At 47.1% G+C, this 208,602-nt stretch overlaps 5 protein-coding genes and 1 non-coding gene across 21 annotated transcripts; 4 read left to right on the top strand and 2 right to left on the bottom strand.

Moving 5' to 3' along the window:
• The first annotated feature begins 4,405 nt into the window (after positions 1 to 4,405).
• PRRC2B (proline rich coiled-coil 2B) lies at positions 4,406 to 55,271 on the top strand. 10 transcript variants are annotated; one of them, XM_075112599.1, is made up of 32 exons: positions 4,406 to 4,612; positions 18,429 to 18,596; positions 19,586 to 19,763; positions 19,985 to 20,087; positions 21,085 to 21,157; positions 23,838 to 23,981; positions 24,566 to 24,807; positions 25,210 to 25,331; positions 25,795 to 25,937; positions 26,476 to 26,566; positions 26,965 to 27,157; positions 27,539 to 27,854; positions 28,512 to 28,702; positions 31,162 to 31,372; positions 32,120 to 32,339; positions 32,987 to 35,050; positions 36,585 to 36,784; positions 37,620 to 37,765; positions 39,038 to 39,179; positions 39,789 to 39,871; positions 40,577 to 40,768; positions 40,908 to 41,102; positions 41,532 to 41,618; positions 42,566 to 42,670; positions 43,297 to 43,489; positions 44,757 to 44,854; positions 45,518 to 45,645; positions 46,680 to 46,920; positions 48,378 to 48,554; positions 49,228 to 49,319; positions 49,840 to 49,960; positions 50,405 to 55,271. In XM_075112599.1, exons 2-32 carry the CDS (start codon positions 18,482 to 18,484, stop codon positions 50,543 to 50,545), a joined length of 6,747 nt encoding a protein of 2,248 aa, XP_074968700.1. In that variant the 5' UTR covers positions 4,406 to 4,612; positions 18,429 to 18,481; the 3' UTR covers positions 50,546 to 55,271. The 10 variants fall into 10 exon arrangements, with proteins under 10 accessions (XP_074968700.1, XP_074968704.1, XP_074968701.1 ...); XM_075112603.1 differs by having other exon boundaries at positions 40,580 to 40,768; XM_075112600.1 differs by having other exon boundaries at positions 4,406 to 4,564.
• On the top strand, positions 43,743 to 43,830 carry LOC142065915 (small nucleolar RNA SNORD62). Its single transcript, XR_012663562.1, has one exon. It is a non-coding gene; the product is annotated as a small nucleolar RNA SNORD62 (small nucleolar RNA).
• Positions 55,272 to 57,130: 1,859 nt separating the features above from the next.
• Positions 57,131 to 70,118, top strand: POMT1 (protein O-mannosyltransferase 1). Of its 3 annotated transcripts, none has more exons than XM_075112615.1 (19): positions 57,131 to 57,261; positions 57,554 to 57,660; positions 58,247 to 58,297; positions 58,622 to 58,768; positions 59,799 to 59,910; positions 60,656 to 60,721; positions 61,296 to 61,389; positions 61,843 to 61,998; positions 62,609 to 62,739; positions 62,994 to 63,089; positions 64,470 to 64,562; positions 65,591 to 65,687; positions 65,779 to 65,871; positions 66,384 to 66,504; positions 66,781 to 66,878; positions 67,417 to 67,530; positions 68,056 to 68,182; positions 68,863 to 69,040; positions 69,783 to 70,118. In XM_075112615.1, the coding sequence occupies exons 1-19, from the start codon at positions 57,140 to 57,142 to the stop codon at positions 69,955 to 69,957; spliced, it is 2,178 nt and encodes a 725-aa protein (XP_074968716.1). In that variant the 5' UTR covers positions 57,131 to 57,139; the 3' UTR covers positions 69,958 to 70,118. The 3 variants fall into 3 exon arrangements, with proteins under 3 accessions (XP_074968716.1, XP_074968718.1, XP_074968717.1); XM_075112617.1 differs by having other exon boundaries at positions 68,991 to 69,040; XM_075112616.1 differs by lacking the exon at positions 67,417 to 67,530.
• UCK1 (uridine-cytidine kinase 1) lies at positions 69,989 to 76,908 on the bottom strand. The gene is made up of 7 exons (XM_075112619.1): positions 76,765 to 76,908; positions 76,237 to 76,396; positions 75,281 to 75,377; positions 75,010 to 75,152; positions 74,817 to 74,911; positions 73,640 to 73,688; positions 69,989 to 73,235 (listed from the first exon to the last, which is right to left on the bottom strand). Exons 1-7 carry the CDS (start codon positions 76,861 to 76,863, stop codon positions 73,048 to 73,050), a joined length of 831 nt encoding a protein of 276 aa, XP_074968720.1. The 5' UTR covers positions 76,864 to 76,908; the 3' UTR covers positions 69,989 to 73,047.
• Positions 76,909 to 77,598: 690 nt separating this feature from the next.
• Positions 77,599 to 79,477, top strand: PRRT1B (proline rich transmembrane protein 1B). The gene is made up of 4 exons (XM_075112620.1): positions 77,599 to 77,685; positions 77,920 to 78,226; positions 78,407 to 78,547; positions 78,646 to 79,477. The coding sequence occupies exons 2-4, from the start codon at positions 77,933 to 77,935 to the stop codon at positions 78,790 to 78,792; spliced, it is 582 nt and encodes a 193-aa protein (XP_074968721.1). The 5' UTR covers positions 77,599 to 77,685; positions 77,920 to 77,932; the 3' UTR covers positions 78,793 to 79,477.
• An 851-nt stretch (positions 79,478 to 80,328) lies between these two features.
• On the bottom strand, positions 80,329 to 170,415 carry RAPGEF1 (Rap guanine nucleotide exchange factor 1). 5 transcript variants are annotated; one of them, XM_075112614.1, is made up of 26 exons: positions 170,169 to 170,321; positions 135,902 to 136,041; positions 131,236 to 131,414; positions 127,892 to 128,048; positions 122,756 to 122,844; positions 122,215 to 122,367; positions 120,663 to 120,786; positions 119,178 to 119,361; positions 118,087 to 118,593; positions 111,444 to 111,646; positions 108,764 to 108,922; positions 99,067 to 99,348; positions 97,597 to 97,689; positions 95,864 to 95,952; positions 94,411 to 94,522; positions 92,707 to 92,782; positions 89,389 to 89,473; positions 87,947 to 88,039; positions 87,408 to 87,593; positions 87,168 to 87,252; positions 86,852 to 86,946; positions 86,259 to 86,337; positions 86,014 to 86,115; positions 85,494 to 85,591; positions 84,293 to 84,421; positions 80,388 to 83,689 (listed from the first exon to the last, which is right to left on the bottom strand). In XM_075112614.1, the coding sequence occupies exons 1-26, from the start codon at positions 170,191 to 170,193 to the stop codon at positions 83,539 to 83,541; spliced, it is 3,675 nt and encodes a 1,224-aa protein (XP_074968715.1). In that variant the 5' UTR covers positions 170,194 to 170,321; the 3' UTR covers positions 80,388 to 83,538. The 5 variants fall into 5 exon arrangements, with proteins under 5 accessions (XP_074968711.1, XP_074968714.1, XP_074968712.1 ...); XM_075112610.1 differs by lacking the exons at positions 99,067 to 99,348; positions 108,764 to 108,922 and adding an exon at positions 168,329 to 168,568 and having other exon boundaries at positions 80,329 to 83,689; positions 87,947 to 88,035; positions 89,385 to 89,473; positions 170,169 to 170,309; XM_075112613.1 differs by lacking the exons at positions 99,067 to 99,348; positions 108,764 to 108,922 and having other exon boundaries at positions 80,329 to 83,689; positions 87,947 to 88,035; positions 89,385 to 89,473; positions 170,169 to 170,415.
• Positions 170,416 to 208,602: the final 38,187 nt, after the last annotated feature.

Raw genomic sequence — 208,602 nt, forward strand, 5'->3', positions numbered from 1 at the left:
GCAGTAGGAAGGAACTGGAGGCTCTGTCTTGCCTCGATGGTGAGATCTGGAGGAGAGTGAGAATGGGATCGTCTTAACTAAAGCATGATTTTTCATACCCACCTGTAAAGTAAGTCTTTGTAGATATAATGGTTCAGCAATCTCAAGGCCGGGGGGGATCCAACACCCAGTGAATGGGTCAGGTGTTCAACAAGTGCTGGGGAAAAAAAACCTAAAAAACTCTACAAACTGCCTGAAAGCAGAGCTATCACAATTGCGTTGCATGACACCAGGTACTGAAAACAGATGCACAGAGAGGACCATGCCACGAGTTAGTGTGAGTTAGAGTGAGCGTAGTGCTGCAGTCTTCGCTTTCCCTGATCACATTTAACCCGCTTTGGAGTAAAGGCCAAAATTCCTCGGTTTTCATACTCCTTTGCCATTCTCAGTATTTCATACTCTATTTCAGCTTAGAGCAGTGAGAAGCTCCAGCTTCTTCTCTCATCAGAACAGCTCTTTATTTTTCTCAAACAATTTTATGAAAACTTCTCTATTGATACTAAGTCTTAAATAAGATGGGAAAAAATTAAACCTTTTATATTTGGGACCCAGTGGCCCTTTGTTATGTCTGAGGCCTAGCTTTCAAAGTGTTTCTTTACATTAAGATAACACAGCATCATACATGGGATTACAGAGAACTGCCAGAGCTACTCCTGTCTTCTCTCCCACCTCTCATATGACAGCTCAACTCTATTGTTCTTGCTGACAGGGTTTTGGGTCCTAAGGCCCTGTTCACTTAGTTGCAGGCTTGAATTTTCCTGTAGCAGTCTCAGATGAGCTAATGAAGTCAGCACAGGCATGAGGCATTCTTGATCTAGATACAACTGAATTTGAAATGGATTTTCATGCTTCAGGGCACAAACCAGTTCCTACCTCATGGGATCAGAAAGCATATTATCCCGTGGACAGGTCACTCCACAACTGTCCACTGCATGTTTCTTCTGTAGCAGCTGATGTTGGCTGCTGTCTGAGATAGATGGAAAGCTAGAAGGATCATAACCTGACCCAGTAGGGTAAATGCATACTTTATGTGTGCTGAATGGCCTCTGGATGGGGTACAGAGCAGGATCACTTGGCTTTTTCCAAAGGGATTGTGGAGTTTTGTGAATGACTGCAAGGGCAGTAAGGCCCTGTCTTGTGCTGCAGGCTGCCATTCACATCTGAGCAAAGTGATACCAAAATGACACAGCAGCATTTTGCCTTCAGTTTGCTCCACTGTAAATCACCCTGCATGATGCAAGCCATGGTCAGGGATTGATAGATTCAGAGCAAATTTTTGTGGAAGCTGTAGAATATAATAGTAATTACATTATTTCTAGGAAGACTTAGACTACAAGACACTTCTGTAGATGCAAATTCTATACTAGGGCTGTAAGCCCTCTGCAATGGTTAGTTTCTATTTGACAGGATTCTTCATTAGTGGAAGGATGAAGCACATGGCAGGATTTCTGCTCTGACTTGTAATTAATCCTGGGAGGAGGAAGCAGAACTCTTACTGCTGCAAAAGAGTTTGACTCTCTTGTCCAGAGGATAATTTGCTCAGCTCTCTGGAACAGGTCAAAAATCAGAGTGGGTGAGCAGTCCTTCCAGCACGGATCCTGTGTAGAGCTGTGCATTGAACTTCATCCAAGTGAAACCCGTTCATCAGTGTCTGCCCAAATCTCCTTTTGCTATCGACGCTCCTCCCTCAGTCTGTTGCGGGTCTAATCCTACCAGCTCTCACTTTACACCAGTTGTTTTGGTTTATACACAGGCAGGTGCAAGATGGTGCCGGTCTTATGAATTCCTGTGCTGCTCTTCAACACCCTACGCCAAGGTCTGATGGTGTCCCCATGGACCGGGATGTAGTGGAGTCACGCTCTTCCCTTTGGTGGTAGGGACAAACTATGTCCTTTCACTATTCTGATCATGCCCAGCTCTGAACAGAGAAGAGAAGCCCAGCCCCAATGCAGTCCTGAGCTGAGAGACTTGCAAAGCTCTGTAGAGCTGGCCTTGGCCCACTGCTGGGCACAGGTGGAAAAGCCATGAGTTTGTGGGGGCTGCAGTGTATACACCTGGTAATCAATGTTGAATTGTCTTTCATTTGTTTACTTTGGCCTTTTGATCTCCACAACGGGTTGCATTAGTTTTTTCTTTAATTGGCGCATCTATTCCCTTGGCCTTGGATTGTTGCCTTGGAGATGCACAGGAGACCTTCGGAGAACTGCTTATTACAGCAGCAGGTGTGCATAATGCTGACCTGGACAAGCCTGCATGAGTCACCTGCTGATGGTTTGGGTTGTAGGTAGTGGTATGAGTCATTGAAAGTGAGGGGATCCCACACTGCCCGATGTCCTGAAGGGCAACATTAATGCCTTTGGGTGCTTGTTATTGTGCATCAACGGCATACAGCACAAGATGGTTCACGCTCCTCTTCCTCCTCAGCTGACGTGTGCTGTGAAACAGCATGGTGCTGGAGCGTAGCGTGGCTGAATGTGAAAAGCAGCAGCCCAAATCAGAGGCCCTCTTTGGAACTGACCAGAGCTGACCTGTAGGTTCTCTCATGGAGGACAGTGAGGTTTGCACGGGCAGGAAGCAAGTTAGAAGAGCTATTTGTGTGTGCGTGTGTGTACTTGTCTGACCAATGGAGAAAGAAAAACTAACCACACCAGACTAATGCCCTGGGTGCCCAGTGAGACGGTGTGAGTGGGAGCTTGCTAATGTCAGGAAGGAGGGTGGACTTCTCCATGCAAGTGGCTATAAGGAAAGAAGCAGAGGGCATTGGCCTGGTGTCTCTAGACAGAAAAAACATGCTGCAGGAAAGATGAGACAAGATGCCAAAGGGGCAGGAGTGTAATACTTTGATATCCAGAAAAGGAGGGGATCGGACAACCAGATGATGGTTTTCAGCAGTGCTGGTGTGTCTCTTGGTAGCTCACTGCCTGGCAACTTCAATAGCAGTGCAGATCAACTGTAGGAACACCACATATGGTCAGAAAGCTGTTCATGCATTTCTTCCCTCTGCATTACTCTTGATGTCTGTCTGAGATCAGAAACATTTCTCATGAGCAGTGATCCAGGTGCCAGGCCTTACACTGTTCCTGTAACCTAGGGAGAGGTGGAGACCGTTCCTCCTGAGGCATTGCCTGCACCAGGGAAATGTGCTGCAAAATCCTACTAAAGCCACCTTCCCTTCATGGGCAAGGATGTGCAGGATGACAGTACTTGACTGGTGACCCATGAATAAGTTAGTGCACCTGCAAGAGGCCAGTGAATGTCCAGGTGTTTGTCCCATGTACATATTATACACACACACGTATATATATTACGTGTGTGTGACATTTTTGCAAACTGCTGGACAGTCCCTAAGAAATCATGCATACCTGCAGTCTGGCCTTTCATTGCAAAACGTTGCCCTGATAGACCCCATGGGAGTTTGTTACAGGATGGGGAAGGAGAATTAAAGGAGAATGGTCTCTGCTTGAGGAGACTGCATCTCCCAAGCTATGAAAGATCCCTAGGGCAGAGGAACTTTACTTTGTAGCAACTTCTACAGCAATATCTTTAGTGCCAATTTCTTGCCCGGAGTGCTGCTCCCATCATATTGACCTGAACGGCTTTTTGGCCCAAGCAGTGACCACGTTTGCCTCGTGAGGCTACTTGTATTTTATGGCTTGGTAGAGTTTTTTTGGGACAGGATTGACTGCCTTGCTCTACTGCATTCATTTCCATCATCATTAATGAGAGAACAAATTAAAAGGCACTTCTGAAGTCCTTCCAAGGGGCAGTTTCTCTGGATTGCCTTTGAACCTCCTGCCCACAAAACCAGGGAGGAACACCAGGCAGTTTTCTGGTCATGCTCCTGCCAGACACCCTCACACCCTAGTCATTGCCCCATGGCCCTAACCAGGGTCACCCCAGCAAGGAGGCAAAAATTTGAGGGGAGAAGCCAAGGGGGCTGGAGGCGGCCTCCCGGTACGGGTGGTTTATGCTGGGGCAGCTGTAGGGGGATGAACCCTACAGCGATTAACTCGGGGGTCTCCTTCAGCACCGAGGGGTCCGAGCATGGCCCCTCACAGGCTGGCAGGCGCCGGGTTGAATTTGGGGGCTTTGCCGCCCGCCACCCCTCATACACCGCCCTGCGGGCTCTGAGGGACAATCCCGTCCCTCGGCGGCCGGCCGGGCGGGCGCCTGCTCCAGTCGCGTGAGGTGGCGGGAAGGGCTGCGGCGGGCGGCAGCCGCCTTGGCCACGGCTCTGCCCTTTTCGCCCGCCCTCGTCCCTCAGCACCTCCCCTCCATCTTGGGCCGCCCCTGCGGCACCGGCGGGGCCCTGCAGGCGGCGCTGTGCGGAGGGCGGCGGCGCGGCGCCCTCCCGCGCGGGATTGACAGGCCGGCGAGGAGGAGGAGGGAGCGGCAGCGAGAACCCGTATCGCCCCGCATCCCGCCGCCGCCGCCGCGCAATCCGCCGCCATCCGCCGCGCCCCGCGCCCATCGCCCCTCCGCACCCGGCTCCCCAGGCGCTCCCGGCTCCCCGCCACCACCACAGGTGGGTATCGGGAGCCGGTGGCGGCGGCGGCCGCGGATATTTGGGGCGGTGAGTGGGGCCCGGGGGGGAGGAGGAGGAAGGGGAGGGAGAGGGAAGGTGGGACGAGGCAGCCCTAAAATGGAGCCGGAGCCAGCGGCTGCCTGCGGCTGCGGCACCCCGCGGCCGCCCGGCCCGGCGGGGGGAGCAGGCGGCGGTGCAGTCCCGGGGGTCGGGGGGACCCCCCACCTCGGGCTGTTGAAGCCGCCTCTGTTTATTGTGCGATCGCCCCCAAACCCCCCCAACCCCACCCCGCGGGGATGGAGGCGCCGGGGGCAGCCGTGGGGCCCGGGCCCGGCCCCATCCCCGGTGAGGGCCGCGGTGAAGCCCGGGGGAGCCGGCGGGGACCCACCGGGCTCGGGGCCCCTTGTCCGGGCTCCCGCCCCCGGGCTGGGGGAGGCCTGCGGCTGGTGCCCGTGTGTGCGGCGCGGCTGCAGCCCCCCACCCGGCGGGCTGCAGGAGGGGGCATGGGGCTCCCCGCCGCAAAGGCAGGTTGTTTTTCTTCCTCATCTGGAGTGTGACACAAAGATATTTTTGTCGCGCCGTGTGTGTGTCTCAGCAAAACAAGGGGGGGGGGGGGAGGTGGCATCCAGAAGGCTCGGTCGGTTTGTTGTGATGCCGAAGCCTACAAAAGGGTTGCTGAGGCCGAAGGCTGAAATGCGGCTCGGGGCGGGGGGAACAAGGATGGAGTTTGTGCGCTTTGGTGCTGGGAGAGCTTGTTAGGTGGGTTTTGAGAAGATAGGGTTGGTTTGGGTTTTTTTTGGTTTTTTTTTGGGGGGGGCGGGGGGGGGGGAAGGAGTCTTTAATCTCTATGTGGGAGCAACGTGCTGCAAGCTGGGGAACCCCAAATGCGGGTCCTGGGACGCATGTGTTGTGCGTCTGCAGCCGGGGGGTGGTTTGTTCTGTAGTGTTGGGTTGTGAACTAGGGAGGGTTTTTCGTTAAGGTGGTTACGAACAGCCTCCTTGTCCCCAAAGTCAGAGCCGGCCGAGAGGGTTTGAATGAGCTGGGAGTTGTGGGTTTTGGTAGGAAAGTTGTTTTGTTTTGGTTTTGCCTTCAGAAGGTGCAAAGGGTGAGATACTCCTTCGAGTATCAACTCATCAGATATTTGTATGTTGATGTTACTGGTGTTTGGGGCGATTACATATCGTAAGTATAAATGTTTAGGGCTTTAGTAATTCTGTTTCTTTCTAGGAGCAGGTATTACGTATAAGCACTTTGCAGTGTCTACATCTGCTATAGTCTGCGAAGGGGAAAGGCATCCTGCCCCTTCCAGGACTGAATCAAGGCTTACAGTGGAAGTTTTGTTTGTGTTAAGCTGTGTCTTGTAGAAGCACATGGGGCCTCCTCTGGAGTGGGCCTTTTCATGAGATGTAAATAGCTGGTCCCTGCCTCTGGGAGCCCAAGTTTGGAGAATTGGCTCCTGATGAGTAGATTTCTCAGATATAAACTGGTGAGGACGTAACCTTTGGACCTGCCTTTTCCATGCCTTTTGCATATGTAGTTGGCAGTGGTGTAGTTAAACCCCAGCGTCCTAAAAGCTAGTGTGGAGGCTGAGACCATATTCTGAAAGTGGAATTTAAAGAGGGGATGGAAAGTGATGGTTTCGGGATGATCTCTATTTGAAATGAAAAATGCAGGGAGATACTTCAACTTTTCAGACAAAGTACTACAAATGGGCCTGGGTTTTATGAGGAGCACATCTTGGAGTCCCCGAGATCTTTGAGTTCGTCGTAGGCGATGCAACGTCTTTCAGGACTGTGGCCTAAGATTTCCCTCCTAGTTAGCAGAGTCTATTTTTGGTGTGTGATAAACAAGACCTCTCCTATATGGTCTCTTTGAAATGGGCTGGTACTTTTCTTTTTACAGTTTAAAATGTTCAAATTAAAAATCAGACAAATCACAAATGTTGCTTGAGATTGCTGGGAGTTTGGGGGGTGTTTTTATTTAGTAGTTGAGGTTTTTTTAAAGGAAACCCTCAAGCCAGTGCAAGCACCCCTGCTGTAGCCGTGTTTCGATTTTGTGCTTAATTTGATACATATATTGAATATAAGTTGATGCCTTTTTTTTTGTTGGCCCATGCTTTTCTGCATGGCTTGAGTAGATGTTGCACATTTTTGGATGCTTTCAGCAGTCTTCATGAATAAGAAAATAGATTTCTACATTACTTGAGCAGATACCTTTCCTTTTTTTTTAAAAAAAAAAGGTAGTAAAACCACGAGCTTTATATAGGTTTCCAAAGTTGTCATTATATAGTGCCTTGGTGCCTTGTTTTTCCTGAATTCTGAGAATTTTTTTATTTGGTCTTACAGTGTATTTTTTGATGAACTGTGGGCTTTTTTTTTTTCCTCTGTGTGCATGAGAGCTTAAAAGTGAAACTCAGCCAACTGGCTGAAGCTGGAAGAGTAAGTAAATAGCCCATACAAATGCTGGAAAGGAGATGCAGGGTTTAAAAGTATTTTAGTTTTAATAAATGAGTAATGTTCCTAAAGGATTTTTATTAAAATGATTTAACTTTAAAGTGACATTTTAATAAAGCCTTTTATTAAAGCTTTGTGTAAAACCTAACTTCAAAGGCTTATTTACTTGAACAACCTCCTTCTAAAAGTAGGGGTGGCATTAGAGTCCATATTTGTCTTGTGCCTGACGCAGCGTGCCGTGGTATCTGACTGAGCGATGCTGTAAAGACAGACAATCCTCCGTCCTCACGTGTGTGGCACTGATGCTTTTGCATAGTGCCCGATTCCTGTACCGCATCCTCCTTGTCCTGCAGCGTATCGCAGCAGAGGTGTAACTGGGAAAAGTCAGGGCCGTGGTTTTGGCATGTCTGGTGGTGCCTCCAGTGTGCCTGAGCTGTACAGTACAGAGCCTGTTAGATTGTCCATTACAGAATTACCTGCCTATTTAAGATTCAAAAGTGTTGATTGCTCAAGGCCTTCATTGTACTTACCGAAGTAATTGGAAGTATTTAAGGGTGAGCTGTGCTAACTTTAAGTGCTGCTGCATTGAAAAATAGTAGTAAGCCATTTCATTTTTTTCTTTTACGATGATAGTTTGTACAAAGAGATTTTGCTATAGGGGCATTTCCACTTGTAATTGTGTATTTTCTTGTTGTAGGAATAGATGCAATATGAGCCGGAGAAACTTACTGAATACAGTATGGTGACTTTAGGGGAAGGAGGGAGGGGGTTTATTCCAAGGGCTGGATCTCTGGTCATTGCTGCTCCTCTTTACTAGATTCCTCGTTTATTCTGCAACTTGGCAATGAATGCTTTGCTCTTCAGCTAATCCTGCCTTGTAAGTGGGTTTTGTTTTTCATGTGGCACTGACTCATTCGCCTAATAGGTCGATAATTTCACAGCTCCTTATCGCTAGTTTGTCATTTGGAACAGAAGAAATACAACTGTAAGTCTGTCAGGAGTCAGACAATGAGGTGAAAACACAGTGAACAGGTAAAGGCTGGGGAGATGCAGCTCTCTTCTTTGCAGAACATCTTTTTATAACTGCTGAAGTGACTTTGTTACGAAAGTGCTTCTGGAAAGCACCTTCTGAAGGGGGTTTCACAGATATATGCAAAACCCATCTGGTTTGGTTAGAGTTCTCCTTTCCCACAGGAGGGAAAAACGGGGCTAAAGCAGGAGATTGTATTATAATGTTATGCCTCACTGAAATGTAGCTTGGGCTCATTTTTGGTTAGTAACTTGTACTAGTATTTGGGATGATCTCTGTGTGTGCATATGCTTCCCATGCAGAAGTAACTGAGAAGTTTGAGCTTATGAGCTGTTTATTTCGGAGCAAATGTTTGGATATGTATAGCTGTAAATCCTGATTCCTTTTTTTGGTCTGGGGGCATTGGGACCATAACTGAAGTGGCCTGTTGGCTGGTGTGGTAGCCCTGGGTTGTTCTGTATTTACCTGTGGCATTGGTTCATTGTGAAGGTGCTTGACTTGCAGTGCTGTGGGCTCTGCGAGGACAGAAAGGGGTTTTGACGTGTTAAAAGGTTTATGTGCTGTTCTGCAGGGGGTTGTTGTACTTGCAGCCAAAGTACAGTCTCTCTATTTTGGTTCCGAACATCTGTGTTTTCAGGAAAGTGCTGGTAAACCAGAAGGGGCAAGAGAGTTCTTCAAGAGACTGGGTATTAATTTGTGGAGAACTGGTGAAAACAATCATACTTTGCGGGAAAGGGAAGAGGTAATGGCCAGATTTGAAACATGCAGAAGTGGAAGAGGAGGTGAAGGTGAGCCAGGCTTAGGTGCAAAGAAATAATAGCAAAAATACCAGGAAGAAAGCAAGAACTTGCTAACAGCACCCTAGGATTGGCCAAGAGGACTGCTCTGTTGGACTGTAGTACTTCAGATGTCCACAGGGCTTCAGTTAGCTGTTGGGAGCATCCTCAGTAGCCTTTGGATTTCAGGTAAGTAGCATTTAAGAGGAGTAAACTGTATAGTATTTGCAGAGTTTGTACCCTGTTGGAAGAGGCATGGTGGAGGAATCCTTCCTGGGTAGCTGTTGGGACATTTTGGAAAGGAATTGTGGTGATGGTGCTGTGAGGAGTGATTAGAGACAGGTTCAAAGAGCTTGCACTAGGACTTTGCCTCCCCCAGGCACTTCTTGTGTGGGAATATAGTGGTTTGGGGGGAAGGGGAGGGGAAGAGTTCTGCTGTGGGGTAGGTTCTTCAGCTGTTTCTACCTGTATGTGGGCTGGGAGCCTGTAGAAAAGCCTTGAGTGAATCTTGTTCAGAGTTTGGAGTGGGCTGTGAAGCAGGCAGGGGAGTAGGGACATGCTCAAGAAATGCTTCTTCATGGCTGGAATAGTATGAAGTACGGTTTTATCTTTTTCTGAAATAACCAAAGAATCAAGCTCCCACCTAGCAATTGAAACTTCACAAACCATCATTTGGTGTGGATTCACGTGATCTGATTGTTATTACGGTGTTACTGTTCTGCATCCGGGCAAGATGCTGCCTTTAGTGATGCCTGTGATCCTGTTGCAGTGAAAGCAGTGTACGGGCTGGTTCATTTAGGTGGTGTTTGTGGTGTTCCCCATCCTGGCATGCAGACCTGCTGCTCCAGAACTCCTCTGGAGCAGGGCTTCGTGCTGCTCCTGGCCCACAGCATTAGTAAGGCACTGTGATTCGGAGGGTGGTTTCCATCCCCAGAAAGTGGGATATGAAGGGTCTGTTTCTTGCTCTGCCACTCTGCATAGCTGCAGAATCCTGCAGTATCATTTTTCTATCTGGAAAATAGAACTGATGACGCTTACACACCTTGTCAGTTATGCACTGCAAATATCTGTGTAAATTAAAGCATCTGTGAAATGTTTTCACTTCCTGTCCGGCCTGGCATAGCCCAGATGTCTCGTGCATGGTCTGAGTTGCTTAGCTCTCCAGAAAAGCTAAAGCTACCTAAAGCTCCTTTCTTCTGAGTACTGAACCAGATGTTGGGTTTCTTACCACTTTGTACCTGTCCTTTTCCCATCGATTTCTGTTAGCATCCTTGGCATTCACTTGTAGTGCAAATGGCTCTTATGAATAGGCTTCCTCCAAGAAAGGTTGCTGTGCAATGCTGCATTGCTCTAGTATTGTTAAAATCGGGGAACCTGGAGGAATACTTCCATGGAAGCTTCAGCATCTGCAGTATTTATAAACTGCAGGCTTGTCTGAACTGCCTGTAATCTTATTAATGGTTTGAACCGGCTGCATCAGTCTTGATGGCTGTGGGAAATCAGAGAAATCTGATAAAGATCTATTCAGCTCTTGCCAGGGCAGCTTTGTACCCTGCAGTGTGTGTGTTGGTGCTGGCCTGCCTGGCTGTAAAGGTGCCTGCTGGAGGAACTCCCATCAGTGACTTGGGGATCTGCTCAGCAGGGGTATGCAGGCACCTCTCCCATGTGTGTCAGTGAAGGGATTGGCATTTACTGCCTGATGATTAATATCATTGGGTTTTACCTCTAATCCCTCTCTTCATAAAGATAACCTTTTGTGAATAACCTGAATGGGAGCTGAGGCCCTGAAGTCAGCAGACGTGCCTGAGAGTTTGGAGAGGTGTTACCAAAGCCCAGATTTGGTAGTGAGGCTCACTGGCACACGGTAAACACCCACCTCCCCATTCCAGCGTGATCCTTTCTGAGACTGCAGAGAAAACAGAGCTGCTTACTCAACAGCTGATGGCATTTGTGTGGAAAGAGCGCTATCTGTTCCTGAAAAAATAACTGTTAACCCTAAAGACTGCCAGCTTTGCTCTGATTTCATTGATTGGAGCTGTGACATCTCTGATTTCTTCTCTGCTTGTTTGCTATAAAACCTGTGTTCGCTGCTGAGAGATGGAGTAAGTTGCTGAGCTTGGGACCTGGTAAAGGACTTGTGAAATGTTTGTGACTTCACTGGAAGAATTTCTCTGGTCATGCCTCAGAATGCAGCAGTTCTCTGGCAGCAGTTGATTGCGTTCCTTCCACTTGTCCTTGCTCTGGCCGTGTAGGGCTCTTGAAGGTGGGCTATGTCTGATGTCTTGGTGGCTTACATTTGGGTTCTGGAGCTGGCAGCACAGGTGTTTCACCTATGTCACTCTTGCTGAATCTCACCTCGGCTTTATGGGTATCATCACTGTGATGACTAAAAATCTGTGTGGCAGAAGTGTCAGGACTAAGGGAATTTCACAACCTTAAAATGCAGTGGTGTTCAGTTTAGTTGTTAGTGATGGAAGCATCTTTGCCTTGAGCTGTCAGTTCTAAGACCTGGTGCAATGGCCTGAGAACAGTTCACGGTATGTGGGTGCCTCCTGGGCTCCTCTGAAGCAGTGGGCAGGATTGGGTCCACTTTCTGAGCCAGTGGACAGCCTCTTCCACTGGCATGGTCCTCTTCTAGGCATGGTAGACGCTGCTGCAATCCATTCCCTCCTTATCTGACTCTTTACAACTTGTGATCAAGAGCTGCATTTTCTTTGAGGGTCCTGGCAGTGCAGTTTTGGTGGCTGGTGCAGAAACCTGAGCTCTGGGACCTCTGACACCGCCTATAGTGTTACTTGAGCAAACTGTTTCTCCGCCTTCATTACCCAGCCTGTAAAATAGGACTTATAGCACCGTCCTTGTTACCCATCAGGAGATCCCTATGAGATATTCGCAGTCTGTTGCTCAGATACCTGAATGCCCAGTTTACCTTACAGTTCAGCTGCATGTTGCCAAGAGGTTTTGCCAACAGAGCATTACGCCAGGGATTTCTTTTGTATTTGGATTTAAATCGCTTGCTCGTGATCAGCCTCCTTGCTTTGGCATTGAGGCAACAGGATGTTGTATCTGTGTGTTCCCCAAGACACTCAGCTCTCAGAAGAACCGGAGCAGAGCGAAATGGAAGGCAGAATCACTTCTGAAGCTGTAGGTAGCGTGCTTCAGCTCTGGGCCTTGGTTGTGGAGGAGCCAGAGCATTAGTACAACTCTTACGGGTAAAGATTTGCGTTTGAATATGAGCCCTCCTTTGCGCAGGCAGCTCCTTGAGATCACTAGGTCACTTCCCGTTCCTCTTGTGTTAGAGTGGTTTGAGTCTGGATCTGCTGAAGCCCCAGGTAGTTCTTGCTGTACTGAGCTGCTCTGTGGGTTTTGCCTCTGAAATGTGAAACAGCAGAGAAATATGCTCCTTTATTTCTAGCGTGTCCTGCTGCAGAAGTGCCTGCAGGAAGCCATGGTTTCTGGGCCGGGCAAGGTTTATAGGTAGGGTATCAGAGTCAGTGTGCGCTGGGGCTTGTCTCATGTAACACTTTTATGGCCTGGATGAGAGGGCTACAAGTGTTGTACTGGTAGTTGGTGCTTTGTAAGATACCATGCTGCCTCCCTGCAGTAATCAATTCCTGATTGTGAGGGGTATGAAAGCCATGCAGGCTTTCTCTGGGATTGGAGACAGTTACTCCTTCCTGACAAGCTGGCACCAAGGGGTCAGTTCCTTCTTTATAGCATAGTGGGGCAGATGGGCAGAACACAGGCTCTGTTTCTCTGGAGGGCTGCTGTAGACAGACATTCCTTTCAGGAAAAGAATTTACTGCACACCTTGGGTTTTCTGCTGTTTGAAAAGGAGGGGGAGTTTCATGAGCAGAGGATCTCATAAGTACTTTCTGTGGGCTGTGGACCAGCTTTCTGGCTTCCCCCCCCCTTCCCTCCCCATCCTTGGGATGAAGTATTTCTTATCTTTACCTCCTCAATTACTGGAGGTCAGGGGTCCTTTTCAGGGTGTGGCATTGTCTGTGCAGCCCTTACAGAAAGGACCATAGAACTTGGTAATGTTTTTTTATAAATACAATTGAGGTCTTCTCCAGACTCCAGTCTGCTTTATCTGTTTTACAGTAAATTACAAATCCACCCTTTCCCGGCTGCCTGCCTTCCCAGCACTGGGAAAGCTGTTTAGCAGAGAGGTGAGGTCTTCTGTATTTCACAGGCCAAACCTGAGATTATGGAGATTTGTTTTTCTCTAGAACGGTGCAGTGGTTCAGTAACAGCAGTTGTGATTCCGAACCTGTTGGTACATTTATAACAGGGAGCAGCAGATGAGCTTGGTGAAGACAGCTGAGAAAATGGTGTGAGGTTGTCTTACAGGGTATGCCCTTTCTGCTCCCTGTTATCATGTTTTATCTCTGCCTGTACAGCTCCATGCCACAGAGTTAATGATAGATACCCTGTCTAGAAGACTTTGCCTCCTCTGCATGGTCCTGCTGCATGTCTTGAATCCAGGATGGCTTGGCTTAGAGGCCTGATGTTGGGGCTGGCCAGCGGGCAAGTCTTCTGGCAGACAGCCTCCAACAGTATTACTCAGCTAGCAGCATACCTCTGCAATAAATCATGGGAGACATGATCCTGGTCTCCCATTCCCTGTTTTTACAAGGAGACAAGGTTCATGTGAGATGCAGAGAGAAGCTGGAACTGTGCAGAATTAAAAGAACTGGTACTGCCAAATATACCTGTTCAGCTAAGAAAGGAGGGTCCCGCCTTGTGAATCAGGGCCTGTCTTTGCTATGGGGTGTCTGTCTTTTCTCTGCACTGCAGACTGATGACTTGCTTCTCCCTATCTGGCAGGAATGGTGCCACATCCAGGATCTTGGTAGGCCCTTTTTCAGGTGTACCAAGGGCACTTTTTCAGGTATCTAAGCAGTGCCCTTTTGGAAACCATGCAACAGAACAGCAGCAAGGTGCCTCTTGTGGACCAGACTCTTGCTACAGCCTCTGCCTGCTGCACAGCTCTTCTGTGTTGATCCTGTTGACTTTGTACTTCAGTGCTGGTATTCTCCTGTCGCTCCGCTCCTTACTAAGCGGTCTCTCCTGGAACTGAATGCTTGTCTGGTCCCTTCCCTGCTAGGCTGACGATCTCTGCCTGGCCCAAACAGGGCTTCTACGGGATATAAGTGCATCTGGCACCAAGCCCCTGGGGCAGCTGGTCATGCTGTCTCACCAGAGCTCTTCCAAGGGCAGCCAGTGGTGTCTTTCATTGCTGAGGCAGGTGGTGAACGTTTCACAAATAGGTGATTCTTGGTGGGATGTGTTCCAGGAGAAGTACCGGTATCTCCCTGTTGACAGATGAATGTTTAGCTATGAGAAGTACCAGCAAAATAGATGGCGTATATTTAAAGAAGAGTGAGCATCACTAATCTGTAAAACTATACTATGTTTTTTTTAAAAGGTTTCACATTACTGGTAACATTAGGAACCACAACAGATTTCAGTTTAACATCAACTCCAAACTCTTCTTCTTTCGGAAAGTACAGTTCAGCTTTTGCAACTTGTGAATTTCCGAACAATTTGTATAAAATTTCAGGTAAAAAATCTTCCTGCTTCTGGAGAAAAGCCTTTTCACTGTTAATCTCTATCCTGTTGCTTTGTTTTGTGTTTGTGACTGCTGCTGAGAAGTGAGCAAGGATTGAAGGTCTGCACTGGTCTTGGGTCCTTTGCCCAAGTGATTGTGCTCAGTGTAGAGCTCAGTGGTGTGTGAGTAGCTGAAGTGATTCCTTCTAGTGTGTGTGTTACCTTTCATAAATCTGTTTGCCCTACTCAATTAAGGCTGGCTAACTTCCAGGTATTCAAGCTCCATTGAAGTCTTGTGAATAAAACACCAGCAGCCCAGCCTCCTTCATACATAGATTTACAAAGCGCTTTGCAGACAATCCTGTTTGTCAGGAGTCTCTCCTTTGGCTGTGTTTTCAGCTCAGGGGTTTCCAGTTGTTACCAGTGCCGATAGCTCAGGGTTTTCACATGGGTCTTTTTGCAGGACAGGCTCCCCGTGCGCAGCACATCCCTGCTGTATCTCCAAAACATGCATACTCTGGCACTTAAAATGTCACTGTGGCATCTGGATTAGAATGTACCCCTCTGAAAGGCAGCTAGATGGGGTCAATACCTACACGTGAACTCCAGGGCAACAAACGTGATGTGGACTGAAACTCTCTGCTCAGGAAGCAATTTTGATGCAGTTATTTGTACCCTGGAGTCTCTAACGTAACTGGTCATACTTTCCAATTTTTTTTTTGAGTTTTTTTTTTCCAATTCCTCCGAGACGCTCAGTATTTTGCACTCCAGTGCTGTCCCTGGATATTACAGGAGACCTTATAGTCCTGAGAACAGGAAGAGCTAAGTTCCATGCTAAAACTGATAGCAAACCTTCCCCCAAAGACCTCTATAAACCCAGAAAGAAACCTTACAGAAATGCTGGTGATTGTTTCCTCCCCCACCTCGTAACAGGATAGTGCTTTCCTTCAGGGTCAGCTATTGGACGTGGGGACCCTGAGCACAGGTCAGAAGCTCGCTGAGACTGTCGGTTTTCAGTTGTCAGCATCGGCATGTGCCTTCTGGTTCTAGCTCTCCTCATAATAAGCATGCAGGCTGGTAGTTCAATTCTTAATGAACTTGATTTTTATCAGAAATGGCTTCACTTTGCAAGACTGGAAGGCCTTGATGATCCCTGCCTAGATTCCCTGCTTGACTGCATGGTGGGGAAATAGCCAGTGTCATGACAGCCTTGGGAGGCTCTGTGACCTTTCTGAAGCGCTGCAGGTGACCTGGGTGCCGAGTGGTCCCCCTGGCCAGTACACCCTTGGACTAGCTCCGATCCACAGCTGGCTGCTGTCAGGGGGGGACAGGCACCAAGGTCCTGCCTGCGGGATGGCTCTGAGGGGGCTCAGCGCCTCTGCAGCCTCTTTGCACAGTGACTGTATGGAAAGTGCCTCACCTCTCTGTGGACTTGTTTTCCCCTTTGGAGCACGCACATAATGCACAAACAAAGCTGTGTTTCATGTTTTAAGCTTCAAAGCGTTGAAGGAGTTCAAAGTAAATTTAACTTATCCAGACAGCAGTTGTGGCTGTCCCAGAAAGTTTGACAAGGGGCTTTATCCCGACATGTCCCCAGCTCCTCTGCTCTGAAGTGGTTGTTTATTCTTCTCGCATCCTTTTAATGATAGAAGATGTAATCAAGAGGCAGCTGAGGCCCAGTTACATAACTGGTTGTCAGGGTTTCTCTTTGGCAGCATTACCCTGCATGCTGTTTGCATGCTGACTTTCAGGAACATGGGGATTTTCTGTTAACTGGCTGACTCCTGAACCTGATGTAGTAGTTGGTTTGGTTTCTTTTTTCTATACCACACCACCACCACCCCTCAGTGCCTACTAATTTTATCTGGTTTAAGTTTTCTAAACCTTGAAGTGAATTTTATTGCTTGGGATTGTGTGAGATTGGTACAGGATTGACATAGTCTGGATACACCCCGAGCTAGGCTTCCTCTGCAAGGGCTCAATATACCTGTAAAAGCAGGTGGCTGAGCTCTTGCCAACACAGCTGAGGGCTGGTGTGCAGCACCCTCTTATTCACTCTAGTCTGGGGCTCCCTACAACTCTGCCAGTTCAAACAAGTCATTCTTCTCAGTCCAGCTTCTACTTTCCTGCCAAGTCTGTCCTAATCAGTGTTTTTTCTCCCTTTCTCTTTTATGTCTGTCCTACTAATAAAATACGGTGGAAATGGGCAAGTGAGGGAGGAGCTATTGTTTTCTTTGGCACACGGTGACCATCTGAGCAAAGACTGAACCCAACTCCAGCCAAAGATCTGTCTGCTGCTCTGCAGGAAAAGGTGCCTCAAGAATGCCAGCCAGCCCTGTTGCCTCCGCAAGCCTTCGTGCTGCAGCCCCGTGTGGTGGTCCAGCAAAGATGGCTGTGTGTGGCTTCTTGCAGAGCCTGGTGTTTTTCCTGAGCTTCCCTGTGGTTGCTGTTACTGAATGACAGAAAATACCTTTTTTTTTTCTTTATCCCTGATGGTGCTGCTTGCTGCCTAGCACACAGCTTCTTGCTCCTGCCAGCCCCAATTTAAATCCTGCACTGCAAGAACGAATGCTGCATGGTGCCAGGTTTATTGGTCAGAAACTTGTCCCTTGGCAGCAGCAGTGTTTAGATGGGCTTTACTCAGCTAGATGCAGATCACAGTACATTCTCAAACTGGCTGTATCCAACATGTTTGTGGTCTGTGCTTTATTTTGTACATAATGCATGATGGACTAATCCTCTTACCTGGAAATAATTTTTGATAAGGCACTGCTGGTGGAAGTTGTAGCCTCTGGTCAGATACAGTCTCTTTCAGAAAGAGTGACTTCTGCCTGCATTTGAAACATGCTTTCAGCTGGATGAGTTTCAGAAAGGGTGAAGAGTGGGAAGGTCCAGTGTATATATAGCGTTTGATTATTCCAACACGGAGTTGAAACCCTAAGATGGGACCTAACAGGTGGTGTAATAAAAATGCCAGCAGTTTTGGCCTTGAAGTGGAGGCTGTACAACAAGAAATCTGGAAATCTAAATTACATGTAAAAAGGTTAGATTAAGCTCCTAGATTTGAGAAAATTTAGAACAGAGAATTATGCTTGAAAAAATGAAAGGTCTATTGAAAGTAAGCAAAGTTTCTTTTCTGACGTAAAAATTGACCTGCAGTGTGTGCGCTCCCCATGTTTCAGCTTTGTCCTAGGCTCCAAGAACCAAAAAGTGAAAGTAAAGAGACTTGCCTGCATGAAGGGTGTTAATCACAGGATGTTGTGCCAGCAAAAATCGGAGTGAAAAATTTCAAACCACATCCATTGTGAAAACTATATTTGTAGCTAAAAATGTGTTGAACATGCCAGGAACACAGAAAACATTATTAAAAAAATATTAAGTGTTTTCAGGATTCATAGTAGAACTGCTGAACCCACAGGTTCGAGAGCCTGAAGCTGTTATATTTGAGTAGGTTGGGGTTTTTTTTTTACTCCTTTACTCTCTCTCATGGCCAGCAGTTGGGAAAAGGGAATTTGAAGAAATAACTCTCTTGCCTTCAGGTGATGCTTTCAAAGCATTAATTGCTGGTATGAGTCATAAACTGTGGCCAATGTGGAACCATAATCCTAAATGTTACAAACCTGCCTACCGTTGCTTCAGTGGGAAACCTGATGATAAATTCCAGTGTGGTATAAAATACAGTGCTTTTCTGTCATTTATGTTTAGGAATCCTGGTGCATAGCTGCTTGTTGTTAGACATTCTTTTAAAGCAAGGACTATATTGACTGCCCTCTCTTGTGTTCTCATACTTAAAGAAGCTCACTTCTGCACTGTAGTGGCAGAAAAAAGATGCTGTGAGAAGTGTGTTCCTGCAGTTCTTTTCATTCAGTTAATGAATCTTAAATCCCACAAGCTTCTTGTGACTAAAGAGGAGGGGGTTAAAACCTTGTAACTTAGTGTGTCTGCTCACTGAATATCTGCAGTTCTAGCAGTTGAGTGTGTTTTACTTTTTACTTTTCTGTGGCTAAATAATCCGTTTAATGGCATTTCCTTGGTTCTCTTTCATTAAAAGGCAGATCGGGAGCGGCGCAGAGAAATTTCCTTACTAGATGACATTTCATCGCAATGTCCGATCGTTTGGGGCAAATAACCAAGGGAAAGGATGGGAAAAGCAAGTACTCGACTCTCAGCCTGTTTGATAAGTATAAAGGAAAGTCAATAGAAGCTATCAGAACTACAGGTAAGAAATGCCTTCAGAAAACTCTTTTTGGTGCCTTCCAAGAGTGTTGTTGCAGAGCTAATTCAGCTTGTTGGCCCTGTGGATCAGATCCCCCAGTGGGAAGCAGCTGGGTTGCAGAGTTGTTTGTGCTAGTGTCTAAGCCTGTGTTTCATTAGGACTTCAAGGAAAATGTCTGCGGTTCTTTGTGCTGCTGTTATTGTAGAGACATGGAGGAATTACGGCAAAACAGCTGGGGGACTGTTAGCCCTTTTGTTTAGCCTGTGTCCTTGCTGCAAAGTGGTCAGGTTGCAAACTTGAGTCAAAGCCTTATGGGGGCCTTAGGCTATACTAAGACAGGGCAGTTAAGCTGACTTGAAGTGCATTAAGTTGGTCAGACCTTGTGTGAGGTGAGAGTCAAGGGCTGAAGGCCTTTGGGGAAGAACGTGAGTTAGTTTTGCAGTAGAGATGTGACCAAAAGTAGATGGTGGGGTCAAAAAAAGAGGAAACATTGCCTGGGCTGGCTCTGGATTTGGTATGGGAGTGGAAAAGCAAAGAAAACAAAATAAAACCTTAATAAATGTGATCTGGTAGGTAGAGCTAGAAAATCCAGACCTCAGGACTCCTGGGTTAGATTACCAGTCTGTCTGCTAAGAGGTGGACTTGGATGGCCATTTCCCCTAGCTGTGAAAGGGCAACGCTGCTTCTCCTTGGTGAAATGAAAGAGGAGTACCTGCACAGGTAGCTAAAAGTCTCTGTGGGCATTTTCTGTTAGGGAGAGTTTTTTTCTTTCTCCCTCCGGACTGTTGTGGGAGGCTGCCTGTTAGCCAGCTGCTACAACAGACAGCTGTTCGCCATGGTCCTGTGGGAAATGACCTGTATGTTGAAATAGCAGTGGTGCTGCTTGTCATAAAGTTCTGTTGGGACTGCACCCAGTTGCAGTATGCTAATTAAGATTACTTATCTAGCAGGATATAGCCCTCTATGACCTGCCATTGTTCTTTTCTCCCTAGTTATTCCTAGACATGGCTTACAGAGTCTTGGGAAAGTTGCTGCTGCCCGGCGCATGCCACCTCCTGCAAACTTGCCTAGCTTGAAGTCTGAAAACAAAGGAAACGACCCCAACATCATTATAGTACCCAAGGACGGTACAGGATGGGCAAACAAGCAGGATCAGCCAGACCAAAAGAGGTAGGTAGAACTATTCTTTGCTAAGTTTTGTCAGGCAAGCAGCAGCAGTTGCGCACTGCTGTGCTGTGTATTGGACCTTCTAGTGATCAGTTCCCTGTTGCCCACGCCAGTGTAGAGCCAATGTTAGCCTGATCTTTTAGCAACTGCTATATTGCCAGAGTTGTTTGTCAGTCGTCTTGTCTTCCTTTGCCTTTGATCTCACCTCTGCTGTCTCTTTTCAGTTCCAGTGCGACGGCTGCACAGCTGCAGGAGTCGCTGCCGCAGCAGGGTTTGCAGAAATCTGTCTCCAATTTACAGAAGCCGACACAGTCAATCAGTCAGGAGGTAGGTGCAAGTGGTCTCTGTGACTGCCACCCTGTTTCCCCTGTCCCCAGACAGCTTGAGGGTTTTCTTTAATTGTCTGTATTGCCTTGAACAAGTAAGGATCAGCAGCCTGCAATTTACAGAACAGCTCTTATATAATCAATTCTTGTAGAATTGACTGTCTTGACTCCCAGGCTACTCTGCCCCAGGAATGCTGTGCTGCAGTTAGAGTATAATTCTGTGTACATTACCTCTGTACCTTTCAAGTATGTGAGAAAGTCTAGCTTCAATCTAGAAAGAATAGCTGGAATGTGGGATGGCTTGTTATCACTTCTAAAATATTTTACTTTGGGTCTAATTCAAGTGTTGCTTGGTGACAACAGATCCAGCTCTTGCTCCCAGCCTGATGAGACTTGATAAGAGATCTGGTCATGTGGGAGAAGTAGCCAGTGTCAGGACCTGAAAAAGCTACTGGCAAGTAAGAAAACTTCCCCAGAGAGTGCAGGGACCTGGCCCCTCTGTGCTGACTTTTAGTATAAAAAAAATTCCCAGTCCTTGAGGTCCAGGGATGTCAGAACAGGAGTTATGTTTTACAGAGGAGAAGAGTGGTTAATGCATGAGAAAGTAGGGTAGCCTTCAAGCTGAGGTGTAGCGTGGAACAAATCTAGAAGATTAAGAGGGACCATTTGGGAAAATGCAACACAACAAAGGGGATGCTTAATTAGAGGGAGGAAAGGAAGAGGAACGATTTGAGGAAGGAGTTGGTGAAGATGAGTGGATGAGAGATGAGGCAGGGTAGAGAAGAGGATTTTTGCTGTAGCATCATAGTACACTGGAGTGGGAAGCAGCTATCTTCAGTCCCAGCAAAGAAGCTGGGGAGACCTGTGTTATCCAGTGACATCTGGATACCTGGGTGATCTAAAGGTCTGAACTGTAGCAGTTGCCAGCCAGGAAATGAGAAACAATCATGAGACTTCACTGATCTGTGGGCATTGGTGGGGGGTTGTTTTGTTTTCAGGGTACCAATTCAGTGCCAGGTGGACCAAAGTCATGGGCACAGCTGAATGGAAAGCCAGCAGGACAAGAAGGTGGTGAGTATGACAAACAGAAATGGAGCTGGGTATGTGCCTGCTTCTCCCAGACAGGCATGAGATGGGGTGGACTCCTTTTCTTCCTGCCCTCCCTTTCTAGACCGGTGCCGAATGGGATGCAGCTGTCTTGGTTACAGTGCAGTGAGGCCATATGAGTCTTGTTTTCGATCTGTGTAGTGTGTTGGCTGGAATGATGCAGCTGCATTTGTTCAGGTCTGCCAGTGAAAGACATAGCTTGAATGTGTCTCATTGCCACCTTGAACAACAGAATGCACTTGGGAAGCAGCAGGGAGTTCTGGAGGTGAAGGTTTTGAAGGTGAAGGGAAACATTTGCCCCCTCAGAAGCATCTTTCATCAGCCCCAAAGAGTGTGTAATACAGGTGCAGAAAGCAGGATGGAAGAGGGCAGGGACTGGTTTAGAAGAAAGGAGAAGAGAGGATATCAGAGACTGGAAATGTAGGCATCTCCATAGCTAGTAGCATGGGGAGCTTCACCTAATTAGGTGGTCAAAAGTGAGGCTGTAATGATAACACTCAGGGAGGCTGTACTTGGTCCAGTGGGTGGAAGTGGCACTGAAGCTGTTGCAGGATGCACTTGCTTACATCTTGGCTGAGGCCTTTCTATAAAGTCTCCCTGAGTAACTGAGCTGCTAATGGCTTCTGCTTGACTGAGGATCCTGAAGCAGTGTTAACATAAATTGGGAGTTTAGTTGCTTCAGATGCATCCATTTCCACACAGGAGTTTCCAGCTGCACTAAGTACTACCATTAAAACTGTAGTGAGAATAACAGCTTAGTTCCAGGGTTTTAATGTGAACAGACCTGGAACCATTCAGTTGTCGAGTGAAATTGCAGAGAGATCTGGAAGAATTGAGACAGCTGCAGATTTAACTTATGCTAAATTAAATGAGTCCTTTAATGAGAGGGTGTTTCTCAAAGGCTAAATGTTAAAGCAGAGAGACTCGTGCTTCCCTGAGGTCAGTGGCCAGTGCAAAGACTGTGTCTTGGTTAATTGGTACTTTCTTGAGACTGTTGCTGTGTGGACCTCCTGTACAGTTGTTTTGAAATCTGGTCATGAGCAATGCTCTTAAAGATTTTTTGAAAACTCATTCTAGGTCATACTTATGAATATAGAGTTCTCAACCCAAGAAAAGAGTTGCATATGTGGCTAAGAGCAGCTTAATTAGAAGGTAATTGAATCACAGAAGCATCAGAAATCTGGCTGAAAGGAATTCTTAGGCCATCCCATCCTCACACCTCTTCTCCAGTGGCATTGAACAATTGCTTTTCCCTTCTAAGCTAATATAGCAGTTTCTGATATTATCAACAAAGGGGAAAGTGTTTTGATTTTTTGCTCTCTTTTAGGTATTACTGCTGTAAGATCTTTTTTTGGAAGGTGTATCCTGAAGAAATACTTCTATCAGTGTAATGCTGGCTGGGGTTAGAGTACAAACTGTAAATATCTGCACATTAACAGTCATTAATTATGCAGCCTTACCTGGGGGGTATAAGTCTCCCCTGAAGGACACTTATGTTGTTAATATTCTCATTGCCATTCTAATTCAGTAGAATAATGCAGTAGAAATCAGAACTCTTGGCAAATATTGGATATTTTGTGGTGTATTTGAGAAATGTCCTCCTTGTGTGTTCTCATCTGTCCAAAATATTTGAAGATGTTACATGCAGCAGTTGCAGTGTCTTTCCTGGAAATCTTCAGGGGGGAGCTCTTGTGCAGTGTGCAAGCTCCAGAAAGTGAAAATAACTTAAAGAAGCCAATCCTTCTTGACCCTTTAGGGTGAGGGATAAAGATAGATGAGACTCTTTCGTCAGGTCTTCAGTACTCATTGCTGATACTCCTAACATGGTAATTCTGAAATGCCCCTTTTTAAAAAGAGCATTAGCCAAGTTAACACTAAGAAACAGTTCTCAAAAAATCCAATATTTTAGATGTTTAGTAGTGCAATAATGCTGACAGTTTCCTTCTATTCAGTGTTATCTTGCGAACAGGTTTAGGAGAATTGCTGTGTTTTGTTTTCCAGTCACTGGCAGATCTTTAGAATGGACAGAAAGCTGTCGTTCTAGGGTGGCTGATGACTCGGCAAGACATTTTGCCAATGGCAAGAAATGAGCCTGGCCTGATCTGGCCAGTGATCTGCATCTTAAAAATGCTGCAGCAGGGAGGAGAGTGGGGTGTAGCATACAGCACTCGGTCCTTATCTGTGGTCTTGCACTGACTATATTGCCAGAAATCTTAACAATAGACTTCCCAGGCAGAGTGAGATCTGAGCAGGAGGAGTCTGAATAGAAATGTCAAATACTTGATAACAGGGTGTCATCTATAAGTGATCTTGCAGAATATTTGTATCTGCCTCAGTCTGAATTTTGTACTTTACAAAAATAATTGTAAGCTGAGAAAGTTCATTCTGACTTAATTGAACATGAGAACTTAAATGAAGATCCCAAGTTAAGAGTGTGGGAGTACTGGGTGAGGACGTGTTGTTGTGTTGGTGACAGTCTCTGAGAGCATTTTGGGTGTGAGCTGAGGTGCTGGTACGATAGTAATTTGGGTTTAAATATGCTGGAGGCCCAGATTCTCAGGAAATGTGTTTCCAGGCTGATCTTGTATGGGAATTGAAAGAGTGGAAAGATCATCTCTGAGTCCCGCACTTATTTGTCTGACAGGTTCAAGGGCCTCAAGCCGACTGTTATCCTTCTCTCCCGAGGAATTTCCGACGCTGAAAGCAGCTGGCGAGCAGGACAAGGTTGGCAAAGAAAAGGGCGCCTTAGATCCGTCGTATGGGCCAGGACCAAGCCTCCGCCCCCAGAGTAAGTCAATTATTTTGTCTTTCTGCCATACCCCATAGACTGTGTTTTGAGCAGGGGGTTGCCAGTTCACAGTAGTATCAGGTATTCCATCCCTACATTTCCTTTTATCTTTTTATGAACTTGCATGTGTACAGCTGCTTAGCAGATGCTGAGTTCCATGGTCCAGCCAGCCAAGTATGGACTGTCGCCTACTGCATTGTTTCATAAAAATTGCTGTGTGATGTTGCAAAGCAGGCCCCTTCCCCCTGGGCTAAGGGGGAGCCACAAGTGAAATGAGTGTGTGTGTGTGATCTAATTGGCCTTCATCCTGCAGGATGAGGACTGTGGAGATGGGGAGCAGTCGGTTGGAGTTCAGTCTTACTGACAAATAAGGACACCATGGGTGTGGCAACTACTTAGTAATGGCTGATGCTGCTCCTCTCTTAGGAAAATAAATACCTTTGGAAATTTTCCTTAGCCGATGATGTTTTTCTACACGCTCAGTGTAATTAGGGCTTGACCAGAGTATTTGAGTTTCAAGAGTTTTTTGGCAGAGTGACTGTTTGCATTTACAAATGTTAACATAATTCTTACCTCCTTTCCAGATGTCACCAGTTGGAGGGAGGGCGGTGGGAGGAACATAACCTCTGCCACATCTCTGACCGCCTCCCCTGCTGAGCTGGGCAGCAAGACCTCTAGTACCGGAGACGGAGCCCCCTCCTCAGCGAGTGCCAGCGATCCAAAGGAGCCGTCTCTCCGCCCAGCTCAGCCTGTCCGCAAAGGGGCTTCACAGTTCATGGGAAATGTCTACCAACCACCTACATACCACGACATGCTACCTGCTTTTGTAAGTTGCCCTTTCCCCACAGCTGTGTAACGTCCTTGCTGCTTATAACGTGAGTGTGGGTTGAAGAAGTCAGCTGAGATACCTGTTTTCTGGGCTCTTGGTTCCCAGGGCTTACACAGGGATCCTTCTCTTGATCTATTTTTAGTTTCCCCTGTTGTGCACTTACCCTTTCATGCTAGAATAGTGTGGCACGGCCTTGCTCAGCCCAAGGAAAAGTTGCTGCTTTCCCTCTAGAGCTGGAGAGGGTAACCATTAGTACATGGCCTGTTAGGCAGCCAGACGTGAAATGTTTCTTTTCCCTTTGTTCAGATGCAGCTACTGTGTTCATGTTGTAACCTAATCTGGGTAAGCCTTCCTCTGGCAAGGAGTTCAAACAGACTATTCTGCTTTGCCTCGTTCCAGATGTGTCCACAACAGCCATCTGAGACCCCTGCACCACTGGACCGAGGGTCTTTCCCCCTTCCTCAGCTTCGGCTTGAGCCCCGGGTACCTTTCAGACAATACCAGATGAATGACCAGGATGGGTAAGGCTGCCATGACTGTCCCACTTGAGAGGCAGGTTGTGTCTGTGACATGAACCTTAAACTATGCAAGAACTTGGCCCAGGGATCGAGTTGCATGGGTGAAGCTGCAGGCAGCCACAGAGGAAACCTGATTTTTACCCAAAGCAGCAGTGCTTTGCTCCAACTACAGCAGCATCTGAAATGTTGCAGGACTGCAAGCACTGTGTGTCTGAAGAGCAGGTGGATGTGAGAAGTAGTTGTGTGTGATCCTGGGCTGGAAGGATTGCAGCTCTGATCTGTAAGCCCTAGGAAGTGGGTACCAGGTAGACAAGGGAAAGAAACTTAGCTGGACTGGGAGAGAAACTTGGAGCCCTTGTATGTAAGTGCCTAGTAGAAAAGGACTGATTCACTGTTACAAACTCAGCTCTATGTTCTTTTCTTTACTGTTTGCTCTTTGTAATCACTTCTTTGCATTTCCCTGTAGAAAAGAGAACAGGCTCAGCCTGTCTCGCCCAACGCGTCCGGTTCGGCAGCAAGTAGAGAGAGCACCTCGGCCCACCATTATCAATGCAGAGAACCTGAAGGGGCTGGATGAACTGGACACTGATGCGGATGATGGATGGGCAGGTAAAGTGCTTCCATTCTCTAGCTTAAGGCAACAACTTAGGGTGTGAAGCAAAGTAGTTACTCCTCCCTGAAGCATGAAATAGCCAGAATATTCTGGTGGTTCTGTTTCACTGCCACAGAAAGAAAGAAGGGAAGCAAAGAGTGGTCTCTGTAGTTGTGAAATTGCTGTTGGTGTAAATGATGACACAATGGATCCTTCTGATCTTTCCATCACACTGTACTCAAGGAACTGGATCTGAAGACTCCTAAAAGCTGAAAACACCAAACAGCAGGAGGATAGCAGTATGACTGCTGGGAAGAAGAGTTAGTCCTGCCTTTTCAGTCATGCTGTTCAGTATCCAATTACACAGGGTCTAGCCTGGTGGCTGTCTTCTCGTTTGCAGACTGCTTGCTGCTCCTTTTCTGGGAGCCAGCTGTTCAACAGTGTGGGTCCACACTACTCATGTCATTTCCATGGAGAAGGGATGTATGAGCTTTATAAGGACAAGGGACCTGTTTCCTTCCTCTCATATATCCCTTCTCCATCCTGCCTTTATAGGTATTCACGATGAAGTGGATTACTCTGAGAAACTAAAGTTTAGTGAAGATGAGGAAGAGGAAGAAACTCTTAAAGATGGACGACAGAAGTGGTAAGAAGTGGCTGTGTTGGCACCTACAGTTGTTTCAATAAAAGTAAACAGTAAATGTGATCTTTTAAAAAATTGTTCTAAATGTTGAGGCTTGATCTGCCTATTCATACTGTGTCTTTGTTGATTCCACTGGCCATCATTTGAGTCGGCCTCAAGGATGTGTGTGGGTCTTGAAGCTGCATGCCAGGAGGACAGGCTTTCTTCCTCCTCCCCTTCCTGTGTCTCACCTCTGTTCTGCTGCACAATAGTGTTAATCCTTATGCACCTTAAGAGGGAAGGGCACATTGCTCGTTCTGGTGGTTTTTTGATCTTTGTTAGTTGCCTTTGCCACTTGATAAGACTGCAAGTGCTTTTTGAGGCAAGTAGCAAACGTAATAGCAAAGCTGTTGATATGACAGGAACAGCTGGGATCCCAGAAGGCAGCGACAGTTGTCCCTGAGCTCTGCAGACAGTGCAGATGTCAAACACACCTTGGAGGAAGGAAAGAATTGGGGCGACTCAGTTGGCTTGTCCCGGTCAGTCCGGAAAGTTCAGGATTCACAGCAGCCTCCGAGGAAGCTGAATGGCTGGAGCTCTGCATCTGAATATCAGGTAGGTTGAACTCATGTGAGTGGGCTTGTGCTGCTGGATGCGATGCAGTGCTGTTATTAAGAGGCTAGTTTGACGTTTTATTGAGAACAGGATGCTGATGAATTTCTCAATTCTTTGCTTATATCCAGCTATAGAGAAATCCATCTGCATAGCACTCTCACTAGAGAAGATAAATTGAAGCTGGTCCAGAGCAGTGGGGTTGTCAGACAGTGGGAATGGAGATATTGAACCAGATAGCAATAACTCCCCATCAAAAGGGGGACTTGGCATGAGGATAGAGGGGAGGGAGTCAGGAGGCGATTTTCTTAGCATGGGATTCAAAGCTGAAAATACAGGAGATATTTGGGCCATGCTTATTGAGGAATGCTTTTCCTTTGGCAGAAGCCCACACTGGGAAGCGTTCTCAGACAGCAGTCCCTTGAGGATAAAGAAGAAAAGGTGCCGCTAAGACAGAAGTTTGTGCACTCTGAGATCTCCGAGGCTGTTGAAAGAGCCAGGAGGCGACGGGAAGAGGAGGAGCGGCGAGCCAGGGAGGAGCGTCTGGCAGCATGCGCTGCAAAGCTGAAGCAACTTGATCAGAAATGCAAACTGGCTCAGAAGAGTGGGGAGACCCAGAAACACACAGAGAATGAAGACCTGCGACCCCCAAGCACAGAGAAAAATGCTGTGCAAGAGAATGGTCATGCTCTCCGTAGAGGTAAAGAAACATTGCTTGCCTCACCTTGTGAAAAGTGTATTTTTGCTATTGTGCCAATCTCTTACCTGAAGCGTGGGAGAGTTCCTGGGAGGGAGCATTTGGAGGGTACTTAACTTCATTTGCACTTCAGAGATCAGCTGCTTCATGTATTCTGCAGAGTATTTTGGATTGGTGAAGAAGGTTCATTTGAAAAAAAAAATCCTATTAAAACAGGTGCAGACTTCTTTGGTTGCCTTTATCTAAGCTCGGTCAGATGTGCTAGCAGAGACCTTGTTTGAACAGGCGTCTTGATCTTCTCATGATTGGGTGGTGATATTAAGAAGAGCTCGTGGGCCACAGATCAGAAAAATCCATTAACAGTAAGTGCTGACAGGTTTAAGGAGTAACAGGGGAAACAGACTTTTTTCCCAGTGCTTTAGCAGAAGGCTGATGGCAGAGAAGGATCCTGGAATTTGTCACTAAAACAAGATGGACAAAGCCCTCTAGAGCTATCAAGGCAAATCAGGGAGATGGTGTGTGACATGCTATATGATTGTAATGAAGTTCAACCACATAATGCAGTCAGGACATGCCCATGCAACATGTATGTTGTGGTGTGGTGGTGCACTCGCCAGCTCTGTCATGAGCAGAGCTCTTCAACGGTTTTCTTCTCTGCAGCAACCCCTGAGTTTCACGCACAGGATGTCTCTGTTGGCTATCTGGAAGAGGAGACTCCTGCCCCAGCAGCAGCAGCCCAAAGCAGCAGCGAGGAGGAGCTCAGAGAAGCTCCCTCCCCGGCACAGGAATTCAACAAATACCAGAAGTCTCTTCCCCCACGATTCCAGAGGCAACAGCAGCAACAGCAGCAGGTAATAGGTGTGACACTCCCACCCCTCTTCCTTTGGACCCACACCAAAACCCTTGTGTTTGCTTGGTTCTCAACACAATCAGCACCAACTAACCAACTGTCTTTGGGCTGGGAGGTGATAAATGGGAATTTGACCTTTTTCAGTACTTCTGATCACAGGTGTATCCTGTCTGATGGGGTAAAAGGGCCGTGTATAGGTTACATGAATTTTATGTACACCCCATGATGCTGGAGCTGTTGTGGTTAGGGCTTTCTGTGGCTGGGGAGAGGCGTGGGCAGGCCAGGTTTGTCACTTGCCTGGGAGAAAAGCAGACACTGTTGTCAGAAACATTGACTTGTCTTGCACGGTTGTCTGAGTGTCTCCTGACAATGTGAAGTCTTAGGACTATGTGGTTTGTAGCAGAGCTCTGGTTTGCAAATGGGTGCATGCAGAAGCTGGGGATGTTCCCCTTCCAAAGTCAGGAGAGCAGTGGTGGCTACCTTGGTACTTGCTGTAGGCCTGATCCAGTGAAGTGTCTAATGCCTTTGGCTGGCAGTCAACCTGGTGAACATCTGCTCTTATTCCCTGGCACAAGATGAGAGCTGCTGTTCTTCAGCACTGCTACAGTGACAGGCCAAGGGAAAGGAAAACCTTTGGGGATCAACGGCTTCCATTTCATGTTGCACTTGCTGTGCTCTTAGCCTGTTAGGTATGGGCAGACATTTGCTCTCTGGGGCAAAACGTGCTTAGGTTGGCAGGTGGTTGGACCCTGCTGCTGGGCTGAACATGAGAGTTGTAAAGTGGCACGCTTCTCATTCCACCTCCTGCCTTTGCAGAGAGGTGGTCTTCTACATCTGCTCTAACCTACCCAACCTTTTTTCTATGAGGCTCTTACAAAGCAGTATTTTCTTGGCACCATAAACATGTTTGGTCTTAATTGTTTCATTTTTGTTTCATTGAAAACTCTTCTGGGGCTCTGAGAGACTAGCCTGGACTGCTCTGTGTGTCTTGCGTCTTGCCTGGCCTTATGGTGCTGTATACATACATACTATTCAGCTCTTCTTCCAGATGCAGTCAGCCTCCTTAGGGTGGCAGAGTCAAAGCAAGGGACAGAATATCCAGGCTTGAGATAATGCAGAGTTAATTGCTGTTCTTCACAGAATAACCACTTGAAATGTGATATAATCAACGCTGCTGCAGACCTTACTGAAGAGCTCACAATTGGCTTTTGCTTGGGAGCTCAGTAATTGCTCTTTTATGGATGCTCCCCTGTGCTTGTTACTGGGCAGTTGACATTTGCATGATTCAAATGTACAGCAGCAAACGCTGCTAATGTTACTTTTTTAAAGAGATGCTCTTAAACTAAAAATAATTGGATGTCTTTGCTGTCATGCTAATAATACCGCAGGTCACTGCTACTGGAAGAACATGAAATTTTCATTTTATTTTCTCTTATCCTCTGTGTCGTTAGTATATATGAGGCAGTTTGTATTTTGGCTGGCTTGTATTGCTGCTTTGGTAGCAATGGCTCCGTGAAAAGAACAAAAGATAGTGTTGGTATCATTAATGAAATATTTTCTCCAAGGTACTGGAACACTAGGTAGCTCAGATAATATTTACATTTATCTGAGTTTCTCTCTTGCCATAATGATGTGTCAGGTTCAGATTTAAGGGCGTCTCCCTTGCTCTGCAGTAGGGGATTGTCTTTTTTTTAACAAACAGTTATAGTAGCTGATACTGCTGTAAGCTTAGTAAGAAGAGATGGTGGGAAGTTTGACAGGTAAATAGATGTATTTCATGTTAATTGGAGCTGTTTACCTTTTGAAAGCTTTCTTTGGTACACAAAGCTCCCTTCAAATATAGGTTCTTCTTGGACCTTTGGCAAAAGTTAAGCGTTGCATCAGATTAGCATCGTGACAATCCTCAGCTAAAGGAAGGTGGACTGGCCATGTGGAAGATGGGACACAACCTGAAGGTGTCAGCTCATCTCTGGAGGATACACAGGAATAATAACATATTTATAGCTCTCTTAATTGAATTTAGGTTGTTCTTATTTAATCTGTTGGCTTACCATGAGTAGAACTAATATATCTGCACACTAAAAAACTTATAATTGGATTTCATCCGAAGAGCAATGTCTTCTAAAGTATTTGGTTCCAATTAGGAAATTGTGTTTGACAGGAAGCTGTCCTGTATCTCGCAGAAGTGTTGAGAACATGCAAACTCTAGTTTTGAAGCTGATCCATTGCATTTGGCCATGTGGTGTGGCCCATAGGGGTGTGAGATTCTGGCTGCAACATATTCTGGCTGTTTTGGGTATCTGGAGAATAAGAACTGCCATGTTCCCAGTTGGTAGTGAAATGCCCATACCTGCTCTACCCTCCCATGGGAATGTGTTTTCCTTTGGCTGGCCAGTTTGCAAGTGTGATTCCTGGCACCATGACCAATAGTGTTAAACAGCCCATCCTTCTTCCCTGCAGGAGCAGCTGTACAAGATGCAGCACTGGCAGCAGCAGCAGCAAGTCTATCCTCCCCCATCCCATTCCCATCCCCAAAGGACATTCTACCCGCCGCACCCCCAGATGCTTGGCTTTGATCCTCGCTGGATGATGATGCCCTCTTATATGGACCCTCGCATGGCCCAGAGTCGCACCCCCGTGGATTTCTACCCTTCAGCCCTTCACCCTTCCGGTAAGCTGTTTTCAGTGTTTCCCTTCATCGTGGCTGTTGAGTTCATCCATATCTGAGAATCTGCTGTGCTTCACCCACTGTACCTCTGTCCAGATTTTGTGTCCTGGCTGGCTGTGATTGACCTTCTCTAGAGATGAGAAAGAGTCAGTTGCAATGAGAGCTGGTGGGGGAACAGAGGAGGTTGGGAGGGAGGACACCTGCCTGTTCATCCCCTGCACTGCAATGGGAGATCTCCCCTAACAGCTTTGGAGTCCTAGTGGGTGTAAAATCAGATCTTGCCCCTTGGAGGAGAAAGATCAGTTTGGGAGTTACTGTAATCATATGAAAACTAAATAGACCCTCTTCAAGAAATGTGATGGAGAAATCCTGTAGTTCCTTAGCTGTGTCCTCCTAGCACCTTCCTACCTCGTTACTCATCTTCGGAAGTGTGAATGTAAACATCAGGATAAATCCTTCCCTTGAGTTTGTGGTTTGTTTTCACACACCTGCTTGCTTCCAAGCCACTGATGGTGTGTAGTGTTCTGTGCAGGCTGGGATCTGAAAGCTGTCACTTTTCTGTATCACTCCAGGTGTATTTCCCAGCTGTATATTTCCCAAGCACAGGCTCCCCTTTGCCAGAGAGGTTCCCATGGCTGCAGTCACCTGCTGCCCTGGAAGGAAGGGGGGGGAGTCAAGCTAGCTGTGGATTGTTAATTCTTCTTGGCTGTGAGACCCTAGTGTTAATGGTATGAACTCTGTCGTGACCAGGAATTATGAAGCCCATGATTCAGCAGGACTCCATCGGGGGGAGCAGCTGTCGGTCTGAAGATCAGAACTGTCAGGCAGGGCAGGCAGAAAGGAAAACTGCTCCCTTGGACCCTGTGCCAGTATGGGGCCAGGAGAGCTACACATCCCTGCAGAGCAAAGGGTACTCCCTGTCACATCAAAAACAGGCTGACAACATGACCGTGGAGGGGCTGCATGCCAGGTGAGTGCAGAACTCCCCTGTCCTCATGCATGCTGTGATGGGAGGTGCTGCCATAAGCCATGTTCTACTGAAAAGCAGGTGTAGAGTTGACCCAAAAGGTATCTCTGAACAGGCCAAGGTACTGATCTGGTAGCACTCTTACACTGTTCAGTGTTTATGTCATGGAGGTGCTTACAGACTGAGCTATTCAGTTTTCTATCTGATGCCGATGTCGAGGCTGACCAGCCTGGAGCCTGTAGGAGAGGGGCACTTGGCACCTACATGGGTAGGTACGGAAAACAGTCAAAAATTCCGATACTTTCTAGCTTGTCTCCTAATGCTTTGGGACTTTCTGAAACCGATTCCTTGTTTTTGGATCTCCACATATGTTGGAGGCTGAATCTCCCTTTATTTCTTAAGTTTGCTGCCCATCATAGGAACTGCTTTCTTTATCATCCATTGATTTGACAAACCAGGCAGCGCAGCCTGGGGCCCCAGCAGATCTGCCCAGCATTCAGGTATTTATAGGCTCATTGCCTCATGATTTAGAACAAACCCCAATTTTATTTATTTGTTTCCACCTCTTGTGCCCAGCCTGGGCCCTTGGAGATGTGCTGTGCTCTGCGTTAGCTGACTTTTGCTTGTTTGTTTGTTTGTTTGTTTCCCAGGAATGGCAGTTACTCTGCTTCTCCTGGAAGGCCAGACAGCCTAAGCACCCAGCGAGATCTCTTTGAGGAGAGAGGGGAGGAGTACTTGAATGCTTTTGACAAGAAGGCCCAAGCAGACTTTGACAGCTGCCTGTCTTCTCAGAGGATAGGCCAAGATCTCTTGTTTCAGCATCAGGAGACTGTGCAGGAAACCTGTCCTGCTGGCAACCGTCATGCAAACTTGAGGTGTTCACCCCTAGAGCCTGATTTTATCCAAGCAGAGAAGAAGCCTGAATATAATGGCTGGGATATCAGCCACCATCAGAAACCCGCAGAGACTGCAGCGGAAGTTGTGGAAGAAGCGCCCAGGGATGAGCAGTCATTCAGTGCTGACCCGTGGAAGAAAGAAGGAGCTAATACCAAACAGCCTGCTGAAGAAACAACAGAGTGGGCTCCTGAGAACCGGAACACCAGTGGTCAGCACCAGGAGCAAATGGGGAGGACTCGGCGATCAGGCCCAATTAAAAAACCAGTCCTGAAAGCCCTCAAGGTGGAAGAGAAGGAGAAGGAGATGGAGAAGGTTAAACTGGAGGGAGAGGACACCCTGCACCCACTCAAGGAGAAGGCGGCTGTTCAGAAAGTAGAAAATGAGTCAGATGATTCTGCAGCCTTACTCAACTCCACGCGTTACCTGCTGGATGACAAAGGTTCTTCCCAAGCCAGCCTTGCCCGAGAGGCTGAGAAATCCCAAGAGGAAGAAGAGGAGGAAGAGGAGGAAGAGAAGCCAGAAAGAGCCTGGGAGAACAAACTATCCAGAGAGTCCGGTGATCTCCCTCCCACAAAAAGAAACAACTGGATCTTCATTGATGAGGAGCAAGCATTTGGTGGGAGAGGTCAAGGACGTGGGCGGGGGAGAGGCTTCAGAGAGTTCACTTTCAGAGGCCGAGGCACTGTGGTGGGCAGCCGGGGAGTCTATAACAACCAGCGGAGCAGTCGAGGGCGAGGGCTTCGGGAGTTCAACCAGCCAGAAGACTTCCCCAGAGGCAAGCCAAGGCGCCGGATTGCAAGTGAGACACACAGTGAAGGGTCAGAATACGAGGAGCTCCCCAAGCGTCGCAGACAGAGAGGCTCGGAAAACAGCAATGAAGGCTCTGTGCTAGACCGGGAGGACAGTGATTTGAAAAAGGGAGACTTCAAAGAGTCTTGGAGGTCCAACAAAATCTATTCAGATGATCACAGTACTCTGGATCCTAAAATGAGGGCTCCGAGAGCTTTTGGGAGATCATTACCACCAAGACTGAGCAACTCTGGCTATGGGCGAAGGGGTTTCATGGGTAAGGAGCCCACGCAGTGGCAAGGCAGGAGTGGGGGAGCAGGGTGGCAGGAGTACAGCCACACCTCTCCATCGGACACTTTCGGGAGCAGGCAGCAGTCTGACAGGGACTACATTCAGGATTCTTATAAACACGTGGATTCCTTCTCCAGTCGGGTTTTTGACGAGGGTCATCTGGAAGACAAAAGGCACTTTTTCCAGGAGGATTACTCAGCAGATCAGGAGAACATAGAGAACAGACCATTCAGGAGGCGGCGTCCCCCCCGCCAAGACAAGCCCCCACGATTCAGGCGCCTCAGGCAAGAGAGGGAATCGGTCGGCCAGTGGAACCCCGAGGAGGGAGGCCCCAACCTGCTGCCCAGCCAGTGGCCTGGAAGACCCAAGCTGACCACCGCAGAGAAGAGCAGCATCTCGGGCAGGCGGTCTCCTGAGCTGTCCTACCAGAACTCATCGGACCATGCCAATGAGGAGTGGGAGACTGCATCTGAAAGCAGTGACTTCAGCGAGCGGCGGGAGAGGCGAGATGGAATTTCAGAGAGCGAAGGCCAGCTGGAGGGTGGCCTCGGGAGTGGGAGCTTGGGAGAGAAGAGGGAGCTAGCAAAGAGGAGCTTCTCAAGCCAGAGGCCACTTGTTGACAGGCAGAGCCGCAAGGCTGAGCCAACAGGGTTTTCAGAGCAGTCTGTCAGGACTGGTGTAGGAGCGGCTTCCAGATATGAGAGCCAGCAGAATGGGACACTGATAAAAAGCAAAAGGTAAAGTTGCATTCTGGTGTCCAGATATCTGTCATCTGATATGCAGATATTGGAGGAGTGGAGAAGGGCTGGGCTGTGGGTGAGGAGCAGTTGGCTGTTTTTCTTTTCATCTAGTGCAGGTGACTTCCAGCACCATTTATCCAACCTTATGACATCCAAGAGTTTCTTCATTGTCTGTTTTACGACTGATTGATGCCTTTTCTTCTGTGCTGGGAATCCAGGTTTATGGAAGCTGCTGAGACACTGTGGGCATGACATGTACTGCTGCTCTTTACCTTAGTTTTGGGCCAAGACAGGCCTCCGCTCTCTGGACTGTCTCTCACTAAAGGCATGATAGATAAAGAAGGAAATCCTGTTCCTTAACTCCAAATGTATTGTGTACTTCCTCTCCTATCATGGGTCCCTAATGGAGTGTAGCAGAGCACAGAAGTGAGGGTTGGGTTCTCCTGGGATAAGTTGCTGTGAGCTGTGCAGATTGAACACCTGGATTCCCAGTAGTGTGGTTGTGGCATGAGTGCAATGTGTGATGTTGCCAGTCCTAGCTTTGCCTGAGCAAATATTTTCTTAGATGTTAGTGTTAGACCAGTGATGAATGGCAAGTAGCGTGTGTTCCTAGCTGGTGGGAGGAGTTCCTTCTGGGAGTATCTTAAGACAACTTCAAGGCTAGGGATTAAGTGCTTCCTTGCTTCTTGTGAAAAATCTGATGCTGGGTTAGGTGGGCTTTGGTCCTGGGCCAATTTGACAGGTCCCTTGTTACCCTTTCCTTCACCAGGAACACAAGAAAGAGTCTTGTGCAGCTGCATTGTATTGGGTTTAAAGCACTGATAAATAGGCAACTTGTTCTTTGTTTTCTGTCCTCTTGTGACCCATCTCCTCCAACTGCTGGATGTAGTAACTAATAGTAATTTATATGGAAATAAGGGAGAGGAGAGCTGATGTCTGGACAGATGCATGCTGGTAGAAAGAGAAAGCAAGGGAAGGAGGAAGATTTCCCCCCCCATCTCCTTTAACCATGCCTCTTGTGAGTTGAATGATGTGTGGATGGTGGTCAAATAGGCAAAAAAAATCTGGGAGAAATGAAATGGGAAAATTGTATATATTTTTTCTCAATGTCATCAGCCTTTCCCCATCTCCCTTCCCCTCACCTGATGCTTGCCAAAAAAAAGTGGTTGATTGCAAAGAGGAGTAGGAATGCTGTTAGAGCAGTGCCATAGGAGGGTAGGAGACACTGTACAGAAGCACAGAGCCCTCCTAGGGACAAGCTAGGGTATTAGCTTTGTTGCAGGGGCAGTGTGTTGGTTGACTCATGAGTACAGGTATTGTTCTGTTTCCATCCCACTTCCACAGTAACACGCTTGTAATGGGCAGTGTGGTCAGAATTTAACGTCTGCTTCAGTTGGGCAAAGGCTGGGGAAGGATGAGGTGCAATTAGAAAACCGGTAGTAAAGAAAAATATAGCCCATATGTTTTCTTCTTGCTACTTCTACTCATCTCCTAGTGACAAACATGGTTCCTTTCCCTTCTTTCCTGGTAGGTCTCCAGAAGAAGGAGGGGGCCTTGGCAACACCAGTGGTGGGAGCAGCCACTCTATTTACAGCTTGGATAGGGCCTCCCATGCGAACTCGGAGAGTGCTGAGGGGCCGGGTAAAAAGCCAGAGAAGGAGCCCAAATCCACTGCACAAAGAGCAAGTGAGAAGGGAGAGGCCTTGTCACAGTTTGAACTGAATTATGGAAGTGAGTGTCTTAATTCATTGATTTCTTTAAAGGGATGAGACATTGTGGCTGCCTTCAAGCCAGACTGATTCAATCCAGTGTGAATTTAAATATCAGATAGATTTTTTTCAATTTATTTACACAAACAAGAAAATGCTAGTGTATCTAAATAGGGAAAACATGAAGACAAAGATGGTTTTAAATTCTAAACCCAAACTTCCAGCCAGATCTGACAGTGTCTCTAATGTTTCTTCTGTAGAAAGCTTGTTTTTAGGGAGAATATTTCCATATTTCTAAGATTTTAAATGTCAAGCCCAAACTACCTCATTAAATGTGAAGGAAGTTGAAAGAGCATCCAGAGTGGGGAATTTGGGTCTGAGCCATGGCAGGGAGGCAAGAAATGAGCTTCCCTGAAACCATTGTCATTAGGCCATGACTTGGCTTTTTGACATTCATAGAACTGAGGTTTTACATCCAGACGTGATGGGTGTGTTTTCAAAAGTACCTGTGCCTGCTTTGTCCTTGCTAATATTTGGAAAGGTGTGAGATTTGTTTCAACTGATATTACAGCTAAGGTTAGTTAAGTTACTACATGGCTCACATTCCTGAGCTCTCCCAGCTGGAGCATGCTCATCTTGAGGCAGAGGAGAGCAAAGCCCTGCAGGATAAAATGACTGGTAGATGTCAGCAGATTACCGTGGCTTAGTTTTCAAAGCTTAGTTGCAGTGCTGCTGGCTGAACTTCTTTACCTGTAGCATGGATCCTATCTGGAATGCACTCTTTAAATTATTGCAATTATAAAGCTTTATATGCATACCCACATGCACTGTTTTCTCCCCATATATACTTTGTTTAGGTACCATCATTGATAATCGGGTGTCAAACACAGCAGAAGAGAATGAAGTAGGTTCTATGACAGGTGAAGGCTTCATTGAGGTTCTTACTAAAAAGCAGCGTCGTTTGCTGGAAGAGGAGCGAAGGAAGAAGGAACAGGCTGCTCAGGTGAGGAATGGGAGGCAGAAAAAGCTTAACCTGATGTTTGGACTGCAATGAGAGGACCAGGGCCCCAAAAAGTGTTTAGATGGATGAGCAGAAGAACATGCAGTTGGCCACAGGAATACAGGTGCTGTATTAGGCCCTGGAAACATATTTTGGCTCTGATGGGCAGGGACCATTGGTCTGAAAAGGGTGGTTAGATTTCTGACTGTTCTTGTTCTCTAGCAGAATTGTTCATTGTGAGTTAAGGGAGGGTATTCTAAAGGGATTCTCATCCAAAGCAACTTGGCTCCCTAAGCCAGTTGCTGGCTGTATTTGGTGGATATTGGGCAGCAGTGAGCAGTGGAGGACCTCTGTACTTTTGCTGTGTCAACAATGTTGACACATTGCTAGGACAGGATGTGGTAGCTGCCTTGCCGGAGGTGTTATGTTTGTGTCTGGGCACCTGATCAGAAAGAAACTAACAAACTGGAAGAATCTCTGACTGTTTTGTGTTCATAATAGGATAAAGGAGTTGATTTACAGAAGATTTAAGACTGCAGTGTGGATAGCTTAGTTAAGTAATGTTTAGGAGGGGGGCATTTTTCTACATGTGCTGGAAGACTTGCAGATTCTAGGGGAATAAGGGAATATTTTGATGTGAAAGGGAGACCTAGTGAAATCTGGAGGACTAAATGCAAATTAAAAACATTGTTGGGAAGTGCTTCCTGATAAGGGAGGCTTGTGGCAGGTTCAGAAAGTCTCACAAGCAAAGTTATAAAAGCTGGGTTGTGTGGCATCTTTAAAATTAACCTGAAGGCAACATGTGAATGTACAGTGGGAAAGGTCTTGCAGAGATGTGCTTCTCTTTCTATTCGGATCTGGGCTCTGAAAGAGCCATCTTTGTATTGTGAGATTATTAATTGATCTTGCTTTAGCTGGAGTAAAAGAGAGGATTTAAGTAGAGCAAGTCTGCTGTAGTGTTAATTTTGCTTTGCTTTGTAGCCTATCCACCCACCTCCCCAAAAGAAAAGAAAACTCATGCTGCTGAAGGCAGCTTTTTTTCACTGGCTTCTTAGACTGGGGGAACATCTCAGTAGCCACAGGGTCCATTAAAAAAAAAAAAAACCAAACCAAAAAGGCGGGGGAAGTCAGAACTACTTTGTCTGGTTCTGTTACATGAGTTGGGGTCTTTTCACGTTGTAGCATTTAGAAATCCAGGGTTTGAAGTTGCCAGGAGCAGACTGTGTTAGCACAGTGCAGTGACAGGTCTTACGGCCTGTGCCTTTTCCCTATCAGGCACCAGCTAAGGCCCGCGTCCTTCAGTCTCGCATTCCTCCGCGATTTGCTAAGAAGCAGAACAGCTTGTGCCTGGAGCAAAGTGATGTAACCGTTTCTGGAAACAGCCTGGGCACAGAGATCTGGGAGAGCAACAGCCCAGGTAAGTTTGGGTCTGTCTGTTCTGGAGTGTTTCACACAGCTGGGAATCCTCTGGTGTACGCAGGAAGGACAAGGCGTCCATGCTTAAGGAGCCAAAACCTTTTGTCTGGTGCTGGAAGTAGGCGGGGAGCTAGCAGACATCTGGAGTAGCATCTGTTCAAAGCTGTACTGAGCAACCATCTGCCTCCTGTTGCTGACCGTGTCACTCTCCTAATCTATTTCTTGGGTCTTCTTGTGACATCAAGATCCTATGTAGCATTTGTTAGCCTGTTGGGCTGGATCTACTTCAGCCAGTTTCTTACTTTGCCTTCCTCTGTTTTCTCATTCTCTAACCCGGAGGGAGCTAGTGCCTCCCTTGTTTCTGTATCTGCTCTTCTACTGTTTTCATGTTCCCTAAGAAATCTCTTCCCTATTCTCTACCCTCACTCTCGATACCCTGTCTTCTCCGTGCTGTGTCATGCCGCAGCTGAATGGGCAGCACTGGCTCTGAGGTGGTCAAAATAGCCTCACATCTTGAAAATGAAAGTGAATAGTGTAACATGCATGGTGTGCAAGGTGTGTTCACAGCTGTGTTTCAAGCAGCTGAACCCTGCCCTCCCTTCTCTTCCAGCTCTTTCTGTTCAGTCTCCTGGCAGTGATTCCTGGAGCAAGCCTGTAAACACCTTTAATGGTACTGAATCTAGCACCACTGAGGTAAGTGGCACCTAATGTGCCATCCAGGTATTGAGTGTATAAAATATTAACGTAGGTGGCTTACGCTTCTCATTGCTCCATCTGTGCTTAGCAACTCTCAGCTCTGCTTGTGCAATTTTAAACTGTCTCTTTGCAGTTCTAATTTGAGCCTGATGCTGCTCAAATCTTGTCCTAGGGGGCCAAGTGCTGCTTGGTGTTCCATGTGGCTATAAATCTGGAGTAACTGTCTGGTAGAGCTGTTCCCAGGTTATACTCCTATCTGGATGCAGAATGAGGTCGAGGATGGTGGAATTCCGTAGGTCATGTTTTTGTGTGCCTCATGCCTGTGAGGAGTGTGTAGCTGTAGCCTTAATGCAGAGAGGGTGGAGGAGGTTCCTGAATACTTCACCTCTGGAGACCAGAGTTCAAATCTGGTTTGAGTCACAAGTGAAATGAGTTTGGCAATCTCAGCCTAGTTGCTCTGTGGGACACTTATTCCTTATTCTGAAGCCATAGTCCGGTTGGTGCATCGGTTAACCTGTCTCAGGGTTGTGTAGAGCTGAAGCAGCAGCCAAGAGATGCTGCAGGTCAGGCCCAACTCCTTTGCCGTTAACCAAGAGTGTGATCTGAAAAGGGGACATGGTCTTGCTGTTTTCTGGGATTTTTTTCCTCCTTTTGGAGCTGGGTCGGAGTCTGGGGCTTTAACACATTTCGTGCTTTGCATAGCAGGGTTTTAAAGGCAGCCAGGGGGATAGTGGCATTGACTTGAGCGCGGAGTCTCGGGAATCCTCCGCTACCTCCTCTCAGCGCAGCTCTCCATATGGCACCCTCAAACCAGAGGAGATGAATGGGGCTGGCCTGGTGGACCCAAAGCCTGACTGCCAGAAGGAGCAAGTGCAGAAGCAATCTGATAAAAAGGTAATCTGGATTTGCAGCCAAGCCAGAGCACATAGTGAGAGACCTTGTGAAGTGGTTGTGTTGTTCTTGATAGCATTTTTAAGGCTTGAGATTGGGTTATTCAGTCTTTGTGTCTCAGCCTCTCTGCTTTCCTGTTAAGGATTCAGATCAAGGCTCAGGACAGAACAAGGAACACAAGCCTGGACCAATCGGCAACGAACGCTCCCTGAAAAACAGAAAGGGTTCGGAGGGAACGGAACGGCTGGAAGGGAATATTCCCCCTGTTAACGGGGTGGAAATTCACGTGGATTCTGTACTTCCTGTGCCACCCATTGAATTTGGAGTAAATCCTAAAGTGAGGATTGAATTTAATTTTATCTTCTTGGTGATTTGAGCTTGTTGAGATATGAAAGGTGCTTTGAGGCAGAAGGATTATTTAGCGGAAGCTTCCAGCTGTAGATTTGCCTTAGATTTCATTACTGACACAAACCAGGTACTCAAGGTGTCTTGGCAAACGTAATATTGGAAATACTGTCCCAAGGACCAGCTGGGGTGGTAACAGAGGTGAGGGACAAAATTATGGCCATCTAAGCCTTTGTGTGCCACTGGGGGTTGCCGGCTGCTGAGTGCTGGGAAGTGTCTGTTTGTTCTCTTCCGGCAAGGCTTACTTGGAGGATAATCTTTAGTTTCTAGTGTCATGATTCAGGCTAAAGTCATTAACCATGAGAAGCAGGTGGGCAGCCCTCGGCCCTGGATTTGAATCTTGTGTGTTTTGATTTTTCAGGATTCTGACTTCAGCTTGCCACCTGGTTCTGCCTCTGGCACTGCAGCTAACCCTGTCACCAAATTGCAGGATGCCTTGGCCAGTAATGTAAGTATTTGGTTTTTCTTTTGGCATTGATTCATCAGAGATGATCCTTAGTTAAACCTCAGATGCTTCCAAAGAGAGCAAGCATATTTCTTTGCAGTTGACTTCACACTTAATGCTTAGGCAGCACGCGTGACTAAAATCCATAATGGAAATCTGTGCCCTCAAGGTACCTTGGTAAAATGAGCATCACTAGCTGAGAAGTGACATAGGGAGCGACTCCATTATCATTCAGTGACCTGTGTAAGGCAAGAAGTATTGCAGATCTCTGAGATCGCCATTCTCCCATGAGATATAAAAAAGAGCTGGTAATGGATGTGATGTGGATAGTGGCATTCTTAGGCCCGGACTGCCAGCTTCCTCAGAAGGTCTCGTCTGCCACAGCAAGGCAGAGAACTAACTTGTTAGCCAGGTCCTTTTGGATGTTTCCTAGCTTGTTCCAGCCGTCTGGGTATTTCATTATTATATGTGAAAGACTGAGCACTCTGAAAGCCCAGCTTGTAGCTCAGCTGTGGACAGAAATGTGAGAAACTCTCAAAGCTGCTTTTAAAATGTCTTCAAGTCTGTAGGCTGTCTGATCTTGGAGGTTGTGTTTCTTTTCAGAAGTGCTGTTTCAGAAACGGCATTTGTCTGAAATCTATCCTGTTGCAAATATGGGACAGGAAGGGGAACTCTTCTGCAAATTGAAGTTACTGGGTCAAATTGATGCTTAAGCAGAAGCTGGTTTACTTTGACATAGTGGCTGTCATTGCACATCACCAAAGCTTCATTTATTCCAACAGCAGAATGGATCATGGTTGACTGTGGTACTTAACGCCCGCAGTACAACTGATTGAATCTTTTGAGGTCTAGTTACTAGAGCTGCCAGCTGAGGCTCTGTCAGCCTTGGTAGCTCATGACGTTCTCATAATAGTTTATAAAGTATTCACCATTTATGAATCTCCCCTCAGGCAGGGTTAACACAGTCCATTCCCATTCTGCGAAGAGATCACCACCTCCAGCGGTGCATTGGCCTGAACCCGATGTCCTTCCCCACTGCAGACCTTACTCTTAAGGTAAGCAAGCTGGCATGTGTGTTTGTCCTAGGTGGGGATGCCGTGTCTCCATGGCCACAGTAGTGAGGGTGGAGAGATCTTTCCCATAGTGTTTTGTTAGGTACTGCTAAATCTTTAGTTAGCTTCTGTAGAAGTTGTGCATATATGCTGTTCAGCATGGGTGGAAGGGTGTGTGTTTCAACAGTCCTGGATGCTGAAGCCCTCACCTATTTTAGAACAAGTGCAACAGAGCTTTCTTGCTATTTCAGTAGCTGGTGAGATGGCTGGTCAGGGATCCTAGGAGCCTGATGGATTAAAGAAGGAAAAAAAAAAAAACAAACAAAAAACCAAAAACCAAAAGTACAAACAACAATGACAAACCCCCCAACCAAATAAACCAAAGCAGAAAAACACCACCACCCCCAAACCCAAAAAACTCAGCAAATACGAAGAGGGACTCAATGTGCATGAAGGATACTTGCCCATTGGGAATTGGTATGAAACCCCTTGACCTGAGACCTGCCAGCTTTCCACTGTGACTAGACTAGATTGGGTTTGAACTAATATGTCATAGATGAGCAACTCTAGGCTTCAGTATTGTCCTCCCTGTTTGAACTGTCTGTAGTTATTGTCCTTCATTTCCATAGATGGAGTCTGCTCGTAAAGCTTGGGAAAACTCTCCTAGTTTACCAGAACAGAACTCCCCAGGAGGCGCGGGTTCAGGCATCCAGCCTCCTTCCAGTGTTGGAGCTTCCAACGGTGTCAGCTACAGCTCTTTTGGTGGAGTTTCTATGCCTCCTATGCCTGTGGCGTCCGTAGCACCTTCTGCATCTATTCCAGGTACCCGCAAACTGTGGCAGCAGTATTTGTATTGTCTGGTTGGTATCTAGGAATCACCCTCTGATTATAGTAGGTAAGAGCATGGTGAGAAGAGCTTTGATGTAAAGTAACTGACTGGCTGGTATTTAACAGATTCTTAACAACAATACAGTCAAGACAGAAAGAGGGACTGTCTCCCCAGTTTGGAGAATGTTACTTGAGTGTGACTGATACAAACTTAGCACAAGGACGACTTCCCTTACGTACCAGCAAGTCTCTGTGATGTCTCAATAGATCCTGCTTACCCTTCGCTGTGTGCTTGATAGAATAGAAGGGAAGTGAAGAAACCTATGGCTGAGGGACTTCAGCAGCCCCAATATCAATATCAACCACTCCTCTTCTAGTTTTGCTATGTAAGACTTTTCTGTTTTGTCACAGGTTCTGAGCACCTTCTGCTTTTTGTATGTGATAACAACAACTTGCTTACGGTTTGCAAAACTCAGGGAGATGAGAAGAGTTATGGAGAGAAAGCTTAAGCTCAGTCATGTTAGTGTGTATAACTAGGCACAGGATCTGGAAAAAGGAAACATACTTGGATTCTCTGACACCTGGGTCCCAAAGGACCTCTCATGCATTCACTATCTTTCTCATTCCTGAATTCAGGAATGGAGTGGAATATGCTGGGCAGAAATGATAGCAAGTGGGCCACCATAGTGACTCTGTTACTAGCTTCCACTTGGGAAACAGATTGTTCCAAGTCAGGTGATTTTTCCTTCCCCACCCACCGTCATTTTGCTTGCAAATCCCATGGTTCAGATCTGCACAGAGCACTCTCTAATTGGTGCCGCCCTTGGGGTGTGAATATGGCGTTTAGATCTCCTGTGTGAAGGTCTCAAACACTGTGTTTGCTCTTTCCATCCCTCTTAGCTGCAAAGATGAGATTATTGCAGAGTGGGTTTCTAGCATTTAGGTATAGTTTGGAGTACAGCTCACCAATTCCTGAACTGTTAGTGTCTGACTTTTTTGTGGAGGTGGGAAACTTGGGTTTACATTTAGCTTCTTATAGAAAGGTATGATTAATTATCAGCAAGCCTGCTACTGTAAGTGGGCTGCTGGCTTTGATATGTGGACTTAGGAGCTTTACAGGCTTTGCTGAATAGGTACTATCTTTGTGTTGACTTGCTGAGATGTAGGAAATAGTCTTGACCCACAGGTCTCTGCAGGGGAGATACTGTGCCTGTGTCTCCCTTGTACCTTGAATTTACAGCCTGCCTTCTCTGATATTTAGGTAACCATATTCCACCCCTGTATCTGGATGGCCATGTGTTTGCAAGTCAGCCCCGCCTGGTCCCTCAGACGATACCTCAGCAGCAAAGCTATCAACAGGTAAGAGAGAAATACAACTAGCTAGTGGTTTCTCAAGGAGTCTTCAGGGTGGCATTTAAGAAACAAGGAGGCTCTGATAGCCCAAACGAGCGTAGATGTTGCTCCCTTTAGGTTCCTTGAATGCTGCTTCCCAGTGGGTGTCACAGGTTAGTGAAATAGAAGGGAGGGAATTGAGGGATTTTCCCCTTTTGTACCAGTGCCTTTGGACTGGGTTTAACTGAAGCAGATGCTGAGGTGTCTGTGTGAGGTAAAGTGACTTTCAGTAAATTCCACAGCCACTCAATACTGATGAGCAGTTTCACTAGCCTTAGTAAATAGGGTGTTGATAGGGTTGGGCAGAGCCCCTTCAAGGAAAGATTGCAGGCAACTGGGAGCTGGGATTTTTACTGCCTGTTCTGTGTGTGGAGCACATTGGTCCCCTCATGTGTCCATCAAATGCCTCACATCTTGCAGGCATTGGTCTTCCCTCTTGGGTGCTGATGCAGTGTCTTCCTTTGCCAGTGTGCTGCTGTTCTGTGGAATCATGAGGGGGCTGGGTAACGGCACAGTGTAGGTAATTGCCATGGCAGATTGACTCATGGAGGAGACTGATGGATTTTTTAATAGCCTGGGAGAGTTTCTGGCTCCTCTTGTACCTCTCAATCACCTTAATTTCTTTTGCAGGCTGCTGCTGCTCAACAGATCCCCATTTCCCTCCACACATCCTTACAGGCCCAAGCTCAGCTCGGGCTGAGGGGTGGTCTGCCTGTTTCCCAGTCCCAGGAAATGTACAGCTCCATACAGCCCTTCAGGTAACTGCTTCCAGTTTTTCCAGTTCCTTGTGGTCTGAACTCTTGTGTTCCTGATGGCCATGTACATTGATCATATACTCCACGCTTGCCTTCTCTTTCCCCGTTGTTGACATCCTGCTTCCTTCCCCTAGTAACATTGCTGGGATGGAGGGCAAGGACTATCGGGCACATAAGGCTCTCTGTAGCATGTTTCTTTGTATGACCATCCTTGGAAAATGATATTCATTTGCTCTGCCTGCCCTTTCAAATGATGAGGCAAATCTTGGTGTGGAAAGAGGTTTGTGGGCTGGGAAGCAGACTTAGTGAGAAACCCAGAGCTTACAGTTTACTCGGCTTACTACTGGGGAGAAGATGAAGAGACAGCTTGATCAGAGCTGAGTGCCTGCATAGCAAAATTAATAACTCTTTTTATTAGATACGAACTACAAGACAAGAACAGAATAAATGCCTGCACTTTGTTGGAGAAAAAATTGTAAGATTCAAATTAGGAAATCAAACACAGTGTAACAGCAACAGTATTGGCTACAGGAACGGCTTACTAGAATTGAAGGAATGAGACATCCCCTTCGGAGTTGGGCTGGCTGTGGGAATTGTACGCTGTACTCCCTTTCCTACATGAGATGAGAATGAATGATCAGAATAGTCCTTCAAGACCTCAAAAACCTAGACATTGAGTTTTGTAAGAGCTGTTTGAACCTGTAACTTCCGATTCTGTTCTGCTTTGCAAAGCTGCTGCAGACTTCTGGTCTCCTGAATCCTCCCTTCTAACACAGAGTTTGTTGTGCAGGCTGTTGATACATAAACTTTGGATAGGACACAATGTAACTCTGTTGAATATCCCTGCAGCACAAGGACATGGTTAAGGGCTTAAGTGGAAGTAAAAACTCCTGTAACTCAAATGGAAAGTGGCATCACAGCTGTCAGTTTAGTAGAGTTTGGGAACTGCTTGTTGATTTCAGGCCAGACGTGGTATACGTGTGTATAGTCTCCAAAGGTTTTCTGTGTAATGACTTGAGCATATTTTTATTCTCCAGGTCTCAGGTGTATATGCACCCCAGTCTGTCTCAACCCAGCACCATGGTCCTGACAGGAGGCACTGCTCTGAAGCCTCCATATTCCGCCTTCCCAGGCATGCAGCCCTTGGAGGTGGTGAAAACGCAGTCTGGGTCCCCCTATCAGCCCATGAATGGAAGCCAGACGCTGGTTTATGAAGGCCAGATAAACCAGGCGGCTGGTATGGGAGCTTCCCAGATGATGGACTCTCAGCTTACACAGGTTAGGAGCAGGGCTTGCAAGCCACTCCATTGTACAGGCTTTTTCACAGCCATTTGTTTCTGAGACTGGGTTGAAACTAGTATTTGTGCCGAGTCATGTGTTTGTGTGATCTAAGCTCTTTGTAAAGAGGCAAAAGATTTCCCCGAGAGCTTCTGTTCTGTCAACCTTTGTTTCAAACGTGCAGCACCTTATTTAATGAGATTCTTGCTAATTACTTGCCTGTCCCTGCTGAGATGTCATTTTGTAACTAGGAAGTCCTCACCCTTAATATAGATGTTTCATGCAGATCAAACCTTGCACTGCTTCATGCATAGGAGGCCATGATGTGATAGTTGTCCTAAAAGTACCTCTTCTGAGAGCCAAATCCCAGTTGTCTCCAGATTTAATTCAGCTTCCAGGGTAACTAGGACCTCTTATTAAAAGCTCATCTACCTTCTCAATTTGTTTGTTATCCAGGTCTTATTTAGAACTTCTGCTGATCTGCCTGGTAGTGTCTTAACAAGAATTTCATTGTGTGAAAAAGTTTTTGTAAAGCACGGCTCAAAGACACTGAATCCTACTGCCCAAAGATGTATTTGTGGGCATGTGTTCAGATTCTCTGGAGAAGTTTGATACTTTTATTAAACTCATCTTACCTTTATTTTGTGCAACATGTTAAAGTTTATTTTTTGTTTCAAGGGGGATTTTTGTTGTGACTGACATAGAGTTAATCCTGGAAGTAACTTAGCTGAGGAAAATACAGAGAATACTGGCAAACTAAATATTAATATTTGAAGAAATACTTCATCCATCCTAAGAAGTAACATCTCTTTTGCCTGCCTTATATTTTTTTTTATTTATTACAAAGTGTTGTCATGCACCTCCCAAATCCAGCAATTGTGAGAACTGCCAGATGAATCAGAGGGAACAGGAGGCTCTTGAGTCTTGAGCTGCATTTTCTTTAATTACTCTTGATTATTAGCATCATCACTTTGAAGCTCACTGCAGAACATAGAGCTGAGGTTGCTATCGCTTTTTTTCTAGAGGTCCAGACCCCAAAATGCTTTGGCTTGAAAGCGTAGCAGACTTCCTGGTTTGGGCATCAAAGCTGCAAACAAAACACCTGACGCTGACCTGTCTGAAATTGCCATCATGTCATGAGAGTGTACTCGTGCAGTGACCACGAGGAAGACTTGAAGGCTCTAGGCAAGGAGGGAAGGCCTGTGTCTGAGTGCAGTTATGTTAAATCAATGCCATGCTAAAAGCATGATAGGGTGTTGGCAATGCTACCAGAACGAACATGCATTTCAGTGTGTAAGTCCCTCTGTTCCACTGATTTGTGTTTGTTCTGTGACAAACAGCACCACGTGGGAGCTTCCTTTTAGCAATGTTGTGCTTTCAGGGTATTAGGAGACAAGGTGTCAATCACAAGACTGTTACTGCCACTGAGTAACTAACTACATGTCCTTCTCACACAGCTAACAATGCCTGTGCCTGGCTCCCAGCTTCCTCTGCCCCGCTACGGCTCTGGCCAGCAGCCCCTGATTCTACCACAGTCCATCCAGCTTCCTCAGGGGCAAAACCTGCCTGTAGGAGCTCCCCGAAGAATCCTTCCTCCTGGATCCCAGCCTTCTGTTCTTGCTACCAGCAGGGAGGTAAGGATTAACTCCTCCGTGCTCATCTTGGCTTTCATTAACCCCTCCTGCATTGAAGTTTCACACCTTCATCTTGCTTGTTAAAGGGGAGAGTGGCTTGTTTGGGATCCTTAAATATCAAAGCCAAGGATTGGTGTTAAACTGAAGGAGCCCTTTTCCCCTCACCTCCAAAGCACAGGCCAGCAGATTTTCAGGTTTTGCTGCTGGTCGTCATTCTGTTTCCAGGGAGCCACATCCTGCCTTGATCCAGTTTGGAGTCTCCAGTTTTATTACATGTTTACACAGGTTTCCCCAGAGTGCTTGAGGGGTGGTGAGCTCCAGACACAGTTGGAATACTGCCCAGATATTTCAGTGTTGTGAAGCTTGTGCATTTGAGTAGGTATATTAATGTCATGTCTGGTTTGATGGATTCATATCATAAATTTGTCTATTATAGGGGAGAGCACAGCAGTTAACTTCCAGGTTCTGTGTTTGCTTGTGCTGCTGGCTTGTTAGTTTAATACAAGCAGATTATTTCACTTACAAGCCTCACTTTCTTCACGTGAAAAATGTTTCTTCTTTTAACGGGCACGATGGGTAGAAGGGCAAAGATTTGGCTTAAGTGTTTATGTGAAGTAATGAGTGATTTGTGGATGCAAAGGTGATGCTCTCTCTCACTTATTTTCCTCTGTAGTCCTCCCAAATGGAAATGAAAGGGTTTCATTTCTCCGATGGTAAACAGAATATGTCCTCCGGAGGGTCCGTACCATCGCCACATACGTACAGGTAAAATGTTTACAGAACTTAGCCTCTGTAGTCAGAACGTGTCTGTCTGTAGTGACGTGACATCATCCCTGTACAAGATTCACTTGGGTTTTAACGTGTCGAATGTCCCAATACTTGTATCAAAATCCACGATCATGGCTTTCATTTTTGGGTGTGGGCCAGCGTGTATCTGACTTGGCCCTCTCTGCCTGTGGGAAGTGCATTAAGTTATTTGTTTACTGAGTCTGAAAGAGGAATTGGAATTGTGTACTTTTATGTATTCATTGTTAAGGTGGAAAATTTTGAGGATCATTGAATAAACATTTTCGTTTCCAGCACGGTCCTCTCAAGATGAGAGGTGCTAATGCCTAGATATACCAAAGCTTCAGGTCATTGAGCCTTTTGAGACATGCAGTCCTTGTGTTGTCTTTGGGCTGGGGAGCTCATTGCTCGGCATGGCACAGTCCCGTGCCCTGTCTACTGCTGCTTTCTGCTGTCTTTTTTTCTTTCACACATGAATAAGGTTCTCATTCCATTGTAGAATTTACTCCATGAATGTTGTCGACTCTTCGATTTCCAGGCCTAGCTCTGCCAGCCCAAGCGGAAAGCCGTCTGGACCAGCAGTTAGTATGGGCTCTGTGCAAGGACACTATGTACAACAGGTAGTGCACCTCAGTGCTTTGTTTGACCCAACAGTATCTGCTCTACTATACTGTCATGTTTGTGCCTTGGCCTTGAGAGGAGCGGCAGAAAGGCCTGTGTACTGAAGCTGAATGTGGGGGCTGTTAATGGGTGGGTGGGTGTTATGCAGAGTCCAAGAGTAATGCTGTGTGATTTGAAAGTCAGGAGAGATTAGAGGATTACCTGTTTTACAGTGTCCATGTTGTTTATTGTTGAGTTTTTATGGGTTATTTGCATTGCCAGACATGTGAGACACTGAGATCCTTACGTGTGAGGCGTTTTAGGACAGCGAGATGTGACAGAATAGAAGAAATACATGATTTTTGGAGCAAATCTGATGTCTTGCATGAATGATGGTCACTGTTTTTTAAATCTGCCTATAGGTCTCTGTGCTAGCTAATGTTTTGGGTTTTGTATGTCAACAGGCAAAGCAGCGGGTGGATGAAAATAAAGCCAACCTGGGAGCAGTAAAGCTGCAAGAAACACCCTCCACAAACCAGATGAAGCCGGTGCGCACAGGAGCGATCAAACCTCAGGCAGTCAAAGTGGAGGAAAGCAAGGCCTAGGAGCACCTCTGATGCCCAGCTGGTCCTGCTGCCTGAGGGGTGCTGCAGCTTAGACTGGACCCCACTGGATCTCCTGAAAATCTCACCAGATTTGCTTCCTGCCCCACACTGACTGACTACAGTGACATCATCCAAGCTCCTCTCCCAACAAAGCAGTTTGAAACAGTGGATCTGACATTGACCTGCTTGCTTTAAAACCAACCAACCATGTGACTTTGAAGTGGCTTGAGCCATTTTTCCCTCCCCCCCCACTTTTTTCCCCACCACACCTCACCCACAGGTAGCTATGACCGCTCACTTGGCAAAGCCCATCCTTCTCCTTCCCTACTTCTGTCTCAGCAGAGTGGCAACTGGGGGAGAGGGGTTAGTTTGAGGTTTTTCATTTTAAAGGCAGCTGAGGTTTTTACAAAAAAAAGCTATATCTTTGTTTATAGCAGAACTTTTATATGTTCTCTCATTCCCACGCCCTGCCTTCTTTCTGCTTTCCTCATTCCTCCCAGAAAAGAATTCCCTTCAGCTTAAAATTGTGTTCTGACAAAACTTGGCTTAGTTTTATATATGGTTCTGTGCTATGTTGAGAATCATGACTCTTCTAAATTGAATTTATTTGGGTATATTTTCCCCAGATGACTTAGCCTTTCAGATTATTTGGTTTAAAAAACAGGACAGTTACGGCATTGATTAATTTTTCAGTATTTTTGTTTTAAGCTAGAAGCAGTGTTTGCTTTAGAAGTAAATGTGTACTAAAGGTATATAGTAGATCAGTGCATTAATCCTGAAACTTGGCACCACTTTAATTGTAGCTTTGGGGTTCCTTGCGCACAACAAAATGCGTGGCATTTTTGTTTTAAGGAAAAAAACCCACCAAATTTCTGTTTTGAGCTCATCTGGACCTAAGGGTTTTTTTGTGGGTTTGGGATTTTTTAGTGACTACCAAACACACAACAAAATGCAAATCATAGATTTCATCATTCTGTGATTTACAAAATGTAAAATCTGTGAAGAAAAATCTCCTCACTGCAAATGGGTCAGAAGAGTTGGCTAGGGCCAACGGGTCTGTATGGACTACTTTTTGTAGTTGTGATGCTCTCTTATGCTTCTTACCTTGGCCACTCTAATTCTTCATGTCTCCTGAGACTTGTTCTATATTGTGTTCATCCCTTGGGGCTGCTCTCCTAAGCTTTACTCTTCTCCCTTTTCCTTAGGTCTTGCTTTCTGTTCCTCTAACTCATGGCCTTTTGTAAAATTTGCATAGAAACACATCAGTAAGGGAGCCCCTCTGCAAGGCAGCCATTTTAGCGCACTTGGAACCTCCTTTTTATGTGTTGGAAGCGCATGGTTACAGAGGCAGTTTGGAATCATCCTTTTACTGTCCTTCCCCAGATGAACAGCAAAGGGTTCTTTACTTCTGATGCAGTTGCATATAGTGTGTATACAGTGTCTTCATCTTACACTTTCTAACCAATATTTGATGATCTATGAAAAGGAGGGTCACAGTGGGAGGGGGTTGGGGTTTTATTTCTTTGGTTGTTTGGTTTTGGTTTATGTGCACGCACTCGTGTGTGTAGATTTTAGGATGGACTTACAAGTTCCTGAAAGTGCTTGGAGTTCTTCAGCTGACGGTAGTCTTAAGTAAACTCAGCTACTTTCAGCTAGCTTGATTTGTGTTGTTTAGCTCTTTCAAAATGTAAAGTAGGCTGGTCACTCTGAAGTGAGGGAAAGAAAACTTCAGTTTTGCAGGAGATGATAGCTTGCTAACTGCCTGTGTCGTCTGCCTCTGCTAGGTGGCAGCAAGTCATTTGTTGGTGGTTCCAAAGAAGATATTTTGAACAAAGAATGTATTCGGGAAGGGATCTGAAATGTGTTCCTCTTTCTTCATTTGCTCCCCCCCCCCCTTTCTGGGAAAGATCCTTCATAACTTCCTAGGGATGCATTTGAAGTTTTAAGCTAGGTATAAATAAGAATTTTATACAGTAGCTTTAAAGAGCTTAGAAACCTAAGCTAACTTAGGCCTAGTGGTGTCCCCTCTCCACAGGTGTCCCCATTGACCATGGCAGAGAACCCGAAGGGAAAGGGATAGGATGGTACTTTAAGAAGAATAAAAGCTTTTTTTTTCCCCTTCATGTTTTATGGATTTTTAACTTCAGAGCAGAGTGTGCCAGCATCTCTCTAGCATCCTCTTTAAAGTACAGGGTTTGAGATTTAGCGACAAATATTTCCCCAGCCTTCAGACATTTCCCAGACCTGCATCCTCATCTGCTAGTCTTGCTCCCAACATTTTCCAAACATTGCTCCATCAGTAGGTCATCCCATCCCCTTTTCTGTTTTCTTCCCTGGAATATCATGAACAACAGAATTGTCTGGTTTTTCTTTTTTTTTTCTTATCCTTCTGCCCAGCTGGCCCTAGCTAATATCAGCCCAGAATCTAACTGTAATGGCTAAAGAGACTTTCCCGAGCCCCCCTCTTCTCATCTCTTTCCTACCCTGGACACACTACTTAAGCTTTACAAAGACACTAACCTCTTTCCTCCCACCTATATGACTTCAAAATGGTCAAATGTGTTGGAGAAACTGGGTTATTTCTAGATACGAGTTACTGCAGTCCCTCTGGTGTAAATGCCATCAGAACTACAACACTTCCTGTTGAAAAAGGTTACCCTTCTTTCTCTTTTAAGCCCTCCATTCCTTCCCCCAACAGAATAAAACACTAGAATTTATTTATACGTATTTGATGTTGTAGGTCTAGGTGAAAAAGTAATTGTTTCACTGCTCTATTTATATATTATGTCTGAATTATTCTGTGCAGGAAAGGCCAAGAAATGCATGTGAGCTTCATTCCATTCCTCACCTTTGCGTGACTGTCAGCTGCAGTTGGCAAGACTCTTTCACTTAATGGATTTTTGTGTGATGGAAAGCAGTTTTAGAGCCCAAATTTCTAAGGTGCAATATCCTTCTGCATACATCTTTTTGTTTGTTTAAAGCTAGTACAAGTTTAGCGCAGTTTGTGGTGCTCTTGAATCAAAAGGAAAGTCTCTGATCCTCAAGGTGCAGAAATGCCAAGGGTGCTGGTATGCTGATACAAATTCAGCTTGGGGAGGAGGAGAATGGAGATGTCTAGAACGTGGATATGGTTTATAGGGGGATAATTCTGCTTGCCGTGTCCACTGCTGAAGGGTCAGGCCCTCACAATTTATTCCTTTGTGAGTTGCTTTTGTTTTGACTTGAAATCAGCTACCAAATTGCAGGCTCCTTCTGCTAGGAAAGGCGCAGTGGGAGGGAGAGGTGGAATCCATATTTTCAGTAACAATGGGTGAAGCAGAAATATTCAGAGACTGACTTTGCTGCTTTTTATTCAGCTGGAGGTCTGAAGCACGTGTAACTGGTTCTTTTATGCACATTGATTCATGGCCTAGCAGCTGCATTCAGTGCTGCTTTCCTCTCCAGTTCAGCCTGCTTTTAGCTCTTAATTTGAAGAAAAATACCCCTATACCACCCCCCACCCCCAAAGGAGGTTAGGGAAGAAAAAAAGGAAGGGGAAAAAAAGGCGCTCCAGTGTATTTTTAAATGACAAGTGGAAGCAGCACAGTCACCAGTGAAACAGGTATTATTGTTGGTCTTCCATAATTCGCTCCTGGCTCTGTCATGTGGCAGCTGTACAGCGGTCAACTCTGAATGTGTTTGCAGCCCGTTGAACTCCGTACGTGTTTGCGTTCATGCAGAGGCACTCCATTTAACAGTTTCCTTGCAAGAATGCTGCAAAGCTACAAGCTGCCCTGTGGTTCCTGTGTATTTATAGATATATATTAAAAAACGAGCCTAGCATTTTTGCTATGTCTCACCTTTTCGCAGGCTACTCTGTTCACTTTCAGGCGAGCACCACTGCATGCCAAGCTCTTGTTCTGTTGCGTTTTGTTAACCTTTCTGTTTTGCTTCTGACTGGTTAAGCACAGGTTAATTCCTTGTAGTGCAAGCTATTTTTGACATCCAGCAGCCCAGTTTCCGTGTAAGAAAGATGCATTTGTGAATAAGAATTAATTTACAACAGGTATCGGGTAGTTGTGGCCCATCAACAGAAAAGGTGTGTTTTGCTGAAGCAGTGGAACTGCTGGCTGTGAAAAGACAGCAGCAGTCCAACTACATTTTTTTTGTTGTTTTAATCCAAAGACCACCAGATTTTCCTAGCAGCCACAGACACCCCCTTGGGTTTTGTGGCTCGTCCTGGCTCTGCAAGGTTTTGGAGCCACAACCGTGCCCGGTTCCCCTGGGAATCACAGCAGCAGCAGTGAGGCGCTCACCCCTTTAGCATGTCTTGAGGCATTGTCCTTAGCTGGAATCCCTCCTCTGGTTCTGTATAAATTGCATTTGTTGTTTCTCAAGGGGATATTGTACTCCTTAAAGCTTTTAACCTCATGACCTGTATAGTAAATTTTTTTTGGCCTTTCCTCTCTTTGTCTTTTCATGTAGACCAGATATTTGAAAGGGCAGACGATGGATAATTGTGTAACGTGCAACCTGTTTATATTTTTTGGAAACTTTTACTTGGACCGGAACTCGAATCACGGAATCACCAGGCCAGTTGCGGCACACTCTTTATTGCCCTTTTTCCTTGTTTCAGTACCTATTGTTTCTCCTTTCAAATATGTGATTGTATTAGCTCTTTCCATATGAAAGAATTCTCCTTATTTAAATAAAAAAAAAAAATAAAGCAGATTATGCTTTTCTCAAATTCCCAAGTCCCTTCTCTGGTTCTTTTGGTTAAAGACTTGCATATGTATATATATATTTTTTTTTCCTCTCTTGAATGGAGGTGGCCAGAGCACGGGTGCGGATCCGGGTCCCCTTAGGGCCGCCGTGGCGGGGTCGGATCACCACCGGCGGACGTTGCCATAGCAACAGGACGGAGCGCTTCCCTTTCCCCGCCTTCACGGGGCTGCGTACGTCTGACGCCACATCCGGCGCCGCGAGTTAGGGGGTGGAGCGCTGCGCGGGGCGTGGTCCTGCCCACCCCCAGGCGCGTGAGGGCGGCCACCATCTCCGTAGGGCCGGGGGTCCCGGTCCCTCCCAGGGCTGGCGCCCCAGCGCCCCCGCTCCCCCGCCTCACCTCCGTAGGGTTCACGGCGGGTGGCCCGAGGCCTGATGGCGGGGTTAGTGTCGCTGCTGACCACCCCACACCCCCGAGGCTCAAGGGGGGGGGGTACGAGGCCTGGCGGGGGGCGGCTGGTGGCCCCGCTGCTGCCCTAAGCCTCGGGAGGGGGGTGGGGGGTTAGCGGTCCTGTGCCGCCCCAAAAAACGCTCAAGGGGGGGCACAGGGCTGGAGACAGGGTGGCTGGTGGGTCCTGTTGGAACTATAAGCCTTGAAAGTGGGGGCAGCAGGACCGCTGCCCACCACAGAGCTCTGCGGGGGGAGTAAGGCTTGGTGGGGGGTTAGCGGTCTTCCTACCCCTCATAAGGCTCACGGAAGGGGATGCAAAACCTGATAAAGGGCTTAATGGTTCCTTGAGGAGGTGTATGAGGTCTGGGGCGGCAGGTAGTGCTGCAGTCCTGCCCCAGGGCTCAAGGCCTGCCTGTGCTGCAGGGAGAAGCAGGGTCCTCCCTATCAGAGTGTTCTCTGGGGTGCCAGGGCCTGTGAGGCGATGGCAGGGTGCAGGTGATGGCCTGCCCTTGTCCCGGGGCAGGTGGGGCGGTGGTGTACTGTCCCCAGTGCCAGGGGAGAGCATGGCTTTGCAAGGGGATTTCTCACAAACGTCTGTTGTGCAGGGCAACATGCAGCTGAACAGCACTTGTGTTTTGTAGGCAGTGAGAAACAAGGACGGTGGCACTGCACTTGGTGGTGATGTGTTTGCATCTTGCTTCTCCCCTGATCAAAGCCACGCAGATGGATTTATTCCGGTAACTTTCAGTCGTATTGAGGTGAGGAGATACAACACTGATTCTCTACTATTTTCTGACCTACCTTTTAGCAGTTCTGCCCAGAGTTCAGTCCTGCTTCCTGCAGGGTCCCCCCCTAGGCTGTGCTAGAGCCCTACAGCACCTACACCCGTGCTCCCATAGCCAGCTTTTTAAGACAGAGGATGTTTGTGGGTTCTACTCCCTGCCCCCACCCCTGAAATATGCTCAGTTTGCAAGGAAGTAACTTTTTTTTTTTTAAAGCTACCTGAGCATCCTAGTGCCTGAGCATGTGGTTTGCCTATCACTAGCATCAGAATTTGGGCTGGGAGGTTTGCTTAGTGCAAAGCAGAATGTAGGCTTGAATTAAGCTATTTGCGTTTCTGCAGAACGTTCTCAGTGTAAGAATAAGCAAAGTTCCTAGCTTACTACTGATGGCAGAGAACCATACCATGTAGAAGCAGGGCAGGTGAAAAGTTAAGCATGTTAGTTTAGTAACTTCATTTTTACAGTTACTCCTGTAGATACAGCAGGAAACACATAAACATGGAAAGCGAGAGAACTTTGGAAGATCAGTTACCATGAACTGACTGTAGCAGAAAGTAGTGGAGTGTTTTCTGTCAAATGATCTTCAGTTCGCTTTGAGCAAAAGCGTGACTGCTGCTCTCCTCTGTTTGCTCTCAGAGATTTGGACAGACCTTTGACAGGATGTTGGGATTTCTGAAGAACCCGGTTGTGGTTACTGCAGAGATAAATATGAACCTTGTGGCATTGACTGTGATGGGATTAATAAGCCGTCTTTGGGGGCTTTCCTATCCACAGGCTGTAGTGTGAGTAAAATAGTTTATTTCCTACATGAATGACACCGACTTTTATTTTTTAAACACTCGTGGTAAGAATGCAGGAGCAGAAGAGCAGAGCTTGCCTGATGTCAGCCTCTGTAAATACGGTGATAGTGTTTCCCTAATAGAAACTCCTGGGGGGAAGGTAATGGGGCAAAGCCACTGCGCTTCATTGTATTCTTAGCCTTTTTCCAACGAATCAGTTTCCTTCCCTAGTATCCCCATAGCCTGCAGGATACTTCCAGTGAGACTTGACATGTTTCTGCCTCTTGTGTTTCAGTTTTGATGAAGTTTATTATGGCCAATTCGTTTCCCTCTACATGAAGAGAATCTTCTTTGTGGATGACAGCGGCCCACCCTTTGGCCATATGCTGCTAGCTTTGGGAGGTAGGGTGTCTCCTGGAACTGGGAAGTGCTGTTGTCTGTTTCTGTGGAAGAGAGAAGTGCTGGTTAGAAGCAAATTGTCAGGTCCTGTTACTGAGGAAAAAACACAAGGCAGCTGATTCTGATGTAGAGAGAATAAGTATTTCCCTTATTTAGTATTGGTAGTGGGCTATTGCATAAACACTGGACAGGTGATGGAGCCATGGATCCGTTACCTCATTATTATCCAGTCCTTTGGATAAAGAGAAAGGTAAGATGAGAACTGCTAGCGACTAGAAATAGCAGGCAACTAGCAGACTTCCAGGCCCGAGTTCCTTTCTGTAGCTGAGATATGCACAACGTAAAAGTGTCTGTTGGGAAGGAGAGATTAAATATACATGTAACTTTGTCACTGCAAATCTGTTGTTCCCAATTCCTATTCTTTGTGTCTCTGCACATAATCAAGGACTGCTGCAGGCGGAAAAGCACGAAAGAGGGCTTTCATGTTTGGAAAAGCTAAGTGTTTGGGAAACAATTCCAGTACCAATTTAGCACCAGCTTTTATATTTGTTTTGAGACTGGAAATTCTGAATTGTTGCTTATGTTGTAGGTTACTTAGGAGGATTTGATGGAAACTTCTTATGGAACAGGATTGGAGCTGGTAAGAGCTGATTTTAAGTGTCTCGTTCTTCTGAGAAAATAAGCAGTATTTCAGCGGCTGACAAATTCCTTTTTCCTGACTAGTGGAAATAATGCTTTATCTGAAACCTTCACTTCTCCTCTTAAATACGTCTTCTGCAGTCTCTAACAGAAGTTTAAGGCATTATGATTCCATAGCATAAATTTTCTAAATCGGTTAAAACGGTTTAAGGAGTAGGAGTTAGATTCAACAACTCGTCATAGTCGTGAGGAGTTCTGTATTGATCTGTCTTCTCTGCAATTAATAGTTTCCAAATTTGTGCACCAATGCTGTCTCCTATTTCAGAATACAGCGTGAATGTTCCTGTTCAGTCCTTGCGACTCCTGCCAGCGCTGGCTGGTGCTCTCTGTGTGCCTTTAGCATACCAGATTTTGGTAGAACTGCAGTTTTCCCACTGTGCGGCACTTGGAGCTGCTCTTCTGATTCTCTTAGGTAAGATTATTCCTTTGGGCCCCTTTCTTCACACAGAGGGAGAAGGGTCCCTTTTCCTCTTGTGATTTTTTAGGGCACATAAAAGGGTGGAGTAGCATCTCCCCATAGGATGCTAACAACACATCAGAGCCCACTTTCAGCCCTGGCCTGTACCAGTCTCTGCTGAGCCTCTTGGGTCTCCTGTAGCCCTACAGCTCTGCATCAGGCTGCCATTCTAGGCTGAGATTCTACACAAGTGTATTTCATTATTAAGCAAAGTGGGCAACCTTAACAGCCTCACAGAAAACCACGTTTCTTTTATGCAAGGAGGCCTGTACTCTCTTCCTCAGAGGTTTACAGGATGAGTCACAACATACTGGTGTTTAACAGCAGGATGACCCTACTTACAGTTAAAGCTCATAAAATTTCTTCATCTCCAAACTGCAGCAAACCAGTCTGTGTCCTTAGCACCATGATTTGACACTGTTCTGGTGTGTACAACTCAGCTGATTTTTTTTCTCTGAGGGTCTGCTGGCAGCTGCCTGAAAGGGAAAGAGCCTCTCAACAGCCCTTTAGCAGTCTGATAAGAGAAGCCTCTCCTAGCTACTGGCTGCTCTGATTCTGGCTAAGGGAATCCTGCACAAAGCAGCGCATCGCAGCTCACTTTCTTGAAGATTTGTCATCATGCTCGTTACCTGCTGGGGTCACTTGTTTGACTCTCTTTGCCTTGAGAAGCACCTTTCTGGATTTCCCAGCATTGATTTTCTTTGCCTTTGTAGGCAAACACAGACCTTTATCTGCCTCCTGCCAGACTTTACTACTTGCCCACCTCTTTGTCCTTGGAGACAGTTACGGCCATGTACTTTGCTCCAGCTGGAAGGTTTTTGTCCCTTTAAACCCAACACCTTCCTGTTACAGCCAGTGAGATCACAAGTGAATTGGCTGTCCGTAAAGGGGCAGGTCCTTCTGTTGGATAAGGATGTGATTGTCTGAGGTAGCGCTTGCCTATAGATAAGATTCTCTAATTTTGTCTCTCTCTCTCTCCCAACAGAGAACTCTCTGATCACTCAGTCAAGGTTCATGCTCCTGGAATCAATATTGATTTTTTTTATCCTACTTGCAGTTTTGTCCTACCTGAAGTTCTACAATTTGCAAAGGCACAGGTAAAGCTGGATTGTCTCCCATCCTTTGGAATATTGTTGTGGTGAGACTTTTTTTGTCATAGACAGTGTGTGTTTTTTCTGTAAGTCACTTCACCGTTCTGTAACTTGCTTCATCTGTCTGTAAAATCCAACGCTTTGACCTCTCATGTGGCTGCCCCAGAAGTTTTCTCTTCTGAGCAGAGAGAGCTAAAGAATGTTCTAACTGGTAGCAAGGTTGTCTTCTTCATTTTACAATAAAAATAAAATCCCATGGGAGCACTCCTTTGCCCACCCAGATTTTTTATTGGAAGGTTTGCCTCTGTGCACAGCAACACTGATGATAACAGGTTACTTAACGCTCCTTTGTTACTGTTTACAGGCACTGAATTTAGAGATCTTTGTCTCTTTTCTTGTGACTTCACATGTTCTCTGATCCTTGCAGAGGATAAAGTAATCTTTGTTAAAGTAAAATTATCTTTAAACTGAGCCCAGCAAGTGATTTAATACATTTCTTTTATCTGTAGTATCAGAAGGCAGGTAGCATTCAGTTTGGCTTTTCAGGATATGGAGGAGTACATTTGACAACACCCTGTAGGTCAGGGCTGAGAGTTGGTGGCGTGGGAGGTTCAGAACGAGATACCTCTGAGTAGAATAAGGAATAATAGAGTCCTGCAAGTTTTTTTCAAGTTAAATTACCTGAATTCAGGATCCTAAGAAGGTGCCCAGATCTTACCATAATGTCCTTTCCTTTGTCCTTTTATTTAAGTTTCTTCTCTGGAAGCTGGTGGTTTTGGCTTCTGTTGACGGGAATAGCTTGTTCTTGTGCAGTTGGGTAAGTGGTGACATCTTACCTTGTTTTAGAAAGCTGGCTCTCCTGTGTGCCATCTGAGGTGGCAGTGAGGCTTTGGGTTTTGAAGACTGATTCTTGGTGCTGTTCTGAGCAGACATCTCCATGACTTTTTAGTGAGTTAGATCGTTTCCGTGGAGAGGATGTCAATTCACAGTGGGCAATACCAGGCATTAGAGGGTACTCTCCTGGGAAGAACAAAATGCATTTCTCAAAGAAGGCTTTATGTCATAAATTAGCATCAGCATTTCACCCCTCCCTCCTAGTTGCCTGATCCTTCAGTAAGTCTGAATTTAGGGACTCTGTGCTTTGTGATTTGCCACCTTGTTATCGAGAAGGTTCTCTGACAGTGTGGTTGCTTAATGTAATTGGCAAACAAATGATACCTTCTGGTGTCAAAGCCTTGAGGCTTATTTATGTTGTTGAACCAAATGTGTCATGGATCTAAGTCCTTGGACTTCAATGCATCCTATTCAAGAGAAAGTTCAAATGTTTATGTCTTGTATTAGGTAACTGTAGTTTTTAACTGTGTTCATTTTTGTATGCGCTTTCTTTTCAGAGTGAAATATATGGGCCTGTTTACCTATATACTGCTCTTGGCCATCGCAGGACTCCACTTCTGGCAAATGATAGGAGACCAAAACTTGTCAAATGTAGGTAGCACAATGTGCAAAATATATTATGTGTAACTTTTCAGTACAGGAGCCAGCTAGGAGCCTTGCAAGCTCACAGATTATGATGCTGTCTGTAGCTGTTTTTCATACTAAAATTCCTTGCTGTAGGCTGCAAATCCTCCTGTCATAGAACAGTTTCCCGGCTCAGTTGCTGGGGAAGATGGAGTTAAGTTTAAGAAAAGCATGCGTGCATGGCTGGCTTTTCTGCTCTTATCCATGTCTTGCTGATTTGTGGCTCAAACCTATACTGTTTCACATACCTCCTGCTGGCTCCAGCTCAAATCATCGGAGGAAGTTATCCAGCTGTCCATGAAGTTATAGCTGAATGGGGGTGGTTGGGGAAACTTAAAAAAGCCAAACAAAACAAGCCAAAGGCACTGGTGTTTTTAATATCTGGAGCATGAAACCACTGAGTTCTCTGTGTTCTTCCAGGTTTCCTTGATATGCCATTTTCTAGCTAGGGGACTGGCCCTCATCATCATCCCAGTGGCCATGTACCTGTCCTTCTTCTACGTTCACTTGACTTTGCTGTATCGCTCTGGGCCTCATGACCAGATTATGACAAGTGCTTTCCAAGCCAGCTTAGAGGTAAAGAAAACGTGATCAAGAAACTGATTTATTAGGGGAGAACAGGAGGAGATCTGTCTTGTATTCACTATTAGAAGAAAGGTGTGCAATCTTGTTCCTTTGATCCCACATATTTGTTCATTTTATGTCATTTAACTACTTTGCTGCTGTAGTACTGCCTTAAGATGAAGCAATAATGACTGAAATCCGAATAATGGATGAAAAGCTTTTCCCAGTGAACCAAGAACAATATGTTCACTCTTCTGCTGAAGGTTTGTCCCTTCCTACAGGAAACTCCACAGAAGCAGATACAGTACTGAACTCTTAAGGGATGACATTGTATACTACAGGATGATAGTACGATTTTCTGTAGAAGAGTGCTTTGTCTGTCTTTTAGAATAGCGTGACTTTAGGGGTATTCCCTAAGGCCCTGTAGTCTTTCAGGCATTGGTGTATTTACTGTTTGCCGAGTATCATGCTGCAAGCCTTGATTTTTGTAGATACAACCAAACGAGAAGGCATTGTGCAAAGATACTGCTATGTTAAAATGGCTAGTGACTCTTCACAGAATTTAAACATTCCCTGGGTCTTTTCTTCTTCTTTCCACTTATCCTGTCATTATGCTTCTCAGGGTGGGCTGGCTCGTATCACTCAGGGTCAGCCCTTAGAGGTGGCCTACGGCTCTCAGATTACTCTGCGGAACGTGCTGGGCAAGCCCATGCAGTGTTGGCTCCACTCTCACACAAATACTTATCCCATCAGGTGAGGAATCTGTTTGGGTCTGTATTGTTAGGGTGAAAGTATGCTCTGGTTCTTCACCTGCCAGTCCAAGAATCTCAGTTTGGGTCCCGGCAATCTCTTTATTAATCCTTCAGAGCACACTGCAGATGCACAGGTTCTGTGTGCTCTGTAGGAATGGAGCCAGTGACCTGGTACTGGTTTTGTATTGCTGTGACTCTGTTGAGAACAGAAATGTACTGTTACACACCGGTGCGGTTTTTTAACCTTCTGTACAGGTATGAAAATGGCCGAGGTAGTTCCCATCAACAGCAGGTGACCTGCTACCCCTTCAAGGATGTGAACAACTGGTGGATTGTCAAAGATCCTGGAATGTGAGTATGCAAGAGATTTAAATGCCACTCTGCTGTAAGCGTAGCTTCTATATGCTTCCAAAACCTAACCAGGGCATAGGTTGGATTGGACATAACTATTCTCTGCTAACGGGCGTAGAGGCCACGCATGATCCTGAGCAAGAAATGTCAGCTGCAGAGTTGGTAAGGGTGGCTGTTTGCACAGTCCTCCTCAATATGGTAAAAGCATTATTGAGGACTCAGAAATTCTTTCTGAACGGCTCCTGCCAGAACGCGGGCTGTGCTGTGCGCAAGGGGAACTTTAAAGACTCATGGGACCGGTGGGAACTCTTCAGGTGCTTTGCATGAAAGGGAAGTTCTGCTTTTTGGTGTGTGAGCCATGGCATTAGAGTTCCTTGATGAGTTTTATCGAACTTGAATGGGTCTCAGAAGAGGGTAGAACTCACTTTTGCAGAACAAGTATTTCTTTTTACTTAAAGTATGAGATGAGCTGTAGAATCTGCCACATGGGGAGGGATTCCAAGTGGGTGCCTGCACTTGTGAGGCCTGGTTCGTGCTGAAGTGTTTTGCCATTGTAACTGTCAGTGAGGAGCAGGACTCTTTGTTCTTGTAGTTTTGCAGTAAAAGCCCTTGTGCGATATTATTTCATACTGATGAAAAAGATGCTTTTGTAGGTTTCTTATGTTGCTCTGGGAACTGTATAAGCAGTCCTACCAGAAGGACTCTGCGCCATTATATATCATACCCACGTTGGGAAGGTTTGTCCATAGCAAAGACCTGTCAAGTAGGGGCTCTACCAGAACCAAAGAAACCAACTACCTTCTTAAAATTCTTCAAACTCAAGACTTCTGTGAGCCCTGGAGGCTATGAAGTCCTTCTACAGAACAGTAAAAAGCAGGCAGCACTTAGGTGAACTGCAGCATTCCCCTTGCCAAAGCATGCCTTAGCCCTGTCCAGAAGCAAGGTGAGAGTTTGGTCTTCGTGGTGGAGATAGCCATTGATCTCTCTTGTAATTCTGCCAAAAGCAACATCAGTTGTAGTAAAAGCACCTGTCAGACCTCACTGAAGCACTTACTCATTTCGCAGAAGCCACCAAGCAGCTGTGTGGTGGGAATAATCTGAACTCGCTCCTGACTGACCGGGATTCAGATCACTGACTAATGGCTGGGGTGTCAGTATCTCATTACTGATCCTCTGAGTCATTCTGCCCTTAACTCACCTTTGCCTTGATGAGCTTTGTTTCCATTCTGGTACAATCTATAGATTACTTGAATTTTTCATCTTACTGCCTAAATGTCTGTCCCTGCCTGCAGCTTCTTGACCTAACACTTTGGTCATGACAAGCTTGCGTTATATAGAAAGCAGAATGTAACGGCTTCCTCTTGGGTGTCACTCCACCAGGCAGCAGCTGGTGGTGAGTAATCCACCCCGTCCTGTCAGACACGGACACATCGTGCAGCTGGTCCACGGCATCACGACTCGGTACCTCAACACGTAAGTCCTTTCCTCATCCTCTGCTCTGCTGAGCCTGCTGGCTCTTTCTGCCTTGTTGTCTCTCAGAATAGCTGTTGCGGGGTTGAAGCGCAGTGACGCTTACATTCAGATGTGCCATAAACTGCCTGTTATTCACGGATTCTTTAAACAGCGGGGCTGGGATGGACCTCATACGGTCAGTTACATGAGCCGTCCTGTGGCCCAGACAAAGGATGCTGTATGCTTAATTATTGTTTGCAGTTGACCTGGCAGTGGGGTTTGATACTAATCACAAACTCTTCAGTGACTGCTGGCTCTTTCTGGTCATCTCTGCTGGTGGCCTTTAGAAGGGGCTAGCGGTGGTGTCACCCATGTTCACAATTCATAGTTGTGCAGATTCCTAAATACAGAGTCCCCTTGGTGAGTCTTCATCCTTGCCCCTTCACTGCTTCCGCTCCAGGCAGGTGCAGATGTTTAGTATTTTGTTTGACTGTTAACCTAAAGTCACGTGCTGACTTTGGTGGCATACTCCTGCGTGAAGGTTGTGCTCTGTACATTAGGAAGACCTCTTGGAGCATCCAGTGTGCTGTGGCTGCTTGCCCTGGATTCTTGCCTGTTTTGCAAAGACTGCAGTATGACATTGCCTCCTGACTGCTTCCCGAAGGGCTCCTGTGTGTACTTGAATATCACTCAGTTTAGGAAGGGAGTTGTTTTGAGCTTGGGTTTTTGCTGTGTCCCTTCCAAACCTAATTCATTCATTATTGGAAACCCCAGTGAACAGTGTCTCTGTTCGTCACAATCAGTGCTTGTTCTTCAGCCTGGCATAGCATGCATCTGTACTGGCTTCCTCTGAGCTTGTCCCTGGCAGCTCTTGGTAGTGGGGTGTTCTATTTCAGAGTAAACTGTGTAAATGGGTTACTTGGTTTTGCTTTATTACTGACTTTTCTTCATTACTGAATCTGGTCTAAGCCATTTCAGTACCTTTATGGGTTTGATTTTATATGAATTTAGGAAAGGTGTTGGAGGATCTTACTTCACTTGTCTTCTAGGCATGATGTTGCTGCCCCTCTTAGCCCTCACTCCCAAGAAGTTTCCTGCTATATTGATTATAACATATCCATGCCAGCACAGAACCTCTGGAGAGTGGTGAGTGGTCAAAGAGAAGGGAGGAGCTCATCATGTTCCAGCAGAAACAGCTGAGACGACATGAAGATCCAAAGACATCTTTGTGTTGCAGGAAATTGTAAATCGGGAGTCTGACACAGATGTGTGGAAGACAATTTTGTCGGAAGTGAGGTTTGTTCATGTGAACACCTCTGCAGTGCTAAAGGCAGGTGGATTTATGTTTCTTCCCCTATAGCTTTTCCTCCGTGCAGCTCTTGTAAGCTCATAAACTATTACTCTCTCTGCTCCAAAATGCCTAAACCACTAATCAAATAAGTAAATATATGGAAACAATAAACGTGCTCAAAGTGGTAAAAGGGCAGCACATGTTTCAAGGTAGTCATGCTCAGACTTTACTCATTTCCAGCACGCAGAGCTGTTGTGCAGGAGGTTGTGGCCCCTGTTCACAACTGGGCCTTAGATACTGCCTGAGAAATTGTTGCTGAGTCTGTGAGTAGTATGTGACAGCAGCAGGAACAGTTACAGATCTCTTCGCAGAGTTTGCCAGAATCCCTGACTTGATGGCTGTAGCATTTGTTGAGACAGTAGTGCATGGTGACTGCACATACGTTCTAGCAGTCCCTTGCTGTGATCCACCGCTCAGGCAGGGCCTAGGAACTTCCATCTGGAAGTTCAAACTGGCAGGACTGTAAGTTTACAGTCCTCTTTCCCTTTCAGCTCAGTGGAGCATCTTTACCCGAGTGGGGATACCGGCAGCTGGAGGTGGTTGGAGAGAAGCTGTCCAAAGGCTACCACCAGAGCATGGTGTGGAATGTGGAGGAGCACAGATATGGGAAAAGTACGTCTGTCTCAGCCATGCTCTCGAAGCAGATTTCTGTGACTCGGGGGAGGCTTCATATTACGGGAAGGTCGTGTCGTGTCTATGTGTGTTCAGCATGCTCTGGCTCTACCATGACATCAGAATCCTTACAAATCCCCTTAGAGCACTCTTGCAGTTGGGCTGTATTGGAGAAGGGCTCTCTGAGGAGGCAGGGGTATATCATATGTGCTCTCTCTCCTTTCTAGCTTTCTTCCTGTTATGCGGCTATTTCCAAGATATGCTGTTTTCTTCCAGGCCAAGAGCAAAAAGAGAGAGAAGTGGAACTCCACTCTCCCACGCAGATGGACATAAGTAAAAACCTCAGCTTCATGGCAAAGTTCACAGAATTGCAGGTGAGGGTCTCCTTACTCCTGTCATTTTAACTTCTCCTGCAGAGCAGGAACCTGAGCATTTCTGCAAACTCTGAGCCTGAGGACTCATTGTTTATTCCTTGCTGATGGAGTAGTTTGGCTTCCTCGCTGGAAAAAAGAATATTTCTGAAGGCATTTAGAAAGGCATCAGAGAACTGTGCAGCTATGCGACTCGGTAACGAATACCCAGTGATTGTGTTAAAAAAAAAAAAAAGGAAGGGGAGGAAGATGAATTGGGCACCTAGAAGCTGTCTGAAACTGAACTGCAACGTGTTATATATGCAGGCAGTAGTGTCGATGCCCCTTACTAACACTACAGAAATTCACTGTGGAGAGTGCATTATATAAGAACAAAACAAAACCATTTTATTGATCAATATCCAGTATGAGACGATATGTAAAATCTTAGTCCGCTCCCAGGTTAAGAACTTGCCGTGTTACATCTGGAGCTGTTCACCCATGCCTTCTGTCCCCCTCATTTTTCCAATTCTGAAAGCCGCCTGTTTACTTTTTTTCCTAGTGGAAAATACTCACATTAAAAAATGAAGACACAGAACATAAGTACAGCTCCTCTGCTCTTGACTGGATCACAATGGACACAAATATTGCCTACTGGCTCCACCCAACCTCTGGTGTAAGTACGAGAGGTAGAAGTAAACGTGAACCTGGTGAAGAAAGCAGAGTTCAGTTCAGCTGTGAGCTCCTTGAGTGTGAGAGCGAGCAGGGCAGCGGTTCCAGCCAGGGAGCTGCTCCAGGATCGGCTCTTCCTGTATTAAGAATATATTTTCCCTGAGGTTTGGGCTTGGGTTTTTTTTCCATGTGATACTGCTTTGACAGTAGTTGCTTTTAATTAAATCGTGTCACCTTGCGCGTTTTGTTTTTTTTTTGCAAAGGAAAACTGCCGTTTAATAGTTTCTGTTATTGATTCCATTTAGAAGATGAGTTCCTCTCCAAGAGCATCTTTTAAATGCCTTACATTACAAAAGAGTCTTAAAGCAGCAAAGTTCATCAACTAGCTTTGTTGCAGGAAAGATAAGGTTACTAGCCAGGCATGTTCTGACATTTAATTTAGCAGGTACATGTAAGTAATATTGAAATTTTCCTAAAAGAACTGCAGCGTGTTCCTGCTTCTGGCTTAGACCATCTTCTAATCCTTCAGGCCCAGATCCACCTCCTTGGGAATGTTGTCACCTGGGCTTCAGCTAACGTCGCTGCTGTGGTCTACATGTGTCTGTCCCTGTGGTACTTGATACGACGAAGGAGAAGGATTTACGACATTCCTGAAGGTCTGATTCCATTTTGTGGGTGTGCGTCGAGGTTGGGGGTTGGCTCTTGTTCTGCTACACTTTAATGGATCCAAAGGCACGTTGGTTTCTTTTTTTTTTTTTCAGCTACGTGCTTGGCTGTGCTAGCACTTTCCTGCCACGAGCCCCAAAATTTTTATTTGGGACACACAAACATCTGGAGTAGCCCACAAGGAGGCTGATTATGGTCATCACAATGTGACCATCACCTCATGAGAAAATACAGTAGCCAGACTAATATTTGTCTGACTCATTCCCTGGCTGTAAGAAATCTCCAGGCACTAGATTTGTTTCTATGGAACCCTTTTGTCACTATTTAAAAGAGGTAGGGACTGGCTGTGGGGGGAGGGACGTATTGTAGATGGATTCATTCCAACCGAGGTACCATCTCCTCTGTCTGGCCGGGCAGTTTTATGCCTACCTTTCTGGCAGTACATTTTAGTGTCATGCTGTGAAGCTGCTTCATGCTGGCTGTAATCTGTCCTGACGGGTACTTCGTAAGTGTGACAAAATCTCCCTCAGTTGAGTGTGATCAAGCTAAAGATCATATTAGCGCGAACTGTAGAGAGCGGGGAAAAACACCAAACCATGCAAGTAGGCAACCTCTTAGAGACTTTAGGTTTCCAAGCACTGTGCTTTGAGATATCTCCTGTCTCCCGCAGGCAAATGGCAGCGGTGGGTATCAGCCGGGCGGATCTGTGTTGGAGGCTGGGCTGTGAATTACCTGCCCTTCTTCGTGATGGAGAAAACACTTTTTCTGTACCACTATCTGCCTGCCCTTACCTTCCAGATTCTCCTGATCCCCATCGTATTACAGCACCTCAGCGATCATCTCTGCAGGTACTGGGTTTTAACAGATAGACAGACAAGAGAAGGGACACAGTTCTTTCCTCTAGGGCTGTCACCTTGGCAAGCTGCTGCCGGTAAAGCAGTGATTTTTGCAGCAGTGGCCATACTTTGGCATTTGCCTTTAGAGAACATAGGCCATATAGAATCATAGAATCGTTAAGGTTGGAAGAGACCCTTAAGATTGTCGAGTCCAACCACTAACCTATCACTGCTAAGTCCACCACTAAACCATATCCTCAAGCACCACATCTACCCTTCTTTTAAATACCTTCAGGGATGGAGACTCCACCACCTCCCTGGGCAGCCTGTTCCAATGCCTGACAACCCTTTCGGTGAAGTTTTCCTAATATCCAACCTAAACTTCCCCTGGCGCAGCTTGAGGCCATTTTCTCTCATCCTATCGCTTGTTACTAGGGAGGAGACCTACCCCTGCCTTGCTACAACCTGCTTTCAGGTAGTTGTAGAGAGCGATAAGGTCTCCCCTCAGCTTCCTCTTCTCCAGACTAAACAACCCCAATTCCCTCAGCTGCTCCTCATAAGACTTGTTCTCTAGACCCTTCACCAACTTTGTTGCCCTTCCCTGGACACGCTCCAGCACCTCAATGTCCTTCTTGTAGTGAGGGGCCCAAAACTGAACACAGTACTCGAGGTGGGGTATGTAGGTCTTCCCTTTGAATGAAGTGTTCGGCCAGCCTTGCTGGAACTTGACTGCTCTTTCCCTCTCTCATCCCAGCTCTCTGCTTCTCAAGAGCATGTTCAGTGCATTGACCGTAGCCTGGTTCTCGTCAGTTTACCTCGTCTATTGCACATTCAGCCCTGTGACCTATGGGAAGCCCTCGCTGTCTGTTGCTGAACTCAAGCAGTTGCGCTGGAAGGACAGCTGGAACATCCTTATCCGAAAACAGTAACAACTACAATTTTGTTACAGGCCAAAGGAAATGCCTTTTATGCAAAGCCAAGAATTTATTGTCAGTATAATCAAAATCTTAACAGTCTGATCAAATAACTGATAGTAGTCCAGATCGAAGTACCACAGAAAAAGAAAATAAAAGAATACTGTTACAAAAAAGGTCTCAACAGTAATATAGCTGTTACGAGCACAATTCCCAATCTCTACCCCAGTTACATTCACCCTTCTACGGCCCCTCAGGGTCCGAAGGTTGCCAACTTCAGTCGACAGCATCCCAGGTCCTTTGCTGGGAAGAGTATGCTGCAAGAGGTCCTTCTTGCTCTTTCCTGGGAGTATGGCATTGATGGTTTCTTCCTTCTTGCACTACATTGCACTTTTTTTTTTTTAAAATGTTCCCTAGCATCTTGGTCTGCAATTCCCTGTCACGCCAAGTTACTGTAAATGAATACTGTCCAACCTATTGGATACTTCTCTGTTTTCTTTGTTACTGCTAAAAACTGGGCTTTACCAGCTCCTGCAGTCTTCAGAATAATCCCATGACTATATTCCTCAACAATGCATTATTTGCCCCCACTGTCAATGCTCTGCTCTCATCCCTATTTCATTACATTACAGCATTAAGCTAAGTTTATAAATAGCTCATTCTCCATAGAATAATGACTTGTTACTTATTATCTGTGTATAATCGTTTGGCTTAACCATAATTTTTATGACGCTAAGCAAAAATAAAACAGATAGACATTAAAAAATTGCTGTTAGAGCTAAACAAGCTAAAACAAAGCTTCAGGCCAGCCAAGAAGTCGCCCAAAGAGTCCTTTTGGCCTTGCAGTGGTCATGTGAAGCCTGTGGCCTGTTACCAGCAATGGCCGTACTGTATTTACTGGGCTGCAGGGTTACACCTCAGGTCTCATCGGAGGAGGCACTCTGAGCAAGGTAGAACTGAGCATGCTGACAAAGAAACCTGCTCTAACTTGTACACACGGGCTCAGGGTAAAAACCTTGTAACTTGGCCCATGCCCTGGCTTGCACCAGCAGAGGAATTCATAGGGTAGGAGAAGGTGCAAGCGAAGGACTGGGATTGCTCAGTAGGGAATTTTTAATATAACAAGGGTTACAGTAACTACACCACAGGTGATTTTTTTTTTTCTTTCTTCACGTGGCTGCAGCAGCAGGATCTTGCAATACAGCTCAAAGCTGACTAAGAACAGCAGTTGTAGACAGCCCAGGGTGTTTTTACTGCTGTAGCACATGCTAGTCGAGGCTGCTTTTAGCTCCCTCCTCCCCCAGAGGAAGGTATGATCAAACACCACAGTCAATCAAAGTAGGTTTTAGTGACTATTTTGCTCCTCCTTTAATCAGCCCCAATAGCTAATGCTTCAGTGCGGTAGCTCATACGCTAACTCTGTCACCCTGAGCTGAACAGCACCCAGCAGCAGTTATGAAATGCATGGCTTTCTCCTCAGCAGCACAGAAGCGTACCACTGACCTGCGGAGATCGCGTATAGACAATGAACCTTTAACGATTTCCAGTGTTGAAAAAAATAGGGATGACAGCGCAGACTGCATTTTTTTAAGTTGGGTGTTTTTTTCTCTCTAAAGCATCAGCCATTACAGAACTAAAGCTAATAATTGTGAGTTAAGGGGAAGAAAGAACTGCTGAGTGTAAGAGCAGCTCCAGAAGCGTTCCTTTGTGCTGGTGTAGTGCAAGTAGCACAAATATTATATAAAAAGGTCATCTCTGCTCACTGTTCGGTCATTTGTTTATTAGCCAAAGTAACACACCCACAGCCAGACCCTGGTTTTAGAAAACTAGCAAATATTTAAAACTTCATTCCCTCCCCTCCTTAAAATTACGCTGGATGTCCAGATTCAAGAAGGATACCACAAGAACATTTTTTCAAAGGCCCATCTGGCCCTTCATTTTGGAATTTTTTTCCAGAATCGTCATGTTGCTGCGGTATCACTTACCTGGGGTAAGCTACAGAAACTGGGATGTCACTGCTTATGCTTCCAGCCGCTTGTCTGCTCTCTCTAGAAAACCCAACATTCTTGAGTTTAAACTGCCTGAGTGCAAGGCAAGTGCTTTGACTCTGTTTGAGGGCAGAAGCATGTCCAGAGCTGTTTGTGCCATCAGGAGGCGGCTCTCGCAGTTCACGGCTTTCCCCCTTGCTGATCTTACCTCCCAGCTCTGGAAGCGGATGGATTCTGCCCAGCAGAATCTGCAACCAGCAGTACAGAAATGCCCTAAAAGACACTAATACTGGCAAGGTCAGGTTTCTGTTTCCATGAGCAACTCAATCCAGTTGGAGCTCACACATTCAGTAACTGTGGAAAAGGAGACTATTTGGGTACAAAAAAAAAAAATATCATGCAGTGTTAACAGGCTTAGAAAGGAATAAATTAGGGAACCGGAATCACACAACTTCTTGGGCCTGTCCCCTCCCCAATGAACTGCAGTCCCCATTTCTCCCACACAGCCTCCATTTTGTCTCTGTCTCAGGGGAGAGATTCCTCTAGCGGTCAATCCTTCTGCCCCCACATGCTACTACAGGCTAAAAAGGAGGCTGGCCAGCAGGACAGCAATACAGAACTCAAGGTGCCAACGAGGTGGAGGAGAGCAACGACTGCACCTGCTTGTTAAAATTAACAGGGTGTGAGCTAGTCTTGGATAGAGAGGCTTTTTTCTTTTGGGGAAAAAAAAATCCCAAACCAAAAACCAGGCAGATAATTTTCCTGCTAAGGAAGATCATCATCAGAGAAATGGGGTATCTTGCTAATCATGTGGTAGCACGTAATTTTCAGGGGAGACTTCAGCATTAGATCTCATTTTGAAAATTAAGAAAAGGCAAGTAGCACTGCCTTTAACCAGTTCATCAAGTAACACAACTCTGACATCGTAGGAGGAAAGGGAGGGGTTTTGGAGGGGAGAGGAGCCAACGCTCCCCTCTGCGAGACGTCTCGCACCGGTCTCCCCTCCGCTGCTAGGATGATTTACAGGGCACTGCACCCACCATGCTGTTGAAGTCCTTTCCCAAAGTTGTCTTCAGTGTTGGTCTGGACCAGAGGCAAATCCTTCAGCTCTGACGGGTTAGTGCGGACGGCTGCTGGACTCCAGGTGGGAGCGTTTGCCGGCCGCTAGCACGCTGCTGCTCTCTGTTTGTTCAGGGAACGGGCGCTTGTAGGTCCGACCGTGTCCGTTCATTGCTCCTCGCTGCCACTTGCAGATGTCTCCATTTAGGATGTCTTGAATGTGCTGCACTATGAGGTTTATAGCAACTGCAGAGAAGAAATATAGGAAATATAGGACATGAGGGCTTTTTTGGTCAAGCTATCTAGAAAATGTGGAGCATCCAGCCCTGTTCAGCTCAAGTTTTAACAAGAAGCACTTAAATGGAACTATGCCTGCCCTCTGCAGTGAGGTCAGCCCTCAGCAGAAACCAGCAATTGCAGCACCAGCTGTAACACCGGGGTCCTGCTCTGCATCGCCGATCGCATGTCACTTTCCAGCCCTCCACAGGCTGAGCAGCTGATCATCCCGGTCAGGCTCCCTCCCCTACAGCCCCCCCACCAGCAAACCACCTTTCCTTAGGAGCACGCAAAGAAGGCAGTGGTGTGCCTCTTCTCAACCCCAAAGGCGGCCTCCCCAGAGAAATCGGACAGAGAACTGAACTCCCTTTTACCCATGTTGTCAACTCCTCGGGGGATGATCACATCCGCATACTTCTTGGTCTGCAAAACAGCAACGGCGGTGGAGACAGTTAATGGGCAAAGTCAGCTTTAGTCTAGGAAGACGCTACCCAACGCCAGAAAGCTGGGGCCAAAGATGGAGGGGTTTCTGTGCTCTGGGGCTGCAAGTTAAAGCTCTCAGTCATGGGAACACCTAAATGAATTGAGAATCGTACCGGCTAACGTGCGCTGCATTTAAGGTTGGGATTGTTCTTACTGTCCCTTTGCAGTGAATCACCAGGTAAAAGCAGTAGGTCAAGCGTGGAGTACTTGCTTCTACACTTGTGCAGAGTATGCTGCCTTCAAACAGGTCATCCCCTTCGAGGCTGAGGTCTGTTTGCTAAGAGCTGGTTCTAATCAGCGTTTCACAAGCCATTGCTAAATCTCTGCCGAGAGCCAAGGTACCCAATGTGCCTGTGAAATTCCTTCCTGCCTCTGTTGACATTTTATTGATCTTTACCACTGTAGAGCCCCTGCTTTCCCCCCGCCTCCCCTACTTATTAAAAGGCTGGCAAATTCAGCATTTCTAATGAGTACTTTTACAATCCCCAAATTGCTTTGATCTAGAGCGAGAGGCGCCTGAGCTAGCCTTTTCCATCTTATTTAATCCACATATAGGATTTTGTTCTCAAAGGGGTTTTGGGTTGTTTTTTTTTTTTAACAAATTAATTTGATTACGTGAGCACCTAAATTGGCCCCGCATTACATGGCGGAGCCAGCAGACACTATAATGGTCCGCCCCAGGTTTTCACCAGTGTTCCCTGTTGAGAGTCTGTTGGAAACCAAGCTCTTCTTTCTTCCTGCAAGGCTTAAGAATAAATGCAGAGTGGGAGTGTTTCAGTCAAAGGGACCCATGCAAAAATAGCCATGGCCAGCGAGCAGTGAGAAAACGCGCGCCGCCTCCAGGGATTTCCATGGTGCTTTGCAAGCAGAAGGGACCAACCATTCACATTCCTTAAACACATGGCTTGTAACAGTAAAATACATGAGGCAGAGGGGAGCGCGTGGGACTCATGAAATACAAATATCAAAAGCCACCACTGCTGCATCTCCGGTGCAGCTAATCCCCAGGCGCTCCCGCCCCTTTTCCCCCCCAGAAACCACAGGTGAAATCAGTGAAACATTTAGTACCGGTAAGCAGAACTCCTCAAAGGCGGGCTTGACGAACGTAGTGTACTGGGTAAGGATCTGCTCGAGGTCCCGCCCACGTTTCATATCGCGCAGAACTGGGACGCGAAGATAAAACCCGTGAGTTTTGCCACATGGCGAAGGACAGATAAGGAACACGAGCTGGCTGGTGCCGCCCGTGACGGCGGAGCATTACCTCTGCGGGACAGCCGGACGTCAGAATCCGTGTCGACAAAGAGCCGGAGGTGGAACATGTCCCGAATGTCTTGGTTGTAGAAAACCAGGATCCCCTCAAAGAGAACAACATCAGCGGGATAGACCACCGTCGTCTCGGCAAGCCTGCCAGGAAAAGACACCCTGAGCACGCGTTCAGTGGGGCTCGCGCCGCAGCCAGGCAGTCGGTCCCCAGGCCCAGCTGGAGACACCCCCGTACCCGCCCCAAGGCCGCACACAAAACCGAGACTTACCGCGAATGGGTCACAAAGTCGTAGGTCGGTACCTCAACTGTTCTGCCCTCAACAATATTTTTCAGGGTTGTATGCATCAAGTCATTATCAAAAGCATCTGCAAGAGGAAGGTTTAAAGAGGAAGAAGTTCAGGTGCTGCTATATCCAGTGATCTCAGGTTTTCTAGGCCTGAAGGAAAAATGCTCTGCCCCAGCATTACACTAGGAAAAAAAAGGAACTTATTCTTTCCTACCAGCAGCAATCCAACACCGCCCTCCCAAACTAGAATTGCTGTACTTGGTTACAGAGATAAGGAAGGGAGAATTGGTTGTTTATAAGCAACTATAATACAGTGAAATTAAGAACCCAAATGTGAAGGTGGCAATTGCATAATTTCACCAAACTGCTTGGCAATTGTATGATTTTGTGCAACTCCTTTAGTCCGTTAGTTAAGAGTAATTTCGGAAACCTCAGACATCTTTACTGCTTTTCCTTATCAGCCCAGGTGAGCCCACAGCAGGCTCTAGGCCTCAGCCACGGGCAGATCGTTGTCCCGTCTGCAATCTAAGGCACCCCCTCGAGCAAGGGCAGCAGCTCCTGGTGCGGACGAGAAATACCAGGAAGGGTTTGGGGAGCGATGTACTTTATTCCTGGTCCTCGCAACAGCCAAGGATGAGGAAACAGAGCACCGTGCAAGCCGGGGTGCTCTCCAACTCCCCAGCACCGCGCTCTGCAAAGGGGCACTAAAACAGCCCTTGCCACCTGCAGCGGTGCGGCTTTCACGACAGCAGCGTGGGCACGCGAACGATAAACAGGCATTTTGGTGGGGAAAAGAGCGTTTCTGTTATTCAACACTTGTCGTTTTCTACAGGCCCTTTCCGTAAGCCCCGGCCGGTCTCCAGCCTCTAACCCAGCCACGCTAGAGACCGGGAAGAAGGGCCTCAGCCAGAAGGCAGGGTTACGGTGAGCCGCCTCACCCGGGTGGTCGAAGTTGTACTGCCCCTTCAGCGCCTTGGCCTGCTGCTCGGCGGTCAGCACCTTGTAGAAGCTGTCCTGGCTGAGGATGAGGACCTTCCGCTGCCGGTGGTCCACCTCGTTCTGCCCCAGCAGCTCCATGATCTTCTCGCAGACTGTGGACTGAGCAGGGGGGGCTCAGGCAGAGCGGGGGGGGGGGGGGGCGCGGGCAGAGCCGGGGGGGGGGGGGTCCTCGGGGGGGGGGGGTCGGGCTCAGGCTCAGGTAGAGTCTCGGAGGCGGGGGGTCGGGCTCGGGCTAAGGCAGACACCCCCCCTCCCCCGAGTGCGGCCCCGAGCCCGGCCCCCCCGCCCCCGCCGGCTGCCCGACCCCCTCCGCGGGCCGGCGGCGCCCGGTGCCGGGGGAGGGAAGCGGCGCTGGAGCCGGAGCCCGAGCCCGCCCCGCCGGCTGCGCCGGGAGGCGGCGGCCGGCACCGCGCGATGCCCCGGCGGGCCCCGCCGCGCCCCGGGCGGAGCCGCGGCCCAGGTCTCACCTTGCCGCTGGCGGTGCCGCCGCTGACGCCGATGAGGAAGGGCCGCGGGTGCGGGTGCGCGTGCGGCCGCTCCGGCTCGGCGCCGCCGGCGGAGGCCATGGCGGGGCGGGCGGGGCGGCCGCGGGGGGCGACGGGAAGTGTAGGCCGGGGGCGGGGCCGGGGGCGGGGCCAGCGGCGGCGGGGTCACGTGCGCTGAGCGCGTCCGGTCTCAGCCCCCGGTCGGTGCCGCGTACCTCGCATAGGCGCGTGTGCGGGGGTGCGTGTGCGGGGGTGCGTGTGCGGGGGTGCGTGTGCGGGGGTGCGTGTGCGGGGGTGCGTGTGCGGGGGGAATGCGCGTGCGCGCGCGCGTGCATACCCACAAATGCTAATAGGGGTCGCTAAATACATAGATTTTTATATCGGTTTTGTATGTTAAATAGCTATGGCTACAATATATAGACAGCACTTTCTGCATGAAAACATAATATTTTGATATAAAGACGAATCATGCAGTTATGCACAAAAAAAAAAAAAAAAAAAAAAAAAAAAAAAAGGTGTTTAAATGCACGTAACCGCCCACCCGCGCTCGCACCGTTCCTGCACAACCTCCCCGCCCGGCCCCGCAGCCCCACAGCCGGGGGGGGGGGGGGCGGCACGGTGGGCGCCCCGGTTTGCCGCCCTCGGGGTCCCCAGCGGAGGGGGGACCCCCCCCGGTCCCGTCCCCGTTCCCCCCAGGAGCCCCTCCCGAGCGCGGGGCCGGGGTGGCGGTGCCGGGAGCGGCCCCCGCCCGCGCAGGGCCCTGGGCAAACACCCGGTCAATGATTAACGCGCCCGGCCCCGCGGCCGTCCCGCCGCGCTGCGCTCCCGGTGCGGGGCCGTGCGGGGGCCGGGGGGGGACCCAGGCCCCGAGCGTCCGGCAGGCGGGACCCCGCGGGCACCGACGTGAGTGGGGACGGCGCGGGGACACGGGGGGGCCACGGAGGCGGCGCAGGGAACGGGGGCTTGGGGCTCCCGCGGGGCAGGGGGGTGGTGGTGGCGGGGTGGGTTCCGCTCACCCCCTCCCGCAGGCGGTGGGCCGGGTCTGTCCCCGTCCCATCACGGCCCCGCACTGCCACCGGCCCTCGCTCGCGGGTGGTGGGGGCAGCGGGGCAGCCCACGGCCTCCCTGTCCCCGCAGGCGACTCCGCGGGATGGAGGGCGACGTGCCTGGGGGGGGCCGGGGCTGCGGGGCGGCCGCGGGGCTGCCCAGCTCCGGCACCCACTGGGACCCCGCCACGGGCCGCGGGGACGGGCACACGGTGGTGATGGCGGTCACCAACCCGGCCTTCGAGGGGGACCCGCCACCCTATTCGCCCCCGGACCCCAAGAGCATCCATCTCCTCTACCCGCCATTCCCGGCCGGCTTCTCCCAGCAAGTGCCAGTCATCTACCAGCCGGGGCGGGGGCCGGAGCCATTCCCCCCTGCCCCCCTGCCCTACACCATCGTACGTACCCCCCGCCCCGACGTATTCCTGCCCCGCTCTGCAGCGGGGTCACCCCTTAGTCCTTCTCCTGGGTTTGTGGGGGTCCCAAGCGGCACCTCGAGCAATGCTCGAGCACCACAACCTGGGGGGCGGAGGGGGGAGCGGGTCGTGCAGTTCTAACCACCCCCCGCCGTGTCGCAGTACGACGGGCAGCCGAGCACAGGGCCGTCACCCACCAGCCACGGGCAGCGCCTGCCCAAGGACTACCTGGTGGAGTCGGTGCTGGTGACCATCTTCTGCTGCCTGCTGACGGGGGTCATCGCCCTCGTCTACTCCCACGAGGTAAGGACGACACGGTCCTGATTTACACCAAACCCACCTGGTGCCTCAAATCCCCCCTCCCAGTGCTTCTAACCTCTCCCCTTCTCCTTTTGTGCCAGACCCGCGCTGCGCTCAGCCGCGGGGACATGGCCCAGGCGACCGTGGCATCCAAAAAGGCCCAGTCGCTGGTCCTCTTCAGCCTCCTCTTTGGGTTGTTCGCCTCCATCAGCTGGGTCATCTATGTCCTCGTAGCCCTGTATCTATGACGGGGCCCCGAGCCCCAGGGACACGGCGTGTGCCCGGGGCTCCTCGCAGCTCACCACGGGAAGGTGGAGCAGCCACGGACCCCATGTGGCATCGCCGGGGCTGCTGCGGGTAACAGGAAACCACAAAGCACTATCAATAGGTGACCACAAAGCGTTATTGGGGCCGATGGGCAGCGTCTGTCCTTCCCGGCAGGACAAGGAGCCTCTCCGGAGCCACACGCGCCTTCACCCGCCCGCTCTCAGCCCCATGAGTCGTGGCGCGGGCAGGACAAACTCGGGCCAAAGTGATGCCGGTGCCGTGCCCCGCCGGAGCCGGCTCTGGACAAGGCGCCTCATCGGAGCAGCGGCACCACATCCAGGATCAGGCTCTGCTGCGGGATGCTGAGTCCCGTGAGCACAGACTGGTGGAGGTGCAAAACAGGACCCTCACAGGGCGAGTGTCTTGCAGAGCCGTCGTGGCTGGAGACGGAGCAAACGGCCAAGGCGTGACCGAGAGGCCAAGGTGTGCAGCCGCTCCCGCCGGCAGCTGCTGCTCTGGGCGTGAGAAGCCCTCACTGGTAATTAATAATGTGAGAAGATATAAACCCAAGTATTTAGCTTCTATGATAATTTTGCACACACAAACACACACCCCCACCACCTTCTTGCTGCTTCCAGACTGACATTAAATACAGGTGTAGCCAAAGCGTCTGTTTTCTCTGCACACCAAGGACCTTCCCCCGCCCCGTGGCTTTGGTCTACCACAAAATTCAGGGTAAGTTCTTCTGTAATCGGTCAAATCAGGATTTTCTCCAAACGCTGGTGGGTGCCAGGGCTCCAGCCCAGGCAGGACCCCGGGGAAGGGGAGCCCACGCAGAGCCGTGCCAGGGATGCAGCAGCCCCGGGTCCGGGGGTGCCACTCGCGGAGCTGCTGTGGGGAAGGGGAGGACGAGCCGCTGGGTCTTCCGAAGGCTGCTCCGACAGGCGAGCGGGGACGTAAGTGCGCCCCGCGCCAGGCCCCGGCTCTGCTCACGGCCACGCTGGCGGCTGCCTGCCGGGGGCCGTGACAGACCCCGCAGCCCCCTCGCGCTGGGCCGGCCCGGTGGGATGTGGCGCCGCGGTCCAGCCCTGGCCAGCGAGCGGGCGGTATGTGCTCAGCCAGTGTCTGAGCATCCTCCTCCTGAGCTGGCCCACGGCGATTATTTCCAGAGGAATTTTGAACCCCATCCAGGACTGAAATAGTCCGGGAGCGTGCTCAGCCGCCTGGGCCGCCACAGGGACTATTTATAGCCCGTGGCCGCTGCACGGGCCGGGCACATGCCTGTCAGCGTGCGTTTTGGGGAGCGGAAACTCCCCGACATGGGGGACATCAGTGCCTGGAGGAAAGCGACAGGAGCAGATATCCCCCCCAAGCGTAGGGCTTGTACTGGGGCGAGACAATCTCACTGGGAGGTGAGGAGGAGATTTACAGGGGAAAAATAAAAGTGAAAAGGGCCAAGGGCAGAGGAGAACCCGAGGGGCACATGAGAAAACACGAGGCCACACGAGAGCCACAAGTGGATTCGATTGTCACTTTAATCCACAGACTGCTGCATGCACTGTAAACGGATCATGAGGCGGGTTCGTTATCGGTGTTTATTTGTCTTTTATATAAAAGTTACAGGTCTGAAATGTTTGCAGGAAGATGCCACTGTCGGGACTGTGTTAGTGGTGAATATATAACAGCTGGGGGTGGGGAGAGGCTGGGGAGCGGGGCACAGGGCTGGTGTCTGGGGGCATTGCTCCTCCCTGACCCGCACAGAGAGGGGATTGAGAACTCTCCGTCCCCCCAAAAAGAGCTGACAGCCTCGGGGATGCTGCCTGCAAGACACGCGAACACGCACACGGCCAGTCTTGCAAACGGCTGCTGTTCTGGGCTTCTGCTCCCCAGGGCTGCTGCTCCTGGGGGCAGGGGGGGTCTCTGGTCACCAAACCTGAAGCTGCTCTGGGCAAGGAGACCCTTCTTCAGGGTTGCTCCAGCCCTGCGAGCCTGGCCCGAGGCTGGGACACGAGCCAGGAGCTGTGGTCAGGACACCCTACTTGGCTGCGGGTGGCTGCAAAGGGGAGAAGGGGGAGAGGAAAGGCGGTGGGGTTTGGCCCCACAGCGCTGGACGAGATGCTGCGGGGGCGCAGACCTCCCATCCCCACGCCACGGGCTGAGCCTCCGGTTTTCGGGGAAGCTGGCGGAGGGGGGAGAGCGAGACGCAGCCTTTGGCACTAAGAGGGCTTGTGGTTTCGAGCATAGGGAAGAACCTGGAAGCAGCTCTGGCTCGCCAGTGAGAGACGAGGTGAGCATCCCGGCAGGGCTGAAGATGAGGTGCACCCTCCTGTTCCCCCGCAGCATCGAGCCCCAGCCACGAACGCTGCACCCCCAGAGCCGCACGGGGAAAGCGGAGCAATGGGCTGCGGTTTTAGTGCTACCACCACACACGACACTCCTAGAAACAGCCTACGCCACAGCACACCGTCCGAGGGAGGTGCTCGGGGCCGGCCAGGGGAAGCCTGTGCCAGACACAGGGAGCATTTGCCTTTTCACAGTCTCGCCACGTCAGAGTTGCTTAAAAAAAATCTTATTTACCAATGAAAATACAAGCATTATTTCCTGCGTGGAAGGCTGGGAAGCCTTTGGGGATTGCAAAGCCTCGACCAGACACAACACACGGCACCAATGCCCTTAGTGCCATGAAAATAAACGGGTTTTGAATTGATCTGGCTCGGACGCCACATTTCAGCACAGAAGATCCCCGCTCCTCCGGCTCTGGGGTTGTGCAGCACAGACAGGTGTTGGACCCCACGCTCTCCTCCCCCAGAAGATGCCTTCATGGGCGGGGGGGGGTCCCTCTGCGCTTCAGCATTTGGCTGCTGTGCGACACCTCTGCCTAAACCTTCAGGAAAGTAATGGAGCTGGGTATGACCCTACCAACGGGGCAACACCACTGTCACTCCCCCCTGCTGCCCGTCAGGCAGAGCTGCCGTCTGCAGAGACCTGGCTAAGACTTTGCAATCTCTTTGTAGAAGGAAGTGCTTGCAGCCCTGATTCACCCAGAATAAACAGTGGCTTTAGCAAACACGGAGCTGCTATTATGAAATAAGTTAAGGATGCTCTGCAAAACACCCCATCTGTACTCCTTGCGAGCCACTGCTCTAAAACCGCAGGATTTTGTTAGACAGAACTTTGTAAAAACCTGCAACCACGCGACGCGGTGCTGCAAAAGGCCTTGCAAAGGTGCTGCAACCTACAGCGTAGGCTCAAAGCCACGATCCACACTGTAAACCATTGGATGAGGACAGAGAGGAGGGATGTGAAATGGCCCGGCTGGGGCTGCACTGGTGAGGACGCACTGGGAAGGGACACGGAGAGGGGACACGAGGGCTGAATAAGGCACACCGAACAGATAGGGGTTAATGCTGCGTGTGTGGGAAATGAGACCCCTGTCGCTCTTCCATGCCGGGCTGCCCCTGCCCTGCTGGCTCCGGCACGGCGGGACTGGGACCTGCTGGGGCTCCTGCCAAAGCGTGGATCACAAACCACAGCACCAAGGGTCAGCCAGATGGGGACCCTCTGAAAACCATTTGGCAACCGAGAGAGGAGAGAGGAGTGGGGTGGAGGGGATGGGGCGGCTCGGTCGGGCACAGGGCTTCTTCCTGGTTCCCATTTCCAACCCCAGAAATGGACCCGCTGGCTCCTTTGCCCGGCTCCCGCACCTGCTCCGCAGCCAGTGCCCACACGGCTGCCCCGAGCCTTCTTTCTTCCAGCACTTGGAACAACATTGTCACTGTCTGTGAATTTTATACAGAGTTTTGCACTTTTCTTGTTTTCCTATAAACCCAGCGGTATTCAAACATGCATCAAAAAATCCTCAGTTGGTTCTAAATTCTAATATTTACAGTATCATATACTACAGCCTTTACTGTGCAAAAGCTAGTACCATCACTAACAGATACGGGTTCACAGGACAAGTGAACCACAGTACCTTGGGTAGTCGATGTTTCCAGGGTTTGGAGGGATTACTGTCGCTTAAATAACGAGATCTGAGAGGAGAAGGGGGATACGATGACTGGAGATGGCAGGTCCCTGCCCACATTTTCAGTGCCTCTTCCGTATCTACGGTCAGTGCCTTCCTCCCATGAAGAAGGCGCGAGAGATCTGGGGTAAACCGAAGACCCCTGTAAACACAAGCAGCGCTCTGAAAGCAGAGCTCCTCTGGCAGGCAGCGGGAGACTCTCACCCTCATCTCCTAGGGATGAACACGTTTTGAGGTGGCATTGCAGGGGAGACTCAAACCCTCGGCTTCCACGGCTGTTGCCTGCTGAACACCACTCCGGAGACAAGTCTGTGAGCGCTGAGCTCTTGCTGACCCTCCTTTGTGGGTGAAAACAAAAACCCAGGTATTCCCGGGTGCAGTCGGCCAGCAAACCAGGAACACGCTTGCATGGGACTCTCCTTCCACAAGACTCTCTCCCCGGGTTTAAAGCTGATTCATGGCACAGAGGGACGGGAGGAGGAGGGCGAGTGCAGCGAGCACCGGCCGATCTCTGCCCTTCGCGGCTGACACGTGCGGTCACCTCGCCTGCTGCGAGAGCGCGACATTCACACACCCAGGGATTGCTGCCAGCTGGAAGGGAGGGTGCGTCATCCAGTAACAGGTACAAACACTGAACTCCAGTCTCATAGCTGCCCTCGGTGCGTCTGCGGAGCAATTCTCCTCGCTCGCGCAACCCCTCCTCCTAGGTTTTCTCTTCTCGGTCTGTTTTCCGCCTCGTAATGTTCCGAGGTTTGATTTTGAGGGACAGTTCCCACAAGGCCTCCTCAGCCAGGTGGTCGCTGAAATCGTTGAAGAATGACACTATGTCATCATTTCTTTTGATGTCGTAATGGCTGGAAAACAACAAAGTAGGGTGGCAGTTAAACAAGGGCTACCTGGGGACCTCTCCCAACTTCAAGCCACCCCTGCCCTGCTCTAAGGGACATCCAGCGCTGTGGCATCTGCGTTACCTGAGCCAAATACTCGTGACTGTAGTGTGACACCAAAAAGGGGAAAAACCATCATGCCTAATGCTGAATTGGGGAACAAAAAAAAAGACCCTATCACACTGAAACCAGCAGTTAGATCTGCTGCCTCTGCTGCAAGAGGGCACCGAGGAAAACCCTCCCATGACCTAGAGAACATAGGAACCAACAACAGCAAAACCTGGAGGAAAAACTGTTGTCTGAAAGAGAGTGGTGGCAAAACTTTACTGCACTGGATCTCAAAATTAATACAGGAAAAATGGCTTCACAACTTTTAGTCATAGCCAGCCTAGAGAGGGAAGGAGACCATGCCCAGAGCCCTGTTGTTCCCAGGTCTCCTTACATCTCCATCACGATGCTTTGACCTTAGACACCCTCCTGCTTCCATGGGGACTCCCGTGCCCCAGCCACGACCCACCCCGAGCAGTGGTGCCCCAAAGCCAGCTCTGACGCTCCTGCTGCTGCACTTACACTTGTTGGAAGCACCTCATGCTGTCCAGGATGTTAAATTGCTGCCAGCGCTTGGAAAAGTTCACTTTGCTGTCAATGTAATCAGGGTTTCCCAGGTGAACAAAGGTCAGGTCCTGCAGAATCAGGCCTCTGAAAGAGAGAAAGCAGGCCAGGGAGTAGGCAAACAAGTACAGAGGTTAGTCACACAGGGGCAGGACGGCCAGCCAAAAGGCAGCCACAGGCAATCTAACAGCCTCCTGCTGCTGCCGCCATCAGCACTGCAACTTCAAACTAGAGGGAAATGTCCCCGCGGCAGCAGACCCAAAGGTCTTCAGAGGTGCGAGGTGCCCACGACGCACAGCTGGGAGACCTGTGAGGCGAGGCACTCATGGTCACACTAAGGGTGCTGAGGTTGCTCTTTCACCCTCCATGGAGAGAAGGACCAGGCTGGAATAAGGTTGCAATGCAAAGTGCCTGCCAGGGGTTAATCCTTCCTTCCAGTTTTATGCAGGAGGGTTTCCCTCAAGTTGAGGTTTTGCTAGCAAAGGGGTCTGCGCTCCCTTCCTCCCTCTGCCTGCCCTGCTCAGCCATGTCTCTGCACAGTCCTGCTGTGGTCCCCTGCCAGATGAGATGCCTTGTACCTATGCAACCTCCTCCTATGGAACTCTTTCCGTGGAAGAAAGCAAGACCAGAAGTTTTGCAGAGCAAACCTGGTATCTAGACCAGAAGGCCCTCATGGAGAAGGGCAGTGGCCTCAACCTTTCATTTAGAAACAGGATGAAACAGCATGTTTGACATGGCAGACTCCTCATTTATCAGCTCTTCCAGTCAGCAGAACCAGAACTGGTGCAGAGGAGCAAGCAGCAGCTTGAAGCTGTGGGATCCATTGTACCTCGTGGGATTATTTGTCTTTCTGCACACAGACCCCGAAGAAAATATAGTTCAAAAGCATCAACTAAAGATCTAGGCACTTGATCTTTCCTTTGCCATAGTCAATTCACAAAAGCCACCTTTACAAAGAGACAGCTGCCATCCTGCTCTCCTCTGCTACAGGACAAATTGCTCCAGAGAGGGTGTGTGGGTTGATGTGGCACGCTGCCATCTTATTCTAGAAGTAGGGCAAAAGGCGAGTGCTGAGCTGAGCAGAAGCTGCTGAAAAATCCTTGAAGGAACCATTTGAACCTGCAGAAGTAACGGCAGAGGGAAGAAACTACCAACTCACAGGTAAGGTATGCAGGGAGGCTCCACATCAGCCAGAGCTGCTCGGTAGGCGCGGAAGGACGAGGAGCTGTCAATCAGTGTGCAGTACTCAGCCAGGCCCTGGTAGAACACAAAGCCCATGGTGACACAACTGCTGCAAACACATTTTCTTTGTAACCAGAGAGCCACGCAGGCCAGGGAGCTAATGCCATCCTGCAAACACCTCCAACTGGTTTACTCAGCCTGACCCCGAGCATGCATACATAGAGCCTCACTGCCTTCAGCCTCAACAAGCCTTCAATTTGCAGGAAGGAGGAGGCGGCGGCGGCTGTTCTCACCCGTGACTGCACTGGCACTCCTGCAGCTGTCAGAATGCCCAGCCATGCTGCAGGCTTCCAGCACTGTGGTGTTATACGCATTGGAGAGCAGTTATCTGCCATCCCTCCACGCTGGGACGTTGCTGAGCTGTTAAAACCACCCAGCTGTTTCATACTGGAAGTTATCTTTCTCCCCTGAAGATGAGAGCCCTCGCTGCTCCTCACCTCTGATGTTTGTTTCTGCCACTCCAGCCTTCGGATGGGTGCAGAATCCAGTGCAGAAAGAATGGCCAGATAGGAATTAAAATTATTCAGCTTTCGTAAGTGCTATGAAGAGGGAGAATGTTCCAGTTACTCTAGAGATCTGAAAATCCTTCTAGCATCAAACAGCTCTACCAACCAGAAGGTCCCAATCCCCTGCTCCTTTAAGGAGCAGTGCATGTGATTCACAGCAAGAACCAAGCTGATACCTTCATAATCTTTATAAATTTAAGGAGCAGCCTCTCTCGGTCCTGGCCTTTCTCTTGTAGCATAATTATTGAACGAACCCTGGAAGAACAGACAGAAAAAAAAGATAAACCCACTTAAGCAGATCTCAGATTTCTTCTTATTTCATTTAAAAAAACTGATGACTGGTAAGTTATCATTTAAAAAACTGATAACTGGTTCTATGATTCTAAGGGTGGGCCAACATCAACTAAAAAGTTCATGATACCTCCGACTTAAATGAAGCACTCTAATTCCTAACACAGACAGAATAATTTAAAGGATGACCACAGTAACCCTTCACAGAGTGCATTTATTTGTAAGGGGAATGTTCGTTTGAAAGGCTCAATGGTACTGACAATTCCTCTGGGTTACACTGCCCTCCACAACCCTCCTGATTTTCTTTCTTGTGTGCTCTGGGGTCTTTGATGAGTGCCCTGCATCTGTTTCCTGGCCAAAAATATATGTTATCCCACTTGTAACAAGGGAACCCAACTCTGCAAGGAATATTTGGAATATTCGTGGGGCACTGGAGGTTAAGCACAGTTCAGTGCCACAGTTGTTCTGAGCTCCTTACCAGTAGGACATGTTATTAAAGTGCTCTGTGAACTGTGTCAGGTTGGGGCTTTTCTCTTCATTTTGCTCCTTTGCCCAAAGCAAAACTTCTGGGATCTGCCAAGGAAGAAGAGGAAAGGGGTGGGAAAATACCACACATTAAAATGGGATTTCTGCGTCAAGATTCCCAGTCGCAGCTCGTGTTCACAGCCACTTGCTGACATAAGTTCAACTGTCTCCTACAGTGCAACAGGTGTGCTGGCAGGGAATACCAGAGATTGCGGAGGGTATATATTCGTATCCCTCCCACCACCCTTACCCCACCCTCATCTCTGTACCTCAATTTTATAGAAGAGTTCAGCGTCTAGGAGGGTCAGCTGCTCGGCTATTTCATGACTGTGGAAATCATGCAGGGTCCCTGGCCTGTAGGAAACAATGATGAAGTATAAAGGCTCAGAAAATGTGACTTGTTTTCTTCTGTTTCTTGTATTTTGGATGAAGAAAACTCTTGTGTCCACAAGAAAGGGATGCCCTGTCTCTCAAAGGACCAAGATAAGGTTATCTGCATCTTTCCTCACCTGGCTGCCACCCCACGGGCTGAAAGAGGTTTGATGGAATTGGCGTAGCTCAGCGTTTTCTTCTGATCCACTTTATCAAGGATATTCTTGCGTAACACTCTGGCAAGGCTTAGCTCCCCATTGCAGACCAGTCGGAAGACCAGGTCCATCAGCAGCTTGAGAATTTCCTCCGTCAACTCCACTAAGCTGAGAGAAAGATGGAAAACCCCGGGTAGGCATCAGACCTACGACTCTGAGCTACAGAGTCTGTATCTGTACCGACCCTTGTTGCTTTCTCCCACAAGCAGAACCAAGTGACTGAAATTCCTCCCCTTCCCAGCTCTTCCTTTCTTATAGATTCCCCTTTTACTAGTAATTTTAAAATCACTGACAGAGACTGGACACACCGAGAACCTGCTCAACAAGAGGGTTCAGCACTCGAGGTCAGGATAGGGGATTTCAGCTGTCATCACAGATGAGGATGAAACAGCATAACTGCCAGACTTTTGTACTGCTACTGACCCCTCATCTCCCATCCCGAAATAAAGAAGACAACTCACCACAGCTCATCCACCACTCTCACCAGCACGAAGAAGGTGTTCTTACTGACTCGCTTCTTAAATGTGTCTGGGAAGTGGCAAAACTTCTCATATGTGGTTGCAAATTAAAGAATCAACTTAGTGTGGTCAGACCAGCATCAGTGCAACTAACAGCTGCCTTGAGGAACATTAGAATAGCTACTATTCTGTCTTCACTGAAACTGGTGTTCAGTTTCCAGGAGATACGGGACACCGATATAGCTCTAATTAACAGGGCATTAAGCTGCCACCGGCTGCAGGTAGCAGGGGTGTGAGGAGGTACTTACACCTCGCAGACCTGATGCTAGGAGAGCAGGTGTACCCTGAAAGTGTTCTCTCTAAGGTAGAATTTAATGATCAGCACTCCTGTACTGTGATCTTCCCCACTGGTCTGTGACATCTGGTCTCAGCAGATTCAGATGTCACCTCTACCCTCCTCACTGTCCAATTCACTGCAAGGAGAATGGTGGCAGGGGAGACAGCACAGGCTGAAAAAGCTTCTGCCAGGTGGACAAAGGGAAAAAGCTTATCAGTAAGTCAAGTATTGACAAGGGCCTGCAGGAATGGCCCAGCCAGTATTTTCACTGACAACCGCTCTGCAGTGAGATTTGCCGTGTCCCTGGCCACGCTGATCCCTGCAGGAGCGAGGGGAGCAGCAGCTCTGCTGCAGATGGCAGTGATGAGCTGCGACACAGGGCAGGGTGACGTCAGGCTCCCTTTGACGTGCGTGTACAGGACTAAAGCCCACCCGGCCTTTGCACTGCCTGAACCGAGACACTGTCCTGCTCAGCTGACAGCGAAGGGAGCCACGGGAACAGAGCCAAGGGGAAGGAACTGCAGGCAGCGTGCTCAACAAGAAGCCTTCTCCATACTCTGGCAGAAATGCTAACGCTTACCCTGCCACATAGGGGCCCTCGCCTCGTTAGCAGTTACAAGCTCAGTTCAGAACAGGGACGCCAAGAGGACATTATCCTCTTTACTGCATTTCTTGTAATAAGAGAGAGAATAGGTCTTGATGGTTTAGTCATCTCTAGTATTAAACTACACCTGCCCAAGCTGGCAATCCCCACAGCCCCTCCAGAAGGCAGCGTGATCCCCTTTCTACAAACAAGATGTCCCCAGCAAATAACCTACTACCCAGCAATGTACAGAAAACCTGAACTGCTCTTTTCCACTGCCAGGGCCCTCAGGAGACTACTCTCAGGTCCAGTACTCCTCCCAGCCTGGACCTGCCCAGCAGCATTTCCCACTTGCAGTGTGCAGAAGTGAAGGAAGACCTGCCTGGGACACCTCCAGGTCAAGCACGTTGCTGACCACGTTGTCAGCAGGCTTTTGACCAAACAACTTGCCACCAACTCCCTCCATGATGACTGCTTGGCTCTGATTCTTGGTGGGGGTGAACTGCCACTCCTGCAAAAGGATATCTGTACTGCAGCTTCTTGATGAGCTCTTCAGGGGTAATAAATGTTCTGTACGTAGTCAGAAAGGCTTCACAGTACAGCACCAAATCTACAGAGGAAGACAAGAAAGCCTCAGTCAACCCTGCTTTCAGAAAAAGGAAGCTTCTTGTAAGGTTGAATCCAGTCTTACAGGAAGAGGACATGGACACATTTTGACACGAATGGGCTTTACAGAAATGCTGTGCTATTGTTTCTGACCAGCAGATGGACCCTAACGGCACAAAAGCACAGCGAAACTGCCCTGTCCCCACTGGCCTGGCTCCCTTTGTAGCACTCAGGCTTGCTGCTTCGCTATGCGACCACCAAAAGGGGTCAGTGAAAAACACCTGTTTGTGGGACAGGAACTTTCAATAATGGGTCAAGGAAAAATGTAGTTTAGACCTTGGGGATACTTTAAAGAGAAGATCTGATGGTGAGAGGTGGGTGCCTGTTCTCTGTCTTTACTGCTTAGGCAGCCCAGAGGCCTGCAGAAAGACACGGTCACTCTTCCCTCCTGATCAGGGACACACGTATTTCGTGTGATACGGTGCTGCATACCCTCTGCCCTTGTGATGTTCCACGAGATCTGCCCCAGGACAGTGTAAATATAAGATTATTTTCAGCCAAAAGAAGAGTAAATTGCATGGCAAAAACCGAGGCTACCATGACCATGACCCTGCCACAACACAGACTCTGACGTGGTGCAGGCAGACAGCTTTTGTTTATTGATCTGCAGCAGTGGGTGCTACAGGACCCAGAATTGCAAAGGCTTTGGCCATCGTCATGGGAACAAAGGAGGGAATTTGAAAAAGCAGGAACTGCAAATAGGAAAGAAGATTTCAGGTCAGGACAGCAGTACCCTCGCAGTCCCAGACAAGGCTTGGTCACTGTGGACAGCAGTGGTCAAACTGGAAACTTATTAGCCCTGGTATAAACCCAGGCAGCGCTGCAGCAGGAGGTGCAGTGCGATGTCACCGCCCCTGCCCAGTGCGCTGCCACTGCTGGCAGGGCCTTGTTAGCACAGACGGGGAGAAGCTTCTGCCGTGCCTGCCCAGGCTAGGCTGTACACGTAAAGTTTATTTCAGCCAGGACAGGGATCACCCCACACCCATCTGCTGTAACATGCATCCATCGCGTGTGGAGGGTGGGAAAGAGCAGGGCACAGCGTGATAGTTGTGCCTCTCTACCTGTGGTGTTTCTCTTGGCAGGAGCCTCATGGAGATGCTGCTTCCTCCTGCTCTTAAATCAGAGAGCGCTGCTGCCTTTTGATTAAAGACAATCAGACATAAGCTCTAAAGCTGGAGGCTGGGTGGTCATGTCAGGGGTGAGTCCTAGGTCTCAACCAGCTGTAATCCTGCACTCACAGCAAGCGCATGTGGCTGTGAGCACTTAACTGACCATGGATTTTATTCCTGAAGACCACAAGTCTCTCTTTATCCCTTATTCCATTTAGCTCTTTTAGAAAACTCAAAGGGACAAGAGGCATCATGCAACAGGGCGTGGAGTTACGTTTATTCTGGGTTCCCATCTGCCCAAAAGGCAACGTGAGGTAATACAGCTGGTCTGCTCTGGCACTTGAAGCTGCCAAGAAATTCATCTTTAAAGGAAAGCCTCTTAACTATACCCTTCTGTGCCGTTTGGCTGATTGATTTACAAGCCCCGAATTCTTCTCATTGTAAGCTTAACTCATTAACCCTCTCAGTCACCCAAACACTGGGTTAGCATAGCACAAATTCCTCCATGCTCCGTTCAGCTCAGCGGCTTGGCAGAGCCTGTGAGGCTAAGCTCTGTGACTATTCTGAGAAACGTGCCGTGCAGAGCTCCCTCCACCCAGCCGCTCTCCCCATCCGCACTGCTGTGCGTTTAAAATCCTGCTCTAGTTTTTCCTAGTCCTGAGAGATTCTCCACATCTTTCACCTCACTGACTGCAGCACCCTCAGAGCTCTCCATTCATGAACCGGAGGTCTAGCACACATCCCTTTACCAAGCAGCTGTCTTTCAACAGGAACAGTAGGGAAGTTCTTCCCATGTCATGCTTGTTCCTGAGAACAGCAGGAGTAAATCAGAGCTCCTCTATCACAGTTTCAGCATTTTTATAAGGGGTATTTCCACCATCTCATTTAGATTATTTTTTAAAAAAATACGTATCTAGCCTTGGCGCAACCAATTGCCGCCTCCTCTCTAGTGTGTTCCTAACTTTGGTCCTTTCTGCCTAGATTCGATGCCCAGTGTAAACAGGGAAACATAGCTGTCAGGGGAACAAATTTCTTGCTAGCTGCATCATGCTGGTAGGTAACTCCAAACACCTTATGCTACAGTAAAACCCCTGCCATTTAGAAATGCACAGGAAAGATATTTCCCCTTGAGTATCAAACCTCTAAAATATGAGCGCTGAGCGGTTCAGCGGGTTAGCGCATTTTGCCTTGCAACCCAGGAGATAAGGAGATCAACTCTGGTTAAGGCCATCAGCACAAATGTGTTTGGCAGGTTTAAAATCCCTCTCTAGAAACATTGCAAAAGCTGTCTTTGCCACAGGTCTTGGGAAGGAGCTGCTTCATGTGAGTGGTGACTGGGTTTGGAGAGATAAAGTGGGGTTTTAACAACTCTAGAGCTAAGGGTTGCTAACCTCCCTTTTCCTTCCCTGTATCTCCTTTCTTGTACTGTGGATTCCCGCTCTGAACCGGTCTGGGTGGCCACCAGCACACATGCAGTACAGAGTGGGGCTAGGAAGTGACACAGTGAGTTGAAAATAAGGGGTGTCGGCAGACCAGCACCTGGACAGCTTGCCCAATGTCCATGGGTACTGCATTAGACCCAAACCAACGTCCCTCCTTGCTTTCTTTGGTGCCAACAGTCACTCCAGCAACACCTACATCACCACTGCCCTGAAGTTCAAACAGCAACCTCTGAAAACAGGATCCATGCCACAACCGGCTGATCACGCCTGCACTCGCAGAAGGCAGTGGCCTACCCCGGCAGGTACGGAGACACGAACACAGCACTGTCACCAGCTCCACTGGTGTGCCTTGCCTTCCACATCTGGGCAAGGGCTATGAGGAGTTAATACCATCCCTGCCGCTCAGTGGAACAAACAGGCGCTTATCCAGCTTACCTCCGTTTCACCAAGGATAAGCACAATCCCCCCCCCACAACTCAGAAGATCACGAATGCTGTCTCCTCCACCCTGGCCCAGCTGCCTGCGGTCGCACTGCGACTGCGCACGCTACAGAGACGCAGAAGACAAGCAGCAAAAGGCCATGCCAGGCTGTGCTCCTCAGCTCTGTTCTGGTGCATCCACTGTACCTTTCCTGTCGGTCTCTGTTGCATGCACTAACAAAATGTCTCCGGATCCACCACGAACATCTGGCCCATCATCTCCCTGCAATGATAACAGAAACACGTTAGGCATGGCCCAAGCTCCCTTCGGCCTGGTTTACCATCTCTGGGGTTCAAGCTCGGCAACAACTTGCAGAGTACGCAATGTTCCTGGCACTGCTCACAGCACAAGCTGGGACATGGTCTTCAGTGCTGGGCTAATCCTGGAATTTGAATAAAGCATCTGCTGCCCCGCATGAGGATCTGGGCTGATCCTCACTCGGGGTCTCTGACTCCTTAAGGCCAGGCTGTTAGGCTCAGTGAAAGCTGAACCTTCTGTCCACAGAAGAATGAACAGAAATGTCCCAGACTCCCAAACGCTCCCAGAAGACCATTAACAGAGCAGTAACACTCTGTGAACTGTCTAAAAGTGTGGGATCACGTACCACAGCGGCTGTGGGGTGAGAGGTCATGCATTCAACCTGCATGCTCCTGGAACATCAAAACCTAGTAAGTTAATTCCCTAATTTGGCTGGAGGTCACCTGAAGCGGTTCAACAACTGGGGGCAGAAAACAGTCCTGCTAACTGCTTGACCCCTGCCTTACTACTCTCTAAAAACATCTTTCTTCTAGCTACTGCAATTCACAACTAAAAATACACAATCAGTCACCCACTGGTTCCCATGCTGCAGGAAACAGCTTGCAGTGGCAGTTCTATACTGTTTCAAACATGTAGACCATAAAGAAAAGAAAGAAAACAAGAAGTTAAGGGTTGTCAAAGATCTGCTAGTCCCAAATGTTCAGAAATCACTGATTTTTAATTGTTTTTAAAGAAAATATTCCTGCAGAGGAGACTGGAGCCATGTCTGGCTTCCCTTAGCAATGTCTTTGTCATTTCAATATGCAAAACACTGAAAAAACCATGAATTATAGCCATGGAGCAGCTATGTCTAAGACGTGAATTTTTCAGGTGACCCTCTGGCAAGACTCATGAAATACTACTTCAGGAATGAGCAATAGCTTCTCAGTCTCTCCTGCACATCTCAGCTGACCAAAGAACACTCCTAAAGTGCCAGTAAATGATACATTCCCTCTGTTTTTCAGACTAGCCCCCTGACAGTCTGAAAGCTTCAAAAGCCTGCATATTCCCTCAAGCTGCACGTCAAAGACAGCTTGGTTCAAGAGCATAGTGAGCAAAGCTGTCTGGGAGTGCACCCAAGGCTAGAAACAAAGCCATTTCTCAAACACAGGAACGGTTACTTTGGCTGCTCTTCCACATCAGCAATACAACGACCTGCCTGGGAAATCTGCTAAACCTGCCTTCAGATTGAAAGGCCAACACTGTAAACCTGCACCTGGATTTACTGTGCTCAGGCTCTCAGGTGCTTTATTTCACACTGCAGCAGGCTAAAGAGTGGAAAAGAACAGACTGGGAAAAGGGCACAATATGAGCTGGTTTTCAGAGAGACATCTCATGTTTTGTTAAACCCTCGCTCATTGCTGATGCTCCCTGCCTGTACCAGCATCTCATACTTTCACAACAGCCTGCACACATAAAGCTGCATACGACTTCTGCTGCAACCTAGTTTTTCCTATCAAATAAAAGCCGATGCCTTGCTTGTGCACACAGAGAATCAGATTTCAATACAGCATAAACCAAAGAGTATGAAAGCAAATCCTGAATACACCTACCTCTTGCTTCAGTGTTAACCTAGCCATAATTTCACTGTGGTCGATAAGGGACAGCTCATCTACCTCTTCCTCCAACTGTGACGATTCCAAAGCATCTGGTGACTGCTGCTGCCTGTAAAAGCAAAACAAAAGTGTCATCAGTGTCATTGCCCATCCCAGGGAGGTGATGCTGGGTCCACCTGAGCTCTCAGTGTACAAACCTTCATTAAATGACAGTAAGTACACAGACAGTCTAGAGGTAAATCTTTCGCAAACAAGCCTAAGTGTCTAGCTCTAATTCTGTTGCTTTGTGCATCTCTTGAAAAGTAAAAGATGAACCTTTAGGACCTGAACACTTGTCTGCCTCCATTTCTGGCAGACAGGATTTTACTATGCCCTGCATAAGTACACGCTTCCATATCTCCTTAATCCACCGAATTTTTAGTACACACAAATCTAAGCCCTTCCTCAAATGCAGAGAGACTGAGCATACTCCACACGTGTATATCTTAGTTAGCTCGTGACCCATTGTGCTGCTACCGGGGGAGATGACTGGCTCCCTTTTTGCAGGAAGGTGGCGCAGAAAGCTCTGACCACTTTTTTGGTGTACATCCACAACTCCAGTATTCCTACCCCTAAGGCTGTACTCCTGTGCCTGGACACAAGCTCTTTGTGCCTGTTTTCAGAAAAAAAAAAGTACGCATGTTCTTTCCAGCTTTCCCCAGCCACAGGTCAAAATCCTGTGCACCAGTCAGTACCTTCAGCAGATAGTGAGCTCTGCAGAGCACTCTTGCATTGTCTCCTTCACTGCAGGGATTAAAACCCTCCAACCAACTGCAGGAAAATGGGGGAGGGAAGTCGATTGTCACACACAAAACAATGCTGCTTTCTATTTTTGCTTTAGAAATGCAATTGAAGAGCAATCTCAAGCAGCAGGGAAGCACTCACTCCTCTCCTCCTTGAAGCCCATCTGTTACAGCCCGCACCTCTTCATTTACATAGACAAATGATAGCTAAGAGCATTAGAAGGGATATAATGCCTCCTGCTTTGGGGCCTCAGCCAGCCTCTAACTAGCAGGGTTAGGAAGAAATTCCCCTCTGGAAGACTATTTCCCAACAGTGATATGGACCTTTTTTCGCACGTTTCCCTGGAAGCAGGAGGGAGCAGCCAGTGTCAGTGACAGGACTACCAATTAGATGGACCTAGGATAGCTAACACAGGCTGCATTAACCCCTACAGGATCCCTGAGTTAAGTAATGACATCTTGCCAGGGTCCTTTGTGTTCAGCAGGATCCCACCACTCACCAGTTGTACAAAACAAATGGGCTTAACGTTTAGAGAAGATCGAGAAGGTTGAGGGCAGAACTGGCAGCCCCAAGGACGGTTTGGTAGAGGGCAGGGCTAACAGGATGTTGGTGAGACTCTGTACCCTTCGAGGCTGGGAAGCAGGAGTACCAGGGGAGTCAGGCTCACCTTTCAGCACCATCTTTGCCTTCCTTCCCCATGGCACTGCTGTTCGCAGAGGAGTCTTTGGAGTGGCCGTCTTTGACAGGGGGAGATTCCTGCGAAGAGAAGGAAGTTTTTCATTAAGACATGGGGTCCTACACGACAGCTAGCCTTGCATTTACAGTCTGACTGCCTCTAAATAGCCCTTTACTGTAAATTCCTACAGAGCGGTTAAAGATTGATGCAAGTTAATGCCAAATGCCAGGAAAACACAGAAGTTAATTAGACAGGAAATTTGGGACCATCTCTGGAGACTAGTGTAATTAGTACTGTTTGCTTTTAACATTGTGAAATGATGCTGAAAGTTACAACACAAGTCAGCTGTTGCCTTGGATTTTAACCCTCTCACGACCTTTTTTTTTCCTCCAGCCCTTACTGCTGAAATACACTTGCCTTCTGCTTTAATCAAAACGGACAGAGCCAGCTCTAAGCTCTCCAGTTTCAGTGCCCCTCCTAGTCACAGCCCCTAAACCCAGCCTGCCTTAGGGGGTGGGTGCACACTGCTATTCCTACCTCCCTTCTCTCCCATCAGAAGAGGTTATGCAGTGATGCAATGTTTCTACTTCACATTTCACAGCTGTGGAAATGAAGCTAATGCAAAAAAGCAGAACCATCTGAACCTGCGGCATGGAACAGCAGGTAGAGAGCTCAAAGCAAATACCCAGCATTTTGAATTAGCCATTTAAAAAGGAGAAAAATACCCATGAATGGCAAATAGGAGTATTAATCTAACAGTGTTAGAGTTCAGAATTATTTCATGCAGACTGAAACTTGGAAATTCAACCTGCTGAACAGACTGGACTGAAACCACCTACACGCTGCCCATTCGGCCTGGAAATGCACCGGTGAGTTTAGGTTTCTTGGTGTCTGCAGAATTTTTCCAGACTATATCTGTTAAGCCCTTTGCTTCAAAGTTGAGAACCAGCTCGCAGCTGCCCAAAAGAATGGGCCTGGCTAGATGTGTCTCTTGAAGGGAAGGGATGGGAGCACTATCTCTTGGCGTATTTAACACCAGCATGGATAAAGGTCTCAGAGACATCCTGTAGGAGATGTGCCTTCCAAGATGAGGGCAGGCAAAAAGATTGCCACAGACCTCTGCTGCTGTTTCCTATGACCCAACAGGAAGACGGTACCTCCCTGCAATGGAAAACGCCCTGTCTCCTCTAGGAAATATCTCAGATAGGAGGCTTGAGTAAAGGAAGAAACAGCGTGCAATTACAATGCTAAATCAATCAATCACTTTGTATATAACCGGTGAAGGAAAAGAAAAAATTTAGAGCACAAGGCTTTCTGAATTAAAAAAGGGAAGCCAAAGCAGTTACAAGAATAGACATGGCCCCAGGACGGCGCTGGTCAGGGTGCAGCTTTCTGGAAGGGAACCTCACGCAAGCAGCTCCAAACAGACAGCGAAGCACAAACGAAACAGCATGGCAGGAAAAGCTGTCCCTACCTGCTGCCGGGGCTCGCTGCGACCCTGAAAGCACTGCCTGCTCTCCACCCAGACCGGGAGGCCACCTGAGCCTGGAAGCCAGGAGTGGGCAAGCAGAGGGACGGCCAGCAAGGGAGCCAGGGCAGCAGGATGGACACAGGAGCTTCACAGTGTGCAGAAGAGGCCGGTGCCAAGCGTGTCAGCCCTGGCGTGAAATCAGCATGCACCAGGCAGCCCCTTCCCGGAGTCTGGCCCTCTCCAGGTTACTTACTCCTTCAGAGCGAGGGAGTTCCCCGTTGCTCTGGCCAGAGGAATACAGATTGACGTATTCACCCTCACCAGCCTCCTCACTGGCGTTTTCACTCTAAGGGAGACAGGATGAAAGGAAATACATGACGGTGCCTCCCGCCAGCACTTAACGTTAGTAAGTGAATGTGCCCACCGGCTGGGAGGAGAAGCGCTCTTGGTGGCTGCTGTCACCTAACTGGGAGCCCTTCCTCTGGCTCAGCAGCCAACACGGGCCACTGCAGCTATACCTTTCTGGAGGTAATTATTTTCTGGTTCTTGAGCACTATCCTGAAGGCCCTGAGCTGCAGCAGGACAGCAGCAGGCACTGCTTTGCAAAAGCTGCCATGGACTCCACGTGGCACTGTGAAGGGGCAATATGCACGTGCGGATTTCAAGGTTACGGAAGCTGAGCATTCAAAGCTTGACACATAAGCGCCTGTCCTACCCATGCTGTAGTCCTGCTGCTGAACACAGATCAGCTCTGCAGCCTGGAGGGTATCAAATGTGTCTTCTAAACTATGCTGCAAGCACAGACTAGAGCCATCATGCCCAACTGAACCAAATCTGGGGGCTTCTGGGCTGTAACAAGGACCTAATGCAAGGAAGATGCAACAGCAAGGTCAGGTCCAAAGTGTGGAAACCTGATCATTTACTCTGCAATCTGTGTCCCTCTTGCAAACTTCATGAAGAGGCAGCACTACCATGCACTGTGCTGAAAGCTCTAACCCCATCAACTCTAGGCTCTGCGGCAAACGAAAGAGGAACTGCCTTGAAAACGAGGTATTTTAAAAAGTAGCTGTAATGCACAAACCTGCCAAGTGATCTGCAAAGCTGATCTGGGACCTTAAACTAGTAGTGCCGTATCAGTGTGGGAACTGCATTAGTCTAACTTCACACGATGCTTTGCACCAACGTGCACTGCCACCAAGCGCACAGCTGGGGCTGCTGGTAAATGCAAAGAGCAGGAGCCTGGAGAGAGCAACAGGTTTCTGCACAGGAGAGACAGAGCTGGACTGCACCCACTGCTCCTGGGCCTCAGCAGTGACTTAGGATGGAGCAGGGCAGCAATCACCAAATCCTGCCACGGCAGCAGCTGCAGGATGCAAACCACTGTCAGGAGCCTGCTTTTAGAAACCACAAACTTCACAAAACACTCCTTTACCTTCCTCACCTTTGTATTACAACTGCAGGAAGCTACAGCAGCTTCTCCTCTCCCCTTCACCAGCATTTGACATTCTGTGTTTCCCACATATGTGCTAACATTTTCTCACACCTGCTGACGTTAATTTTTTCTAGCCATCATTTTATATGAAATTACCTCTCTGCAATTCACACACACGTTTGGAAACCAGATCACATTAAGCATGTATTAATACAAGAGACATTTTCTTTAAAAAAACCCAAATAAACCCAGCCTTGCATTAAGGTGCATTAGCTCTTTGGATAGTCTCACCGAAGGCGTCTGGAGAGAATCAGTGAAAGAGGTTTCAGAAGGAAGGCAGACAGGAGCATTCCCGTTAAAGCTGCTCTCCTGAGAAGAGGAGTTTGGCACATCCACAGTGCTGGGTGACTGGCTGGCTGCGGCAGGCACAGCTAGGACAGAGCTCTGAGATGGATGGACGGGAGGAAAAGGTGGGGTGGAGCAGGAGGAGGAGGTAGAAGAGAGGAAAGGAGGTATGGAGACTTGGTTGTGAGGCACAAAGTCCTGGGAATAGGACCTAAACACAGATTTGTACTACAGGATGCACAGACGTACAACACAAAACAAGGAAGATGGGGAAAGGAAAGAGACAGACAAAAGAAAAAGTAATTAGATCGGCAGTAGTGTAGCAGTGGCAGCACAAGGCATTTCTAACACAGGCACCCCCCTCACAGAGGCAGCACCATTTATTTTACCATCCACACGCCAGAGCAGGAATTGCTTCCTGCAACACGTCAGCCAGTTTTTTCAGGGAGGCAAGTTCTTGCACAAACAGCAGCTGGGCTGCTCATCTCACAGAGGGAAAGGCGGGCATCGGTGTTTACCCACAGGTATCCAGCCTTCGCTAGGGATGGAGAAAGCCTGGATATCTCAGTACTGCTAATGACAAAGTGCAGCTTGAAAATCCCTTGAGTGGATGAAAGGATGCGAAGGCATACAGAAACCACAACTGTGAGCACGCTGGAAATATCTAGATAGAGAAAAGTACTCTGAGTGCTTATTGCTTTTCTGGGGTTTTCCACGGGATCCAAATTAAGATGCCATTTGCTCCAGCCCTGTAATTTAGCAGCTACTGTGTCAAGTCTGTTCCAGAACACACAGCTCCCAGGGAGGAGTGGCTGGATACTGTCTTCAAAGTTACACTGAAGGATAAAGGAGATTACACTGCTACTCCTTCCCATTTGAGAAACATAGGGAGCAAAAAATGATAATTGCCCTCAGGAGCAATGAATTCCTTATCAAACCGATCCTTTAATGCAGTGCCTTGAAGAGTCAGCTGAAGAGATGAAAAGACATCATCTGCGTAAAGCTTTATTTCACTATCTCTCCTAATAATCAGATTATGGTTCAGATAATATTAAACAGGGTGCAGTGGGAATATATTGTGCCAATAAAAACAAGAGCAACCCTCTATATTTTAACATCTGGAGCTAGTAAGATTTGCTGTCAGGGTAAGTCCAAAACAAAGCTGACACCCACCAAAAAAACCCAACAAACTCAACTGAAAAACAGTAATGCTAAACCTGCTGGAGAGTTTGTTTTAAAACCTGTAGAACTGAACCACTAGCGAGATCTGTGTCGTAGCCAAGTGGACCGAAGGAAGAATCACATCATCCAAAAAAAAAACCAACAAAAAAAAAAAAAGAAAACCAACCCCACGCTGAAATGAAGCCGTGGCAGCTGCGGCAGCTGCTCGTTGGAGCGACCTGCTGCAGGACGATGGTGCGTTACAGAGCTCTCAAGAAGCACAGACACAACTTGCTCAAACCAGGCTGAAAAGGCTGTGATGTAAAAAGGAAAAGGGGAAACAAAAGGCATGAATCAGAGAATTCAGGCTACATTTTCTAAGGAGAGTTGAGCGGGTGATAAAAAGCAAAGCTTAGGCTGTCACCTGAGCTGAGGCAGCAGCATCCAGTTCAGCAGGGGTATTTTTTCTCTACTGAGGAAAGATATATGAGCTTAAAAATCTAAACTAAGAACAGCCTTGGGCCAGAAGCCTGGGCAAAAAAAGCTCTTCCACTACAAAGGAAAGAAAACATAAAGGTCAATGGCTAGACTTTACCTTCTACCACCTTAATCCTAGAGCGGTTGCCCTCCGCTGTGCATGGAGTCCGGCACTGCTCTGGGTGTATTCTCGGGGCCCAAAACAAATTGCAGGGCATAATACAGAGGAGCAGAGGGAGATGCTTTAGAAAGAGTGCTTAACAGACTACTGAAAAATAATTAAAATGCAAATCCCTATCACATGCCCGTGGCTAAAAGAAGACTGGCTCTAGGGCAGGCTCCTCTCTCTTCCTGCCCGTTTCTTTCTGGATGAGCAGCTCTGGCTCCAGGGACACTGTCAGCTTTTGGTGCTGCCTCAGTAACAATGACAAGTCTAATCTCTGTATTTACTTTCTGCTTGGATAAATGCTCTACATTTATTCATTTTCACTTGCATGGCACAAAACACTAAATCCCTCGTAAGACGCCAGGCTCATGACATCATCTTGGCTCAGCAGATTCATTATGCCTGCCCCGTCTCCCTGGTATATCATGATCTCACCGGCGCTATTATGTCGACTATCGCCCCAAGTCCCAGGCTAGACCCCAAAAAAAGAACAGGAGCAAAGTGGATGGAGAACATGTACTCCTACCAACCACTGCTGCAATGGCTCAAGAAGGCACTCAACAAACTGTTGTCTCCATAACAAGCTCCTCTGCTCCAGGAAAGGAAATAATTTGCTCAAACAGAACCTATGTGCCAGCTCCCCTAGAGCTGGGCTTCCTGCACCCATGTGAGACAGGCAGCATATGCTGTCCTTCACTTTGTAGTTGATGGACATCTTCCACCAAGGAGTCCCAAGGGTTTTTGTCTCTGACCTGCCGAACCCAGAGAAAAAGCCAGGCTTTTGCAAAGCAGCAGTGGAGCTCATGCAGGGCACCAGTGAAAGGAAATCGCTGTCCTCAATCAAGTCACTCTGGGACAGGCAGCACCCTGCGAAGCTCTACGTGCTGTGTGATGGTGCTGGGAGGGTTAGTTCAGGCCAAACGCCAGCCGGGAGGCGCAGCAGCTGAGATGCTGCCTGGTACACTGCCTGCAGGCTGAGCTAGCAGCTCGCGGAGATGAATTACTGCTTCTGGGGCAGGAACATTTGCACAGCTTCTGCCTTGCATAGTTTCAGAGACGTTAATTCCAATTCAAAGGCAATTTAGACCTAAATGTAACATAACATTGCATAAATTTTAGAAGCTGGAATGCAGATACGTTACTACTGACAATCGCTATACATTCATCTCTCCTCGGCCTCATCAATATACCTTTCAAAACAATATCTTGGCATGAGATGTGTTGAAAATGCCAGTTTAAGGCCCAGGTATCCAGGCAAATGCATTAATCTTCATTATGTGATCCATGAACAATCATTTAACGACGCAGACATGCTCTCAGCATGCTGTTAACAAAGGGAACAGTGCAGAGAAGCCTTTGGTGTGCTGGCATTAATTAGCCAGGCTGCTCTCGCCTTCCAATCTTGTTGTAAAGTTGCATCTTGTAGAAAGCAAGCCAGGGAGCCCCCTCCTTCCTCCGGAGCCTGCAAGCAGCTCTGGAATTCCAGCTATGCAGCCGTGCTGGGACAAGAGCCAAGAATGAAGCATACTTTTAAAGGGGAAAAAAAACACCCTGCGGTGGAGATGATGTCCATATGGCACCCATTCCTGCTGTTCCTCAGTCCGACCCAGCCCAGACAGCAGCTGCAGCAGGAATTGCTGCAACAGCTTCCATGGGGTTTGGGTGTTGTACATCTCTTGGAAGCCCTGTCATCCCTTAAAAGACATACTTTTTTTGGGAGGGGACAGTCCATTCAACATAACTGTCACAAGCAAACTAGTCATTCTCTAGTCCTCCCCCAAGAAATCACAAACAACAGTTTATCTTGGAAACAAATCAGTGCTTGTTTTAATCTGCTTCTTAGAGGTTTCTTGCAGGGTCAGGAAGGCCTCGGCTATGGCTGTACTGACACAACCTCCTACTCCATGGCTCTGCTTTAAGTGAAGTACTTCAAAATAATCTCTGGGAAAGTTAGAAAGCAGGATGCAACCGGATCCTTTGTGACAGGATGCTCTCTTCTATGCAAACTCCGGCCATGCTGCCGGGCTCCCACCACAGGACCAGAAGATGGTCTCCCAGCATGAGTGAACCTGACCTACGACAGCAAATGGCCAGCACAGGGAGGAGAGATCCCTCTCCTCTTACCACTAAAGTGGATTTAAAAAAAAACCAACCCACCTATCTTCCACGTGGGAAGTACTTCCACAAAGCATACTCTGAGCTTGGAGCAATCTCGTCTCCTGGGAACTGCAGGAAACTAACATGCCTTGACCTGAACGTTTACCACACAGCATGACACACAGAGGTCTTCCAGAGATGGCACCTTTCAATGTTTTCAATTTCCTGCCTTTGATTTTTTGCAACCGTCAATATTTTAGAACTGCTTTCCATCATCATCATCAGTGTTACAGGATGTCCCAAAGGTCACTGACATTACAGCCATTTATGTGGATTAGATGGCAGGAGATAAGCACTCTAATAGAAAACTTATTTCAAGAGTGATGCGCCTCTACATTCAATAGGCATGGCTGACCACAAGTAACAGGGAGACAGGGTGTTTATATGCAGGGAGTCACTGGTTGTGAGGAACAGCAGCCTCCTTCCTAAATTCAAAGTTGAATTCAATTATATGGCTGTCAGAGCACCTGCAGCATCAGCAGACAGAGTCTTTACCTTTTAAGCACAGCCTTCTCGGTTACCCTACAGACTGCTTCTGCCAAATTAATCTGCAATCCTGCCAGACACTCCCAGATCAGACAGAGCATCAGATTTCCAAAACATGAAGCTATCAGAGGAAAGGATCAATCTTTTAGATCTCCTCTGCTAATGCTATTAAGAGAGCGATGTGGGCATCATGCCAGAACTGGATGCCCAAATTCTAACAGTAGAGAACTATGTTCACAAAATACTGGGTGCCGTACAAAACTGCTACACCCTCAGAATATAATTGCATAGACAACTATTGGAAAAGATTTCCTATCTCATGACACAATGCTGGGCTTCCAGGTACTTTTGCTAATGAGGAAGGAAATGCTCCTACAATGAATGGCTGGAAACACAAGCTGCCAACAGAATGGCTTCAAGCACTGCCACAGGAAAGGCAGCAACTCCTCATGCTTGAATGTTTCTCAGCAAAGGCTCTGACCTGGCTGCACAGCTGACCTCTGTGTTTTTAAGCAATGGTTAGCATAGCAGATGGATGGACAGGGCTTGCTGTTCCCTTGGGAAAGGGTCTCCCAGCTTCTGCACAAGAAAACACAAAATTCAAACTACTTCTTAAGTGAGGGGGAGTCTTGTACATCTTTGCAACAAAACAAATGGTGGGGGGGGGAAGGGGGGGGGAGGAGAAAACATTTATAAGATTTAGTAACCATGGATCATGCACCTCTCTTTTGAAACTATCAGGAGAATTCAATCTGATCCCACTTACAATGTCAACTCTTGTTTAGCTTGTAGACAATACCACCATATCTAGCAAGCAGATCTTTAAAAGGCAGAGGCTGGAGACAAAGACAAGGCTCCTAAAAAGTCGGTCACACAAAAAACATCAACTATGAACTCAAAAGGGGACCATTTAGAGAGACCTGCACAGAGACAGGTAATGCTCCAACTGCAAGAAAAATATATGAACCACTGGGTGAAGTGGTTCTCAGAAGCAGGGTTCAGTGATGCCAGCGTGCAACAGCACTGTTAATACCACCATCCAGGCCTGCCGTGGGCAGTGGAAAGGAACACAAATGCAGTAGGAACGCTAAACAGGAAAGGCAAAACAATACCTAGACCTCAGCAGCTGGTTAAATGGATGCATATCTTTTTTTGGCCTTCCTTCTGCTCCAAATTAAGGAGCCAAACCCTGCTTAGGACAGAAACGAACTCACACGCTATGATCTCCCAGTCCCAGTTTGATCCTGGCTCCCACCACTGGATCACCATATACATCAAAACAGCTCAGTCTCTGCGGAGGGCCAGAGCTGCGGTGTGCGTTGCAGACTGGAAGGGAGCTACATGAAGAGGAGCGAGGCGGAGAAAACATGCGAAGCACATGTCTGCATGGCGCGTGTCTTTAAACACTTATCTGACCCTCCTTTTCCTGAACATACATTAGCACACACACAAGAAAGAAAAACAGTTGCTGTGAATTTTCTGTGTCCTTGCTCAATTTGCTCAAGAATGGTGGGAACAAGTGAGAACAGAAACGCTGAACTGGAGCTTTCATAAGGAAATCACTTGCGCCTTCTGCTGGAATCCAACAGCCAATTTGGTTTCTGGAAAATTACTGGAAATGTTTCTCAATTAAAAAGAAAACATAAGAAAAAAACAGCATTTTGAGAAAGGATCCAGCCAAATTTCCACTAATGGCATGTACATGCCTCGGAGAAACAACTGCGTTCCTTGTTTCAGCGAGGAAAAGCTTCCCAGTTGTAACCGACTTCCTGCAGTCTTTGGTGGAAAATATGTGGATGGACAGCAGTAGAGCTTCTCACTGGACTGACTTCCTTAACCAGCACAGAGTTCCCCAGCTGCCAGGAAGTAACAAGATTTCAAGATTTTATTCCTGCCATTCTGATACCTGCCCACCCATTTCCAGTCAAACAGCACAAGGAGTTAAACCAAACGACAGTATCTCTGTCTTCACAAGAAGAAGGGAGGAAGGTGATCAGCTAGAGAAAAAAAGCAGTGCCAACAATTACCAAGGAGGACAATTTCTTATTGCATCCCTCCTTTCCCACTGCTTAGCAACAGAAAGTACTTTCATTTTAGGGATTCCCATCTCTTTTGACTCTTGACAGTACAATCCAGTTGTCCTCCCAATATGGGATTTAACGGCCTAGCTGTTCATGGGATGGGGAATATGATGCTGCAGTTCCTTAAAATATCAGCCCACGCTACAAACATGACCCTTGCTGGCACAGAGGCTAGACGCGAATCAGACTCTCTTAAAAAACAGACTCAACTTGCCAAACCTATGAGGTTTGATCCAGTTGCTCAAGACCTGCCTCTATCCAGTAAAAGCTATTAGCTCTGACACAACTTCCTGCAAAGAAGGGAAAAGCGCGATTAGCGGGTTGACGGAGCAGTGGTGGGTTCTGGACTGTAGCAGCGTCTGCAGCGCTGACTGGAAAGAAAAAAGTCAAGGTTTTAGGAAAAGAAATTTATACATGAAAAATCAAGAGTAAAGATGATCTGAACAACTTCACCTCTTTTTTGCTTCAAAACACTGCCTGAAAACAGTCTTTTTAAGATCCTTAAGTCAGTAGCAAGGCGCTAGTCTTTCACCAGGAGCACAGAACTGGTGGGCTAACATGGTGTAGCCTCAGCCTTCCGCTGCCTGCACGTGAACAGATGGGTACAGGGCGAGGTCCTCCCTCTGGGATTGACTTCTGCTGTCCACCCCAGGCCAGCCTCCAGGGAAGTAAAAAAGCACAGGGCACTTTCTGAAAATTGGCTGCGCGTGGCAAACCTGCACTACATTGCTCACATTGGGTCGATGGACAGTCATTTCATTTATCAGCTCTGACTTCCTGGTATCGATCTAAGAAGGTTTTTTCTTCCTGTACGGAATGGATACTGATTAATGTAGGAGACACATCATTATAAGAGATTCGATAATCACCACTCACATTTGGGTACACAGGAGGCCAACTCCTCAGCTGGCTGGTATGCAAAAGGTGTGCTCTCCCTAGCATTAACTCCCTTGCTGGGGCTAGTGGAAATCTATGGCTTTTTTTTTTTAACAGGTTTATTGCTCACTACAGTGCTCACTTGAGTGGCCTGTCTTTGGCGAGAGAGTTAAAAATGATAAAAAGGATAAAAGGAGCACAGTGATGTGCTTAAAGAGCTGATGGTGCAGCTTGTGGCAACACGCGCGTGAAGCTGCATGGTCTTTCCAGCCAATGCTCGGGAGCAGATTGCGAGAGGGGCTCTGGTCCTTCTTAGTGCTGAACTGCAGGGTGTCACCCTGGGAATGATCCAAACCTTGACAGCTGTTTCACATCTCTGTCTTATTAGGGATAGGGAAAACGGGATAAACCGTGGTTATGGTATTACATGGGTCAGCTATGATGCATGTAAGGACATTGGTATTTTGCAGCTCGGAGACAAAGAGACACTGTCATAGTGAAAAATAGACCAGATAAAGTCATGAGCAACTATGAGATTATCATAATTTAAAGGCATTAATGGATAAATCACCATTTTTAATTCATCTTACTTCCTTTGTGCATTTGACAGTGCACTGCCTAATTGTTCTCATTGTTCCTCATGCTCCAGCCATTTATTTTCCCCTCATCAAATCCTTGCAAAAACAAGTAAGGATTTTTTAATGATGTTTTAACATTTCATAAAATAATGTAGTCACAATAATGTAGTCCAAAGCAAGATGGGAACAGGCCAGAACAATTAAGTAGGTAGTAACCATTTAATCCAACCAGGACGCTTTTTTAAATGAAAGTGGCTACATATTTTTAGAGCATGATAGTATATTAATAGTCTCTCAATTAAAACAAAAATAGTCGAGTGCTTTTACCTAGTCTTACAGTTCTGTTTTGCTTGCAAGGACCACAATCAAACAAGAGAGCTGTGCAATCCAGAACTTTTGCATTACTTCAAATTTTAAAACTGTTTACCACAAATCTATGCGAGCACTAACCTTTCCGTACCTCAGCCCTTCATAGGTGCAGCAAAACTATGATACTGCTCTCTTTCACACAAGGGGAAGCCAGAAGCTCTAATTCATTGCTTGTGAAGTAGCACTACTTGTCAGGTACTTAAATACTTTCTTCTTCTTCAGACCAACAACTATCGCTGATTTTTAGAGAATGAGTAAGTGTTGAGAAATTGGAAGACAGCAATGGCACAGTGGGAACATACCATTTTCAAACATTTAATATTAAACTAATTGAATACTTCTGAATTTTCTCAAGCCTTGTCTGATAATTTCTTCTCCAGAAAAAGTCTAATTTACTAAACATCCAGGTCACTGTTAAAAAATAGTCTATTCTCAGTTGTCATCACATGGCAATCAGAGCATAACTACGTAGTTTTACATGCAAATGAGCCCCATACTGATGAGCTGGGGGAACACCATAGTTAGATTTAATTTCATTATATTAACACTATGTTATTACTACCATTTAATTTAAGCAGCTGATCACAGATTTAAGCAATGCTCTAAGACTATTCTTATTTAGATTTAAGTCATTCTCATCTCCTCCCGCTGCTCTCTCTTCAGACTGCTCACAAGTGCTGTAGGAGAGAAAACCCTGCTCATTTGTCAGCATATCATACAAGCTTACTGAGCTTGTTTGGGACCACGGAGACGTGAAGGGAAGCAGACAAGCAAATATTAGATGAAAGACCTGGTAGAGGCCATTTTCTAGAAAAATAAAATTAAGGAGCTGCAGTCACTGTTCCATATGTTTGACTAAATCCATGTATTTTGGGGACAGCATCTTGTTATTTCTCCAAAGGCCAGACTCAGAGCAGCCTTTAATCGACTCATCCACATCGCTGACACTAAGCAATGGAACAAAAAGACTTTGCAGCTCCAGTGTGCAGCCTGGGGAACATGTAGGTCAAAGGAGTGTGCCTGGGCACACAGGCCAGCTCCCCTTCGACAGCCCCTCGCCAAAAATGTCAGTACTGACGTGCATATAAAGTAATGAACGCCACACCTCCCCTGCGCTTCATTTAGTAGGATTTGCACACAGTTTTTCTCACCTGGCTGATTACTACATGAGTTCAAAAGCCCTCAAAAGAACCTTCACCTTTACCTGCAACCGAGAGCATAAGTACAGAGTTTGCACACAAGCGTTTCACTGACACAAATACACACGTGTGTTAAAGCACACAGCAACTCACCGAATGCACAGGAAAGGAGCTGTGCCGGTTGAGAAAGGAGTTAGAGACTGACATAGTGAGGCCCTGAGTGGCACCGGTGTCCTCGGGGGTGAAGGGCACTTTAGTTTGCTGGACACAGTAGGAGACAGAAGAGAAAGAAGAGGCAGCATAGGAGGCCTGCTGAAGAGGGGGAAGAAAGCAAGAGACAGAAGACACAAAGAAAGAGAGCACAGAAAAGGCATGAATAAAGGATAAGAAAAGCTAACTGTAAAACAATGCATATAATGGCTTGCTAAACAAATAGCTATTCATACAGTTCATCAGAGCCAGACACACCAATATGCCTTTCTTGAGCTCAAGAGGCATGACAAAAATCACAGTTCAAATCTTCTTTGTCTCACAAATCCCTTAAAAATAAACTCATGCCTCCCCCTTCCAGTTCACCCATGGACAGCTGCCGCAGAGAGAGGCAAGCTGTTCCTTGCTGCCCCTTTCTCCCCATGGCATGGGGGGCAGGTGCCCAAAGGAGGAACTGGGCTGCTTAACAGCTACAAGCAAGAGCGACTCTTGCAGATTACTGTATTTCTGTGGCAACATGCAGACTGGGAACTTGGCCGTTCCAGTATGTGTGGGCCCTCACTGGTACTGCTGAGACACTTGATAACAGTGATGTCCAGCCATTTTTCAGTCCAATTCAGTCCAAATCAGAAATATATCATTTGCACAAGAGGGAGATATTACACTGTAAGTAACAAATGCTATTAAGGAATTTCTCCTAACTTCCACTGTAGCAAGGAGTGTGAGGGAGGCTAAGGTAGATCTAGGTTTTCTCAGCTCTGACTTATTGAATATAATGTACAACTCTTTCATAAATGAGACCTGAAGCTCACAAGAAAAGACTTCCTAATTATTATTTTATAGAGGAATTCATCCAGCAAAACGTGCCTGCTGCTAGAGCAGCTGATGCCCACGTCATCTGCTGTTTCATAAACTCTCATGGCAGCAGGAGCAGAGGAACAAGTGTCTGGTGGCTTTTGCTATGATTGTTGAATAAGCCATCGTCTGCTTGCACCACTTTCCCAACAGAGAGATGAAGGTAAGGGTGGGAGGCTGCACTTGAAGAAACGTTTGCTTCAGGGGAGCTGCAAGCAACACCTTGAAGGTATCAGCTTGCAAGACTACAAGAATGGCTAGCAGACAAACCAGTGACAACTTGGCTGCCCAGATTATGATTAAAGGGCAGCACAGAAATGCTTTGCTTCAGCTGACAAATTCAGAATAGGAGCAGAATTTCCCTTCTGCACAATGGCTATAATAAATCTGTGCTTTATACGCCCTCTCTCATGACTGTGTTGACCAAGTCACCACTGGATATCACTGGAGGGTAGCCTCCTCTAGGAGGAGGTAGGCAAGGGACTACAAAGTACAAGTGACAGTGCAAGGATTAACACTGACGAGGGAACCACGGCTCTGGAGAACTGCCTGATCCTTCAGAGAGGAGTGCTATAGACTCTTCAGTGTCACTGCAAAGCAGATGGGACATGGGTGTTTAAGGTCTCATCCCCACAAAGCAATAAAACATAATACTCAGCTTAGCTTAGCTGGAAATGTTATTTTGTCTTTTCAGGACTCCTACCTGCATCACAGGAATGTAGTTATGCAAATTCCCAAATTAGAGTTCTCAGTTGTTTTTCCCATTTGATTAAAAAGTAACATCCTCTGTCAGTCAAACTTTAGCATAGATGACATGAAGAAGTATCGCAACAGTCGCCCTTATAATGGTAAGACCATGGCTCTGTTCCAACATTTCCTCCTGTTTTGTTAAAGCCATGGCCAATTTAAGTTAGCTACATCAGCACAAAAGATGCTTTTCTTTTTTAAAAATAGAGCAAGTCAGATAATTAATATAAACAAACCCCCTAAGGTTAGAGTTTAAAAAAAAAAATAAGAGAAAAGAAGAGCCTTAAAAAGAAATAGGACAAAATCCCAGCTCCACTGAGGCTGGAAACAAAACTGCTGCTGCCATCACTGAGGCCAGGATTTCATCCCCCACCACTTGCTGTACTGTTAAACCCACCACCCAACACACATACACGTGTGGATGTGCCTTTTTGTGCTGGGAGTCTGGGAGGGCCAGCAGAACACTGAAGAACAGGTAAAATCCTGCATCACACAAGGGGACTAAGGTGGAGAAAACATGCACGAGTTAAATAATGGCTAACCAAAGTTCCGCGGCTCTGGCAAAGACTGAGCCATAAAAGCAGTTATTATGTTTAAATGGTTATTATTAGTGGCATCCTTGACAACCGTTTCAAAACAGCATTGGGAACAACAGTGCAGCAATCTCTTGAAAACCGTGTTGCCCAGCGTGTCAAACTCTTCAAAGCAGTTGTTACACAAGCCTGTAGTCTGGCATAGATTCAACCACGCCATGTAGAAGACTAATGTTTAATTTTTAGGGCATTTTAGGACTTTCAGAACTTATGGGAACAGTCTGAACATGGGGTTAGAAAGGAGCTCTAAGTAGATGATGCAAAATGCCTAAAAACATGTTAACAAGATGACAAGAAGCGTGATGTGGTAACACCAATGAGACATCCTCGCACCACTGCAGCCTGTCAGAAACAGGAGTAGGAAGATTAGAGCTGCTCCTGGGAGGCTGGTGTGCCCTGCCAGGGAGGGCACTGCAGATGTCACTCACCAGCTGCCGCTGTTTTGGTGGGAGAGCAGGAGGAGGTGCCAGATCTTGAGAGGCGTCTAAGCTGGTAAAGGAGTCATTGAACCCATAGACTTCCATGAGGTGCTTGTTCTTCTGCTGGTAGATGTGCTCATTCTGAGGGGTCTGGTAGAACATGGACGGCTGTGGCTCTGAGTAGTCTTCCACAAACTGCATATATGCCATCACTGCAAAAGAAGGTCACATCACTGCTCCTGGTCTGCATGCTGCAGCTGCAACAAGCAGGCATTCTCAAAATCAAGGACAAGTAAGGCCATGCCACTCTTAATCAGGCTTTGCTGCAAACTGGGAGCAGCAAGGCATCCATGCCCTGTTCACAGGTAGCTTACAAAGTCACTTGCCACCCACCTCGCAGGAAAGGATGTGAATATCCCATCCTGCAAGCCAGCACACAACAAACAATCACAAACACATCTGACAACAGTTGAAGGAACCAGTGAGGTCTCCAAACAGCTACTTGAGAAGTCTGATTCACTGACTCTTAGTCCAGATCCCTTCCCCATGTAACCCACGGCAATTTTGAGAATATTCCTCAACAGCTAATGCCCAAAGTCACCAACAAACCAGAATAACCTCAGTCTGCTTTCTAGGAGGCACAGATCACCTTGTACAAAGATGCAACCTTGACAACAAATCTGTAATAATTCTTGTGCCTATAATAAGTCTCACAGCTGTAGTCAGCAAGGTTTCTAGAATGAGGAGGCTTACAGCTTTTCTCCATTCTAGCAAGCTGATAAAACCGTTATCGGAAAACACCTACCTGCAAGACTGGGTGTACCTCTTTATTATCGCGACTGCCAATGCTGGCACCTTTTAGAAGTGCCACTGACCATGCCTTCCTACCTCCTTAGCTCAAATCCAACACTCTCACTCCCATCAGTTTTTAAAGCATCTTATCATCTCCAATTCTTGAGTCCAACTGATCCAAAAGCTTTTCTGAGATGTGGTTCAATGGAAATATTAAATGGGATCAAATCTCATTCAGAGGACCTTTCCATCTGTAAAATATCCTTCCAAAGTCTATGAAAAAAATCACGCAGGTCTGCCTATGCAGCTGTGAGAGAGGTTTAGTTACAGCTGCAATATTTTAGTGTTGGAGGGGGAGAATGACACCTAGTGTCATAGAAAGACTACAAACCCCCAGATTTATTAAGGATCAGAAGTATACTTAATAAATGTAAAATAAATAAAGAACTCTCTTCTATATACCTGAGAACAGGAGCAATAGATGTATTTAAGTCATAAAAGGCCTAACCAAGGCCTTTTTGTAAACATGCTGTCATGTACAAGATACTCTGTGATCATTCCTCCCTTCTTCCTGATAAACAAGGAGTTGTCAGTTTTTGTAAATTTGGTCATTAGGTGGCAATTATTCAGCTTCTGCTGGCATTTCAGTTGTACAGCTGAAATGAATGGATGACTTCAGTGAAAGCTATAAATACGACGACCACAGTGCAGTACTTGCACATCGTGAAGCTGGTTCCCACAGTAGGTGCAAGGCAAAGCCCTCTGTTCACCTGCCAATGCAGATCTACGGGCCAGCCTATTTCAAACAGGATGCAGCCGTGCAAATGTGTTGGCAGGAAGGAGTTGCTCTGCACCTGTCTTTCGCACCTTTTTTCAAATTTCCTCTAATATTTTAAACTCCATTCAGAAATGGAGCTAACACAGCTGCCCCCTTCCCACAGAATGATATCCCTCCTCCAAAAAGCAGAATAAAGGCGGGAGGTGGGGGGGAAGGTCGTGGCAATCGGAGCGCAGGAAACCTCAGCTGATGGATTTCAATCCCAACCGGTAACACCTGCTGTCCCCATCCTGTGACCCCACACAGTGCTGCCAGTGGACAACCTGTTCGTGTCCCGCAGTACTGCCAGCCCCTGCACAGCTCTGCCAAGGCTGCTGAAATTCTGACCTCCAATACCCCCTGCTACCCAAGCCTTGCTCCTCTTCCTCCCCCAGCCACCCTCCTGCCTTCCCAGCACCCCTTCACAGATGTAAGGCACCACCCTTGCTGGCTCAGACCTCTCCTTGCCGAAGGGAGTGTGGCAGAGGTTTCAAACTGCACACACATGCATGTTGGTGTGTGTTTGTGCCCCCTCATCTGCTGGTGTCAGCACTCATGTTAAAGCCAAGATCAAATTTGCTTGTGTACGTGAATTTCAGCCTAACAGTGAAAAGAAGCATGTTCTGGCAATATTTTCTTACTTGAAAGCATGGTAAAGAAGTCTCAGTGTGGAACATACAGAATTGCTAAAATACTGTTTTGAGTAGCAGTGATTCAGTTGACTATGGTACTCCTATTAATACCCGTGCCCTGAAAAACGCCTTGGCATCATACAGCAACTTTAAAGGATAAGATCTAAAGAAGGCTTATGAAAGATATTTCTCTAGCAGCAAAAATGAACTAAGGATCAAGACTCCTTGGAGAAGTGTAGAGGACAAGAGCTTGAGGGAAAAGAGCACATTTTGAGAGCTCATCAACTGAGGAGGACAAAAGCCAAGAAGTCAGGCTTGGCAGTCCTCGTATAATGCAGCTGACACTGCTAAATTCAGACCAACCCTTCACGTGGAGTTACCTACAGAAGCAGTGCTTCACCGAACGTCCCGATCAGATGACAACACTCGGGATTGATAGCTGCGAGTTTCTGGGTTCGGCTGTCCGTATGACACAAACTCGGGAAGTGTTGGCAAAAAAGGTATCACATAAGACACTCGCGTAAAATTAAATTACTGTAGTAAGACTGAATGCTGTTGAGAGCCTCAACTCAATCTGCAAGGGAATAATGAAGAGCTCTTTTATCTCAGCTCTTTAGGAGGCTAATGCATCCCATTGCCATGGCAGCTCCCCTGCCTTGCTTGTTCCAACTAGTCCAGGGCGCGTGAGCATGTCTCTTCTTCTACCTTGTCTTCTCTGTTTTTGGGTGAAGTGAAAAACAGTTGGGATGGTGAAACACGAACCTGGCTCAGGAGTTTAATTTGCAGAGCGCAAATTAAAATGGGCATCATTAAAAGGCTGCCAATCTTGAACAGGAGAGTACGGGAGCAGGATGACCCCTGAGACTGTCATTTGCAAAGGGCCTTCTCTCCCCACTCTCCCTCCATCCCTTCCCCTCTCTGCTGTGGTATTTAACAAGGCAGAAATTTAAAAAGCAGATGGGAAATTACATCACCAGCTCAGATAAGGCTGCACACCCTGCAGCGACTCTGTGCAGAGGGAGGGATGGGGACTGCAACCTCCACGGTGAACAGCCAGGGTGGAGTGACACAGTCTCAGGGCAGCACCCTGTGAGAGAAGGGAGGTGTGAGAGAGAAACCTCTCCCATCCCAGTACCGTGCCCAGCTTATGTCAGTTGTGATATTTGAAATAATAAAAAAATAAACCAATATCTCAGATTGAGGCTAGGAACACCTTCCCAGCAATCTGCTTACAGTGCCTTGGCTGTCATTTCCAAAGGAACTAAAGCTGCTCAGGGATTTCTATCACACACCAGTTCTGCCCACATGGTAGAAGACACAGGCATCGCTCAGAGTGCACCCACAGCACCTGAGCTCGCTCGCCATGCAGCTGCTGGTCCTGGAAGCTGCAAGGAATTGCCAGAAGATGATCAGCAATAAGGTGCATCTGCAATATAGGTGAGGCATAGTAGCATCCGATGAGGAGGACTCTCTGAAGGTCTAACCCAACTCCTGGCGCTGTGTCAGCAGCCTGTGTTACGACCGGCCCTGAACAAGCGCAACAGATTTGTGTACATGGGCAAGAGCCAAAATAATGGAAATTCTTAAGCTATACAGCACATCAACTCACTGGAGAAGTCAAGGTCAAATAAGCCAGTCTTTGCTGTCACCTCCGGGAGGAGAGCTGTTTTTCAAAGAGCTCGCATTATCCGCTGGCTAAGCCCAGGCTGCCCTCAGCATGGTTCCTGCAGCTAAATACCAGCTGCTTACAGGGCACCAGGCTGCATTTTGTTCCCACTGACAGGGAGGGAAACATGAATAAGTGCCTCTCTTCCAGTTTGCAAGCTGTCTGGGGGGAAGATCTTGTTATTTCTGACTCTGGGCTCTTCATGGCAGAAGCTGCTCTGTGTACAGCAGGAGCACGATGCTGGTGCTCAAGCAGAAGTCTGGAGTGATTTGCCCTTAGCACAGTAACATGTACTCTTACAGCACAGTAAAACAACAATAATTCATGACAGACTAAAAGGCTTATCGCTACTCTGTTTAAATTATACAGAAGTCAACTCTTGGAGGTCCCTCTGAGCACAGCTCACAGCAATACACATGGTTAACCCTAGCAGGGTTTGCTGTACCCATGCATAAAAGACCATTAAAGTCTCTGCTGCAACATTTCCTGCCAGCTACCAGAAGATGACCCACAACAAAGGGACTACAACCAAGTCCCATCTGTGAGAGCTCTAGAACTTTTTACTAAATCCATGCATCTGCTCTGGATCCCAGGAGTGTGTTGGGGTTGTGGAAGCAGCACTGCCTCACATATGTGATTACACAAGAGTATCTACATACATCAGCCTGCAGGCAAAAAAATCCTGGGTGCGACCATACAGCCTGAGTAATGTTTTACTGCCCTTTTAATGTTGAAAATAAAAGTAAAACTAACAACCGCAGATCTGTGGTGTGATATACTGTGGAGTACAGACAATCTAAAACAAGTTCTCAGTGTCACATGAATGCTATTAAAAAATCCGCAGCAGTCAGGTAACAGCCCAAATACTACTACAAGCTTTGGAGCAAGGACGCTTTATCAAACCATCAGAGCTGACAACACGTTAGATAACAGCTGCTACCTTTCCTAACAATGCAATCTGATCAATACTCCAGGAGCTTCTGATAGTGCCAGACAACAATTAACTCTATTCTAACATCAAACAAAATTCACAAAGGCAGCCTTGGTATTGAGGTTAGAAGCGTGCATGGTCAATAACAGAGATAGCATTTTGAAGTTGTTTTTAAGTAACTCCTTGACATGTCATACGATAACAGAAAACAAAGGTCTCAATTTCAACTGTCAAATTGCCTCTTACCCAAGATTCACGCAGGTGTCTTCCTCTACTAAAGCTGCCTACGTGTACAGAGATGCATTTCCCTGCATCCATCCCTCTCTGCATGGTGTAAAACCACGTGGACCCAGCCCTTGTTACTAATATGCAGAACCCACAAGGACGTGATCCTACAGTAAGTAGCCTCTGTATCACACCCCCTTGCAGCTGGTACTGCAGGCGAGTATTTTGAACAGCAGGAGCCATAACAAAACAACTCTGGCTATGCCCTGTGCCAGCATTTATTTCCTTTCTGATTTCTACAGACAAACCTCTCAGCTCCTTTTTAGCTGCTTTCAGTATCTTTTAACTGCCCATTTACCAGAGTGAGACAAAAGTGATTTCCTAAGTATGGGGACACTGAACTACAGGACCCTCACTTTCACGTGGGTCAAGTTTTGTGGTCTGATTAAAATCCCAGAGGGTTACAAATGTGGACTGGTCACTTAGGGACAATGGAAATGCTCTTAGCCAACATATTTTTTTTAAAAAGTGACTGGCACAGAAAACTATCATAGCAACAGACAAAATACTGACCCTGCCACATGACACACCGATCTCACTTCCACCTTATTCTCAGCAAAAAGACTATAAACTGCAGAAATTAGTCAGAAGGCCAACTCAGCACTTTCAAATCAGCTATTTACTTGGGCTGCCAGCCATACAATGTAAAGCTGTTGATCCAGATCTTGTATATGCTACCTCCCCATGCAATGTACAGCTGCAAAGCAAGCCAGTGACAAGTAAACTAACATCTGCTGGATCTCACTATGTAGCCCACAGCCTTCCTTGGCAGATCAGTATGGCTGCTTTTTTGGCAAGAGCTTTCACATGTCTTCAAGCCATGAACATTAAGGAAATCAGAATAAGGTCATGAGCTTGAGTAGCAGTCAGTACTGGTGTGCCAGGAGTCTGGCTGGGGATGGCGAGCCTTCGCATTTAGAGGTTGCTCATTTTAACGATGTGGGAAATTCTTAGGCATCCAAAGGAAATGAGATCCCGTAGCAAAACAGCAGTACTGGACACTAGGTTAATAGTGTTGTCTTGCACAGCTATGTGGGTGACTATGTTCCTATTGCCAAATAACTGCTCTGGCAATGCTTGGTTTTGGACAGAAGAGCAGCCCTTTCTCCGAGCTCTTGGAGAGTACCCAATTCTTTTCTGCAGTGAGAAAACATTTATAAAATGGGGACGGGGGAAGGAATGGACAAAAAAAGGGAGGATAATCCAGGAAGATCTGCAAGGCAGAGTGCCTCAAAGATTTGCACTCAGGTAAGCAAAGAAGTAAAATGGTCTCACTATAGTAATGAAGATGCTGCTTGATGCCAGCTCCCCTGGGCCTGGATCATTCCTGGCTCCAAGAGTCACTTGCTGCCCACCAAAGGACTGACACTTCCCTCCCATGCTTCTGACGCTGACTGATTTTGACACTCAGCCTCACGTAAGCAAGGGCATTACCTTGGGGTGACCATTATTTAGTGGTCATCAGAAGTACAACAACTGCAAGGAAAGGGAAAGGTAAAACTAAAACCCAAACACAAGAACTTGCTTACTGTTTTTGTTTTTCTTCTCTGGTAGAGGTGGTGGCTTCTCTGGGTCACTGTTAGAATCTGGAGCAGCAAAGTCAGCAATGAATTCAACTGGTGCTGAAGAGTTTCCTTGCTGGAAAGGCAAAACAGCAGCAAATGGCGCGAAGGGTACAGATGCTGCATTCTTCACGTCATCCTCTGAGATGTTATCGTATTGGGAAGGGTGCCTCTCATAGGACACCCTGCAGCCTGAGTTATCTGAAGTCTGAGAGGCTGCGCTCCTCCTCTTCTTTTCTGGTAAAGCTGGAGGAGTCTCTGTTGGCTGCGCTGCTCCTGAGAGGCTGCAGAATTCCAGTGGAGGAGAGCTGCCCTGCGGGAGCTGGAAACCATGTCCATGGAAAGGGGAGCCAGACTCACCCAAGGACTCTGGCAATGGGCTGAGGATACCTGGCACCTGCTGAGGTATCTGATCAGCGTTGGAAAGGTCCTGCTGCAGGAATTCATAGTCCGGATCATAGTGATCTGATTGATCTGATTAAACAGAGGGGACAGGAGAATGATGCATTAGTTTCTCTCTTTTACTGTTTAGCCCTTCTCAATTCTGCCCCTCCCACTCCATCAGTTAATCAGTTCATTTAATCAGAGTGGTACTTCCTTGCAGCAGAGACCATCTTGCTACACCTTCTGTAACGTCCAATCTTAATAAAACCCTTATTTCTTTACACTAGCAAACATATAACAAAAATTCAATTGGTAGATCATTGCAGATATTATGTTTCATATTTATATTTTTATTTTTATTTTCTTTCCTAGTACACAGAAGCAACATCACTTTAGTCTAGCAGGACTGTCATTTCCTACTAATGCCGGCAGACAAGGCTGAAATCAACAAAACATTCCACCGGAGAGCTGAGATGAGTTTGAACACAATCATCTATAGCTAGGGAAACACATTCCCCTGGGCTTTTTCCTATCCAAGAGAATATATTTCTGCATAGAACTGCCTGCAGCAACTGCAAGATGACAGTTGCAAGCACAATCCTTTACTTCTGCGTCACATCCCGAATGAGAGTGGTGGGGGCTCCTCCGGCAGCCCTGGACGAGCCGCCACTTACCTAACGTTTCACAGCTTGTGTTGCGGGAGCACTGGCCACTGTCGCGGTCCAGAGAGGAGAGCTGTTCGTCAGACTTGCTGAGTTTGCCGATGCTGCTGCATGGCGAGAGGCGAGGAGATTCCCCCCCATAGGAGTGGCTTCCGCCCGACAACCTTCTCTGGGCATAGCAGTCAACATCAAAATCCTTAAGCAAAAAAATCAGAATCACTGTCATTATTGGCAGCTCGTTAGCAATAAGATGCAGCTCAAGGAACAAACACCTCACAGCTGCGTTAAGAACACCAGAAGGGGAGAGGATCAGCACTGCTAGCCCTCTCTCGTCAGACAAGCTTGTCAGGACCACAGAAAACCTCTGATTTGGTAAAGGGCCCACACCAGGGAGTTCGGTGTGCTCACACTCCCAGGCAGGGCATGCTGTGACCCATAGTGGACTTCACAAGATGCTGAGAAGATGACCAAGCTCCTCACTGCTACAAACATCTGATGTCCGCCTGCCAAGACACTGACACTAGGTAACCAGACTGCAAGATTTCTCACTAAATAACTGGGGCTTTAGCAAATATTTGGCTGGCTTAGGTGCATGCAAGGGAAAATAAGCTATAGTGAGATACAACTTTCTGTGCCTATGACTACATTTCTATTTCAGAAATTACCTCAAGCTTATCAACCTGCAAGTGAACTCCTCAAGTTATCCCCGCTCCTGAAAAGCAAGCTAAGTGTGATTGTACTAGTGACCGAAGAACCACCACAGCTTTATCTGGGTCAGCCAAATGACTGCAGAGGCTCCCTAAGCCAGAGCTGAGGCTTTGGGGATGAGGACAATATTTCATTTTCATGCAATTTAACGCGATTCAGGTGCTCACTGCTGAGTTAGTAAGTTCCTGAATGTGTAAAGCAAATCCAGACATTTACAACCTCATAAACCCCAGACTAGCACAAGCGATGGAATATGATTAACACACACAGTCCCAAGTTTTCCATTTTTCTACTAGAAAATTTACAAATTTCCCCAAAGCACCAGAAGTGGTCAGAGAGGTTGCTCAAACTACTCCTTGGGTTAAAAGATGTTTTAAATAGGGACTGGATGAAGACAGACTTCTGATCTCCATATGCCACATGGTCCCTGGGCCCATAAGTAAACCATGGTGAGATCTCGGTAAGTTCAGCCCGCCGCTCTGCACCCCGATCTATTCAACACAGCAACACTCAGCCACTCACATCTTCGCACTCTGCTACAGCTCAAGGCAACAAAGTTTGTAGCAATTTGTTAATTAAATCCAACCGCACTGTAAAAAAAATTAAGCTGTTCACATTATTTATTGTACTGGTGTTCCTGCCACTAAAACTCCCGCTCCAGAGCTCTCCTGTGCAGGGACGAGCAGAGGCGTGCAGGGAACTGCACGGCTGCAGGTCACAGCATTTTGAGCTTTTGCTACAGTTCACAGCATGTTTCCCTTGGCTTTCACAAAGGGGTTACACCATTACCTGTCTGTTGATTCCAACAGGTAAACTGGACCCACTGGTGGCTCGACTCATGGGGGCCACAACTGCCACTCTGGTTGGGGAAGGTGCCGACTGCCGTTTTTTGGGGGGCAATGCTGGTGGAGGGCTGCAAGACAAAACAGGCATTGACGCCTCCATTACTCTTCCAGCAAAAAGACTTTTATAGGCTTCACAAGCTTGTTTTCCAGAAAGTCTTTGACTCGCCAGGCTCAAAGATCACAGGTTCTTGTCCAAAGCTGGCCAGGAGCTATTCAGCAAAGTGCATCCACTAACAAATAACAATTTAAGATTACTCTCCCAGGTAAGGTCCTGTTCAGTGATTTATTTTTTAAGGTTGGAAAGAGTTGGTATTTCTCAAACGAAAACAATTGCTGTTTTAAAAATTATTTTTAATGGAGCTAATTAGCATGGTAATTCTTTCTTAATAAAAGTGGTGAAAATCCAGATCAAATGTTTTCGTTGACCCAAATACTGTTTGCACTCACAGAAGTCTCTCCTCAAACTTTCCAGGTTTGAAAACTATTTAAAGTTTCAAAAATTTACAGACACGAAATTTCTATTTCTGCCTTTTTACTCTTCCTGGTGAACTTCAGGGAACAAGAGAGTCAGTGTTGGTTGCTCTCACCATGTATACTGTGAGGGCCCATGTCTTGGCATGAATCTGTTTCAGATACACATATCAGCAGTAACTACTGAGATTTTAACCACTGTACTTCTAGTTTTTGCTTCTGATGACACATAATTCTGGTAATCGTCACGACTGCGAGGTTCCGAAGAGCACACGTGTTCTGTTCCTGGAACATACCAGGGCATTTTTATACAACTCATGAGAATTCATAAAATACACAGAAATGTGATTCTTTTTGCCAGCCACAGCCCTCGGCTGTGCATTTTTAAATTAGCACGACATGTATTTTTCACACCATCCATTAGCACCAGAACTAGGTAACAACATCATACACACAGACCAAAAACCTGTAAATTGGGGGTTTTCTCTTCCTTCTCAAAATAGAACATAGACACTTTCATGTGGTTACTCGTAGAACATGGTAAGAACAACCAAGTAAAGGATTTTTCACGCACTATTGGCTCCTTTCACTCTTAAGCTGGTAAGAAATGCAGAACAACCTGGATGTGCAGGACAGATTGGTAACTGCCAGCTGAGGTTAACAGAACGTTCCCCGTTGGATACAGCAGCACAAGACACTGCTGTACAATGTGCTATTCACATAGTTTTAAATAAGGTTCTTAGGCATTTATGTGATGCCCCTCATGCATGGATCTCTATTCTCACATAAAGAGAAGGAAAGGAAAACACAGATGATGAAGGGTATTGCTCAAAACAAGACAGAGAGAAGACAAAGTCATAAACAGATTCCAGCAGCAGGGAAGAATTACTCTGGAGGAGTGGAAATTCAGAGGCATCACTAACCCTCCTCATGACCTTTTGTGCACATTTTGCAAGATTGTTTAAAAAACAAGTAGCTGGTAAGAGCCACTGGTATTCTTCAGTCAGATGGTTGGCCAGTATTACCTGTTTTCTGCCACACGAATGCTAGGCAGAGGGGGTTTAGGAGGTGCAACTTCTTCATCCATGGAGTCAGTCAGTAGCTCGTTGGATTGGGTCATATTGGTTGTTTTGTTGAGGATCTCCATTTCTCGGTCTGTAAGGGGAAGTTCTGATGGGCTGCAACACGCGAAATACAGATTGTAGATGATAAAACACAGTTGGAATGCAGCATGCTAACAGATTAATACAGATTTTAAATCATATGCAATATGAGAGGCACCTACAGCAGAAGGCAGAATTTGCATCTGCAGGTGGAATTCCGCGTATATGCAGAATATGCATGTGTCATGGCCAAGCAGTGTTTCATTGCCAGATTTGGTACCTTCCCTATCATAGCACATTGTTCTCTTTAAGTGGTCCCACTGCAATGGATGAGGCTGCATAAAGAACACTACGCTACCCTCTGTGAAAAATAACGGAATGCTTTAATTCAACTATTAGTAGCCAGAAATTTTCCCTTCTATATTAGTCCTGCACACAGAAGAAATCCTTGCCAGCGACCCACCTGTCAGATTTACATGCTGGTAAACTGGCTTTAACTGGGCTTGTGGGAGAGGGATGCTCCTGCTTTTCAATTGTGAGTCTGACCAGCTCCTGGTGGAAGGAAAGGAGAGAAGAAAGAGACAACAATCATTATTTGCTGAATGCTGCCTTCAAATGTCCTAGGGCAGAAAGGGATGCTACTGCAGTGAACTCTTGGTTACCCAGGTTATGGATTAACCATGGCACGGACACAGAGAGAGCTGAGCTGGCTGGAAGTCTGGTACAGAGCCGTACAAACAATGCAGCACTGCTTCTAAGGAGCAGCCTGCACCCAGCAGTAGTTTAGCTATATTTGAGTTAAGTTCATAAACCCTGGCCATGTGGGGATTCTGCACAAACCCACATGTGTCTTTGCTGTGCTTCCTCCTTCCTCTGTTGTCTCAAACGTGTTCCAGTCCCCACAACTCCCTAGATAATGGCATGTTGACTTTACATACATAAATATAAGTACATAGAAGTTTTACACAGCGGAGTACCTTACCTAGCCAGTAAAATAATTAAATAATTGCTTTACATTTTATAAACAAGTATGCATTTGTTTCAGAAAGCAAGTTTTCTGTAAGACGCCCAACAACAAATTAAATAGCTAACACCTTTATTAAAAGGCCTGCTTCCCCTGAAGCCATCTTTTAACATGTTAGCAATGGAAGTCTTAATCATTCAAAGAACTACCGTAGTCTATCTGTTATAGGCAGATAAGGCTCTGGATAAAGAGCTAAGGACACAATAATCCTGAACTACAAGTCTGCCAGCAGTAAAAACAACTATCATTCACGCCAGAAAGATGGAGAGAACATTTTATGGATGTCTGAGGCCAACAAATAGATCTACTGCTCACAGATACAAATACATGCCCTCTTACCGGCAGGCTGGAAACCTGGCACTGCTTCCTGACATTATCGGCTTCCCATCATATTATGCAAAGGAAACTCTATGGGATCAATTTTTGAATTTGTTTTAAAGCAGCCTGAAGTAGTGTCATCATTCCAATATTATCTTCACGTCCCTGTCTGTTGAGCTTGGAAAAAACTGTCATTTCTCTCTCAATGCAATAAGGGCAACTGGAATGTCATTATCATCCTTCCTTCTGAGGAAGATAAATATCCTAGTTTTCATAGTTTTATATAAGCCTGTATTTAAAGCTGAACTTCTATACATCAACACTGGAACAACAAGAGGAATAAAGTGCTGCGTTGGATGTGCAAAGGACAGCAAAAACAGTCCAAGTGTCCACCACTGCTGATACTGGTTTTGATGGTCTACTTACATTCTTGGTGTGAGCTCGTGCTCAAAAATAATTCATACTGTGTCAACCAAAACCACAACAAAACAGTCAGCTTTCCAGTTGTCCTGGAAAATCCCACACATGGGGAAGGAAGAGAGAGCACAAAAAGGGCACATGCAGATGCCCATAGGGGCTAATGCTATGAAGATGTTCCTTCTCTGGGACAGCCAAGAGCTCTGGCAAGGAACAGCGTGTTCTGAGACGTGCCCTGATGAGAAAGAGCACAGCATGAAGTTGACCACAGCCACCCAGCCTGGCCCGCTCCCACCTCCAAGGAAGGCCATGTCCCCCAGCAGGGAAATACTCTGCAACAAGGAGCAACAGACCGACAGCACTTTTGACAATCTATCAGCTCCACTGTGGTAATATATATGACACAGCATATAGAAAGGTAAAATAATTGAGGCCCTTCAATCACAGAAGAACTATGGTCATAACATGGACACTGAAATGACCCCAGGCTCTCTGCTGAGTGTCCCCAGTTACTCAACAGAAACTATTTTTCAGAAATGTACTTTCCTCTGTTTCATCACCTCTTTCAAGATCGAAAAGTCTTTAACTTGCTATTCCTTTTAGATTTTAGAAATTCCCCTATAAAGTTTACAGAACAGCTGTAGGACCTGGAAGCCTACAAACCCCGAACAAGGCTTTTCTGTAAATCAGACAATTTGGAAATCACGCAGTGACACCATTTGACTCTTCTGGCTGCAGTGGGCACCATGCTCCAAGTCACCGTCGGAGCGAGTGGTGACACAACTGATTGCCACCTCCCTGCTCTCTGGACAAACTTCCCCTGCTGAAGAGGTTTCTGGAGACTTCCATGCACTTCAACGGACTCAGCGTCAGACCTTGTGGGGCTATAGGGTACTCACCAGCAAGAACAGTGACTCCACACAATGCAGAAGAGCACAATAAGGGAAATAAAATGTATGGGGTTTCAAATCAAAAGCCAAAATACTCCTTAAACATCCCCCTGAAAAGGCTACAGAAGGGAAAAATGTAACATCTCCTTTACCTCAACTTTATTCACCACGTTTAACACCTTAAATCAAACCAAGGCCAGGTTTGCAGACTGCGGCGGTGGCAGCTGTGCCGCAGCAGCGCTGATGGGCCCCTGACACTCGGGGCTGAAGCGCTCAGTTTTCCTATTTTGCCAGCCATAATGGGCACACGCTTGTCCACCATATAGGAGTGCAGGATATAACGTGAGAAAAAGAATCCAATTTGGCTCAAAAGTATCTTTAGAATGATTCAAACCATTGCTGCTGTAAAAAAAAAAAAACAACAAAGCAACAAAAACACCTCCTACCAGGGACACCAAGACAACATATAATTGACAAAACATGAGAGGATCCCTTTTTCCTCGCAAATTCAGCCAATACCAACCAATTCCCTGGACCCTGACTTTTCCTCCTCTCTAATAACCCCAAAATGAGAACTAGCGTTTGAAAATCAAGCCAAGATCTTCAGCGTACATGCAGAGGTAATCAGCACGCAACCAAGCCAGATGCACATTATGCTATTCTTTATCAGCAAGAAAAGAGATTCCTGCAGCAGTAATTAGAGATAATTAAAGCCTCTCTACAAACTTATGCTACTTCAGCAAGCAGGAAATTCCAAAATGAGATGGATTTTTAAGAAGTTACATAATCAAAACAAGGATTTTTTTTCCTTTTTGTGTATGCCTAGCAAGGCACTAAAACCTGAGATCAAACCAGCAAGTAACACAGTGAACAAGCGACTCCTTTGTGCTTCAATTCTGAAAACAAAGAGGGAAGTAAGCACTGAAATGTGGAAGTGGATCTTGTGTGATCTGCCAGAAAAACAAAAAAGGCTCTCCACAGCAGAGAAGTGTCCAACTTCTCAGTTCTGCTTCCAGATCTGAAAGCTGGCTTGGCCCTTCTAAAATAAACCTTGTTCCTCGCTATGCAGCAGGAGATGAGTGCACACTGCTTCCAAATGCTGACCTGTTGATGGGCAGGCACATTCGCATCCACCCAGACAGCCACACATCTGCTCTAACCATGCTCCAAGCTGACCAGACATAAGCCAGCTCCAACTGGAAGGCCAAAATAACTTGTAGTCTAACAACAAAGCAGAGACTGATATAGCCATGCCGCTCAGTGGGGCTTAATAGCTCAGGCTTAGCACTGTATGGACATGCCTGCAACGCTCCCAGCCTAGGCTGGCTCGCAGCGCAGGCAGAGCAGGCATCCGAGACCTTCCACCCATCCGCACAGGCACGCTACTTTGGCTGGAAGGCAACAGGTACCGGGGGTTTAAATATTGCTTGAAGTGAAAGGACAGTGGGTGTCCAAGTCTCACGCAATGCGACTACATGACTCTATCCTGGACCCGGTGATAACACAGCCCTCCACAGGATTGTGCAGATTCATTAAGTGATAACAGAATGAACTGTCTCGCTATTTGCTGGGGTATTACAGTTCAGATACCAAGCGCAGATTTTCACATACTGCAAATTGCTGCTGAATTCCAACACTAACAGCAGCTGAGACTTTACACTAAACTACTTCTCCATCCTGCTGTGCAAATTTAAGATTGGCTTTACTTTTCAAATCTGGAGGTTAAAGGGCACATTGTACAAAATAATCCTGGAAAAGTCTGTCTTCTTTAGGTGATGGGAATCTTCTGTTTCAAAGATATTTGTTTAAAAGGCTTGATAAGTAATAGTAGATTTTAGTATCTGTGTTTGAGCAACATTAAAGAGAGATTCAGATCATGCAAACACCATACCAAGACTCCTGAAAATGTGATGGCCAAAACTTGACAGATCCACTTCACTTCTGCATTCAGCTCCAGTTAATAAAAACTGAGTACAGTGACAGATGCCTGTTCCTGATACACTAATCCAGGTGAAACACCTGCTGCAGTTCTTAAAACTCTACCCCAACTTTCCTTCTGTACTTGATCTAAATATTCCCCTTTATATTCAGCCTTGCTGTTGAAAGAGGCTGAACTTCCTCTACAGTTTGCAAAATAAGGTTCCCAGGAGATAGGATGGTCTCTCTGCTGGTGCCCTGAGCCCAGGTCAAGCAAACTTTTAACTGCAGTGCTAGGACAGCTGAGCGAACAGCTTCCGCAGCCATCGGCCCAGAGACAAGCCTGGGAAACAGAAATAATGGGTACCAAAAGCTTACTGGGAAGTAGAAGGAAAGCCAACAGCTTTCTCTGGGTGGGGCAGGGAGGGAATGCTATAAGCAGGTCTCACAAAGGATACAAAGGTTTCTGTTAAACGTCTCCATTAGTTATGTAAAACTAATCTCCAGAAAACTGAGCTTAGCTCATCACCTGTTCCACACCCTAATCCGGCTGCTGAAAGCGATGATGTATTACTGACGAATGCCTTGAAATTTATGTTAAAAGATGGAGCTGGAGTCTTTGATTCTCTGTGGGCATTGGCAGGAAGCATTTCCATTATATTTTGCCTAGACAGAAAATATGCAAACTCTGCCTTGTAATCTGCATGGGAGACTGGGGATGAATTGCTGAAAATTTAATACTATGCTCAATAAAGATTTATTGTTTCTTCTAATTCATCCAAATGCCAGGGTGGCATTTCAGAAGTGCACCCTAACAGCCAAACCATTTGTGCTAGTCTTTAACCAGCGCACCGAGCCGGATCATTTCATCGTTTCACTTGTGGAGCAGCTGATTTAAGAAGTAGTTTACTGAAAGCAAGGATAGGATCTTTGTATTTTACCTGTACTTAAAAACATCTTTCAACTAGATATTTTCTAAAATACATTATTATATAGTTTATATCATATAATTTACAGTATTTGTCTCATGTACCTTGACTCCATCCAGAACAGCTTTTATGACATCCTTCACTGTTGTCACCATCTCCTTGTCTTCTGAATTCACACCTTCCAGCATCACTTGATCAGACCAGCGAATTAGATTGGCCAGGCTCTGGTACACACGGCTGTAGCAGGACGAGATGGCAGAACTGGACAGCACAGGAGGAAACAGTTGAGAAAAAAGAACAACATGAAATTATGAAGCTACTATAAAATGTTATGAGAGTTCTTGATTTAAAGTGCATTTCACACTGTTAAAAATGTGGTTGTTCTCCTTTTCTCTCTGACATTCATAATTTGTGTTTAGCAGGTGACAAAGCCCAGGTTTGCCCTCCGCTGCAGTTGCTCTCCTGTTCTCCAGCACCAAATGGGATGACAGTATGAGGGTGCAAACAGTCAACAGTTCATCCTCAGTTAACAGAATGAATTATCTGGGCTGCAGGTTAACACAGCAATGCTAAGAAGAACATGCTTTCCATTTTAATTTACAGCTCCATCCTATGCCTTAACTACAAAGGTAAATATTTAAGTCCTGTATTTAAGTTTATTTCAGTTTTATGTATACTTTCCTGCTTCCTTATTAACTCTCCCAAAAAATGCCCTGGATAATTGAGAGCTGACTGTATTCATTCCTTTACATGTCATTTCCTCACTGTTTATAATGCCTGAAAACATGCAAGTAAAACCTGCTTCTTTACAGAAATTGAACTGAATGAATTTCAGGTTTGGAATAGGAAGGATGTTGCTTTGTTTTGTTTTTAATGAGAAACAGAATTGAAGCTATTGTTCTGAAGGGGGAAAAAAAGAATTTTGGAAGGATGACAACTCTAAATAAAAGTTAACTGTAACAACAGCGCTCACAGGCATTTTCCTGGCCATTCTGAAAACACTTCATTACTAAACAAGGTGTGTTAACAGTACTGCTGATGGCAATGCTTCAACAATTCCTTGTAAAGTTAAATCAATTTCAAACTGCATCAAAACCATAAACAGATAAGAGAAGGTGTAATCTTGCAATTGTTACTGATACGAGTGTTCCAAATCTCCCCGTTTCTCTTTGGTATCCATTTTACACTGGCTTAACTCTAGTAATTTCATTATCTGAGAGAAGAGAATCAAGCCCGCGAGCTTCAATGAGATTATTTAAGTGAATGAAGTTTGCAGGACTGGGGAAAGAACTATTGTTAAGTGACAACCAGGGGGATACAAACAACAGCAAGTACGTTTTGTTTGGCTGGGTTGTTTTTGGTTTTTTGTTTTTTTTTTTTAAAGCATGCTGCTTGCCATTTGTTCTAATTTCAAATGAAATTAGCTTGGTAGGAGATATTTCCTAAATAGGGCCCTCCCTGTCTCTTTCTCAAGCTTTGATTTCTTCGCCATTAATCTTCAGTCTGCTTCCTTCTAAGGAGGCGGTAATTGAAAGCCCATTTTGTCCTAGATTTAATTACTTTTTTCCTTGATGCAAATGCTTCCCCTAAAGCAAAAAGAAGTCCAACAATAATTGTAGGGCTTTCTTTCACACTGACACAAGTCTGGCTCACTTTTCTTGAGGGAGATTTGCTATCAAAATCACATCTTTGCATCCTGCCACTACTCAAAAGAAATAAAGTGCATAGGTAGGCACAAAAGGACACATCTTTTTAAGAATGCCAGATGCCGTTTTTTTTTTCTGTGAGACCAAACAAGGCAGAACACACATATGAGATCTGTGCTTCAATACATACTGTTTCCAGAAAGCGAGACTTATCGCTGTGTCGAGGACCACTGACCACTGACTATGAAAATTCTGCTTATATGGGTAAATATGGATATCCAACTGTCAAGGTTGCATTAGTTCACTACTAAAAGAGAGGGTATAAGGAATTCGAAGAACAGAACTGTTTGAAATACTGATGCTGCTGAAGACCACTTAGTTGATATTTATTTCCAAAGATATTCTTGGAAGGAAAGATCACCCAGAGAACACCCAGTGGATACACAAATCAAAGCAAGCGACTATAAAGATGACATGTTCTATCCTAAAAATATTTGCTGGCATTTTACATGTTCTCCTGGTGTAAGGGGAAAGTTCATTCTTTCTTTTATTAAGTGAAAGCAGGTGCTTGTCAGGAATTTAATGGCTGTGGGAAACCTGATAGCAACTGAAGTAACTTTTGAATCTGTACCCAGAAGCCTGATGAATGTTCCCAATCTAAGAACTATCGCTCTTTGCAGTTCTACAGATCTAACCTAAATTGGATCTCTCCTGTCCCAGCCACAGCTCTGATACTCGCCCCTTGCTTCCTTCCGTTTGTACTGTCAGATACACCCCTGGCCTATGGATTAGGGCCAAACACGGCTCAGCATCTCTGTAAAACATCTGGAACCCCACTGCTGTCTCAAGCACACTATAAACCTTTCTTGCACTAAAACTGAAATAAGCACCTTGAAACAAAAATTTTGGAGATACTTAACGGGAAAACAAACAGGAACAGCACAAAAAACTAGCTGGATTTCAGGAACCAAACACCTGTTTTTCTCTGCCTAGTTTTGTGCTTTTCGCTATCTGTGCTAGTTTTGCTCTTTCTGTATTATTCAATGATGTTTGCTTGTTTTGTGTACATCAATTGTGCCAGCATCTATGGGATGAACCACAGCTATATCTCTATGGCTTGGCTACTCCACAAATTCTTTTAATCCATGCTGACCTTTGCTGTGGCAAATTTCTGCCTCTTTTCTGGCTTCAAAACCCCTGGCTAGCTGGTTAAAACATAATACACATAATCTGTTAAAATATAAAACAAATAATCTGTTGAGAGCACACAGGAATGAACTTGGACTGGTTAATCTACTGAAGTACATCTGTTTAGTCCTGTTCTGTACCTGATCCAGTAAAATCAAAACCAGCGGTTAAGAGCGCAAGCTCAGTCTTCTGTAGTATCAGGGTGGATAAACTGAACACAGAGAGGGATTACTCTGAAGATGAACTCTCTTTCAGGTGAAAGCTATTGGATTTGTTAGCTTTTGGGATACCATCATGAACGGCAGAAAACAGTGTAGCATCTGAGGAGAATCTCCTGCTAGCAGACGATGAATTTCCAAGTTTATGCTAAGAATCAGCCCCTCCTCCTCTCTGAAACCATTCTGATTTGCTTTATCTTTCCACAGCACAGGCTTCTTCGCAGCGGGGAATCTGCTTTTAAATTATGTTTGAAAACTACCACATAATTAGTAAAAATAGCAGTCACTTCATTAGCCACTGCATCATTCCCTGTCTCCTGTGCGATGTGATTCTTCAGACACAAGAAGGGAAGAAGCTGGTCTGTCATAGTCCCAAAACCCAAGAAGGAAACTTACCTTTGCTGGATGCGTGGATCGGTTTGCACCAAGGGCAGGATGGCTTCCAGCACTTTACTTGCTGAGCCTGGCAGCATCTCTAATACTTTCTTATCAATTGCCATTTTGTCCACAATAGTCTTAAAGTAGCGCAATGCACTGACGACCTCCTTCTCCTTCTCCTCTAGCCATGATACATTCTAAAGAGGAGGAAAAAAAGGAGAGATATGTTAAAACCTTAGTTTTTTTAAGGGCAAGGTTACTTTAACTTACCCGAAGTACAGCGACACTGAATGAGGTACATTCCATGAGGGCTGGAGAAAACCCCTTCTACCACAAACACTTTTAAATTTAATTACTACTCTTTCAAAAGAATAGTCAGTGAAAAATTGCACCCACACTTGAACTTTCCGAATTACGTGCATTCCAAACAAGGCTAATCTTGATCAGTTTTAGGCCAAGATTAACGCTACTGATGACGTGAAGGGCACTGCTTTGAAACCAACAAGCCAATCTGGGAGGGTGAAAGAAAAAAAAAGTATACCAAGTGCAGATACTAATGATAATGCAAGAAATGAAGCAACAATTACAGGTTTTAAATAGTTGTCCCTCTGATGCGATCAAAATCCTTTTACCTTAAGCACATCTCACTGTCAAAAAGTCTCTTCAATCAGTAAATGCAGTGGATCAGCCAAAGGGAAAGAGAAAAAAGCAAACCACAATCACAAGAATTTCCAGGCTCCAGAACAATCCAAACAAGATGCCTCCATTTTTGTGCCCGTCCCTGATAGTTTCAATGACATATGTGGTGTTCACAGTTATTCTGAGTAACTCTGCTGACTCCAATATGCCTACTTGCATGGAAGTGGACAATAGTCTTGTTTCTCTATTCCTGAATAAAAAACTCCATTCTGATCAGCCTCCAACCCAAGTCATTTTGTGAGGCTGCTGCAACAAGGGAACTCACACACTTCCCACGGGGACAGACTGTGAAAGCTAAGTTTTGGCATCGGTGAATGAATACTGCAGAAGGGAACAATTAATTGGAATAAATCTGAGTTGTGGTCACCAACTTCCGTGCCACCACCAACAGTAGAAGAGGAAATTCAGAAGTGATACATGATATCTTAATGGCGCTCTGGACCGGGATATTTTTTTAAAGTTTACCAGAGTATGCCTGGAGGACTTTTAATGCCACAAGTAGCTCCTAAGTGAGATTTAAATTAACTACTGAACACTGCTAGAAAAGGCGCAGAGAGCTTAGCAGAGTCAGGTTTCATCCATTATCTCCTCAGTAAATTCAGCTTCAAGAATTAATGACCTAAGGGCATTATGTGCTCCCTATACTCTCGTCAGCTGTTAAACTGCTGCTTTTCTGCAAAATCAGGCCAGCAGCCCAAAAGATTTTAGGAAGAACAATTTATAGGCAGCACTGGTTAGTAATTTGGGGCCAGTTGCATAAAAGGATTAGAATCCCAACTCCCATCTAGCTCCAACTTTAGAAGTCCCAATCCAAGATCTGCAAACCACCCTGTCATTTTCCACCTCAACTGGGAAGTGCCTGAACTCCACTGCTGCCTCCACTGTTCAACCATATTGCTTGCCAGGCACCTCAAGTTCTGCTCTGCAGCCCACAGCACCCCGAAGGCCCTTGCTGAGGAGCATCCCGGCAACTCGCTGATGCCAAAAATGACATTTCCCATTGTTGAAGCATGTGCCCTCACCACTGCACAGTTTATTCCAGGTTATGGAGAGGTGCAGTCCCTCCCATGAAGGTTTTGCACTTCGTATGAAATGATCACACATTTTAGGGATGAGAGAGTATGTATATTCCCCGAGTGAGTACGACTATGGCCCAGTGGTCAGAGCTCTCAAACAGAAGTGAAAAAATGTCGATTGCAGTTCCTGCTCTGATGGCTGTTTGTGTATTTCATTCAACAACTGTTTCCTGCAGAAAGGCTTGCGACTTAATAGCTTAAACACTCTCCTGGTGCAGAGGAGGGATGGGCTAGACTCTGGGAGTTCAGGGCTTGGAATGACAAGTGGAAACACAAATCCTTTGCTGAGCACATCAAGGTATGCAAATCCAGCCACCAGATACTACCTGGGACACAGCCCTTTATTTGCAACTTCCCTGTCAGCTCTTTGAGAGTAGCAGTCCCATAAGAGCACTTTTAATGAATCAGTTTCTGAGGTCCAAATGTATCATATATGTGTGTGTACACACATGCACACAAACGTGCCCAAAGAAAGCGTATACATCCTACACAGGATCGCAGGTTCTGCTACAGAGCTCAGATATATAAACGTCAGTTGTTGCTACAAGGCTGAAGTTCTGCTGTTCAGTTCTTTTCCCACAGAGGCCTGAGAACAACAGTAATAAATCTAGAGAAAGGAATAATAACCTGGTGGGATGGATGGATATTAATACATTCCAGTCTCTGCATCTCACAAGACTGTTTCTCAACAGAAGTGACCTTACCCCAGCCAGTGAGCAGATCGGTGACTGTGGGAGCTGCTGGAGTGGCAGGACCACTTGATTCACGCCTTCCCTTGCGGGCATTAAATGAGAGAAACTTAACATTCGGGCAAAACAGCACCTCCTCACCACTCCCCTGCCTACCTGACACATACAGGTATTTTTGCATGATTTTTGAATTTTTCCCTTAAATAATCGTTACAAATGCATCATGTATGACATACAGCTGACCCAGAAAGGGTTACAGCAGGCTGTACAGATCACAGCTGATTACAAAAGCTGGAACAGTCCCTTTTTATTCTGCATTTTGGCAGTGAAAAACCTATTATAACTTTGCATATAGTATTGAAGGACACTACTGTTCCTACAATATGTCCTATGATAAAAATCAAAGACAGGGTCCAGGGGACAAAAAGAGGCTCTGAAAAAAAAACCTCCCCTACATTGCCCACATGTAGGTATAAAGGGGAAGAGGAGAAGATGATGTCTGCAAGGGTCAAGCATAACCTTCAGATTATATGTAGTGGTTTTACATTAATTTTTGGTATTGCTATTTCTGCTCTACAGTGATTATCTACTTCAGGAGTATAAAAATAGTATCTTCTGTACTTAAGAGGGAGGAAGGGATCATATTTGGTTTATCAAGTGTGTCTTCTGACAGAAAGTCTCCTGTTTGTCAACTGATGTCCGTATTCCAGTGCGAGAACCTGGTGACAATCCAGACATATTCTCTTCTCCACTCCCTCCCCACACAGCTAATGAGCTGACTACATCCAAATAATTGGATAGTTGGACAGTAGCTATTGAAATAGATAAGCAAGGAGCCAGAGACCAACAATATTTCACAGTATAAAAATGTATACAGCTTAAGTAATCATGCACGATAATAAAAATTATTGTTTTGTTTCCCAATTAAAAAAAACCAATCTGTACATAAAAGAAGGTTTTACATGTTCAGCATGCCTTATCAGTAAATTCTCTTGCATTGTTTTTTAGAAAAAAGAAAGGCAAAAGCAAAAACTTCACCTATTACTACCATGTTAATTTATATTTGCTATAGAACAGCATTTTGGAAAGGGCTCTTCATTTTCTAGTTTATTTATTATGTGGTCACATATCAATTTAAAGGACGGCCTCTAAATTATCTCAATATGCCACCCTGAAACATCGCTGGAATTAAAAGCCTTCAAGGAGTACTCCCAGATTTTTTTTAATTTTTCTTTTTTAGTAGCAGTCAGCCATACAAGGTGCTCGGCTCCCTAGAAAGCGTATCTGTAGCCTCCTGAGGAAAAAAGCCCTACAGCCTGGGAAATCATCATCTTCCACCTGATGGTGCAGAACAGGGCTAGGAAGCCCTGCAGCGACTTCTCTGGGTGTTAAGCACATCACACAGCATAAGATAACTGTATCTTGCTGACTGCTCTCAGTAACACCACAACAACCCTCAGCAGAGATAATCTAAATAAGTTTGCATGTCTGGCGCTGCACATTGGCTGAGACTTTCGACAACTGGGAAAGATTCTGAATTATCAAACATAACCTCCACTGTTCTTAACTTTTGGCTTAGATTTGTACTTGAGAACTGACTGCAACAGTACTGTTACAGAGATAGTCTCCGGTCTACATAATCAGGTCACAACAGCAGAGGAGATAACACTTTGATAGGTTTGTACTGGGAAAGAGTGGTGACCTCAGCTCTTGGAGGACTTGAAGTAAGTTGGGTCTGAGGAACAGTGTGCTGGAATCAGCAGCTGCTTGAACGCATCTGTTTGACTCTCCCTGCTGATGCCATCAGAGATTGAGCACATCTTTGGACCAGCTTCAAGGATTTGCTCGCTTGGGTTTTGGGGTTTTTAAAAGGATCACACCCCAAAACCAGGCAGTTATTTGGAAGCTGTAAGCATAACCATAGGGTGTGCATGTGGGGAGGATGTGTCAGGCCATAAACTACATTCCACAATGAGATATTTAAATGCTTATGGAAGGAGCTCTCATCTGGCTCTCCAAAGGGAAGTACATGCCTTTGTTGCTCTTATTTTATACTACACAGCACAGTTCATAACTAACCAGAAAGTAACCCTGAGAATACCTGAAAAATCTGCAGAGGACACCGTCACGCACCGAAAGCAGGGCTACAAATTTTGATAAACTGCGTACCAGCAAGCAAGAAAACAGCAAGACTACAGAACATGTCCTTTGTCTGCTTACTTTGTTTGCTGACTTCTCTGGTGTTTTCACTGTCAGATCAGCTTGCTTTCCTTTCTTTGAAGGGGTTCTCTTTATTTTTGGTGAATGAAACTTGCCCTTCAACTTCATAGTGAACGAGGAGAGATGGGAACGCTCAGAATCTAGAAAGACACAGAAATGCGTTACTGGATAAGGGTAAATTTGTTGAAACGAGGGAAGTTGTGTTACAGCATTATCTGGAAGACCAGGCTATGAAAAACATTGCAACCGTATAAATTTATTGAGTATAACAGGATAAAAAAAAAAAGTGGCTCTCTATTATGTTTCCAACTGCAACATCACAATCATTTCCTGCTTCCCTTCGGAGGCAGCAACTCTGCAGTGCAAAGGCAGGAACCGTGGGATTATTACGGCTCTGTGCCTTGAAGAGAACAGGAAAAACACCTCTCTTAAAAGCACTTATCTCCAGCAGATCCCAAAGTACTTTACAAAGGAGGTAATTGTCATCCCTCTTTTGCAGATGAGCAACTGAGTCAAGGGGATGAAGTGACTTGTTCACAGACCTCTGGCAGAGCAGAGCTCCTGCCCGTGTCTTGGCTGGGGGTCAGCAGCCACCGTGGGTGTGCAGGCAGGGTTCTGCTCCATACCCAGGACTTCTGGCTGCTTCAGGAAAGGAAAACACCGTCCGATGTAATGCCCTTCCCAAGCTGCTCATCCCTACCTCTACCCACTTGGTAGCATCACCTTTGAACATGGCTCCATGGGTAACCTGAACAAAAATGCCAGCCCTCGTCATTCACAATCGGTTTCACTCAAATGCACCACACAAACCAGAGAACAGAGGAACCACTTCAATACTGGGGCACCCTTGAAGAAGCTTAATTACAGAACTGCTCAACCCTTTTAAAAATGGTATTTTCATTTTTTTTAAATATCTAAAAGCAGAAGTCTTAAAGGTTTGCAATCATGCCATATGCAGACTTACTGTTAAAATGTATTTTTATCTGTTTAGCCATGAAGCTAAATAAAACTGAGCTGCATTTTAGAGAGCAATTTAGAATGTATTTTGAGCAAAGAACACTAATAAATGAAGGTCTGAATTGCTCTCCAGTGACCCAGATAATTCGGCAGAAGATACTGAACTTGTCTTTAACTACATTATCAAGAAAAGTAAGCAGTTTTGCTGTATGTTTAATTTTTCTTTTAGATTATTTGGGAATTGACTGCACTGGCTGTAATGAGTCAAAACGACACAGTCCCATGCATGCACCACTGCACCACCTTGTTAGCATGCAGACTGCAAACAGAAAAGGCTGCTGAGTCAAATCTAGCACCCAGAAGCTAAATACCACACTGCAGTGCAAACACTGCTCCTCATACTCAGAAATTACCTAACCACAACTCAAGGGAAGGAACCAGTGCTTGCCTCCCGGTAAGGGCTGTCTCCCTTTAAACTTGGTTTCCTGGTAGCATGTTAAAACCCTGCTACTAACACCTTCACCAGAGCCACAACTCTGGTTAGTTATGTCCTCTAGATCAAAATTTTACAGGGACCCTATTAATTGAAGGTACATCAGCACCGATTCTAAGCTAGTCTGGCTGCAGAACTGCTCTCCATTTACAGGAGTAAATGTTTTTCAAAGTTTTCTTTGTATCATAAACTCCTGTTTAATGCACTGAGGAGGGACGAGTTAAAAACCTTGGTCACTGCAGATAAATCCAGACATATCAGTTGGCCTCTGAAGAATCACTTAGAGCAGCTGGCACCCTAACTTAGCAACAATTTACGTCATTGTTTTACATCCACAAGGGGATCTCCAAACCTTTAAAACCTCTCTGGCTCCACAGGGTGCTGAAGGTCACCACTGAAAACAGCTCCTGGCTGCTGTGATAACGATCTTGCACTCCCCCCCAAATAATTCATATTTATTTCATACACCATATGAGAATTTCTGTATATGCAGGTGTCTGCAAGCCTGCCAAGAGAAGTCATGGGTCTGAATTTATTTTTTTTCCAAGAATGGGCAAACAATTACAATTATTAATCTACAGGGAAATAACGGTAGCAGCAATAAATTGTGTCCGCCTCCTCCACAGGCTGCAGTGAGATCTGAACTGCTAGTCTAAGTAAGAAAATGTTCATTACCTACAAAAACCCTGGTTAGTTACGGTGATAATTTTGCCTTGTAGGGACAAGAAATTTGGAAGAGAGAAAGATTTCAGAAGACTACAATTCCCTTTTCTCCTTCCCACCACACATCTCTACCCACCTTATGGGGCAAGCACACGAACAGCTGAACCAATGTGTGTGCATGGTCTGGAACCTCTAAAAGGAGATGTCAGCAGAGAAAGTTTCTCTTCTGCTGACAGCAGACTCCCTTCACCACCACCAGCAGCCTAACCATTGCCCTTCGCTCTCTTTACCCTTCTGTTGCTTCAACCACTGAATCATTTGCATGCTGTGCTCCGAGGGGACACAGACCTACAAAGCGAGGACAGGAGCAAGTGGCTGGAGAATAGGAACTTCTTAAAATAGTACTAATGAAGTAAACCAGCTGACATTTGCAAAAATAATAAACGTTGTTTGAACAGCCCTGCTAAGTCCTACTTTGAAGATCACAAATTAATGCAGCTTTTTACTACCAGTCTTTCCATCTACAACAAGCATTTTCCAGATCTCATCTGCTCATAAGTTTCTGATGCATTTGCAGTTAAACAAATGAGTCACAAACCAATATTCTCTTACACTCAATTACACTTAGCACTTAAAATAGCTCTTTTTCTTGTTCCAAGCACATCACAAACATATCTTCCTCTTCCTTAAACAGTTAGGTCTTAACCTTACTCTGCAGATGGGAAGCAGGCACAGAGGTGAAGCAACTAGTCTAAACAGAGCAGAGGGTGGGTCAGTGACTCCAGCACAGCATCTCCATCGAGCTGCAGGCCCTCCTCTCTCTCCCCATATTCATGAATCAAGCAGTGGAGCTACTGTGATTATATTCAGTGAATGCCAACAGGCATTATTCAGCACGACGGGCTCTATGGTTTTCAAGCAGATATATCATTCAAGTGTTATAAACAGAATTTGCACTTTAATGAATCTGGATCAAGTGGTATAAAAGAGAAGTTATGCTTCAATAGGAAGGTATTTTCCCTCAAAGGTGTAAGTTACCTAAGCTTTTACAGATGAAGATGCAACTCACCTGCAAAAAGCACAGCTGAGCGAGACTTCGTAGACTGGTTACCAGAGCACTGGTCTGCTTTGAGAAAGTCACTTTCTTTACAGTATATCCTAATTTAAATATCCAACAAGACCTATGTCTGTCCAGTTAAAAAGTTCAAACAGCACAGCAGGCCTTTACAGATCAAATAATTTGATAACATACCGAGACAAGGAGAAAACAGAACCACAGCAGGGCTCAAAACACTTCTCCTGTCCCTCTGCTCCTTCCTGCCTGTCTACAGTAACCAAACCCCTTAATGCAGCATTGAGGTTGCTCCTGAGCTTGGTAGTCTGCCCGCTGGAAACTGTTCTATCATATTACCCTCGCCTCTTACTGATGAATAACCGGCAGTGTTTAACTGGAGTCTCAGCACCAGCTTTCTGAACTTCTCTTTCTCCTTCCTGGTCTGCAGGAGGCTACCCCATACTTACTTCTATGCAGTGCCCAAATATTTCTAAGATGAATAGGAGAAGAGGGTAATAAACTCGTTGGAGTGATTTCAACTGGACGGGGAGAAAAAACCAATACTGTTGTATCGAAGTGTTTCTGTCTCAAAGGAACTGCCGCCTTTCCATCCCCTTGTATTTTATGTCTGGATGCTCTGTTGCTGCACATAACTGGAAAAAAAATCCCTTCAAAATTACTTTGCTATGGATTTGAGTTTCTTGATTTCTGACCGGAGGTTTTAATACGTCACTCGCTTCATTGCTAATTCCATCCCCCTATTAATGAGGCTCCCACTCCATTGTGCTTGAACGCGCTCCAGCTGTTGAGTCACGGCCCTGCTCAGCTCTCCGGCTCGTCTCCCCCCGGCCGGCACGCGTCTGGGGTCCGACCACACACACAACACGAGAAAGCTCACGTCATGCGCCTGCTCTGAGCAGCCCCGCTGCCAGGTGTGGCTGGAGGGTTTTTTCGGCACCCCTCGAGCCCCCTGGGCCAGGGAGGCCGTGGCCAGCCGGGAGCTGCTTCATCCCCGCCAGCTCCAGCAAAGCAGTGCTGCCTGCCAGTTTGCTGAAAGAAAGCTAAATCTGGTGAGGAAAGAACTGCCGATTTTAAACGACAGCGGATTAAGAGGCACAAGGGAAGGCAGATAAATCAGCTTATGGGCTTGTGGGTGAAAAAACTAGGCTGCTTAGGAAAAAGCCAGCAAGTCAAAACCCAATGTCCACCTCTGCCATAGTCAAATGGTCACTTTCCACTTGGGTTCAGATAAACGCCAGAAATTAAGCTGAAACACACTAATGGCTGTGAAGTCCACCAACCTAACCCAGCAGCAAATTATTTACTTTAAAGTCAAAGTGAAAGTTCAACCTTTTACAGCTCAGTCACAGCAGACTCCCCAGCTGCTGGGCCCTCCTCGCTGGCTGCCTCGTGCGCCGGCCACGCACAACCAGCACATGGGAGGCTTCAGAGATGAGAAATAACCCCCCGTCTGCTTCTGGACCTCCTGGTCATGTTTCTGTCACTATGGCACAGCTCAATGGCAGGCAGGCTCCTGCAGCAGGGATGGCAATTTAACTGTTCAACTTGGCTAGTGCTTGGATCATACCAAACAAATTGGAAATAGACTTCTTTTAAATAAAAAACCCAAACTTTAGTATACAGTAGCTTTTCTTTCCTTCACCTGACAACTTAAACCCTCCAGATTCTCTCACTCCATGTGTTCACACACCAAAACCCTGCAGCTTTAGAGGAAACAAAGCCTTAAAAAAAGGCTTATCGTTCATTTTCCAGCTTGAAGTGACTCTTGCAGCTCGTTAGAAAGAACGAAGTAGAGTCTAAAAATCTTATTCCACAAATGGTTCCCTTTTCAAAGGCCATTCGGGTGTCTGCTGGATGCACATATTTAAAAGCCATCAGATTAAAAATAACAGCGGACATCTCTCCCCATGTCATAATGAAGCTATTGTGCACATTTTTAATCAACCGATCCTGCCACTTATGCCACGAGTCCTTTGAAGGCAGAGGTGACTTATGTAATGAGTTACACAACGATGCCCATTAAAACAGCATTTGTTCCCTTGGGCTCAGCTCCATCATTTGTGGAAGACAAAAGGCAAGTTGCAAGGCTTCAGCTAAACCCTAGCTGACAAGGACTTTAAGAGTTCCGAAGCAAAAGGAAAAAATAACGAGCTATAGTTCAAAATGACCTTTCTGCTGAGTCTGTCTGTTTGGTGCTGCCGTGTGCTACCCAGCGAGAGGCTACGTGGCTGGGGCTACAGCTCTGGCTCCTCTAGACCCAATTCTGCTGTTAGAAACACAGGAGAACAGGTGATTCAGGACAGGCAGACGGGTACATAAGAACCTCCCACAATAAACATGAAGCAGCTGCAAAGGACAGATCTTTCAAAATTTTATATGTCTATTACTAGAATTCCCAACCATCTTCCTTCCACCCTCTCCCTTTGCCTTAAGGCACGGGCTGTTATCTGCTGTTATCTACTACATACCTTTAAGTACACACAGATCTGTGGGGCCTTTGCCCCAGCTAAAGCTTTTGGGCTTTCCTGTAATGCAAACATTAAAATAACAGCGATTGACAGAAAATCAAAGCCTTTGAGCTTTGCAGAAATGTTGCTCTAACCTGGAACTCAAACAGCCTCTCCCAACAGCTGAGTTCCTCCGCAGAAGAGCTGGCAGAGCTGACACAGGAGGCACGAGGTGAAGCTCACCAGTGGGCTGTAGGCAACAGAAAGCTACCGCAGGGGCACTTCTAAAAATAATTTTTAATAATTCTGTAGTGGAGGGCCTCTGTCTTTCTTGCAACAAAACGTTCAAGCCTGCCAGTGTGTAGCTATGAGGATGGAGAGGAAGCACCAGGCTCTCAAGGAGGGTTGAAGAAACAGATGAGGAGAACCCCAGATACGTTCTCAGCCCTTTCACACCCGCAATGTAACTCAGCTCTTGCATTAGGCAGCAAACAGCCTTCTGCTACATTTCACGCCCTCTTTCTCCCGAAGTCTGGGGATGTTTAGAAGACTAAAAATGCTAATATGCAGCACTTGTCCGATGCTGTATGTTCTCAAAAGGATGAACTGGGATCCTGAATACAGAAAAGACAGAACAGAATTAAAATATTCTTTTTAAACTTCGAGCAGATCACTGCTGCATCATGGGTGCTACAGAAGCCTCAGACCTACCACTTCTATCTCCGCGAGTTTACTTTTCTCAACTTTGCCATTACCCCCAGAGATTGAAGCAACGAGAATTTATTCAGAAACCAAAAAAGACCCAGCAGAGGATCCAGAAGGGAAAGGAAAAAAAAAAAAAAAAAAAGGGAGGGTCCAGTGTCAATCAGGAAGTTTGCCCACCCTAACCTTTGTACCTTAGGTGGAGCTGTTTGTAAGCCGCTCCAAGTCCCTCTCCGGGGAATCCGATTGCTAGGATAGCCGCCAGGTTTTAGAGGAAAACGGTGGAGGAAGGGCAGCTCAAGAATCACACAATCATTCTTGAGTGCTAAAGAAACTTTTCCTTTAACATCACGTCACCTTCGAAGCAGCCAGCTTTTGGGAGCGGAAAGACCAACTGCCCTTTTTCTTTTTTGGCAACATTACAGTGAATGAGCATAAACCCGCAAGCATTAGTGATGTGCAATGACAGCACACAAACTTCTATGGAAAAGGGAGGCTCAGTTCCCTCTCAGCTGGCCAGGCAATGCTCACTGACTCACAGGCTTCATTATTTTTTTATGCCGCCCTCTGGGGCCTCCAGAGGAAGCAAAACATTTTTATTTGTCAGAGAGCACATTTTTATTTTGATTTTTTTTCTTCTTTCTAAGCAACCATGAATGAAGCATCTCCAGCTGCAGCAACCTCATGTGGAAAGAGCTCACAGTGTTTGCGAGGGAATTGGGAGGCACAGAGGGCAACTTATCAATTCAGCCACGTCTCCCGACTGCAGCAAAAAGGATTGTCAGTCAACAACATTAATTTTATGGTGCATTAGTACTACAGCTCTTCTTCCTTCCAGCTTCGTATTTGGAAGCAAGTCTTCAGGCTGTGAGGAAGAGAAGATGCACCAGACCAAGCAGCAAGCTCAGGGCAGCTGACCAGGTTCCCTCCTAGTCCTCTCTAAGCGTGAAATATTTCAGATGAGAGAAATCTCCTTGTATGCAGACACATAAACCAGGAAGCCTTTAGCTGCTGAAAACTGCGGCAATGCCACCCAACCAATTTACAGGGGGGGGGGCCGACAGACGGACGGAATGAAAAAGGTACAATTAATTGAACAAAGAGGGATATAAGGGAGTAGAACTTTGCTACAAAAGTTCGGTTTCCTCCAGCAGACCAAAGCTGGCTTTGAGATTTCTTTTTGAAAAAGATACTGTAATTTATCGATATGCAGCAGACAGGGCTTTTGCTGTTTTATCTGAAAGAAAGCCACTCCAGCAGACTGGTCCCGTATCAACTCACAAGCAGAAATGTTGCTGTTTACCAAATTACTAGCAAACCTTTGTGTGGCATCTGGTGAGTCTCTGGTAATTTCCCATTTAAGTACTGATTTTGCACAGCCCGGCTAGCCTGAGAGAACTAATGGGATTACAACACTGGTAACATGACTTGTAACTCCCCCTGTGCCAGCAGCACTGAAACAACAAGAGTCAAATAGACTCCAACATCAACGTGACTGCTGTGGTCCACGTGCACCCTGCTCTACACATAAAAACCACCAAGGTTTTTAACTAAGCATTTAATTTAAATGGAAAAAAATAATCCAGCTACAAGGTATAGCCTCTGCATTACTTCAGCAAAGAGCTCTGAGCACAGAAATTACAATGGTTGTTAGGGAATCCGTTGAATCTCTGTTCACCAAACATGACTTAATATGGGGTCCTTGGGCATCCCCACTCATCTAGTGGCTTTGTGAGGATACAGTCATGACAGTGATTCAGACATCTAAAAATAAAGCCTTGAAGGCACAAGCATGCGTGTGCATTACCTGAGTCACTTCAGGCTGTAGGGAGCATGTGAGCCAAAGCAATTCATTTCATTCACTCTGCTGCTACGGCCAACCAAAAAGCTTTGTCACTGAGCTCCGCTTAAGCTCTTCCTCTCCTCCTCTCATTTTACTGAAGCACTTTTAGACCCTTTCCACGTTGAAAAACCTTTGCTAGACTTGGGTTTCAGTCGTATGGCTGTCAGCTTTGAAACTCAGACCTGAAAGATTATAACCCGATGTTGCTGAAGCTGTTTATCCATCGCCAAGGTGACAGAATGTCGTCACTGGCACTCTGAAGGACGGCAAGCAGAAACGTATTATTTTAGATGCTTTAGGGAAAAGCCTAATTGCTCACAACCTGCCTACAGGTTCGATAGCTGAAAAACAAGGTTGTAAATGAGAGTCTTGACTTTGCATCTGCCCCACAGCACCAGTTTTGAATGGGAAAAACCCAGCCCTCTTTCATCCTCGGAGAGTAACCTCAGCTTTCATTCATTAGGCAATGGAAAAAAAGAGAAGCTGGCTCAGATCTGCCTGACACAATTTCCAGTTGCTTTGGACATTACTAATTATAGTCATCTTTATTTTTGACCTCTGATTACAGACTCATTGCACATTCAGTCTGAATTGCAAAGCTAACCCCTCTTTTCTAGTAGGTTTGGGAGGAACCTTATACCCTGCCCAAAAGCCACCGCCCACACTCATCTGAGCCGAGCACAAGAAATAAGATCAAAACATGGAAAGCATTTGCTTAAACATGCTTGATTTTATTTCCTTCTTTAGCAAGTGCCATAGATTAAGGGCAACAGTCCAGGTGAGAGTGTGATGTAAGCTCTTCTCCATGCATGTTAAGAGATGAGCTAACTGCTCTGCAAGGAAGCCTCATTTCTCACTGTTCTGACTAGCACCGTATCCTCCGGGCTCAGATGCTGAAAAGCAGATATTTGGTTTGGTAAGATTAAACAAGTCTGCACGACTCCAGTGCACCATGCTGGGGGCTCACACCTCTGCAAGCAGAGAAAGAAAAATGAATTTCAGGAACCAGGCCAGCACTATCTCCTACAAAGACACTGCAATACCAGTGTAAACTTTCCTAATATTGCTTAGTCAATAAAACAAGGCATCACAGGAGGGCTATGTAAATCACTAAACTTTGAAGTACTACTACAGTGCTGTCCCAAAGGGCCAGCTCTCTATCTCCACATACACAGACAAGCATGTGTGCAAAGCGACACAGCGGCACCGCAGGTGTGAAATTTCTGATGTAATCAGATTAGACTCTGCTTTTACATTACTGTTGGGCTGCTTGCATAAAGGGTTAAGAAGCTGCAGGCCATATCCTCAATTCCATACCCTATCCTATACCTGATAGGATCTGCAACCAAACCACCGGTTTTATTGCCTGCCTACAGGCAGTAGGAAATTTTAGTCTTCTATAAGCACAATTTGAAACATCAGTGCCTCCAGCAAGGGGAAAACGAGATGTTAATTGAACTGAACAGCCCAGGAGGGAGAGGAAATACAAGCCCTCCTTTTTATTAGCTGTAGGATTAGCACATCCCTAGACCATCATGGCAGGAAACATGAGGTAGCTGACGGAGTCTATATGGGACGTCTATCTTTCACTCTACTGCACATAAACATAAAAAGTTACTTTAGCAGTCAACAATTGTTTGTGACAACTCTCTACTTTATCCTATCTCCGCGTGCCCAAATTAAAATCACTGGGTAACATCGCTCCTACAGACAACAGGTTTCAAGGAGAAGGCATACTGCTACAAACACCTGCAGTTTTCCCCAATCTTCTCAGCAAATCCCAACTTTAAAACAAACAAAAAAAGTCTTAGAAAAGATATAGAACAATAAACTTCTACAAAGGCAAATCCTAGCAGATCTGTACAAGCACCACCAGAAATACGAAGGGAATCTGAAGGAATCCATGCTGTCCAACACAACCAAGCCTACTGAAGACTTGTGGCTTCAGTAGCATGGAAACAGTCGCTAGAATTTTACTTGTTAATTCAATGCTGAAGAAAAAGCAGCTATTCCCCAGTTATTTCAGAATATTACGTAGCCTGATGCAGTGACAATTTGGAAACCCACTTAAGGGGATAGCTGAGCCTGATTTCTCTGGAGCTTATTTCTTTGCTGGCATGCAACATTATTTCTTCTGTCACCCTGGCTACTGTATTTAAACAGCTACTGTCATCTTTTATGGAAACTACCAAAAGCAGGCCCTACTAAGAATCAGCTCCTGTTTTTTAATAAGCTTCCAGTTTACTGATACAGGAAGCTGGCCTGCATATCAAGAAGAAATACCTTCATTGCTAACATACAAAAAAAGGGCAATAGCTAAAGGGAAATAAGCTGAGACTATATTTTACCAAAAACAAAGTTGAACCTTATCTCTGCATCTCTTTACAATCCTGCTGAAACAACTCTTTTATCACTAAATAAATCTTGGTGAATTAACAGCTACTCGAGTGAGGTTTTTACTAACAGCCCACTCCCTTATCATATTGCATCAGGTTTCAAAAGTGAGATCTTGCCCAAGAGCCATACCTGCCAGGGAGGCACATGAATGCATTGAAAGACCACAATCCATTCCAAGCAAAAAAACCATGTTTTAAAACCCCGTGCCCAGATTCTGTGGCAGAGAGACCTCAGGATTCTATAAATAACAAATAATTTTGTACAGTATTTATATTTAATTTGGTTTTGACAGAGCAGCAAAACCACAACTGCCAAAGCTATTTAAGTCTCTGCAACACAATATGCGATTGAGTGCCGATCCTGCCGTCCAGCCCTGAAAGGTGAATGGATGCTAATTTCAGCTCGTGGTACATTGAGCAATACTTTGGAAGCTTAGGAGGTCTGCTTGGAAAACAGCAGCTAGTCTGTAACGAGAAACTTCAGCTCCATGAGGCCTCAGGACACGCGGCGCTGGGTCTGGCAGCCCCAGGAGGGCTGCGGGTCGGGTCAGGCTACGCTCCATCACATCCAGAGAGCGCTGCCTCTTCGGTCAGGCTAAGCCTGCTGCTTTGTGAAAGCTTCAGTGTGATTAACTTTATGCTCTTTCGCTGTGAAAAACGTTCAATAACCTACTGATTTCTGTAGCGGATTTAGTATGTCATAGCAGTTGGGTTCAGAAAGACATAAAAGCATGGTTATAAAAATAGCTTTGGTGCCATTATTAGAAGGGTAAATACCTCCCAGACCTTCTGTGCTTAATATTATCAACTGGTAATGCACAACCACCCTGCACAAACTTCATCCCTGTTGGATTTTCAGTGCCTTCAACTGGGGCCAGCTGATGAGTCAAAAAAATTACACTGTAGTAAAGCAACAAGAAATGCTGTAAACCATCCGTGTTCATTAATGTTATTTTGCAGTATAAGAAGTGTCTAGTACTAAGCTTTGTGGCAGCCTAGATACAAACCATAGCTTTGTGATTGCCATCTAATATCACATGAACTAAAAAAGCTATGCCTAGGAGAGTATGTGTCTATGAGACTCTGCAATAACAAAAAAAAAAGGGGGGCAGACTGGTGGCCCATGGACCTTTCTATCTTCTCTGCCCTTATCTGAAAACTCATCGGGGGGGGCGGGGGAGGAAAAATAAGGAAGAAGAGGAGATGGGGTGCTGCTCAGCAGAAATAGCCCAGACTTGCAGGAGGGGGTTGAGAGGAGTTGAAAACTGCAGCCATTGACTGCAGGACCTCAGCAAACATCTGCTCCCCACAAGGAGCACTTGCCCTGCACAACTTCACAAGGAGATTTCCAGTCAGAGCTTGGACTTAATTTATTTCAGCATGTGTTTTTGGGAAACTTCTCTTTCCTTTCTACGCTATTTACAAGTTTACACAAGAAAATCAATTTGCCTCCCTCCCCAAACAAACAAATTTTGCCTTTTTTCTCCTCTGTGTACTCATGAACTCTACTCTGAAGCTCAGCAAATAAACTCTCAGCTACATCTACTTCTAAACTGCTGCTTTCTGTAGAAGAATGCCAGATGGAAGATATCTCTCCTGCTTCATTTTTGGCAACTCTGCAGTCAGGAAAGTCTGAGTACACTAAATGTGCCATCACTCTTCATTAACCTGAAAACCAGCTATGTACCTATTGCAAAGAGTGCAAAACATGAAGATGTCTCAAATCTTGGAAAAGGCACTTAACTTGGGAAAACCTGCTTCATTAAAATGTGTCAGAAGTCCCGAGTTCCTCTGCAGAAGGCTCCTATGGTCTATATGACTTTAAACAATATCATTTCCATGTCTATCCTGATATTACACACAATCCATACCAGCTGCATTGCTGCTATTGGATAAAAAACTAACACTGTATACAGCAGCCCTAATGTTAAATTATGAAACCGAACCCACTCATATGGAAACTTTGAAAGACGCCCCTCACAGAAGACATTTTCAACAGGGCTTCAAATCCCTTATAAAACAGAATTAAGAAATTTATATAAAAGACACTTCAAGCACAGTCAAGTTAATTTGCCATTCATCGGCAGAGAAGAGAGCAGGTGAAGAGCTGAGCTGGTTTTCTGGCAGCAGTGCAAATCTATACTTTTAGGGAGATCACTTGAAACTATAATACACCAGTAATTTATAATGATAAAATGTACCAGCATTCAAAGCCACAAGAATCTTATAGCTCAAACTTTATAGATAAGACGGCTTTTCCATTCAGGAAGGTTAATTCAAATCAAGGTGAATGTTGGAAACTTATACGCAATATTCCCAATTACTTCCTTACACGGTTTTACTTTGGAATCAGACTGTCCATTTGCCAAGTGGATTCAGCTAATTAGAAGCCAAACTGGCAATAAAGAGAAATATTTAGGGATAATTTTCATGTATATGGGAAGCTGTTTCTCAAATGAAATCCAGCTTTGCCAAACAGAAGTAGATGACAATTCTCCAAGGAGGAGATTTTTCTTGTAGTCAGTCTCCCTGCAATCCAGCGGCCTTTTCTCAAAATTGTTTGCCTGTATTTCTTTTTTCCCAGTTGGTAGGAGTGGTTTTATTTTGTCATGTTTATTTCTTTAAAGGACACTCCTGTGGTACTATAAGGAATCAGGAAAGCAGAGGAACTAAACCTGTTCCTCCAACAACATAAACCCAACATTTTCCATTGTAAAGCAGAAATTCCTGTTTTGTGCTCTCCTGTTAAGAATCAGGTCTGCATTTGCAAAACAACCCAACAGAGACGTGCCAGCTCCACTGAAATACTTTGTCATTCACAAACCCAGTGGAAGGGGAGTCAACTGTAGACCTGGTAGCAAAGCTCTAGGCTTACATTTAGACAACAGTCTTAAAGCCTAACCTCGCACCAAACAGGCATCTAGTTTTTAGATCGGAATTTACAGAATGTTTATTTTGCCCCTTTTGTGTCAAATCTGCCACCTCTGCATCTCTAAAATGACTGTGCGATGGTTTTTCATTCTACACAGCCAGAAATTTGTGGCACAAATGGGTAAGAGGTGGGGATTCAGAGCAAGTGACGCACGACATCAGTCACGTGAAAAGCTAATGCAAACAGACGACAAAACTTGTCAATATTGGCAGAGGACCTACCTGGATGATGGCAGCTCAACTCCTGATGTCACTGTGAGTGGCATTAAAGGACAAATGGACTAACCGTGATCCTGAAGCCACATAATATTCCTATAATTGGCTTGAAATGCACTGCTCGTCAACAGCCAGCAGATAGTAAACAGTTTGGCAAAGCTGTCCAAGCAATAATGAGGTTACTGTGAAAGAAAGGACCAATACTCACAGCAAATGACCCAGCATAACCAATCTCACCATCCCTAACAAGCTCTTCAGATGTAACAGTCTGAATGCTTACAGTTGCTTTCAACATTTCGAACCAAGAAACCACTCCCTCATATTCTTAACTGCCACCCACAGCAAGACAGACGGGGATTTGGAGTCTCCACAGATTCTTACTAGTAGAGAAATCATCCCATTGATTTTCTAACATTAAGTCTACCAGGCTTATTTTATAAAATTACTAGCCAAACTAGACTCCAATAATAAGATGATCTATTTGGAAATAATATTTTGCTTGGAGGAAAAAAAGAAACACCGTTTTCATCTAAAATACCCATAAATCACTTTATTTACAGAGTACAGCTTGGGGACTCAGGGCCAATCTAGTGATGGGATTTCTCTTCTATTTGCACCATGTCAGCATCTGCTCTCTTCATGTGAAAACAAAAAGCTGCCCAAGGACATTATAGCACTTTCACACTCTGAACCACCCATATCCCAAAAAGTCTGCCTAGTTCTGTTAATTATAAGCACACTACATTTTGCATTCCCAACCATTTTAGTATTGAAGTGTTTAGCTGACTATATGATGCCACTGACCGTAGAATAGCTCTTGTTCAACTTCAAACAAATATAAAACACTTCTTTATCTGAAAAGCTGAAGTCAAATGCTTCAGGGCTTCTTTCAGAAAGTGATCGTGCAGCAAAACAATGGGCATACGAGGTGAACACCAGTAAATACAGTCAAAAGTACACCCTCTGCTCCCTAGACATGGTCCTACTGTTCAATTATACTGTGGTAGACATGGTTGTTAAAGGGTTTTGACACGCCTAAGGAGCCAAGTCTGGCAGAGATTTCTTTTTTTCTTTATTTAAATAAACATTTACTCCTATATATACATAGTGTTTTTAAAGAGAAGATCTGCTTGTACTGAGTTACTGAATCAAGAATCAATCATCTCCAAGGTAAAAGGTAACATCCAAGCACGAGAAAAATCACAACGGGAAGAAGAGAAATTATATTCCAGATATGAGAGCAAATGACACTACTTTCAAAGCATGCTAGGGGCTATGCAGAGCCCACTTACTGCAGATAAGAATAAAGATTGATTTTTGAAGGTCTAATCTGAAGTACAGAGAGCCATAATGTTCCTGGGGGTAAACAGCTCCAGAGAGCATCAGTATTACAGGAGGAGGCTTCCTTGAATTCATATCTTCTGGTTGTGTTTTAACACAACAATCTTGCATTATCTTAATCTCAGGCTATCATTTTATCTCCACAATAGCACAGGCCAGAAGGGGAATACCAGAGTTCAAGCTCATTCTCTTGCTGGATCATAAAAATTGCAACATAACCTATCATACAGAAGGTCACCCACTGGGACCTGATGCAAAACAAGGAAAAACAAAACAAGGAAACCAAACAAACAAGGAAAAGCCTTAAACAAAGAAGGAAAATCTCTGAAATCATCAGCCCATCCACCTAAATGCTCTTAATTCTTATAGTTCTAAATTTTCAACAAAGTGTCATTTTGTTTAAAAAATACAACCTACATTCGAATTTCAGCATAAGAACACAGATGTACACAACACTTTGCATGTTAAATATGTGGCTTTATGGTGGCTTAAATTTCACACGTGCCCACTATTTCAATGGTAAATCTGTTCTGACATTGCTTATTGTTATGGGATCTAAAAATACGGAGACACAGAGAGCGCCTAACATCGAGTTTTGATAGCAAAGAGGCTATCTACAGGGAAGCTCAACAGACAGGGAAGGAAAAAAAGAGGCCGATCAGTCGTCACTCAGAGTCTTTTTAATCAGGTTGAAACGCTTTGCTGCGGAGAGGGGGGTTCAATCTCTCCAATCCACATTCCCATCACTCACGCTGCTTTCTTAATTAGCAGCAAGTGGACAACAGCTGTCAGTAGCCTGGAGGCCAGAAAGTTATCAGCAAAAAGGGGCACATGTTAAGGAGAGAGACATGGGGACAGCCACAGAACGGGTCTGTTAAATGCCTGAGTGGTCAATACATGCAAGAGATCCAGCCACAGCCAAAATGGCATACTAACACACGGCCTCGTACTCAGACACCGAGAGGATCCTCTTCCGGCTGGCTTTAGTCTGGTTGTTTTAACATATGACTAATTGCATTTCAATTTTTTTTCTTTTTTAGTATTCCCATAACAGGCAAATTTAAACTGAGAATAGAAGGAAATGGGAAGGCCATCCTAATGTCTTGATGGAAATACATGGGGGTCAAGTCAAAGGCACAGCCTAAGAAAGTCTTCAAAACTGTTCCTGAGGTTTTAAGCATAAAAGCTGAGGCACAGGAGAGAGGAGCAGAAAAGATGTTTTACTTAAACAGCAGAGAGAGAAACTTTAGCAGAAGATACAAACTTTATCAGAGACAACTAGAAGCCATAATCTCAAATAGCACAAAAGAAAAAACTCTACTCAGTCATTATTACTTGTGTATTCAGTCCTAAGAGCCCAAGTCATTGGTTATGACCTTATTGTGCCACACATTAGACTAATGCGGATCAAAAAGAAATTTCTGTCCTGAAGAGGTGATATCCTCTGGTCAAGCCATGTTCTGATCTGACAACCCAACTCCCCAACTCTCTGGATGGTCATCAGTCTCTGGAAGATCAAGAAATAAAATAATAGCTTCCCCACTGGAATACTAATTACTGTCATTTGTGGCAGCGGGGGAACTCAATGCAATTGTAGGCAATAAAATGTATTATTCAAATTTCCCACTACCTGTTTGTTAACAAAATATTGCCATCACCCTAACTTCAACTTCTTCAAAAAAGCCAGGGTTCTTTCAAATTTGGCTTAAACCTACCCAGAAAGCATAGATTTGGAGCAATTTTCTGAGGCCCGTCTGGCAGGCTACAGTTCTGCTGGTTCTAAATATATACCAGCTTTCTGAGCTTGAACATACACAAGGGAAGCTGGGCTGAAGATGGAAGCATTTCCCCAAGCTGCCAGTAGACTAGCAACACATTTAAAAACCCTCATCAAATTAAGTGCTTAATTACAACTCAGACTTTGAGACTCTGGAAATTAGGGTAATCTTCTGGGAAATTTATTAGTCTCCCACAAAAGAAATTGCAACATACAAGCCAAAAAAAGCACAAAGCTTGGAGAGTGTTTGCCCATCAAATCACACCTTGTACTAGATTCCTCACCCTAATTCCCAGAGGAGATGAGGTGAGATCCGTAAATTAATTTCAAATTCTTTAGGCTCTGTGAAAGACTAGGATCAACATAACCAGGAGGCTAAATCACGAAGAGTAGTCTCATGCAAAAAGTTGAGAAATGTTTGTTGAGAAAAGTTGATGGAAAGCTAGCTGTGCACAGACCTTCTCACACTTGACTTGAAGGTACGAGAGGCAGGGCCACAAAGGGTGCTGCTTGGAGAAGGTCTCAAGGTAGCCATTCGCATAGCCACCTAAATTTTGCCAGCAAATCATGGCTACAGCCTTGCCGGCCCGCTCCGTTCCTCTAGGTGGCATGCTCTGTGCACACAATATTACCTGCATCTTCCCACAAATGGAGAGATGCCACCACTCACAGCACCACAGTCTTCCACTCTCACTACCTAATGCGATGACAAATGTCTTAAAAACACAAACTAACAACCCACACACAGGGTGTACAGCTCCAGTGATAACCTGGAAAGCCCACAGAAGCTTCTGGAGAAGCAGACGTCATCTGACTGAAGTAACAAGTTAAATCATACCAGTACATGAAACAAGGGCAGAAGTTGTACTCACTACTGTCACCTCGCTACAGACAGCATTTCCCCTCACCACCCGTCTTGAAGTCAAAAGTACAGAATAAATGCTTGCACAATGCTCTAAAAATGTAAAGCTCTAGATAAATGCTAAGCAATACACATTTTCCTTTTTGATTCATGGAATTATTGCATCAAGGGGAATTAAATCTTGTTCTTAAAATAAGCCAGAACAACCCACATTTCCCATTGCTACCACCCTCATGAGCCATGGCCTGAAAAGGGCGAGAGAAGCTCTACCGCTTGGGCAAGATGTGTATGTATGTCCCTTTGCTGTGACATACGTACCACTATTTGCTGCCACATCCCTATACATCTCCAGGACAACCCTGCTGAATCAAAGCCTTGTGACACAGGCTCTTAGACAGGATGCACTACAAGCAACATGAGTGTATGCTCAAAAAAATTGTAAGCTGAGAGAAACAAAGGGCAGTGAGAGGTGACAAAGAAGAAATCATATCCTGGTATCAAAGACAACAAGGAACAATACAAAATGAAAAGCAATTCAAGCGCAGAGCTCAAATGTAGGACAAAGGAAGTAACTGGACTTGGGTTGGAAGTATCTCAGAAGCTGAGCTAGGAAACTATTACACCGGGTTCATTCGTACAATGCATGAGCTGTACATGAAAGGGTTTTCCCCTTCCGTGGCTTATCTCTGCAGACAGGTTCATGTTTGGAGCACAGTACTTCTTGCTTAATCTTTTTTTTTTGTGTGTGAGCCAAAGGTCAGCAGTCCTGCTACAGCCACCCGTCCCCAGGAAGAGCTCTCCAGAGCCCAGCAGCTCCTCTGTTGCTCACAGCTGGCACGGCCCAGAGGTTTTTGGACCAAAATAATAATTTCTTTTTCCAGAAAATGTCAACTACAGAGATTCACTGCAATGCCCATTAATTCAAAACAAACTTTTTGGTGGAAAGCTATGGAAACCTATCTATCAGTCTCGACAAAAGTCAGCTCTGTGATTAAAAACAAATAAAAGACTATAACAAAGAAGCCCCAGCTCACTGATTAGGAAACTCAGGACAGGGAGAGGACCATATTTCAAGCGTGTGCCCTATCTAACACAGCCCTTGGTAGAAACCCAGTCCAAGTAACACTGGCACCACAACACTTGGAAATGCTAAAAGCTGTGGAGCAAGCTGAGATGCCTACTTACAGAAACTGCTACATCAACTCATCATGGGATAAATCAAATAAATTTGTACCCTGGAGCAAGAGTCTGAGGAGTGTCTAGACAAGCCTTTACAAATATTAGCTAGCCTGAAGTTAAATACCTCTCTGTAAACTATACTATAGCGTTTGATTCCATAAGAACCAGAAACTTTTTCCAATATAAAATTCCAAGCAAGTGAAAATATGAAAGCAGTTCTTGACACAGCTTAACCACACTTTGGTACTGATCATTTAAGCTCGCGCTGCTTCCTACTGATCTTAAGGTTTTCACAAGATTTTTCATATGGCTTACTCATAATGAACAGCTGCTCTGGCAACTGCTGGAGTCAGCATGTACTTCCTGCCTTGAATAAAAGTCATCAATATATCTCAGTACAGAAAATCATACTCTCTTTAAAACAATTCATGATAGGGTTTAGATATCAACTGGCTGCATGCCACAGACACTCCCTTAAACAATGGTTACACCCTCTATACAGCTAAAAATGAAATAGCTGAAAGGGAAGACGTTTTATACGAGTTCCCAGGGTAAAACACATCTGAGAAGCACTGCACTGGGACTGACATTGTTCTACTAAAAGAATAAATATCTGAGTCCAAATCATATTTCCTTCAACACCTTCCCAGACTCACACAAGAAGAAAATCCGTCTGAGCTTTCCTTTTACACTTCTGGTGCTCCGTAACAGAATAAAATCCAGCATTTTATAAAACTGTTAAATAAATCAGAAGTGCTGCAGATTATCATTTAACCTTTTGTTAACGTCGCTTGTCGTACCAGTGAGACTGTTTGCCCGCTAAGGAGAGGTCTGAAACTCTTTAAATGCTGACTTTACGCTGAATACAAATGTTGAGTGATCTGCCTGTACAGTGAGTCCTCAACCACAGAGACCTCCTTGCGTCGCAATGCTGCTCACAATGCCGCCACAGTGAGACAGGGTGTCAAGACAAACATCATTGTATTAATTGCATCTGTTGATTAACCAGCCCAAGAGCAGCCTTGTTTCAATTATAGGCTTTGTAAGACAGTACTGAAATGTTACTGTAAGTGTTGAGATGGATGAGTCAACAGACAAGTACAAAAGCATTTTTAAGGAGACTCTCACTGGAGTAATTTGATAAGCTGCTCAGCTACACAAAATGATGGTCTTTATTGACATAGCTTGCTCATATAGTTGTTCACTTGGTTTCATGTTTCAGTTTTGGTTTTTTGCAAGCTTTCCAGTCAAAGCTGGGCAAACACGGGTTACCTTTGCAAAGGTAAAGGTGCGCAACCAATTGGAAAATTGCTTCAAAAGTCATATTAGATACTAATCCTTCTCACTTGGGAAGTTTACAATGGCTCTCCCTCTGCATTTTGGAAGCTTTCCTTGACCTTGTAGAGTGAAAGCCCTCTCAAACCAACAGGAGGATATAACACTGGGGACTCAGGGTTCAGGCCAATGCAAGAAGCACTGGCTGCACACCACAGGCAAGCTTCTCCTTCCAATCTCACTTGGCTGAAATGATTTCTGCGATGCCACCCAAGGTCAGTAGATTCAGGTTACTGAAATAATGACATTTTAAACCTGATCTCTCTCTCATCCAAAACCATCTGCAATTCATCTTTTAAGGCCGAGATTATTAATTCCAGGGGGATTATCCACTAATCAGTTTTTATCTCCAAACTAGGTCCTCATGCTTGCAGATAGTCAAGAGCTCAGGCTGGCAGAGGTTTTGGTTCCCTCCACTCTCACCGGAGGCCACGTTAACACAGAACAGTCACAAAAATACATTTGATTGCAACTCCGTGACAAAAGGTAGGTCTGCGCTATGGCAACTGGCACCAGTTTACTTGCCAAGACCTCACGTAGCCAAGGTAGAGGCACAAAGCCAGGCTTCAAGTTATGAATCCCCTTTACTGGGCTGGGCCTTAGTTCTTTACATCTTTCTGCACAGGGAACCGCTGTGTGTGCTTTTTCTCCACCATGATTTTATAAAGTAGGATAAAACCAAAGCAAAACCAGAAGGCACAACAGGAAAAGGGCATAAGGACTCCAGTATTTCCTCCAAAATACATATAAGTAAAAAGTCATCAGCACTGACTTTTGGCTCTTAAGCACACCTGCTCACTAGCCTGGCTGCTGTTCTGTTCAATACTTGTCACAGTCAAGTGTGAAACTCAAGAGAAGCATGTGGTCAAGTGAGTTAATACCCTGGGTTCTGCAAGTCCTTCTCCCCTGCTTATTACAGCTCATCCTTCTGCTACAGCCTTGCCCCGTTCTAGCAAAGCATTTCATATCAACTGCTCATTTGCTACAAAAGCGGTCAGTTCTATTCACTCGCCCATGCTATGTACGAGCATGAAATACATTTACATCTCCACTCCTCAGAGCAGAGATCCGTGCTCCGCAGGGGCTTCAAAGACGTGTCCTTCATTTGCAGTTATCATGCATTAAACCAAAAAATCCAGGCAGATAAGTTGCCTCCTGCATTTCACCCAGAAGCCAAGGCAAAACTTGCCGTTTGCATCAGTAAACACAGTAAGACAATAATTTTGGTTTATCTAATTTTCAATTTTGAAGACTGTGTAAAAAAAACAGAACTAAAACCAAACAAAACTCAGCAGCATTTCTCCTGACAAGCAAATTGTTGAACTGGCCAAAAAAAAATCATATTTTACCCACTGCAAAGGAGAAATTCTGGACATTCTTCAGCTGGTATGACTCAGGATAAAGGGCATTTTACAGCTGTAGAAGTGAAAATATTTTGGGAAAGAGAGATGCGTTTAATTCCCTCTGGTTCATTAAATAAAATCTAAACATCATGGCTTAAAATAATCCTGACAGACAAAGCAGGCCAGACTTTCCTACGCAATACAGTATAACCATGTACTGCATCAAAACTGTTCTATATCCTCTCCTTGGGTAAAATAGCAGGGATGGAGAAAAAGAAACCATTTACACAGAAGAGCAGGAATCCCTCTAGCCAGACCCATTTGTTTTACTCTGGAAGTATTGACAGATGAGTAATGAAAACTCTGCTGCAGGCACAGGCTCTTCTTCAAGGCAGCATCAGTTAATAAACCACAACCACAGCTGCAAAAATAGTAAGGAATTTAACTAAATGACTCCTTCAAGGGCACAAGATTGCAGGAGGAGCCAGTTTTTGTGCTTTGTTATCATCCCAAAGGTAAAGATCATAGTGTGTAGCATCCACACAAACCAGTGTTACTTTTCTGGATATGAGAGCTTTAAATAACAATTCCATCAAATATATACTACTAATATTTCTAGCATGTTTTTTTTCCCATTATGATAATATTTGAAACTTTGCATGCTAGGTTGCCAAAGCCTTTAGATGTGAAGTACCTCATCTGAGAAGTATTAAATGATAAAACAAATGAAAATAATAGTAATAATAAAACCCACAGCCTGTTAGCTCTCCCCACAGGACAAGCCACAGCACTGGTAATGTTGCCGAGCATGGTGTTTTGCATGAGTTATCAACTTCAGATACCAGACTCAGACCAGGACCTCGATCAACATTCACGTTAACAGCACATGCATGCTGGGAATGATTTCAAAATCAGTTACGCTTTCACTCGATAGGGGAATTTTTTTTTGCATATTGCCAGTGGAGCTCCAACAGCCTGGATGACCAATGGCTGTAACCTTAGATGGTATTATTTATACCAGCCCTAAGTGCTTACAGAACTTGAGAAATATCAAAACAATGACATAAGCTATCAACAACCTTCCAACATAGTTTTTGTTGTTACTAACACTGTAACACACCTTGTTGCCAGGGACTCTCAGGATTTATTGATAAACTGATCTGCCCACCTGTCAGAAATAATCCCTCAGATGTTTCCTTAGTTTTCCCTTCTTTATCATGTCAACTTCAGCCAGAATAAAAAGTGTAAAACACACATCCGTGTGGTACCCTGAACACAGATAACTGTGGTCAACTGCCGGGTAAGTACTTTTTCCTTGTGCTGCTGCACATAATAAAGAGCCGCATCAATCCTGCCACGCCCAGGTAGTGACACAAGTTACACCAATGTCTGGTCCGAACGATGGTTTTGATCCCTTGGACCTTGGCACTCCCCAGGCTACCAGCCAAATGGAAGCTCAGAGAAGTTCTCCTGTGCATCACTTGTGGTATACCTGACGTCCCCAGGGAGCCCTAGAAGCATTACCGTGAAATGCACACCTCAGATTTGAGGTCTAATGAACAAGGCTGTAATTCAGCATAAAACCTAAGAGTAAGAGCTGCCAATGCATATTTAAAGAATTTATACAAGTGCTTTCACCTGAGACAGACAGGAGCAAAACCATCTTTGTTTAAAGTCTTACCTGGAAATAAACACAGATGGTAATGAGAACCAAATTCTCCCTTTATCCAGTTTTTAAGGATTCATTTGCCCTGCCATTTTAACTATGATACTTTGGCTTTTAACAGCCACTCACCCTTCACTGCCCTCGACTGGCGCCTCTGAGCTGTCCCCAGAAAGCAGACATATTTGCTTTTTTCCAAAGGATTTTGCTTATCCTTGGCATTCCCCATTCTAGGCCAACCAGTTCCCAGTTCAAGTAGTCTTTGTCCTAGCAGCAAAGGAAAACTTTATTTTTAATCAAATTTTTTTACCTTTCAGCCTGATGCCAAATCCTCAGCTAACGGAACACGATACCCTGTGTCTCCCTGGGAAAAGCAGCACAGGGGAAAGCAAAGAAATTCAACTTTAAAGGTCTAATGTCTGTTTCATCTTTGGGAACTAGAAGCAAATTAGATAAAAATGTTGCCAGCTCACAGACCTGCCCCCAGCAACAGGGTTAATATTAAGTGAGCTCTTGCAGGCATCCCCTCTGAGGTACTTTCATTAGTCCTCTCAGCAGTGACTTGCAAGTGAGATGGGATTTTTTCAGAGGCAAGCGGTCTTGTCTCCTAACTCTGGTTTCCTTCCAGTCTGAGGGGCAAACACCATGGCCAAGCGGCACGTTGGCTTTAGCGCTGCGAGACGCAGGCGTGCCAAAGCAAGGGTGGCAGTGAAGAAATGCCTTCCCCAGCTCTGCCTCAACCAAAGATAGAGCAAGCGAGCAGTTGGCTAAATCAATGCATTCACCTCCACAGTAACTACGGTATCAGGCAATATCTAAAATCTCTTTGAACAGCTTCCCAACAGGACAGAAATCTGCCTGGGGCTGGGATTTATCTCCCCCAGACTTAGCTGGGTAAACGTGAGGCATTATGGTCTACACCAGTCATGGTCACCACAGGCTTTTCCTATAGTCTCTGGTGAAAGATGGGCATTTCCAAACCAGTATAACCACTATTAAATCCTTTTAACAACTGCTGAAATCCACAAGGGACTAGAAATTATTAGACCAGAAATTATACATAAATAAAAAATATTTTTAGACTTTGTATACACAAAATTGTATCTATTTCAGTATAGGTGCAATTTTGAGCCAGCTTCACAAAATTGACTAATTCTGAGCAAGGATATTCTCAAATCACCATAAATCTCTATGCATTTATCTTACCTTCATAAATTTAGATGCAAAAGCTAAAATGACACATCAGTTTTTAATTAATATAAGTGTGATGGTGCAAGAAGTTTAGTGGAGAAATACGGAGAAGTTTCTACACAATGAAGAATTTGTATTGTTCATGCTTAGACCTTGCCTATACATGAAGGTTGCATCAATTAATCCAGCTGAGGCTAGAGTAGCTCGCTGCAAAATTTTCTCATATTTTTTCAAAATACAGATTTATCTCATGCCTGAGAATTTTACAGTGCAAGATAAACTAATATGTGACAAGTTTAGACTGACAAAATGCTTATTCAACTGAACGAGCGTAAGATCATAACCTTACTTAAATCATCAAACAGCAAACTACATCATCCAGCTCTTATTTTAAAAAAGAAGCCTTTTTCTATGAGCAGCAAAACTAGTGAAACTCTACCTAGTCTTCTTCCAACACAAGAAATCTAACTTCATCTCCCTTGGCACCCCTCTGAACAAGAAGCAGCACGTGTGACAGTGATTCTGAAATGATGTGTGTACCAGTTGACACCAGACGGCCAAATGGAGTATGGGGTGGCTACATTTTCCCTTTTGCCATAAAGAAGGTGCTATTTGTGGTCTCTTCATTCTGCTCAGTCTTCTACAGAAAATGTGCAGAAATTTAAATAAATTTCTAATATCGATTCCTCTGCAAAGTTTGACTGAAATTGGCCAAGCGGTCCAAGAGTTCTAACAGAGGATGGATAACCATCACTATTTCCTTATTAAAAGATGCTACAGATTAAGTAAGAGAGGTACAGACATAAGAAGCAAGCTTACCTCTGAGCAGATGCACCAAGTTACGCACCAAGACTCAGTGGTTCTTCTTTAAAGAGATACTGTACACCTGAATATCACAAAATTGGCCATATTTGAGAGTGCCAGCTCACTGTAAACAACATACTTGAAATACCATTTCTTATATTCATTAGAATGTTTTAACAGGGTGGTTCTACAACTTCCTGAAGTGCCTCTCCTGCAAAGTACAACAGACCAGACTGACAGAGCAGAAGGGCCACGGTTGCCAGTGACAAGGAGCAAACAGCTATTCACAGAGCAACCAGAAACACTAAGTTGAAAACAGAGAAACACCCCACCTCAGTTTCTGTCCGTTACATTCTCCCAGGTATTGCTCAAATAGATACAAGACTTTTTTTTTTAAAAAAAGCCACGTGACTTTCAGATGCATAATGGGGTTTGCGTACTGCAAATTTCTCCCATATAGTAGCCCCGGAGAAGCAATTCCAAGCAGTAAAAGAGTAAACTCAATCCCTGCACCACTTTTACCATGCTCCATCAAAAATCTGGCATCAGACTTAACATATAATTTCATGTGACCTTTGCAAGGATATTTATACAGATGAACCACCTCCTGAACAAACCAGTGCTCTACATTTTCTCTAAGTCCCTGTAAATTCATAGATGAGCTCTAACTAAATCTGTTGGTAGACATCCCTAGTTCCTCAAATTTATTTTTCTTGTAAATAATTCAGTCTAAAGCTTCCTCTAATTAGAAAAGAAGAAAACACACACTTTAAAAAAAATAAGATTGAAAAAATATATCCAGGTAGGGATATTTATTTTCTTTGTATATGTAAGTCACAACACACAAATGACTCCCAACAATGACATGCAAGGTTGCATTGTTAAGCAGAACATGGATGGGAACCACCCGCATTTTATCTCCCCATACTCAAACTGACAAACTTAAGTTAATATAGTTAGAGCACAAAACGAAAGGGTGATGTATCACCCAAGGAAAACTGTGTTTTAAACAGCATTGTCCTGCTAACTGAAGGCCACTGTCAGATAGATTCATTGAGCCCTGCAATCTGGAATTGGTTGGAATGTACTATGCAACCAGAACTAAAATATTGATTTCCCTTGGTGCCCTTTATTGCATGACGTTTGGTTCGTAAAGGAAACTTTCTAAATATGGAATTAATTCCTGAGGCTGTTTTACCACCTCTTGGGCAGTATGGACTGGACAGATTGGTAGACAGAGAAGCACAATAAAAACATCAAAAGGTAGGGGATAAAACAACGCATGCTGTACATTGTGAACACACTCCTTTTGCCTCCTTTTTAATTATTAAAGACTACCTGAAAACTACAGTTTAACAGACACAGAACTACATATTCAGTCTCTCGTTAAAACTCCATCAAGGTTTAATGAACCAACCAAATTGCAGCATCTCCTTACTCCAACTTTACCAGCTATGGGTAACTATTCTTTGACTTCAACCTTTTTTCATTTTTTCCTTTCTTTCCAGAAGCCTAAAAGGAAAATTCTCATCTATTTTCTTTCAAAACCCAAGATTTTTGTACATGTGAGGGATGAAATGAAAGATCTTGTTTAGAATATAAATGGGACTGATTCAACGAATGTGTTAAGTACACAACAAAGGGCATCCCCACACCAAGCCTTCAGAGAGAAAGAACGAGAGCATGAGAGTGCAAGCAAGCTTTAACCTTTCCCCCTCAGCAGGATAATGAATTAATATTTCCTTAGAGGCACCGATGGCCATACCAAGATGTTAACTTGAATCACAAAATGAACAGTATTTTCGTGACACCAGAAAAGCTCTACACAAAGCAACAGAGACCGTCACCCAGGTAAAGTAAGATAATGCAAAACAAGCCTTTGCTTAATCTGAAGAGCTTCAGCCCCATAAAGAAAGCTCTTCTTCAGGTACTACGCATGCTCAGTTGACCCTCAAAGAGTGGTATGAAAGGGGAATGAAAAAAAAGAAAGAAACATGAAACCAAAATGCTAGCCAAGGCTTAGAATCTCCATGCAGCTCTTGTCAATTCTCAGATCTTTTAGATTACTTTCCTAAATATGATAGAATAGAAAGCAAGTGTAGGAGAACTGATTCTCCCAAATACCATTGATGTCATATCCCTCACAACACTAAGCAAGCAAGCACTCTGATACAGACCATCTTTTTCTAATACTTGTTTCTATTCACTTGTTCCTTGCTCTCAACATGAAAACATTATCTTATAAACTCCAGGGGAGGTAAGCACTGGTAGCAACTAAACCAGCAAAGAGGCTCTACATAAGGAGACTGTTTCAAAGCTGAAGAGCTTGAACTGAAATATGCAACACAAATAAAGGTAGACCAATAATCTGATCCATCAGCTTTCTCAGGTTACTTCACAGAATATGTGGGAAATCATTTCTCTCTCACATAGATAAAATTGTTTTCTCTATCCGCATGTGTCACGTACCACAAGAAGAGACTGGAAATGTATTTTTGAGAGTGGATGCTATGGGTCAGGTAATGGAGCCATAAATTTGTCAGGCTGCAGTAACGTGAATAGCAGAACTGCAAAACATTCCTTTGGCAGCACGTCCCAACCTGCACGATTCCTGCAGCTTTTCTGGACTGCTGAAATTCATCTTCTGTCTCTTTGCCTTGCAACAGACTCCCGTGAATGCCACCGGGAGCCTCCTCGTCCGTTTTCCCTTTGTCATCCGTCTGTCTTTTCCTATTTGCTCTACCTGCATGCAACTTAGCTCCTCATTCCCTCCTCTTCTAACATGCAGGGCTTGCATGACCTCTCTCTGGTGTTTCCAACCATTCCATCAACACCTCCACTTGTGATGTCCCTTTTTCCTTCTCTGACCACCTTTTTATACACCTTGGAGTTCTGGGGCTGCAAATTCAAACCTGCAAAGGTGAATAAATATAGTTTTCCTCCAACTAGCTCTCCCTTTTCCTCTAATTTCTGCTAAAGAACTGAGACCGACACTCTATTACCATCCCCTTATCCCATTATGTTCTCCAATGATTCTCAGCTGTACACAATGAAATACAAGCTCTGGTTATTCAGACAAAACTGACAAATAACAAAGCTAATATTCTTGCAGTAGCTATGTGATTTTAATACCCCTTCCATACTGCTTCCATGACAGTGGCTGAATCCTACAGTTTGCTAACATTAATAAAGAAATATAGACAGCTGTAACACCAAAGCAAAATTTCCCAAATATTCAGGGACTTACAGAACAAGAAATTTTCAATTGTTTTCAGAGAGAAAAACTTATTCTGTCACAAATTTGAGAAGCTGAAGGATCCCTCTCCATGCACAAGAGTTTTCTCCAGATAATGTAAAGTCTCCACAGGAAGAACACAGACTGGAAGGATTAATTTCACTGCTATGCAAGGGTACACAGAGGTCAGTAGCTTTGCAAACCAGCAAAGGACCCCAAAACTCCAGATCTCTAAGTTTTGGCAGAAAACGTTGGGATGATTTGCCTTGTAAAATGGAACAAGTTATATCCTCTACATATTTCCAAACTATGCAAAATGATGGGTGTGGTGAGGAGCAGGAGAGAGGAAGGTGGCTATTAAATCACCTTACCTGTAGCTCTGACATGTAATTTGTTGTTTTTAATATACTACATAGTTTCTGGAGTTTTATCTGGCACAAAGACAGGAGATGCTCTCTATCACCTTACCTTTGCTGGTATATAAGGATCTTCCAAATCAGACGCTACAATAACTAACAATTCCAGCTGTCGCCTCTCAGTAGCCTGACAGCTATCTAGACATCTCCTGTAATACACATAATAATTGAGTGCTTGAATTAAATCTGATTAGCCATCAAATGCCTCTACCAGGAAGAGGTACATCATCTCTCTAATTTCTTTAAAATGAAGTCTAGAAAGTTAACACTCCAAGTTCCTCCACATGTCCACTTGCAGTTAAGATACTGTAAGCTTCGGAATCGAACGCTCTCCTTTCAAAGGATTTGTAAGTCAATGGCAAAGCTTATTTTGCCAATCCTACCCACAGGTTTTCAACTTTGGAATAAATAAGGAGTTAAGATGTATTTTAAAAAAACCAAAACAACCCATGCTTTTTCATCAGAGACTTTCTAGTTAGCACAGATGCATTTACAGATAGAGTCATTAGAATATCAGCTGAGGTATCAACTGCAATTCAAAACTTCCAGAAAGATGAACAAAACCCCAAGGAAACCTTAAAAAGCAGACGGAGGTACACTCCCTTCCCTAGGAACAGATACCAGGTTTCTTCCACTCGCGCAATAATACATTTCAACAAGTAAAGCCACGCTTATAGATTACAGGTCTCTTACAAATAGGAAACATTCTCTGCAAGTGAAGCAATGGACCTGGATGAGGGACAGTTGTGTTACTATCTTGACTGACAGAGAACTTCCACTCCTCTCTGCTTGCCAGGAGGTTAGCAAGAGCCAGTAAGAGTTACCACCACATAAAAATCACACCAATAGATATATTTAGTCATTGCGGTTCGAAGAAAACGATTGCTTGCACTGAAAATAAATTTAGCAATTGTTTCCAGTTTCTGCTTTTTCACTGACTAAGGCACAACCCAGCTGCTTCACATTCCAGTAGACTTCAGCTGTCTTTTTTCTCCACTCCTTGTCCACTTCCTTCTTACAACTGCTATGACCATCTCAGTCTTGCAGCAGTTATCCCACAGGCTACATTTCTGAACACTTCAATCTTGAAGCTATGCAACAAACACCTGTCAAGCCTACGCCGACTTATTAAAAAAACCCACAAAATTCTGTACTTTGTGCTGTTTTGTAGGAAACACTAAATAGTGATCTATTAGATCACAAAACTAGATGTAATTGTTGATGCGTTTTAAACAAGTTATAATACACCACACGTGCAATATTGATATCCGAGGGGCATATAGCACGCAGTAGGTCCAAGTAAAGAAGAATTGGAACTGAACTGCCTTTAGGGTTGTGAAGTGAGTCTTTGTCAGAGTTTAATTTCCAGATTCCAGGACAAGACATTTCACAGAGGATTTTTACTTTGTTTGAAAACCATCAGTAGAGCAGCATTTACACTGGTCAACTGCAAACCCTCTAACTTGAAAGTCCTCACTTACAGTGAAGAACATGGTACAGTGGTGAATGCACAACTGAACGGAGAAAGAGTTCTGCCTACTAACTCACCTAAGCATACCTTAGACAAGGAGAAACTGCAGAGAACTGTACATGTGTAAAAAATATGCAGGATAATTTCTACAGAATGATCCAAGAGATGGTTACAGTTCCAAATATATCCTCCCCAAAAGTAAGATCCCCAGAAAACTTCACATTCATACAAAAACATTCACAGATGCACAATTCAGAATCATGTAAATCAGCGTGGAGGACTCTGAAGAAACATAAAGTTCCTATAAAAGATGAGAATAATCTGGCCTCCTGAATTGTTTCTTCTATTTTGCCATCTTCCTTAAGAACAGAGTTGTCCTGGGATTACACCTAGATGTTTATACCACCGATACTAAAGGAGGAGGCTTCAGAGATGGATTTGCTTATCAGGCAAATGTTTTTGAGTAAAAGGTGAAGACAGCAGCATTTTTAGTCTGCTGCGACTAAATACATCCAGTTGAGTCCTGAGCAGAATAAAGATACCTGACTACACCCCACGTAGCTAATGCTTGAAACAGTTATCTCAAAAAACTTTTAGCAGACAGCTATTGGAAAAGCAAGCTTACATGGGATATGAAAGCCCTGCAAGAAATTACAAGATTAAGACTGAAAACATGAAGTAGAATAAACCTTCAAAGTATGGCACCCATATGTTCTTTGGTTTTAATAAAGGGCATTCTTGCATAGACCTGCTTCATGGAAGAGCTTTTGTTTTAGACATGCCGGTGTATAACTGCTCCCTTATTCTCCCTGAATGATGCTGAATAGATCAACTCCCTGAAGCACATAATCCTTCAGGTAAATAAATACATGAATTAATGTATTGCCGTGGTAACAGGAAACCCAAGCAGAATCTGTGACCACTCTTTCTTGGCATCCCTATTTTGGATTTTAGAGCAAAACTCTAAGACTAACTAGGGTGAGAGCAAATACTTCCTGAAAGTGAAGACAAAAAGTCACAGTTCTACAGTAATGAAAAACCAACATCGGATGCCATTGCTTCTCTTCAAGTCAATGGAGATTCTGCTTCCAGAAAGTGTTTGGATATCTCCTGGCTGGAGCCTAACGAAAATCAGCAGTCTAACACTAGTGAAAACAAAATATACCGTCTTACTCTACATTACCAGATGGCTCCCCTTCACTCCAAAGCACTGCTCTGAATCGCTCTACAGTGACCCTTCTGTTGACTAAACAACAGTACAGAGAGGCTCTAGAGGAAGCCTTGTCCGCTCTTCTTGGTGGACAGGGTGGTAGCTGTTACCTCTAATCATTTATTATTGCTTTTCATTAAGTGCCGACCAGGTGTTTCATTTAAGGACCCAGGGAGCAGATGTATCTAAGATCTCTAGGGATCTAACCTATAAGGTTCTTTATAAGGCTTCTTTACTCAGCAGTCTGGCTAGATGAACATGAGAGTCAAACCAAAGCCCAAGCCAATTCCAAAGTTTGTCAAGACGGCTTGTTATCAGGCAACAGCCTATTTTATTTATAACATAATGGCTTTTGCATGCATTTCCGTTCCCATAAGAAAAAAGCAAATTCAAATGTACACAAATACGCAGACCTTAGACCTCATAGTATTTGTTTCATGACTCCATATCCTTTGTTCTGCTACTGTATACATTTTGACAAATATTATCCCAGAATTACCGAGGTATTACTGACTGTGTTCATTCGGTGATGCTATTAACCAAACTGTTTCTGTCAATCAGAAGTTCAAACACTCAGAAACAGTGATCAAGACTGTACTGGTACTGTACCAAAACAGCTGGCTTCCAGCCTTCCTTCCCTCCCCTTCCCCGTCTTTTCTTCTCCAGTTTACATTTGGAATGGATTTAAATTTTTATTTTTTTAAATACCCTTCTTAAAGAAATGAGAGTACAAGCACTTGGAAGAGGACAGTTTCCCAGATTTACAGTTTCTCTTGTTCAGCAAATCATCACTATGATACACACCCACTAGAAAGAATGCCTCTGCATCAAGGCTTCACCCATTGCATCTTCAAAACTGTACGTTTACAGCACTGACCTGGGGATGGATCCTGCATGATGTCTTGAGTTCTTCAATGGGAGTTCAGTGTGTTGCAAGGTCGGGTCTCTAGGTTGCGCAGCGTAAGATTTTTGTATGGTATTTTTGGCCTTTCTGTTCTATTGTTTATGGAACCACACTGCGTTTGTGTGTGTCTACAGAGTCATCTTCCCGCGTTTGAACTCTTCACGCTGCTTCGCTGGTGTGGAGTTATATTTACTATTCTCACAGGGTTATTTACTGCACGCGAATAAACAAAATGTGATCACTTATTTATACATCTGTAATTACTGTCTATAGTGCTATCAGCAGTTACTAAAATCCCAAGCCAAATTCACCTCTAGCATAAAAAAGTGGCAATTATTTAAAGCTGCCCCAGGTCTATATAGGCTGCTAACACCGTCCTTACTCAGTTCCCCGCTTCCCCGACAAACAGTTGCAGCGATACACCAGTAAGCATTGAAAAGACACAGCCAGAATCCCAAAGCAAAGCGTTATGCTGCGATTCTATGGAAGGGATTGTGCATCAGATTAACCTGTGATATTTCTGGAATAACATTTGTCCCATGATGTGATGCGCACTTGGTAGACAGTAACTTAGCACTAAGAGCTGGAAACATGCCTACGTACTGCACTTAAAAGCCGGCTGCCAGGCCACCAGTCTGCTTATCCCTGGAGGCCGCTCCAGAACCCATATCACAGGAGAACATATTCATATACAGTGCAGCGCAGAAGCCAGAACAAACTGGGATCGAGCGATCAAACCCAGAAAGCACTGCTACCAACTTCACTCCATTGAATCAGGAATCTTTCCTAAATCAGTGGCTGCTGTCCTGGAAAGCCTGAGCGCTGTACTTTGCACATCCTGATTCAGACTGCTACCCTGCATTCCCCAGCAGGAAACTGCCTAGCTATTCCTTACGATAAAAAAAAAAAATACAAAACAGCATTGATTTTTCTCTGCTAATTAAATGCGACATAATTAAACTAAATAACTTTACTGCTTGATTTGCTAAACACTAATTGAATCTTTAAACGTACTACTCCCGCTACACAGAAAAACAGGGGCATTCAACCATCTAAAGTGACAACTGAGAACCAGACACGACTCCAGAAGCACAGAGAGACAATATGATCCGTGCTTCAGCGTTTCCTTGTGAGAGCAGAAGGGATCTCAGCAGCCTCCCCGGGCTCTGGCTCTAGGCGAGCACCCCAGGCTGAGGGGAGAGCTTTGCAAGAAATAGGAAAAAATGACCAAGTTCCCTCTGACATTTTGCCCACGGACTCATCTTTTCTGATCTTGCACAAACACCAGAAGAGGAAAGTTGGAGAAGTTGCAATTAATCATTGCATGTAGGCCCCAAAGCGTTGCAGCGCCCTGGCTTTGCTGATGCCTTGCTACATGGAAAGGACGGCAGGGGTGCGGGAAAATAAAATAAAAAAAGGAAAAAAAAAAAAAAAAGGGAGTGAGGGAGGGAAGGAAAAAGCGGAGGAGAAGACAAAAAGCCTGGCCCAAACGGCGCCCGGGCAGCCCCAGGACCAGCCCCCGGCAGCGCGGCGGCGGGGGCGCCGGGCAAAGCATCCCCCCGCCGCTCGCCGGGCCCGGCCCCGGCCCCGCGCCGCCCTGACAGGAGCCTCCCGCCGGCCCGGGGCGCCGAAACCCTCCGGTGGCGGGGGGCCCTGCCCGCCTCCCCCAGCCCCGCCGGGCCGCGCCAGGCCCGCGGCCCCGGCAGCTCCGGAGGGCCGCGGCGGCGGCGGGCCGGCGCTGAAGGGAGGCCGGCGAGCGCGGCCGCCCCGGCGGGTTGCCCCCGGGCCTCCCCGGCCGCCCCGGCCCGCTCACCTGCTTTCTCGATCTTGCCGGACATGTCGGAGCCGGGCTCGGCGCTCAGGCCCCGGCCGCGCAGGTAGCCGGCTGGGCGGCCGCGGCGCGGCTGGGAGGGGGTGCCAGCCGCCGCCGCCTCCCGCCCTGCTACCGGCCAGGCCGGCCGCGATCCGGGAGCGGCGCTGCGGCGGCGGCCTGTGGAGCTCGGAGGAGGCGGCGGCGGCAGCGCCCGCCCCCCGCCCGCTCCGCCGGGCCGCGAAGGGAAGAGGCGGCCCGGGGGCTCCCGCCGCACACGCACTCGGGCCGCAGCGCCGTCTGCCGGCAGCGCCGGGGAACGGCCGGGCGGTACCGGCAGCGCCCCGCGTACATCGCCCCGCGTACCGTCATCGCTCCGGCGGCGCCTCAGGGCGGTCCTGCCAGGAGCGGGCGGTGGCGCCGGGGGCAGAAGGTGCACTCGGCAGGGCCCCCCGGGAGCGCTGACAGGGGACAGGCGGGGTGTTGGCAGCCATAGGCAGCGTCCTCAGGGAAACCCTCGCCCGTGCCCCCGGAGGTGTCGCTGTGGCGGGTCGCTGTGGAGCCCGGGGCGGCGTGGCGGGGACGCTTGGTACCAGAGGGGCAGCTGCGGGCCCAGATCCTCTCCCCGGCCTCCACCGAGGGGATGGGGGAAACGCAAAATAAAGTGACATCCCTGGGGCAGCCCTGGGCCTCTTGGGTGGTTTTTCCCCCAAAATGCAATCCTCCATACGTGGGTTTGGGAAGAGCGGGGACCCGCTGCCCGCGGCACGTCCCGCCGGTGCTCCAGCCTCTCAGAAACTCGTCAGGCCTCACGGGCACGCTGCGTTTTTCAAATTTGCTACTAGGCCGGAATATTTCTTAGAGGAGTCGGCAGCAAAATTACAATTAACCAAAGGGGAACGAGGGTAGGATTTCTGCAAACCCTGATATGTTTTTTAACTCAGGCCAGACACCGGTGCTGCTGCCACAGGGCACCCTCACAGCAACCCCAGCATGCTCGGCAGTCCCGGCTGACCCAAACCACGGCCTGCAGCTCCCTCACGAGGGGAGGAGGAGGGGCAGGGCTGGTCTCTCCTCTCTGGTGCCCAACGCCAGGCCCCGAGGGAATGGCAGGGAGATGTGCCAGGGGAGGGTTAGGCTGGGCATTAGGAAAAGGTTCTTCAGCCAGAGGATGGAGGAGCCCTGGAACAGGCTCCCCAGGGAGGCAGTCACAGCACCAAGCCTGGTGCTATTCAAGAAGCACTTGGACAACAGCCTTAGAGACATGGTGTGAATTTTGGGGTTGTCCTGAGCAGGGACAGGAGTTGGACTTGATGATCCTTGTGGGTCCCTTCCACCTTGGGACATTCTATGATTCTATGGTTTTATGAAACCTGGGGTCGCTCACGCTGCTGCTGGAGGACCTGCAGGAGCTGCAGGCGAGCGCCATGCCCCAGCTCCCAGCTGCCCTACACCCATAGCGTTCGCCGCCCTGACCTATGTGCTTGTTTTAATTTGAACCCAGGAAGCGGTGGCAGCTCCCTGGCGAGAAGTGGGTTCCCTCTAGCGGGCTGCGACTGCAGAACCAGTGGGGATGGCCCAAGGTAACAATAAGAGGATTATGTTCCTATTTGAAAATTAACTCATTTCTACGACTTAATTAGGGACAAACATCACAGCAGTACCTTGACTTGCAGGTAGTGCCCTGTGCTACAGGCAATAAATCTCTGTGGCCTGGTGAGCTGTCAGAGGCTGTTTACTTTCCCCTATCAAATGAATCATTCACGAGGCTGCAACTTTGCAAGTTCTACACACAATTTTTAAAATGACTTCATCAGCTCGTTTAAACATCTCGCACACCTGGGGCTGGGCACAAGCTCTAGGAGGAAATCTCTGAGAGGGAGAGTATGAGTTTTTCTCTCATTAATTTTTTTTTTAAGAGGCTTGTGGAGAGTTCCTGAGTGCATTTGCTTAATGAATCTTAACAACAAAAAAAAATTATTTGGGGACAGATTCTTCTCTCACTTACACAGGTGTAAAAAGCGGCTGTCTTGTAGCCATGCCGAGCTGCGCTGACTCACTCGTATTAGTGAGCAATAGCAACTAGGAGCAGAGCGGGTGTTGCTAATGTGAGCAGCCTCGACTGCGAGCACACACAGGAAGCAGACAGATGAAGTAAGAAGCTGCTATTCTTACACTCTCTGTTTTCAGACTTGGGCAAGGAAGAAGGAGCGTGCGTGCAATAATGTGCGATATGAACAGAACGGCTACTAAATTGGAAGGAAGGTTTTTTCATAGCCTCTGATATAAAAAGCCCCGTTCTGCCCATGATGTATTGCCTTCAGGGGGTGCTGGAATTCCTCTTGTGCTGTCTGCATTAAGATGTAACTCACAATGCTGGGAAAACCTGATACTTCTAAATATCTCATTGAGTCAGCTGGGGGAAAAAAAAACACCCTAAAGCTGATTGGGTCAGTGAGAATGTTCTGTTATGGACAGAGCCGGGGCCAGGAGAGCAGAAGGAGAGCTGTGAAGAGAGACGTGACTTTTCATGCTCGTGCAGAGCAGCATGAGATCCTCTAGAGCGGTTGCTTGCTGCAGGCTGGGGAGAGGGGAAAGGGGATGATGGTAGCCGGTTACCTTCAAGAGGGAGCAGTACTGAAGCATCCTGCAAAGAGCCAATTTTTCACGTGCTGATGCTGCATCAGGAAGAAGAGGAGCAGAATGTGTTGGGTCTTGGTACCGATGTGGATGTCAGATGAAAGTGCAGTGCTAAAGCTCACCTTGCAGCAAGAGGCATACAAGGGGCGGGGGGCCAACAACTGGAGCCTCCTTCCCCAAATCTTTCTTTGCTGAGGGAAACTCCCTGGCATCAAACCTGCCAGCAACACTCGTCAGGCAGTCGGTCTCCACGTGCAGACCCCTCTGGGTCCGCTCCAGCCTTGTCTGCCTGTGCTGACAGCAGCTAGGGAAGGCCAACAGACATAAACTGCAGCCCCACAGGGTCATTTCCTGCAATGAGTCACTGAATTTACAACTGACCCACTGAACAGGGGAAATTGTGCAAGAAATACCAATAAAACTATTGAGATATGCAATTAGAAAAGAGCTCTCCTGCCCTCTAGTGCCCTGCCCCTCGCCCGGGCGGCTCCCTCACACCCCAGCCTTTGCTCTCCTGCTCTCCTCCGGCTTGTGGGGCCAGGGCTGGGGTGATGCAGTGTCTGTCCCTGCAGAAATGCCGGGAGGTAGCAGCCATTCACCCCCAGACACAGCTGTCCAAGTGGGTTTTAGTAGCAGGCAATAACTGGGATTATGCGGGGAAATGCAATTTAGCCAATTACCTTCTTGCACGATGGCTTCCGGACTAGCATTGGCCTTGATTAAGTTGCTGGTCAGTGTGGTTGCAATTTGGTTAAGACACAACCAACACCCTGTAAAGACCTTATTCAACAAGCACAAGGATCCCCGAGTGACAGATACACTAGGGCGCCCTGATGTGCCACTGCCACCACACACACTCAGCCCTCGGGGTGGAAAACTTTGCAGCTGGGAAGAGGTAAAAAAAATGTAGTGCAAGCAAACTTAAGCAAAAGGACAAGATTCTCACCTCCTGTTAATGGACGCAACGCCTCTGACGTCTTCAGTGGTGGAAAAAATAGTAGTGAGATGCCAGTATATGGTGGGAGAGGAATTGTTCAGAGAAGGAGCGTGATCATGGGCAGCAGGCTCTGGATGAGAGATTCAGAGGAGCGATGCAGAAAGGGCTGGAGCTGTGACCTGAAGTACGTAAGGACAGAGCTTCTGTACCAGTCCCCTGGAAAAATATATATGTGATGTAGGCTGCATCCAACTTGATATGAGTAAAACAGCACCAACGGGAGGCCCTGATTTTGGGTACGTCTCTACCTTTACCTCCCTGCGGCAGCCTCAGTGTTTTGCAGGGGTTTTTTTGGTGCAACAGCTCAGCAGGCCCTGGCTGGTGGGACCAGCTGCGGCAGAGTCCCTGGTGTGCTACGTGCCGGAGGGAGAGAGAAGCTATTACTTGGAGAGCTGGTGGTCTGGGCAGATGGGACACGCGGAGTTGTGGTTCGGGCCCCCCACCTCGATGCAGTCCACGGCCGTTGGCGGGCTGGTGTCCCCCGTGGGGTCTCACCCTGCACCCCCACGCTGCAGAGCCCCGGCGGGGTGGAATTTTCTCTGGTTCAGCCACTCTGACACATGATTGACAGGACTTGCTCTCTACCAGCTTTTTTTCCTTTAAAAAAAAAAGGGAAGTTTGGGTGCTGACTCTAGAGGGCAGCATACGCCGGCACATGGGGCGGGGGGGCCGTGGTGGCACCCCCTGCGCCCGCCGCAGTCCTTATCCCGAGGAAGCAGCCGTGAGGATGCTCACCAAAGGCACACGCTGACCTCCGCGTCCTATCTGCATCTGAGCACAGAAAAGGGGGACCAGGAGGCACGGAGAGACTGGAGCGGGCTGTGAGGGGGCTCATCCCCAACTGCCGGTGGGACATCCCAACCCTGCAACGTCTTGGTCTTTTCACTGCTTGGTCACAGGCTTTGGGGTTTTGGGTTTGGGGTTTTTTTTTTGGTTGTGTTTTTTTTTTTTTGGTTGGTTGGTTTTTTGTTTTGTTTGTTGGTTTGTTTTGTTTTTTGTTCCCCAGACAAATTGCCAAAAGGAATGAAGCACCAAAATCAAATATGAAAAATCTCAGCCCCAATCCCCTCGAGTCCCACAAGCTCGTGCCCGTGCCAAGGCAGACCCCCTGCCACAGACTCCTCACAGGCTCCAGGGGTCCAAGGCCGACAGATCCTTTGGCTGCTTGAGATGTGTCATTCACTGTTTCAGGGCTCCCCACCTGTAAAACACAGCCAGCCATGCAGGCAGGAGGGCAGAGGCCCAAAGATGCTTAGGTCACTGGGGCTAGGTGGTTTAACCAAAAAATAAATAAACTGCACTTTCAGATACCTTAAAGTAGCAGCTTCAAGTGAAGCTTTTTGAAGTCCCTCTCTCAGTCTTTTTTGAAAGTAAGTAAACAGGAAGCAATTTTTCAGCCTCATGCTGCTAAAGGAGGATGAGGTGGATTTGAGGCGGAAGGCTGAGAAGAACCTCAGGCCCTGGGATTATTAAAAAGAAAAACAGAGAGACAGAGAGATTAACAACTTTTGATAACCCCCTTGTACATTTAAAGTAATTGGGAAGGTGAGAGAGAAAGGAGAAAACCCTGTAAAGGTTCTTTCTCTGGCTTAATCTTATCCCTCTACTGGGGACTATATTTCACAGTGGAAAAATAAGCATGTGAATCACCACAAAATACATATTGGCTAACACCGAAGGGAGAGGCTAACAAGCTGTCTGGTACCCCAAGGTGTTTCTGTCAGCACTTCCGTAGTGGTCAGATGTCTGGCTATGCTTTCACCTCACCACGCACAGAGGTTCACATCAATAGCTCATCCTCTTGGGGTTTATTGAGGCAGTGGCAGGCAATTCAATAAAGATCTTTGCTGTGCATGGTTGGATCTCAGCTGCTGAATTCGCTGACCAAATCATGTGTCCATCCTTGCTGTCCCTGAAGAGCAAAAGCAGCTCTGAGCAGGGACTCTGGAGCCCGGCCTGACTCGTGTGCTGTGGGTTACCTTCTGGCTCTGGAGTCTGTGCTGCTCAGGCCTGGAGAGGTGGGAAGACCCCTCTTTGCTCTCACGAGACATCCTCGGCAGTCCTTTCCACTTGCAAACTCTGAGGACATCTTCCCAGAGACACAGGCGGTCGCAGGTCCATCCCCGTAGGCTGGCTTGCACATCAGCAAGTGCCACTCTCATCACAGAGCCCGTAGACAGGCACTGTAGCTGGAACTACAGAATTAAATGAAAAAAAGAAACCAAAAAAGGAAAAGAAAATGTGGAGATTTTTCTCAGACCACCAGCTGCTGGTGTTGCAAAGGGGATGGGCTGGGCAGCATTTCCCTGTGTCGCGGTGGTCCAGCGGCAGCAAAATGGAAAAAGAAGTAACTCAACCCACTGAACACAGCACCTGCATGTTTGCCCACAGCCAGCAGCCACCAGCACTTCCAGACCTCGCCCCACATCTGTGCACTGAGCGAGCGGAGGAGAGGGACATTTGTCATATCATGGCACAGGCTGCCGGGCACGTGGGCTCTGTGGGAAATTTACCTTGGACTCTGCCTGGTACAACTGACTTTTTCCTTCATCTGAAGCACCGTTACGGGTCACTGCTGAAGATGGGACACAAGGAGATGGACACGCTTCTGTGGCAAACCCTCCCTTTCGACCAGAAGCTGGTCCTGCTGCCCACAGAGATCAGAGGAGCTCCATCTCCAGACCTGCTTCATCGCAGTGCAGTTCATGTGCATCACCGTGAAGGACTCCTGGAGAGGGAGACAAGCCACCACATAAGCTGGGGGCATTCAGGAGGGACAGGATGGAGGGGCCCAATGCAGAGCATCATATGCAAACCCAGCCCTCCTCCACATGACTGCTCCATACACAAGCACGCTTTTAAACCTTGCTTTTCTTCCGGGTCATTTTCCATGGACAAGTGACCCTTCCTGCATCACGCTACAGAGCAAGAAGAAGTTGAAGGTGACCCAAATCACTCCCTGCAGGAAAGAGTGAAACCAAAATGAATCAAAAAAGGAAATCAAAATCAATATTCCAAAGTCAAATAATAAAAATTGTGTTATGGAAACAGAGGTCACCCAGAGAAAAATGTAATCAGATGTGACAGCCCAGCTCTGATTTCCTCTCGCTGCCAGTCCCGGGTGGGGAGACCTTGTGCCAAAGCCAAAGCGTCACCTGCCCACGTTGCTGAAGCACCATACGGTTCATACAGCTGACAGCAGACGCACAGACCTGGAAGGATGGGACTGAGGGACCTGAGGGACCTGGATGAGATGCAGAGGGTCGTAGCTGGAAATAGCAGAGGTCTTGCAGGGCAGAAACAACCCATGTTGGCAAACCTGCCTGGGGAGACCAGCCCTGAATAAAAGAGTCTGTGGCAGGTCAGGATTGAGATGTGCTGAATCCTGAAGACCGCATGAGAGCAACGGGTCCAGGCCTGGGGAGTGCCGCGCTCCCTCTGTGCCACTCACCAGCGCAGAGGGTGTGCATGGGGGAGAGGAGCCGCGTTTGCTTGTGGAAGGGCATCACCTTCACTGCAGAGCTAACTTGGGGCAGGCGGGCCTCTCTGTGCCTCAGTTCCCCCTTTCACAAAAGGGCTCTTTCACATTTGCAATTAGATAAGAAAGACACAGACTTCTTGGGCCCTCATTTATGATCACAGCTGCCGGCCTGGCAGCCGGTACAAAGACGAACCAGTAAGTCTCACCCAGCCCCTCTGAGGTCCCCCTCAGAAGTGTGCGGGGTGATGAGCTGCAATGTCTCGTGCAAGTCTCTGTTTCAGCTGTTCTGTCCCTGAAGGAGGGACTGGCCCCCTCCCCCGTGCCACTTCCATTATGCCACGCAAGTCCCAGCTTGCATATGTTCCAGAGAGCATTGTAAATGTGGGGCACGTAGCCCTGATAACGATGCAAACTTGAAACCATTATTTCTCAGCCCAGAGCACTTCTCTCTGTCATCAAGCCAGTGCTGATGGGTTGTTTAGTGTAGTTTTTTCCTCCTTCCTTTTCTTTTTCTTTTTCTTTTTTTTTTTTTAATTTGACCTCCTGATTCTGCCTGGGAATTTATGTTGGATTCTTTTTATAATTGCTTTTTTTTTTTTCTCTCCACAGAGTTAGCAGCAGGGAGATAAACTTCCCATGAAGTCCATTTGCCAACAAAGCTTCCTGTAGCAGAACAGACAATGGAAAAGCCAAACTAATGCTCTAGCTGGACGTGACATTCCCAGCACCATGGTGACTGTGGCGGCTGCTCTCTGTCCCTGCCACAGCCGGCCCAGGGGTGACCTGCAGCTCCAGGAAATGCTGATTTCCATGATTTCCTTGTCAGCTGTGTCAGCCTACCTGGCTGAGGGGTCCCACCGCAGGAGCTGGAGCTTCTCAGCTGTTTGGCAGCCCCATCTTGGCAATCGCCTCTCCAATGGCTGTTACCAGCTTCATTATCTTGGTTTGCTGCTGTCGGTCTTCAGTGCGTCCTTGCAGGCTGGGATATTTGAGGGATGTCTCCTGTGTCCTTAGGGGTGGCTGGGTTTAACCGAGGAATAAGAAGAGAAAGTAGAAGTGTGGTGAGATGGAAGGGTTGAAATCTCGGTCAGAGTCCTGACTGCATTAACCAAGGAAGCTCCAGGGCACTGGGGAGAAGGGACAATGCACACAAACCTGAACTCTGCCCCTGTCTATCTCAGCACATCTAACTGGAGCCCCTCAAAGCAGCCAGTCTGCCCGGGGAGCTGCAATCAGCCCCAGCATCCCAGCTCTCCGGGCTGGCCCGTGTGCCCTGGGCTGGAGCCCTGCGTGGGGTGACAGCGTGGGGCAGTGGGGAGGTGGTGGGTGAGCGCAGCTGGCCGGGTACTCCTGCCATCTCCTGCCTGGAAGAAGAGGCATGGATGAGCTCCTCAGCAAGAGCAGCTCCTGCAGGCCATTCAACCTTCATTTCTGTTACCACTGGGCCAAATTCTGTTCTCTCCCCAGCTTAAAGGTGGCTGGGGTTTAGCTCCATTTCTGATACAACTGACACAGCTGCAGTATGGGTGTCAGAAAACCCGGTGTGCAGCACATTTCAGATGGACTTCAAGACCCATTTCCTTGCGACTGTGACAGGAAGAAAATAAACCTCCCATTATCCCCCTCCAGGAAGTTGGAAAAGCAGTAAAAGCCAAACCCCAAAAGCCAAATCCCAACCCAAGAGATAAAATCAGGGAATCATAGACCAGTCACTTTTTAATAACAAGAAAACAAACTGATTTATTTAATAAAGTATCCAGGTGAGCACGATGAGCAGGTACAACCTCTTGGCAAAGGGGATTGCCCCCCCAGGACACCCCAACAGCAGGACACGCAGCGGGGAGGACTGCCTGCCCCCCCCCCCTTGCAGCATACCAGGTCTCCCAAGGGTCCAAATTATTTTGTATAAACTGAGCCACCTCCCCATTTAAATGGGAGCCTGTGCACTGCCTGCATCGCCTTCGCTGGGTTTGGATTTGCAAACACAAGAGGCTGTGGATGTGCTGGGAGAGAGCTGGGGCTCAGCGGAGGCCTGGCGGGAGCAGGCTGAGGAGCAGGAATGCTCCCTGTTACACAGGGATGCTGCTAAGGGGTTGTGCAGGGCAGCGGCACCGCTTCTGTGTCCGGAGGGTCCCGGGTGGCCCTGGACCATGCAGCGGCAAGACCTGTTGGGGGACATAAAATAGCCGAGACCCAGCAACAGCCGAGCAATGCTAGGGAGAACTCAAAAAAAGAGCAGGGGCTGGGCAACACGACTGTGGATCTCACCTACTGTGACAACTCCAACGCAAACAGACAGGGAGAAAAACACAGATCCTTCTGCTGGTGGATGGGGTCTTACTGAGGGATAAGCTCTTGGGGAAGCAGCCTGGGGATTGCTGTGGGCAAGTCCAGGAACCTGCAATGCATTGGGCAGAAGCAGTCCCTTCCCCAAAGCCAGCAGGGTTGGGCAGCTCCAGGAGAGGCAGCAAACCTGCAGATGTTGCCATGACTTTATAAACTTCACCTTCAGTGGGAGTCTGCTCTCATCACCCCATCACCTCAGCAAAGATAAAGCAGAAATGGAAAAGATCCAAATAAGTGCAACAAATAGTGTCAATAATCCATGAGAAGAGATTAAAAAGATTTAGGCCTAATTAGTTTAAGAAGAGGTGAAGGTAAGGAGGGCATGGCAGAGGCATACGAAGCAATGACTGGTGTGGAGAAGGCGCCTGGGAGCACAGATTTGCCCCCTGCAGCACCAAACCAGGAGACATTCAATGCGATTAGAGGACGACACCTTTCAAACCAAGAGCAGGGAACACCAACAGGCAGAACTGCAGGACTCCCTGCCACGAGGTTTCAGGGGAATGTGGAGTTCAGCAGGATCCACAACACCAGTGGACATAAACCAGAACTACACCGGTGTTTTCCAGGGCTAAACTGGATAAGGTACAAACTGTCCTGTACCTTTCAGGTCTCCAGCATGGTTTTGGCTGAAGACAGGACACAGGGGTGGGGAGACAAACCTCGGTGGGTAATTCCTACCCCTCCAACAGCCTCATGTTAAATAGCCCGAGGACAGGCCCAGAGCTACTGATGGGGAAACAGGAGCTGGATTTCAGCATCTGCCTGGAATAGATCCCGTAAGTGTCCTTGAGGGACTTGGCTGTGAGATGAGAGAAATACATTTGAGGACCTATTAAAAAAGCAACAGTGAATAAATAATACTTGGCATCTATGGTGTGCCCTTCATCCCTGGATCTCAAAGTGAGTGCCTGTGACTCTCTCATGTCTGCCTTGAGAAACTGAGGCACGATGAAACATGGGCAGGCATACAGCAGCTCAGCTGAGAGCCCAGGGCTCCTGCATGCGTGTGCAATGCACCAACAGCTTTCCCTCCCTAGAGCCGCACATCTAGTTGGCAGCAAGGTACGTAAATATAAGCGCTGAAGAAAAAGGAAAGCAGATTGAAAATTCAGAGCTGCCACTCAAGGAGGACTCAGAGATGGAGGGAAGGATGCTGACATGCTGGGGGGCTCCGGGAGCATCAGCCTACTCCACTGCCCTGCAGCAAACAGCATCCCCAGGGTGATGTGGGGACAGTGGGTTCTGCAGCTAAAGCAGCTCAGATGCCTCCTGCATTGTGAGGGGGACAGTGGCACCAGCAGGAGGAGGGACAGGTCATGCCTGGCTCTGGGCGATGGGATAACGGGAGCAGCAGGGACCACCTGCTCCACCTGGTTTGTTCTGAGGGTTTTGCTGGTTTGCTGGGAGAGGCTGAAGAGGATTATACAGGAGCCTGTCAGGAGGCCAATGACATTTATAAAGTATTAATCCCTGCAGAGTGTCACTTGCCAGCGTGTTTGATAGTGCCTTGTGCTGGCTCCTATGGTCTCTCGCCTCTCTGCTGCTCAGGAGTGGTTTTGACATGCTTCAGGGACTTGCTGGATAGTTTTTTCCCCTAGTCACTTTTTCTACCAAGAATTCCTCCTCCTCCTGTCCCGCAGCCAGTCTTTCCTCCTGGATTTACTGTGTGGCTTGCTTTGATCTTCTGCTCCCTCCCTTCTACCCAGGCCCCCAACTTCTCTCCTCCTCAGCCACAATCCCCAGTGCCATCTCTGCCAGCTCAGCCCTATTTCATCTTTAAACGAGGCTTAAAAGACTCTTTACAGGGGTACCGGAGGGAGAAACAAATATTCTTCCTCCATACATGTGCTGGCACCCGCAGTGCTGATTCCCCACCAGCCCCAGCCAGCCCAAAGGCACCCGGCCATGCTGGGGTTCAGGGAACATCGCACCACGGTGACACCGCAGTGACAACTTCTGTTGCTTGGCTGCCCTCGGGGAAGAGAAAATGAGCAACTGTAGCTTTAAAACAAAGATTAGATGCAATTCCCCCCCCTTTTCTCTTTCCTTTTTTTAAAGGGAACTTGTCAAGGTTTCCATCAATAATAGATAATGGTGCATCACTCTGGCAGGTTACACCCTCTGGCTGTTTTGATATTTTCCAGAGAATTTGTCAGCAATCTTACAGCAAAGGAGGGCTGGGGGAGGGGTGCAGGGCGGGGGGAGAGGCCTCATTAATTTTTTGTCATTTGCATTCCCACTGTTAAATAATGTATTGATTGCTCTTTCTCTCTCCCTCTTTTAATTCTCTCCCTTCTGCGGTGTCTCACAGCCGATGGCCCTCACTCCGTGACAGATGAGTTTGTCAGAGGCACCAGACAGCTCATGCTCCCCAGGACAGGGCTGGGAGAGCTCAATGTGACCCCAGCACCGGCTCCAGCATCGCCACACAAGTCACAGCTCCGGTGGCACCAGCTCCTACAGGGGGATGCTGAGGTCTCCCTCAAACCACCTGCTAAGACATCCCAGGCCATGACTTAGTGACTCACCCCCATACCCAGCTCCTGCAGTTTGGGAGGTGAAGGACAACAGCGCATGGGCCCTGGCACGCTTGGGTATCTTAAATGTAGGCATTGCCAAAAAGTTGGAGGAATGGTAGTGACGCACAGCTGGGGAAACCATCGCCCCTGCCCTCGCCTGCTGCCCCGCTGCTGGCCGAGGTCCCCGGGGGAGCTGTGGGGCTCTGCAAGCAGGAGCTGCGGGAAGAGCTACTGTGGGCACCTCTGACCTCAGGAGGGCAGGAAAGTGGAAATGCTGAAGTGATTTTGCTCCTTCTAACTTCAGCGGGAATCTGCTTCCCCATCCCTTCGACAGACCTGAGCCCAAGGTCCTGGGAAGCCAGATACAAGGTCCACTGAATTCTCAGCTGAGCTAAACAAGAATTTGCACGATTAGGGCTTTGCTCGGCTTAATGCAGCTTGGCTTCCTTTTTAATTAATAAATACTTAATTACATAGTTAATATTTTAATATTTCCTTTTAAAAATGCCTGATTTAATGGAGTTACTGCCGGCTATTTGTTTTGTATTACTTTTATGTTTATCTTCCTCTTTCATTTCTCGTTTCCCCCTCCACCCACTGCTCTAATCCCTGAAGCTCCTGGTTGATCTTTGCTACGGGAAATGAGCAGCCAGGCTTTCAGCTGAAACGGAATCTGGCCCTTGGCGCTGACATCCATCAGCCAAAGGTGCTAATGTGCATTATTAGCACTCGGGTACCTCACCACAAATATACCAGCCCCTGGGGAGGAGGGGAGAGGGGAAGTGAGATACTGCTGGAGCTGTCTGGGGAGGGGAGGTGGGAGAGGGCTGGGGCTACCCCCAAGGTCATCCCCAAAGGTGGGGAGAGCCCTGAGCCTGCATTTGCCACAGGCAAACCTTACCTGCTTGTACAACTTGTCTCAGGAGCTGCACAGGGGTGCCTAGTGGCACACGTGTGCCCAGGCACAGATGGAGAACGGCCCCAGCAGTGAGGATGAAGGAGAGATTGATGTGACCCCCTGCAGCGGCAATGGCTCCACACCTCCTTTCCTAAGCCCTTGTCTCCTTGCTGTAGCTTCTCTTGCTCCAGGGTGGTGTCCCCGCCATGCCCTGCATGCCAGCGGGTGGATGCATTGAGAAAGACACTGACATTACAGCAACTTTGGCTTCCCGCACCCTGTCCCTGCCTCCCCAGGCAGACCCCTGCCTCACAACCAGCTCACCTGAGAGCAAAGCCCAGCTTCAAAGCAGTGTTCCCATGGCACGGGCCTGTGCCTCACCTGGCGTGGGAGATCTCCTCCAGCCTCTCCGGGGGAACACACGGTGGGGAAAGTGGGTGGTTTCACAGTAATCTCCATGAGCAGCTTGTCGGGATAATAAAACAAATAAACAGAAGAGTTATAGCCAAGGCACTCGGGGCACCATAAAACAGGCTAAAAGCAAATACAGCATCGTTAATCCATCATAAAATAACAGCCTCTTACGATCCTGAATGCATCAAAATGAATGGGAGACTGGCAGGGTCGCAATGCAACCAGGGACGTGTTGAATGTGGGATGGGGCTGTAAGCGGCCGGGTGGAAACAAACGCTGACGCCTACCGGGTAAATCAGGACTCCAGGAACTCAGACCTTCCCGCCCAGGTGGGTTTAAAACCAATAACACCAGTTCAGGCCAAGAAGAGAGTTATGCTGCACACACCGTTATCCTGTGTTCTCCCTGCCTCCAGTTGCCTAGAGCACTGGGATACTCCCGGCAGGGACGGCACTAGCAGAGGCCAGCCAGCTTGGCGCACATCTGCTGATGAGCACCGCCCAAACGTGGGGCCAGAGACATCGGCGGGGTCCCCATGGCTGGGCAGGAGGGGCAGGGGGTGACCCAAGTCCCTGGCAGGACACGAGCGCGACGGTGCTGGGGTGCTGGGTCCCAAATGCCCATGGCTGTGGCAGGGCCTCGTTCGCTCCAACAGTGAACCCAGAGGTGATGGGGCAGCATGTCAGGAAGGGAGGAGATGAAACAGTTGGGACAGAAGCTTAACGGGACTCTTTAAGTACTCCGTCTTCCCCGCTAATTAGGTTTCTGCATGTGTGAGGGCAAGAGAAGAAAACCCACCGTCCGCTAATAAAGCCCTGTGACTTTGCCTACTGGAGGCACTGGCACTAATGAAGTCACCAGAGATTTGGGATTCCTTTGGCAGGTCTGACATTGTTCTGTATAACTGTAATTTTTGTTCAGTCTGAGGAAACAACAATAAAAATAAAAAAGCCACTGACCGGTGTGACACACGCGGGCGGCAGCCGATTCCTCCGGTTTGCCCGGTGGCTGCAGAGCCCAGGTGGGCGATGGGTTTGGGAACGGGGATGAAACGAGCTCCTTGAGGGATGGGGTGCTCAGGTCACCCATGGAGAAGCTCAGGTCACCCCAAAGCTGGCCTGCGAGCACCTCCCAGGTGCTCACCAGGGAAACTCAAGCCCCATCCCAGAGCAAGGAGATGTCCTGGGGCCGTACCTGGCTGTGCCAGCAGCCCTGGGGGTGCACGGGCAGCAGGAGATGAAATACAGAGAGAGGAGGACAGGGGCAGACAGACAGACACTTCTCACATTTGATTTCAAAGCATTTCATAAATACCATATGCACACTCAGTGCGGCTGATGGAGAGTCATCCTTGCAGAAAACCCCCAGCAAGGGCTGGTCGATAACCCTGCAGGTTGAAGGTTATTTTCTGAAAGCAATGGCTTTATATATATAGACACATATTTAAATATATACCCTAAACATATTAATATCTTAGTTTGTATTTAACATACTAATATATTAAATAATATCCCTAAATACACCCCCCATACATACATATATATATATACACACACACAAGCTCAGGGCCTTAGTCTGGCACTGACAGCAGTGACTTTGGCAGACACTATTTTTGGCAGCCTCACAAATGTCCACTGGGCCCCCCATTTCTCACTGCAGCATTTTTTATCTGAGCAGAGACGTTAAGGTGTCCGGGAGCCACCGGCGCCCGGCTGTCCTCGCTGTCCCCTCAGCGGGCAGGGAGAGGCAGATGGACACCCCTCAGGGTCCTTCAGTGCCTCTTCTTAATTAGAAAACTTCTCTCTTACGTGCCCTTCCGCAGGGTTAGTCGCTCTCACCTGCTTAATCCTGGGAGATTATTTTCTGCTCTCTTTTTAAAAAAAAAACAACCGCCCCAAACCCTTCAGTCTTCTTTCAGTTCTTTTCATTTCACCTCATTTAATTCCTTGCCAGCTTAATGACTTGGTAGTAATGAATAAGATGAAAATTAGGGCTTAATAAGTGTTAAGAAAAGACAGTTTTCTTGCTGATGAAGGAAGTGTGCTGGTGGGAAAGCAGAGCCTGGGGATTGCACAGAGATAACCCCAAAGCTCTTCTTGACCTTGAGACAGGTGATGCCAACTCCGGCCTGTAACCGGTGGCAGTGACAGGCTGCAGCCGGGACCAGGGACACGCCAGTCCTGGGAGAAGGATGCTAGAGGGAAGTGGGATGGACGCAAGGGTGGGTTGGGGCAGGGGTGGCTGGAGGGGAGGGGGTGGTGCTCAGCTCAGCATCCCAAATGCCCCATCACTCTCCAGCCACGGCAGAGGCTGTGCTGGAGGTGCAGGCAAGCCCAGTGGGTTGGGAAAGCTCAATGGCTGGTGTGACTCCCGTATTTGGGGAACCGGCTTTGGCCTGTGAAGCCCTACAGCCTTTGGTGGGATGGCACCCACCTGGTCTGCAGCCAGGGGACCACAGAGCCCAGCAAGGCAGCACTAAAAATCCAGCCCCAGGGCTGTGATTACAGGACCAAAACTGCTGTAATGTCACTGACCTGCCCTCGTCTGCCTGCCTGGTCACCGCTGTGCCGGCGTTACACTGGGATCAGCGTCTGGCTGCAGATGGCACCAAACTGGTAGAAATGTCATATTGAACCTGCGGCTTTGTTTGCTGGGGAGGTGCCTGGGGGAACGCCTCCGACAGCGCCAGTCTTCCCCAGGGCACAGGCCGGCACCGGTGGGTGGGTGGGATGATGCTTTTCGCTGACTCAGCTGGATAAGGGACCTGCTGACTCAGCAGAGGCAGTGCTGGCAGGAGCCGCTGAGTAACACCGGCAGACCCAGCACAGCCGATGGTTACCGGTACCCGAGCGTGACCCTCAGCGTGGGCTATGCCGGGGTACATAATCAGGATGAGCCCTGCCATTTCTTGCTCTTTTGATCCTTATTTTAATTTTCTTGGAGTAACTGGGCATGACCATGTGAGGCTACTGGATCCGAGTCCCAGTTAACTCACCTGCGCCAATTCACAGAGGGCTCTGAGCACAGCCCGGGTTAATTCAGGGCAGGGTTGTTTGGAGAGAGGGTTTTGCCCAAAGCAAAAGCATAAACCCCAATACCTCTAATTAACCTAACGAGCCTGCCGGGTGGCAATGCTGGCAGTCCTAGCTGTCCAGCCCCGCCACCATCCCTGCTTTGCCTGGAGGAGCAGGGCTGTTCCAAGAGCTGTGCATCGCCGCGGGGCCATGGAGGAACAGTTTGGATTCGGTGTAAGAGTGTTTCATACTAAAACCGCGCACTGGAGGGCCAGGATGGATGCACATCTGTACACCCACGCTGGGACCATACGACATTACACACATGCAACTTTAATTCCAGCCTTTCCAGATGCAGTGAGACACTGAAACCCAACAACCGCGAAGCATGTGCAGCGTTTGCAGGCAGCAGAGCTGCCCTCCCATCGCCACCTCCTTTTCCAGGTGCGGAGGGGAGGATTTGGGCAAAACGGAGATTTTAATTCCCCTTTGTAAGGAAGAGAGGCTTTCCCAGTGCAAGGACTAGAAGCAGTTAAGTGGGTTTTCCCACGTAGGGGTTAGCTGAGCTGCTAAAATCCTTACCCAAGGCTGATGCAGGTGGAAAAAAAACTTACATAGGCTGAAGAAGAGAGTGGATGAGGAGCTCAAAGAGATGGGGGCAAACCACACCAGGCTCAGGAAATTCCCTGAGTGACAAACAGTTGACACTGAAGAACTATTAGAGGACTCAAACACAAAATATTATGGGGGATCAAACACCCTGGCCTGTTCCTGCTCACTCTTGTGCATCTGCTTATAGCTACTATGGGATACAGGAGACCTAAAATCTACTAAAAAGCCACTGTTTTGTGGCAGGCACCTCCAGCAAACCCCAGCGGGGAGGAGCATATGGGAAACCCCAGCTGGGCGAGCCAGTGTGGTGGAGCAGCTGGAGGCGGCGGTGGGAGCTGCACCGGGCTGTGCCGCGCTGGTGGGCACCCGCTGCTGCCCACCGGGCTGGGTGGTGAGTGGGTGGGAGCAGCTATTTCAAGGGGAGTGTGTGGTGCTAGGAAAATAACCGATTATTCCTGCTGGCACTGTGTACTATAGATCCATAAATAATCAGCCCTTAAAAGCAATTGCCTCAACTAAATCAGAGCAGCATGTAAACATCCCAAAGCTGCATGACTAATAAGGGGAAATTATACTGTAGAAGAGGCTTTGCTACTTGCCTTCATGTCCGTGCCGCAGAGCCCGTCCCAGACAGCCTCTCCCCATCACTTCAGATGCGGCGGCGCAGGTGGCAGTGGGGTGAAAGCTCCCGAAAGCTTCGTGCTGGCGAAGGTGCCCCCATGGCCGGGAGGGCTGGGAGCAAACCATCCCGTTTCACTGGCCTTGGAGAAAACTGGAGGGAAAGGGAAATCAAATGCTGCTTTTCTTGCAGGAAAAAGGCAGTGACCGAGGAGGGCATCTGGGATCTGTCCCGCTGATGTTATCCTCGTGCATCCCCTGGGTGCTGCAGCGGGTGCAGGATGGGCTGTGTCCGTCCCTCTGAGCGCCTCCACGCTCGAGGCTCTGCCAGACCAGCAGCAGCAGAGAAACCCCAGAAATCTCTTACCTTTCTAGTGTCCCTTTGGAGAAAGCTCTGCTTGGGCAGTGCTGACGTTGTTTTCCCAATATCCTGAGAGACGACGTGCCCCACAGAGGAGGAACGGACCTGCACGTGGGACATCTGCGAGGAAGGCGCTGGAGCTGCTGCCAAGAGAGATACGGGAATTGCCGGGGCGGACATGAGGGTGCATGTGGGCAGGGACAAAATGCCACATCTGCAAGACCTCATGGATGGCATGAAGGTGAGCGGGGAGGAGCCTTCCCCCTCCCCTGGGGTCTGGATGCTGCAGCATCCCCATCCCCTCCACCTGGACCAGACCCGTGAGTGCCCCGGCCCACTGCTACCACCAAGCTTTTATTCATTACCAGACCAGAAAGCAGTACTTGGATTCAATAGGAGGCTCCAATCCTCAAACCTTTTTAAATTTTTTTTTTAAATAGTTTTTTTATTATAAGCCCTGTAAGTCTCCTCCAAGTCCAGTCCTCCTGTGACAAGCGGCTTCAAAGAGCCCCTCCACATTAAAACCGGATACTGCTCCTGCACAGCCTGAGATCAGAAACACCTGCAGTGGGGATCGATCGCCTGATTAGGGGGAATTGATTGCCCCAGCCTCATTAGCATATCGTTAGTGCTGACCTCGTGGCTGGCCCCGCTCGAGCGGGCCCTGACCTGGATGGATTAAAAGGCGCTGCGCGCCGAGGAGGGATGGGAAATCAGTAAACAGGAGAGGGGGAGGCAAAAGCTCTGGTCGATAACATCCACCTCATTACCCTGCTGAGGATTCGAGCGCTCGACACCCATCGGCCCCGGGAGCATCGCAGGGGGATGCAGCTCCTGGCGTGCGCTCCCGTCCCCAAACGGAGCATCCCCCGTGGGGACCACGGAGGGTTTCTTCAGGAGCTCCAGCCCTTTTGAGTGTTGACTAACAGGTTTTTTTTTTCTTTAATGCTGTGAGTCAGTAGCCCCATATAGGATTTCCATCTGCGCTGTGTGAGGCCTCGCCAGACTGTGTTTTAGGCCTCCATCCAAATGAAGCTGAAGAACTGGTTTAGTTTGATTTGTTAGCATTTTGGTTTTGGTTTTTCTTTTTTTTCCTCCTAAATTTTGTACACAAAAGAAGGGTAGAGGAGCCCAGGCTCCCTGCCTGAGGCCACGTCCAGCCTGAACCTTCCCAGGACCCACCGTGCGAATAACTTACCCGAGGACAGAAGGCAAAGTGCAGCAACGAGCCTGGTCCAGCCTGGTGCAACACGGGCGGTGTGACGCACCGAGGGCACGGGGAGCACCTGCTTTGTAGGAAAACAGGGGTTTGTCCCAAAGACCTGGGCTGTGACATGTCACAGCTCTGCTATCGGCATTTGAGGAGACATGGGAAGTATTTCAGTTTGATCAAAGGACCAAAAGTGAGCCTCTGGGAGTGGGTGGAAGGGGCAGCTTCATCCAGAGAGCTGGGATAGCTGCTGCCCAATGCCCCAGAGTGACATTCACCCAAGCGAAGCTCCAGCCCCATCCTTGGAAGCACCTTGGTCCCTCCTGGGACTTCCAGACTCTTCTCTGGACTAATTTGCACAGGAGTCCCTGTGCATCCTCAGCTTTCAGGTGGAGAAGCGATTCCCAACCCCAGGGAGGGCAGGAGCGTTAGAAATGCAACCAAGCATGCAGCACGAGCCCTAATATTTGACTGCAAGCTAATGAAACCCTGGCATTGGGCAGGAGCAGACCAGGCGTTTTTCCAAGGCCCCGTTAAGCGCCTGGGGCCGTTCGGGAGGAGTCCGTGCCGGCAGCCAGCCCAAGGGTCCCAGCCAGGATGGGAGCTCCAGAGAGGTCATGGCCACATGTGCAAGAGAAAGATTGTCAGGAAAGTCTGTTCTCAGACATCCTTTAGCATCCAGGACCAGTTGTCTCCTATTTTTTTGTTTTAAAAATCTGACATGCAGTGAGTGTTACGAGGAGCCGGGATGGTCGAGGACCCGCGTGTGCAGCGTGGGTGACCTTGTGCAGGGCAACTGTCCTCAGGAGGTGGGCACTGCGTCTCCATGCCCGAATGCCATCTCAGGTGACCACTGCAGGAACCAGCACGGGCTGGACAATCCTGGGAGCATGTGGGGTCCCCCACAGCCCTCTGCCCTTGCTGTGCTGGGGGAACGTGGGGATCCCGCCTTCACCACTGTCTCTTCCCTGTCTGCAGGACGGAGGTGCCCGTGTCTGACAGCAGCGCTGTGGGCGTTGTTCAGGTTTATGGTGTGTTTTCAAAGTAAAAGGTGCTGACAGCAAATGCGTTTTCGTTTCCCGAATAATCAGCACAGATTTGGGAAAAAAACGGGTTTCCTTGCTTCCAGTTGAGAAGTTGCTGCAGTGAAACTGCTGGCTCCAGCCTTGGATGCAGCGGTATTCCCATGTGGGATGAAGTCCTCCATGTCAATGATGTCCATCAGTTCTCATTACAGTTCATTTTCTACGTTGGGTGAATTATTGCAGGGGACTCCTTGCTGGCAGTCCATGTTCAGCCCTTTGCTAGATACTCTAACACAGCAAATCAATTAGCAGCGATGTGATAACTACCCGTGAATCTCATAACTGTAATTGCACTGCAGCGCTCCAGCGAGGAGCATTTGAGTTCCTATTGATTAATAAAACAGGTTTCCCCCTTTCACAAGATGTCTCATTTCCCGCTGGCTTTCGTGCCACCATTTTTGAAGAGGAATAACTTGAGTGAGGAAGAGCCAGGGCGCAGGAACTGCAGCGGCCCGCGGGACGGAGGCAGCAGCGATTGCCACCCCGGCGCTTGCAGCAAGAGAAGAGTGCGCCCAGGGACGGCGTGCATCCCGCAGCATCTCTCAGCTCCTGCAGGTACCCTGGTAAGCGTGGGACAGAGCCCTGCTCCCTCCCGCTGTCGAGCCCTGAGGAGGCACCTCCGAGCATCCTGGCCACGCAGCTGGCACGGAGGCAGCACCGAGTGATGCTGCAGAGACCTGTGGGTACAGCTTGGAGACAAGGTGCTCACTTTGCCCCTCTGCAGTGGGGCGGAGCGGGAGGCTGCTCTGGCTCTTCTCCTGATCAACAGAGACCATGTTTCAAGCAGCTTTTTCCAAGAAAAACACCTTCCTGAGCTTTCTCTGTGTTTTTCCAACTGCAAGAAATGCAAGTTCCCCCGCTCCTCTCCAGTGCCGGAGGAGCCTCGTCCCACTCGGCACCAGGCTCCACCACCCCTGAAATGGAAACGAGTAAGCAGGATTCGTCTGAATTACAGTGACCCTTCCAACCCCAACGCTTTACAGGAATGATTACACATTATTTTATGAATAAGTAATGTCTCGCCGCAGATTTCCACCTGTTCTGAGCATCTCCCGGTGATCTTTGTGGCTTTCAGAAAGGGAGATGGAAACAAATCTATTTTGCAGGCAGCAGAGATGTTTGAAGCCTCCTTCATCCCGTGTTTCAAGTGTTTATCTCCTTCTCTCGGCGCAGCTGTGCCTCCTTCGTGGCAGGCGGGTGTGACTGAGCAGATCAAGCTCTTGACATAAAAAGTTTTTGCCGCTGCAGGTCCATCTCCTGGTCCAAAGGAAAAGTTGTCGTGAACGTCAGTAAGCCACCAAAGAGAGAAGCGAAACCCAGCTAAACTGAGTTCGCAGCTGGATCCCAGAGACTAATTAATTAATTAGCTGATTAACCGTCCATGTGTCCAACATGGGCGGCTTCTGTGTTGCTTTGCTTGCCAGCGAGGGGAAGCAGGGTCTAGAGCACGGTGCCAGCACGGCAGACGCGCTCGCCGCGCTGCAGAGGGGACGGCAGAAAAGCCCTTGTGTGCTCAGCATGGCAGAGATAAGTTGCTGTTGTTTCAATATCTTCCTTCTCCTCTATGTAACAGTCTAAGAATTAAATAGCAGGAATTGCTTCACTGTCCCCTACCACCTCCACCTGCCCAGCAAAAGGCAGAGTTATAAAAACTGCTGTGGCCTGCAGGAAAAAAAGAAAAAAAAAATCCCACCCAAGCTTCCCCTTTCCTTCCCCTGGCAAAATAAACAAATGAAAAAAAATACTGAAACTGTTTTGCCACCAACCCTAATGTCTCACGCTGTTTAGGTGTTGCCCCTCTTTATGAAATTAGCGTTTGCCAAATTTAGTTGACATCATTTCAAAACAAAGAGCCAAGATACTCTGGTTTTTATGTGTTATGAAGGAACATTTTGACACAAACCCCAACCCCCCATTCATCAACTCCTCATCTAATTCAGCACAAGTTCATGAATAATTTCCATCAGCCTGAAACTGCTTATCACTGATGAGACTTAGCCCAAAGTGCCTGTATTGAGGTGAGCATCCTCTCCCCTCTCGGGAGATGCAGCAGCGGGATGCCCAGCAGCTCCTGAGTGCTGAGGACCTGCACGACTTGCGGGGAAAGGTGACCCCAAAGTCCCTGCGAAGCTTCTCCTGGGCACAACACGGCGCAGGCTTCATCCTGCCTTCTTGCTCTTTAGCAAATGAATGAAAACCTGGATGAGTTGGGTGAAGTGGTGCAAAACCTGCCCACACACCTTCCTCCCCACAACGTGGGAATATCCCGATACACATTTTGCACCAGTTTTGCCATTCTGGCAAACAAGAGCTGTTTGAAATCCCAGCCTGGAGCGAAAGCCACAGAAGAGGGGCTTGTGGAGCTACCGAGGGTCCTGCCCCAACCCCAGCACCTTCCTGGGGCAGAGCAAGGGTCTGTCCCTGCACCCCTGGAGAAGACCTCGGCCGTGCTGAGCACGAGGGACTGTGATGGACACGTCTCTGGTCTTGGCTCTTCCCTCCCCACAGGGCTGCAGAAGCCCCCGGCTCTGCCTTGCCCAGCTGCAAACCCCACCCTCCAGGAAGGGGCTTTCTGGGCTCGGCCAGCACGCTTCAGGGCGATCTGGGGGAGAGGAAGGCAAAGAGCTCCCATCTCGCCTCCCGCCTCCTCTGCATGGCAGGCTGATGGCAGCAGCGGTACATGCTGCCCTCCAGGGCTTTCAGATGGCTTCACACACACCTCAGCAGTGCAGGGGCTGCCTCTTGTTCTCTTTTTCCTGAATAAACTTTGTTACAGCAAAGATTTTTTTGCACTGCCTTTGTGTTAGCATTAGCAGCCCCCACCCCAGAGTCAGATGCAGCTGCAGGGTGCCCCCCTGCACCGCCTGCCTCCAGCACCGCCGCGAACCCAGCTGTAAACCAACGCAGGAATCTGAGCCTACAACTTCTGGCTGACTTGCAACAGAATATTTTTATCATTAATTTTTCTTTATGAAATCTTTTGAACCACGTTTTCCCTTCCTGGGATCTCCTGGAGTCAGCGCGTGGGTGTTCAGCGCAGTTTTACAGCACCCGGCTTCGCAGAGAGCGTTGATCAGTGGGGTTAAGCTGGAAGCTCTTCTCCTTACGACGTTCGCAGCTTTACATAGTTGATTTTAAGCAGTTGGTAAAGATCCAGCTAAGAAATGCTACTAGATAACCTGGAAAACATTAAACACTGGTTAAAGCACCCATATGCTGTCGCAGGGGTTTAGCCCAGGGGCTGGAGGCAGTTTTGGCAGCCCTGACTGGCCCTTTGGGCAGCCGGGCAGATGTTCCCAGGGGGGTTTGCATCCAGCTTTTCTAGCCCCGTGCCCAAACACCACCAAGGAAAGGTCCTCAGCCCCCGCTGAGCCTCCCCAGACATCACCTGGCACAGCTTGGCTGGTGGAGCCGTCCATTTGTGTGGGATGCTGCCTCTGCCACAGCCACCTGCCGAGAGCCAGAGGAACAAAACAGGCCGGGGGGGGAGGGGGGGGGTGGAATAAAAAAAAATTAAAAAAAAAGGAGATTAGAAATTATAAATGGCAACAGAAAACAACAACAAAAATATACAGCTTTCTCCTCAAACTGTTCTTTTAGTCCCAACAGCGTCTGCTGTGCAGAGCTCGCGTCTCAAAATTCACAGCTGCTCAAAAAAAAAGAAAAAGCTCATGAATTATTTATCCTCGCTCAGATCAATCCTTCAGCGTGCTGTCAGAGAGGAATCAAAGCCCCAACAAGGCAGGCAGGGGAGGAAGCCGCTTCCAAACCCCCGAGCAGCCAGAGGGTCCATGGGCTCCACGCTGCACCTCACCCCCTTCCCTCCCCGGCCCCATCCCTGGGCAGCCGCCGTGCCTGTGCTCCTTCCAAGACCCTGTGTATTAATAATTGATGGCAAAAGCTTATTTTAAGGCACACAAGTCACCTTGTTCCTAGGGAGGCTTCTCCCCCTCAGCACCAAATCCAGCCTATTTCCACCAGCACGGCACGAATCGAGGGTGCTTCGTTCCCGACTCTGCCTTGCCCACAGCGACTCTGGCTCCTGCTGCAGCCTCTGAAACTCTTAAAAGCCTGTACCTCTTGCTGCGGCCAGCGCCTGCCTCCCTGCCAGCTCTCTCCCCCTGCAAATTGACAGGGAAGTTAAAAAACAGCTATTGCGGCAGCTAAGGGAAGGAACCAGCCCCGACCCCGTCCCCATCCCTGCTGTCCCTCGTCTCTTCAGGGCTCCTCAGGTGTCTTTCATGAAGCCGCAGATGCAGAGGAGAGCAGAGGATAGGGGCATGCGGGGACTGGAAAAACACTGCTCGTCCCTGCTGTCTGGTACAGAACAGAGTTGAGGGTGGGATAGAGAGAGAGGAAACATTTCAGCTTATTTTTCTCTTTGCTTTTCAGAGGAAAAATGTAGCCTTGCAACCGCCGATGGGCAACCGCCCTGCATGCAGGGATGCTCCAGGCTTCAAATCATGACTGGGAGCACGGGGAGGCCAGGCTCTTCGCTCACTGCCCCGGCAAGGCTGGTTCCCACGGGAGGGTTTGCAGGGGGAACAGCACGAGGCAATGCCAGTGCCAGGGTGGTGGGGGCAGGACAGCAGAGCCCCTTGCAAACCCGCAGCCCAATGCGCCGCAGCAAAGCACCCCAATGTGCTAACTCAGTGTCTTCCTGGTTGCTTTGGGGATAGGCGAGAGCTTCACTGGAGGAAAACATCCTTCCCTGCCATCATTTCTGAATTTCAGGTCATTTTGCAACTCTGCTGATAGCAGGGAAGAACCCAGTGCAGTGTCAGCTCCCAGAACTGCTCCCTTACCCACGAGCTCCACCAGCCAGCCCTAATTCACCTGGCGAGCCCCAAAGCCCTGCCCCGTTCTCAGGGGGAAGACGTCTCCTCCTGAAAGCGCTGGTTTTGGTCTGTCTTCCCAATGCCAAGCCTCGTGCTGTCAGAGCACCGGTCTCGACCTCCTTCCTACAGCACCTCTCCTCCTAGAGCATCTCTATTTCCCAGGGTGGATGCCCCTGCAAAGCTCTGGGTCCGTCATTAACCTCCCTCCTGCTCTCAGTCTGGAGCATGTTTTATGGTGCCGCTGCAGGTCCACTTCTGCAAAGCCCAACTGCAGCTCGGCAGCTGAGAGAAAGGAAAGAGGAGGCACAGGCTGCACCCAGACCCTGTCCCCTGCCGTGCCCAGGGTCCTGCATGAGTTTGCCTTTGCCCGAGCCTGCTGGCAGGCAACTCACTGCCAAAAAACCAGGCAAACTGCATTTCCCGCTGCCTTGACCTGCTGGTACCCCACCGAGCAAGAGGCAGTGGGTGCACAGGGCTCAGCTCTTCTGCTGGAGAAGGGTCCCCCCCTCCATGCTGTCCCCAGCCAATACCCCCACAAAGCTGCAGGAGAGCATCCCGTGCAGCCCTGAATTCCCGCAGCACCTTCCCTGGTGCAAAGCCATTTATCACCACATACGAACAGCTTGCTCGCTAAAGGCCATGCCATGACAAAACGCCAATAGGTGTATTTACATTCAATATGTCCCGCTAATCTGGCCTTCAGAAAGTGTCTGCTGAATCTGTCCTTTCGTTCCTGGGCATCACCTCTTTAATCAGTCTCTCGTTACTGATCACAGATTGATTTCAGTTCCAGTAGCTAATAGGTTTTCCTTTTAATTTTCACCATCACATTTAATTAAAGCAAGGTGGGTGCGACCCCATCAAATCATATCAAAGTCTGTCTAAGCCCCAATGAGTGAAAACACCAGCATAAATTATTGATTAATCTTTGTTCAGATTAATCTATCGCTGCCTTTCCCTGGGCAGCATGAGGACGGAGCTCACGAGACGTTTGTCTTGTGGCAGCTGTTTTGCGGCTGCTGACGACATGGTGGTGTCTCCAGCCAGGGAGGGATGGCAAAAACCTGCTCCCCAAGAGCATCGTGTTCCTCATCCCCTTCTCCCAGTAAACCCCAGCCCTGGGCAGAGTGGGTGCAGGCTTCACCCTGGGAGCGAATGCTAAACTTCCAGAGCTTGTTACCCTCTGGGAGAAGGATGCAAACTGCAGTGAGAAGTGGGAGTAAAAAATCTTCCCCATTTCTGCACAAAGCCCAGACTAAAGGCCCTTGGGCTGGAAGAACAAGTGGTTTTCCCCCATGTGGGAGGCCCTGGAGCTGACGGGTCGGCAGCAGAGGTGCTTGGCGCAAGGGAAACCATTATCCCCACTGCTGAAACAGATTTCCAAGGGATCAGTGGAAACCACCACAAAAACTCGTACCTGGAGGCAGTTTTATGTCAGCATGCAGAGGACATGGGGACCAGCAAGAGATGGCTGTGACGGGGAGAGAAAACCAAGCAGGCATGAAGGGAGGTGCCCGCTGCCGCTCAGCCAGCCGGCGCCGGCGAGGTTCGCCCTGGGTGAGCGCTGATAGTGCCAGCGCCGAGCCGGGAGGACTTTCTGACCCTTCCAGGCTGGGCAAGAGCCTGAGCTCAGAAATGATCCTGAAATGCTAAAAACCAGCAGAGCCTTGGAGCACCTGAGGGGTCCTCTGCGGCTCGGCCGGAGCCGGCTCCTCCGACACTGCAGCAACCCAAACCGGGAGAGCAAACACGACTTTCGGATTATGAATAAAGATCGAGCCGAGGCGGCATCCCTCCCGCTCCCGCCAGCAGCCGGCTCCTCTGCCTGAATACTAATTGCTAGTCTAAGATGAGACCACTTAAATGCAGCTTTGGGGCCAGGGTCTGGGAAAGGCAATGGTGTATTTGCACCATCTGGGGAAAAACAGGTAACTTTGCTGGATCCAGAAAACTTCTGTTCTTGGGATAAACTTTGGATGCTGCCAAAACCTGAGGGGGTGAAGGGCTGGATAGAAATAGCTGGAGACTGGGGAGGGATTGCCAGCAGCATCAGATCAGCTTGTGAGTCAGCAGCATTAGCTCTCACCTCAACAAGCAATCTGCAAATTGTGCAAATCTGCTTTTCACAGTTCACCTCACCTGCTAAATGGCCTCAGATTTACAGCTTGGGTGTTCAGGCCCAAAAATGACTGAGTTAATGAAGAAGTGGAAGGGAGGGGGGAAATTAAAACAAACACACAAGAGTTTGAATTTCATTTAAGGAGATGGCAGCAGCCGTCCCGTGTGAGGGTTTATGCCACATGATGCTCGGCTGAGCTCGTTTTGCAATTACATCCCCAGAAACACCTGAGACCAGTTCCTGAGCCGGGCATCCCTTTTGCTTCCCTATTTTTCCACCTGCTTGCTGCAGCTGCAGCCCTTGCCGTGCAGGGGGACTCTTTGATCGGGTAAAGATTTCCAGTCTTTCTGGATTAAAATTCTCCCACCATCAAACACAAACTGGACAAGGGGATCAGTCTATGCAAGGAGAAGATGAAAGGGGCTGTGTTTCCCCTCCCTTTGTAAAGTGGCGAGATCAATGCCCAGTTTCCACTGGGATAAAAGAGCCAGCTCGGCTGTGGGGGGAAATTGCCTGGGAAAGAGGAGGCAGGAGGGGAATGAAGCGGTGGAAAAAGCCACCCCAGGGTTTAGCTTTAAAGTATTTTTAGCACTGAGCTTGGGAGAAAAAGCTGCAACTGAACAGTTCAGAGCAGGACAAGTAGAGGACATCCGCATGTCGTGGAGTTACCTTTGTGCAAAGGTCCTCAAAGGAGAGCTGGGAAATGGCGAGGGAGCTGAGGAGAGGAGAGGAGGTTGCGGCGGCTTCGGCTGCTTCTTGTGCTGAGCTGCTTGAAAGAGTGTGAAAGGAGGAGGGTTGCTTTAAAGCATCTCTTGGGGTCTCACCCCTTGGCTTTTAGATCTTTAAAGGAAAATCTATTAGCTTTTCACGCAGGGCTGTGTGTGGGAAGGTAGCTGTTAGTCCCACATGTCTGATATCGTGGTGTTCAGAAAGCCTGGGGTGATGCGCTTGATAATCTTCAGCATTTCATGGAGCTGTGCCACCGTTTGGCCCCTCCGGTAGCGTCCTGGCCCCGAGGCTGAACCACCACCTCTCCGAGCGAAACACAAGTGCCCACGCTCTGTGCGGGCCAGGTTTAATGCCAATCTGTGCATCAGGGGCTTTTCCACGGGCCCAAGCAGTCAGTCACCTTTTCCCACAGAAACTGGGAATGTCAATCCCATTACAATCCTTAACACAAACGGTGTTTGCTCTCTTACCAGGTAATGTCATCTTAATGCTCTCCAACTGGCTGCTATTAATCTTGCACCACAGATGGACAGATCATTATGGACGGGGGGAGCGGGGGGACCTGCACCACAGATTGATCAAGCACATTACAAAAAAGTGATGTGATTTATGCCTATATCACACCACATATTAGGATATTTCTATAAGCCGGTCCCTGAGCAAATACAAGTACGTGCCCCGCACTCAATGGCATTGTTTCTTTAACTAGCTGTGTAAACACCATGTGGAGATACTTAACGGGATATAATTAAATCCTGGCGGGAGAAACACCTTCCTACAAACAGTGGTTGGCAAAGAGGTGCACCCCTAGCCTGTACTGGGGACCTGACACGTCCCCTGCCCCAGTGCTGTACATGGGGTGACATGAGGGTTGTTGGGCTCCCCATGGAGTGACCCCCCCCCAGCCCTCTTCTTGGTGTCTGGACCCCCTCTTCCCTCTCTTTCTCCCGCAGCAATACCAGGCTTCATTTCCTCTTCCCACACAATGCAACTGTGAGGTGAGCATCAAACAGCTCACCCCTTCTCATCCAGCGTCGCTAATCCCAGACGCCACGGACACCCCCCGGGGCCTGTCACCTCGCCGGTGTCCCTGTGCCATCCCAGAGGCCCTAGGCACCCCCCTGCTGCTGAGCCTTGGCCCCCCCGCGCGTCCCGCACTCGGAGACCGCAGAGGACACCCTCCTTGGAGGTGTTATTAAATCGACAGTGGGATCCAGGCTCTGTGCCCAGACCCACCTCCAATCTCTTACTGCTTCAGGGGTTCACAGGTGCCTATCCACGAACTACCTCTATTTTATTCAGCCTGATAAAGCATCTCCACTTGTCCTAGAGCATCACCCCATGAGGTTTAACAGCTGCTGCATTCCCTCCCAGAGATCGTTGAGTTGCTGCACCCTGGGACTGGTCCAAGATCTATTGAAGCCAGTGGAAAACTCCCACTGATATCAATCAATCCAGGATTAAAAAGGGTTTGTAAAGCATGTGATACCTCAGGGATGAAAGATAAAAATATGACTATTTTCAAAATTTACATTTTAAAGAAATCCAGTTTTCCATGACCAATAAAAAACCAGCATTGGTTGTTGCAATGAAAATCAGGAAATTGTTCTCGTCCTACAGACACGGAGCACAGGGGGAAAGCTGCTGAAGTCTAAGCACAGACCTGGAGAGCGGAGTGGAGCCCATGTGCCAAACCCCACTTCTGAACTCACGCTGAAGAACGCTAAAGCCAGGAGATTCTTCTCGGCACCGATGGCCTCGAGTGCAATAGGAATGAATAGCAAATAAACCGTATTTCTTTGCGGCTTCCTCGAAATAATGGAGGAGGAGGACAAAATGGCAGGTATCCGAACGTGTGAGTTATTTCTTTGGAATAGGAGCCTAGAAAGGAACAGCTTTATCTAAATCTGGAAAAACAGCAGAATCAAAATGGCATTAAAATAGACCAAACCCATGTTACTTAGTGCTAACAGTCTCTCAAGAGGAGGTTTTTGATGGCAGCACCAATTTGAAATGCACCTTACAAATCACTGACTTAGAGGTGAGGGTTCTTTTTGATTCAATTACTTTGCCTTGTGAATGCCCTTTGGAAGCTTTCCTTTTCCCATGCTGTGTCCCTACCGAGCAGTGCTTGCGCAGAGCTCTTACGCACTATACTTGGGAAAAATAAAGTACATCCACTTTTAATCTCAACAGCTGAAGGTGTTACTTTTTCTTTATATCACCACTATTTAATGATAAATATTTTCAGTGCTTCTGATAACCTGGATGAAGATGTATCGATTTCTCTACCTTGTGCCATAAGGTGGTTTGTATTAAAAAAAGAGACAACTCAGCTCTTTTCTAGTTCGGAGCCTGCTAGGAAAAGGCCTGTGTTTGACTGCTTTTTAAGTAGTGGTGAACCACCCCCCTTCCCTCATCCTCAAGAAAATCCTTTACAAACGTTCTTAGATGCAAAATAAATACTAACCTTTCTGCTGCATCTTGTACCGGTCCATTAACAGTAAAACAGCCAAAAGAATTATTAACAGCAGCAAACAAATTGGTTTGGAAACTGAGAAGTCAAACGTAGGACTACACCCAAGGATTAGAGCTAAATTTGTGAAGAACATGTACAGTTTTAAAGCATCTTGAGCAAGTCTGGGGGTTGCTTTCTTGCAGAGGGCAGTAACCCCTGTCCTCTTGCAGACTCTATGGTATCAGCTGCAATGGTATCTGAGAGCTCGCCTCTAATTTCCCAATACAATTAACACCGGTGCCAGCAGAGTTCGAGCAGGATCCTTACTGATCACCCACTGCTCCTTTAAGGATGGAGAAAATGTCACATGGCAGTAATTTTAAATGTTTCATAGCACAGCTTCTCCGCTCTCTTACATCAGCAATTTGCAGTTTTAATTTCACGGATGTCTGTAATTATGCGAGTATAGTGAGGAGCACAGTAAAAACAAAAAGGAAAATCTGAAGAGCTTAGCAGCTTTACTTTTTGGCATGTTTTGTTAAATACCCTCAGTTTAATTTCCTCATGTTTTTCAGTAGGAGAAAAATATTTAATACAAAGTATCTAATTTGACTGTAATCTTCCACGGCTGTTGCCTCAAAAACATGTGCAGTCGTGGAAATTGAATCGAGTGGGAGGGTAAGATTATGAGCATGTCGTACATCAGCATCAGTCACTCCTCTCTCTAGAGAGGGGGGAATCGTCATCCAAAACTCAGGTGAATCCACCCGGCGCCTGAGCAGAACAGACCTTTACGTGAGGGACCGGTACAGTTTCTCTCCCTTCCCTTAGCTGGGACACATCTGAGTCAGAAAACCAGGTTTTGGGAAATTTAGGAAGGGTTTTGGAAGAGCGTGAGTGTTTCATCAGAACAGAGCCACCTCTTGGCTCAGGAAAAATGTGTCACGAGAGCAGGATTTATACAAGAGCCGGGTAAAAATTCAGAGAAAGAAAACAAAATGTAATTAAGCCTCCCGTTAAGGTCCGGTTTTAGCAATTCTTGCTCAAATCCAGCATTTTGAGACCTCACCTGCCTCTGGCTCTCCTTGACCCCAGGGGCTGGGCAGGCTCTTTCATCCCTGCCCGGGGACCAGCTTTGTTCCCTCCGGCGGGATGCAGACAACAACCAGCCCCTCGGCAGAGGTTCCCTGAGCTGCCATTCTCATCTGACATTTCGCTTTCCCTCGGGTCCCCCGGCGGGCTCCAGCCTCTTCAGCCATAGGAACCAACGGCTGTCGGCTGACTTCTTTATCTAGCAGAAAATGAAGGGTGTCCGCAGGTCACCTCTCCCTGTAGCTGCTCTGTACATTGTTCTGAACCCAGGGGAAGCCACAGCCCCATTGTCACCCCCGAGCCCTGGCTGATGGCACTTCAGCGCCTTTAAACACAAGGCTCCTGCTTTCTTTGCAGCATTTTAAAGAGTGATCGTCAACAGTAGCGAGGCTATAAGGAAAGAGAAAGGGCTAAAAATACCTTAATAAAACCAAAATGCATGCAGGAAGTGCAGATGGTGAGAGACAAGGGCATGGCAGCGCTGCACGAGCACAGGCTGCTTCTCCCCGCTATCACTTTTATCTTTATACCAAGGCTACGGTGAAATTTCCTGCTAATAATGCTTTACCTGCGGACGCCGAATGAGCAGCTTGTTGTGAAAACTCAATAGCTGAAATGTTGGTACCAAGGGTTAATTTTAATTGGGTACATAAATCCTAGCCTGCGTTGCTGTTTCATGAGTGTAACTCTTCTAATCACGTTCTCAATGCAAATATTTGTTCTCATGAATTCGAAATTATCTCACCATTAATATTTTTTATGTATCTGTTGTTTTCTGGAAATATTCCTCAGCTGATTTGCAGGAACTTGTTGGAGGTGTTGAGCAATGACAGACCCCAGCATGGTGCACGCAGGCATCTTTAAACCCAAAATGTCTAGTCTCAGCACCTGAATAACAAAACGTATCTGTCCTTGATCCCCCTGGTTTTCAGAGCAACTTTTTGATCAGCACAAACCCCTCTATTACCATCTACAAGGACTCTTATTTTAAATTAGCCTCCTTATTAACATAAAAGAGTAAATAAAATGAGAAATGCTCAGCCGTCCCTGAGTTCTCACAATTCAATGTACAATAAAAGACCATTTACATTCCCACACTTTTTTTTTTAAATCCCGTTTCATTTTTATGACACAAACCTGGTAATCAGGTATTAGCGCCACTGTTGAGCTTTATAGAGAATAAAATGCCAGATGATAAAAGCCCAGTTGTTGCAAAGGCATCCGCCCCGGCCTCCCAGAGGGCTCGCCGCTCTCCTCATGTTAACAAGGAGCACACCTGGAGATGGCTCTTTTGTTTGATCACTTGGTTTTAAAAGGGGAGGAAAAAAGACAAACTCAAAAATTCTAACAAGTCCATGACACATACATGTCTTTATAGGAACTGATTCTCTGATATTGAAATCAGAGTCCCTCAAAGCAAGAGACGTGACGCAAACCCGACGACTCCGAGCCAGCTTTGCTCCCGGGCCGTTGCTCACAAAACAGCCAGCCCCGTCCGTACCCCGGCTGCTTCCGACCAACGAACGACCACAGGCAAGACAGCCGACTTCTGATGTAAGGGAACCCAGCCCAAGCTGACACCTCCCGTTTACTTGCAGAAAATCTCTTCTGAAGGACACCAGGTGAGCTCAGGAAAACAAAAGCCCTGCCTGGCCACGGTGTGTTCGTGATAAACCAGGGGAATTGGAGACTTGGGCACGGGCTGTGAGGTTCAAACCCGATGGAGGAGCCAGTGCCCACGCGGAACTGGGGAGGGGACTCTGGGACATGGATTAAGGTGCTAAACTCACTGATGAAATCTGCACGAAGAGCCCGCTGTGAGGTCGGTCTAACACCCTATTGCGTGTGTTTGAACTAAATCCGTAGCATGAATCCGTACCGAGGTCACGCGGGCAGAGGTGCGGATGGCGACAGAAACGTTTCGGGTCTCCACGCAGCGGTGGGTAACAGCTATCGAACGAGACAGCTGAGCCCCCCATTCAACCGCTCCGCTGTAAGCACGTGGAGCCACATCTCCCACCTCCAGGGGCTCGGCTCTTCGTGTGTATTGGTACAGAGCAAGGAGCAATCGGTTCCCAGCTAAATACCAGCACAAAGACTAGTCACAGGGTTCAGGTGCCTCGTCCTGGCACTGCCTTTACACAGACCCTCCAGCGACAATGGCCCGGTTCCTTTGGAAGGTTTTTCTCATCTTTGTAATTCACAGATCTGGAGATGTGAGAACAAGCAGCCGAGCCAACACCCAAGTTGAGGATCCTCGACACATGGTATGGTTCACCATTTGTGCTCTCATGGCTCAGTGCTACCTAAAGGACCAGCACCTAAGACAGGACTGCAACATCACAGAATCCCAGACGGGCGGGGATTGGAAGGGCTCTCTGGAGGTCAACCCGTCCCACCCCCCTGTGAGCAGGCACACCAGGGCAGGGGGCACAGGGCCGCATCCAGGTGGGGTTTGAATGTCTCTCCAGGGAAGGGACCCCACAGCCTCTCTGGGCAGCCTGTGCCCCGGCTCTGGCACCCGCACACCTCATATTGAGGTGGAACTTCCCATTTCCAACTTGCGCCCGTTGCTCCTTGTCCTGTCATTGGGCACTAATGACAAGAGCCCAGTCCCACCATCCTGACACCCACCCTTTAGATATTTATAGGTATTTATGAAATCCCCCCTCAGTCTTCTCTCCTCCAGGCTGAACAAGCCCAGGTCTCTCAGCCTTTCCTCACCAGGGAGATGCTCCAGCCCCTGATCCCCTTGGCAGCTCTGCGCTGGCCTTGCTCCAGCAGTTCCCTGTCCTTCTTAAACTGGGGGGCCCAGAACTGGATGCAGCCCCCCAGATGTGGCCTCACTGGGGCAGAGCAGAGGGGGAGGAGAACCTCCCTCGCCCTGCTGGCCACACTCCTTTTCCTGCCCCCAGGACACCTCTGGCCCCCTTGGCCCCAAGGGCCCGGTGCTGGCTCAGGGTCACCTCGCTGCCCCCCAGCACCCCCAGGGCCTCTCAGCAGAGCCGCTCTCCAGCAGGTCCCCCCCAGCCTGTGCTGGTGCGGGGGGTTGTTCCTCCCCAGGGGCAGCACCTTGTGCTTGCTCTTGTTGGATTTCATCAGTTCCCCTGGGCCCAGCTCTCCAGCCTGGCCAGCTCTCGCTGGATGGCGGCATGGCCTCTGGTGCATCAGTCACTCCTCCCAGCTTGGTATCGTATCACGGCACAATGCAGAGCTCTAAGGCTTCCAGCGAGAGAGAAATACCCTGATATTTAAGCTGCATTCTTACCTTGAAAAGCAATTTGCAAACCCACAAAGCGGTTCTGACAGACCTCACTGAAACCACATGTACTGAGTTTGCAAGAAAGATGCTTTTACCCACCTGCCAGCCTTGGGATTCAGGTCAGATGAATCTCCTTCCTCTTCATCATCATCGCTTGAAAACATTCTACAAGACAAACCAGGTCTCACGCATACTTGCAGGAACTCTTACCGTTTTCAGAGCGTGCAGGCAGCGGTACGTGTGAAAGCCAATGAGCCTTTGGTGGGTTTAGCTGAGAACGTTGATTTGTGGTCCAAGGACCTGCAGAAGCGCAGCCTGGTACCCAGAGCCCAAGCGCTGTAGGTAAAACCAGGGGTGCCGTACTGCTGCGGTGGGCTTCCTCCTCTTCTCAGTAAAAATTAAGGGTATTGGGAGAGACCAAAGAGGAAAGGCAAGCACTGTAAGCCTTCTTTAAGCCCTTCTCCAAAAGCTTGGGCAGGAATGATTCTGGCTTTGAAACAGGGGACTGAACCCAGCACTTCCCACTCTCCCTTTTTACATTTTACGGGTTAATGTTTTGATGTGGATTGCTCTCGGTGGCGCGTAGCTCCCAATTAACCGAGGGACTAATTCAAAAAATGTATTTGTTTCCAAGTAGACATTAAAAACTTCATAAGAATGTAACAAATATAAAAGAAAGGGAAGAGAAATAAAAGGCTTTGGTTAGAAAATTAAAGTTGTTTGCCATGGCTTGATGGCTTAATCAGTCGATCAATATTGTTCACAGGGCAGGCAGGGAGGGAGCCATGAGCTGTGATGAAAAATGCATGAGGGGACAAGGGAGACCTGGGAGTAGAAAATTAAAAAGTCAGCCCGTTACATTTGTCCAATATTGGCAGAGAAATTAAAGTGGTTTGGGGAGGGGTGCTGGGAGGGAAGAGGGGAGCTGGCTGCAATACGCACTGCATATCTGCTGCGAGTTCCCTTCACGAGAGAAACTTTCACATTAATTAAGTTGCTTTCTTAGCAAAAAGATGGATTTTGTAACCTTTAGCACTTGCGAGCGCCAGCAGCGCAGTAGGTGGGGTTTGCACACGAGAAACTAAAATGGGATTTCTTCACATTAGGGATGCAATGGAAGACGGCGCGTTCGGGGCAGGGTGAGTGATACCCCGGTGATACCAACCAGGGGAGGCAACGCACTTGTGCAGTCGGGTGAGATTAATGTATCATTGCGCTATAAACAACAATACTGGAACGGTGCAGCTCTATAACACACACAACCCGAGCCACTAAAAGCAGCACTGTAGTTTCTGCATGTAGATTAGTTTCCTTTACACTCTCTCTCACGAATTTGGCTGCCACTGACTCTGCAGTGGCGCCTGCCTTGCAGAAATAAGTATCAGGAGCAATGCACTTCTACAAGATGCTCTAGAAGAGGCGAGAGCCGGCGACTCTTCGGGAATCGTGGTCCTTGCTGTCTGCCTTAAAGATTTGAGCTGTTCGGAAAGCTGTGACAAACTCCAACGGTAAAAAAGAAAAAGCAAGGCTGCTCGTCCTGCAATTAAACTGCTTTTTGTCACCCACCCCTTTTAACTAAGGGTGGAAAAGCAAAATAATTGTGTCCAGTAACCAAGCTGCAAACCTGAGGAAGAACACCAAAATGCTGCATTGTGAGAATGTGTTTTTAGTTAGAAGCAACCTCCCTGTTTCTATTCACATTCAAAACTCAGAGCGAGCTACTGCTCGGCTTGGAAACCCACATCTCAGTGATAACTGGGCACTGGCCACCCAGCGCTCCCGTCTCCAGGACAATAAGCGGAGACAAGGACATACTGTATCCAAACTGCTGAAATTCATGAGCTTTAGAAAAAATTTAAACAGCTGAATTCCACTCCCCAAAATGAAAACATCCCAACCCGTTGCACTTCAGGCTTGCAGGGATGGAAATTGCTGTCAGGGCCTCTGCGAGGGGAGAAGATTCCCTCCCGGTGCAGTTTCCTGGGGGAAGGAACGCGACAAACAGGTTTGCATCGCACTTCTGTAAGACAATTATTTTTGTACTGAGGTACCTACAGTGAATTTTATGACTCTCCATCAGGCTCGCCAATTACAGGTTTAAAATTTCAGGCTCAATTAACACACAGACTGGCTGATGCTGTTTTCTGCAACTAATTACCTCCAAGTGCCAAGACACGATTCCACATACGATACTTTTGTGAACTTCAGGATTTGCTTTCTACACCATTATCTAAGTATAAACAGAATGGAGCAGACAGCGGCGCCTCAAGCAGGCTGGATACCATATTATGACCTTTTCATTAACAACAACAAAAAAATGCTTATGCTATCAGAAACCCAGGCCTTCTAATTAGTACAGTAACGGGACGGATAGCAGGGCTGCTTATTTACAAGGCTCGCTCTCATCTCAGATGCACACATTGTTCTGTCTTGGGTGATCTTTGTACCAACAAGGCTACTTGGGTCAAATAATAGCACAATGAGTTTCCATCAGGTAATTCAACTGCAGTTGGATTTGAAACGGCCACTGTCCCACCACCATGGGCACAGATGGTTCGGTGGTTGGGAGGGGAAAAAAAAGAAGTTGAAAGAAAGATCTCACTTACCAACGTCCTCAAACAGATGTACGCTCGTTTTCATACACAGTGTTGTGCCTCCAAAGGAAGTCATAAACATGTATTTTCTTTCAAGTTTCTCTCTCTTTTACACAAGCCTGTCTTGCATGGATTTCTCTACCTAGAAAGCTGAAATTCCCACATCACACGCCGTCCTCACAGGAAGGAGCTGTTGTCTTTGGGAGCTCAGTCTTTTTTTACGTTACCAGCAAACACAGTGAGTTTAGTATCACACAAGTAACAGGGTGATCCTCAAGCTCCTTCATTGTTCAGTTTCCACAGCTCTGAAATGGGCCATTTCATAAATGCTGTAGGTTCAAATTAAAACAAGTGCTTGAAAAATCTCTGAGCACCTTATTTCGATCAGCTGAGAAAAAGACAAAACCAAACCAAACAAGACCCTCCCCTTCCTGCCCTGGTTTTTTCTCCCCTCTGCCCCTTCTTTTTATTAAACTTAACTCAACATTCCTTGCTGAAAACCAAACGAAGCCTTGCTACCACCAAGCCAACGAGAACGGCGTCTTTTCTTTCTGCACCAGAAGCTTTTCACACCGGCAGAAGGAACCTCAGAAATTAGTTTGCAGCACTATACCTGAATGTCGATTTATTTGAAAATTAACCGAGTGACAAAGCTCCTCCAGACCTCCCCTTACCCGCTCCCAAAAGCAAGCTTATTACCGAAGCCTTTGAGGCTTGTAAAGGAAACAAGGGTGCACTAGCGGGAATGACAGTTGAATTAATCAAATGGGCTCTCAGGAGATGACAGATGAAACGTGCTGTACTCAGGAAAATACCAGAGAAGACACTTAACCCGCTGCAGCCCCAGGCCAGCGAGCGTTCAGCTGGGACAGGACCAGGGAGACCTTTCTGGTCTTTGGGTGAAGGAAAAATGGCTGGGGCCCAGAGGAGCTGAATGCTCCCACCCATTCCAAGCGCAACAATTACTGGGAAGGACCCTTCCCTTCGCTGGCACGGTGCATGTCAATTTTAAATAATCTAGGAAACACGCTGTATGTGTCTGTGCTGCAGAAGCTGTGCTTTAGGGCTGAATTATTTTACTACTTTCAGTCCTAAAACATGACGAATTATACACACTGCCACTGCTCATCACACGTTTTCTAACCAC

Source organism: Phalacrocorax aristotelis, chromosome 17, assembly GCF_949628215.1.
Source record: "Phalacrocorax aristotelis chromosome 17, bGulAri2.1, whole genome shotgun sequence".
Classification (NCBI taxonomy): Eukaryota; Metazoa; Chordata; class Aves; order Suliformes; family Phalacrocoracidae; genus Phalacrocorax; species Phalacrocorax aristotelis.

What these genes read in the sequence shown, in the direction of transcription:
- RAPGEF1 (XM_075112614.1), bottom strand. Translation starts at nt 170,193, where the DNA reads ATGTCCGGCAAGATCGAGAAAGCAG. An exon ending in CAGAGAAGTCAGCAAACAAA is followed by an intron (nt 131,415 to 135,901) that starts GTAAGCAGACAA and finishes CCTCCTCTTTAG; the next exon opens with AATGTATCATGGCTAGAGGA. An exon ending in AACTCCCTCGCTCTGAAGGA is followed by an intron (nt 95,953 to 97,596) that starts GTAAGTAACCTG and finishes TTCTCTTCGCAG; the next exon opens with GAATCTCCCCCTGTCAAAGA.
- PRRT1B (XM_075112620.1), top strand. Translation starts at nt 77,933, where the DNA reads ATGGAGGGCGACGTGCCTGGGGGGGGCCGGGGCTGCGGGGCGGCCGCG. An exon ending in CCCCCCTGCCCTACACCATC is followed by an intron (nt 78,227 to 78,406) that starts GTACGTACCCCC and finishes GCCGTGTCGCAG; the next exon opens with TACGACGGGCAGCCGAGCAC. An exon ending in CCCTCGTCTACTCCCACGAG is followed by an intron (nt 78,548 to 78,645) that starts GTAAGGACGACA and finishes CTTTTGTGCCAG; the next exon opens with ACCCGCGCTGCGCTCAGCCG.
- PRRC2B (XM_075112599.1), top strand. Translation starts at nt 18,482, where the DNA reads ATGTCCGATCGTTTGGGGCAAATAACCAAGGGAAAGGATGGGAAAAGC. An exon ending in AGGATGCCTTGGCCAGTAAT is followed by an intron (nt 41,619 to 42,565) that starts GTAAGTATTTGG and finishes ATCTCCCCTCAG; the next exon opens with GCAGGGTTAACACAGTCCAT. An exon ending in TTCTTGCTACCAGCAGGGAG is followed by an intron (nt 48,555 to 49,227) that starts GTAAGGATTAAC and finishes TTTCCTCTGTAG; the next exon opens with TCCTCCCAAATGGAAATGAA.
- UCK1 (XM_075112619.1), bottom strand. Translation starts at nt 76,863, where the DNA reads ATGGCCTCCGCCGGCGGCGCCGAGCCGGAGCGGCCGCACGCGCACCCG. An exon ending in GTACAACTTCGACCACCCGG is followed by an intron (nt 75,378 to 76,236) that starts GTGAGGCGGCTC and finishes TTCCTCTTGCAG; the next exon opens with ATGCTTTTGATAATGACTTG. An exon ending in TTGAGGAGTTCTGCTTACCG is followed by an intron (nt 73,689 to 74,816) that starts GTACTAAATGTT and finishes GCTGTTTTGCAG; the next exon opens with ACCAAGAAGTATGCGGATGT.
- POMT1 (XM_075112615.1), top strand. Translation starts at nt 57,140, where the DNA reads ATGTTGGGATTTCTGAAGAACCCGGTTGTGGTTACTGCAGAGATAAAT. An exon ending in TACAATTTGCAAAGGCACAG is followed by an intron (nt 59,911 to 60,655) that starts GTAAAGCTGGAT and finishes CTTTTATTTAAG; the next exon opens with TTTCTTCTCTGGAAGCTGGT. An exon ending in ACACCTCTGCAGTGCTAAAG is followed by an intron (nt 65,872 to 66,383) that starts GCAGGTGGATTT and finishes TTTCCCTTTCAG; the next exon opens with CTCAGTGGAGCATCTTTACC.